At 41.6% G+C, this 288,358-nt stretch overlaps 7 protein-coding genes across 22 annotated transcripts in view; 2 read left to right on the top strand and 5 right to left on the bottom strand.

Annotated features, from left to right (window-relative positions):
- Nucleotides 1-88,297, top strand: part of SPHKAP (SPHK1 interactor, AKAP domain containing) — a 103,907-nt gene extending 15,610 nt beyond the window's left edge. For 2 of the 5 annotated variants that reach the window (XM_050963976.1, XM_050963973.1), the window contains exons 2-12: nucleotides 12,522-12,624; nucleotides 28,387-28,497; nucleotides 57,914-57,973; nucleotides 61,616-61,750; nucleotides 66,032-66,287; nucleotides 66,568-70,375; nucleotides 78,824-79,003; nucleotides 81,113-81,199; nucleotides 83,240-83,292; nucleotides 83,373-83,572; nucleotides 86,136-88,297. In XM_050963976.1, the coding sequence (XP_050819933.1) occupies nucleotides 12,541-12,624; nucleotides 28,387-28,497; nucleotides 57,914-57,973; nucleotides 61,616-61,750; nucleotides 66,032-66,287; nucleotides 66,568-70,375; nucleotides 78,824-79,003; nucleotides 81,113-81,199; nucleotides 83,240-83,292; nucleotides 83,373-83,572; nucleotides 86,136-86,279 (5,118 nt within the window). In that variant the 5' untranslated portion in view covers nucleotides 12,522-12,540 and the 3' untranslated portion in view covers nucleotides 86,280-88,297. The remainder of the gene's footprint in view (nucleotides 1-12,521; nucleotides 12,625-28,386; nucleotides 28,498-57,913; nucleotides 57,974-61,615; nucleotides 61,751-66,031; nucleotides 66,288-66,567; nucleotides 70,376-78,823; nucleotides 79,004-81,112; nucleotides 81,200-83,239; nucleotides 83,293-83,372; nucleotides 83,573-86,135) is intronic. The other 3 variants (XM_050963974.1, XM_050963978.1, XM_050963977.1) reach the window with 3 other exon arrangements.
- Nucleotides 44,143-106,738, bottom strand: LOC127056372 (uncharacterized). Its single transcript, XM_050964150.1, has 2 exons — nucleotides 104,989-106,738; nucleotides 44,143-44,295 (listed from the first exon to the last, which is right to left on the bottom strand). The coding sequence occupies exon 1, from the start codon at nucleotides 106,644-106,646 to the stop codon at nucleotides 105,777-105,779; it is 870 nt and encodes a 289-aa protein (XP_050820107.1). The 5' UTR covers nucleotides 106,647-106,738; the 3' UTR covers nucleotides 44,143-44,295; nucleotides 104,989-105,776.
- On the bottom strand, nucleotides 93,661-128,656 carry DAW1 (dynein assembly factor with WD repeats 1). The gene is made up of 13 exons (XM_050964080.1): nucleotides 128,463-128,656; nucleotides 126,550-126,622; nucleotides 123,159-123,303; nucleotides 117,629-117,687; nucleotides 116,747-116,869; nucleotides 113,938-114,037; nucleotides 111,067-111,174; nucleotides 109,462-109,568; nucleotides 100,708-100,810; nucleotides 98,892-99,006; nucleotides 96,735-96,811; nucleotides 94,678-94,840; nucleotides 93,661-93,997 (listed from the first exon to the last, which is right to left on the bottom strand). The coding sequence occupies exons 1-13, from the start codon at nucleotides 128,617-128,619 to the stop codon at nucleotides 93,963-93,965; spliced, it is 1,365 nt and encodes a 454-aa protein (XP_050820037.1). The 5' UTR covers nucleotides 128,620-128,656; the 3' UTR covers nucleotides 93,661-93,962.
- Nucleotides 128,657-138,442: 9,786 nt separating this feature from the next.
- On the bottom strand, nucleotides 138,443-140,725 carry LOC127056392 (C-C motif chemokine 20-like). Its single transcript, XM_050964185.1, has 4 exons — nucleotides 140,511-140,725; nucleotides 139,862-139,976; nucleotides 139,236-139,313; nucleotides 138,443-138,785 (listed from the first exon to the last, which is right to left on the bottom strand). The coding sequence occupies exons 1-4, from the start codon at nucleotides 140,584-140,586 to the stop codon at nucleotides 138,758-138,760; spliced, it is 297 nt and encodes a 98-aa protein (XP_050820142.1). The 5' UTR covers nucleotides 140,587-140,725; the 3' UTR covers nucleotides 138,443-138,757.
- A 3,615-nt stretch (nucleotides 140,726-144,340) lies between these two features.
- Nucleotides 144,341-146,674, bottom strand: LOC127056390 (C-C motif chemokine 20-like). Its single transcript, XM_050964184.1, has 4 exons — nucleotides 146,529-146,674; nucleotides 146,137-146,251; nucleotides 145,198-145,275; nucleotides 144,341-144,836 (listed from the first exon to the last, which is right to left on the bottom strand). Exons 1-4 carry the CDS (start codon nucleotides 146,608-146,610, stop codon nucleotides 144,809-144,811), a joined length of 303 nt encoding a protein of 100 aa, XP_050820141.1. The 5' UTR covers nucleotides 146,611-146,674; the 3' UTR covers nucleotides 144,341-144,808.
- Nucleotides 146,675-167,409: 20,735 nt separating this feature from the next.
- Nucleotides 167,410-202,780, top strand: SLC19A3 (solute carrier family 19 member 3). Of its 5 annotated transcripts, none has more exons than XM_050964062.1 (6): nucleotides 167,410-167,532; nucleotides 171,161-171,321; nucleotides 171,761-172,577; nucleotides 176,366-176,558; nucleotides 186,029-186,170; nucleotides 202,111-202,780. In XM_050964062.1, the coding sequence occupies exons 2-6, from the start codon at nucleotides 171,172-171,174 to the stop codon at nucleotides 202,321-202,323; spliced, it is 1,515 nt and encodes a 504-aa protein (XP_050820019.1). In that variant the 5' UTR covers nucleotides 167,410-167,532; nucleotides 171,161-171,171; the 3' UTR covers nucleotides 202,324-202,780. The 5 variants fall into 5 exon arrangements, with proteins under 5 accessions (XP_050820019.1, XP_050820020.1, XP_050820021.1 ...); XM_050964063.1 differs by lacking the exon at nucleotides 202,111-202,780 and adding an exon at nucleotides 189,028-192,783; XM_050964064.1 differs by lacking the exon at nucleotides 171,161-171,321.
- A 6,866-nt stretch (nucleotides 202,781-209,646) lies between these two features.
- Nucleotides 209,647-285,075, bottom strand: AGFG1 (ArfGAP with FG repeats 1). Of its 8 annotated transcripts, XR_007775782.1 has the most exons (16): nucleotides 284,683-285,075; nucleotides 261,759-261,852; nucleotides 243,852-243,967; nucleotides 240,340-240,502; nucleotides 237,709-237,865; nucleotides 224,507-224,626; nucleotides 223,753-223,824; nucleotides 222,415-222,624; nucleotides 220,141-220,324; nucleotides 219,263-219,342; nucleotides 218,820-218,912; nucleotides 216,151-216,198; nucleotides 214,508-214,666; nucleotides 212,696-212,781; nucleotides 212,531-212,612; nucleotides 209,647-210,353 (listed from the first exon to the last, which is right to left on the bottom strand). XR_007775782.1 is itself a non-coding variant. In XM_050964048.1 (15 exons), the coding sequence occupies exons 1-15, from the start codon at nucleotides 284,847-284,849 to the stop codon at nucleotides 210,294-210,296; spliced, it is 1,809 nt and encodes a 602-aa protein (XP_050820005.1). In that variant the 5' UTR covers nucleotides 284,850-285,074; the 3' UTR covers nucleotides 209,647-210,293. The 8 variants fall into 8 exon arrangements, 7 of the variants coding, with proteins under 7 accessions (XP_050820005.1, XP_050820008.1, XP_050820006.1 ...); XM_050964048.1 differs by lacking the exon at nucleotides 212,531-212,612 and having other exon boundaries at nucleotides 284,683-285,074; XM_050964051.1 differs by lacking the exon at nucleotides 212,531-212,612 and having other exon boundaries at nucleotides 220,228-220,324; nucleotides 284,683-285,073.
- Nucleotides 285,076-288,358: the final 3,283 nt, after the last annotated feature.

The following is a 288,358-nucleotide window of genomic DNA, read 5'->3' as shown; positions in this document are numbered from 1 at the left end:
ATATTGACTAATACCTGACCTGGGATTGACCCCATGGGACCCCACTAGATAACACCATCCCAGTTTGACAGCAAGCCACTGATGACTCTTTGAGTACAGTCTTTCAACCAGTTGTTTACCCACTTTATAGTAAATTTATCTAGATCACATTTCCTTAGCTTGCTTATGAGAATATGGGACTATATGAAAAGCCTTACTAAAATCAAGATATATTACATCTACTCCTCCCCGCAGTTCCCATCTAGTAGGCCAGTAACGCTATCAAAAAGGAAAGTAGGTTGGTTTGGCATGATTTGTTCTTGACAAATCCATGGGGGCTGTTCCTTATAATTCTTTTACTCTTCAGGTGCATACAAATAGATCGTTTAATAATTTGTTCAATATCTTTTCCGGTATCAAAGTTAGACTGGTTGGTCTAGAATGCCCTAGGACCTTTTTGTTCCTCTTTTTAAAGGCAATTACTATGTTTGCCCTTCTCCATTCCTCTGGAACATCACTTGTCCTCCATGAGGTTCTCAAAGATAATTGCTAATGGTTCTTAGATTGCTTCAGCTACTTCCTTAAGTGCCATAGGGTGAATTTCATTAGGCCCTATTGACTTGTATATATCTCACTTCTCTAATTATTCTTTAACCAGTTTTTCCCCTATTTTGGCTAGTTTTTCTTCCCCCTTGTTGTTCATGTTTATTGTATTGAGTATTTGGTCACCATAAACCCTTTTAGTGAAGACTGAAGCAAAATATGCATTAAACACCTCAGCTTTCAGTAATCACTTATTAGATTTTTATTTTTTTGACCTACACTGTCCTTCTTTCTCTTGGTCCTTATATATTTAAAGAACTTCTTCTTCTTGCCTTTTATATCCCTTCCTAAAGGTATCTCATTTTGTGTCTTAGCCTTTCTGAGTCGATTCCTACATGCTTTTTTTGTACTCCTTCCTAGCAATTTGTCCATGCTTCCACTTTTAGTAGGATTTGGGTCATTGAAGAGCTCTGTATGGAGCCATATTGGCCTCTTACTATTCTTCCAAGCTTTCCGGAATAGTTTGCAGTTGCCTTTAGTGTAATCTTCTTGACTACATTTTCTCTTAGATTTGCTTCCCATGGGACCTTAAACTGAGAGACCTGGTAGGCAAAGTCTGCATAGCTGAAGCCCCTGGTCTTTATTCAGCTGCTCTCACTCTTTCTTTCTCTTAGAATCTTAAAATCTATCATAGCAGCAAAGAGTCCTGTGGCATCTTATAGACTAATAGACATATTGGAGCATGAGCTTTCGTGGGTGAATACCCACTTTGTCGGATGCATGTCATGATCACTTTCACCCAAATTGCTTTCCACCTTCAGGTTCACTAAGCATTCCTTCCTGTTAGCCAGACTCAAGTCTAAAATGGCTGTCCCCACATTACTTCCTCCACTTTCTGGAACAAAAAGTTGACCCAGTAAATTCCAAAAACTTAATGGAGATTTTGTGTTTTGCTGTATTACTTTTCCAACAGACATCTAGGTAGTTAAAAAGTCCCCTATTAGTACCAGCTCTTGTGTGTTGGATATTTCTGTTATTTCTTCTGGAACTACCTTATCTACCTCCTCTTCCTGATTTGATGGTCTATAGTAGGTGTCAGGAAGGAAAAGACAGGCATAAGGAAGCATAAAAGGCTAATCGGAGTCATCAGGGTTGAGGGCAGGGGATTGTGTGTGCTGATCAGGTGGCAGGGCTCAGGGGAAGTTTAGGTTAGGAGGATAGGTGGAATGATGAGTAAAACAGTGGACAAAAGCTTCCAATGTTTTGATGAATTTTGAATTAAGTGTAGAAATCAGAAATATAGGATTGGGAGGGACCTCAATATATCTAGTGCAGTCCCCTGTACCGAGGCAGAGCTAAATATTATCTTGACCCCCTCTGACAGGTGTTTGTCTAACCTATTCTTCAAACCTCCAATGACAGATTCCACAGCCTCCCTAGGTAATTTGTTCCTGTACTTAACTATCCTTACAATGAGGAAGTTTTTCCTAATATGCAACTTAAATCGCTCTTGCTGAAATTTGAGCCAATTACTACTGCTCCTTAGCCACTGAGGACAGGACAACAGTTGATCACCCTCATCTTTATAACAACCTTTTACAGTCTTCAGGTCTGTTATCCTGTCCTCCCTTAATCTTCTCTTCTCCAGACTAAACAAGCCCAATTTAATTTTTTGTTTCTTTTGTGGTCATGTTTCCTAGACCTTTCATCATTTTTGTGCTCTTTTCTGGACTTTCTCCAGTTTGTCCACATTTTTCCTGAAGTGTAGTTCCCAGAGGGTACGTCTGCACTACAGGATTATTCCGATTTTACATAAACAGGTTTTGTAAAACAGATTGTATAAAGTCGAGTGCACGCAGCCACACAAAGCACAATAATTCAGTGGTGTGCATCCATGTACCAAGGCTAGCATCGATTTCTGGAGCGTTGCACTGTGGGTAGCTATCCCATAGCTATCCCATAGTTCCCGCAGTCACTCCCACCCATTGGAATTCTGGGTTGAGATCCCAATGCATGGTGGTGCAAAAACAGTGTTGCGGGTGATTCTGGATAAATGTCGTCACTCATTCCTTCCTCCATGAAAGCAACGGCAGACAATCATTTTGCGCCCTTTTTCCCTGGATTGCACTGGCAGATGCCATAGCATGACAACCGTGGAGCCCGTTTTGCCTTTTGTCACTGTCACCGTATGTGTACTGGATGCTGCTGACAGAGGCGGTACTGCAGCATTCATTTGCCTTTGCAAGGTAGCAGAGATGGTTACCAGTCGTTCTGTACCGTCTGCTGTGCCATTGTAAATTGGCGATGAGATGACAGTTATCAATCGTTCTGCACCATCTGCTGCTGTCATGGGTGCTCCTGGCTGACCTTTGCTTAGGTTGGCCGGGGCACAAAGACAAAAATGCCCCGGGGGATCATTCCCTCCTTTATATTGTATCTAAAAATAGAGTCAGTCCTGCCTAGAATATGGGGCAAGTGTACTAGAGAACCAGTGTATCAGAGAACCAGAGAGCACAGCTGCTCTGTGTCAGATCCCACAGAAATGATGAGCTGCATGCCATTCTAGGGGGTGTCCCTGCAACAACCCCACCTGTTGCTTCTCTCCTCCCCCAACTCTTCTGGGCTACCGTTGCAGGGTCCCCCCATTTGTGTGATGAAGTAATAAAGAATGCAGGAATAAGAAACACTGACTTTTTAGTGAGATAAAGTGAGGGGGAGGCAGCCTCCAGCTGCTATGATAGTCCAGGCAGGACATTAAACGGTGGAGGGGAGAGGAGCACACTATCCTGCTGCTATGATAGTCCAGGCAGTACAGAATCTTTTCTTTAGACATGAAAGGGAGGGAGCTGATGGAGTTCAGCCCCAGTTGCTATGATGAGGACCGTTACCAGCCATTCTGTACCATCTGCCAGGAATAACCAGGATTCATTCCTATTTTTACCCAGGCACCCCTGGCTGACCTCACCTGAGGCTGCTGCTGCTGCTGATGGATAGCAGTCATATTGTACCATCTGCCACCAGGGAGGGGAGGGGAGAGGATGCTGCTGTTCATTGCCCCAGCACCATGTCTACCAGCAGCATGCAGTAGACATACGGTGACATTGAAAAAAGTCAAACGATTTTTTCCCCTTTTCTTTCATGGGGGGGAGGGAGAGTAAATTGACGAGATATACCCTGAACCACCCCGGACAATGTGTTTGACCCTACAGGCATTCGGAGCTCAGCCAAGAATGCAAATGCTTTTCGGAGACTGCGGGGACTGTAGGATAGCTGGAGTCCTCCGTCCCCACTCCCTTTCTCCATGAGCATCCATTTGATTCTTTGGCTTTCCGTTATGCTTGTCATACAGCACTGTGTTGTGGACTCTGTATCATAACCTGGAGATTTTTTTCAAATGCTTTGGCTTTTCGTCTTCTGTAACAGAGCTCTGATAGAACAGATGTGTCTCCCTATACAGCGATCAGATCCAGTATCTCCCGTACGATCCATGCTGGAGCTCTTTTTGGATTTGGGACTGCATCGCCACCTGTGCTGATCAGAGCTCCACGCTGGGCAAACAGGAAATGAAATTCAAAAGTTCACAGGGCTTTTCCTGTCTACCTGGCCAGTGCATTCGAGTTCAGATTGCTTTCCAGAGCGGTCACAGTGGTGCACTGTGGGATACCGCCCAGAGGCCAATACTGTCTATTTGCGGCCACACTAACCCTAATCCGATATGGTGATACGATTTCAGCGCTACTCTCTCGTCAGGGAGGAGTACAGAAACCAGTTTAAAGAGCCCTTTATATCGATAGGGCCTCGTTGTGTGGACGGGTGCAGCATTAAATCAGTTTAATGCTGCTAAAATCGGATAAACACATAGTGTAGACCAGGCCAGAACTGGACACAATACTCCAATTGAGGTCTTATCAGCGTTTAGTAGAGTGGAAGAATTACTTTTTGTGTCTTGCTTACAACACTCCTGTTAATACATCTCAGGATGATGTTCATTTCGTTTGCAACAGTATTACATTGTTAACTCATCTAGTTTGTGATCCACTATAACCTCCAGATCCTTTTCTACAGTACTCCTTCCTATGCAGTTATTTATTTCCTAGTTTGTATTTGTGAAATTGATTATACCTTCCTAAGTAGTATTTTGCATCTGTCCATATTGAATTTAATCCTATTTCAGACCATTTCTCCAGTTTGTCAAGATTATTTTGAATTCTAATCCTGTCCTACAAAGCATTTGCAAAACACTATCTAAACTTTGATAAGCATTTCTCAGAGTTTTGAGGCTGCTGGCCCTCCAGTGTGGTACAGTTACTTGGCTTGGAATTCTAATTCAAGCTTCTTTTACTATCTCTATTTTTGCTAATCTTCAGTTTCATCATCAACAGAACATTAGGAATGTTGTAGGGCATAGCTGGAATTTAATTGCACTAAAAAGATTCACTGCATTTATTCAGTTCACTTACTTTAACAAAGATTACCTTCTTTCATGAATCAGCATTTTTGTATGTTCAAAGTGTTGAGATTAAGGATCATAACGAAAAGATGAAAAGCAGTAGGCTTTTATTGAACTAATCCTATTAAGAACTGTAATGGGCACTTAGTATTTATTGAACATGTTCCTTAAATAGGAACAATTACTGATCATCAGTGAGTTTTTGGAAGATCAAGATGTTAGAAAATTGAAGTTTGTTGATACTGTGTCACAAGATTAATTTTCTATAGCAATAACTCGGGGAATTCTTTAAATTACTCTTCGTGTGTGATGTGTAGCACCATCTGCCCAATCTGCAAGGAAGACAGTTATTTTTAGGAGCAGATGTGTTTTTTGATTAAGCCTTGAGTCTTCAAGGTCACTCTTTTTGACATATTCAATACAGCAAAATAGAAGCAATCATTTCACATTTTGGCCCAGAATTTAAAAAAGAATATACTTTATTACGTTCCTTGCAATTGCTTCCTGTGTTCTCATGGAAGTAGCTATAATTTCTGAGATGTTTATTTGCCTTCTCAATGGAAGCATTATGGTGTTTATAACAGTATTATTCATAGTAAATAGGGCAAGGTTTTTGTGGCAGACAAGCAGCCCCTGACATACTCCTTATGTCTTCCAGAGAGAGAAGTAGCATACGACTTGCCTCTTCTCACCTCTAGTGTCTTTGAGTTAATCCCCTATCTTCATTTTTAAAGGTAGCTTGCAAGAAAGCCAGTTTCACCAGCATCAAAATCAAAGGAAGTTTCTTTCAGTGGGAAAGTGGTTGACACATCCTTCTCCTCCCCCATATTCTTCTACAACAGGACCCAAGATACCTATTGATTTTATTGTTGCACTGCAGCTTCAGTTCAGTAAGCAGTGAGCATACTTCATCTCAGCAGAATTCCTGGAAGAGGAATTCTAACACTGCACAGTCTGGGGTGTGTCATCGTAGACCAAAAGGGCTCTAAATCCAAGTGTGTAGCAGCAGCAGCTTACTCCAGGAGGCATCAAGATACAGGTGCTGCCTCAGTTTTGCTCAGGCTGTTTAGCAGACTTGCAGTTTGCTGGTAACATGGTCACCCAGCCAAAGCAAGAGAGTTTCCTGGGACAAAACACTGGTGCTAACTTGTGATTTTAATCACAAGTTTCATAATCGGCATTTTCCCCTCAAACTCCACACTCTGATTCTTGAAGTACCATGAGAATCTCAGCTTTCATTAAACAAATTCTAGCCCTCATGCTTGTAGAGAAAAAAGCTTGGAAAATGTGACCCTACAGGGTCAAAGCAGAAGGCAAATAAAAGAAATCATAAAATTGTTTTTAGAGTCTCATCACTTAAGCCAAACCTATGATTTTTGAATGCTTGGGATTGACAATACTGCAAGTGTCCAAACAGACCCAACCTTTTAGCCCTTTTGTGGGCTCAGTATTCATTCTTCAGTCCTCCTCCACCACCTCTCTAGATGGCTCCATAGGATGGCCCATGGCCCATGCCCCCCTTCTGTTGAAAATCCCAGGATTGAAACCTTAAGTTATGGGCAGCTTTCTGCACTAACCCCATGACCATTGTACTCAGTATCCTACAATGCCTGCTACTCTTGCTCCTTTCTTGGCTTCTTCCTCACACAACCTTTCCTAGGTTCCTTGTCCAGCTCCCTCTTAACAGGGAACCACTTTTGATATTTCCACTGATCTCAGAAATCTTCCCAGCACAGTACTGCTCCTACTAGCTAACCTTATGTTGAGCCATTGATGCCTCATATTTCCCAGTAGGCCTGCTCTCAGGCACCACCTCTTGGGCATATGATTCCAGTTCAAAAGGAGAGAAACTATACATGCTAGAGCTAGGATTTGAACCTCTTAACAACCCAGCTCATCGTGTGACCAAGTGTAAAAGGCCCTGGTTTAAATCTGCACAGGATGTCATTTAAAGGTGCCATAATTTTCAAGGCCTCAATTAAACTCTCAAGTGCCACATTGATGAGCATAGTATGAGAGTGGGAATGGAACAGAAAGTCCAACTGGGGTAATGTGACTGGGCTGCTGCAGCGGAAGCTTTTAGAACCCTTTTGGAGCCGACTGCTGAAGAACTGAGAAGGGCAGACAAGCTACACAAGCCCCAGAAGATTTTTCCTGGAAAGACATAGGTCTGTCCTGCTGGCTTTGCCACAAAATTAAGGTGGGAGAGCTGAAAAGCCTGAGGAGGGTGTCAGCCATCTGCTTCCTTAAGACATCTGATGTGTGTTGGGATGTAAAGCTCACAAGGGAGCCCATAGGATTAAAAGAAGACCCCCACCCCCAACAAACAACAACAAAAAACCAAGCAGCTCAAAATTTTAAGGGATGAGGAAATCTGACAGAGGAGGTGGGGTAGTGTCAATCTGACCCCATATTGAAAGAAAGATTTGTGAACCTCAGGAAACAGAGGCTGAGTTTCAGCAAAACCTGAACTCTTGCAAGTTTTACTTACTTTGGTTTCATTACTCTTTTAGGCTCTACATTTTTTTTTTTTGACAGGGGATGCCCTAACCTGAAGCAGCTTACTGAAAATGAGCCCTCACATGTGCATGTGCTAATGTGCACCTGCTTCCCATACACACTCCACTGAAGGTGCACACATGACTAAATGGGGCCAAATGCTATAGCCAATGTGGGGATGTGAACTGTGTATCTAGTAGCACACGGACAAAGTTAGTCGTCATTGTCTTCCTTATTCAAAATGCACATTCACAAGTTTACTGAAAACTAGGCATTGGAAACCTGTGAAGTTTTTGCCAAACCTTCTTTGTTATAGCTGCCATGTTTGATCACACTTTAAATAAGTCGATCCCTCTTTCCAGCAACGGGCCAATCCGGATGAGTGATTCAGCAGAGTTACTTATACTTAGGGCCCTACCAAATTCAGGACCATGAAAAATGCATCATGGACTGTGAAATCTGGTCACGTGTGTACATTTACCCTACACATTACAGATTGCACCAGCATTTCTCAAACCAGGAGTCCTGACACAAAAGGGTTGGGGGCAGGGAGGGGAGGTAGCAAAGTTATTGTAAGTGGGTTATGGTATTGCTGCCCTTCTGTGCTGCCTTCAGAGCTGGGTGGCTGGAGAGCAGCGGTTGCTGGCCAGGCACCCAGCTCTGAAAGCAGTGCCGCGCCTGTAGCAGCGCAGAAATAAGAGTGGTAATACCATACCATGCAACCTTCTGCACTGCTGCCTTCAGACCTGGGCAGCCAGAGAGTGGCAGCTGCTGGGTCAGAAAGGGCTCAGCTCTGCAGGTAGCAGAGCAGAAGTAAGGGTTGCAATACTATACTGCGCCACCCTTACTTCTGTGCTGCTGCTGATGGTGGTGCTACCTTCAGAGCTGGGCTCCTGGCCAGCAGCCACTGCTCTCCAGGCACCCAACTCTGAAGGCAGCACTGCTGGCAGTAGTAGCACAGAAGTAAGGGTGGCGATACCAGGACCTCCCCTACAATAGTCTTTCAACCCCTTATACTGCCTTTTGGGTCAGGACCCCTAGTTACAACATCGTGAAGTTTCATATTTTAATAGCTGAAGTTATGAAATTCAGTCATAAGACTTTAAAAATTGTAATTGACCAAAATGGACCATGAATGTAGTAGGGCCCTACTTATGCCTAACACTTACACAACTTTAGAATCAAGCTGCATGCCATATACAACATAGGAGTAAGTGTTCTGTTCTAATACCTCTGGAGACCGAGAACATAGACTCTTCAGCACTTTCAGCTTCATGTTCATTCTCAAGTACTCCCATGTATACTGTCAGAGGTCTCCTAAAATCACTGCTATGCTGTCCCATGTGCACAAAGTAGCCAGTCTTACAAGATTCACAGCTATAAGCTTCTGAGTGTCTGACATTAGAATTTAGCTCTCAGTCTCCAGTGACCTCAATGACAAGTGCTCCAAGTCACTGAACTTCAGTCTGTGGTGTAGCCTGTTCTGTTTGATATAATTCATAACACACAGTGGCATTCTATTTCACTCAACACAGCTCCAGCAAGCCTTTCCATATTTGTACTTGAAGATATTTTCCCTTTCACTGTAACCCTGTTTTCTTCTGGAAAATGTTGGAGATCTTTTGCTTTATGTGGTTGAAGAGACTGTTGTTGTGTACTATACATGACAATGACCTGATCATATATTCAAAGGGAACAGATTTGTTACTATGCCATAAATATAACTCCTGGACTAGTTTTCCACCTATACATTTTACAAATGGAGAAGTAGAACATCAAGACCAATAAACTCTTTGGTTTCTGGTCACGTTGATTTTTAGACTCCACACATGAACCCACCACAACGTTCCTGATTACATGTAGAACATACATAACAGATTATATCAGTGCATCAGCTCCCTCTTGTGTTAAGCTGTACATAAGCCCCACAGTTACCTCAGTTAAAAAGGTGAACATATAGATGCTCTTGCACTCATACCTGAAGTTCAGACTTTGACTTGAACCTGAGTTCTAGACTGTGAAAATGGCACATAGCCTATAATAAGAGGCAATACAGTTGCAAACATATTAGATAGATAAACTGAGGATTAAGATCAGGATTTAAGAGTAGAGACCAGTTTACATGCACAAATATGCCCATATATACATGCAGAGAAAACCTGGTTTAGTAAAGTCTTTTATCCAAACTTCACCCCAAAATTCTTTACAGAACTAAAGAATGAGGTTATACAGTTAAATTAAGAATAGAGAAATTAAAATAGCGTTAAATGCACAGTCTCTATCCATTTGAAGAAGTGGAGGGAGTCATATCCACATGCATTTGGTTTGCCATCAGTATGACATGAGATAAAATGGAAAGTCAAAACGAACATTGTACAAGTACGGTACAAGTGTGGCTTTAATTATCCATTATTTGGGCCTGAGATAGTTATCAGAATCTCACTGATTTAACTAACAAAACTGAGAAACCAGAGTGATTCCACTGACTTTAATGGGGATCCACTGATGTAAAACTGGAGTAAGATCAGAATCCATCCCATAGTTTGTCTTGAGTTACATAGATGTCCCCTATAATAATGTAATTTTTTCCTTGCTAAATTCCAAGGAAGTTGACTACAGATGTTGGAGTGTTTAATATATGCAAAGGACCAATAGCTGTAGACAGGTGAAGAAAAGGCTGAAGATTGAGAACATTAAATGGTGGTGTAAAAAGGGAAAGGGGCATTTCCCTCCAGTACACCCCAGCAGTAGCATTGTGCTCAGCACCTCCTGATATTCTGCTCAATTTTCCAGACTACACTGGTTCAAAACATGCATCTACTTCATGAGCTCTCATTTATTAAGTCTTGCTATAGAGTGAAACTTGCTTCGTTAGTCACCCTAGTTCATATCCACTGAGTCCATATAAGAGTGTCCTGGTCAACTTCCTTGTCCCTGTTCAGGATGCCGCCCAGCCCCCTTCCTGGAGCTGGGATTTACTTTAAACAGTCACTGTGTTCCCTCCGCCAGCTGGGAGTCCCAAGTTCTCCTTGGAGCTGGGTTGTAACTTATGTCAGCTGTAAGGCCTCAGCTAGCTTCTCTTTCAGGTAGTCCCTTCTCCCCAGTTAGTCCTTGGTGGGTTCAGCAGACAGCCTTCTCCTGCAGGTGACTGCCCTGGTATGTGGGAGGAGGCAGCATACCTGTTAGTTCTCTTCTCCCAGCTCATCCACAATTGCTCAGGTGAGAGAGGAATCCTTGTCCTGCCCACTATGCAAGGCTCCTGGTCCGGTCCCTTAAAGAAACAGTAACTGACTTTCTCCCAAAACACTATTTATTCCCAGGACCACATCTTCTGCAAAAGTACCTCTTATATCTTAAGTGTTTGTGTAAATCAGAGCCTCCAAAAATCTTAAAAGGGCCATGCCACATGATGAGGTGGGCTCCCCCCACACACCACTATCCTTAAGTGGACAGTCTTCCCCATCACAGGTGTAGTGATCATGCATGTCAGGTGAACTTCGCTATTTAAGGATATTTGTGCCTTTACTGCATCTCTGTTAATGCACTGTACTTCCATGCAATAAATACATTTATTAAAAGTTACTTTAGCCTTAAATTTTCTTAATTAGCTATTTTAAATACATTTTTTTATTAATTATGGATCAGCTTCTGATACCCTTACACTAACTGAGTAGGTCCAGGACCTCACTCAACAAATAGTTCTACTGACTGCAAGTCCCTATTTGCAGAATAAGTTACTTGTACTTACTCACACCGAGTAGCAGCAGCATCTGGCCCTACACTATATGAAGTAAAACATGTAAATATTATTCTGAGAAAACAAACTCAGGACTCTCTTTAACCTATGAGATGGTGTGCCACAAATTTAGGATTTGCATTATTTGACTGTGCCTTGACTTAGTCCAGAGTTTTGGATGTGTAAGGAATGCAGGATCAAGTTCTCCGTTTTGAAGATTTTCTGTATTCTATATGGGATAAACTTTCAGCTTGCTTCTCAGGAAATTGGATGCACAGCTTTTAAAGGGTACTGAACTGTGCTGAATTCACTAGGCAATAACCTGAAAACATACGACACTTAGATTAAGTTTATCATTAATACTGAAGTAATGATAATTTAGGGCCTAGTTCTGCAAACACACACTTATAACCAGGTGGAATGGGACACTTAATACAAAGTGTAATGCTTACTATGGCGAATAATGTTTGCAGGAATGGGCCTTTGGTGCTGAATGATCTTTAGGGACTCTGAAGTCATGTGTAGAGAGGCAGGCTTATTTAACTGAATTTACCTTGCTGTAATTTGATTATTAATTATTTAGTTAGCAGTCTTTGTTTTATAAGAAATAATTAAGCTAATCCAAAAGCAGTGCTTTAGGATTGGTGTCAGCTGCATGTATAAATACTGTGACTGGAAGTCTGATTTGCATGACTTCACAAGAGGAAGATGCAGATGTGAAGGATAAGTACAATTCAGCAGCACGCACACAACATGCAATATAGGGGATGTGTGCATTGTCTTAGTCTGCGATTATAAAGCTACTCTGCCTGGGCTTTTGAGTTCAGTCTCTCCCACTGTTTTCTTTTTGCTTTAATGACTATTATTCAACTCAGATCCCAGGAAGGTAATAGTGAGGATGAAGTATAGTATGAATTTTCTTTTATACTACTGTCTACCAAGCTCAATTAACATAGTGAGGATGTCATTTACTGCTCAAGACTGCTTGCTTAAGAAAAAAAAGACACCAGCACCACATTTTAGTATATTATTAAAGACAGGTAGACGTAACTGAGTCCAGCTAAGTGCTATATTCTAGTCCTTAAAAGGCAGCAGTCTGCTATTTTGTATTCATTATAGGGTAGTCCTCCAAAAATGGGAAAATTGGGGTAATCAACAGAATGGTAACATCAGCCAGGGAAAGTGCAGAGAGGTTGGTGCAATTTGAGTTAAGATGCATTTCTTTAAATTGAGCTGTATTTTTGGCATCGTTTCATGTATTTATGTAGATGAGTCATTGGAAGGATTTTTGTTGTTGTTGTTCTCTTTCTTCAGCAACTTTGAATCCCCACTGATGTATGAAGTCTCAGAGCACCAAGTCAGCGGCACAGACAGTTCAGAAAGCAGTTTGGGGAGCTCTGTCACAGCATGTAAGAAGGTAACTTCTCTCTAAGCTTATTTTATTTTCCAAGGCAGATCTAACCAACAGTGAAGCTCTGCTTTTAACTCATGCCTTAATAGGGATTATAAAAATCAACTGATGCACAATACAAAGTCAATGATATGGAAACATTAATATTAAAATCTTAATGGTCTGGGTATTTTGCAGTTTTGTCCAAGATCATAAAAGAGTGAGTGTTATTTTGAGGCAAAAGGGACAAGGGAGACAACCCTAGGAACTGCTACAGTCAGGGAAAAGCTTAGACTAAGGTTTATGTTTAATTATGTAAGTTTGGACTAGAAACAGTGTGATAGAGTATACACACACTCTATTAGGAGCAAGGCAGGACATTTATATGTACACTTATTTCACCGTGACTGAGAATATGCCGCTAGAGAACTTCAAAACTTACTTCCTACAGGGCAAGGTTGTGGCTGTCTCTCATGTAGGAGCAGAAGAGGGGGAGAACTAGCAGAATCTTTGAAGAGGTGCAGGAGAGGGAGGGGCACAGCTCTGCTCCCATTTTGCATCAGGCAGGAGTGCTCTGGGGAGCGCTACGAGAAGTTGTGCTAAGCAGAGGCATAATATTAGAGCTAGTCCAAAAAACAAACAAACGAACAAACAAACATACAAACAAAAACACACACAGTTATTTTTCCCCACAGGAAATTTAGCAAAGTTCTCAGATTTTTTTTTTAAATGAATCCCCACCTCAAAAAGGTCACTTTTTTTGAAAAACCAAAAACTTATAATTTTTTACCCCAGACTGAAATTTACTGAAAAAAAAAATCATTTGTCAAATTCTATTTTGGTCAGAAAGCTCAACTAGCCCTACCCACAGCCATTGCTTTCACTGGGGAAGTTCTAGTGCACTTCAGCTGGAGGCAGTAGCTAAAAGCCACACTTAAGAGTGAACTGAAATGTTTTGTTTATTCAGGAGAGTGCTTATTTGCTTTTAAGAAAAGGAAGCAAAAACACCAGTGTAACTGGAACCTGACAGGTACTTCCTGTATTTCTCCTCATTTCAATATTTTCATAGGGAGAAAAATGTTTAGTGACATTGGTACCCCATGATTCTCTATTTACACCTGCCAGAGGCAGCTGCTTCACATCAGGTTGTGGCACGCTGGCAGGTTAGTGAGGGGAGGATCATGTAGCCAACTGTACCTATACAGAAGATGTCACCCTTGGGGTGAGTCAACCTTGAACCTTCACAAACACCAGGTTAACTTTAAAGAGTTTTAAAGGAGGACACCACACCAGTAACTCAGAGCTGTTCCAGCTGCCTGGACCCTTACAGTTAAGGTTTTAATAGTAAAATATGACAATCAAAATCAAGCAATTTACTTCTGCATTTTGCCAACAGCAAAACATTTTGGGCACATTTGAAGAATTGTTACATGATACTTCAACATTCTTTCTGTATGCTTTTAGCCACACAAAAACCATCAGCTCAGTCTATCACCTTCTCTTTTCTACTATGTTTGTTAAAAGTAAGTTTAAATTAAGATCTATAATTGCTGTTGGATTGGAGGCTCCTTGGTCTCCCACTGGCAGGGAATGATTTAAGCATTCCAGCTGATTCATTTGCAAGTTCGAAGAGCTATTTCTATCAAGTACAGCTACAGTTAGGTAGCATCTCATGCTGCCTATTACTTCACAGCCCAATCTAATGAATGCAAGAGATGTGCCCCTTGATGTCTCATCTTATTCTGCATGTGCCTCTTTCATATCTTTTTGATGAGTGGTAATTAACCAAAGCAATTAAGATGATTAGGCATAAACATGAAGATGTCTTGTTTGTAGAGCAGAACCTCAATGTTGTATCTGTTATAGTTAGATTTAATGTATATTAAATGTCTCAGAGAGCAGGAAACTGTTGAACTTGTGTGAAGTTTAGTGTTCTTCCTTTGAGAAGGAGTGACTTTTCCATGCCACATTGTGCTAGAAGGTGATTTAGTTCATGGATTCACCACACACTGAGTAATGCTGACAGTTAAGTCTAGATGCAAGTGGAAAACTTTTTACAGCTGTGAATTACTGCTGATTTCACATTTAATACACGATGCAGATTCATCCTGAATTATTTAAAGTATGATTTCCACTGAGCACCCAATATACAACAGTGTGGTGCATGCAGCTGCTACACATAAGTATGCCGTATGAATCAAATTCTGCTTCAAGCTACAGTTGTAAGTCTAAAGTAACTTCCTGGACCTCAGCAAAATATTATATGGATGTACGTCAGAGGAACTTGAGCAAAATTTGATTCAATATGTAATCATTCTGAGTATGAAGAAGTCTACAAGATTTTAGAGAAGGGAGAATCTATTTTGAAATGGACAGTATAGAATGTACTGAATGTCTGGAAACATTGTACAAGTTCACATTACTCATTACAGGTGTGTAAGTTTGCTATATTGCAACTAAATGTACTTTGCAACAGATATAATGAATTGGTGCTTCTTCACAAACATATATTCAAATACACTGCTAGAGCTACCAGTTTGAGAAGCAGATGTGTCCAAATTAAATTTGAAAAACTAACTAGTGCCATGTAGGACCTGATCCTGCAAATTAATACACAAGTGGCTGATATTCTTTATCCTCACAGCCACATGTTGGCTGGAAGAAGATTATATCCTCAAAAATTAAATAAGATTCTGGTAAATACAAGAGACTTTGACCATATATTGTCAGCATAGTGATAAATTATCATGGGACATTGACATCCTAGGACAAACATGAGATATTCCTTGCAAATGAAGGGAAAGTGGCCTTTCCAACGTCATGTGATGACCTTTAACTTCTAGTTATCAAGAAGTCCAACTGTTCATGCATTTTCTCTCTCTACGTAGTATGTACATAGATATGTACTAATTACTGTCACCATTACCCTTAGATACCACACAATGGTCCAGATTATCCCTTTCCACAGAAAAAACAATAGGAGGGGAGTTCTGAGTGAGGAGATATCCACAAGGATTCTGTTGCCAAGATTGCCCCATGTTGTTCTTATGTGGCATAGCTTGCCCCAATCCTAAGGAAGAGTCTCTAGCAACTTCCATGATCCTCCCCACAGACTGGCATCTTCTCCTACCCTCACATCACTCAGATCTATGGGAGGACCAGGGCATCTGCATAGAGGCCCCTGTGCCTCCACATCAACTCTGACCCCTAGTTCCTTCATCTCCTTGGAAGAGATAACATAGCCCCAGACGCTACTCTCTTTTCTACTAATTTCAACAGGTTGCAGAGGGGACAATGGGCCCACTCCTTCCCCTGGCCTGCCCAGTCTCCACCTCTTTCCTCAACATTGAAAGATTTTCCAGAGTGAGATGCCATAAAAAAAGGCAGAGCCCCCTTCGATGTAGGACAGGGAACATCCAGGCATGGATTTGGAGTGGGAGTGGAGAAACAGGGTGAACTGAGCTTGTGGTACTTCAGACCAGATGGTTATTTCTTATGGAGAAACTATTAACATTCTCACTTTTTAATGGCATAATCCCCACACACACACACACTTGACCTGAACTACCCACTCATTATAATGATAAGGTCAAAACACTGAGGTCATGCATGTGTAATTCTGACAGACCTTGATCATCATCAGCTGGGATCAAACCCCGGACCTCTGGAGCTTAATGCATGAGCCTCTGTTGCCTGAGCTCAAAGACATCTCTTAGCCAAGCTGTATCAGGCTCAACAATCTCTAGCTGGCCTAGCCACCATTAAATAGGAGCAGAGTGCTACAGCAGGCAGGCACGGGTGACACAAAATAGATAGACCTTTGTACTGCTTGAGGGTGACAAAAAATGAGCAGTATGCTGGCCGGATCCAAGCCATAGCAGCTATGTTGGGAGCGTACAGGACTGGCCTTATCGTGAGGCAAACTGAGGCAGCCGCCGCAGGTGCCAGACAGGGTGGGCACCACTAGGACCCAGAGTGTAGAAAATTGTGTCTGCTGCTGGTGCATATGTATTCTCTCTGCTCTAGATGCACAGAGATGGTGGAGTGCTATGCTGGAGGAAGGAGGGCACAAGAGACATTATAGGCAGGCAGAAGAAAAGGGAAGAGGGAATAACAGAAAGCAGCAGGAGCCGCAGGGAGAGGGAGGAGGAGGAGCCTCTTATGTACCTCTCTAGCACCCCCAGGAGCCTGGACTGATTAACACAAGCTTCTCAGGGAGCTTCCTGTTTCCTGCTGCTTCGCTGAACCCACTTGAGGAGAACAGGCAGTCAACTGAAGTAGTAGGAGCCAGTTAGGCCCTTGAGACATGGATATCTTCCCTCAGTCAGGCCCTGCTACCAGCCTGCTTGCTTGTCCTCTTCAATTGAGTGAGGAGAGCCACTATAGCTGGCACAGAACAGTCATGAGTGAAAGAAGAAAATGCCCCTCTGGGGCAGCATTCAGAAAAAAAAGCAAACAAGCAAAGGAAGCTTTTCTATCTAAGCAGGAAGGAGCTCTCCTGAGATACATAGACACAAATGTTCACAGTGAGCCTTCCCAGCCCCAGAGAGGATGAGAGTGGTGAGGAGATGCCTGATCTTCCAGTTAGTCAGAGTGCAGATGACCTGGCAGCTACTGCAGCATACATATCTCCATCTCAAACAGGTGTAACCATGCACGTTCCTAAGAAAAGTGTAGATCAGAGAAGAGTGTGGTGGAGGTGCAAGAAACAGCTGCTGCCGAGTTTAGTTCCTTAAGTCTAGATGATCCAGGACCGTGGACCCACTTGAGCAGTAGCCTGAGGGACTTCCTTGTACTGCATGGGTCACAGTAAGTGAAAAAAACTTCTATTTTCATTTTCTTTTGGGGAACATGAAGTTTCCATCCAACACATTACTGGCATGAAATCCTCAATGGTGACAAAGTGGAGAGGCCATGGCTTATGTACTCAGATACCCAGAATGCTCCATACTGTTTTTGTTGCAAACTCTTCCAGTCTAATGTTCCAGCCACATTGGGTTCTATGGGAACAAAGGACTGGACGAATCTGGCTAGAGATCTGGCATGCCATGAGAAGGCAGCAAGTCACCGGAGAGCATTCCTTAGGTAGAAAGAGCTTGAGATGAGACTGAGTTTAAAGGCCACCATAGATGATCAGCATCAAGAGAAGATTGCATCAGAGTCTCTTTATTGGCAAAATGTTCTGAAAAGGCTCATTGCCATTGTGAGAATGCATGCTACCCAAAACCCAGCACTATGTGGCACTTCAGATCAGCTGTGTGCGCCAAACAATGGAAACTTCCTTAAAATTGTGGAGCTGATGGCTGAGTTTGATGCTGTACTCCAGGAGCATCTAAGAGAATCACCACCCAAGACATGTATACACACCATTACTTTGGAAAAACAATTCAAAATGAGATCATAGAGTTATAGACAACAAAAGTCAAACAGAAGATTGTGGCATATCTGAAGTCAGCAAGATATTACTTGGTTATTCTGGACTGCACACCTGACATCAGCCATACCAAACAAATGACTTTAATGGTGCGTTTTATAATAAAAACGGAACCTAGTGAAAATGTCCCTGCAATGGTGACTGTCAGAGAGCATTTTCTAGAATGTATTGACATTGATGATACTACAGGAGCTGCTATGACAAATGTGCTTCCTAAAAAGCTGGAAGATACAGGAATTGCAATAGCTGACATGAGAGGTCAGGGCTATGATAATGGTGCCAACAGAGAGCAGACTCGGATCCGAGAGTTAAACCCTCAAGCTTTTTTTGTCCCATGCATTTCTCATTCATTAAACTTGCTGGTCAATCATGCAGCATCAGCTTCTAGTGAGGCTGATTTTTTTTTTTAATGTAATTCAAAGCATCTGTGTATTTTTCTCTGCCTCAACTCGATGGCAAATTTTGAAGCAACATCCTCTCTGACATTGAAACCACTGAGTGCCACACGATGGGAAAGTCAAGTGGAGGCGATAAAGCCTACCAGATTGGGACAATAGATGATGCCATAGTTGCCATTATGGAGGACAATGCTATGACAGGAACTGTTCATGGGCAAATAGTGGCAGAGGGAAATGGAATCAGCAGAAACATACAGAACTTCAAATTTCTGTGTGGCTTAGCATTGTGGCATGACATACTGTTTGAAATAAACGTAAGCAAGAGACTCCAAGGTGTTGACCTTGATATATCTGGAACAATGGAACAACTGGACAAAGCAAAATCATACCTAGAGTCTTGAGGGACTTCAAAACATTCTGAAGAGTGCACAGAGGTTGGCAGAGGAACTTCACACTGAAGCTATTTTCCCATCCATTCAAGAATACAAGAGAGTCATTGAAGAAGATGACATTTTGATTACGAGGCATGGGATAATCCCATAAGAGACCCCAAACAACAATTCAAAGTTGAATTCTTTAACCAAGTGCTAGATCAGGGTTTCTCAAACAGGGGTCACCACTTTGTAGGGAAAGCCCCTGGCAGGCCAGGCCGGTGTGTTTACCTGCCCCGTCTGCAGGTCCAGCCGATCACAGCTCCCACTGGCCGCGGATCGCTGTTCCGGGCCAATGGGAGCTGCTGGAAGCAGTGTGGCCTGAGGGACCAAAATGTTGTGGGCCAGCCCTGGGAAGGTAGCCAGAATGCTGCTGCACCTTAGCTGTGCGCAGCTGCCAGAACAGGCCTTTGAGACCACTAGTGTGAAGTATAGCTTAGAACAGCCATTTGGCTGCTGTCAACTACACTGGGGGCTGAACTCATCATCAGATGACTCAAGAATCCAGGAAGCAAAAAGGTAGCTTCAAGCCACCTTGTCCACTTCCCCAGATGCAGTACCAAACAGTTAGAATCAGCTGCATCTGTGAATTGAAGGCATTGCATTAAGCATTATACAAAACAAGAGCAAACCATTGAAACCAAAAAGAACAGCAAATCTTCTAATAGACAGAAAGCAAGGAGGAAAGAATCAGATGAGAAGCATATGTGCTGAAAATGTCACTTGTAAGAGACGCCAGCTAGCATCATGATCTGTAGCAAATGAGAAGCAAGCTCAAACAGTTTATCAGTATTTCACCCAAAACTTTATTCTGGTCAGCCTCTTCCCCTCACCCTCATGCAATCCAAACTGCCTGACTAACAGCTGTGATCTCAGGACTCCTCCTCCAACAGGAGGGAGACTTACTCTTTGAAACTAGTTCTAGAAGTGGACAAAAGCACCTGCATGTTGTACCCTTCTCTGCACTTCCAAAGCCTGGGCTAAATTCTGCACTTAGATACATGCATACAACTCCAGTGGGAGCTATGCGTATCAGAGGGCAGAATCTTGCTAAGTGAGATCATCCCACTGATGCTATTTGCTCATAGCCAGCCTGAGGAGAAGAGTTCTGAGTTTACTTTCAAACCAACCTCTCATGTGATGGTGTCTCCCTTCTACCCGGTCAGAGCTCACTCACTGCTGGGTGTCTCCTTGTGACTGCTTCTGGGGACTCACCATTCAGGTCAGCTGCCTCCCTCCTCACAAGCCATGGAGGTCCCTCCAGCCAGGTCACTAAAGTTTTCTTCTTTGGGGGTATCAAAATCCCACTGGGTCAGCTGTCTTTATGCTGTTCTAGTCTTCTGCTTCCAGGCCAGGTCCTATGCCATTATTCTGGGTTCCAGCTATTTCCCCAGGCTCCTTCCCTTCTCTGAGTTTACAAGCCAAAACACACTTCTAGGGAGTCACTGTAAAACTATTCTTTGATTTTCTTGCCAGGCTCTGTAACCAAGCACAAATCCCTTCTTCCAAAAAGCAATTACAGCCTATTTTCCCTACAACCCTCTTCTGTTCTCAGCTTGCCAGCTGTATACAAACTCTGCCTGCCCCTGCACATATGGGCTTCATTTGGCTCTCCCACATGCAGCCTATCAAGTTAATTGTCCTAATAACCTGCTCTGCCTGGGAGGGGGGGAACATCCATTACACAGCCTCATCCCCAAATTCTGTCATGAAAAGAATTATAAAAACAAACAAGTTGAATGTAGTTGAATAAACTCCTTGACTAGACAATTTCAGTAGACACCTGAACTCATCCTGACCCATCTTGTCTATACCCTTCAGCCTAACGTGACCTTTTCAAGCATTAATTCAGGAGCATTACCTATGATCAGCATGTGCTTTCACTTAAAACAGGGTTCCCTAAAAGGAGATGGAAGAAGCATGTAGTGACCCAGTAGCAGAGGATTGGGTAGGAGTAGAGCTTTGAGTCCCCAGCTCACTTTTTTGGGTTATTAAATTAATAAATGTTGCCACAAGCCACAACTCTTTTGTCAATGAAGGTGGGAAGCCATCCTTGGGGAAGTTTGGGGGGGGGGGTAGGTGAGGGAAGAGGAGGAATATATCTTAAAGCCCTAATTAGAATCTTGTTAGAAGGCAAGACAGGGGAGCACTGGCTATTGTTAAAGAATAGGAATAGCTCTTATTCAATGCTTATGTATATACAGATGGGGATACTGGTGTATGGAAAGTTAAAATAACTGGCCCAAGATCTCTCACCAAGTCTGTGGCAGGGCACCATCAGACTTCTGACTCCCAAGTTCCACACACTGTCCCCTAGGCTCTGAAAGAGGGGCTATGTTATGGGGAAGAAAAACCCAAAGTGATTAATAGCATTAGCCATGATTTTAAAGGAAATTCAAAATGAAAGTATGTCAGTTTATCTCTTGCTGGAATGTTTAAGCTCAAAGAGGCAATTTCTGATGCACAGGAGAGTATCTCTGACAGGAGTTGGAACTTTAGTTCCTGAGGACTAGAAGTTGTGAAAGTGGAAGAATTCTACGACCTATTACATAAGATACATTGTTTTTAATTTTTTTGTATCTTGAAAAAAGACTTAGAAAATAGGAATAGAAAGTCAGGTATGTGTACACTGCAATTAAACAACTACAGCTGGCCCATGTCAGCTGACTTGGGCTTGTAGGGCTCAGGCTGTGGGGCTGTACATTTGCAGTGTAGACAGTTGGGATCATCTGGAGCTCGAGCTGACACAGGCCAGCCACGGGTGTTTAATTGCAGTGTGCACATACCCATTAATTGCTGTAACTTCTGATGTCTCTGCAAAGGAGAATATGATTGACTTTGCCTTAGACTTTACTGAGTAATTTATAGATAAAGATAGTGACCTTTTCCCAGCTACTTCTAGCTTTGAGCAGGATCATAGAGTTCCCTTGGCTTACTCTGTATTGGCAACAGTCTAAGATCTAGAGTGGTGGCAGTTTTAAAATAAAGAGGTTCCAGGGTGCAGAAACGTTCTTTCAACAGCAATAAGATCTCTTTATTTCAAGATTTCAGCACAAATATATCAAAAAATGACTAATACTTTGCAAAGGCAAGAGGAGACATTCTTCTGTGGCATGCATGATATTTTAGTTTATGCATCTAGTCTGAGTTAATTATGGTAGCAGGACTCTATTTTCACTGAGGCAGAAGGTATGGTATTTATCGAGTGCAGAGTCAATGAACTGGTAAACAAGAGTAGGCAGCATTCCCCCAAGGAAAGGACTGTTTTAAAATTCAAGGCTTTGCCATTCTCGGTACAAAGTCTTGGGTCACAATGGCATATTTGTGATCACTAAACACACTTGTAGTTTGAAGGTATTTGTCGTAGATCTGTATTCCTGGGTCTGGATAGTCCTCTAGAGAATAGCATGTGAAGGGCCCCCTCCACAAATTAGTTATTCCCCTTTTCTGCAAGGTAGAGAGAAAGACCAATACTTACCATTCCATTCTATCCGGCCCAATGTGAATGCCCCTCCACAGCTGTCTGTAGAGAAGAGGCCTTGCGGAAGGCACTGTACTTCATGGCTCTATGGTTTCTGTGCGGAGATTTACGTGCGAGCTAATATAGGTAGCTATATTAGCTAGCTGCATAGGTCAGTGTTATGATTGCTGGCTTATGGTAGTAAAGGTTATGGGCCCATAGGGTAATAATAAATAGTTTTCTGGTTTCGCTCTGCAACTTCATCGGGACCTAGCCAGTGGTAGCTTGGTTCTGTGAAGGAATCATTGCACAGTTTTCCCCTGAGCCACTTCTAATGGGTGGTCCCCTAGAAACATGATTTGGACTCTTTTTGTGGTTTGCACAATTAGCTTTTTTCAGTAAATATTTTGATGTAGTGAATTCTCACTTCTGCCATAGAATAGTAGTGCTGGGCTCTAGGCAGATTAACATGTTCCTTTCCTTTGCATCGCTTAGTCCCACCATCCTCACTCTGTTTCTAGTTGCATCTTGTAATTGAACTGTGGTGCTTATTGCCACAGGAATTGTTGAGGCCAAGAATTTAAAATTCAGAAAAAGGATTGGACATTTATATGGATAAAGACTATCCAAAGTTATCATAATTAATTATATCACGTTTTGTGCTTTGTGCCTTGTGCTTGAGGGCTTAAACTAATCTCTATTAGAAATCAGGATGAGACCTAATGTGGGAGAAAATTATTTCACAAATGCTTGCCACTGGGTTTTCATATCTTCCTCTGAATCATCTGGTGTTGGCCACTGTCAGAGACAGGGTAGTGGACTAAATGAACCTTGGATCTGATCCAGAATGGCAGTTCCTGTGTCCCTAGTTAATTACTGGACCATTAGTAATTGCCCCTAAATGTAGTTAAACTTTTTTTTACCATCTTATCCCAATCTCCCCCTTGTATTTTCCTAATCTCACCCATATTCTGCTGCTTGTATTGATTATTCTTTTATCCAATTTATTTTCCTTGGTTTAGCTCAGCGGTTTTAGCATTGGCCTGCTAAACCCTGGGTTGTGAGTTCAATCCTTGCGGGGGTCATTTAGGGATCTGGGCCAAAAATCTGTCAGGGATGGTACTTGGTCCTGCTAGTGAAGGCACAGGGCTCGACTTGATGATCTTTCAAGGTCCCTTCCATTTCTATGAGATAGATATATGTCCATATATATTATTGTGGAAAAGCAGACTGACCACTTTTTGATCTTAGGGAAGGATATCTGCTTTCTGTGACTCTATCCCAGAAAAACTGGCCTTAGAGGGCACAAGGAAAGTTTCTCTATGGATTTAAGGTTCCTTAAACTTTAGGAACAGGTATTTTGAAGGCCAGGTTTTGTTGTGAAGTTTGGACACACTTACTTCTTTGTTCCCCTTTCCTGGACAGACCAAAGACTCCCAACTATTTGGCCTCTTTCAACGTAGAGGTAGCTCTTAGTTTATCTTCTTCTCCCTACTATAAACATTAGGAAGTGTTAGCTGTTGTTTTCATAAACCAATATCAAATGGAAAGAATGAAGTTAATATCCCTGTGTTTTGGTAGCCAGGAACCTTTTATGTAAATATATTTTTTCCTGAAGAACTTGAATGGATTGCTAAATATAGTGTGCAGTCTTCAGATGTAAAATCAGCATTTGCACCTTGGAAGAGCCGTCCATAAAGCCTGTACATACCCCCAGCTCACTGGGTCTGACTCCCCAATGCCTTACACCTAGTGTAATCACTTACAACTGTGTGAAGGAGACAGACTGTTACCAAATTCAGAATGGGAGCATTTTACACCTATTAAGCATGTGCTACATGTATGCAAGTGAGTATCGAGAGTGCAGGAAAAGCAGTGGTGAATCAGGCTCAGAGGATTTTAATTTTATGATCTAATTTAAAATGTAACATCCTTGAGATTGTGACCACATCATAGCCACACTGTACAGCACTGAGCACAAGGAAGACTACTACTCTCTTTGATAAAATGGAGGTAAATAATAACAGTCATGCAGTCTCTCAACAGGGTTGCACCTGCTCACTGAATTTGGCTCTGCTCTCAGAGTCTAGTTATCAAAGGCAGTTTTGTATTCGTTCCTCCCCTCTATCTGCCCCGAGTCAAACAAGTCAATGGAGCCTTCTCGGTGGACAGCAGCTACTATAGGCCTATATCAATTAAAGCATGTGGCCTCTGTGCTGCATCCATGTGGAGCCTCCCCGAAGTCACTGGGGCTCCATGTGGGTGCAACAGGCTGCCTACTTTCTAACAAGTGCATGATATTGGCCACAGGTAGGAGTTCTGGTAGTGTGGTGTCATACTGCCCAAGAATATTTCAGGGAGGCTGTTGCAACGCATGGGAAGCGTTCCAGGGACCATTCACAACATATGGAGGGGAAATTTTACTTAAGCAAAGCATAGTCCTGAAAACCTCCCAACCTACATGGAGACCACCCTCTAGTTGCTACTTAGTGAATGTTGTCAGTTGAGTATCATTTGGAATTGCTTGTTACCAAGTCATTTTTGTAATGGAATTATTGATTTATTTGCAATACAGATAAGCACAGTGCATCACAGAGAAGGGTCTTGCTTTTGGCTCTCTCCAGGATGACTTTTTGTAAACAAACATACATCATACTCACAATATCCAGTAGTACAGTACCTGCCTGCTACCTTCTTTTGGTCTTTAGTGGGACGTCAATATAAAAGGCTGCACAATAGTGACAGAAGCCATTAGAGCTCAGAGATAGCTCTTGTTTCCCACTGAAAGTGTATTATTAGAGCAGAATTTGCAAGGTTCATTCACAATAAGATTGAAAGTCAAGCACTGTTTTATAATTTTATCCCAGCACAGTGATAAAGCAAGCTACTTGCATTTTGATTACTTTAAACATGGTAGTAAATGTATGGTTTTAAAACATAGCACTTTATTATTTAATAAACAAGAGTGAGGAGAAGTTAGTGCATAGTTCATATTATGCAAGAATTGTAAGAAACCAGAATGAAACATAAATCCATTTCACAGATATGCTTTCCGATATCCCTACAGGGTGAAGATGATTAACCATACAAGGTGGTTTATAGCTAGTGTCACTGCTCTTGCTATTCTTATTCCTGCAATTGTCTAATCTTTTTTAAAGTATTAAGGCCAAATGACCCCTTTCCATGGAAAAATCTACAGATGGGGAAGTGTACCAAGTTGCTGGAGCAGGAAATTGCATGCATACTCTAGTATAGGCATTTTCTATGTGAGGGATTCTTCCCACACTGCGCCCCTGTATTCTGCTGCAGCATTATATAAAGGATGAGGAAGGACCTCAGCCAGCTGGGGAGAATTCCTTGGTGCAAGCAGTGTGCAAAACTGCTGTAGACAGCAATACTCAGGCTCCTCAAAAGCACCATTGTAGGAGTGTAGCTAGAGATGAAAGGAGAGTTCCCATGGGTCACGTCACCAGGATGATTGACAGCTCCATCTTGTGGAGCAGCACTAGCTGTGCAGGCACCAGCCCCAAATCCAGAGGGTGCAAAGGTATCTTAGAACCACCTTTGCCCCAACTCTACTTGAGCTGTGTATTGTGTGCTGCACCTCCAGGACTGATAACAGAAATGTGGTGGTGGCCTAGAATAACAGTTCAGCCCCATTTTAAAGGTAATTGAAGTCTCCAGCTTTGCCAGGCTGGCCACATTTAAAGCATGGGTAAAAGAATAATCCATCCTGCTACTCAGAATCCTAGCCTGTTTTAAATAGTAATAACAGTGTTTACACAGATAGAAGCCACCACCATCCTCCTGTGCTGTGGGAGGAATGGAGCCAGGCAGCTTATGATATAGTCTATATATTGATGACAAACATATGAAAAGTTATCATGAGATAATTCTCCAGTGCAGGTGATATCTTTGTATTCTTGCTAATGAATTTTATGTTGTTTTGTGTCTGTTTCCTCCTATATTTCACCTATAAAATCCAGAGTATCCATGTAAAACAAGTGCTCACAACAGTTATCCCAACCCTTCCTGCTAAACAGTTTAATTATGTTGCCAGAAAGTTCCCATAGGCCTGGTCTACACTGAGGGGGAGGGGTTTGTCGATGTAAGATATGCTGACTTCAGCTGCGCACTTCCCATAGCTGAAGTTGCATATCTTATTTCGACTTACCTCCCGTCCTCACGGTGCGGGATCGACGGCCGCGGCTCCCCCTGTTGACTCTACTACCTCTGCTCACCCTGGCGGAGTTCCGGAGTCGACGGGAGTCTAGATGAGACGCAGTATATCAATCCCCGATAAATCGATGGCTACCTGCCGATCCGGCGGGTAGTTTGGACGTACCCATAGGCAGGGCCGGCTCCAAGTACCAGCCCAGCAAGCAGGTGCTTGAGGTGGCCAACAGAGAGGGGCGGCACGTCCCTCACTCCTTGTTGGAGGGAAGGACCAGCGGCCGAATTGCCACCAAAGACTGAAATGGCGACGGTAGAGCTGATCGCGACCTTTTTTTTTATTGCTTAAGGAGGCAAAAACCCTGGAGCCGGCCCTGCCCGTAGGTATTGTATGCATAAGGAATGCATACAATCTCTAGTATGAGATCAATCTTCCCAAGGAAGTTCTGTGGCTGCTATTACTGCAATATCTGAATGCCTCAGTCTTCAATGTATTTATTCTCTCCACACCTCTGGGAGGTAGGAAAGTGCTATTATCCCCATTTTACAGATTGGGAACTGAGACACAGAATGACTAACTGACTTGTCCAAGACAACATAGACTTCCTATGGCAGAGTGAGAAATAGGACTTAGGTCTCCTGCATCCCAGGCTACTACCCATGCTGCAGGACTGTTCTTTCTCCCTAGATGGAGCATGTATCATGTGGTTTGTTCTGTTCCCTTCCCATGGAGATCTCACACATCTTCAGCCACTGCCCCCAGTTTATGTTAGAGGACACTTTCTGCAGTTGGCCAATCAGTTTACTGCAGTATCAGTCCACCTATTTCCAAATATAGCTATTTTGGCCCACATAAATTATGAAGCAAATGAGAACATACTCTTAAACACATACTGGTACAATTCTTTGGCAAAATCAGCATGTGTAATGTGAGTCACAGTTTCAAAAGAATTTCTGTCTTACAAATTTGAGGCATTTCAATAAAATGTGTCATGCCACATTCAGAAAGAAAATACTCTTTTTTGTTATGGTAAGTGTAATAGCTTGCAAATCTGTTTTAGTAATGAAAATACAGAATATAGGAGAGATTTCTTTATCAAAAAGATTATTTGGCTCTGTTGGACATTGTATTCCATATTTGTCAAGGAATAGCAACATAAGGGATTAAATTAATTCTAGAAGCTGCACCACCCACCTTGTAAGATTAGCTTTGACTCTTTCTAGTTACAAACATTGTAAGTGACCTTTAGTGACAGGGCAAAGATAGGCAGAAGAGGCACAATCACTTGGTCTTTGCTTTGCCAAAAGTGCTAATGGAGACCATGGGTCTGAGTAAGGGCTGCAGTGTTGAGCTCATAAGGGGAACTCTTAGTCTTACTAGAGTCAATGGCAAAACCCTCGCTGACTTCAACAGACACAGGAGTGAATTCAGTGAATGATACCTAACTACTTCCAACTTCTCAAGTGAGCACTCAGATATGAAAATGATATGCATGCCTCTGGCAGTCTCCAGCTCTGAGACTGCCAGGAGAATTAAAATGGTATGTTACTTCCCTGTAAAGGCCTTTTTACCAAATTCATTTTCTGCTATGTATGTCCACCAGTTTAAAGCCCCCGCATCTGTATTCCAATAAAAATGTGGGGTTTTGATAGTCAAAAAAATATCTTCAAATATCTTCAAGGCCTTTCACTTTCGAAGTTAACATGATATGACTTTGAGGAAGATCTGTAATCTCATTTTGATTAAGTATACGTTTTTTCCAAAATGACCAAAAGTCTCAATATTGTCCCAAATGAAACTCACTAGCAAGACTCCCATTGACTTAAAGGGGTGCAAGTCCAGGCCATAATTTCAAGTGAATTAGAACTAAGTAAATTCATCTGTTTTAACAGGTTCTCTGCAGCAACAGTCTACTAGAGTCAACTGACTACTGGCTACAGAATCAGAGGACACCATGCCGAATTGGCTTTGTGGAAGACAAATCAGAAAACAAATGTGCTTCAGTAAGTACACAGAAGCTTTATACTTATGTGGGGAAAAGTGAGGGAAGGGAGTTTTCTCAATGAAGACATAAATTAATCAGCCATTTTAAAAAAAATCACTGCGTGGTAGCAGAAAAACTGTGTAATCAGTTACTTAACCTAAAACTGGAAATCCTAAATTTCAATCTAGATTAAGACAGTTAAATAAACTGGCAAAGCAATACAGGTATAGATTTTTGTACAGTAGACACTGAAAAGATCAATTTGGAAGTTTGCCTACAGACTTAGGCCCATCCGTATTGACTTACAGTCCTCAGCAGAAAGATAAGGATAAAAAATAAGCATATAGAGAATTCTTCCACGTTCTAAATGAAATTTCCATCTCAGTATTGCAGGTGCTAATGCAATTAACAAGTCACAAGTGACTTTTGGTTAAAAGTATGTATGAATAAATCAGAATTGTTTGTGGCTTTTCATGCTATCTATATGTACTCAAATGTGGGTACTTTGATGTAATTGCAATAGTTACTTTTGATATCAAATGGTACTCTGAAGGGTTGTTTATCCATACTGAAAATACAATTTGATCATTGTCAGTTAGTTCCAATGAGCCAACAAGCTTTTGCAACAGAACAATGGGGCTGCTGGTCCTCCGATAGAAACTAAAGACTAGTTCAGGGATGGTAATGAGAATGTACTGGAATTCATACTCTGGTGCAAAGATCTCATTCTAGCTTGTTAAATCAGGTGCAGACAAAAGGTGGGGAGGGCTGGGGGGGAGGTGAGCTGAAGCATAGTGCCTCAGAGATGGTGACCGGAGGCTTTTTTGCTGGCATAGAGCAAATGCAGCATACTGAGGAGCTACACTTATTATATTCTAAAATTGCAGGGACACTTCCCCCCAAGCAGCAAGTGCAGAGGGGGAAACAGGGCCTGGCCATCCCCTGCAGTGCACCTGATTTGAGGAGTGTGTAAGCACACCAGCACTCTGGCTGGCCCTCTTATGCTCAGTAGTAGCTGCAGCCTGTTGGGTGCTCTCTATACTTATTTATAGAGTGCATCTTGCAGAGGAGAATCCCTGAAAAAAAAGAGAGAGCCTAAGATGGAGTCCATGGGATATGTGCTTTTAGGCTCGGCAAGAGCTAATTTAAGATAGTGATCAGGTCAGAGAACTCAAGGCCCAGTTCACTGTTTCCCTGCAGCTTAAGCTATCATTCACACCAGTGCAAAATCAGCCTAACACTACCAAATCAGATTGCATTAGGTGGCGAGTACCAGTGAATTGGTCCCTTTGAATCTGCTTTGGAAATGTTAATGACTGATTTTCAGCGAGGTTGGGTTCCAAAATTCCCAGATTCATACAGCCATATTCCCTGTCCTTCACAGCCTTCTGCAAGCAAGAATGTCATAGGACATGGGGTGTAGTTGTAGCTATGTCAGTCCCAGGATATTAGAGAGGCAAGGTGCGGGAGACAAGCTTTCCAGCCACAGAGATTTTGAAGAAGACCTGAGTAACAGCTCTGTGTGGCTTGAAAGCTTGTCTCTCTCACCAACAGAAATTGGTTCAATGAAAGATATAACCTCACCCACCTTGTCTCACAGGCTTTGGAGGCATATTAGATGTTAGAATTGCAGCCTGAGTGCCATTGACTGAATGGAGCACTAAACATGCTTACCTCTTATGTTTTTTTATCGTCTGTAAGTGCAGGAAGATCAAAACCATCCTCTTTTCTGTCAGATATGTTCAGTACATTCACTTTTAATGCAAAGAGTTGTTGATTTATCATGAACACTTGGTATTACAAGAAGTGTTCTAAAAATATGACTTATGGTCCCAAAGCAGTAAATGTTGCTGAACCCTCCTGCTACTTAAGTAAAGCTGTTAAATGCTTGGTTCTTTACATTTCTAGTTTTGACATTTTTCTTCATGTTACTTCTTTTCAACTATTTCTGTGGAAGAAGAGTTGTCCAATATTTATCTTTGCTAGGTCTGAGTGAGAAGAATAGATACTGTATCTTTTCACTGCAAGGTTAAGTGATATGATGTAGGAAAATATACACCACATGGTTGCTTGACACACACATAATGCTGTGCCCTATAAAAGCACTTTTGATCTGCAAATGAAAATCATATTTTATTTAATCCTGATCAATCACCTGTAAGGGAAGTAAGCTTTCCTGTCCCCAGTTTACAAACGAGAAAGCAGAAGCAGAGAGATTAAGGGACATTTGTTTAGAGGTCCTGTGTCAGAACCAGAGTTACAGATCAATAATTCATGGTTCTCAGTCCCAGGCCCAATCCTGTCAGGTGCTGAATGCCCACAACTTGCACTGAAGACCATTCCATACTAAGGGTCTGATCCTGCAAGGTATTGAGTTCCCTCAACTCCCATTTCAGTCAAGGGGAGTTGGGCTTTCAGCACCTCTCAAAACTGGCCCCTAAGAAATACACCATTTTAGGGTAAGTCCACACTGCAAAAAAAGCCCTGCAGCAGCAAGTCTCAAAGTCTGGGGCAGCTGACTGGGGATCACACTAGAGGGCTAAAAATAGCAGTGGCCTGGGTTCTGAGACCCTCTTCTTCACTGTGAAAGCCCGAGTCAGTTGACCCTGGCTCTGAGACTCTCTGCTTCATTTTTGTTTTGTTTTGTTTTGCTTTGCTTTGCTTTTTTTTTTTGCTGTGTAGCTGTCCCTTTAGAGTAATAGAAATTCATTGCAAGTCTACCATTCTGGGGGGGGACACCCCACCAAAGCTCTTGTGTAAATATGCAACTGCACCAGAGTTGCTACTGCAGCCTTGAAGCTGCACTACCCTGCAAGGGCCCAACCCCTCCTTTCTTGGGAAGAGGCTATTAGGATCCTTCAGCCCTGCCCTGCTCCTCTTATGGCATACTCTCGCCCACCCTTCATGACAGGTCCCCTAGAGAACAGAGGCATAACCTTTGTCCCCTTCCCTCCCATCTCTGCACAGAAGAAGCTTTTGCAGCCTGCAAAGTAGAATCTGGGTGCCTAGCTGATATTCATTATACAAGAAAAATGGAGAAGGGGGAAAAAAGCAATTCCACTGAGTTGTGGCTTGATTGTTTAAAACAGCTACCCTTCAAATATTCCTCATTAGTCTTCTAATTATTAGACATGGAAACAATTTTATACTCATGAGGGATAAATTGTATAGACCTAATTTAGAAGCTCTTTCAAATACAATAGTTAATGCTAGAAAACAAAAGCAAAAGCTTACTTCTGTGATGGCCTAGAATCTTTGGTCAGGTTAGAAGGTGGCATTAAATCTTGCTACTGAAATATTTTAATTGTGATGCTGATATAAGCAGAATTGAAGTTTTGTTCATATACCTGATTGACATAATCCTAAAAAAGCATAACCCAGAGTTTCAAACGTGGGTGCCTAAAGTTAGGCAACCAATTTAGGTGCCCGCGTATGGGTATCTAACTTTAGGCAACCATTTTCCAAAGCTTTTGTCTTAGTCTTAAAACTTTGAAGTGGGGCAGAGGATTCATTTTGTTTGTTTAAGGTGCCCTCACCACTGAGTTACCTCAGCAAGATTGTGTTTTGTCCTACAGAGGTGCACCAGGATGATGAGGGAACACAACAAAACTGCACTTGCATGCAAGGACTGAGCATGATTCCAGCGCACATGCCAAAGGAGTGCAAAGAATCTCGCCTTGTGCCACTGGCATGGTAGATATTCCTAGAATAGTGGAGGACTTGGGGAGTGGGACAGAGACATGAGGATGCCCTTCTCCATGTCCTCCATTAACCAGTGGTGCAGATCATACTTAGGAGAGAGTACATACTGCCCTATTTCAAAGGGGGGGGGTGGGGGGAACTGCTCTCTCAGTGCTCTGAGAGGTACTGTGTCTGCTTTAAGCACACTGCCTTTGGACGCTCCCACTGAATGCAGCTTGTGTCTGTAAAACCACTATGGTCTTTTGCATTTAATACACTCTTGTTATTGTTTGCTTTTACCAAAGGCAGCCGGTAATATTTTTACCTATTGAGTATTCAACTTTCTTTTGAATGAATGAGTTTCCATTTTAGGTGTATGTGGTCTATGGTGACTGGTGGTTGTTAATACCCACAGTTCATATCAAAATCATCTTCCATGAATATTTGTTGCTGTCATTACATCCCACTATGGATTAGCACAGTTAGTACAAATAAAAATAGATGTGTGACTGCCCTACATATGCTGGCAAGTACATTAACATTAATCTTTTTAACTAAACTGTGACAGGCTTCCTGCTCATAGAGAGGCAATGAGAATGATTAAACAGAATTGGTCTTTCTGATATATGTGGGACCCTGTTATTTTTTTAAAGTAGGTTTAAAAAAAGGCCATTATGTTGTGGAAATAATTGCTTGTATCCTACCTAAAATTGTGACCCAACCCTGATCATATTCACTTGAACATGTAGCTAGCTCAGAGCTTTCATCAACCAAAGAATATTTAAATGTGGAATAATTTTTATCAGATCCCAACACTTCATGTTCAGCTCTGTTATGGACATATTTGCAAGATTTTTGAATTGTATAAGAATCTAGTCCGCAATCTAAAGATTTGAAATTACAATTTACATTTCTCCTTTACTAGATATGTGCTTCAAATCCAAGCACTCACAAATCTTGACTGAGTGTAAAAGGAGTAGCAGACGCCCAGCGTTTCTCAGGCTCAGATACCCAATATAGTCATTGCTAATGTAGCAATATGAATTTTCAATTCTCATATAGTAATTAAATATGTAATTAGTGTAATTGAAAAGTGACTTTACCAAGAACTGTTCCAGAGGATTGTGTCTAATGCTGCGTGGAAAAGAGATACATATCAAAAGGTTATATAAATAAGAAGCTGGCATTTTGGAGCTTCAGCTACAGAACCCAAGTGAGATCATCTGCTCCAGAAGCCTTTGTGCATTGCATCTATAAAACCTTTACGCAATACACCACATCTCTAGATTATTTAAAGTAGAAATGTACATCTTCCCTATGTAGAAACTGGTCCACTCTCAACCAACTAACTGAATTGTGATATGAGACAATGCTGTTGACACACGTGGACTGTTTGTGTATTTACTTTATTTAGGCCAAGGGCACCAGGGAATGAACTGTTCAAGGATTCATTCACAAATATACAGTGGCCCCCTTCTGTAATGTGATCTCTTTAGCAGACCATACTACATAACATGCTGCTGGAGCTTCCTTTTGGTTCTGGGCATATAGGATTGTTCATAACCTGAATGGCTCTCTAAGATCAAAAGACAGTGTCTAATACTCCTTTCTTTATGGCTTATGGCTGTTCTGAACATAGATTCAAAGGTTCTCTCAGGGTTTCAAAGGCTCTTTCACCTGCTTCATTAATCTGCTTCCACCCATAAACTGACCATCACTATGACGCAGATCCACCTCAAAATGTTCACACAAAAGTTTTTCTTCCTTACTCTATATGAGAGATCCTGAACTCTTGTGTGGACCAATGTTGTAAACATTAGGAGGTCTGCTGATTCCTAGAGTACTCAGTTCCAGGTACCCTTGTTTAAGCTTGTTTCCATCAAGCCATCATTTGCTTTGAAAATTTGTGTAGGAGACTTATGCAATTGCAAAATAAATGGAACCCTGCAGGCTGCCTGTCTAAATCCAGGCTTGACTAACTTGAACCTTGTATGAGTGGTCAAAACATCTGTGAGCAAACAAGGTGTGTAGATAACCACTGGAGAATATGTTCGCTATGATCATCTACAATGGTTGGTGTGTACAAGAATCACAGCTAGAAGTAAATCACTGCTATCCATTCTCTGGTTATATAGCGACTTTTCCTTCAGCTGGCAGCTAGACAACCAATGGACTTAAATTACCTCACATAACTTCATGCTGAAGTCCATTGTTGTGGTCCTGTAGAATAGGATGTAGTGACAGTTCATAGAAAACAGGGGATGGCAAACTACAGTCTGCGGGCTAGATCCATCCCAACAGGGCTTTCAATCCGGCCCACGGGATTGCCAGCCCCGTGGCGCAGTGGGGCTAAGGCAGGCTCCCTGCTGAATAATATTGAATTTTAGCAGTGTAAATTAGAAAGTGTAACTAATTACAGAAAGCCTGTTTTTGGCAAGGAATAAAGATCTAATAAAAAACCCGCATATAATAAAATATATGGATTCATTGGGTGCATCTTTTGAATGAGCAGCTCACAATACTATAAAAATATACTGAACTTTAATGAGTGTGTCTATAATGTTGCTGATTTGAAAAGATTAATGAGCTCTGTTTAACCACACACCTCCTTCCCTCTGTGTGGTGGTGACATCCATCTGATAAAGGGCATTTGTCATAACACCTTTGACCATTCTACCATCTTCATCTGCAGGACTATATCTAATATTACCAACCTTGGAACAGCTTTCAAACAAACCCTCCCTCTGCCACCTCCACCAATTAAATTACACTGACTGCAGACCTGGGATGGATAATTTTCTGTGCTGAACCTGCAATTGGTTTGTTATATCTTTAAGAAGGAAGCAAGCTGCTTCTAGCCCTGGAAGCTCCTGAAACATAGGATCTTAATATCATAACATTATGTAGAGGAAAGACATTTTAGGAAACTTATTGGAGATTTCTAAACCATTAGTTGGAATTTTTCTCCTACCTTCAAAGCCTGTACAGTTAGATTCCTGAATCTAAGGGCTTTACTACTAAATATGTTTTTAAAAACAGAGGGAGGTGGAGGTCTAAAACAAGATATATGATGCTGTTGTGCAAAGGATTAATCAGTGCTCATTTATCATAAGCTGCATAAATCACACATGATTTTCCCACTCGAAGTAATGAGGCTTTCTACAGCTACCATTTATTTATTCATTAAATTGTCTTGCCAGAGAAACATTCCCCTTCTCTTCCCAAGCATAGGCCAGTGTGTTTTTCCAATGGTGGTTGAGAGGATTCCAGTATAGGTAAAATTAAGCCCTGGACCAGGGACTGCTTTCCTATATATAAAACATTGTATATTTAAAGTCAGGTATTTTCTGGCCTTGCAGGACTAGAAACAGAAGCTATATACTATTGGGAAAGAGAGGTTGGAAGCATTTCCCAGTGTCCCTCTAATCCCCCCACACCCTGCAATACTCATTTCTAAACCTGGAAAAAAAAGAGGTAACAGACTTTAAAGTTGTCATAAACAAATGGTTAAGGGTTAATGCCTCTTCTACCTGTAAAGCGTTAAAAAGTTCCCATAGCCTGGCTAACACCTGACCAGAGGAACCAATGGGGGAACAAGATGTTTCAAAAGGAAGGAGGGAAGTTTTCCTTTTTTTTTTTTTTTAAAACGAGTTTTCAGTTTCAGCCGGACTGAAAAGATCAAGGAACCAGCCTCTTATCAGAGTAGTAAGTTTTAGAAAGGAATAAATAGGTTTATGTTTATTTCTTTGTAACCTGTCTTATGCAAATTGAGGTAGAATCAAATTGAGTATTTGAGTATTTTGTTTGTGTAACTAAATTTGTGCCCAGGGGAACATCCTCTGTGTTTTGAATCTGTTGTCTGTGAGAGTAGCTGGTATGCTAATCTCTCCCAGAGGGTTTTCTTTTACCTTTCTTTTCTTTAATTAAAAGCATTTTTTCTTAATACCTGATTGATTTTTCCTCGTTTTTTAGATCCAAAGGGATTGGATCTGGACCCACCAGGGATTGGTGGGGGGGATAGGAGGGGGGATGGTTAATTTCTCCTTGTTTTAAGATCCAAGAGGTTTGGATCTGTGTTCACCAGGAAATTGGTGAAGTCCCTCAAGGCTATCCAGGGAGGGGAAAGTTTTGGGGGGACAGGGAGTGCTCCAGACACTGAAATTCTGGATGGTGGCGGCGATGCCAGATCTAAGCTAGTAATTAAGCTTAGAAGTGTCCATGCAGGTCCCCACATCTGTACCCTAAAGTTCAGAGTGGGGAAGGAACCTTGACAAAAGTCATGACACAATGTATAGATAAGTTCTTTTTAAGGTAATTTTAAGTGTATTTATGGCTCCCTCAGAGACCTATACAGTCAGACAGATCACTCAGATACCTGGCTTTATAGGTGGCTGGTTGTGGGAACAGTTTCAGTACAATGTTTAAAAATGTAACCATTCCTGAAACAGTTTTTCTGCAACATATACTGAATACACAGACTACATGATGGTGTAGGCAGTTTAAACGGTTTAGCAGTACTCTTTTGGGAGTGAATTTTCAATTCATCCAAGTTTTTGCCATTAGGAACAGAAGTAGTACACCTCTCCAATAGTGATGCTGAAGAAATGTTTATATATACTATATCATCATGTGTGTATATAATTCCAGGTGTGTACATAGACACGTGAATGGTAAAAGATAGTATGGATGCTTTCAGGCAGCAACAGCCAGAAAAATCGATGTGTGTAATCTATATTGTTCATAGCTAAAGAAGCCATTTTCTTGTGGTGTTTTTAAATGAAAATTAACAGTTTGGTAAAATGGGAAAAATCTACTTTGAGTATTTGTAGAGTATGCAGCTCTGTTTAGGAAGCCCCAAATGTTATGCCCTTGTACAGCTTTACTCCTACAATTTGGCATCTAGACCAGGAATTAGGAGAGTGTGTTTAGTTTACCTTTCACTCCCATGGTTATTTGAGCATCTTACAGAATAGCATTATATCTTTCACAAAATGAAATCCAGCCTTCGTTTTCCAGACCTAAGCCGTAATTACTAGGCGTATTTTTAGTCCTAAGCCCTATCTTACTATTCAGTTTGACAATACCTTAATTATATCTTGACACGGAATAGGAATCAACAGCTGAGGGCTCAGCTGTGGCATAAAACCACAGGCCTGTCTTGGAGGATGTTGTCACGCTGTCTCAGTAGAAGCTCTGGGAAACAAAGTATCTCCTAGATTGCCCAGGGAGCATGCCACTCTTAAATAGGGTGCAAGGTGAGGGTTCACCCCTCTATGATCGGTGTGGGAAGAAAGGACCACCAATCCCATTCCATCCCATCATTCCTCCTGATTCCTCTGATCTTTTAAAGGTAATTTTAAGTGTATTTATAGCTCCGTCAGGTCCAACAGGTCACTCAGATACCTGGGAACAGTTTCAGTACAATGTTTAAAAATGTAACCATTCCTGAAACAGTTTTTCTGCAACATATACTGAGCACACAGACTACATAATGGTGTAGGCATTTTAAGTGGTTTAGCAATACTCTTTTGGGAGTGAATTTTCAATTCGTCCAAGTTTTTGCCATTAGGAACAGAAGTAATTCTCCCCTCCAATAGTGATGCTGAAAAAATGTTTATATATATAGTACATCATCATGTGTGTATATAATTTCAGGTGTGTAAAGAAACTCCAGATATTCCAGTGAATCACTTGCTGTATGAGGATTAAGTGGTTCACTGAAATCTCTGGAGTTTCTTTACCCATGGTCCAGTTATACTTTGTGTTGAAAGTATATGGAAAAATATCTTCAGCACAAAAGGAAGTGTTAATACCATTATACAAAACACTGGTAAAGACCTCATCTGGAATACTGTGTGCAGTTCTGGTCTCCCAGGTTCAAGAAAGATTAATTCAAACTGGAACAGATGTACAGAAGGGCTACAAGGAATGGAAAACCTACTTTATGGGAGAAGAGCTTGGCTTGTTTAGCCTAGCCAAAAGAAGGCTGAGGGGAGATATGATTGCTCTCTATACATTCCAGAAAGATAAATACCAGGGAGGAAGAGCAGTTAAGTTAAGCACCAATGTGGACACAAGAATAAATGGACGTAAACTGGCCATCAACAAGTTTAGACTTGAAATTAGACAAAGGTTTCTAACCATCAGAGGAGTGAAGTTCTGGAACAGACTTCCAAGGGAAGCAGGGGCGGAAAAAACCTTAATTGGCTTCAGAACTGAGCTTGATAAGTTTATGGAGGGAATGGTATGATGAGACTGCCTACAATGGCATGTAGTGAATCTGTGACTGCTAGCAGCAAATATCTCCAATTGCTGGTGATGGGACACTAGATGAGGCGGGCTCCAAGTTACTACAGAGAATTCCTTCCCAGGTGTCTGGCTGGTGGGTCTTGCCCACATGCTCAGGGTCTAACTGATCACCATAGTTGGAGTCAGGAAGGAATTTTCTTCCTGCTCAGATTGGCAGAGACCCTGGGGGTTTTCCCCTTCTTCTGCAGCATGGGACACAGGTCACTTGCAGGTATAAACTAGTGTAAATGGCAGATTCTCTGTAACTTGAAGTCTTCAAGTCATGATTTGAGGACTTTAGTAACTCAGCCAGAGATTATGGGTCTATTACAGGAGTGGGTGGGTGAGGTTCTGTGGCCTGCAAGGTGCAGGAGGTCAGACTAAATGATCATGATAGTCCCTTCTGACCTTAAGGTCTATGAGTCAAGATCTTCTTCCTTTATGTACTGATCTTGCATGCATTTGCTTTCATAAGAAACTACCATCATATTTCACTGCTGTCTTTAAATTGGCTAAACTTGCTAAACATTTGTTTGTCAGCACTTTCTAACCAGTGCTTCCTCCTGGAGCTGCCATTTTCTCTTATCCCCTGGGATCCACCCACATAACTTACCACACGGTAAAAATAATAGCAGTTCTTGCATACCTATCAGTGGAAGAATTGGGCATGTGGCCTACATATGACAATGCTATAAATACTGCTCCATAGAGCAGGGATGTTTATGTGTAGCAGTGCAGCCAGTGTCCCCCTCAGGATCTTAAGATGTCACTTTTATAAAGCACCAAGATCTAGTTCCTTAAGAAATGGGAACACTGATGTTACTTCCAAAACAAACCTCTTGCTCAGGGCTATGATAATTTGCTGCTGTCATAACCCCAGGGCTCACTATAACATAAATTACAGCGTGAGGTGAATAGAAATGTGTTAAACTAATTATTAACATATTTTATATACAGGACAGCAAAAGGGAGCAGATGGCACACATGGCATAAATATTTATTGGCATATTTTCTTTAAGTATAAATCATAAGTGACAATTAATTACATCAAAACCAAAAGGAATAAGCCTTAATGAGAAGAAAACAGTCACAGCTGTCGCTGAAGCTGTGAAATACGGAGAGAGGACTCTGGCTGATTCACAAATGTAGCCATGCCATTAAAATAAGGGCAGTCTTTAAAAAAATGTATAAACCCACCAAGATATCTGAGTTATGGACCTTCTAAAATATAATTGGGATCAAATTTCAGATGTATTTTTTCATCAGCTCTTGCCAAAGTGCACTAAGCCCTCTTAGTATCATAAACACATGTTTTGAAGGGGTTTAAGTTTGAGGGGAAGAAAGCAGCTATTGAAAGCCATATCCTGGGCCCAGTTCACATGAACTGTAAGGCATCAGAAGACTCTGGAGGTCATGGAAGTTGTCTGTGCTCTGTAGGGTGACTAGACAGCAACTGTGAAAAATCGAGACAAGCGGTGGGGGGTAATGGGAGCCTATATAAGAAAAAGATCCAACAATTGGGACTGTCCCTATAAAATCGGGACATCTAGTCACCCTAGTGCTCTGGGCTGATTGCTCCTGTTGACAGTCAGCTACAGTTTGCAAGGGGAGCTGCTGAAACCTTCATCTGCTCTATTGGCAGCATTTGTGGAGCTACATAGGGTGCGGGGAGGGGATCTCAAGTAAATGAGCTTCCTGAACACTATAGGCAGACCCTCCCCCATCTCCCTTCAGGGAGAGAGGTTATTTCCACATTCCTATTGATTGATTGCAGAGAGCAAATATTCAAACTGACAACCCTCTTGCTTCTGATTGGCTGAGTGTTTACAGTTATCAGGTGAGTGGGTTGTTTGTGGCCCATTCAGTCAACACATACCACGTTAAGAACACAAAAGTGGTAACTGTGTTGCATACTGGCCACATATGTCCAGCTTCCCCGTAGCTGGTGCAGAGGATAGCCATCAGCAGCTGCTCTCAACTAATAAGATACTCCTTGAATTCAAATGGTAGAGGTTTGTGCTTTCAGGTTCAGTCCCTGTTGTTAGAAGTGGTGGTTCATTTTGGATATCTCAACTATTGAGGACCTAAACTACTGAGGTGTGCAAAAGCTGTACATGTTATAGGAAATTGGGGGGAGGGCAAAGAATTTTTAAAAAGCCACTGAACTGCAAACCTTACTCAAACATTTTGCATTAATTTGAAAGGGGTTGTTAACAATATAGAATCATGTTTCAGTGAGTTACTAAACTACAAGGGTAAATGGTCTGTACAGCACTGTGATCAAGCTCCATATAAGTGTCTGAAGGAGGGAGCTATTCTCTTTGCAGTGGGGATGTTTATTTTTCTATAGTTGCTATGTTTTAAGTGAAGTTAAGTGAAAAGATAAATACAAAATGAAGAAAAGAGAGTGCTCAATACTGTTCTTTTGCTCCCCGTATCTATTGTCATTGCAGTTGTCCTCTGTCACAAGAATGTGAGCACAGCACAGGATGCCAGGAAACCATTAATTCTAATCGCAGTGCTTAACCTCTGTTTCCCCATTTGTACAAAGGAGATAATACCTATCCCACAGGCTACTGTGAGGATTAGTTAGTTCATGTTTGTGTTTCACCTTGAAGATACACAGCACTAAGTATTGTTTTTACATCAGCAAAAAAAACAAACAAAAACCCCTTTCCACTCCTGACCCAAACCAAAAGGATATTATTCAAGTAGTAATTGCCCATCTCAAGATGAATCTGACTGTTTATCAGATGAGTGAGGCAGAGAAATAAGATCGGTCCATTAACATTAATGAGTTATACGTGCACACTGACGAGAATGAGACCAGCCTGGTTATTTGAGAACCTGACGGGGCTAACAGATTATTTATATGGCCCCAAAATAACAAAGATTGAAGTAGAGGAGCGGGAAAGTGTCTAATTACCTTCCACTCGCACTCCCAGAAGAGGCAATTGTCACTTTCTCCTCAGCTATCCACAGGACTGGAGAAAAGGAAGGATCAGGCTAGCCTAGAAGTTGCTGTGTCCCCACAGGGCTCTGCATCTTTGCTGATATTGCTTGGACTTTAAGGCCAACACTGAATTCTCCTGTTGATAGTGGAGCCTTCATGCAAACTAGTGTACTCCATTGACTACAGTGCAGATGCTCATGATTTACATTAGTACAAGTGAGAGCTAAGTAAGGCCAAAGAGGCACCCACTACAAGTATGTACTAGACATAGAGATGGCCAAAAAGCAAGAATTGCACTATGTGAAAAATTGAGGTTTCAGAATTATTTTTTTGTTCCACATTGAAATGAAACTATAGCCTTTGCAAAATTGGTGAAAAGCCAGGCAAGAAAGGATAGTCAGTTGCGTGGTGGTTAGGGTGTTCACATGAGCAAGTCCATGATCTGAATCAGGTAGTGTAGGAACATGAACCTGGGTCTCTCACATCCCCAGTGAGCACCCTGACCTCCAAGCTATTGACACACATCTTTCTTCTCTCCCCCACGACTTCTCCCAATGGATAAGGCAAAAGCATTCTTCTTCATAATTGAACTTATCTCATCCTGCATCTACTTCTTTAGCAAATCAAACACCTTCTGCCCAGTGTTCTCATTTCTACATTTTTCAGCTGGTTTCTCTGCCAAAGGCATGCTGGCAAGTATGGAGGTTAAACACAAGCAGCACTACATTTAAATTTGTATGGATAATTAGTTCAAATACCTTCCAAAAGCAAGTCATTTTTATTCTGTGTAAATAACATGCTATTCCAAATACCTCACTTGCTACACTCAGTTTCACATCTCCTTTAATCATTAACTATTAAGGAACAAGTTCTGTCATGTGTGGGGTGAGCAGGGGTGCTTAGTGGAGTTGGGCCCTACAATGCTACTGTCATCAATACATAGTCCTAACTCTTAATAACATTAATGGGAGTGAAGAGAATCAATGTCAGGAAAATCAGCCTAAATTAAGATTAGATGTAGCATCTTTTGTCATAAAGGCAAATAATTTTTCCATTTCTGAGTTGCCTTCTGCCAAGAATCTCCAAGCACTTTAAAAAGATTACTGTGTTAATCCTCATAACAACTGGTGAAGCAGGGAGGCATTATCTCTAGGTACAGATGGGAACACTGAGGCACATTGAAATTATGTGATTTACACACACACACACACACACACACACACACACACACACACGCCACAAGATGTCTCAGCAAATCAGTGGTAGAGCAGGGAACAGAACCCAGAGTTCCTGAATGCAAGCCTCATGCTTTGAATACTATCCAGTGCCACTGCTGAGATGGAACCACATGGACATATGGGAAAAGCAAACATTATTAATCAAGAAGATCAGGTGAAAACTCCCCAAAAGATTTCCTTTTACACTGAATATATTTGAGTTGGCAATTTATGTCAGATACAATCAAGGTCTGTCTCAAAACACCACCAGGAAATGTACTTTTTCTTTGTACCAACCTGCTGAAATGTCACAAGCCTCACCTCCTCAGCATGAATACATTCATAAGAAATTAAGTTAAAAAGATCATCCCTTGAAAAGGAAGAATTGAATGGGGGAGAGCAATGTGTTAACCATTATCAAACTCTGGCAGTGGGGGGAAGCCAGATGTAATGACACAGACATCAATTCTGTTACTCTGTTCTGGTTCTGTACTTCAGTGATCTATTGGCTGCAAAAATAAGCTTCTGTCTGGTGACAGTCTGTAATCAAACGTGTGCACATGCCCAATAAGAGGTTTAGATACAGTATACGTGGGACAATGGGGAAGAAGATGTTACTGTTGAAACCTAGCAGCCTCTCTGCAGAAGAAGCCAGCAGCAGAACTTCTCCCCATGATTGTGCCTCAAATAAACCAATGCAGTATTTCAGGGTGGTAGAAAACTGGGCTTTTCTTCCTCTTCAAACTAAAGGTGCATATAACAATGGTGCTCAGAACAAATATAGCACCCTTCAGTCAAGAATCAGCATATTCTACAAAGCTGGCTATTATCATTCCCATTTTACAGACATGGAAGTGATGCCCAGAGGTCACTCAGCAAGTCACTGGCACAACTCCTGGTTCTCCCAATCTATTCTCTAAATACTAGGGTAGGCTGCCCACTCCCATCGCTGCCCTTTCAATACTGTCAATTATAATCAGTCCTCTATCTACCAGATAGTGTCCAGCTAACCATCATAATTTGTATTGCTTTGGCTGGCTCATTACCCCAATCTAGTTTACAGTTGACAGAGGAATGATACAGAACAGTATATAGTGGCAAGTATCAGAGGGGTAGCCATGTTAGTCTGGATCTGTAAAAGCAGCTAAGAATCCTGTGGCACCTTATAGACTAACAGAGGTTTTGAAGCATGAGCTTTCATGGGTGACTCTAGCTCAGGAACCAATCCATGCAACAAACCTCAATGCCAACTCTTCCCACGTATCTACACCAGCGACACCATCACGGGACCTAACCAGATCAGCCACACCATCACCGGTTCATTCACCTGCACGTCCACCAATGTAATATACGCCATCATATGCCAGCAGCGCCCCTCTGCTATGTACATCGGCCAAACTGGACAGTCTCTACGGAAAAGGATAAATGGATACAAATCAGATATTAGGAATGGCAATATACAAAAACCTGTAGGAGAACACTTCAACCTCCCTGGCCACGCAATAGCAGATCTTAAGGTGGCCATCCTGCAGCAAAAAAACTTCAGGACCAGACTTCAAAGAGAAACTGCTGAGCTTCAGTTCATCTGCAAATTTGACACCATCAGCTCAGGATTAAACAAAGACTGTGAATGGCTTGCCAACTACAAAACCAGTTTCTCCTCCCTTGGTTTTCACACCTCAACGGCTAGAACAGGGCCTCATCCTCCCTGATTGAACTAACCTTGTTATCTCTAGCCTGCTTCTTGCTTGCATATGTATACCTGCCCCTGGAAATTTCCACTACATGCATCCGACAAAGTGGGTATTCACCCACGAAAGCTCATGCTCCAATACGTCTGTTAGTCTATAAGGTGCCACAGGATTCTTTGCTGCTTTTACAGTATATAGTGGCTCTGTCCAGTGGATAGGGCAATGACTTAGGAGTTAGTAGACTCAAGTTCTCTTCTTGGCTTTCATACTGACAACCTGTGGGACATTAGGCAAGTAATTTCACTTCTGCGCTTCAATTCTCTCCTCTGTAAAATGAGCCTGGTACCATTCTTTGTAAAGCATCTTGAAATCTGTGGATGAAAAAATATTTAAGGGCTAGGTGTCATTAAATGTAAAGTTTTCAGGTGGGGGAAATGAATGAACTCAGTTTGCCAGGAATACAGAGATGTAGACTGCTTTCCTGAAACCATAAGTGCTAGAATCATAAAGTACTTCCTGGAGAATTTAATCCCTCTTGCTGTACTAGTGCAGGGAAGTCCTCTGCCCCAACTGCTTAAATGTTTACAGTATGGATCCTGGCCTCAGATGTCAGCAACACAGCCTCTGCTTGAAGCTGGACATGGATAGCTTGATACAAAATCTTGCCCTGTTTGGTCTGGCCAGCTTTTAAACATCTACAGATCTTGCATATGCAAAGTACTGTTTTTGTCATTTTACACATGAGATTCATTACTACTATCCACACATTGTCTGCGTTATGACTGTATTATATGTATACAGTATCTTCTAGTTCAGCTACTTCTCATGCTTATCTTATTAAGAAGCTATCACTGTCTACCAAGAGAGGTGCTTGAAAAGTGCTTTGTTTTGAAAACCTCAATAAGAGATTAATAAGAAGATACGCTTCCTTCCAGCTAAATATGAATTCAATTAATATATTACCTCATGTAAACACCATGGTCTTGGCCTAATAATTTCAGGTTTTTGCTATAGCAGTGAAAAAATAAATCCGAGTCATGGGAACTGCAGATAAAGAAAAAAAAATTAATTTCGAAGTGCAGCCATGCCTCCCCTCCTAATTATGCAGTGGCATTTAGGGTTCTGAGAGCATATATTTAAGATGTCAAATTAACTGAATTGATGAATCTTTCTGATACAGCTGAACAACAAGTTCTACGAGCATTGGAGTGCTGGTGATTCATGATTTCATTTTCAGACAAATGTATGGGATCAGAGAAGTGCCTTTTTCTATTCCTTTGCAAATCCACTGAAATCTGGCCAAGATATAGGCCTCTGGAAATAGTCACTGCTTGTACATGCTCAGCAGAAGTTTGTTACTAAATTCTCCAAAGAATCCATCTGTGCTCAGCAGGGTTCCAAAGCCTAGGGCAGAGTAGGACTTTTCCAGGCAATTGTATAGGGAGACAGTTTCTCCTATACCCCCCTTCTTGTGCCCAGGAGTAAACAGCCTGGCCCCAGCACAGAGGAATGAGGAAGAGCCAGGGACAGGCTGGGGTGAGAGACCTTAATTCTGCTTTCCCAATGTTTGGGTGCTTGATTTTGCACCCTATTCTTGTTTGTATGTAATAGTGAACATTTATCTTACAATGAGCCCAGACAAAGCCCTCAGACCTCCAGGTTTCCCAGAGTTTTTCCTTTTTAGGTTTCTGCCTCCACTCCCTCAGAGAAAGGAGTCCCGTCTGTTTTTATACACTTGTCATTCAAGGCTCACACTCTAGCCAATCTCTTATTTTCTTTAAAAAGAGGACTTGTCCTAAACAAAGCATGCATAGGACCCAGTCCTGCAGCCCCTTTTCCCTGGAGTAGGAAGCTGAATAATTTGCCTCACAGTAGCCCCATAATAGTGTTGATGCTCCTTCCCTGTTTTTTCAGCTCTTCCCTCTTAACTGGAAATCCCAGCATATGACCCTGAAAAGCTGCGCTGATAAATCTATTTATTTGTATTCTTGTAGGAGTGAGTTGAAGAGTTAAATGTTGTTGTTTGGTTTTCCTGGAGGAAAAGTTGTGGTGGCACCTACACATTGTATTCTCTTATTCCAAATCTGTGTCACCTTGAAAATTAAGAAAGTAGAATATAAACCATTACTGTCAGGAAGCCATCAGTGGTCCTCATACTGCCACATTATACTCTGGAATATTGGTTCTCAACCTTAAGGGAATTGTACCAGCATAGTCTACTGCAACTACCATTTCCCATTCATTTCTACATGTAGCCTACAACAAAGACTTCTACATAGGGCTGTTGATTAATCTCAGTTAACTCACACGATTAACTCAAAAAAATTAATCATGATTAAAAAAAATAATTGTGATTAATCGCACAGTTAAGCAATAGAATACCAATTGAAATGTATTAAATATTTTTGGATGTTTTCTACATTTTCAAATATATTGATTTCAATTACAACACAGAATAGAAAGAGTACAGTGCTCACTTAATATTATTCTTATTACAAATAATTGCACTGTAAAAATGATAAACAAAAGAAATAGTATTTTTCAATTCACCTCATACAAGTACAGTACTGCAATCTGTTTATCATGAAAGTGCAACTTACAAATGTAGCATTTTTTGTTACATAACCACACTCAAAAATAAAACAGTGTAAAACTTTAGAGCCTACACATCCACTCAGTCCTACATCTTGTTCAGCTCATCGCTAAAAGAAACAAGTTTATTTACATTTACAGGAGATAATGCTGCCCATTTCTTAATTACATCACCTGAAAGTGAGAACAGGCATTCGCATGGCACTGTTGTAGCTGTCGTCACAAGATATTTACGTGCCAGATACGCTAAAGATTCATATGCCTCTTCATGCTTTGGCCATCATTCCAGAGGACATGCTTCCATGCTGATGCTGCTCGTTAAAAAAATGTGTTAATTAAATTTGGGACTGAACTCCTTTGGGAAGAATTGTATGTCTCTGGCTCTATTTTACCAACATTCTGCCATATATTTCATTTTATAGTACTCTCAGATGATCACTTGGCACATGTTCAATGCTGCAGTTTTGATAAAACGCAAAGAAGGTACCAATATGAGCTTTCTAAAGATAGCTACAGCACTCGACCCAAGATTTAAGAATCTGGAGTGCCTTCCAAAATCTGAGAGTGATGGGGTGTGGAGCATGCTTTCAGAAGTCTTAAAAGAGCAACACTCTGATGCAGAAACTACAGAACCTGAACCACCAAAAAAGAAAATCAACCTTCTGCTGGTGGCATCTGACTCAGATGATGAAAATGAACATGCGTCAGTCCGCACTGCTTTGGATCATTATCGAGCAGAACTTGTCATCAGCATGGATGCATGTCCTCTGGAATGGTAGTTGAAGCATGAAGGGACATATGAATCTTTAGCGCATCTGGCATGTAAATATCTTGCAATGCCAGTTATAACAGTGCCATGGAAATGCCTGTTCTCATTTTCAGGTGACACTGTAAACAAGAAGCGGGCATCATTATCTTCTGCAAATGTAAACAAACTTGTTTGTCTGAGCAATTGGCTGAACAAGAAGTAGGACTGAGTGGACATGTAGGCACTAAAGTTTTACATTGTTTTATTTTTGAATGCAGGGTTTTTTTTGTATATAATTCTACATTTGTAAGTTCAACTTTCATTATAAAGAGATTGCATAATAGTACTTGTATTAGATTAATTGAAAAATACGATTTTTGTTTTTTTTACAGTGCAAATATTTGTAATAAAAATAAATATTAAGTGAGCACTGTACAGTTTGTATTCTGTGTTGTAATTGAAATCAGTATATTTGAAAATGTAGAAAACACCCAAAAATATTTAAATAAATAGTATTCTATCATTTAATCATGCAGTTAATTTTTTTAATTGCTTTTCAGCCCTATTTCTAAGCTCAGTGGCTAAGGCTTCCGGGCATCCCAACTCCGCAGTGAGTGAGAGAATACAAAATTGTATAGGAGATGCACATCAGGGTTATGTTAGGAAGGAGAAACAGCTTAAAGTATCAGTTCTGGAAGTCTAAAGTGTACTTGTAATTGCATGAACAACACTGGGAAGTACTACTATATAGCAGAAGTGCGACAGACTCTTGTTTGCTTTGATTTTAAAAAAGTAACTTTTCTGAGATAGTCACACTTCAACTTTGGATCCAAAGGCACAAGTATAATGCAGCACCTCATATTTCCATCTAGCTGAAGTATGTGCTTATGCTTTGTTACCACTTACTCATGCCCTCTGGAGACCCAAAAGAGTTGGAGCTTGAGGTTATTCAACATCCCTGCCTGCCAGTGTGATGGAATGTTTTCTCTTGACATCTTTGTTTAGTGAAATCATTTGCATAAAATTAGGCTTAACATTTATTCCGTCATTCTTTTGAGTTCTAAAAATACCATTAGTGCACTGTAAAACTATTTAGTATGAACAGATAAGGGGGATGGATTTAAATACTATATTTTAATGATCTTCCTTTGCCTCTCCATGACTGTTGCTAATGTTTTTTTATTTGTAGTAAATTATAGTTTATTTATAATAGTTTAGAGCAGCACTACATAATCATTGACAGGTCAGAATCTATGACATTTTCATAATATAATTGAACTCAAAGAGGGAAGTTTCAAAAATGTCCACAAAATCTTCTCACTGTTTTTTCAGCCATATGGAAGCATTTTCAACTTTGGAGACATATACATGAAGTCCCCTGGATGGTTAAATTATTGTAGATCACATCTGCCAAGAGTCTTAATGTTTGTGTTGTAGGATGAAGGGGGAACCACAGTGCCATAGAGATCAGGGGAGCCAAGAGGACCCTCAACAGATCTCAGATCTAAACGTATTCCTGCTCATTCTGTGGAGAAACCAGCTCCTCTGTGACCCCCACATGCTATGAAACAATCAGAGGAAGACAAAAAAGTTCCCAGCACATGGGTTTTTCCATGGCAACAGTCTGGCCCTTTTTTTAGTGTAAGCCTCTGTATAACTAGGAAGAGGAAGATGTTTGGAGATAAAATTAATGTTAAAGTTAAGTGGTCGCATCTTCTTTTGCGCCAGCATTGGTTTAGTTCAGCCATCATCATATTGAGAGTGGCCCTGGAATGAGATTTATTGGTTTTGTTAAACATCATAGATAAATTATTTAGTGTTCAGAGACTGCACTTGACATTTAAATGGTTACAGAAGAATGTCAGTAGGTAGAAGGGGTCGCAATTGAGTCATTTGAACAGAAATGGGTAATATAGACATAAGCTTTTATAAAGAATTATATTAACGTGATAACCAAGTTTCAGTAATAAGTCAGAAATAATAAAAGGAGAAACAAAATTAAATACTGAAAGCTTATCAGAAGCATCCCATGAAAGAGTGGAGATATGGAGATAGGTCAGTTGGTGCTAATCAAATGAATAGTACATTTGGTTTCAATTGTTGTTTTCTGTAAGAATTTTCTTGTCTTCATTCCTGACTGCATTATTTTAATAAAAAACAGTGTTTGACTGTCCCTGCCTGACATGGATAGCATTTTACTTCTATAACGCTAGCCAGATGTACATAAAATAATAAGTTATTTCTTGCAGTTGCTGTCGGTATGATCCATCCAAAGCTCATTGAATTAGAAAGGCTCCCTTTGAAATCACTCCAATTTAAATCAATGGGCTTTGAGTCAAGCCTCAAGTTGCTAGGACTCCAATCCTGCAACTTCTAGAACAGGAATGGACTGAGACACACAGCCTCATTGACCCACAGTGGAGCCCTGACTGGTGCTGTTGGGCACAGAAATAATGAGTAACCAGTACTGCCAGTTCTGATTTTATTATTATGGCTTATGATTTTTGGAGCATTTTTTACCAGTCTCATGAAAACATGATGAAAGGCTGATAACTCACCAGGTTTCCCTTACTTAAAATTGTCACCATATCCTATTACTGTCAGTGGAGCTGAAGCCAGCAAGGCCACCATTCCCTTACTATCTATCTGCATGTGGAAGTGAGGCTGCCCTTGATAAAGTTGGCTGCCACATCCCACTGTTTTCACTGAGATTGAAGCCATGCCCACAGTCAAAATGGCTGCCCCCTATCATGGGGAGGAGGGCTAGTCAGGACCCAGGGACTGAGAGGAGCAGCAGAGACACTGTGAAAAGCAGATGGGGAGAGTGAGGGTGAACAGGAGGCAGATTTAGAATTTGAAAAGGAATGGGATGCAGAGGCATGTGGAGAGCAGGTGGGAGGCTGAGGGGTGGAAGATGGAGGGGACAGAATGGCATCTCCCCCAGCCTGGGGGTAGTGGTAGATACAAGGAGTCCCCTCTGAGCAGCCAGGGGAAAGCAATGTTGCCAACTCTAATTAATTGATCATGAGTCATGGGATTTTGGCACCTGTAGGAGAAGCTCTAATGATAATGGAAGAAGCTCTTCCGGTCCCTTGCTTTTCAGTACATGGGCAGAGCTCTGTACAAGAGCCTTGGGGCTGAGGAAACAGATAAGCCCTAACTTCAAGTATGGCCCTAGAGCACAAAGAGAGTCCTGGGGCAGTAGTAGGCTGAGACATATTGCTGTTGGGTCAAGACAGTAATAGGTAATGAATGGACAGTTCCCACTTTTCAGGGATAAGGAGAGGGTAAGGGGAGTTGGGGGGGGGAGGGTGCAAGCCAGGAAGATTCATGCATTTTTTGTGCATTAAAGGTCAACTTTTCAACCTGAAATTATCTCTCACACACACATACTACTACTACTACTACTACTACTACTGCTACTACAGTAGAGAGGAGTTGTAAAGCCAAAAGATTCAGATAATTGTTTTTAATGTGATTTTTTTTAAATATTGGGGGGGAGGGGTGGCAAATCTCGTTATTTTTTCTCTCTTGAGTTTGGCAATACTGAGCAACTGTTTCAATCATATTCCTAGATTTATTTATGTGGTAATGTCAACATAAGGCATTAATTTTGAAAGCTTTGCTTTTGTTGGAGGTTGTGGTGAACTGAGCAAAACCACAAATCCCCCAGTAAGATCCATATGGGTAGGCCTTTATGCCTGTTCATATAGGCACAGTCAGTATTGCCAACCCCAAATGTTAAAAAAATAAATAAATCAGGAGATTAGCTTAAAAATCATACTTTTTAGGTTTGGGGTTCTTTGTATTTGTCTTTTTTTTTTAGTTTTAAGCCTGAAGAGTACGCTCATGTTACATTTTTAAAGCTCTTCTCCACAATCATGAAAGCTAAAATTTTGTTATGTATTGAAAGCTGAAATTCTCATGTAATCACGTGTCTCCAGAAACTGGAGCTTTAAGAAAATACATCACTCTAAAAAATCACAAAAATTAGCAGCACTGCCTAGGGATCCATGCAGGAAGGCATGTACTGCCTATTAGGTCACTGAACGTTTGGCATCTAAATTTTACTTTAAATTGGCAGAAATCTTTCAAGTAAAAACAAATGCAAGTTTCTGTTTGGAGGCTTTGTGAATCAGCATTTTGATGGCCATCAAAACAACTGATCCTGCCATAGAGAGAGAAAAAACAGATGGCTGCATTGTTAGAATCAGCTGAAAGAGGCATTTTATTCTAGTCTCACAGAAGTCAGAAATATGTAGATGTAGTTGACCATTTTCAAAGACACAAAGCTTAAACAAAATTTCTGGGAAAAGTTTGCCATATAGCTTTTCCTTTAGTATTTCCTATGGGTTATATTTTGCTCTGTCTCAAAGATATATAAAGTGAATTTTTTTCCCCTTAGGTTTTAGCTGACTTCAGCTTCCATGGGAGATTGACATGCAGCTGTATATTTATATCATCCTCCTGAGTGAAGGCTTTGAGAAGTTATATTTGGTTATTGTGCTATGGGGAAATTATGGTGATTTAAACCATCTTTCCTAAAGACAGATGGAGATTCTGATCAGGAGTTAAGTCCATTGTTATTCCATATTTGCACTAGCAAAACTAAATCAGAACGTGGCTCAATATTCTGAAGATTTCTATCACAGGAGAGTGTTATTCCTGAGGGCAAAAATGAATGAGGAGAGACACTATATGAGATTGTTTTAAAACATTTTTGACTCTATTAAAAATCTTTACAAGTGACTTTGCAAGTAATTAAAGTGATCATGGAATTAAATATTCCCTGCAACTGTAACTTTACAGTTTTGCTTTTACAAGTAGATAAAACTGTTAGTGGTTAGCACTAGAATATTAATAATACATCAAAAATCATAATAAGCTTTCTAGAATCAGCAGTTCTCCTTACAGTACAATATGGAAGAATATGGGGAGAATATACATGGGCAGTCTTCAGTTACTAATAATTTTAGCATGAAGTGCTTCCCTGAACAGTTACAGTAACATTAATGCATACCACAAGGTCCATGCTTCATAGTGCACAATGAGCAAGAAAAGGTACAAACAATGGATTCACTGAAAATTAAAAGGTATCATAATTGCATCATCCTGGCTAGGGCACAGCTGAAAACTCCAACCCATACTTCTCAAATCCTGTCACCCATGTAGACTTCCTTCCCACTCCATATGCTGGACTTCTAGAAGAGTAAAGCACTAGTTGGAAGACCTTTAAAATGAACACAAGAATTACTTACCAGCAGCACAGGAGTTCTCCAGTGACAGCATAGCAGTAGCTGGCCGCCCCACACCATGGAGATGCAGTCACCAGGCTTCATTTCCCCCCTTCTCAATGGCATTTCCAGGCTGGTAGAATGATTTTGCGTTTAATTATTTGGCCAAATGCATTAAGAGACCTCCCCTTTCAGGGTAAGCAGAATTCCAAACACAAAACAACCTTCAGCCTTTCCCTAGGCTCAATAGTCCATCAGCCCCCCGTAAGCCAAACAGTCATAGGGCTACCCAGCTCAGATAGCTTAACTAGCTCTTTCTCCCAGGGTCTATGTTCTATCTGCTCCCAGGCCTTTTCTACAGCTTCTTCTGGGTCTGGGGCTAAGTGCTTCTCTCACCTCTCTGGGTGGAGAGCCTTATATCAGCTCAGGGAGGGCGGAGGGCTTGATCCTTTCTCAGCAATCCCCCACATTTTCACACCTAGGCTGATGAAAGGCTGCCCTTTATATGTCCCAGAGGGCCTGGCTCTTAGTTACCTGCTCTCTCAGTCATGTGATTGGAAGAGAGCAGGAGGGAACCAGGCATAGGCCAGAGCTGGGACTTTAACCCCTTAAAGGCCCAGCTTACTCTGTTAGAGACAACATTTACATATTAGCAGCCAAGCATATTTATAAAAGTCTCCCTTTGTGGGTTGGTACTATGGGTGAAAATCACCTGCATAGAGAGGGCCCACAGGTCATAGGCATCAATTAAGCTTAACTAAGAGCTTAACTGGAACTTAACAGGCTTCATGCTGACCTTCTGCACAGGTGAATTTCAGATTTCATATGTTTTATAAGTTTCTCTACTGGCTCTGCTGCAATAAGTTATACATCATGCACAGTGTCCTTAGAAGCAGTGAATATGTAAATACACAGCACCTGGAGACAGACTTTAGCTCTGCTGGGAAGGTAATATATAGTTAAAGTCTAAGGTATATACAACCTGGTTTTTTTTTAATTATTATTTTTGTTTCATAGGAAGCTCTACATCTTTTTGCCAAAAGTGACAAATACAGTAACTCCTCACTTAATGTTGTACTTAGGTTCCTGAAAAATGCAACTTTAAATGAAACAATGTTAAACGAATCCAATTTTCCCATGACATTTAAGGTAAATGTGAGGGGTCAGGTTCTAAGGAAATTTTAGGGGAGAGAAAAAAGGCATTATATACTGTACAGTACAGTACTGTACTGTGGTTGGGAAGTGCCCCTGGCTTACCCCACACAGGCACAGCCCGCTGCAGGCAAGGACACTAGGAAGCACCTTCGCAGCAGCAGGGGCAGCTTCCCCGGAGAAGAACAGATGCCGACTTTGCCGGGAATGCTCCAGGCCCGCCTCTTCATGTCCCCGCTCCAATCCAGGGCCACCTCTTCCCACTCCCACTCCACCTCCTCTCCGGAGCACACTGCATCCCTGCTCCTTCCCACCCCACCTGAAAGTCCTAACCACCACCAAACAGCTGTTTAGCGGCACTTAGGATTTTCTGGGAGGGAGGAGGAGGATTGGAGATGTAGCACTTCCCCGCTCCTATAAAAGTCTCCCTTTGTGGGTTGGTACTAGCTAACACCAACCTAACCTCAACCTCTTTTCCTAATCTATACAATTAAAACATTTTTTTCAAATTATGAATTATACCTCAGTGTCCTTTTACTATATTATGACTGAGGTCACTCAGTGATAACACTCATATGCTTATCAACCAATATAAGTCACTGCACCTAATATATTTCATTAATATCAGGCAAGCCAAAAACCATGAGTGATTTTAGATTCAGTTTTCTCCTTTCATGTCCATTAAACTGGACAGATATATTCTTAGTGGGTCTCTTAGACTCTGGCAGTACTTTGGGGCCAGTTAAAATAGCAAAAATCAAGCAAATTCTGCAATACATTTCAATAACTACTGGCACAACATTTATCTGTGCAATAGTTGCCTATAGCTTCACATCTGAAAAGTCCACTCAAGTGCAGAATGGCAGGAAATTCCAGTAATAAGGCAATGTAATAAATCAGTGTCTATGAAATGTGCAGCTTTCAGTGTATTCAGATATATAGGATGCAGTACTGCTTTAGGCATAAATATAATAAATGCACTTGGTTATCAAATTTAAAAAATATGAAGGAAACAAGCTGTGACTTTAAGTAATGCGTATACCTGCACATGATTCTCCTTCTTCTACTGAGGCATAAAAGAGCTAAATATATACCATCCACTCCACATGAAATGGAACTGACAGTTTCACCGCATGCTTGGTAGAGGTGTACTTTTAGGTTGGCAGCTGATGTCACTTTTACAAGAGACAATAGATATTTCGGTCAATTGTGTGCAGCACCATATCAGTATTCAGGCATTTGGTAAATTACAAAAACAAGGATTGTTGAAAAATAATGTGTTTGAGTAATACTGTATATATGTATGTATGTGTATACATACATAGAGAGAGTGCAGGAACCAGACCTTTATTTTTTTTTGGTACACAGAACTCCCATTGAATCCAGTGTGGGGATAGAGCCAAAATAGAATAAGAAATAAAGCACCTTTTCCATAAGTCCTAGATTAAAATTTTCAAAAGCACTTAACGTGCAGTCACTTAAAAGCCCAAATCACATCTTATCTCTCAGAAGAGTAGCTGAAGCATGCTTGAGAAGATAATAAAAAATGGAGGCATACATTTCCACCAGGTTTTCAAAATGTCTCCTGACATCTACACTGAATTCATTATGGCCAGTCACCTACATATTTGTATATACAGTACATATAAACATGCACATACACACACATTTATATGGTTAGGAACATATTATCATTGTGGACACTTGCAAAGTTCAAAGTTTTATTTACTAAACAAAATCTGGCACCAATATTTTCTAATGGTTTGTTGTGTACTCCGTCTGCCCCAATAATATACAACTCCTAAGAATTAACTGAAAGAAAGGGAGATTTTCTTCCTCTGTACAATTAACTATGGCAGGCTCAGGACATTATGTACCTATAGCACTGTATTGCTAAAGGTTATTTTTATTACTTTATGGCTTTGACATTTCCATTTCCTAATAATAAGTACATCTTAAAAGTTAGCCATGCATAAAACCCTAGTGACAGTGACACATTCTTCTAGCTGACATCCTCAAGCAGAGAAATATTTTTCTTTAAATTATAATGGTGGAAAATATGTTTTTGTATTGGTGTAAAGAAGTTACATTGTTAAAATAAAATAAGCTTTTTTTAAGAGCAAAAATCATTCTTCTTTGCACTTTTTTTGGTTCACACTGGAAGGGCTGCTTTCCATCTGCTATGCTTGCTGTTACTACAGATGGTCATATTCTGTACATATGGTATGTACATATATAAGCTGAAATCAGTGCTACGTTAGGGTGGAACTGACACATAATATGCAGCAGAATGTCTCACTTCAGTATATTGGTGAAATGTACTATATTCATTTTTTTAAAACTTTATACCTTTCTAAGTGAATTTTACAGCTCATGGAAGTGAGGTAATATTGGCTAAGACTAATGATAATGTGAGCCGGTGCTAAGAAAGCATTTCCCAAAGAGTCCTTCCTGAACTGGGATAATCAATTCCTTTGACTTCTGTTGAAAAAAAGAAAACGTTGTGTTTGTTGTAATACATCCAGCCATATTAGCACTCAAAAGATGTCAGTGTTCAGCCAGCTACTGCATTTTTTTGTCTAAGGAGCCAGAGCTGTATGAGGTTTGAGCAGTCTTCCTGTGAGGTGCTACTCCCGTTGACTGCAACAAAAGTTGAGGCACACAGGACTTAAGTTGAATCAGACAGGAAATTTGTTCCTCCTCTGATTATTACAGAGCAATTGGCTGAGCAAATGAAGTTTTAAGCTAAACCTGACTGAAGGTTAGTGTAGGATTTGGACTCTACCCTGAACCTGAAATGGAGTTTAGATCAAGATGTATCAGCATCTAAATCTCACAGACTGTTCTTCTGAGATTTCTGCCACATCCAAAAATAGGACCAAGTCCAATTTTGGGGCTCTTGCCTTGAATCCAGCTTAGCACCAAAATGGAGGATTCAGAACTGGCTCTCTTCTCCCCCACAAAAAACACCCAAATTAAAAACGGGTTGGATTTGAGGTTCCCATTTTGGCCTATCTATAGTATTCTACAGTGTCAAGTATACTGTTGTTGCTTAAATAGATGACGGTCAGAGCTGGTCAAACAATGGAAAAATACCTCTCTTTTCTGGGTGAAACTGGCACTTTCCACAGAACCAAGTCTAAAATTACCAGATGTTTTCCTAATTCCAGCAGCTGTAGACCTGGTTAAGGCTACAGAGGGCCCTTGAATACCATTGGTTTATGAAGCGTCTTCCCAAGATAAAACTATTCAGTTTCCATAAAGTTATTAGGTTCATGCGGACATGCTAGAATCCTTTTGAGCCAAGTGATCTTAAACCCATACACCACAAACTTAACCTGTTCCCAGCTGGTTGATTACAAATGTTTAATTTCTGTTAGTTTTCCTTTTCCAACCTTCCAACTTTCTAGTAAATGGACTGAAGCTACATGCTGTAATAGGAAGAATCATATCTTACCTAATAATAGTTGCTATGTAGTGCAAGTTGTCCTTTGTTGTGGCAGTGGGAGTCAAGTGGCAGGCAGTGTGGAGGCACATCATCGCGCTAGCTGTCGCCAGAGGCATTCCATATTTCCTCTCTCTTCTCCCACCACCATTACATTCTAGTCTAATGGCTACATTTGGCAATCTGACAAAGAGAAGTTGTGTTGGAACAGATACAGTGATTGCTCTTAATTCTCTTGCCTTTTCTTCTCCCATTTTAATGCCAAACCAGTACATTACTCCCTTTTGACCTTATGATAGTTCTTCTTGTGCGATGAAAAGATGCTATATCCAGCCACAAGTATAGGAAATGTATTTACATTAATTACCTTTACATTGTTTGCTAAATTCCTAAAGAAACCTCAGACTGCCCCTTTTCTCTCTATTTTATTACAGGTTTGCTTTGTGAATCTAGATGCAAACAAAAATGATTGCAGTGAGGAGCACTTAAAACAGGTAACAAATTAAGAAAGGCCTAATAATGTGCACAATACATATGTTCATGTTATTCACAAGATGGTGTGATGAGAACTAGAGAGAGGCCCAAACCATATTCCTGGCCCAATTCCCTCTTGTCCCCTCCCAAACTTTGCCAGGACTTTGAAACCTAAACATGGATCTAAATTTTACAAATGGACACTCTTTTTAATATGGGCTGAATCAAAACTCTGGATTTGAAGCTCCTCAAACAACAATGTTTGAAATCCAGATTTGGCTCCTGTTCTAAACATGTGGCTTTATGCCCAACTCAGATGACAGCTACTAGAATTTTGTGGTCTAAATTCACAATGCCTATTTTGTAAGTGGACTTCCTGCTAAGTCTTGGTTTTAAATACAAGAAGTGTTTGTGCATGTGTTGTAGTTGTAATAGTTTATCTTGACACTGCAGTACATAAAAATAGCCTTATAGCAGCTTTTCCTCCTATCATCAAGCAAATCCTGAGGCCCTTTTACTCACTTATTTAGGTTTTATTCAGCTGCTCAGTCTTACTCAGGCAAACTCCAGATTATTTCATTAGGTGGGTTTCTGGATAGAGACTGCTTAAAAAAAAAATGTTTAAGGGCCTAAGGATTTGACTCACTGGATTTCCGCTTATTTACTGAGCAGAAAACCAGGACACTCTTCAGCAATTCTTAAAACCAGCTGCACAACTGGACATACAACTGAAAATGTGCATCCTCCTAAAATGCTCAGGTCATGTGGTTAGGGGAAGAAGTGACATTTTGAAAGTATAGCACAAAATGAGCTTTTATATAAGGCCACAGAATGGAAGCTTAATCTTCTGAAGTGAGGTTTTTTACCCACGAAAGCTTATGCCCAAATAGATCTGTTAGTCTTTAAAGTGCCACTGGACTCTTTGTTGTTTTTGTGGATACAGACTAACATGGCTACCCTCTGATACTTGACTTCCCTTACCGTCTCTCACCTCCATCATCCCATGCTGGCATCAGAAATACCTGGCAAGTGAACACGTCAAAGAGGGATCTATTGGCCATACTCAAAGTGTTCCTCAGTGAAACACTGGAATTTGTTTGCTGGGGCCATTCTAAGTTAAGTTGAGGACTGCCACATTTTCCTAATTGCCTTCTGCTAGTGATTCTCTAGCAGGAAGTCTTTCTACAAACAACTCTTGATAGCCTCAAGCTGTGAAAACTTAAACATCAAAAATATATACAGCTTCCATGAGCAAATGGATTTTTCTGATGAATCAGGTGGTTAAGTATGGATACCAGATTGAGAAGTTTAACTTCACTGAATCCACAGAAGTACTAGATTATTTATTAATGAGAAGGGAGAGGCTATTTTTTTATTTATTTACAACCTCGGGTTTTTTTTTTTTAAAGAACTGATGCTGTGTCAGGTCATGGGGACTGAGCAAGAGAGTCTTGATAAAGGCCAGATCCTGACTCCTGCACAAAACCCAAGTAAATGAGCTTCACGCAGCACATCTTTGCAAAGAGCTAGAGTTAGAATCCTCTCCCACAAGCACAAATCACCATTGGAGACTCCCCAGAGCTACATGGGATTTGGCCCATAGATCCACATAGGGGTGCCTTCGCTGGTCATGTCCCTAAGCTGTCCAGAGGCCCCTCTAGTACAGTGGTACAGGGAGGGTGGAACCCTACTTTGCAGCATGCCCTCCCTCCTTGCATGGCCCCTCTACATCTAAAATTTCCCAAGTACTGAAAAATGCCAGGTCTGCTACCTCAGAGGCCCTACATATGTGGCCTTTTGGCAGGCCACAGGATTTGGCCTTCTAGAAGTAGTTACCAGTATGTAGTCTGAATGTTTCTTAGGTATAAGTGGAAACTAATGTTTTTTTCTCTAAGGTTAATGAACATTTTAAAATATGAAGGTTTGCATATTATCTATCAGCCTCTAAAAGGAAGATCAGTCTGTATGCATTTGTATGCGTAATTTACAATGACTTTTCAAAATTTACATTAGACAGTATGGATTTAAACAACATGCTAGTACAGTGAAAATATTTAATAGAAGTATAAAAAAGATCTTGGCATAACTGGTGGGCACAAAAATGTTTATATAAGTTGTACAGTGCCATACGTAACATATTGGTGCTGTCCGTTGCGATTTCAAATCATCCTTTTGTCACCTATAAAATAGAGTCTATACTGTGCTATAGAATATGTTACAAGGGTTTCTTGGTTACAAATTTAAGAACATCCTTTCCAGACCTTTCCATTTGATTCCAAGCAGGAAAAAAAAATATTTAAAATTTCATGGTTTTCCAACCTAAGTAATCTGATAAATATGATAATTTAAGTAAGAGAAAATATAGAAAAAACACTATAACAGAAAAATGATCATTGAAGAAAAGACAAGCACTTTTTTTGTACTAGACTAAAAATGTCAAAATGAATTGAAACACTGAATTTAAGTTTTATGTCAAATATTAATACTTAGTCATATCTGCAGATCAGTGTACTGAGAAGTAGATTGTTCCCTGTAACTGAATTAGGCTTGCCAAGCCAGCCATTTGTATTATGTCTAATTTAAAGCAGTGTAAGGAGAAATATCAGTACTGTAAGCTTTCATTTTGAAGATAAAAAGTGGGGAAATGAAGTATCTTTGAATTGTACTGTAGTTAAAGCACAGGTCTAGGTTTCAAGATTCTGGATTCTTTTCATGGCTATGCCACTGCTGTGCTGTACTTTGTCATGTATAAAGTGGAGATAATAATGGTTATGTGTCTCAGAGATACTGTGATATTTAATTACTTATTGTTCATACAGCACATTAAGAACTTTAGGTAAGCTCTTTGGGGCAGGAAGTCTTATTTTGTTCTGCATTTGTACAGTGCCTAGCACAGCAGGGTCCTGATCCATGGCAGGGGCTCCTAGGCGCTATTGCTATACAAATATTATAACAACAGAGCAAAGTATCATCATCATTAGTAGTTTATCTTTGTTAAATGTACTGTGCGTATATGTAAAACACATTCCATATAGAAAGTTACTCTGTTGTCACATATCAAATGATAGGTTATGAAACCAAAGTATCTACAGAGTATATGAAATCTAAGAAATGGATGTTTAATGCAAACAGTGTATTAAATACATCATTGTAAATATAGATTTAAAACTGAATTAATTTCATAGGGCAAAATCCAGCAGATCTATTCCCAATAAAACTCCTTTTGACTTCTTGTTAACCATAAGCCTGAGTAGGAACTACAAGGATTTGTCCCATACCAATAATTTTTTAATCCTTTTGTATTTTACATATTAACACAGTGTTCCCATTCAGTTAGGAGCTATTCATAGTATAAAGGCCAAGACTTGTGATGGGCTTGGGGACTGAACTGACTTCTGATCCCTAATGCTCTCATATCTCTAGGGCCGTGTGAGGACATTTGCACTGCCACTGCTGTAATTGTTTGGTGCATACATAGAGGATGTGCATTTTCAGTGCTGCCAATTTTAGTTCTGGTATGTTCTGAGAACTGAGTTCATTTTAAAATGCATTTAAAAGGAATGCTTACCAAGTGTCCTTTAAATGTTTACGGATGCAACAGTGTAACTCTGACCGGGGTGAAATAGAGTGGTGTTGTCTCAACCATATTTTTCCTATTGCAGAGATTGATCAGTGTCTCTCCAAATCTCCCAAAACTTATCAGCTCTATGAATGTACAACCACCAAAAGAAAATGAAATAGTCCTGCTAAGTGGATTAACTTCAGGCAACCTTCAGGCTGATTTTGAAGTTTCCCAGGTAGGCACTATACATTTATCTTTAGGAACACATCGCAACCATCAAAGATAGTGTGTGGAATCTGAAAGAAAAGAAGCTGCAAGCACAGAGCCAAGTGCTAGCTTGAGAACCACACAGGTATGTACACATTAAAAGAATAAGCGTAGCTGTTTAAACACCATTTATGCAGTGACATAGTTAAAAGCCCAAACTGGGGGTGACTTGAGGGCTGAGCTCAGCTAGGAAGGGGTGGAGCTAGGGATCAGCCTGTTCTCCTCCAGAGACTATGGATATCTAGGTGAGAGTTAATACTGTGGTAAGCCTATTAACTCAAACTCTCATTCAGAACTCCTAATAGCTACTTCTGTGCAGCATCCTGAGAAGGCAGCCAATGATGGCATAGCTCATTCAGGATCCTGCTTCCAGAGACAGTGGGGGCCAGAAGAGCAGCATGGACAGAGCAGGGGAGAGGATTTAATTCTTTAGATCGGGGTGGGGAGTGCATTAGGGAGGAGCTGCTGCAGATTCCCTTTTAAGTAAGGTCGTTCTCCTTCTTCCCACTAGCCAGCCTGCTCCAGCAATCCTCCCTGTCTCCATCCCTGGCCATGCTTGTCTCATTATGCACCTTTGAAAGGAATTCATGATGGTGCTGGAATATCCCGTGAGCTAAATTGTGTCAGGAATTCACTTACCTGTGGGTACATTTAATTGCAGAAGGGAAGAGTCTGGGAGCTATTAACCCAATCAACGCTAGTTCCCACTTTAGCCTCTGTGCAACAGTAAAAGTAATTGGTTAGTTTCTCCAACTAAGATACAAAAGTAAAGATTAGCATCCAGCCCTTCACTCTGAGAGCTCTGGAATGCTCCACTGGCAGCGTGCCAAGCATTCTGAACTTCCAGCACCACATATAGAAAGGAAGCAAATGGTAAATGGTAAATTAAAACAATTTTTAAACATAGATTTTAGAAGTGTAGCTACTTATTAGAGTGACAGATTTTTTTGTGGCTCTATGTTATTCTCATAAGACTTTGTGCCTTTACATTCAGACCTGTGCCAGTGGGAAAGGATGAAAATAGCTCATTATATTGGGCCTGATTCTGATCTCATTTATCCATCTGTAAATCAGAAGCAACACAGCAGGTGTAAAACCTGTGTAAGTAAGATTAAAATCAAAACAGGTTATCTTCATTAGCAATTAGCAGCAGGTCCTGTGCACCCCTGTGAAATTAATGTGTGCTCATAAATCTTTGTGAAACTGGCCCCGTAATCTCTGTTACGAAGATCATTGCATTTTATGTCCTATTAATATGCTGCTTTTAAAGACAAAATTGGTTGGTTATTGAGTTTACTTGCTATTTATACCTAACGGCTGCATATAAAAAACATAAATAATGGCATGGTGCATTTTAAGTACCAAAGAGCTCCATTGTGCCAGTAAAGAACAATGAACAGCCACATCACTTCATGGGAGCTGCAGAAGGCCCAGGAGATCTGATGTCTGTTTGGTGGCCTGCAAGTTTGGTGATCTCAGGGCATTCTTCAGCACCCCAGTAAATAAGTGTTCACATAACAAAAAAGCACAGCTGGCACCCTTGCTGGGAGGTCAGGACTGAAACAGGAATGGAAGCTGACCTAAACTTCTCACCTGAGAGGTGCTTTGTCCATGTCAGGATCAGGGCCAGCTCTAGGTTTTTTGCCACCCCAAGCAAAAAAATTTTTGGCTGCCCCGCACCTCAGCCCTGCACTCTCACCACCCCCCCCACACCCCCTGCCGCCCCATCCCTGGGCTCTCTCTTCCCCCTCCCCCACCTACACCTCCTGCCTCCCCAGCCCTGGGCTCCCCCCCACCACCAGTGCTGACTCCACCCACTCTCCCCTCGCCTCCAGCTGGTCCAATGCTGGCAGGGTCAGCGTAAGCAGGGGGGCTCCTGGGCCATGCCTCAGCCCAGGGTCCCTCCAGCCAGGGCCCAGGAGGGACTGGCTGGGACCCAGGAGGGCAGAGCCAGGGCACTGCCCCAGCAGGGGGCTGAGGAGCTGGGGCAGGGTAGCCCCAGAGGGAGCGGAGCCCCAGAAAGCGGGGCGCGGGCCCCGCCTGGCAGCACCCCGCCCTCTATGGCCCCGCTGCTGCTTCTGGCTGCCCTGCCACAGTCCCTGGGCAGCTCCGGCTGCTTCACCCAGCCCAAGCTCTGGTGCTGGGGGGCGGCCACCAGCCCGAGTGTCCCCTGCTCAGAGCCTGCCCAGCCCAGCCACAAGGTGCGGGCGCTGCTCCCCCGCGGCGGGAACTTCAGCGGCCCCAGGACACCCCCACACACGACGCCCTGCTACTGCCAGGGCCAGCTCTAGGCTTTTGCTACCAGAAGCGGAAAAAAAAAAAGATCGCTGGAATGCCACCCCTGAAAATGTGCCGCCTAAGCACATGTTTGGTTTTACTGGTGCCTAGAGCCGGCCCTGGTCAGGATGAAGTGAAATAGCATTGGCATCAGGAAGCATTATGCTAATTTGGTCCTTGTCATATTTGTCTGTCTAGAAAAAGGATTTCAGGGATGTCAGTCTTTTCAAATGCATTAAAATGTCAGTCTTTTCAAATGCATTAAAGTAATATATACACACACACACCTACCTCATTTTCTCTTTGGTTCTAGTCTGTTTCATTTCCTGACCCTTAAACACTACTGTAACACTGCAAATTGTGTACTGGGACATTTGCAGAGGAATGTTTATATCTAAACATACATCTGGTTTTATTGATTTTTGTTGTGTAAATTTCAGGAAAACATATTATTGAGTTTCATAATTACAAAATAAACAAAACAAAAAATCCCCAAACTTATGTTTTTCAATCTAAGCTGACAGCGTCCTATTGAAGTAAATTCTTTACTTCATATTTTTATATTTTGAAGTAATACAAATTGAATCTCATTCACTGTTTCACATTACTTCATTATTTTGCATTTTTTCATAATATTCTTTGCACTAAATCAGAATTCAACGGTAGCTTCTTAGCGACAAGTAATCTCAAAGCCTGTCAGTCTTTTGGTGCCCTCTCGGGTGCTAACAGATTTATTCATGCAGATTTTCCACTCAAACATATTGTGTAGCTAGAAGGGACCAGTTAAATATGTTGTTACAGTAAACACTAATCCCAAGACTTTTACACCTAGATACTTATCTTACAGTGGCACCCAAAGGTGAGTCAGGGCTGGGCTGTAATGTTCTGTACAAATCCATAGAAAGACACAGATACGGCTCAGAAGAGCTTTCAGTCTAAGGCCCCAATCCTGCAATCAGAACTACACAAGCTGACACCTTCACTAGCATGCATAATTCACTGCAACTGAAGTCAAAAGAGAGGACAGAAGGTTTTGTCCTCAAGGCACTTGGATGAGGACTCGAGAGCTGGCTTCACATTTTAGCTCTGCCACAAACTCTGTGTATGACCTTGGGCAAGTCAGTTAGACCCAGAGCCTCAAAGTTCTTTTGGCACTTAGCTCCCATTAGGCATCTAAATACTTATGAGGATCTGGGCTTTAATTCCCCATTGTAAAATGGGAATAATAGTACTTCCTTTCTGCCACCCCTTGTCTTTTGCTTAGATGGTAAAGCTCTTCACTGTCTCTTACTATGTAGAACTTAACACAATGGAACCCCAGTGTTATTTGGGATCTCTAGGTGGTACTGCAATATAAATAATTAGTAATGGTGCTTTGCACAGGCATAAGGCTAAGGGTGAGGGAAAGGAATACAAAGTATATACGATTTTAAAATATTGTATTTTAATATTATAAGACATAATAAATAGCCCCATTCCTAACTGCCCTGCAAACTAATCATCCACAAGGCTGAATTCTTATAAGCATCACAATAGAAATGGTCTTGAAGAAGAATTTAGAACCTATGCAAACCATTCCTTAAATAGCTTAATAACATTCAGAAACACGTATATCTTAATACTGGTGAGGGTGGCTAATTTCAACATAGCCAAAGGCAAATAGGACAGTATGTCATTAAAAGGACAAGAAACTGAATTAAGAGTAAGCTATTTGGTAACTTAAAAAACAAGTAGTTGTACTACATCAGAGTGCTTTCTTACACCCGATTTACGTAAAACACTTTTGTAACTGAAAATGTCATTCCAAACAGTCTCATATTTGGCTTAAATATAACTGCACAGTATGTTGAAAACATCTAATTCACAAATGTTATTGTTTCTTGACAACAGAGTGTTCCTGATATAATTATAAGGGGGAAAGTAAATATATATTTTCAATTAAATAACTGTTTGATATTATTTTCCCCTCTAGTGTCCTTGGCTGGCAGATGTATGTTTGGTTCAGTATGCAAGGGGAAACAGAAAAAACAGCATAGGCTGCATCATCTTTGAAATAAACAAGTTTCTGATTGGACTGGAGCTTGTGCAGGAGAGACAGCTACAGATAGAAACTAGTATCTTAAAGCCTGAGGATGATACAAACTGTTCAGTGTCCTCAATAGAAGAAGATTTTCTCACAGCATCTGAGCACCTTGAAGATGAGAATGAGGCTGATGAATATAAAAATGGTAAAAGCAATGTAACAAGCATAAGTTTGTTATTGTTCATTCTGCAGTGCTCATATAAATTGCACTTGACATTAATTCATGCATACATTTAATTGCAGTGTAGAAGAGGGATAATTGGAGAGATAAAAATCATTTATTTTTTTAAATCTTTGTTCAAGAGATAGAGTACATGGTATTTGTATGCTAATTGTACAGTACTACACATTACTTTAATACAATCACCTTTTAGAAACTGATAGCTAGTTATCTAAAGGCTAATGTGTCATTTTTATTTTTACAGGTCATGATAACATACATGTCACAGAACCTGCATCAGATATCAAAAAGCATAAAGGAAAGGGACTTGAGAACCTACACTATAGGAAGACCACGTTGCCATTTGCCCTTGATGACAACTGCTTTAATAAAGAAAACTTAGCTTCTGCTAAAAACTCCGCTGATTCAGAAGAGGCACTGAATATCGTGTCTGAAGACAGCATCTTACAAACTGTGGATAAGTCCATCCAGCAAATACAGTGGAAGAATGGTTTAGCTGGAAGAGTTAGGTCATCCCCTAATACTAATAGCCTGGAAAGATCCCTTACAGACAAGGCTGAAAATTCCTATCCAATATGCAGTTCAGAAGGTGTATCTTTGACCAGAATGGCTAAGGAAGAACTAGCTTCTCAGTGTGACACAACAGCAAAACAAAACAATAAGCTAGACACAGAAGAGCGTACAAGTGAAAGGAAACCTCATCCTCCTTTGCAAAATGAACAAGCAACAACAGGTCAATATGCTACAAATTTAGCAGAGTCTGTTCTGCAAGATGCATTTATTAGATTGTCCCAATCTCAACCCACTTTTACCAAGGAGGCTGCTATTAGCATCTCTGTAGGAAACTCCTTCAGTTCAGCAACTTGTACAACAGAAGATATAACTTCCCAATCATGGAATGAACTTCCAAAAATTGTCATAGTTCAAAGCCCAGACAGCTGTGAAAATACATCAGAATGGCCTGGGTCTGGATTCCCAAATCTGTGCCATTGGTCTGAATCAGAAAGTTCTGCTGAAATTTCAGATTACCTGCAGGAAGAGAATTCCAAAGGACACACCCAGAATGTACTGGAAGTAGCTTTGGCTTGTGCAGCCAAAGTTATTGGAACCATTTCAAGTCCCCACGCTGCAGAAAGACTCAAAAGAGAACAACTAGCCACAGACTCTAAAAGCAAAACTGTTGATAATGAAGAGGAACAGATAAAATCTTCACAAGTACTTGATAACGGTGCAGATATAGAATATTCATTTCCATCTGCTTTGTGTGGCATGACTCAAGTAGCAAGTGCTGTAGCAGTCTGTGGTCTTGGTGAAACAAAGGAAGATAAATACCCTGCAACTTCACGTGGACTCTTATCTGCAGCTGAGACTTCTGCAGCTATTACCCTTCATTGTAGTATAGCCATAGGAAGCAGCATGGAGAAGTTGAACAGAAACATTGCAGAGACATTGCTCAAAGAGGCATCCATAATTTTGACAAAGCCCAATACATACAGAAATGTAGGGGACTTTATGGAATCCATAAATGGAAGAATTATTGAAACAGCAACAAGGCCCCGGATTTCTCCCTTAGATGAAGTAATTTGCGATGAACTCGCACAAAATGTATCAAATGTTATTCTGCGGCATTCTGTGGAAGAGGTTAGGAAGAAAAGACAGTTACACCCTGGTTCGGACAATAACTTGGACTTCAGTACACACGACATGTTTATGGAGACTGCCAATGAACTGCTTTTTAATGTGATATATTTCACTTGCAAGAAGATGAGAGATATTGCACAGGTTGGTGAGTGTTCACCTCTCTTCTCCGAGGACAAAGACAGATGGAGGGTAACAGAAACAGAAAGCCAGACAACACAGACAACAGCTACTCAACCATCACAGCAAGCCCCAGATCACACCAATGAACCATTTAGTACTTTTTACAGTGCTAATGCTGGCAAAGATCTTGTAAATATGACAAATACAAAGAAGGACAATGAGGAAGGGGTGCCAAATACCATGGAAAGTGCCACACTGCATTCAGACCTGCTGTGTAGTGCCCGTGGGCATAACTCACTGGTTGCAAAAACATCCCCCAAGAAACGATATCTGAAAAGAGCCACTAGAGATTGCTACAGATCCCCATATCAAAGCAAGAAAGACCTCAGGTCTTTTTCAGACAGGGAAAACACACTTACAGTCAATGAATGCAGACATGGTGTTCAAGAGCAGTTATCTTCTGATGCCATTGTGAACACAGAAAACCAGAGCAAACACAAGTGTGATGCTTTGCTAAATAATGAAGTCCAAGTTAGTGTACCTTTGTTAGGTAATCACATCTTGCTTCCTTCTCAGCCTGTGCTACAGGTAAAAGATCCAAGGGATACATACTGTGTAACAGATTTTGCAGAAGAATTAGCAGAAACCGTGGTCTCTATGGCAACAGAAATAGCTGCCATTTGTCTTGAAAACTCAAATGGTAAGCAACCCTGGTTCTGTGCATGGAAAAGAGGAAATGAATATCTGGTGACCCAGAGTTTATCATGCAGAACTATAAAAAGGAAGAAGGAATCACAGCCCAATGGTTCAGTTGTTAGGAAGCACAGGCCACCGAGGCTTAGTGAGATCAAAAGGAAAACAGATGAGCATCCTGAACTAAAGGAAAGACTGATGAACAGAGTAGTGGATGAATCCATCAACCTTGAAGATACTCCAGAGTCTGTCAGCATCTTTGCAAATGAAGTGGCTGCTAAAATTATGAACCTAACTGAGCTATCCATGGTTGATAATGTCTGGCAGGGTCCAAACCATCCCAGAAACAGATTGCACTGTGAAAGATGGGGCCGGGCCAAGGGATCCAGCTGTGAGAGCATACCAGAAGAGGATTTGGATTCCAAAGGGTCTGTAAATACTTTGGGCCCAATGAACATGTTAGGTCAGCCAGGAAGCCAGACTAGTTCTGTCTCTAAGCAGTCTAGTTGTGAAAGTATTACAGATGAATTTTCAAGATTTATGGTGAACCAGATGGAAAATGAAGGGAGAGGGTTTGATTTATTACTGGACTACTATGCAGGAAAAAACGCAAGCAGCATTCTAACTTCTGCCTTGCAACAGGTTGCTAGGAAAAATTGCCACCTCAGCGTGAGGCCAAGCTGCCCATCCAAACAGTCTAGCACAGAAAGCATCACAGAAGAGTTTTATAAGTATATGCTAAGGGAAATAGAAAAGGAGAATAAAGATGATGCTTCTTCCATCAGAAGTTCCAGGGAGTGGAGTGGCAGCTTGTTATCACCTTCTCCACGATCACCATTTTGTTTTAGACAATCCTCTATGCCTGACAGCAGATCATCAGGTTCCAGGCTAACAGTGAATGCACCAGTCAAAGCAAAATCATTAGATGGCTTTGCTCACAACAGCCACCGGGATTCCTTAAGCATACAGCAGGTCAGCACTGTGTCTTCTTTGAGTCTTTGCAAGTCGGACTCATGCCTATACCAAAGATGTAGGACTGACCAGGTAACAGACATGCTGATTCATGAGACATGGGCAAGCTCCATTGAATCTCTAATGCGTAAGAACAAGATTATAGGGGATGAGGCAGAGGTCACAGATGCTGATCAATTCCCCAGTGATTCCCCACTGCACGTAGAACAATATGCAAACAGACTGGCTGCAAATATTGTTGAAAGTGGGAAAACGTTAATTGTCGTCCATCAAGATTCCTTTGACTATACAAACCGGGAACATGTAGCAGAAGGCAGATCTCTCCCAAGTGTGAGTCAAAGTCAGTCTAAACCCACAAGGGACAGAATAAATTTAGATGGGAAAAAAGAACCACTCACAACCCATGGAGCCCTCCAGGGAAGCCATATAGGCTCCTCTGCTTTCCTAAGGGAAGTGCCTTTAATTCAGATAGAAACTGATCAAAGAGAAGAGCTGAATAAAGACTTAGAGCCCTTAACTTCTAGCATCATCCCCGCTGGGGAAACAAAGGAGCATCTAAACAAAGAAAAACTTCCAGCGGCATATTTTGGGAAGCACATAGTTTCAAGCTCCGTGTTAAATACCAGGTAAGTGGCAGAAAAAGATAAGTCAAGACACTGCTTCGTTTTTAAACTTTAACAGTATACAGTGGTTTCCAGGAGGGGTATGGTGGGAGGAACTTAACCTTTTCAAATATATTGGAGTTAAATTCCTATTACAGCCCCCTAATGAAGGAAACTAATGGAAATTTTAATAATTGCCACAAAAAAAAAAAAGACGTGTGTACAATGACAGTAATTGTATTACTGAGATGCGCTTCTAACACCACGGGACACGTGGAGCTGAATTTTGCCTGTGAGCTGGTTTATGCCTGAAAACCAAAGGTGGGAGGGAGTAAAAGGCTTAAACTATTTCAACCTGGTTTGCACTGCCCTCTGGACCCATTGAGTCGACATTGTCCATGTCCTCCATGCTTTGAGTCACGGGCAAGGCCAGATCTAGGAACTTGTGTTTTAGTGTGCACCTTATTGGTTCACCTGATACCACTCTGCCTTCTCTCCTGCACTGATTAATCCTGCCTTGGCAAAAATCATCTTCACAGGTAACCATGTGGGCATGCACAGCTGGCTAACACCTAGGCTTAAACTAATGCTGCTTTTGTAAAAACAGAGACAACAGAATTTGGCCTTGAACTGTCTATTCTGTTCATTCCCATAACTAGTTACTTGTATGCTTGGAAAGGAGAGTTAGACCTCTTAAAACTTCGTAGTCAGCTCTGTGATTACGTCTGTAGGGATGGGTACCTTGACAAACTTTGGTTAGGAAACAGGCCTCATTGAGCTGCTGCTTTTCTGTCGTGAAATGAAAAGCTTGGCTTCTTGGGCTCAAAGCATGGATTTCCCTCTGTTGAAGAATGCTAAATCTGCTACTGTCTCAGTTTAGGAAAAATACAAGTCCTGCTATCTTGTAGCACAGTCCAAAGGTAGAAAGCCTAATTTTAGTGTGTGTTGATCCTAATTTCCACTGGCAAAAAAGCAGCTGTATACTTGTACCAGTAACTGTCCACACAAACAAGTGATTGTGTAGCAGGAGTGGAGACAGTGTACAAATGTGGATTGCACTCACCCAGTTACCAATGCATGGTTTGCAAAACTGAGGACCTGTTTTTTTGCAGACTTGGCCCTTAATGAAGTCTTACAATGAAAGGCCTAATTATTTTCCTGCCTGTCCAGAAACAAAACAAAGAGCTAGTCACTCATATGAGTCAGTAGAATTTTGCAAGTCTGTCTTGATGTAACTTGAGGTAACAATTGAATGATGAATTGGGTGCTCAAGAATTGCTGAATAGAGGGGATTTTCCTCCACTGAGTTGGCTCTGGATTTCAGGAAACTCAGAATATGCAGAAGCCTGTAGTTCTGGAGATTAATTTCAGATGGAGTAAATTCAGGGTCTGGCTGAATGTAGTTACATTATATTTATTTTTATATAAGTGTGACCACCCAGTTTTCTGCAATGGGTAATCCTGTGTTTTGACCAACTCCATCTGAACTGCTCCTTCTGTATAGTATAGAGGTTTAAAGCACTAGACACTGAACTATTATGAATATTTTGGTTGACAATCCACTCAGCAAATGTGTACCTGCTTCTGATGTGGTTAAAGATACTGTTTGCTCTTTCCTCAGGGCGAAACCTGAGTTTTGTGAGGGTCTCCAGGAAGACAGATGTGGGGATTTTTTGACTTCTGTAGCTCATCTGTGGTTGTAACAGGACTTGTTAATGGAGGAAGGAATAAGAGACCTTGGCTGAAATTCTGGCTCCATTGAAGTTGATGAAAAAACTCCCATCAACTTCAGTGAAACCAGGATTTCACTCCTTGTCACTAGGGGCAAAGGTGGTCAGTAAGCTTTCAAAGCATAAAGATGCAGGGATTGGTCATGCAGGGCTCACCATACAGGCAGGTGGGCCCCATGTTATTCTTTCTTGGTGTGTAGAGGGCGTGGGGAGAAGATACCACTGGAGCTGGGGAAAGGAAGATGACAGAGCAAGGCTGTGTGCATCTGCCCACTTTACACATGCTTGGGGGTGAATTCTGTTTGTGTGCAGAAAGCTTACGTATAGCTAGGTGAATTGAATGATTATTTGACTTATCCACTACTGTCAGACAAATATGCCCTGGTTCATCTGTGCCTTTGGTGAACAATTCATGATGTGGCCATGTGAAATGTACTGTAGTGGTACTGATGAAACAGAGTGGATCAGTAACAGATTGATACACACGTTTCAGCCCAGATACTCCACCAGAACACTGAGCAGCATGTTCTCATTCTCAAGCAATACAAGCTGTACAGACTTTGAATGACCCTCTGCAGAAAGAAAAGATTAAAAAGCTGAGGTTACATTACTGAAGTATTCCTCTTTCGAGTCTGCTTCTATTTTGTTTAAAAGAATGCCATTGTTGTTTTGCTAACATTTAGTACTTGATATAACTCTTTAATAATGTCTTGTTTCACTTTTGGTTAGTTAATACAGCACTGGAGAGAGAAAATAGTTGGAAAAGAAATTTAACGTGTGAGAAGCTGGGAGTGGTGGGGAGCTCCTCTGTAGGGAATACATTGGTCCCAATGCTGATCCACACACAAAACTCCGAGTGATTCTAATGGACTTTCTGTGTGAGAGGATCAGGACCTCATGGAAAGACTGGCCAGACTGGGACATTGCACTTGCAGTATCTAATTGCTTAATGGCTCTAAAACAGTGGTTCCCAAACTTTAACAACCTGTGCACCCCTTTCACTACAATGTCAAGTCTCGCTAACCCCAAGTAAAAATGAATATTTCCAGGGATTGTCTCGTTTACCTGAATATAAATTATAAAAGCAGTGATCCTGGAAATATAACATTTTGTTATGACACGCTTATTACACACTATTTATTATTAATTATTAATCATTACAGTAATTTTATTACATTATGAAAACGGCAACACTCTTCCAAAATCTCACTTTCATAGCTTGTATCACTTTGAATATGCCAGTTATAAAACATTTTATAACTGTTTCATCAAGGAGCATCAGATGTGACACAGCATGAAGGTATTTAAGAAGCCAACTCAAAGAGTTCTTCCTACACAAGCATTCAGGTCTTGAGCAGTCCAGGCAAACAATGCACATTACAACAAACCTGAAACTTGTTCTTCATAATAATTTAAAAAACAATACTAGCTGCCTATTTAATTTTAAAAACAGCAAAAAATATCCATCTCCTTTTCCATTTCTTACAAGGAATCCTGAAGTTTAAATCTCTTCAGTGTGATAGATATGCTTGCTTTGATCTGCTTAGTTCTTGAAAGTCCAGGGGCTCCAGGCTGCTGGCCCCATGCTGCCCGCCGGTCCCTAGGGACAGCTCTGTCTGCCATTAGGGAATCTGTTCCCAAGAACCACCTGTAACATTTCACGAACCTCCAGGGGTTCACAAACCCCAGTTTGGGAATCACTGCACTAAAAGAAAATTAAACACTTGTTAATAATAAAAACATGGGGAATTATATGTTTAGGGCTAAATATCAAGTGCAGCTGATGTTGTAGTAAAGGGTATGCCTTGCTGCAACATTACCTAGCTGCTCAGTATGCTGAATGATAATGGGGATTGGTTTTGTGCCGAAAGGAGGATAGAAGTGTTAAACTTCTTGGTTGGCGTGGGGAACTGCATGAAAATGAGAATCATTTCTCGGTGTACAGCCCCCTGCGCATCCTACCAGTAACAGCACACCCTCTTGTGGCCCTGCAGGTACAATGTCCTCAGCTGTCTTGGTGCTTCCAGTCATTTACTCAGACCTGGGAACTGAGAACAAGATACCCCCTTTTGGGGGTCCCACTTATTAATTTATTTTATAGAGCACAAAAGCCCCCTCTTTACTCCCTCCAGTCCAACACTGATAAGCATCCTGTCCCCAGTTCAGGAGTCCCAAGCCATCCTCCCAGGGCTGGGTTATAGTTCAACAGACTCACCCTCTTCAAAGAAGGAGTCCACAGCTTCTCCTCCTAGGGCTGGGTTACGATTCAGTTCAGCTGTAGTCCTCAGCCAGCTTCTCCTCTTGTTAGGTGATCTGGGAGCTCCACTCCTTAAAGGCCTGCTTTCACTAAGAGCACACCCCTCCAGCTGAGTTCTGGTAGCCTGTTACGGCCAAGCATTCATTAGTCAGCTGCCAACCAGCCACTGAGGCAGATAATTGCTTACAAATAGGCCAAGATGATTAATTCTCCTTAAAGAAGCCTGTCACGAGTAGACTGATCTCTGACTACCTTTAAAGGGGACAACCACCCTATGACATTTCCCCTCTGGGTAACCTCCAAGGCCACAGAGGTTTCTCTGGTACTGATACAGTAACTTCTCAGGAGCTGTCCTGAGTGGCAGAGCAAGGCAGGAGCAAATCCCCAAACTGTTATTTCATCCCACTCCAAAAAAATAGTGAATCCCTTTTGAGGCAGAGGAACTTCTGGGTGATCTTTCACCCTCACTCCTCAGCCAGATCTGTCAGTGATCTGGAAAGATGATAGTACCAACATATATAAAGATAAAAGAATAGGCTCTGTATTTTCTGGTCACCAAGTTATAAAGCCAGAAAGCTACTGTTTGACCTTGGGTGAATTGTAATTCAGTTCTTGTAGCCATTTCATTAGCTCTTTCTTGTCATGCATTTATTTGAGGTCTCTTTTAGGATCCTTATAAAACAGAGTCTCCATGCCGAGCAGATACCACAGTCCCCAGGGCAATTCTCTTGAAGTTCAGTTCTGCTCAGAAAAGTGAGTCCCTAAAAATGGCATTGTGGGGGTCCACATTATTGTTTCTTAGGAACTCCACATCAAGTGTGCAGAGTTTTAAGTAAAAACATTTTTTTCTAATCACCAGTGCTCCAAGCTCAATTTCTGAGAGTCAAGCTGCATTCATTCCTTCTCATGCACAATCACCAAAAAAATAGAAGTCCTGCATGCCTAATTAGTCTTCCAGGGTATGTCTACACTGCTTCTGGGAGCAAACCTCCCAGCCTGGGCCTACAGACTCCCCCTACTGGGGCTCGCACTGGTGCGCTAAAAATAACTACAGTAGAACCTCAGAGTTATGAACTGACCAACCACACACCTCATTTGGAACCGGACGTATACAATCAGCAGCAGCTGCAACAAATGAAAAAGCAAATACTGTACAGTGCTGTGTTAAATGTAAACCATTAAAAAAATAAAGGGAAAGTTTAAAAAAAGATTTGACAAGGGAAGGAAACTTTCTCTGCTTTTTTCCTTTAAATTAAGAAGGTTAAAAGCAACATTTTTCTTGTGCATAGTAAAGTTTCAAAGCTGTATTAAGTCAATGTTCTGTTGTAAACTTTTGAAAGACCAGCCATAATGTTTTGTTCAGAGTTGTGAACAACCTGCATTTCCAAGGTGTTCATAACCCTGAGGTTCTACTGTAACTTTGTAGATGCTGGAGCTCCAGCTCTCATGTCCACCCCAAGCTTAAGAGCCCAAGCTCCAGCTGATCTGCAATGTCTATGCAGCTATTTTTAGTGCACTAGCATGAGCCCTGCTAGTGGCTTGTGCAACCACATAATCTTCAATAGGGTTATGCTTATGCAAGTGAGGGCCAAATCTTTGCCTTATAATTAATCTATTGATGCATGAATCAGTATACTACCCAACTCACCCTCCCTATATTCGCGTTGGCTCTGCAGTGCTATCAGGAATACAGGAGTAAAAGCTTGTTTAAAGTAAGGAGATATGACTGGATATACACATGGAGCAGCTTTGTAAGGTGCAGCATTTCAAAGACATGTTTCAGAATGCAGCTGCACTTTGAGAATAAGGATCTGACACAGCATCCTTGGGAAAATTTTTCCTCTTTCTGTAGAGCAGTGTGATGTCAACCCATCTGTCTAACCAAAAGATAGCTGGATTTCAATGATAGTGTGAATAAATAGTTAGGGAAGCACTTCGTAATCCTTCATGATGAAAGGCACTATTGTTTATTTTATTTCCCCTTTTCATTTCCTTTGAATAGATTTAATGTTGCCTTAAAGGTTGAATGTTAGATTTTCACGTCATTTTGAAATAGCCAAATTTTGGTCAAAAGCTATCGAAAAGTTGCTGGCTGCATTTTGAGTTTTTTAAGCCGGATGTTTGCACTGTAAATAATTCAGACACTTTTTAATTAAACATGAAAGAGAACTTTTGGGAGTAGCACAGTCAGTAGCTAGAATGTGTATGAGATGGCTTTGCACAAAGCATCTGTACTTTCAGTGGCGGAATGGATTAGGGAAAGAATGCATGTATCACATAAGAACATATTCCTTTTCCAATTAGAGGTTCTCCAGAGAAATTTAAGATGAAAAGAGACCGACATTTGAGCATAAATTTGGTATGTTTCACTTCTAAATATATTAATAGTTTTGTTTTTTTTCTCATGCATGTACTACACTTCTTTTCAGGGATTTTTTATTTCACTCAGATATGTGTCTTGTTTTTAATATTTTGTGATGTCTAACACAATTTATTTTTTACAGTTTCACTTTAAGAAATTTAACACCTCTGTTATGCAACTGGAAATACAAAGAGAATAAGCATCCTTAAAATACTTACTGATAACAGGATTAAATTCTTTATATTTTCAAACCACTGTACAAACATTAAGTGCTATCCCATATAATTGCTAAGAATTACTGTTATTCTAAGGGCATACAAAGAGATGTGTCACTTTCCTCAGGTGATGCCTGGGGTGGACTGTATCTGATACCTCTTTCCCTATCCCTACCCAGCCAAAAGTCATATTTTTACATGTGTGGGTTTAAACAGCCAATTACAATTAGGGTCATGATACAGGCCCATAATTTGGTAGTTTTAACATTTATGTGATGTAGCATTCCCAAAATACAGTAACTCTTTGCTTAACGTTGTAGTTATGTTCCTGAAAAATGTGACTTTAAGCAAAACGGTGTTAAGCGAATCCAATTTCCCCATACGAATTAATGTAAATAGGAGGGGTTAGGTTCCAGGGAAATTTTTTTCACCAGACACAAAACTATATATTATATAGATATACACACAGTATACGTTATAAACAAACCATTGAATACTGTTCACAGCTATGATGATTGTGTAGCTTGCATGAGGTGGTGAAGTTAGAGGGTGGAAGAGGGAGGGATATTTCCCAGGGAATGCCTTGCTGCTAAATGATGAACTAGCACTTGACTGAGCCCTCAAAGGTTAACATGTTGTTAATGTAGCCTCTCACACAAGGCAGCACGAACATGAAGGAGGGGAGACAGCATAGCAGACAGAGACAGACACACACCTTGTGCGTGGGAGAGAGAGAGATGCACACTGCCCCTTTAAGTAAGCTGACCCACTCTTAAGTGCATTGTCTTTTTAAGTGGATCAGGAAGTTGAGACAGCAGTTGCTGCCCCAAGCGCTCTCGGTCTCTCTCAATCTGTGTCGCCTCCCTGCTCGATATGGAGAAGGGGTAAGCAGGGTGCAGGGGGAGGGGGACACCCTGACATTAGCCCCCTTCTCCCCCCCCCCCCCCGCACAGCAAGCAGGAGTCTTTGGGAGCAGCTCCAAGGCAGAGGACAGGAACAGCACATGGCAGTGGGGGGAGGGACACAGCTGAACTGCAGATTGATTCCCTGCTGGGTGGCTGCTGCACAGGGAACTTAGGGGAGCGGGGAGCTGATAGGGGGGCTGTTGGTCCACCCTGGTTACAAGCCCCCACCAGCTAGCTGGAATGGGCTGCTCCTCCTGCAAGCAGTGGACAAAGTAGGCGTCTGCCAAACGACATTAGAAGGGAGCATTGCACAACTTTAAACGAGCATGTTTCCTAATTGATCAGCAATATAACAACATTAACCAGGAAGACTTTAAGTGAGGAGTTACTGTAATGGAAAGGCTCATTTGTTTTGTTACTATAATAATAAAGGCCATTTTTAAAGAGAATCTTAGACCAGATTTTTAACTGAGTTTTGTGTAACAAGAAATGGTCTAGAGTCTGATCTTGCACCATTTTATACTGCTGAACATTACAGTGATACATTCATGGAGGAGGATAGGACCATCAGTGGCTGTTAGCCAGGATGGCAGGGATGGAGTCCCTAGCCTCTGTTTGCCAGAAGCTGGGAATGAGTGACAGGGAATGGATCACTTGATGATCACCTGTTCTGTTCATTCCATCTGGGGTACTGGCATTGGCCACTGTCAGAAGACAGGATACTGAGGTAGATGGACCGTTGGTCTGACCCATTATGGCCGTTCTTGTGTTGACTTCAGTGGATTTACCCTAGATTTACACTGAATTGGAAAGGAATCAGTCCCCACCAGTATCCCCACTACAGCACAGCCAGAAATAGTAATATAAAACTTAAAACTGACTAAAATGTCCTGCTGTTATTTGGCTCTTTGGAAATCAAGCTCTCCACTGCCTGAAGGTCAGAGACTCTAGTTTAAATGCCTACATTTTTCACTAACCGTATCAATAATGCCTTTTCTTGCAGTGTTGATACTAGAAGCAAACCAGATGCTGAACTCATGGTGGAAACAAAAACAGCTGAAGACTTTCCAAACCGTCTCAACAGCAGTGATGAAAGCACAGGCAGCTGGTCCCAGCTAGTTAATGATGAGGACAATCCTGATGATACAAGTAGCTACTTGCAACTCAGTGAGAGGTCCATGAGGTATCTGCATTCTATTTGTGTTTGATGTACAATAGGGACTAATTACCAAGCTAAAGGTTTGATGATTGTGTGTCAGGAATGTGAGAGACGCACAAGGTGTAATCAGAATGTACAGAAACAGAACTAGCTACAGAATATGTCTTTTGTTTTGCAGTGTGTGTTCTAGTTCTTAGCCAGGTCTTTGTATACATTAGTAGCTAGAATCCTACACAGGAAGAACTACTCAACCCCAAGCAACTGCATCATGCCCCTACAATGAAAGCACCACCTGACAAACTAATTACTGTAAACTATTAATTGTTTTATCTACTGCTGCTTGCAAACATGCTTATTCAGGCATCTTCTTGAGTAATTTACATTTTAGGCTGTTGTCCAGAGCTCTCTGTTGATTGGGATGAACACAGAGTAAAAAATTAGAGCCATTTTGTGACTGGGCTTGTATGGGAGCACAGGAAGTTTCTCCTTTCCCTAAAATCCCTAGATAGGGACAGCTTTGATGTAGCTACAGGGAGTAGAGGGTCTAGACTAGGCCAGCATCACTAGTAGCATTAGAGTTCCCAGCTGCCTCTATACCCACACAGCTGACCAGCACTGTGGGAGCAAATTCTTAAAGGATGACAGAGTGTCTATTACAGTGTGCCCTTTTCTGAGTTAGCAGGTGCAATTGTGGCTGACGTGACGTATTTTTTCCTTGGGATTGCCACTACAGTGCCCCACAGTCTGCATCCCTCTCCAGGCCAGATTTGTCAAAAAAGTCATCTGGCCCTTAGAGTTTATATACAATTATGTTAGTCTGACTGGCCTCAGCCCTTTAAAGATTTACTATTTTCTCATGAACTCTTAGGTAAAGCTAACATTTTTGTCTGTTAACCAACCACTCTCCTCAGCATTGTGAAGACAAAGGGGAAAGTTCTATATTGGGGCAGGGAGAAGCAGAGTGTCTCTGAATGTCTTATAACACTGCTGGGTTAGTTGAAAGAATGTTGAACTGGGCTATGTATATGAGGTTGGGTGAATGTGCATCTCATTATGTACATGGGCCCAGCCTTTAACAAATTCTTAAATGTGAGAAAACTAATATATTGTGCCTCGTGGCTCTCCCCACTGAGAAATCAATGCAGTGCACCAATCTTAACAGTCTGACTTTGTAAAAGTTGATGGCAAGAGGTACTGTATAGTCACTATTTTGGTGTGAGAAAAATACTATAGGAGTTTTAATTTGAAATAGACTGGTTTGATTTCACCCCTACTCCATAGGATAAAAAATTCTCCATTGTTGGTGTTAACATGCACTGGGGTCAGTAAATACACAGCATCTTGGTTGCTAGTTATGCGGACAGAGTGATCATCTAATTTATGATGGTGTCATACAGTGAAAAGGCATTATCTTATCAAACATCCTGAGATGGAAAGATTCATTCTTGCAATATAACCGAAGAGAATGCTTCCAAATATTATTGATCCCACTGAAAACATTGGCCCTGGCTGAAATCTCAGTCTATTTCATACTGGCCAGCAAGACAAGACAGATTGCCATTATACCTGTAAATTCCATCAGATTCCCTGCAGTGTTCAGATGGTGTGATTTACTGCAGTGAAAGAGCTGCCTGTGTTATGGGTATGGAGTTACCTAGAAGGTAAGTAGTGAGGCAGGCAGGCAGACAGATCCCTTGCCTTACCCCACCATGTTCAGAGGTATTTGAATCTCCGCAGGTGTACCCAGGACATCTCTAACTACTTGATAGTCATGCTGTATAAAAACTCATGCAGCTTGTTTTTCTGTCAAAGGTTAGATGTTGAACTAAAATTCACATGTCACTGCATAAGCCATTAACAAGATTGGGTCCATTATTTTTTTTCAGTTCAGAGTATCACTGGATACATGACTCATCTAGAATTATTTTGAACATGTTAGTATCCTTGTTCATGGGAATCATTTATTGAGCAGGACTGGAGTAATATGCCCTGGTTTTGTGTAATCTGGGTTTAGAGCAGTAACTCTGTATACCAGGGGACATCACATTCACTTTTCTTTGCACATTAATTAGAAAATGTATGGATCTGTGGTAGTGCAGATTGGCACTAATATTTAAACTTTTGCTTTGTCAGCAATGGCAACAGTAGTACCACTAGCAGTCTTGGCATTATGGACCTGGAAATTTATCAGGAAAACATGCCCTCTTCTCCTATGATTAAGTAAGTAGCTACTAAAATGAAGTCTAATATTTAGAAGTACTATTCCAATTTCAGCTGAAAATCATTTATATCATCCAAAACGTGCCAAACACCTGCTTATCAGTGCTTCTAAGATGCTGTTTAAGCTGTCATTAGTCTTAGATAAATGCACATGCAGGTACCCTTATGCAGAGTGACAATACTAGCTTATGGGTAGGCTGTGCCTGGTGGGCACCCTGTAGAATATATATCCACCATGTGCTTTCTTTAAAGATAGAATTAACATCTTTATCCACTTCCCAGTATGTGAACACTCCTCAAAAAATAACTTTCTCAAAGGCTTCTCCAAATAGCAGTTAAGATCAGGATAGCAGAGTCAATTCATTTAAGCCAAGGAAAGAGAAATCCTCACTTTCTTTACAAGAAGATGTATAATTTGGTCCAAGACACCCCTTATCCACTGTCTCTGGGCATGATTCTGCCAAGCTTGCTCAAGAGCAATAAAGTTATAAAGAGATGTGCAAGTACCTGCCTAAAGATTCTGGTACCCTGAAACATGGTATAACCTACTGGTAAGTGGTAGAATGCAGTGGTATAATTGTAGAAATTAGTATACTGTACATCATGCAGAGAAAACAGGCACTTTGCAAAGTCACCGTGAACCCCAGAAACTCCTCACAATCTGCTAATGGATCACAATACATTTTAGATCACTGAGGATCTAGCTTCTCCTGCTATCCAAAGATTCTGACCCTTTTTGATATACACATAGGCCAGTCACCTTTCTGTAGAATCGTAAATATTCTGTTTCAGCTGTGGACTAAGGATGACAGCCATAATAAAACATTTACACCTTTCTGCCAACACCATGGAGTTCTGACTGCTGCCCACACACACTTCAAACTGACGCCTTTCGCTTACATATGAAGTGCCTGTAGAATTAAGTGTTCTCAATCACTAGCCAGCTACTGGTGAATTTACCAAATGCCAGCCAAGAAACTTGAGATTCTGTGAAGACAGAGGTCAGGAAAGGCAAGAAAAGTAAGGTAATCTAACTACAAGAGCAAGGATCGAACAGAGAATAGTTTGATATTGAAATAGAAGATCTAAGAAGATTTTTAATTGTAGATTCATGAATGGTGTACCGATGCCAAGGAACTGCCTCACATCATGATAAACCATGCAGTGAACACTGGCATTTTAACCTTTCCCCCATATATGGTACTGGCTACAAAAAAAAAATGTATATGATCTTGCTTCCATGTAATTTTCCATTTAAGACTGGGATTTTTCAGTCTTTTTGAGGAGGATAATAGTAGTTCTTCCAGCCAAATGCTACCCATACACAATTTCCCTTGAATAAGTAGAGGATGGGATCCTATGTAAATCTGTACAGTGGATGCTATACCTCTGCAAATATCACTGCACTTATCAAGTGGCTGTAACTTTATTACCAGATGTACAGCCTTCTGCAATATGTAGGTACTCCTCCAAAAGGGAAGGTGGGGAGCACGGGGTTCTGTGGCACTGAAGCTGGAGTTTCCCCGTGCTGTCTACCAGGAAAGCATAGTGGTACATACGAAATGTGGACTCCTCGACATTTTTGGAAGATATTGAAATAACCTAATTATCAAAACAGAGCTGATCTGCTTAAAAAAATGACAGTTCCTGAAGACATTAGTTCATTATGGTTACATACAGCTAGGACAGGTATAAAAAGAAGGCAAGATTTAAAAAGATGCAGCATGGAGGGAACATTGTAGTACATGCCATGTCACAAGACTTGTAGTTTCTTATCCTGATTACACAATGGGCAACAGTAACGATACATAGATTTTCATTAAGTGTGATGTACAAGGCACTCTGCAAGCACTATGTCATACTGTGGTAATAACATTGTGTAGCTTGTACCCTGATACACATCTCTCCCCATACTGTTTATCATTTTATAGATTAAAATTTTACATTATAAGACAAATTCATCACCTCAACTCTAATGAAACAATGCTTTACACTGTTCCTAACATTACTAACAGGCTTTGTTGTTGTTTTGTTTCTAAGTGAATTAGCAGAAGAAAAGACTTTTCTTAAAGAGCAGCCAGAAAACATAGAGGGTAAGTTGAATTGTATCAGTTGTGACATAGAAATTTGACTTGATGTAGGGCTTCTGAGGTTAATACACATAATTGCATAGTGACTCCTTTTTCAGAAAGCACTTCTGAACTATCAGTGGAAACAGCTAATTGTCAAAAAGACCTACTGGTGATAAACTTTGACCTGGAGCCAGAGTGCCCAGATGCAGAGCTACGAGCCACTCTTCAGTGGATAGCTGCTTCTGAACTTGGAATACGAACCATATATTTTCAGAGATCTCAGGAAAACAGAATTGAAAAGGTATTATTTACCGTGTAGGACATAACATCAATGTACTTTAACCTCTGAACTGTAAATCAAAAGTTTGTAATGACAACAAAAATTCTTCCCAGCAGTTGTATATAGCTCAAAACAATAATTACTTAAAATGAAAAGAACAGGAGTATTTGTGGCACCTTAGAGACTAACAAATGTATTAGAGCATAAGCTTAAAATGAGACCTCCTCAAATAGAGAACAGTATACACCAGTGAAGCAGATTTCACCTATTCAGGTCAGCCATTCCATTGCATGAAAGTGACAGCTGCATAAATCAGGACAGAGTTAACAAAAAAAAGACCCTTAATGAGGATGTTCTTGGACAGGGCCAAGTGGTTACATGGAGTTTAACACACACCATGCAAGGTCTTAGTCTCCACTTAGGTCCCACTTAAGCCAGTTGGAGAAAATCCTGATCCCACTGGTGTCAGTGGCAATAGGAGCAGAATTTGACATGGGACAGAGTAGTGCATAAGACTCTGCAGGGATCCCATACATTGAGGTGAATTTCACTTCCAAAAACTGAAAGAGGACCTTGTTTACCAGTGCGTCACTTGGCATTGGTCCCGATAGTGGCTCTACGCCAACACTGAACCGCCCCTATTCCAGGGGCAGCCTGCTTCAGCCCCAGCACATTAGAGCTACCTCAGGCATGACTGAGCTCGTGGCTAGTTGCCCAAAGACCCAAGAAGCAATTCCTGCAGATGGGAAGAGTTGGAGCACAGCTGTGTGCTGAGCTTACCTCCTCTTCCACAGCCACATACACTCAGAGAACATCCCCTGTGGGTAGATCCATTGGCTTTATAGACCCTTTCTGCTAGTGAAGCTGCAGCACAGTGAAGACCTGGACCTCCAGATTTCAAATATACAAGAAAGTGTACTCTATTGACTAGAACTTTCATTTCCTCTTTATTCTGCACAATGATTAGGGTTTTTTCAAGACTTTCCAGACTGTTTTATAAAACCCATAACAGCCTCTCCTCTGAATATGAGTGTTTAATTGCAACAATCAGCTTTTCACAAGGGTACCTACCCCAGTGAAAACTGATAGTTCTGCAGGTCTGGGGCTTTAGCTACTGGGGCTTTAGCTAATTAAACATCATTTTTGCCAGCCACATTTGTGAAGGCATAACTATCTTTAGATGGAGGAGGAGACAGATTTTAAACCTTTTCAAGTTTCATTACGGTGTTTTTCCAAAGCATCAAAGCATGTAAGCTCAAAATGGCCTCCAGCGCTGTGAGCCCTCAGCTACATGGAGGATATTTCATATTCCAAGGGCTTGCTTACTCCCCCTTAATGAGAACCACAGGATGCCATTTCAGACAGTTTATGACTGCCAAAACTGTCCCTTTCCCAGGGTCAGCATTAAAGGTTCCATCCAGCCATCAGGTTTACAAAAATATCAGGATATTTAAATAAATCAATGAAAGAAAAAATATTACAGTCAATATTTTGGCATTTTAAAATAATATCTCTGGGAAGATCATTTTATCTAGCAGAGATATTGTTTGATATTTCTTGAGTCTATGCATTTGGGAATCATAAACATAATTTAAAATGCATTCAGCAGCAACTGTCCAAATTGCATCTTATTTAAGAAGCAGCTGTCAGCTTTACTCATGTGCTTTTGCAAACAGTTAATTCAATTGCTAAAATGCACTAGAGAATAACGAAGTACATCCTGCCTACAAAGCTGCTCTTGGAAATCACGTGCTTATTACATATAATTAAAATGCATATTAAAGTTTGGGACTCAGTATGTAAATAGCAAACAGCTACACGAGCTACAGATACACAATATTTTCTTGTGTGGTTTAAAACTGGAAGATGTATAAAAAGGAGCCTAATTAGTTATTGATTGTGAAATTCAAGGAAATGAAAAGCTTTGATTTTCATTTCCAAGCCTGAAAAAAGATAGGCCAGATGCATGACATTATGAAGTCCTTTATTAAAATAGGAAGGCACAAAAGTAGATACAATGTAGGATTTTTTCCAGCTGTTTAAGACTATAAATGAAATGTAACCAAACAAGAATACGGACTATGATAAGGAAAGAGAAAAGTATTTTTCCTTCAAATCTAAGCTCTTCAGGTTGGCTCCCTAGGGTTGTACAAGATACAGTACCCAAGATTTTGATAATGGCCTGTCAATATCATGGAAGGTTATAATTATTTATCAGGGTTAAAGATCTCACATAGCTGTAAACAGGAATAAACTTCACTAATTTCAGCAGAATTGCTATTGATTTAACTGGTGTCATTAAGAACAGAATCTGGCTCTCACAGATTATAGACTTTCAGAAATGAAATGCAAAGTTCCAGATGTCCAAAAGTAGACATCTTTCAGATCCATATTTTATAGACAGACCCCTCAGCATATTGCAGTGCTATTGTGTGCATGCAGTCCCTGAAACAGTGGTGTTCTGATCCCTGGCAGGGCTCAGTAATGTCATCATACTCTGAAGAGTTATTTGCATGTGTTTATTTAACAAAAGCTGGTTAAGAATACACAGTGAATGAAACCCTAAATGTGCCATTTTATCTAGTTTCTAGATGTTATGCGGTTAGTTCACCAGAAGTCCTGGAAAGTGGGTGATATCTTTCATGCGCTGGTACAATACTGCAAGCTACATGAGGAAAGCAGAGAGAGGACACCTAGCCTCTTTGACTGGCTTCTCGAACTGGGATAAGAAACCTCGTAGATGTTTGGCATTTTCATTTTAATCCAGCTTAAGTGGCAGTGGTTTGTGTAATGCTCTAATTTTCAAACATCACTGCATAAAAGAAGCAGAGATATAAAACCTCTGCGGACTGTGCACACAACTGTACACTGAGCAAAGTGAAATCAAGATGCACCATATACTGTTATATCATGTGGGAGAACTTTGACATATTGTACTTTCGGATGTACTGTATTAGGAGAGGATGGTGTTTTGCCTTTGAAGTGAATGGATAATATGAAGGATGAATGAAAATAGGATATATTTCTATAATCAAATATTCTATTAATATCCTTCGATTATTTCAATCAACTGAAATGGAATTATACACTAACAACATTCAGTTTTTAAAACATTAATATGTGTACAGGTTAACTATTAGAACACTAGTAGTTTCCAGATGGACAGCCAAATGAATGCATAGGCGGATGTGCATCTTTAGATAAATAATATAGATATAGATATACAAGTATTTTTTAAAATCCTTACCGTGTCTAACAGGGTAGAAGACTTTGAGCTATTAGACCTTTATAGGTAGATGATACAGTAACAAGCTGCTGAAAATGCATTATAATTTCCTCATGTGAGACCACTTATTTCTTCTCCATAGCCTTTCACCATCCTTGTGTTTTTCTGGAGGAACTCTCAAATATTACTCTTCAAAACCATTTTGATTCCTTTCCATTTTAATCAGAGGCAGTTTGGACCAGTGAATAATCAGAAGATATGGGTTCTATCCCAGCACCTCTGTGCCTCAGTTTCCCTATCTGTGAAAAGGGGGTGATGACAGTTACTGTATTATGAAAGTATCGTATGCTTTAAGAGCTATGGATAAAGAGCACTATATATGAGATTATATATATGAGATTATATAATTTTTAGTCTAATTTAATTGATTATTAAAAAGAAAAATCACCTGAGCATTGTCCTACCTGAAAAAATGATTCTTAGCACCGATAAGCATATGTTTACCTTAGGGTTACCGGCTCATTTTGGATATATATGTTTGGAATAAAAATGACAGTTCATGTTATTATAGTAACATTGATATAAGTACAGTAGACTGCTGTTGAGAAGAAGAGTTAGTATTATATACGTCAGTATAAATTCTCTTGACTCTGCCAAAGAGATTGGTTTAGAATTTAAAGGGGAAAAAACAGCTTATTGCAGTAAAGCTCCTATTGTTTGAATTTCACATATACTGTGATTTGCTTCTTTGAAAACACAAACATTCATTTTTTGTTTTCCCCTAGACTAGATGATGTAAGAGAAATTCTACCTGTATTTCCCTGATCAAATGATATGAAAGAGATCATTTACCTTCCTTATATCACTATACACTTCTGTAATTTTTCCTGAAAATTATCCTTTTGCACTAAATATTTTTGAAAATTTTGAAATAGTTTTAAATAAATTATGAAAAAGAGCCATACTATCACTGTTACCACCATTAAATCCATTTCCACTCTCTCACACTCATTTGTTAGGGAAAAGATTTGTCAGTGAATCAATATCTATATCTATGTGATGAAGGTACGTGGCTAACCCTACATTTTACTCTACAGCATACACAAACAGTAAAGGTCACTTTATTGATAATATAAAGGTTGATCTACTATATACACTAAATTTAACAGTACAGCTATTGGGCCTGTTTCTGAGAAGCGCTGAAGCGCCACAGCTCCAGTTGATGCCAGTGGAAGTTGTGGGTACTCAGCATCTCTGAGATGCTGACTGTTAATAACGTAAGTATTGAGTGTTACCAATTGAAAGTACTTTGTTTGTTCTAATAAATGGGAAAAGGTATTTATTTTTAGACCAAATCCAGTTAGTTGTCAGTATACAAACTTTTGCTGTGCTAGAATAAATGTTTACTTACCTTACAAAGCACAACTATCATGACTGGGTTGTAACAGTGTGATGAAGTTACTTCTGTACAGTAGTTCTTAATGTTGCAATCTAATCAGAAATAAATTTGTGTTACAGTATGTGTCTCCTTTGCCTTTCTAAAAGGTGTTGTATTTTTATTGCATATTGGAAATGGAAACTGTGTAAAACATTTTATTTGACCAACTATTCGTGACACGCATTTAGCCTTCCTAAACCTGCTTTTGCTGAATGCAGTGTCTCACAACAGGTCCTTATACCAAAGGCGGCGATGGAAGTTGAGGTCGCTCATCACCTCAGAGGCTTACACCCCTAGTTTTATTTATTTGTGGTCTAATTTTCAAAAGTGCTGCTCATCTCTAGTGCCCACTGACTTCGGTGCGATTTGTAGCTGCTCAGCACCTCTGAAAATCAGGCCACGACTTATATCTCTACTTGTAGCTCTGTTTTAAAAAGCGATGGAGTGGGTGATTAGATCTTAACAGATATCAGAAGCCAAACAGGGTCAGACTTGGCATTATACTGATGTGTAATTTTGTAAGAGGCTCAGAGGCAATAGGAAGTGAATCAGTAACAAACCAATATCCCTGCAAGTGTGAGAAGGCGCTGTTCTGCTGGAGGTACTGTCCTACTGATAAAACATTAACCTGTCTATACTAAGGTTATATGCAGCTTAGTTGTAGCCATGCTGGTTCCAGGATATTAGTGAGAAAAGGTGGGTGATACCTTTTATTGGACCAACTTCTGTTGGTGAGCTAGACAAGCTTTCAAGCCACACAGAGGAGATCTTCTGTTCTCTTCTGTTGGGCCAGTAAAGATATTACCTCACCCACCTTGTCTAGAGTAAGGTCACACAAGTCTAAAAAAGGAACTGTTAGACCCACAGAGTGTGTCTAAATTCTGCCCTTAAATTTCAGTTTAGTGAGTAATTGGCCTCCCTCCTCCAGCTCCACACAACTCTTGAGCAATGGGCTGGCAACAAACTAGTGAGCAATATTAACGGTTTAAACCTTAAATTAAAATCTTAAGAGTGGGTGAACTTAAGTAACTGTCACTAACTTGTAATTGTTTCTAACATGATTAGAGACCCGTGTCTATGCAATGTTATATTCATGTTATACCGTTAACTTCCCATTTAAGAATGGGTTCATTTTCATTTCCATTCAGAGAGCTCTGGCTTTGCTGAGGTTCTAAGTTTTATTCAGATGACATGGGACCTGATCCTGAAATGCTGAGCACGTGCACCTCCACTGAAATATATGGGCGACAAGTGCTCATTAGGTCTCAGGATTAGGTTCAGAATAACCACAGCTACACTCTCTCCTTTTTGCTCAGTGCAGGAGGGATGCAAGAGCTAAAGCAGGTTCCTTATTGTCATTGGTTAAGCAGTGCAGAAATGCCTGAGTTTATTTAATTGTCACAAATGCTGCACACTCCTAATGGTCAGGTATAAAAAAAGCCTTTTCCACTGCTGAACAGAAAAGGAAACCCAAGGTCAGGCTTAACTGGGTTGGGAAATCAGAATGGGGATGGGGGGAGACCACTATCAAAAAGTGTGCTGCAAAATTACAGTGAATTTTAAATGTAGTTAACAATGATGAAATTCACCAGAAATGAGAACACCCATATTTTATGCAGCTTCAGATAATGCTAGCAGCCTACACTTGGACTGAAATCACTATAGCTCCTCAGCATGTGGCTTTGCCTAATAATTCTGCCTTACCCATACATTGGTTCGAGGGGGAGGATGCAGCGGAAGTCTTCTTATAGTTACCTCTTCCGTTCAGTCTACTACATACCCACGTAAAGAAGTGGCAGAATCTGGCCTGCACTAAAATTCAATGAAGTTTATAGTACTCCCTGTATGAATATAGTAGTAACTCCTCAACGTAAGTTTGTCTGGCAGAATTAAGCACTTCATTCTTAATTAAGCCAGATCTTGCTGCAGCACTGGTAGTCCTAACATTTGCCTGGGAATTTAATTTCCACTAATATGTAGGGTCTGGTTTTTTTATGTTTAGCATCATTAATTTCTGATAAACCATACTCTTCCTAATACATGTGCTAACATCAGAGATTGTCGTCTCACAAATCTTTGCTAAATTAACCAAGGCTGAAAACATTTTACTGTGGTTCAAGGTATGAATGATTATGATCTGCCTACAGTCAGCCTAGTAAAATCCGAATTTATTTGTTTCTGGAGGCAGGTTTTGCTGCAGACACAGCCTGTTATCTTGCATGGCCTTAGTACAGGGTTGTATAACCTGCAGAGAATGACTGTTACCATGAATCATGTATTCTAGTTTTCAGAATGTCAGGGAGACTGGTCAGGGATATGATCAGAAACCATGAGAGCTGTTTAATAAATAAAAATCATCTCTAGCTTAGAAGGAAAGAGATTTAATTCAAGGCAGAGCCACTACTCTGAGGTTATACTAAGCCTTTGGCAACTACCAGTGAACTCATAATGCCACTGGTTTTAATGTTTCATATATCCCATCCTGCAGCCATTGTCATAATTGGGAATAGGCCCTTAGAAAATAACTTGATTGCAGCTGTAAAGATGTTAGCATTTAGCAGGAAAAATAGTTAAATGAGCCATCTGGTCTACCAGGCTAATTAAAAATTATTAATAGGAAGATAGTGTCTGCTATTTGTGAGGCTCCTGCACCCCCACCCTCCCACCAGCTGAGAAGGAAAGTGAGAGAGTGGAGAAAGCCACAGGAAAGCAGCACAGAGAGAAAAGATGATTAAGTGGGTGATCCCCCTATCCCTCCACAAAAGGTCTGAGTGGCCCCAAAGTGAGAAGAACCATGGAGTGGCACAAGGAGTTGACGAGGGGGCTCTCACTAAATAATAAGCCAATCCTCTCTCCCCTCTCTGTTCCCCACAAACTGCTTACCTTACCCAGTGAAAGTGGAGGAGAGTTAGAGCTTTAATTCCTGCTGCATAATCCATCAACCCCCTCTGAGAAGTCAGAGCTCATCTGTAGAGGCTGGCAGCCAATGATAACCCTGCTACTAGTCAGCTGTAGTGCTCTGACTGGTTTGAGGTTCTGGAGGTTGAGAGGAGACAGAGTCCCTGGTATAGCTGGAAGGGACCACAGGGCTGGGATGTTGCTGTCCCATGAACCTCTCTCTCACTCACTCACACACACAGTTCTTATGTGGACAGGGTGGGAACAAATTCACTGGCTCTGCAGCTGCTTTAAAGCTGCAGAGTCCTTGTATTGCTGGATCCTGTTTCCTTGAATTACTACCCAGTTGCATAGGAGGGGAACACATGGACGTGGCTCAGTGAGATGTTACACTGTTTGGAAAATACAGACTGCACACAGACACACATATATACTCTCACTCACAAACACACTAACTCCCCTCCCCCTTTCATGACTGATTCTGCCCTCCTCACTTCTTCACAGGTTCAGTTATTGGTCCTATTGGCATCCAGCGGGGGTGGGTGGGCAAAGCCCACCCACTTCTAAAGGGCCTCCCCCCAGCGTAAGGGGAGGACCCAGAGGTCTGGGACACCAAGTAATTACGGGGGACAACTAATGAAAAAAACAGGATCGGGAGTGAGGTCATAGGGCTAAACGAAGGGAACCTGATGGGGACACCGAGCAGAGAACCCCTGACAACGCCCACTGCTCCTCGAAGGCATCAAGTGAGCCAGTGGACGACGCCCAGAGGAACTCCGCCTGGATGCGTGAACAGACGGAGGAATGGAAATAGGCCCTACAGTCGCAGGAAATCCCGTCGGCCAACCTCCTCTCCCTGGTGTTGTAGATGGCCAGTTTGGCCAGGGCCAAGAGGAGGTTGAGAAGGATATCCCGTGACTTTGTGGGGCCAGCGATGGGGAGCGTGTAGATAAAAAGGTGAGGGGAAAAGTGCAACCAAAAATGCAAGAAAATATTCAAGAGGAGCCGGAACAGGGGCTGCAACCTGGTGCACTCCAAATAAATGTGTGCCAAGGTCTCCTCCTCACCACAGAGCAGGTGCTAGGGACAGTGGTGAACCGCGCCAAGTACAGGCCCGTGCTCACGGCCCCGTAAAGGAGCCGCCAACTGATATCCCCGGCAGACCTCAGGACCAGGGTAGAGTACAAGCTGGCCCACCGGGACTTCTCACCCTCGAGAGGTGGCAGGAGGTCCTGCCATTTGGTATCGGGGTGGGACGCGAGGGTGAGATAGTGAAGGATATGGAGCACAAGCGTGTACAGACGTTTCCGTGGCACGGTCTGGAACAGAACCAGCTGCAGATCATACAGCCGGCTGGCAGTGAAAGGGTGAGGGGGCCGATTGGGTCCACGGGGCAGGGGCCTGATAAAAATGTCCACGGGGCCTGAGGTGGAGGGTGAGCGGGGCATGCCCTCTCGCAGGACCCGGTCGAGGTAAGCCCGAGCAGCAGGCAGTAAAGCGGCCTTCACCTCCTGAAGTACGCGCTGGGGAGTACAAGGTCTGGAGAGCCCCCTGCGCTGAGCGAGCGTCAGGGGATCCAGCCAGTCTCCCCGGTCGTGGTCCAGGAGGTCTCCGACCCTGGTGACTCCCGCCGAGACCAGCCTCTGGCACACTGTGGGGTACTCTGCCACCTGCACACAAAGCTGGGGATTGTGTAGCAGGGGCTCCGCGAGGAGGTCAACCCCCACGGTGGCCGCCACGGACCTGGTCGTTGAAAAGAGCTTACAGGTCCGGAGGAGGTCTTGGTAGAAGACCGGCAGCCCGGAGAGGTCTCGCGGAAGACCTCTCGGATGGAAGTAAAAGAGCTGCCGGTCGTATCGGAGCCCTCGGAAGCGGCGGAGGAAGGCGTGCGCCAATACGCTCCACGCCGGACTACCCGCACCAAACAGGAGCCTCTGCAGGGCCTGGAGGCGGAAGACATGGACCTGAGTGCGTAAGCACTTCAGGCCCTGCCTCTCCTCCTCCAGGGGCAGGTGGAGGACCCCTGCAGAGACCCAGTGCGTCCCTGGCCAAAAGAACTCCAGAATCGCCGTCCGGAGGTTGGCCAGGAAATACGGGGCCGGGACCAGGGTGTTGAGCCGGTACCAGAGCATGGACAGGACCAGTTGACTAAGCACCAGCGCCCTCCCCCGAAGGGAGAGACACTGGAGTAGTAGTTATTGGTGACTGAACTGTCCAGCTACATCCTAGACTCTGCTGTTTCTCCACAGAAAGAGCAGCTTTTCTCGGAGATTGGGGGAAGGAAGAGGCAGCCCCCCCAGAGGTTCTTCACCCACCCCAGGTGAAGAGGTGAATGGGTGAAAAAAGGGTTTTTTTAAATGCAGCATGCTCCATATTTAGTAATAGCAATGTAACTTATAAACAGACTAATACATTTTCTCCCAAAAATATCCAAGTAAGAACACTGCACTTAGCACTTTAGCTAAACATTTTATTACATACAAAAAAGCAAATGTAGTATAGAAACACTCACAGGAGATGTGCAAATAATGCCCTTTACACATGTGATAGGACCATGATGCTATTTTTTATTACAAATGTTACATGTAAAAACAAACAGTGGCCTGTCAAAACATGCAGCTAACCTATTGTATTTGTGCTAATGATACAGATAACTAGCTGAATTCAGCAGTCCGAAGAGTCAAACCTGTCAAAGTCCAGGGAACGACTCTACCTCAGCAAGACTGAAAACTCTCAAAGAGGGCAAAAGGAAAACAGAGTTCTGAACGACTGCTGATTTTTGACTACTCTTATGATGTTGATCGAAGCTTCGAGCAAATTGAGTAAGTTGAGCCATACCTCATCTTCAGTCAGCGCCATATCCTACAGGTGTTATCCTTGCTCCCTAGTAATAAACACACATTATGGGTGATTACTTTTGTCCCTACCGTATATATTTTCCTTCTTAATTAATACTTAAATAACTAGCCTGTAGACAGATCTGTGTAAGTAGACTTCTCTTGCCTGTGTCTGCAAAGAGATACTGGAGCCCTTCAGCGCTCCCACTGGCCGTGGTTCACTGCTCCTGGCCAATGGAGGCGGCAGGAAGCCGCGGACAAGCACATCCCTCAGCCTGCGCCGCTTCTCGCAGGCCCCATTGGCCTGGAGCAGCAAACCACGGCCAGTGGGAGCGCGATCAGCTGAACCTGCCGATGCAGCTGGTAAACAAACCGGTCCAGCCCGCCAGGGTGCTTACCTTGCCTGGCGAGTGCATGCCAGAGGTTCCTGTTCCCTGTCCTATCCCTTCACGGTGCATGCAGTGTGTGAACTGGACTGAGTCAGCTGTTTTGTGGATAGGGCATGCCCACGGAAAAGGTAGCAGGGTTTAGCCTAAAGCTTTGTCCATGCCTATATTCAAATTTGATCACAGCAGTATGAAACTGAACCACAGTTCTTACGTGCATTTCTCATTCTACCTTGGCTATGTGTTGGAAGTCACTGGTGCTCTCAACATGTGTGGGATGGTCCAAGTGCATGTTTTGTTTCAAAATATAAAACGGTATAAAAAAAATCCCAGATAGTTACCTGTAATGATGATATCGCCTTTGTAGTTGAAAGCACATGAGAATATCTCATCAGTGTGTCCCTCTAATATTTGAATGCATTGTCCTGTATGAGGGTCCCAAAGTCGAGCTGTTTTATCAGAGCTGGCTGTTAGGATACGACTACCTTGAGGATTGAAGCAGATCTTTAAAACAATGACAAAAAAAGTGACACCAGTTAGCATTCCAGCCTACATAACTGGAAGAGAAAGCACAATTCAGTGGTTAGCACTTACAACCAAGAATGAGAGTTCAATTCCTAATATAAAATTAAGGCACAATCCAGCAATTGGATCCATACAGGCAGACCCTTGCGTCTGGGGCTGGGTGTGCAGTTGCAAGGTCCATCCACACTGAGACAATTACAAGATCAAGACCTTGGACAGTAACTCCCCAATTGCTCTGACATTATATGCATGTTATTTCTATACTGTGGCTTTCACTGTACGTATATTTGAGAGTGTTTTATGTGAAATGAGATAATTCCCTATAATAGTTTAACTCCCATTAAAGACCACTTGCTTTACATTGCCAGGTTTGCATATGTTTTTAACTCCTCATACATAATTTAAGGAGCATAACCTCACTATATTGGATTTATTACACAATTAAAAATGTCATCACACAACCTATTTGTGAGTTATTGACTGGTAACAGTGCCCAACATATTGTGCGTCTTCCCCCTCACCCTGAAAAAAAATGAACTTGCAAAACAACAGACTCCCCATAATATCACATCCTTCCATGTAATATATGCAAAGACAGAGCAGTATTCAGTGTGCCCAAAAGGCAAATTCTGGCTCCCAGGTAGAGAAGCTAGTTCCAGAATTAGGGCCTTTGATGGAGAATGCCCTGCCACTGGCCCCTTCTCTGTTAAACCGGAGGAAAAAATTGTATTGCATAGAACATAGTAAGTAAAGTAAGGCTATCCCTTCTCAATCTAACTTTCTCTCCCTACAGGATTTTAATAATCAGATGAATGTAGGGAAACAGTGTAACAGAGCAGTCTGCCCCTTTAAGGTTCTACAGAGCAAGGAAGCAGAAACCCCTGGCCTAAGGAGAACCCAACCGCCAGCTGATCCAGCTAATGATCGGCTCTGATTCCCAGATGGAAGATATAAGTGAAGAACTAGGTCTCAGAGACGGAGGGCCAGAAGATACAAACACTTCCCTGAGCAACAGGGCAGGTAAGCCTTGTGGTCACCCTGAGAGTAAGGGAAGGCCGTGAACCTTCAAATAATGGCGGTATTGGTCCAGGTCAGGACTATCACTTTTGTTACTTATTCATATTTTTTGGTTTTGTGTAAGAAAAGAATAAAAGCACCTGTTCTGAAGGCTAAAAACACAGTTGGGTGTGGCTGATCGTTTTGTCCCCAAGCTGGTGGACAGACCCACCAGACTACAAACAGCAAGACTTCATTTTTTTTGCCAAGCACTAGCCTAGCTCCTAAAAAGTTAATATTTCAAACTTGGAAATCAACAAACAATTTAAGCATCATGGGCCTGCACACTAGTTTGAGTGCTCACATAAATCATGAAATAATGATCCACTTGCATGACAAGCAGGAAGAATTGCAATAATTAAATAACAATCTTTGCCTTTAGGGTAAAATTTCAAAAGCACCTAAGTCAATTAGGAGCCTTCATTCTATTTTCAAAATTGACTTGGGCACCTGACTTTCAAAGAGGGATAGCCTCCTACATGAATATGTTCTTATGAAAATGGGACTTAGGCACTTAGAAAATTCTACCCTTAATATTTCACCCTAGCGACATGGGCCTCCACCCCAGCTGCACGGAGGAATAAAACAGAGTAAGGAGGGATTCAAAGGCCCCTAAATTGGCAAAATCAGGGAAGCAGCTTGTCAGAGCCATGTTCCCCATCCCAACAGGAAGCTGAAAAGTCTTGGAAGCAGCATCCGAAGTAAGCACTCACCAACGGGCTATAAAAATCCATGCTTACATTTCATCTTGAAACTTATGCCAATGACATGTAATAATTGCGGATTAGCATGATGTCACTTAGAAATAAAAACTCACCTTAGAAATTTCACCTCCATGACCTTCCAGCTTTGCAATGCATTTTTTTGTTTCAGCATTGTAAACTCTTGCTGATCCTGTATTAGAAGAAAAGCTATTTGTGACTGTTTTGCTTAAGTCTATATATAAAATGTTTACATTCATTGGTAGTACTCCTCAGCTTGGACCCACTGAAGTCAATGGAAGTTTTGCCACTGACTTCAGTGGAAGCAGAAGAAAGTCCTGTATTAGGAATAACTAAGTTAAGGTCTGATTCTTCAAATATAAACATGAGTAACTTTTCTCATGCAAGGAAACCCACAGACTTACACACACATTTTCGGGATTGGGTCCATGCAGTGGTTGCCTGTAAAAAGTCATGATTTGCCAACATTTAAGTACATGGTGATATCTGAAATCACCACAGGTTTCCCTTATACATAAAGTAGGTCAGGAAATATCCGTGCTATGGTAGGAAAATATTGACTTTTTAATGGCTTCCACTGTACGACCTCTAAATATACACCCACAATTTGTATATAATCTTTGTGTAATCAAATACTGCATGTTTGCTAGTGTTTTGTCCAATCTAGTAAGTGTCCCAAGTGATTGGGCTTCTGTAGGCCTACACTGTCACAAAGTTGTTTGTCATAAATTACATTATTTTACTTCCTAACATAGGAACTACCCAAATCAGATCAGACCAGTGGTCTGATATCCTGTCCCTGACAGTGGTTGGTACCAAACACTTCAAAGGAAGGTGTAAAACACCCGCATAATGAATAAACATGCAATAACATATAGCATCATTAATATGCGCTAATATTGAAACAAAAAAACAAGGGGGCTGGAATGTAGAAAACTATTTATTTTGACTCATAAGAAATAAGAATCATGCAGAACACCTGAAATGCTATAATCTGCATATGCAGCCTAAAAGAGAGAGAGAAAATCTATGGCTATTTAAAGCTAATCAAGAGACAATTTTATTATCAAGGTAGCTAATGTGCAATCTGCTGAACACAATCATGAAACTAAATTGTTTATTTCACCCCCTCATTGTTATGTATTCTCATTACATACTAGGAAGCCATAGTAATAGTTTCATTTTTAAGCCTCTAACTAGCTTTCTGTTTAAGCACAAATTTGAGCCACTCAGACCTAACTTCATCTCCCTGCAGTCTCTCATGCACTTTCAACCACTAGAGAATTTATTTCCCCAGAAAGCTTGAGGTTAACTGCACAAGGCATCTTGAAGAAGAGGAAAGTCTGAAAAATGAGAGGTTTCAGAGTGGTAACCGTGTTAGTCTGTATCAGCATGATGTATGCCATCATGTGCCAGCAATGCCCATCTGCCATGTACATTGGCCAAACCGGACAGTCTCTATGCAAAAGAATAAATGGACACAAATCAGTTACGGACCTCAAAGTCACAATACTCCAATTAAAAAAAAACTTCAAAAACAGACTCCAACGAGAAACTGCAGAATTGGAATTAATTTGCAAACTGGACACCATTACGTTAGGCTTGAATGAAGACTGGGAGTGGATGGGTCATTACACAAAGTAAAATCTGTTTCCCCATGCTAATTTTTCCCCTACTGTTACTCACAGCTTCTTTTCAACTATTGGAAATGGGCCATCCTGATTATCACTACAAAAGGTTTTTTTTCTCCTGCTGATAATATCCCACCTTAATTGATTACTCTTGTTATAGTTAGTATGGCAACACCTATTTTTTCCATGTCCTCTGTGTATATATGTCTTCCTACTGTATTTTCCACTGCATGCATCCGATGAAGTGGGTTTTAGCCCACTAAAGCTTATGGTCAAATAAATTTGTTAGTCTCTAAGGTGCCACAAGTACTCCTCATTCTTTTTGAAAAATTAGATAATTTTAACTTTGAGAGAAATATAAAGAGTTTGTTCTCGCTCTCTATATATAGATAGATAGATAGATATCTTAAATACATCTTGATCCAAATATTCTAGCCCAGATTTTCTGGGTTTGGCCAAGCAGCACCCAGCACAGGAGCAGAGAGGAAGGGCAAAGTAATGTTTATGCTACCACTGCGTTCCTCTGCTCTTGGGGTCAGCCAGAGGCCTAAGGGCTGCTCTAACATTCACTCAGGTGCCAGTATATGAAAACACAGGGCTAGCCCCAATCAATTCACCTACCATCAGCTGAGGAAGTTGCAATACGCTGGCCAGTATAATCAAAACACACATCTAATACTTCATCTTCATGACCTGTTAAAGTTGCCACACGTGTCCCGGTCACAGCATTCCACAGCTGCATGTGGATAAAAGGCAATAAATAAACCCCCATCCAAGTAATTACAGGCAATCATGAGCAATCTTACTATTTATTCTGACTTGAATTGCTGGATGTGTATATAGTCAGTCAATCAGTATTGTGACTGATTACATACAAATCATATATGCACTGATTTAGTGCATAACAGAATGTAATACCTTAATAAATGTATTATTGCATGACTACCCTGGATTTAAAACAGTGGAGAGAAAATGTATTTGCTTAGCCAGTGTAATGCACAAGAAATATTACATGTCTGATAAATTTTGTGCTTCATTTCTACTAGTTTAATGTGATATCACTTACACAGATTTCTCTATTGAAATCAATAGGGAGATTCCTGCTTACAAATTGATATGTGTCCCTACCCATAGTCAGATCTTTCCTGAATGATATGTACTAATTAAATAATGTGTCATTTACAAAAAGTGCATTCTTACACCAAGGACCTGTGAGTAAGCATCAGTGAAAGTTCACTGAATTCCAAAAACTGGCAGAAAAGAATGAGAAAGAGAATTCATATGTGGGGAAAGAACCAATTTTCATCTGAAATGCTATAATCTACATATGCAACTTTAAAGAGAGACAGAAAATCTGTGGCTATTTACAGCTAATCAAGAGAATTTTATTATCAAGGTAGCTAATGTGCAATCTGCTGAACACAATGTGCAGGATCTGGTAAGTGACTCTAACCAAATTAGTTCACTTCTGCACCTAGCACACGTGCTCCTCCTCTCAGGCAGGGAGTAAAAAGGCTCTCAACAGTTAGACAGAATGGCAGGCTTTTGATAATACTGCCCAAGCTACTTTTTGTATTCCTGTTTTAATATACTCAGTACTAAAATCCCTGTTCATTTTAGTTCTGTGTTCAATATGGGACAAACCATGAACCTACACAAATAATCCACATGGGACAAGAAAGCTCCATGGGATTTTCTTGTGGAGTTTCCTTCAACTTCTGCCAGGGTGCAAGTTCCCCTATCACAAAAGAACAGGGGGGTTGGCACCCAGATCACATGGATTTTGAGGATCTATCAAGAGGCCATATCTCTCCACACTGCCTCTTGTACCTCCCTCTTAATGATCAGCATCATTTCTGCTTCTCCTGGTAGCAGCTGACCTTTAAGCAGTGATAGCGCCTTATTTCCATTTCACAGATGGAGAACTGTGACACAGAAAGTTTAAGACCAACATGGTGGGGCTACTCATCCCCTCTGAAAGTCAGGCCACTGATTTCTAAAATTTGGCATTGAAAAATCACAGTCACTCATTACTACAGGCCAATTCTGAAAATCTGTCCTTTAGTGATTTGCCCAAGGTCACCAAGGAAGTTGGAGCCAGAAGCAGAGAACAGCTCTCCTGAGTAACAGTCAAGGGCCTCAACCCCAAGACAATTTTTATCAAACAAATTAGAGGAAATTAGCTGTAATGGAGCACCAAGTCCTGCCCTCCAGTTTAGCTATACTGGGAGACTGCTACAAACCAGCAGTCAGTTAAAAGGTTCATTATACAAAATAGATTCTGAATAAGTTACAAAAATTTTCTGCCGTTATAACAAAGAGTATAGGAATTCATTGTGTTCTAAATTAACTCTTACAGTGAATTATTTGTGGTGTAACATGTATAGCAACAGACAGACTTACACAGGAGGTTTTTGTAAAGATCCAAGTATCTTACCATGCATGTTTTGTCCATCGATCCAGTAACAATTAGAGAGCAGTCCCAGTTGAATTGTGCACTACTAATTTCTGCCCGATGACCTATTAAAGTATGCAACTTCCTAGCAAAAGAGAATTAAAATTCATATCTGTGCATTTGCATCAAAACTGAGATAGGTATAAAGGTATATGTTTATAAGTAAGCTATAATGATAGTATATATAGTTAATGGGTCAAATCCTTTCTGCCTCATCCACTAGTCACTGAAATTGCTGGTGTTAGGTGAGGAGGGTTTGGCTGACTTTGTCTAAAACAGAGTGAGGCCGGTTCAGCATTCTAGTGGCACATCAGCACCCATTTCCTTTCTCTTATACCAAAAGTGGCTAGAAGTACTGTGGAAAGAAGCCCCATTTGTACTACTTTCTCCTTTAGAAAAATCTTTGACATGAATTTAGAGCTAGTAAATTGTAGCACACTGGCAACACTAGTGAAGTCTTCTATTCATTCATGTGCAAGTAGAGCCCAGACAGAAATAGAGCAAGTTTCTCCTCACTGCTCTGCCAACATGTCTCATCAATGACCTTGAACAAAGTAGCTCAGTAAGACCCCAATTCAGCAAGGAACTTAAGCACATGCTTAACTTTAAGCACTTAAGCACCATTGAAGTCAACAGAACTTGAGGGAGTACATAAAAGTTAAGAATGTGTTTAAATACTTGATGAATTGGGAGCAAATTAATGGATTTCAAACTCTGAATAAATCTGAGCTGCTCTGTTGAGCCTACCAATAAGGGAGACATTTAGTGAAATTGATATGTCTGTTATACATTCAAGTGTAACCTACTGGCTCATTTCACAATGGACACATCATAGTTACAAGTTTTGATCACTTGTAACCAGGGCTGGATTCCAGCTGGTGACCTATTGGTAAAGAACTCCATGTCCCATCACTAGTCCTCTGAGCCATTAAGTTTCTCTGTTTATGTCATTCTCTAATATGCTCTGGTTCAATAAATGTGCTTCAGAAGAAAGGTCACAGCAAGAGTTATGGGATTCTTTGAGAATCCCTTTGACAAAAAAAATGGGGGTAGGTTTTTGTATTTAAAAATGTTTGATAAAAATAGCTGTAATGTTCAGAATAGACAGCATTGTGAAAGAAACACAATGTAATCATGTACATACATTTAGTCTGGTCGCTGTGACTTTCATATCTCCAAAAATCATTTTTTAAATAATGTTTCAGAGCACCATAGTAAATAGCTGATTTATTAATATATATTTTAATTAACAAAATAAATATAAATCTCTGCAGATGACATTCCCAAAGAAGGAAACAAATATCTATAAAAACCAAAAGCCATTCTAATACCAAAATGTTCACAACTATGAGCCCAACTGTGCACAAAACTCCCATTTAAATCATTGTTAGTTTTGCCAGTGTAATTAGTGCAAGATCAGGTTCTATATGACATAATCCAAATACTAGTGGGGACTCCACTGTATTTAGACCCTGTTTTGACTAAAAGGACAACCATTGTAGTGATCCAGAATATCCATTATTTAATCAAATGCATAAAATTGGCAACACTAGTAATCTGTTAAACTCATCAGACAGCTTTGCTAAACTGAGCTGAGTAATTAGTCACCAATGCCCATTCTAGATTAATGGGAGCTATAAAGCACTGAGTGCTGGAAGAGATTTATTGATAAATATATTAGTGAGTCTGTAAATTAGGGGATATATCACGTTATTGTTAGTAGAAAACATCCACAGGTTTAACAATTAATCAAGTTAATGACCAGACAAGCAACAAAATGAAACTACCAGTAAGTAATTCAGAATACTCATTTTTTTAAAAATGATTAGACAAGAAAGAGAGAAGCCTCTATTATTGTATACACTAAATGAAAGGTTCACAAAAGCAAATCTTCGGAGTAATTGAATCCAATTTTGTTTACTGTAACAAAAGAAACCTATTACATTGGTGTCCCTTTAACAGATTACTCTATTTATTTCCTAATTATGCATTTCCTGTTCTGTTGTGATTATACTGACCTTTTTACAATAACTAAATGGTGGGGAGTACTTTGGTTTTATGAACATATTATTTGGCCATTTGTACTATTGTTATTTTGTTATGCAGCACCCAGAAACCCCAATCAGAGTCAAGGTCTCTCTTTACAGACACAGAGGAAGAATGGTGGTTGCTTCAAACTTTTGTATACATATCCAGATGGGATGGACATGTACATCAATATTACTGGATGCATAAATAGCAGAATGTTTGAACATATTTCACATAAAGTGTAATTTTTCAGCAATTCAATTAGGAAAAATCTATATAATAATCAGTGTTGGGGAAATAGCATGAAAAATTTTTCATTCAAATTTCATTCTTGCCCATTTTGTGCTCACCTTTCATTAACAGTAGAGCCACATGTACTGGCACAAATGCTCCTGGACAGTTAATTTTAAGCTTGGATGCTCAAGTATTCACAACAGAAATGGTATATTTTGTCTGATGGAACACTGACTCTTAACACAGCAGTTGCACAATGATTTCATAGTCCCTCACCAACCTCAAATTATAGGCATTTAAATGGGCCAAACAAGTTTCTGATTGTACCAGTCTCAGCTAGGGCTAGAGCTGATTGATTTTTTTTCATTGAAACTCTTTTGATGAAAAATGGGTTTGTATTTTTCCACAAAAAAATTTTTTTTTTTTTTTTACCAAAAATAGTAATTTTCATTTTGGTTTCATTTTTTCCATCAGAAAACTGAAAAATATTCATAGTAAAATTAAAAAAAATCCTGAAATTTCCCACAAAAAAATTTGGCATTTTTCAACTGGCTCTAACTAGGACAATGCACACAGGTACATTTGTGTGACTGTGATGATGAGAACATTTTAATTAAATTAAAATTTTGATTTTTTTTTCTAGGAATCTGCCCATGGAAAAGGTCTATGGGGACTAACGTTAAAGGTTTAACATTTTCTAAAACTCCCTCATCCTATTTATCTGTTATGTCTCCTTTAGGGATTGAACATACTAGTTCCATCTCCAAATTTTCCCCAGGATAATAAAGTATCAGAGGGGTAGCTGTGTTAGTCTGGATCTGTAAAAGCAGCAAAGAATCCTGTGACACCTTAGAGACTAACAGACGTTTTGGAGCATGAGCTTTCGTGGGTGAATACCCACTTCGTCGGATGCATGTAGTGGAAATTTCCAGGGGCAGGTATATATATGCTAGCAAGCTAGAGATAATGTGGTTAGTTCAATCAGGGAGGATGAGGCCCTGTTCTAGCCGTTGAGGTGTGAAAACCAAGGGAGGAGAAACTGGTTTTGTAATTGGCAAGCCATTCACAGTCTTTGTTTAATCCTGAGTTGATGGTGTCAAATTTGCAGACGAACTGAAGCTCAGCAGTTTCTCTTTGAAGTCTGGTCCTGAAGTTTTTTTTGCTGCAGGATGGCCACCTTAAGATATGCTATAGTGTGGCCAGGGAGGTTGAAGTGTTCTCCTACAGGTTTTTGTATATTGCCATTCCTAATATCTGATTTGTGTCCATTTATCCTTTTCCGTAGAGACTGTCCAGTTTGGCCGATGTACATAGCAGAGGGGCATTGCTGGCATATGATGGCGTATATTACATTGGTGGACGTGCAGGTGAATGAACCAGTGATGGTGTGGCTGATCTGGTTAGGTCCTGTGATAGTGTCGCTGGTGTAGATATGTGGGCAGAGCTGGCATCGAGGTTTGTTGCATGGATTGGTTCCTGAGCTAAAGTTACTATGATGCAGTGTGCAGTTACTGGTGAGAATATGTTTCAGGTTGGCAGGTTGTCTGTGGGCGAAGATTGGCCTGCCACCCAAGGCCTGTGAAAGTGTGGGATCATTGTCCAGGATAGGTTGTAGATCCCTGATGATGCGTTGGAGGGGTTTTAGCTGGGGACTGTATGTGATGGCCAGTGAAGTCCTGTTGGTTTCTTTCTTGGGTTTTTCTTGCAGTAGGAGGCTTCTGGGTACACGTCTGGCTCTGTTGATCTGTTCCCTTATTTCCTTGTGTGGGTATTGTAGTTTGAGAATGCTTGGTGGAGATTTTGTAGGTGTTGGTCTCTGTCTGAGGGGTTAGAGCAGATGTGGTTGTACCTCAGTGCTTGGCTGTAGACAATGGATCGTGTGATGTGCCCGGGATAGAAGCTGGAGGCATGAAGGTAGGCATAGCGGTCCATAGGTTTTCAGTATAGGGTGGTGTTAATGTGACCATCACATATTTGCACCGTGGTGTCTAGGAAGTGGACCTCTCGTGTAGATTGGTCCAGGCTGAGGTTGATGGTGGGGTGGAAGCTGTTGAAATCGTGGTGGAATTTTTCCAGAGTCTCCTTCCCATGGGTCCAGATGATGAAGATGTCATCAATGTAGCGTAGGTAGAGAAGGGGCATGAGTGGACGAGAGCTGAGGAAGCGTTGTTCCAGGTCGGCCATAAAAATATTGGCATATTGTGGGGCCATGCGGGTGCCCATAGCAGTGCCACTGATCTGGAGATACATATTGTCATCAAATTTGAAATAGTTGTGTGTGAGGATAAAGGCACAGAGCTCAGCAGCCAGTTGTGCGGTGGCATCATCAGGGATACTGTTCCTGACAGCTTCTATTCCATCTGTGTGTGGGATGTTTGTGTAGAGAGCCTCTACATCCATGGTGGCTAGGATGGTGTTTTCTGGAAGGTCACCAATGCACTGTAGTTTCCTCAGGAAATCAGTGGTGTCATGGAGATAGCTAGGAGTGCTGGTGGCATACGTTCTGAGTATAGAGTCCACATATCCAGACAGTCCTTCAGTGAGAGTGCCAATGCCCGAGATGATGGGGCGTCCAGGATTTCCGGGTTTGTGGATCTTGGGTAGTAGATAGAATAACCCTGGTTGGGGCTCTAAGGGTATGTTGATTTGTTCCGGTGTTAGTGTAGGGAGTGTCCTGAGTAGATGGTGCAGTTTCTTAGTGTATTCCTCAGTGGGATCTGAGGGAAGTGTCCTGTAGAATTTGGTATTGGAGAGTTGTCTGGCGGCCTCCTTTTGGTAGTCAGACCTGTTCATGATGACAACCCTTTATCAGCCTCTTTGATGATAATGTCAGAGTGGTTTCTGAGGCTGTGGATGGCATTGCATTCTGCATGACTTAGGTTATGAGGCAAGTGATGTTGTTTTTCCACAATTTCTGCCTGTGCACGTCGGCGGAAGCATTCAATGTATAGATTCAGACTGTCATTTCGACCCTCAGGAGGAGTCCATGTGGAGTTCTTTGTCTTGTGCTGTTGGTGGGAGGGTACCCGTGTATCAGTGCGCTGTTCAGTGCTGTCCTGAAAGTATTCTTTGAGTTGGAGACGGCAAAAGTAGGCTTCCAGATCGCCGCAGAACTGTATCATGTTGGTGGAGGTGGCAGGGCAGAAAGAGAGTCCCCGAGATATGACAGACTTTTCTTCTGGGTTGAGTGTGTAGTTGGATAGATTGACGATATTGCTGGGTGGGTCAGGGGTACCACGGTTGTGGCCCCATGTGGCAGGTAGGAGTTTAGAAAGCTTACAGTCCTTTTTCCTTTGTAGAGAGGTGAAGTGAGTAATGTAGATCTCCTGTCTTATTTTAGTGAAGTCCATTTGTATGGAAGTTTGGTTATTAATAAGAGTTTCCACGTTGGAGAGCTCTTTTTTGATGTTTTCCTGTTTGCTGTATAGGATGCTGATCAGGTGGTCCCTCAGTTTCTTTGACAGAATATGGCATAATCTCTCACTGTGGTCTGTGTAGTATGTAGATAGCAGTGGATTTTTTATCTTTAGTCCATTTGGTATGATGTCCATCCGTTTGCATTTGGAAAGGAAGATGATATCTGTCTGTATTTGTGCAAGTTTCTTCATGAGGTTGATGGATTTCCATGCAACAAACCTCGATGCCAACTCTGCCCACATATCTACACCAGCAACCCCATCACAGGACCTAACCAGATCAGCCACACCATCACCGGTTCATTCACCTGCACATCCACCAATGTAATATACGCCATCATGCGCCAGCAATGCCCCTCTGCTATGTACTTCGGCCAAACTGGACAGTCTCTACGGAAAAGGATAAATGGACACAAATCAGATATTAGGAATGGCAATATACAAAAACCTGTAGGAGAACACTTCAACCTCCCTGGCCCACTATAGCAGACCTTAAGGTGGCCATCCTGCAGCAAAAAAACTTCAGGACCAGACTTCAAAGAGAAACTGCTGAGCTTCAGTTCGTCTGCAAATTTTTTTTAAACCTGAGCTGATGGTGTCAAGACTGTGAATGGCTTGCCAACTACAAAACCAGTTTCTCCTCCCTTGGTTTTCACACCTCAACGGCTAGAACAGGGCCTCATCCTCCCTGATTGAACTAACCTTGTTATCTCTAGCTTGCTTGCTAGCATATATATACCTGCCCCTGGAAATTTCCACTACATGCATCCGACAAAGTGGGTATTCACCCACGAAAACTCATGCTCCAAAACGTCTGTTAGTCTATAAGGTGCCACAGGATTTTTTGCTGCTTTTACAGGCTAATAAAATATGTCCATCTAGTCAGATGGCAGAAACAATACCATGCAATATTGGGACCAATCACAACTAGCCATAACAACTGAAATTTAGACTATCAAGTATCAAATACAGCATATTGTCATCATGATCCCTACAATAAAAAACAAACCCCACAAAAAATCCAGAGCATGTTCAAATAAAATAGCCTTGACGAAAATGTGATTTATGAATATTCCTCAAGCACAAAGAAAGGCAAAATTAGCTGAGTTCATTATTCATAGTTAGCTCAGCTCTAACAGTATTCTAAATGTGTGTGTGTGTCTGTCCTCCTTTAATAGCATACATATGCATCACTGCCCTCTAATAAATAAGATACCAGACCTAGACAGGAGGGCATGACTATATTGCCCTCTAGTGACTGCAGCCCACACAAAATAAACTAGATTACCACTGCTGCTACTAATAATACTACATGCTCTAGTGAATGCTGCCAGCTACTGCTGACACCTCTAAAGGCTGTGTGATCATGCCACTCTCTGGTGCTTGCAGCATTCACAGGAGATAAGTCAGAAATCTACTACACACACTGGTGAATGTTTCACTAGTTACCACTAGCCTAATGACAAGTTATATATCAATCACTTCTTAGCAGGTTCAACTCCACTTCTGTAGCTGCTTTCTGCTGATGTTATTCCACTGAGATCAATAATTAATGTTAATAATTACTCTGATACATCCAGCGGGACTGCATGCGTTTCGAGACATGAGAACAGTCAGTAAGCTCACAAGTGACTTACATCCTGGGGAAATTTTTCAAGCATATCAGACTAAAAAAATCCATTTAACTTTCACATTTTTTAATTCTTTCCACACTACTAATTACCAGAACTACTGGTGTTAAAATAAGAGCTTCCTCCTTCACAGTCCATCTCCTGCTATTTGATCCTGAAGTAAAATCACAATGCTGAATCTGTAACATCTCAATCATTTCTGCAGAAAAAGAATGCAACATTAAAAAACTAAGACTCCAACTTCACTACAGGATCAAACACGAAGAAGATGGAAAAAAGAGCTGTTAAAAATATATATATCTGCAATAACAACAAACTGAACACAATAACATTACTGCCAAAGGGCCCAATCTGGTGAGGTGCTAAGTGCATCTGAGCCTGAGGCACTGAGTCTCAACTCTTAGTATTGGGAGCAGAGGCCTTAAATGATCTAGTACATGCATATTATTTTTTCTTCCAGAAGAGATGAAATGGCCTTTGTGGTCTTGATGTTACATCATCATATTTGTTATTTCAATCGTATCCATGTGATGTACGCATTCCCCCTTCATTTTAATAATTCCAAAGCACGCTAATTTTAGAGATATTCCATCTAACTTCATGGAGAGAGAAATCTCCCATGAAAATGGAATGGAATGTTTACCTTAACAACAAGTCACCTCTATCAGTAATCTAGACAACTGGTTCATAATGTTATTTATACTGAGTCCTCAGCTCAAAAAACAAGAGGACCTGTGAGAACAATATTAACCAGCCAGTATTCAGCCATTCACATTTAAATGACACAAATAGTTTAGCCATTACTAAATGAAGACATGATCCTTCTTACTGGCATGATAATTTTAAAATCTTGACCTCTATAGTTAGAGGGCCAAATTCTCCTCTCACTTAACTGACCTTGAAAGTCAATAGATTTACACTGGTGTAAAACCAGAGTGAGAAGAAAATCACTCTCTATATTTATTAAGGAGAAACTGGCAAGATTGACTGCTCATAATTTAACATGTCCTTAAAACACCTTTCCTTTTTTAAAACTGTCTCTTGCTTCTGTAAAATGTATCAATTCCCAAACCAAGTGCTTCAACACAGATTATATTTTCCTAGTCGGATAATTCATTAATAACAAATATAAAGCCCCTTTACTCTGCTTGCACAGCTCAATTCTTGTGAGCTGGCGGCGTTTAAAAAAATATAAGCTTCTTATACACTGCAGAATTTGGAGAGCAAGTTTTTTGCGTATTTCAGTACCCTGGCTACTCAGAAGAGCAAAGGAAACAGGAGAAAAAGTAAAGGCGAGGTCAGGTGTGCCCAAAACCAAAGCCCAATTGGAAAGTCTAGGATTTGCAAGCCCTAGAATTTGACAGTGCCCCTTTTAAGATGTCATTAAAACACACAATACAAAAACAACCTTATGAATGCTTTAGTACCTGCCAGTGCCAACATCCCACACTGCAACTGTGTGGTCAAAGGAACCAGTGATGATCCTATCTCCTGTGGTATTAAATGACAATGCAATAATTTCTGCTGAGTGCCCCTAAGAGAATATTAATAAAAAGATACTTCAGAATATAAATGATACATTTAGGTCCAATACCTAATTTGTACAGTAGGAATACAAAAATCACAGAAATGATTGTTTTCATTAGGCAATATAGTCCACCTCCTTGACAATGTAGTAAATTTTCTTGTTTCTTGTCTAGTCTTGCATAACTTTGACTATTCCACAGTATAATCTCACTGCCCATATTACAATAGCATTTAATATCATATGCCACTTAAGTACTAGCAAATAGAACACTGGGAACAATCCTGCAATGACAGGGAGAATGAATTAGAATTGTGATCTAATAGGTCTTTTTCATATCAAATTTCTATGGAACAGTAGTTATTCACCATTAAATGAGAGAATGCTTTCATTACAATAAACAAAGGGCCAAATTGTCACTTCTCCTTGTGTGTGTGCATGAGAGAAAAGGCATATGGAGCCTCCTGCTGACAGGCCAAGGACAACTGCAGTCTCTACTGCTCCCTCTCTGTGTTCCCCCATCCTGAGGCATGCTTCTGTTCAAAGGAGACAGAGAAGGGTGAGGAGGTGAATGTCCCTTGTCTACTCGATAGGCCAGGAACACCAAAGGAGGCAGCCTGCATGCTGCCCATTACTTAGTCTTTAGGGGTACATCTAGACTACCCGCCATATCGGCGGGTAGTGATCAATTTCTCGAGGATCGATATATCGCATCTCATCTAGACGCAATATATTGATCCCCGAAAGTGTTCCCATCGACTCCGGAACTCCACCAGCGCAAACGGCGATAGCAGAGTCAACAGGGGGAGATGCGGACATCAATCCCGCGCTGTGAGGACGACAGGTAAATCGATCTAAGATACTTCGACTTCAGCTACGCTATTCACATAGCTGAAGTTGCGTATCTTAGATCGATCCACTTCCCCTAGTGTAGACCAGCCCTGGGAAAGGGATGAGGAAGTGATTTAAACATTTAGGCAGAAATATTTAAATAGTGGAATCCTAGCAAGCCAAATACAGAGAATAGAAATCACATTCTAGATGCACTTGGTGACTTGACTGAATTCTCTACATACATCATACAGAAGATGAATGATGCAGCTATTATAGCTATAATCCTAGACATTAACACCTTTTAAATTATTTTATATCAGCTCTCAGAGTTGCACACGAATTATAGTTTAGTACTTATAATGATAAACTATGTTAATGAGAGCAGCAATATTTTCTAGCCTAGGACAGTAGTGACATTGAATTGGGAAAGTATGACATTTGATTAAACTGGTTTTTATGATTTTAATAAAATAGCATAGCTTTCTTACTCCCTTTATGTTTTTGTAATCAATTATTTAACTACAGTCGCTAAGTGACTCAGCTAGTAATAGAAATTCTTTGCCTGCAAATACTGAAATGGATGATTAAGAAGTCTATTTATACCCCCATCTAATTCAATTAGGAACTAAAAAAGCACCAAACACCTTCAGAACAATAAAGAATGCAAACATACAGTTAACATGACCACTTCCTCTCCATTCTGGATATCCCATAGTTTGGCTGTCGTATCCATACTTCCAGTTGCTATCAGAGTGCTTTGAAGATTAAATGATAAACAAACCTGTAACACAAACATTGGGAAACAATAAACTTCCTATGAATTTTTTGTAAACTAACTGGGGTCAGGATCTGTATTTGAAAACACAGCAATAGTATAATTTAACAGTTTGTGACCTACAAATACAGTCATGGCACTTGAATAATGTTACAGCTGCAGTGCCTTCTACAGATTTCATTAGAGAAGCAACAAATCCTTAGCACACAAGCTTTGGAGGACAGCTTATTGGACTGAACTAACTAGTTACTTTAAAAATGATTGTGTGTGTTAAAAAAGGCTTATGGGCACATATGCCAACCCTATATTCAAACAATCTTTTTTACATACAACCTCATTTTTATTACAGGTATATATTTGAGCAAAAATGCAACGAAGTCCCCAACTCAGTCCTCACACTAATGACTGGGGCAGCCAGCTTCCAGTCCTCAGTAACTATATGATATGCTTGTTTTTCTAATGAGGAACACAAATGTCTTTGGGAAAAGGAAAACATTTGCTGGGAACTTAGTTGCATTTTCAATTATGATATTCCATTTTTCATTATTGAACAAGTCTACATAGCATAGACATGTGGCAGCAGTTCATGTGTAATAAACATCTACTCTTTTAGAAATTACTGAAGGTTATGGATGGGCCTGATGTTGAGAAACAGCATCTGATTTTGCAAGTATAATTCTTATCGATTATTTGCAGGTACAATTCATAGCACTTTGGGCCCAATCCAACTACTATTGAAGTCAGCAGAAACTGATCAAGCCCTAAGACATCTAATTACCTGATTTGTAGGCACAAAGACAGAGTTGAGACCCTTTTAAAAATCAGATCATTCATGTTAAGAGAAATCATTTCAAAATGCTCAGAGAACAAACAAATCACTTCAAGACATACCAATGCTACTGTACTCTGATGCAAAGCAGCAACTTCTCAGGCCCAGTTTTCACTTTTGCAACTTACAAATTAAACTGCTGAACCTACAATGCACACATAGTTTCTATACTTTTTTACTCTATTGAATGACAAATCAAAAGGCAATTTTTATAGAAAAATATAATCTGAGTGTTTCTGTGGGGTTTTCTAGTACATATAATTTTACAAGCCAAACATAAGAATCAAAAAGAAAAATCACGCTCCAGAAAAATAAGGGTATTGTTTCAAAAATGTAAACAAATTATGGGAGAAATCATAACTGAAATTTTCTAACATGCAATCAATTAAAAATATCAAATTTTAAATAGTCAAAAATAATTCTTAGCATTTGGCAAAAGAGGGAAACTGTAACCAATAAGAGATAAAAATAAATTATTTGAATTATATTCTGCTAATTGGATACAAAGTGTTGTGTTCTATTCCTTGACAGTATGCCTTTTTGTACATGCTCAAATAGTTCGATCAATATGGGTCAGTGCAGGAAAAAAGTAGCCTCTGTTGTTGCTAGTTCATGGAGGATCTACAGACCTCCCAGAGTACACAGCTATACCTGGAGGTTACACTGAATTCAAAGGCAGAAGAAATGCTCTCCAATGGGAGGCATAACAGACATCAAGCAGTGCATTCATGATATGTGATACTGCAGTTCACTGGAATAACAGGACAAAAGGGACAAACTCTCAGGCGGGAATGATGTTAAAGGGCCATGTAGAAAAAAAGAGAGAATAGGTCCTTAGGCCAGGCAGGAGCTGATCTGTCTCTCCACTAGGAGAGTGATAAAGCTAGAGTCATGGGAGAGAGGGAGTGAAGAGTAACAGGACCAGAACAGACAACAGCAGAATGCAAGAGAAGATGGAAAAAATGTACTGATAATGAATGGCATAGAGAATGTGGATCAGAAACTTCTGTTCTCCCTGTCTCATAAAGAAGAGGACATTCAATGAAACTGAAAATTCAAAACTGATATAAAGAGGTACTGTCACACAATTCATAATCAGACTGTGAAACTCATTGCCGCAGGTTGTTGTTGAAGCCAAGCATTTAGCAAGATTCAAAAAGCAATGGGATGTTTACTTGGATATCGAGAATATCCCCCAAAATTATAGTAGTAAATATATTTTAAACAAAAGTTTTAGATTGGCTTTAGCCAACCTTTACATAATAGGGGTTAAAAGGAGATTCCCCAGGGGGCTAGATTATCCCATAACTACCTGTCGCTGGGTTAACTGCATTTTCCTCTTAAGCATCTGGCACTGGCCACTGCTGGAGATAGGATATTGAACTAGATAAACCATAAACCTGATCCAGCATGGTAATTCCTATGTTCCTAAGAAATGGGTGCTCCTTTTGCTTTAGCTCTCTATGCTGCAAGCTGTCCCCTATGTCCCCAGCATACATAAGTAGATTCTCTTTGGATCCAGTTCTCCCATGCAGCCAGTGCCTTAAGACAACCACAGTTTGCACAGAGAGAAAGGCTACATACACACTGCACTGAATAGGGAGAAAGTTAACATTATTAATTACAAAGATCTAGATGCAAGTTTTTAAAACAGTAGAGTTTTGGCATTATGAGAGTTTGAATACAAGAGCAGAAGTTCTCCCACCCCACCCGTAAAGACGCACCATTATGAGATAATCTTGATTATACCAAAGTCCTAGATGACACTGAGAACTTTTGGATAATCAAGCAGTTTTTTCAGTGTAATTAACAAACATCAGAGGAAATGACTCTCTTATAAAGTAGTTGTAGTTTGACTTAAGTTTTGGAAAATCGAGATTGAACTGCATATGAAAATACAATTGGATGCAAAGGTTTAATATTGTAATGCAGGTACTCACTATTTCTGCTGTGTGTCCCCTGAAGGTATGATAACATTTTCCTGTTTCTGCACTCCATAATTTGCAGGTCTTATCAAAAGATCCAGTGGCAATCTTGTCACTAAGTGGAAAAATAGTCACTTTTATTTAGAAAAAAAGAGAAAAAAATCAAAGACAACAGAAGGAGAAACTGAAGAATTCAGAATAATACATGATCCTTGATATACCAAAGCAGTATATTTTTCAAATCATCTCATGAACAAGCCTAGAGATTAGTGATATATTTTATGACTAAATTTGTGCCTGGCACTGTAGAGATTTACATTCCTTGGGTCAGTTGTACAACACTCTACAAAGTCATTCTGTCCCATTTCCACACCAGGCATCAGATCAAAATCAGTGTGAGAGGGAGGGTAGCTGTGTTAGCATAAATTCCCTCAATGCACACAGATGCATTCTGCCAGATTATTTGATCTTGCAACACACCTTTCAGAAACTGAAGTTTTATTAAGGGAAAAACAAACAATTTGCTGGTGCGCCATTCTTTCTTTGCAGCCTATTTAATTAATATTTTCAAATTGAAAAGACAGGACCAAATTCCCTAGTACATTGGGGCAGGTTTGTGCCTGTCCACCAATGCAAAGCTGTCAAAGCTGGCCACTCTAATTTACACCACAGACTAGACCATCTGATGAACATCCAAACAGACTTATTAAAAGTCACAAAATGTGTGCAGCCTTACAAAGTTGTTTCATATACATTGGCACTGCACCTCAGTAACAACCACTGATCTCTTAGATCATTGTTTCCCAAACTTGGAACGACGCTTGTGTAGGGAAAGCCCCTGGCGGGTCAGGCCGTTTTGTTTCCTGCTGCACGGCCATGGGACATACTGGCCACTGCTTCCTACAGTCCCCATTGGCCTGGAGCAGCACATCACAGCCAGTGGGAGCCGCGGTCAGTCGGACCTGTGGACGGGGCAGGTAAACAAACCGGCCTGGCCCGCCAGGGGCTTTCCCTACACAAGTTTGGGAAACACTGTCTTAGATTACTGGTATAGTAGGTATGTGTGCACACAGCACCTCCCTCTGGCTTTCTTGGGACTCAATTTGTATTAAAACCTAACAGAGTGGAAGACCAATAGCATGGAACTCCCCATATAAGTTTGTTTCTTTGATAAACCACTCAAAGTTACATTAAGTATGTAATTATCCTTCCAATGAAGGCAAAGGGAGTATTGTCATTGACTTCTATGGGTATGTCTACACTGCAGTTAAAAACCTGTAGCTCGCCGTGCTAGCTAGCTCAGGCTAAGGGACTGTTTTATTGCACTGTAGATTTTTGGGCCCAGGTTGCAGTCCGAGCTCTGGGACCCTCCCAACATGCAGGATCCTAGCCCTGGTTCCAGCCCTGGTATCTACACCACTGTTAAATAGCCCTTATCTTGAGCTCCTTAGAACTGGCCACCTGCAGGTTTTTAATTGCAGTGTAGACATACCTTATGAGATCAGGAATCTCTTCTCCTGAGTAAAATATTTTAAATGTCTGTTCAACCTTCTTTTTCCTCTTGCTATTACACAACCATTCATTTTGCCCAAATGAAGTGACTCACCACAAATAATTGTTAAAATAGTCTCATAATGAACCCTATTAGGTGCTCACATACCATAGTGATGGACGTAGTATAGAAAACTAATGATTGGTGTTAAACTAGTTATTTTTCTTTGGAAATAGATTTCTAGCTCAGCTCTACCTCAAGGTCGTCAGCAGGTTCATTTTCTCTTATAATATGAAAAAATATCAGCCATCTACCACTTCTTCATTATCTGGTTTTGTGCTATGTGGAATCCAGATTACTGATTACTCCTTACAAAGATTTGCATCAGACTTTGGTCTATATAGATAATATCAAATAACCCTACACTTTGTGGTTTTAAGTAAGAAATCACAATACACCTCTACCTTGATATAACGCTGTCCTTGGGAGCCAAAAAATCTTACCATGTTATAGGTGAAACCACGTTATATCAAACTTGATTTGATCGGCTGATGTGCACAGCCCCGCCCACCCGGAGCACTGCTTTACCGTGTTATATCCGAATTCGTGTTATATCGGGTGATGTTATAATGGAATAGAGGTGTACTGCAAGGTTCTGAGCTGGCTCAACTCTCATTCAGATCAATGTAAACTGATAAGTAATAGAAATAGTAATAATAGTGCTTAACACATTAAGAATGGGCCCTTAACACACATTATATATACACACACATATACATACACGGATCTTAAATATGTACTTTTAACTGTAAATATATTTGATGATGGAAATAAAAATTCCTTTCTACCTTCTCCTGTAGAGTGTGGACAAAAGTGTAACAGAGAAGAGAATGGTTTACTTTTTGAAGCACAAAACTCTCTCATAAAGAAGGCCGCTCCTGACTAATGTAAATCTCTGAAACCTCTGTACATGACATCATATTCTCTTTACACTACAGCTGCTAGCTCTGATCTAACCCAGATAACTACTGTAGAAAATAAAAGATATGTAGATTCACGTTCGACACTGATGTAGCAGCACCCTCAAGATCTCCTATCAATTACATACCAGTTCTGACCAATTTCTAAGTCAGACCTTTGATAATAATGTTACTAAATGGCTTAACCAACTTAAAAAAAAGACGGTTATGCTGGAAAAGCTGATCATTCTAACTAAAGCAACACAAGCTGTCATTACTCTACTTGACTTTAAAGTTTATAGGATAACTATATTTGCAACATAGCAATGTTGGAAACTAGAAGGTGTCTCAAAGACTCTGAAAACCTATTTACCCATAGGGATTATTGAAAGCTATTGCATAGACCACATTTCTGTGTCCCTCCAATGTACGTAGCTCCTCTCCTGATGCTGTGTCCCATATTTTGCATGTTCTGTCATAGCTTCCAGTGATAAAGCTAAAATGAAGAAAGATAAATGAGTTACAGAAAAGTAGAAACTTTCTCACGGCCTGGGTCCACAACCTAGTGAAGCCAAGGGGAGTCTTTCCATTGATTTCAGTGGACTTTGCATCAGGCTCTCAATGGTTTTCCCGCATTCCATGGTATCCATGAGAATACTGATCATGGCAAAGATTCTAAATCAAGCAATTTCCAAAATTTTACTAAATATTATATTTTTAAAAGATAACATTACCAGTGCTCAATGCATTCTCTGCTACTAAAAAGCTAGGCTTTCCTTTGGAAGAGATTACAGAGAAAAAAATCGTTACAGCCTAATAAACTAACAATTAAGTCAATTACAGCTGAGCGTCACTCACAGTGAAAGTCCCAAAGTGCTTAAATGTATTTCAACGGTATTACAGTATTACTCCACTTATACTGAGCCTCACCGGACTTTCAGTGACATTCACTTTACTATAATGTGTTTCTTTCTGCTAATCCTGCTGGAATACAGCAGCTATCACCAACATATGTGAGAGGAGAGAGTGCCACCAATTGAATCACACCACCATTTTTTGCAGCCCCCTTGGTTTTTCCTTAGAAGTCTGAAATTCAGGTACATGAAATGCTTACATCTGCTTAGATACAATCATAACACAAAGGGATTTTGTTTGCAGGATAGATATGATCACTGAAATTCACGATTTAATTTCCACATTAAAAATAGTTTTCCATTAGTAATTATGCATTTTGAATTTAAAAATGAAAACTTACCAGGAACCAGATTTGTTAAATGCTACATTGGTCAGTGGCAATATATGTGCCCTAAGCACCTGAAATACAGGAAAATTAAGATTTGGTGCAATTTCAAATAAAATCAGATTACTAGGCGTTTTTGAACTAGCCTAATATCTACTCTTCTCAATATTTTCTTCCCATTTTAGTCATGCTAGCTGAGCAGTTATGACGGTAATACATTAATCCCCAGCCAAAAGAAAGCATGTGTGACCAATTACCACTGTAGAATTCATGCAGAAAATTTCTGTCTTCACTAGGAATTGCAGTGGTGCAGCTACGCTTCTGATTCACTGGCCACAAATGGCTGTGATTGAAGCAGATCCTCAGTGTTCATAAAGCCTGAATGAGCTGTCCTCTCTCTGTATTTCATTGTGTGCTGCCTTCTTTGAGAACAGAGAAGGAACCTTAAGAGTTTCAGGAGGGGTGGGAGAAATAAATGGCCCTTATGGACCATGAGTGAGGGCTTCCTTGAAAGGTGCTTCAACAACTGTTCTTTGGTGTTTGCTGTTAAGCCATATACTACAAACTACTGCATCCACTTGCAAGAAATAATTTTAAATGTACATTGTGAGATGCTTTCAACAAGCGTAAGACGTTGTTTTTAAAAATGGGGAGAGAGAGGCAATGCCAGAGTTCCACACCCAAAGGTTCACCATAATAAAAGTCTTATCACTACTGATTTGAAATACACTGCTGGAATCTCTAAAAAGCAGATGTCAGAATGGAGAAACTCACCAGGATGAAATTCAGAGAGGAGATTTCAAATGTAGCCACTGCCTGGATTGTTTAGATTATGGAACCAACTCTTTTCAAACACACTGTGTAAGATCTTTTGGTCAGAGACATTTTCAGTTTATTCTTTCTATAAACTATAAACGGTCAGACATACCTATGGCACTATATGAAAAGATTTATTAAATAAGTAATAACTATGAATAGGGCCCTATCAAATTCACGGTCCATTTTGATCAATTTCATGGTCATAGGATTTCAAAAATCATGAATTTCATGATTTCAGCTCTTTAATTCTGAAATTTCACAGTGTAGTACTTGTAGGGGTCTTGACCCAATAAGGAGTTGTGGGAGGGGTCACAAGGTTATTGTACAGGAGGTTGCAGTACTGCTACCATTACTTCTGCACCGCTGCTGGCGGTAGTGCTGCCTTCAGACCTGAGCAGCTGGAGAGCAGCAGCTGCTGGCTGGGAGCCCAGCTCTGAAGGCAGAGCCACTGCCAGTAGCAGCACAGAAGTAAGGATGGCATGGTAAGGTATTGCCAGCCTTACTTCTGCGTTGCTGCCTGCAGAGCTGGGCCCTTAGTCAGCAGCCACCACTCTCTGGTCGCCCAGCACTGAAGGCAGCATAGAAGTAAGAGTGGCAATACCGCAATCCCCCTAAAATAACTTTGTGACACAGACACACCCAAAACTCCTTTTGGGTCAGGATCCCCAATTTGAGAAAGGCTGGTCTCCCCCATGAAATCTGCATAGTATATGGTAAAAGCACACAAGAAGACCAGATTTCACGTTCCATGATACGTTTTTCATGGCTGTGAATTTGGAAGGCCCTAATTATTAATAATGCCAAATTAAAATCAATCTGCCACTATATTTAAGAATAAATTAGTTATATTGCCAACAACTTTCTGCATTTCTCTGGCTATTCTTATACATGACTTGCCTTTCAATAAAACTTTTATCCTTTACAAACCAGCTTCTGCTTGATCCTATTATATAGTGCCAACATAACTAGGGCCCTACCAAATTCACAGCCATGAAAAACACATCATGGATCATGACATCTGGCCTCCCCCCATGAAATTAGGTCTTTTGGGTGCTTTACCCTATACTATACAGATTTCATAGGGGAGACCAGTGTTTCTCAAATTGGGGGTCCTGACCCAAAAGGGAGTTGCAGGGGAGTCAGAAGGTTATTTTAGGAGGGTCGCAGTATTACCACCCTTACTTCTGTGTGGCCATCACATCTGGGTGGCTGAAGAGTGGTGGCCGTTAGCCGGTGCCCAGCTCTGAAGGTAGTGATCTGCCAGCAGCAGCACAAAAGTAAGGGTGGCAATACTATATCATCCACCCTTACTTCTATGCTGCTGCCTTCAGAGCTGGGTGACCGGAGAGTGGCACCTGTTGACTGAGGGTCCAGCTCTTTAGGCAGCAGAATAGAAGTAAGGGTGGATGGTATGGTACTGTCAGCCTCACTTCTGCCTTCAGAGCTGGGCTCCCAGCCAGCAGCCACCACTCTCCAGCTGCCCAGAAGTAAGGTTAGCAGTACCGCAAACACCACCACCACAATAACTTTGCAACCCCCAACTCCTTTGTGGGCCAGGACCCCTACAATTACAACACCATGAAATTCAGGTTTAAATAGCTGAAATCATGAAATTTATGATTTTTTAAATCTTATGACCATGAAATTGACCAAAATGGACCGTGAATTAGGTAGGGCCCTACACATAACCTTACTTGTGAAAATCACACCATTTGTTGACACTGAAATGAAGGGATGTTACAAATGATCAATTAGAACATCACTGCAGTACCAAGGAGGAGAAATGCGTAATAAGCAATGCTACTTAATCTGTGGCATATAGACAGAGCCTCCAGCTTCCTGCTGTTATTTCTGGTAAAAATGGAAACAGTATAAAATGGAGCAGAATTCTGTCACAGAGCAGAGAAGACAGGAGGGTTGGGGATCTTAGAGGAGGAACTGACAGAAATGGAGGAGAAATAGTTATGGAACAGCTCAAGGAAGGGGAGAGAGGCTACTTATGAGTTAGAGAGATTTTGCCCTTCAGGGAAAGTAGAGAGAGCTGCCACTACAGTTTCTGCAGTGGAAATGGGCCATGAAGATGTGGAAAATTACAATAATTTGTTTTTTTTTCCAAACACCCGCAAGTATATAAATATATGCATATTAGCATAAATACTTATGGAAATGTATGGAGATTTGATCTCAAGCTTTCTTAAGGCCCCATGCAGGCAGCACTGGTAGTGAGAAATAAACTTCTTGTGAGAGCATAAATGTATCTGACAATTAGCAAATGAGAGAGAGGATGTTAGACAGATTTATGTTCAAGTTCAGATCCTAACATTTTTCCCAGTATCAAAGCCCATTTTTGTTAAAAGCCCAGAAACATAACTGCTCCATCTGCAGAACCCATCTGAAGTCAATGAGAGTTGCCTGTGCAAAATGCCAAACCCTAAGGTGATATCAGGGAATGTGTGTATCAGTACTGTAATTTAGGCTAAAGCAGTCCATGAGATAAATTTCCAGAACAGTGCAGCATGCCACGGCCATAGAACAATCTCAAATGCCTGTTCAGTTGCTACAGTTGCATGATACTCTGCTGGTTGTCTAACACAAAGTCATGATCACATAATTATAGAAAACAGCAAAGAAGACAGAGATGGGAAATGAGCCAATGCTGATCAGATTTGCCTGGCTCTTGTATTGCTAAATAAGGGAAATCAACCACTATCTGTCCCCAGAATGAATTTGGTCTTTGCTTTCTGTGGATATTTCTGTCATATACCAGAAAGACAAAGTGTGTAAGGTAATATCCTTTACTGAATCAACTTCTGTTGGTGAAAGAAACAAGCTTTCAAGCTCCACATAGCTCTTTTTCAGACCCAACATTGTCTCTCTAGTACAGACATGGGCAAACTACGGCGCGCAGGACTGTCCTGCCCTCCTCTGAGCTCCTGGCCAGGAAGTCAAGACCCCAGCTCCTCCACTGCCAATGCGCGGGCCGTGCTGTGGCCCGCCGCTCCCACAGGACAGCGTGGGGAGTGCAGCTAGCTCTGTCTGGGTGTCGCAGCTGTGAGTTCCTGCTGCTGGTAAGGGGGCAGGGAGCAGGGGGGTTGGGTAAAGGAGCGAGGTGTTCTGGGGGGCAGTCAGGGAGGAAGGGACGGTTGGATGGGGCAGAGCTTCTGGGGGGCGGTCAGGAGATGCAGAACAAGGAGGAGTGGGAGTCCCAGGGGGCCTGTCGGGGTGGGGATGTGGATAGGGGTCGTGAAGGCAGTCATGGGACAGGGGGTTTGGATAAGAGGGTGGGATCCCAGGGGGCAGCTAGGGGCAGGGAGTCCCAGAAGAGGATGATCAGTGGACGAAGAGCAGAGGGTGGTTAGATTAGGGGTGGGAGTCCCGGGGGGGCTGTCAGGGGTGTGGATAGGGGTCGGGACAGTCAGGGGACACGGGGGTTGGAGGGAGGCAGGGGTCCTGGGAGGAGACATCAGGGGACAAGGAGCAGGGGAGTTGGATGAGTTAGGGGTTCTGAGAGGGGTGGTCAGGGGCCAGGAATTGGGAGGGGTGATAGGAGGCGGGGGGCTAGGCTGTTTGGGGAGGCACAGCCTTCCCTACTCGGCCCTCCATACAGTTGTGCAACCTCGATGTGGCCTCAGGCCAAAAAGTTTGCTCACCCTTGCTCTAGTATATGATTGACCAGTGCCATCTGCTGATCTGATGAAGATACAACAATAGCTTATTGCAGATGAAAAAATGTAACATTTGGAAAGTAAATTCTATTACTGACTCTCGTTTACAACAAAGTACAGCTAAATCAATCCTCTTCTTGTGACTTGTGGAAAACATTGGGTTATTTAAAGCAAATTTACCAAGGTGTTGTATGTAGCAAAAGCACAAAAATATTGTTCTAACCTTTTCTATTTAAAAGGTGACAAGTTATTCAATACAAAAAAAAATCAAAATAATAAACTACTAATTCCAAATACTCAGAAAAAAGACCAAGTGGAGGTGAGGAAAATGAGAGATGTAGAAACTAAATTTCTACAGAAGACCTATGCCTTAGCAACCACAATTCTTGTACCTCACAATAGACCTGGCTGAAAAAGCAGCTTAAGAACTGTTTACTCTCTAGCCTTAGGATTTCTGCAAAGATAACATTTTTGCTAGGGCTGGGAGATACTGGTATTATTTAAAACTAATTATTAACGGGAAAGTTATCAGGATAATCACAATTTTGAGATCATTTCTAAGAACCCACAGCAGGCAAGACAGATCCAGATTCAGTCCTGTTTGCGCCGCCAGAGCAGTGCAAACGTTATGGAGAATTCTGTAGGGCCAAATTCTGTTCTCAATTGTCCAGTTATACCTGGTCTATACTTAAAGCTTAAGATGACATAGCTACAGCACTCAGGGATGTGAAAAGTCCACACCTCTGAGTACCATACCTACACCAGTCAAACCCCTGGCATTAATATGGCCAGACCGACAAAAGAATGTTTCCATCAGGTAGCTGCCACTCATTTGGAGAGGTGGAATCACTACACTGACAGAAAAGCCCCTTCCCTTACTGTAATCTACACCTACACCACAGGCTTACAGCAGCATAGGTACAGGGCCATAGCTATGCTGCTGTAGAGGCTGCAGAGTAGAGATAGCCTCAAGCTAATGTTGACGCAGAGCTATTCTGGATTTACAACAGTGTAACTGCAATCAGAAAAGACCCAGAAATTATTTTCAACATGCCTCGTACCTTAAAAAGGTAGAACTTGTGGTCCTCTTGTTGCCCAAGCTTCTCTTGTAACCTTAGTACTAAATGTATGACCTGCTCTTTGCGTGAAGCTGTGATGAGAGGTTCTGCTTTTCGGATTTCTTCTACTAAGGCGCCTACATCTGTACTAGAGTGCATGGAAAAAACATGTCTCATCCACTGACAAACAGTTATGGTAAACACATTATTTACTTACAGAGAGAGAAAATAAGCAGTCAGATGTGACACTGCTGTTTAGTTTAAGCAACGTCAAAATATAAATACTTTTAAATATGTTTTACTGGTTTTGAATATACTTTTAATCTTTCAGAAAAAAAATTACATTTGACTTTTAAAACTGTAGTTTTTCAGAGACCCTTCACTTTTCAAAGGAAAGATTCCACAGGGGGTGTAATACAGCTAATACCCAAATGACACTTTCAACCTTTAACACTAATTTAGTCTTAAATTGAAGCTAGAACCTCTTGATAGGTAAAAAACCCAACAAACAGCAACAATATTGTTATGAACAGGATTAAACCTTGTTATGGGCTGAGTTAAATCCTCATTTGAAACTGACGGGTATGAATGTGCCCTTCATTTAAGATAGCTGTAAGAGACAGCTAAAGGGCTACACCTAAAACAAAGCATATGGAGCCTGCCCAGAAACTAGCACTATGTGGGTGGAGGGTTCCACTGAGTATTGTTTTAGTGTTCGTGAATGGGTGTGGAAGAGACTAAGGTGCAACAAGAAACAGAGATTCAGAGGAAGAGCGAGCAGTGGCGGATTAGCCATTGAGCCAGTGGAGCCCACGCCCAGGGGGCCCAGTCAACTGCAGCGCCAGGTGGGTGGAGTGGTGGCAAGACCCCACACCCCAACCCTATTTCCTCAGCAGAAGCACTAGAGGGGTGCAACGGGGCAGGGGGCTGCAGGCAGAAGTGGTAGGGAGGGGCCCTGACTTGCTCTGGCCCAGGACTCCACAAAACTGTAATCCACCTCTGAGAGCAAGAAATGCCAAGCAGCTGTCTCTAAGCACATTGAGACCCTGGGAGAAGCCTGGAGAGATTCTGGTTTGGTTATGATGGCTGAAAGAAGCTTGGGCCTATATGCTAAGAAACTATTCCTTTAGGGTTTGTAAATAAACAAGATTGCATCAAAGAAAATACCAGACTCCATCACCAATTTCTTCTCTCATCTAGATTAACCTACAAGGCCCCAAACTTTGACTAGTCACTCAGGTCAAAAAGGGGCAACAAAATGAACAAAAAATTAAAGTTCACAAACAGAAATCATGTTTATAAAATGTAACTATTTTACATGTTTTCACAAATCTAAGGCCTAATTCTGCAGCTCTTACTGCTGTAAGTAATCCATATGTCCATGGGTAGTCTTATTGGATAGGCTTAATGTTCTGTTGGTGTATTTGGTGTATAAACCATCAGGTTCTACAAGAGATTTTGCAGCTGGGTTTTTCTAGACTACTGGCCTTTCAATGTGTATGCTGATGTTGGCCTCGATGAGACAACTATATCTTCCTGTAAGCAATGTGATTTGTTGGATTTTATCCAGAGTATTAAAAAAAGCTCCCAGAGGTTCAGTCGTACACTAAGCCTTATCTTTGAGTTTGGAGTGAAAATTATGAATGTGCAGGCCACTCTACCCATCAATTCATGTGTTTTGATTGAGACACTATTCTACCAATATCAGCACTGGATCTGTCTTATTTCTTTGTGGACTAAATCTAATGAATCTTGTGGATTTTGGTGTCCTCCTTACTGGTGCTGGGGCATATCTGACTTCTGTCTCTGCACCACTTCCAGACAGAGTCAGCTGATTCAATTAGTTCACTGACAGCTACCTTCAGCAGTATAATATGGCCCTTGGCTCTCATAATATATTATTTCTTGTGCCTGGCAGCCACCAGACTTAATGCTCTGAGGCACCTGAAGCAACTGAAACAAATGGGAGAGGACATGGCTGAAATCAGCATGAAGTCTGATTATCTTCTCTATAGGACTCAATGGCACACACAGGTGCTAGCACTCAACCATAGATTGCACAAATCACCTGAAGGTCAGTGGGCAAAGCTACCAACCAGAATGGTGAATATCCATGTACATGGGTTTGTGGAGCACCTTTCTATCTCCTCACAGTAGCATCCAGTAGAACTCTCTCAGTTGGTGTGATGTCTAATCATAGAATATCAGGGTTGGAAGGGACCTCAGAAGGTCATCTAGTCCAACCCTCTGCTCAAAGCAGGACCCCAGACAGATTTTTGCCCCAAATTCCTAAATGGCCCCCTCAAGGATTGAACTCACAATGCTGGGTTTAGCAGGCCAATGCTCAAAGCTATCCCTCCCCCTTCCCCCATGCAAACTGATACCTTGCCAGACTATTATGTTCCTTCAACTGATCACTGTGGTGAATGTGTCACATTCTTCACAGAAGAGACAGATCTTCAGGCTGATGTCTTCCACCCTTTGAGAACCAGAGCTGCAGGCTCCTGATGATATGTCTACCCATAGTTAGGTTCCATTTGGCCTCTGATAAGGATATCCATGTCCCCTGTGTTACCCAAGAGCCCCCTGTCTTCATTCTAAACTTGGCTGTGAAACTGACTTCCTTTGTAGTCATAGCAATGGACCTATTTTCAGAGATGCTGAGCACTGACAGCTCCTACTGACCTCTGTGGTAGTTGCGGGCGCTCAGCACTTCTGAAAATCAGGCCATACACTTTTCTTCCATAGAACACACTGCCACTGGCTAAACTCCTATTAACTTCAACAGGAGCAGACACTCAGTTTACCCATCCAGATAAATGGGGATTATTAATAGTATTTTACTTACCTATCTCATAGTATTGTTGTGAGGATTAATTAATTAGTGAGACTGAATCTGAACTCATTTATACCAGTGTAATTCAAATGTCTTTGGTACAGCTGATTTCAAGCAGTGTAACTGAGAGCAGAATCAGGCCCATTGATGAGAAACATTCTGAAGATAAAAAGTGTTACTGTACAGAAGTGCTAAATGTTATTAATTACAACATTACAATTTGTATCACCAGAAAATTCTGAATTTTTGCTGGCTAGTTAAGAGTTTGTGGACATGCATTGATGTGACAGGTCTGTAAACAAAAGCAGTTCCCACCTCCACCTCCACCTCCTGACACTGCACCAAGAGTTGCAACAGCAGAATTATCAGTCAGAATGTAGGATTTCTTAATGCCCTCAAATAATCAGAAATATTAAGAGAACAAAAGTTAACCCATAAGAGAAAAAGTTTGTAAACGTGATTTGGGACAACAATTGAACAGAGCTGTACATAACCTACTATTAAGTTATTCTGTAAAATAAGGTATACTTCTGCTGTCTAAAATAATACAATACTTACCCAGGACTGAGATCAAGTAAATCTATGGATTTGGTCTTCAATTCACCACCCTGAACATATTCCAAAATAATGCCTTTGAAGAAACAATAAACAATTCTAAATTAGAAGTTAATGATGGCTGCTGGCTTTTTTTCGAGGGTGGGGGTGCATACTATCTGACATTTACATTGATATAACAACATTCACTTCAATAGAGATACTCCTGATTTACACCATTCTTATCAAAATCAGAATCAGGATGACAGCATTTCTTTCTTTGGTACTGGCAGAATGCACCTATGTTAACTTCTCCATTTGCAAAAGTCTACATGCAGAACTGAATATAAAATTGTCTACCCAGGTTTGGACAGACTCTGGCACTTTTAAAAGATGTATTTTGAACTTTGGAATTAAGATGTTTGGCCACATCACTTCCTGTTTAAAGAAGATATTTAGAGCATTCTGCTGCTGTCTGGCATTCAGCAGGAAGGGCTATTCTAGATGAATTTTTATCTACTTATGCATTTTGCCAGGTTTGTGAGCAAATGTTTAATTTGGCAGGTATTCTTTCCTGACATTCTGAGCCTCCTTATCTCCATTTTTCATGTTTAACTATTTATCAGAGAAAGTTGATCCCAGAAAAAGAGAGAAAAGAAGGTTCCTAAACAGATTGACACCAAACTTTATTCTATTATTGAATTCCTGGCAAGATTGTTTCCTACCGTAAATCACATATTACCTCAATGCTTCTGTCAAGATTACATTTGATAAGACACAAAAATCTGTAAGTATTGAATTTCCTACAATAGGTTTACATTTACTTTGCAGCCATTTCCTTGGGGGTTCTTCTTTCACATCAGTTTGAAAAAGGTGTAACTCCACCGGGCTCAGTGGTATAAACCCCAGTTAATACTGGTATATTTACACCAGAATTAACAGGGGTTTATATTTAGTCCACAACATCCCTTTAGTTATGTTATGACTCAAAACCTCCTGCAGCTAAGGTAATAAATCTCTTCAGGATTGTTATGCAGTCATTGGAAATATTTAGGGAAGGGGGAAAACATGTCCCCAACCACACATTATGTAAATTTGCAGTATATTTTTAATATATTTTTCATTGCAAAAGCAAAAAACCAACAGCACTGAGATTTTCCCCTTCATACATTTTGCAACAGATGATCAGACAGCAAAGCTGCTGAGAGTCAGGGTACGCAGGACAGGCTAAGCTCTTAGGAGCAGGGACCATCTTTTGTTCCGTGTGTTCAGTGGGGTCCTTGTCCCTAAGGGTCCCACTGTTAACGCAATATAAATACATAACAGTCCCATGAACAGGCACAGAAATGATTGCTCAGGAGAGTCAGATAAAAGGCAGAGGGAATAGCTAAACCATCTTCATAGCAGGAGAGATGATAAGTACAAATGTTTATGTGAAGGCAGCCTGGAGCTGGGCAGCCCTGCCAGAGTCCTGGGTGCCTCCTCTGCTACCCATTCATTCCTGACTCCTTCTCCCATCTGCTTCCTCCTCCTCCCATCCCAACAACACTGAGCCCTTCCTCTGTTCCCAACTACCCATCCTCCATCAACTCCTCTCCGCCCTCCCCACACCACCGTGAGGCCCTCCCCCCCCATCCCGGGGCTCTCCCCTCCCCCCCATCCCGGGGCTCTCCCCCCACTCTGCGGCTCTTCCCCCCAGTCACCTTCTCCGCCCTCCCCACCCCCACTCTGCGGCTCTTCTCCTCAGTCACCCCCTCTGCCCTCCCTCCCAGCCCAGGGCTCTTCCCCCCAGTCACCCCCTCTGCCCTTCCCCCCAGTCACGCCCTCTGCCCCACCACCATCCTGGGGCTCTTCCCCGCCATCACTCCTCTCTGCCCCACCCCCATCCTGAAGCTCTGCTCCCCACAGCACTCTGTGCCCCCCGCCCCGCTCCGCACCCGGCGGGTAATATCGCAGCAGGAGCCTCTTCAGCTTCATCTTCTTCCCACAGGCCGAAGCCCAAGCGCCGGCTTCGTTACCATAGAAACCAGCCAAACAGACTCGCCCGCAGTGCGCAGGCGCGGCTGCGGCTGGCCCGGCAGGGCAGGGGAGCATGATAGAGCGGCCCCGATCCGCGCCAGGGGAGGTTAAAATGCGCTGGGCTGCGCGCGGCGCTCGCACACGTCCGGGAGGGGAGGGGCGGAGCCCAGGGTTCAGCGAGCTGGGGGTCCGCGGGCCGCGCCTCAGCCCCACAGGCGTGGCGGGGGCGGGACCTAGCCCCAGCCGCCCTTACGGTGCTTACGCCCTCAGGCGGCGCTGGCCCGTCTCCACGTGGGAAATGTTCTGCTCCCCATCGCACCGGGTCAGCTCCCAGACTGAGCCCGGAGTTGTAGCCCCATCGCATCGCGCCACCCCCCCGGCGGAGCCGCCCAGCCCAGCACGGGGCGCGCCCACGGTCCCCAGCGTGCGCCAGCCTGGCCTGTGAGCCCCAGCGCTACATCCACAGACTCCCCGCAGCTTTTTCTTGTGCAGCCCCGCCACCAGCACCCCCCTGCTGTCTCCAAAGCTATGGCTAGTGTCCTGTTTATACACCGGGGGTTAGTTAGACCGTTAAGGGCATTTTCTGTTCAGCTTTTAGTCTCCAGTCTTTCTGCACCAAGACATTTGGGCAATAAAATGGCCTGCTAAATTAAAAGCTCAGACAGGTTGCCTTGTCCAGGTACTAAAGTTAAAGGGAAGTCTGGTTGTAGAGGATCCCTCTCTTTGTAACTAATAAAAAAAAGTGCAGCATATTATGGGTAAGAAAAACAAAAAAGAGCATAATAGAAATTAGTGTGCCAGATTTTGTCATCTTTCACACACACGCCTAACTGACTCTAGTGATGTCACTAGGTAACCAAGGATAAGATTGGGCCCTATATGTTTATACCATTTCTTCAAGGGTGAAAATAGATTTAAAACTAATTTAAGGACAGACGTGGATAACAGTGCAGAAAATATAGATGAACTGGTCATAATTTAAAAGGGATGCGGGACATTGTATTCAGTAGTTTCCCAGTTTTACTTAGTAGTTGGCAATGTAACAAAGTAAACCTGCACAGAAAAGAGAAAATTACAGTTGCTTAAACCAGATACTTTATATAAGAACATAACATAACAACGGCTCTGTACTGGGTCAGACCAAAGGTCCATCTAGCCCAGTATCCTGTCTTCCGACAATGGCCAGTGCCAGCTGCCCCAGAGGGAATGAACAGAGCAGGTAATCATCAAGTGATCAGCCTGTTGCCCATTCCAAGCTTCTGGCAAACAGAGGCTAGGGACACCATCCCTGTCCATCCTGGCTAATAGCCACTGATGGATCTATCCTCCATGAACTTATCCAGTTCTTTTTTGAACCCTGCTGTAGGCTTGGCCTTCACAACATCCTCTGGCAAGGAGTTCCACAGTTTGACACTATGTTATGTGAAAAAATACTTCCTTTTGCTTGTTTTAAATCTGATGCCTATTAATTTCATTTGGTATCCCCTAGTTCTTGTGTTATGAGGAGTAAATAACATTGCCATATTACTTTCTCCACACCACTAATGACTTTATAAACCTCTATCATATCCCCCCTTAGTCATCTCTTTTCCAAGCTGAAAAATCACAGTTTTATTAATCTCTCCTCATATGGCAGCTGTTCCATATCTCTAATCATGATGAGTACAGAGTGAGTGATACTCTACTTCATCACCAGGACGGAGAGACAACAATGAATTAAAAGAAAGAAAAATAGGAACTCACACCAGTACTGGGGCCCAGTCCTCACAGCTTATTCAATCACACAAGCATTAATTAAAGACAATTGGACTGTTCTGATAATGGCTGCTGGATTGGGCCCTGATGATGAAGAATTTGATACTTTTATCACTTTTCAGTTGCTCTGCATTCTGAAGAGGCAGGAGCACCAATCTAATACATATTTAAAAGCTACTAAATGCCTAAAGAAAATGCCAGTAATTTAAGAAACCAAATAAAGCTCAAAAGTCAAAACCCTGGTCAGAGACAGAAGAGGAAGACTTTAAAATATATAGTATGAACAGAGATAATCAGCAAGGAATCATGAAAGGATGATGATTTGTGGTAAATATGGTAAAAGGGTTATGCAGAAATAACTCAGAGCATCAACACGGGGAAGCAGTGGACATTTTTTGCTTTTAAAAAAAAATCTCATAGCACATGAAAGGCCAATCTAATATGTCAACATTAGTATAGGTCAGAGTTCAATAAACCATGAATTTTTCAAAACATCCTTACAGCTCCCTGCAGTTTATCCTTTTAAGACAGTCCTTTGGTGTATGAATGTTAGGAAATATGATACAATAGCAAATTCCAGGTTTACTTGAGTGCCTGGGGTTTCTTTGCTTTTTGTTTAGATTTGTTTGCTTGTTTTTAATTTTTTCCATTGTCTTATTTGTATTTAGAAAGTCATTTATTGTGAGGTGGATAAGAAGATAATTTCAATAAAAACAATAATTTTAGATTTATCGGAAGCAGAGTCTCCCTCCAATTAACTCTTGCCACATAACTGTGTAGAGTGAACTTTCTTTGAACAGCCTCTGTGTCCCCTAGGTTCTCAACAGCCCTTTCTATTTACTTATCAGTTGCATTCTATCCAAGTTTGCATTTTTACATTTAAACGTTTTTGCTATCCTTTCAATAGAAATTTTGGTTCAATATTAAGTATAAACAACAGTTTCTCAGATTAACACCTCCCATTCTGCTCTCCCCAACACACCCACTTATAGATACCTCCCGAATTTGTTAACACTGAGGGCCTAATTCTTCTCTTCCAATGGTGTAAAGTCAGGAGTATTTGGAACTCCATTGAAATCATATAATGCAAACATCTCGGACCTTTTTTGAATCATTCTCATTCTGTTGTCCCCTCATTACTGTGTTATTCTTGAGAGATATGCTTGTTTCAAGATGCTGTGTGTCATATGTCTACGGAAAATTTAACAGGATTCCGTACCATTGGTATTACAATCTAAAGTTTTAGGATTGAGAGAGATTAGCTAGATGGAATAGTTGATTTGTCACATCAGGGGCTAGATTGGCCTGAGAAAAACAAAAACAACAAACAAAACAAACATTACTAACTAGAAGAACCCTAACTAACCAGGAACATCTTCACTGCTACTCCACAGGCTGGAACTACCCAGCACACAGCTCAGCTAACTGAAGTTTGTGGTGGGGACAGTACTGTATACATATAGCATTTCAAAAATGTAGCCACCTGTGGGGTGGATGCAGGGGTGAAAGTAACATTCAGTGCTTACTGGTATGGGGGCTGGCTCTGGGCCTCCAGAAGGGGCAGGGCCTCATGCAGAAGGGGCGGGGCTGGGGGGGTCAGTGTCCCCCAGCCAGCTCATCTGTGTTGCCCGCACTACCCAGGGCTTCAGTGGTGATTTAAAGGGCCAGGGACTCTGGCCACTGCTACTGCAGCGCTTTAAGCAGGGTCCTTTGTCACGGCAGCGCTTTAAAGACCCTGCTTAAAGCACTGCCGCAGCAGCCCTTTAATGTCAGCTGCGTACAGGCCGGTACCGGCACCCTCTTTTTACCGGTAAGGCGTACCAGCCCGTACCGCCTTACTTTCACCCCTGGGTTGAGGGCAATAGCCAACTAATGCACAATATTAGGAGGAGAAATGTCAGCTAGAAACACTTGGCAAACTCAGTGCCATGGGGTTTTTAGTGTCTGCAGAGAGCAGAGGTTCTCAAACTGGGGGTTGGGACCCCTCAGGGGGTTGCAAGGTTATTACATGGGGGGGTCGCGAGCTGTCAGTCTCCACCCCAAACCCCGCTTTGCCTCCAGCATTTATAATGGTGTTAAAGTGTTTTTAATTTATAAAGTGGGGAAGGTCACACTCAGGGGCTTGCTGTGTGAAAGGGGTCACCACTACAAAAGTTTGAGAACCACTGGCAGAGAGCCTCTTGGTATATAAAGCCAGTTTCAAAAGACCCACATACATTGCTCAGAATTTAAAATATCTACACTGGAAGGAACTATGCACTGCTGAGACAACCTTGAACTAGTTTTAATCTATGGATGAAGCGATCAACTGTTATGCAGAGAGATCAAAAGTATCGACATCATCAGCATGCAAGATTAACTTCTTGTGCACAGCTTTTGCATTTTAGCCTGTGTTAGCAGTGCTTCAGGAAAGGCAAAAAGCTTGATAAGCCTTGTTACCTGTCAGTATTTAAAAACCTTTGAAAGGCTGCAATAAACACATCTAGAGCGCTGGGAACCAACTGAATTTGACTGTATGAGGGGGAAATAATGCAACTACAATGATCAATATCCCCCTGAGGCCCCGTATCTCTTTAACTCTCTACCAGTTCAGTTCACATTACAAAAAATCTCTCTGTACTTAAGCCAAAGTGTCACTCTAAGGGAAAAGAAGAAAGTGTTTCTTACTCAAATCTAACTTTGCTTGTAGAGAAGCGTGGTATTTAGGCTTCCTGATTTAAAGTTGTATCATGACCCACTTGCTGTCAAGTAGGTCACTCTGTGGTATTCTGAACTAAATCATGAAATCCCTAGGGTAAATTGAGCAAGGGGAAGATTTAAAAAAGCCACTTCCTATTTCTGCTGTGTTAGTCATGGGTGTAATGAGCTTTTTCAGGGGCGGAGGGGGGGCGTGTTAGTAGCCATAGTGGAAGAACATGATGGGCCATCCCCTTTCTTCTTTATCTGTCGTCCCCTCCCATATGAATTCAGAAAGATTGCATAATGACACTTCCGTATTTCTGCCTGGTTAACTAAAATGGCCAGAGGGAGTTTTGTCCAAGGAAATTTATAGTGCTGTTTGTTTGGGAATGGAATTCCCCACTCCCAGTGCCCTCTAAACACACACACACACACACACACAAAAACACTTCCCTTGTGTCCCGTCAGAGATTCAGGAAGTTTTCTTAGTCTGTTCACATTTCAGCTATTTTAATCATGGCTATAACTTGTGATATATGTAGCTATATAATTAACAGTTGCATTTCTGTATAATGCACCTTACAATTTCTAGGCATCTGCTGTCTGCATAGGTAGTTGCCATTATGTGCATCAGAATTGATAGCATATTACACAGGACAAAAACTGTGCTCCATTCTGGACACACAACTTCTGATTTTTATGTGCTGTTGTTTCTTCTAATCTAAAAAAAGGCTAAATATATATGTTTGCTCTTTGTGTATGAAAAACATAACCAACTTCTTCTATGCATGTAAACGTATGCATGTGTGGTGCAATTAGCATGAGCTAGAGCTAGTCCTCTCAAAAGAACGTCATGCTTTCCCCTTCTGTGCTTCCCACTTCCTCCAGCCCTGGACACTTGTTCATCCTTCTCCACCCAGTCAGACTAGTTCAACAAATTCCTAGTTCCCTCCCTCTTTGCCTGATTTCTCAGGCAGCTTCCCTTTCTAGATGCTTTTATATAGGGAAGGTTCCCTCCTTCTTAATCCCACCTGGCTGCCAAGCAGAGGGGCAAGGAGCAGAGAAGGCTTTGGGCCATCAATAAAATAAATAACTTACCTCCTCCTATGATAATTCATAGCTTCCTCCGTTGTTCCTTCTATGGTCCAAATCAGAAAGGAATGGAGGCTCCTGCTCAATGGGAGCTCAGTGCTACGCACTCAGGATAGCAAGGCTGGCACACTAGGCTCATCTGCAGAGTGTTTGCTCAGCCATTCCATGGTTGAAGCCTGTGCGGGCCCCCAACAGGGAAGATGATGGTCAATGAGCAATCCTGATGCACTTTCTAAATAAGGAAAAGAGATGGTTATTATGCACACTGGGTATTTTGGCTGCATATGCATTGGAATTATGAGAACTTTAGCCCCCTGTGGGAGGCACTACAGCTAACTGATTCATGAAAGGGCCAAAAACTTTCAACAAAATAGTTTTCTGTCAGAAAATGCAGTTTCATTGAAATCAAAATGGAAATGTGTCAATTGCGATTAAATTTTCAATAGTCAAAACTATTTGTTTTTACTTTTTCCTATCATTTTGATAAATTTCATTAATATTTTAATATACTATAAAATTCTATTTTTGTATAATTTTATAATGTTTTTACATTTTGATCTTATCAAAGCAAAATGATTCAAATATTAAAAACAAAATATTGTAATGTCTCAATCAAAATTATTCAGAATTTCTGTCCTGTGAAAAATTATGAAGTTTTGACTTTTTGTTCTGTTTGGGAATTAAATCAATGTCAGAATTTCCCATAGAACAGAAATTGTTTTCTAACCATCTCTAGAGTGTATACATACTTTGACTAAGTCTGTTACAGCCATAGAGTAACATACCAAAGCAGGCATTTTTGGAGCTATGCATGACCATTTTGATTTCTATTTCTGACATCCTGGTTTATCAAAAAGAGTTCTTCTGCAACCAGGAACTGCCATGTTTGAGTGAGTAGTGAAGTTAGGGTGACCAGAGAGCAAATGTGAAAAATTGGAATAGGGAGTGGAGGGTGATAGGAGCCTATATAAGAAAAAGACCCAAAAATCAGGACTGTCCCTATAAAATTGGGACATCTGGTCACCCTAAGTGAAGTTTGCCAAGCTAATGTTGTCTGCTCTCCTGATGCAGGGCTGTCTGTTTCTACATCTTTCAGGCTCCCATTTCCCCACTTTATAGGTGATTTCATTAGACTTGTACCAAGCCTACTGTGGTACAAAGAGATTATTATTTGTATTACACAGTGCCTAAAGGCCCCAGGCAGTGTTGAGGGCATATGTGTTATGATTCTTACAATCGGGTCAGTGCATCCTTCAGCTAAACAGTTTCTAGTGGTGTTCATGCTGTATTAACTAATCTCTTCCTTCTTACAAGGGACAGGGGTCAGCGTTCTGTAATTAAGGATATCTATTTATCCATCAGTTTCCGTTACTGTGATATCTGAACAGGCTATGACAACATCAAGAGGCAAACTCTTCACTAATATTTGTTGGCAATTGGGTTCATGTCCACTAGGCACAGAGAAGAGAAAAATAGGCAAAGCTACTTATGAACTATGACTGCAATGTTTTGGACTAAGTAGAACCTCAGAGGTATGAACACCTCAAGAATGAAGGTTGTTTGTAACTCTGAAATGTATGTAACTGAACAAAATGTTATGGTTGTTCTTTCAAAAGTTTACAACTGAACATTGACTTAATACAGCTTTGAAACTTTACTATGCAGAAGAAAAATTCTGCTTTCCCTTTATTTATTTTTAATAGTTTACATTTAACAGAATTGTACAGTATTAGCTTTCTTTCTCTCTCTCTCTCTGCTTTTAGCTGATTGTTTACTTCCAGGTCCAAATGAGCTGTGTGGTTGACCGGTCAGTTTGTAACTCTGCATTTGTAACCCTGATACGGTTCTACTGTATCTGATAGCTCAAGTCATCCTATCCTATGACTGCAAGTGGTGTCTGTTGCAAATTGCTCCATTTTAGGGACATTACCTTGGAACTGCAGTATTGCCAACCTCAAGTGTTCAAAAATCTTGAGTCAGGCTACCCCCTCCCCACAAATCATGAGATTGGCTTAAAATAATACATTTTGGGTTCTTTTTATTTGCCTTTTGATTTCAAGTCATGTTTTCAGGCTTTTCTCTGCAACCATGAGGGCTAGAAAAAAATCACTTTTTAAAGAAAATGAAAGTTGACATTCTCATGTAATCAAAGGATGCCAGGAGCTGGGGCTTTAAGAAACATACCAAATATTGAGAGACTCAATACAATCATAAGAGTTGACAACACTGACTGATCAGTCAGAGAAGCCATATGAACAGCCCACTGAGGGCTCTGAGGTGACCTGCGCAGTCCACAGGGCAATAACATTTTGTATTGTTCTTCCATGTGGGAAAAGAAAGATTGGGCTCCTTACTGTACTAATGACATAGATTATATAGGTAGCATGAACATGCTTAGTGGGGAACTAGTGGCAGCACCATAGGAAGTCCTCTTGCACTTCTTCATATGACGGTTAGCATTTAGCCTGACTAACAGGCTCAGGAATAGAAGTCATCTATCCACAGAACAGGTACAGCACAAGCTGTACTTCAACACCCACCTTTAGGGATCACCTCTTGTGATGGGCAGGTAAATATTTCCATGGCTAGTCACACCATAGCCTCTCAGCTGATAGTGCATGTGAAGATCTGCTGCTGTGCTTCCCATTCCTGAACTTTTGTGATACAAACCAAATATGGTAACAGATAAACTCCCTCTGTTTGACTGAGGCACAATTGTGCTCAGAACAATTTGTTATGTGGAACAAATAAACAGTAGACATCAGTTCTTCTGTAAGATTCCCCCCACTTCCCATGTCCACTGCCTTCATGAGGCAAACAGAGTGGGTAAGGGGAGGGGGAGCCATTGTTTTTAATTTACACTTATGGATGCACGGCTATGAGAAGTATAATTCCAGGAGCATGGGAACAGTGATCTGGAGATTCATGAACAAAAAATGTTTTATTTCAGGAGTATGTCTTCATATCAACAGCTTTTGGGGAGGGGGTAGCTAATGCAATGTTTTATTATCACATTCACGATCACCATGTTTTCCCTCTCAAACCTTTGCATTTTAAACATACAATACCTACTCCTGAGGGCATTCTGTGCCAAAAAAAAATAAAAATTCTGCACACTATATTTTAAAATTCTACAAATTTTGTTTGTCAAATAAATGTGGAGGCTCCGGTGTGTCCGTAGGGAGCACAGGCCACTGGCTGTGCAGAGGTGGGAGATCACTGTGCAGCTCCCCACCCCTAGAGACACAGACTCAGCAGTGATACTGCACCTAACCCTGACACAGCACAAGTGTCAGAAACACCCCAGTACCCTGCCCTTCCATGCCAAGTTCACCAGGTGTGGGTAGGCAGGCTCAGCAAGGCAGGATCCAAGTACAGAGGAGCTTAGTAGGAGGGATCCAGCTGTGGGTCGAGAGGGTTCTGTGTGTGGCAATCTGGGGGCAGGTGGCTCAGTGGGGGATCTGGATGCACAGAGGCTTACTGGGGGGTTCTGGGTGCAACAGTGATGGGAGGTCCAGGTGAAGGTGGTTGGAGCTCAGCAGGCGGTGGGGCTCTGGGTGTGGAGGATATAGAGCTTGGCAGGAGGATCTGGATGTGGGGGGCTCAGTTGCAGGTCCAGATGCTGGGGCGGGGGCACTGAATGCAGCTGGTTGCGGCTTAGTGGGGTGGGGATCCGGGTACTCATCACAGTGATCCAGGTGCAGGAGGAGTGGGGCTCATCATGGGGGGTTCTGAGCGCTCGGGGTGAGGCTCAGCGAGAGGGTCTGGGTATGAGGGGGTCTGGATGCACAGGGGTTGAGTGGATGGGGGAGCAGCTCCATATACAGTGATCCCTCCCCCGGCAGCTGAGGAGCGATGGATGCAGGAAGTAGGTGGGGGAGAGTTTTCAAAGCTTCCTGCAGCCTGGGAAGAAATTGAGGGGGTGGGTCTGACCCAGCCCTGGATGCCATGCAGGGGAAAAGGAAGTCCTGTCCTCCCCAGTCCAGCCAGATCTAGCAGCCCAGCCAGATCTAGCAGGGTAGGAGCCACCAGCCCGGTCTTCCCCAGTCCTGCCCCAAAGTGATTTACCCCTCTGCTGGTTGCCCTGGACACTCAAAACATACTGGTGGGAAGGGTCACATGACTGCTTTCCTTTGCTTCCCAGTCAGAAAGTCATTCTTCTGTGGGGAAGCAAAGAAATCTGTGGGGGATATAAATTCTGCGCATGCGCTGTGGTGCAAAATTCCCTCAGGAGTAAATATTTATGTTTCATCCATTGTCTTTGTATTAAATATTCACTTTGGCCTATGTTATTTTTCAACAACACTAGAAATTAAGGGAAACTCTTTTAGACAAAAAAAATGAAATGAACAGAATACCCTGTTTTATTTATGCTAATGTGCACGAATACACTGTACATTAAACCCAGTAGGGCACACAGTACCCAATACGTGTGTATCATATTCTATTTTACACAGTAATCAAACATGTAATATATATGGTAGCAAAGAAAAAAAACCTTTTACATACTGCTTAAGTCAAGCAAACAAGTGATGCAATATGAATCAACTTCAGTAGCAGTTCAATGGTTCCAAAGAAGTCAGCAATAAGTAGATAGCAAGCACACAACAGTGTACAATGAGACAATTCTAACCTAGCTTAGGTTCTGCAGCCCACCTCTCTGTCTAGTTCCAGTTCGGAAACTGTCTTACATTGACATCTTCTTGAGCTTTTTGCTGTAAAAATATAGAGAAAAGGCACGGATAAGCTTCAGGTACTATTTTAGTCAGAGGGCCAAATGCATTGCTGGTGTAAACAGGTGTCGCTCCACAGCACTCAGTTGTGTTGCATGAATTTACATCAGCAACTAATTTAGCTAAAGATTTGAAATTTGCATTTATCTTCTCCATTACAGTATTTGCAATCTATGGCATTATCCTGTCTGGGATTAGGGGCAAATGGAACACCTGTCTCCATCCTGACCCTATCAGTCCTAAAACAAATGTGCTCCCAACACCCCCTTCTTCTCTGCACAAGAAAAGCAAAAAGAGAAAGACATGTTTTCAAAATGTGCCCAGCCATGCTTGTACACCCAGTCCCCTGTAAGAGCTTAGATCTGCCACGGCCAGTGGATACTGAGTCACACTCAGGTTTGGCATAGCTAATAGATTTGAAAGTATTCCTACCTCAGCCAAAGAAGACGTTTCTTCACCCAGTTGTCTTCTGGATTTGCACATGCTTTCAATCCACTCTTTGTGTGGAAACTGGAAGAAAAGGTAGAGGGAATAATGACAATAAGGTTCTGCTATTGAGCCATAAAGAACTGCATTCAACAGAACACTAATTCAATAGAACAAAATGCATCATATGGGTACTCGACTCAAAAGTAGAGGCAGAAGAGTTCAGTTTAACTGTGAAAGGACAATTCAGAATAATGATGACTATTTCACAGAAATTCATTTTCAAGTAATATGAAGTATGTCTTATAGTGCCAGCATGGAGCACCTTTGCCATTGTCTGCATCTTTGCTTAGCATTTCAAAACACTTGGGACTTAAATGTACAGCATACAGATACTGTGAGAGAATGTGAGTCAAGCACTTTCCTAATATTTATGTCCTATAGCTAAAAAAGTAATTTCTACTTTAAATGAAGTTTATAGGATTTGATTTCAGAGATCCAAGTAAGGAAATAAAGCTTATTTATGATTAAAGCCATTTCTCCTTCAGTCTAGGTTAAAAGACCAAGTCTTGTGGCGTAAGTACAGATAGTCAATCCATTTGCAACTAAATCTCTTTCAGCTGGTAACTTACATGATAGCACCGATGTCACAGACTTCATTTGATAACTGCTCCGTGTAGCCATTGATGGCCCGACGAGGTAGCTCAGTTCTCATGTAGGAGAGGCAGCAGTCTTGGTTGCTTTGGGCTGGAATGGGGAAAAATGTGTTACAAATGAGTGAAATAGAATTAAATTTTCATCCTGTAGGTGGGACAAAGACCTCAAATTAAGGACGTGTGATAATTCCTTTAGTGGGGCTAAGCCAGATCTGTAGTGATAGGAAAGTTTATCACTTAAAAAAAAAATTATAAGTAAAAATAGCAGCAAATAAACCCTCAGTGTTCAGTACTGACACCTCAGCTGGCACCGTCAACAGTGGTGACTAAGATTAATTATGGACAGAGACTGAGCTACAGTACCTAAGAGGTGATGCTCAGAATCGGTTGAGTTTGTCTGGAAAGCTTACACAGCTACCTTTCATACTATATCTGTTCTCTAGCACTTTTCATTACAAAATAAAATTAAAGAAAGAAGCAGGGAGAGGAGAGCCCTGCAGAATAGTGTAATGCCGTAGAAGACAAGCTGCTACCCTCACAGCTTAAATTACTCAACTTTATTATCATACTCCCTACTGATATTTCTGCCTTTAGACATGTGGCCTGAAAAGCAAATATTACTCACCCTCAAAAGTGCAGAAGAGGCACAACAGCCCCATGAAAGAAGCCAGGATAAAGCTCATGCTGCTAAAGCCTGTCATTTTCAGCTCAGTAGTTGAGTTTACTTAAAGCTTCACTTAAGGTATATCAGAAAATCAGCTGTTCTGAACTGACTGCTTTGGCCATGGACAACCTGCTTATAATGTCTGCTCGTGACCTCAGGAAAGTCCTACAAAGGTGTTCCACTCTCCTTTCGGAGGGTATTTCCTTCAACCGTTCCTTTAGGCTGGTTAACCTTCATGAGGTCATAGGCATCAACTCTCTGGGGACTTTTTTCTCCAATAAGGATGGAAAACAAATTAAGCTGAAAAGGAAATAAAAAACCCTGTGAGCTCATGGTTATGTGGGTAAAGCACCTGTCACCGTGAGTGACAGCAGACGAGAGACAGAGAGCCCACACCGAAATGAGCTAGTGCTCTGTTTGCTAAATTTTCACAAACCTCTAGTCGGGTCCTGTCATCACCGCTTTGAATGCCTTTCCCTGAACACCTCTTCCACAGAAATCTCACACATCTTTCTCTCCCCGCAAGGCCCTGTGCAAACTTCTCCCCCACCCAACATTGCTCCTCTTATTTCTCCTGTTCTCCCTCAGGCTGCCCATCCTTCCTCCCAAGCCTTCTTTCTATTTGCCCCATCTCCATGCTGACTTCCATGCCTTCATCCAGGCCACTCCTTATATTTGGAACCCTGTTCTCGGGCACCAAATATTCTCCCCCTCTTCATTCAAATACTCGCTCAAAACATACTTCTCCCATGAGCCCTCCCCAAACACATCTGTGTCACTTTGTTCTGGGTCCCTTCTTTGCATCTAAGCTGCTTGGGTCGGAAACAGTGTCTTCCTGTACAGCTCCATGTATCACTGTTGGCATATTCTCCTGTTTGTCTTACTCTCACATTAGCAAGGGTTGGAACTCTGCACAGAATGTGGCTAGTTAGGGTACACCCTGAAAAGGAGAGAGGTGGGATTAACTCACCGGGAGCTTTTAAATCCAATGGGGAAAAACAGCCCTAAAACCAGTTTAAGCAACTCCTTGAGGATTACCACTCATATAGTTGCCAATCCCAGGCTACTTGGGCCATAGGCAGCCAGCATAAAGCAACCCAATTTTACTTTATTCCAGAGAGGAGGCCAGGATGACCACCACCACAATGGGCACCCCTTGTGCTCCTTCCTCAACATCAAGCAGCATTTGGCTGCAGCTGAGGTGCCTAAAGTTATACACCTAACTCCATATGTAGGCAACTAAATGGCTTGTTTTCTTAGAGGTGCTGAGCACCCACAGCTTCTGTTGTTTATTATTTGTACAGCTACCACAGCACTCAAGTGCTTGGTCAAGAGTGAGGCCCCATTGTACTAAAAGATGCTGTACAAACACACAGGAAGATACTGTCCCTATCCTGAAAACAGTGAACAATAACTCACTCCTCATGATTCCTGAACCAGAGCTACCAGAATTACAGTTAACTCCTACATTGGGATGGCCTCCAAAGTGATATTTAATGAAGCATTTCTCTACCTCTCAATTCTCTATCGCGGAGGAGATGAGAGAATAAAACTACCCATAACAGATGTTAGTTGCAATGCTTAATGCGCTACTCTAGTAATGAGGGCACTATAAGAACTTCTATAGACTAAAATAGATAATAAAATCATCATGAGGATGTTCACTAAAAGCAGTAACAGCCCTTGTCTCAGTCATTGGTACCTTGCTGTGAAGGGAAAACTAGGGATCTCAGTTCCCTTTCTTGGATCCCATCTTATTTAGAATCACAGACAATTAATTTTGTGGTTAAAAACTTATCCAACCTACACTTGGGAGCCATTTAAAAACAGATTAAAAGAAAACAGTAACAAGTACATACAATTTGGATTTTAGTAAAACTTTGAATATGGAACCCCATGAAATTGAAGCTGAAAACATCATTCAAATAGGCTTGGATAAAGCCACTGTAATGGGAACTGAAATCTGGCTAAAGAGCCTTAAACAAAGGGTAATGACCAATAACAGACTTGGAGGAGAAGTGTCAAACTGCCACCAGATACTCCTGGTGGTTTAAATACTGTAAAGCAATCTCTGAAGTGATATTTAGTCAAAAACCCGCAATTCAGGGAGAGGTGAGTGTGATGCTATTTTGGTGGCCAAGAGGGAACAGATCCGGTTTGAGATAAAAGATTAGCATTCAGGAAAGGAAGCAGAGGACATAAAGGGAGATGGGGAATGAAACAGTGATTAAATTAACCAAAGGAAACTGTTAGAAAGGAAAAGTCTAGACAGAGTTCCGATAAGACTTAATTAAAAATAGGAACTAGAAATATAATGAAGAAAAAAACAAAGGATCTTTAAGTAACCCAAAAAGTCAACAGTGAAGATGGATTTCTTAATAGTAGAAAGTTAGAACCAGATCGTGGTCACAGACTCATTTATAGCCCGAAGGGACCATTGTGATAATCTTTTCTAGTTTCTTAGAAGATTGAAATACAGGAGATCTCTGAATAGAGCAGGCCGTAGATTTCACCCAGCAGTTCCTGCATCTGGCCCCGATAACTTGTGATCCCCCACTGAGTTCAATGGGAATTTGCTACTGATATCAACAGGATTTGCCCCTTAAAACAGAGAGTTTCCACACCTTGGGAAGAATTATCCCACTGAAGTCTCCACAGAGGCTCCTGTCAAGGACTGTTATAGTCACATAGGCCTTGTCTACATAATCATTCTTACTCAGCCTTTTAATAAGTTAGGGGCATGATGGGCTCTAATTAATGGCAACTGTATTATAATTATCGTGAATGTGCTCAGAGCCCAAGAAAGGTACTTATAATTATATCTCAAAATAAATAAATTACTGAACATGGCTTGTGTCAACATATAATTGGATTATTATTCATTTAGTAACTGATGCCCTTGCCCAAGCCCTTGAGTGGTACATGGGTCTCTTCCTGTAAGCAGTTCATAGCACAGTGCCTGGTAGCCCACTGCAGCATGGCTAACCTGTGGGAGTGAGCTAAACGAGAAGAAATCTCTGCAAAGTGCTCTTCAAAGAGACTGCTTCCTGGTCAATCCACTGAGGGATAGGTCTTGCCATCCACCCCCAACCAGCGAACAAGCCATGAGACTGTCCTGTGAAGATATGTGCACTGCTTTTTTTAAGTTATAGCAGAAAGCCAGGCAGGAGGGAGCAGGCAGAGATCAGTGGGACTGCTCCTGTGCATAAAGTTATACATGTGCTTATATATTTGGTGGATTGAAGCCTGGTGCCTCCCAGAGAGCCAGCTCTGAAGAGTTGCTGCTTGGACTAAAAAGGTGACTAGTTACATATGCTTTTTAATATTTGGCTGGTTTGGTTTTCAAAGCCTTGTCGGGGAGTGTGACAGGATCCCCATTACATTATCAAGAAGCAAAGATCGATGGTAGCCTCCATCCCTGAGGCATTTTTTTCCCTCCTAAATATATTTAGGGACTGGCAGGGGAACTCTCTCAATTTGACTCGGGCAAGATCTGACCAAGAACAGCTGGTCACATGGAACTAATATGCAGTAGATAGCTGCTTTCCCCCTCCGCCACAGGAGGTGGGAGAGAGTTCATATATACCATGATGTCTACAACTTTCCTAATGTAAATGTAGAGTGAAACAAAAGAGGCATCCATTGTCATTTACAGATGTCGGATAGGTAAAGAATGGTCTGGTCTTGATGTTCTGGAACACAAGGCTTTTGATATCCAGGGTATACAAAACATTGCCAACAAAACAAGTCTCATTTTGAATTTTTAATGTAATTTTTAAAGTTTCCACGCACTCCACTTTCCCTCAAACACATGTTTTTACAGTAGTCTAAAAATATTTAATCCATTTGTTCTTGATCACATTACTTAGAATTAAAAGGGAACAGCTTTTGGCACAAAAAAATGCCTATGATGTAACAATATATATAATAAATTATCTATTTTACTTATGCTAAATAGCACAAATGACATCCAAATGTTCTCAACCCAATAGGGCACATATTTTGTATAATAGTTTAAAACAGTTTTCTTCTTTATACAGTAACCAAATATTGTATATTAGAAAAGAGAAAAGCAACTTTAACAAAATGCTTAAGTCAAGCAAACAAATGATGCAATATGAATCAACTTCAGTAGTTCAATGGTTCCAAAGAAGCCAGGAATAATGGTCAGTAAGCACACATCGTGTACAAAGAGAAGATTCCAACCTAGTTTAGGTTCTGCAGCCGCCTCTGTTTCTAGTTCCATTTCAAAACCCACATTACAGTGACATTTTCTTGAGTTTATGGCTATAAAAAACAAAGAGAACACATGAATAAGCAGTAGGGGACCACCTTCAGCCAATGATGTGACTTTTGGATTTCTCTCCCCTGAGTACAGCTCTTGCTATCAGTCAATAACAGGGTCTCATGTGGGAGACGCCAGCATATGAAACTTCTATCCCTATGCCTAGCACTATGACGGCTTAAAAATTTTTCAACCAGGTCCAGCAGGAGAAGGGAGGGAAGAGAGACTCACACATTTTTCAAAAATGTATTCTACATGTGCATAGCTGATCCCCTCAATGCCAGCAAAAATATAGCTCTGTTACTGCCAGTGGATACTCAGACACATTCTGTTGTGACCAGTGGGGTTTTAAACTATTCCTACCTCAGCCAAAGAAGATGCTTCTTCACCCAGCGGTCTTCTGGATTTGCACAAGCTTTCATTCCATTCTTTGTGTGAAAACTGGAAGGAAAAGTATGGTAAACAATTATAGTTACTTCCTTCTGTTAAATTCCTTGGGACTACAGTGAGCAGAATAGAAACATATTCTCTGGCTGCTCCATACAAAGCAGCAGCAGGTTTCATAGAGGCAGCGAATTAGGCTCTCCTTTTCATCCTCACTCATACTATAGGCACAAGGAGACATCCAATTAAATTAAAAGGCAACGATTAAAACTAATGAAAATTGATTTCTATATTTTTTAAACATAGTGCACAATTATGTTGAACTCATTGGTACCAGATGTTGAGGCAAAGAACTGAATACAAACAATTAGATATTTCTTGGAATTGTGGGAAGAGCTACAATTAAACTAGATGGTATAAAAATATGAGGGACCTCAACCCTCATGTTTCAGGATATAAGAGATCCACTAACTACTTTGAGTTGGGAAGAAACTTGCCCCACAAGAACAGTATTGCTTAAGAGTCCCTTATGGGATGGGATGGAGGGGAGGGGTGTTAAATGTTCTTTTGAAACCATTGTTGGAGGCTAAATCAATCTAGATTAAATGGACCACTACTCTGATCCCATGTGGCATTTCTTAGATTCCTAAACAGGCAGGTTTGTATTTATTTTATACAGACATCCTGTAAGAATGTGAGTTAATGGTCCCTTCCTAATAGTACATAATATACAAATACTCTTAGGTTTTATAAAGTGAACTTTATAGGACAACTTTCTTTTTGAAAAAGACAAAGACAGTTTATTTATGGTGATCAAAGCATTTCTGTTTCCAATCACACGAAAGTCCAAAGGCTAATTCTTGCCTGGCAGTGAAAGTACTGATCATGTGACTGAACTTCTTCTGACGAGTAACTTACATGATAGCACTGATGTCACAGACTTCGCTGGATAGCTGTTCTGTATAGCCTTTTATGACTCCTCGAGGCAGCCGTACTGTGGAGTAAGAGAGGCAGCAATCTTGGTTGTTTTGTGCTGAAATGGAGGGAAGAAAAGGGAATATCTATTTAGAGATGAGAAAAATAAAATTAGGACAATAATTTAATCCTGCCCAGGATACAACATTGACAAATCCCTGAACATTGAATTCCACTAGAATTGGAAGGAAAGTCCTGCCCATCATATAGTTGAATTCTCTGGAACACCTCTTACCACCCTACAGGCACACCTCGGTTTGCTTGACATGCTTCAGAGCAATATTCTAAGCCCATGAAATCAAATCAGAGGAATTAAACAATCAAAGATCACTCACCTTCAGAAGTGTCAGACAGGTATAACAGCAGCAGCCCCATCAAAGAAGCCAGGATCAAGCTTCTGCTGATAAAGTTGGCCATTTTCAGTTCAGTAAGCTTTTACTATAGTCTACACTTCAAATGTATCAGAAAACTGGCTTCTTTGATCTGCTGACTTTGGCTTGAGACAGCCTTCTTATAATGCCAGCTGGAGACCTCAGGGAATTCACCTATGGGTGTGTTCCATTTTTCATCATGGGGTTTTCCCTCAGCAGTTCCATTGTGCCAGCCACTTCTTAAAGTTAACCTGCCCCAGGCTGTTGCCATAGGCAGCAGAGCTCTTTGGGGATTTTTTCTCTAACTAGGTTAGAGAGAAAATTCAGGCCGAAAAAAAAAAAAAAAGGAAATACAAGTTGTTCTTGCATATAGTTCTGCGGGTGAAGCACATGAGTACTTTGTGGGGGTGAGACTGAGTTGCAAGATGAGGAAAATGAGAAAGTCTGTTACAAATAGGAGCTGCGTCTTTGTTTACTGAGTTCTAATTTAATAAACCTAATTTTTGAAAAGGTCTGGCTCTGTTTAGAGTTCAGTTTTGCCTTACAGCACAGCCTTTATCTTCTGCAAGTTTGTCTAAACTGTTCTACCTGCATCAGATTTAGATTGAAATTAACTTGTGCATTATGTCTTCATTTATGTCTGAAGCTCTATAAATAATAATTGTATCCTACCATCGTTCCATGTCTACTCACACTATATATTTCAGTGGCTCAGGAATATCCACATGGAACAAATAAAACATGAAAAGCATTTGGTGAGTGTCCTGCAGAGCGCCTACGTCACCAGTACAAAATAAATCCAATACAGGTGAGTTATTACTGAAAGCTGTTACGTTGCCAAATGATACTGGAAGGTATATTACATTAATTTGGTGGTCTCTGTCCATTTCCCAGTCACTAGGCATCCACCTCAGTGGTATCACACCACAGCTGATACGTTCAGTAGCAGAGAACACTGCACTGGCATGCAGACTAGACTACAATGTTACCTGAAGAGATGCTCTCTCCAAGTTAAAGGTAAGAGATTTTGGCAGGCACAGAGTAACATTTGAAGAAAGTTGCATGCTTATCCTGTTCATGGGATATAGTCCTTCCATTCTCCAGGGCTATCAATCCATCACCTTCCATGAGCACTATTTTTTTAAATCTGAAAAGCTGCACCCACTCCAGCATATTTTTTAAGTCTTCCATTTTTCTTTTTTAAAATGTCTGCTCGTTGCTAATGTGAATGCTTTCTCTTTCATTGGGCCAATAACATACTATTACCATCCGTAGCAGGGCAGATCCTAGACTGCATTATGGTAGCTTTGCAATGTGTGTGGGGATCTTTGTGTGTAGCAATGCTCTGACCAGCAGTCAGCATAGCAATATGCCAGGAAAAGGGATCACAGCTATGATGATCTCTGAAACATAAGTGCTTTATGGGTCTCAATCAGGTGCAATGAAAATAACACAATATTGCTGCTCCTCTCCTACTGAAAATGCTCCCTCCCTGGGGTGTTATATCAATCAGCACTAACCAATACTATGATGTAATTTTACTAAGACTGCAGCTTGGATACTGCACTTGAGAGGATATAAATCCAGATGGCAACACTTACCAAATCTTTAGGCAGATTGGATTGTTTAACATAAGAACAGCCATACCAGGTCAGACCAATGGTCCAACTAGCCCAGTATCCTGTCTTCCGACAGTGGCTTTGGAGGGAATGACCAGAACAGGTAATTGAGTAATCCATACCCTGTCGTCCATTCCCAGCTTATGGCAATCAGAGGTTAGGGACACCCAGAACATGAGGTTGCATTCCTGACCATCTGGCTAATAACCATGGAGTGACCTAAATATGCCACCTATGTGTGAACCACCAAACAGCCCTGTATTGAAGGGTTGGGATAATGGCAGGTATTGACAAGGAGCAGGTACACGCAACAAAGTTTGCTGCGTTTCATAGGATTCTGCAGATTTTTTTTTTTTAGTGGTAGTTACATAGCTTCCGTGAAATTTGCACACACTTTCCTGTATGAATCTGCTAGAGTTTTTATTTGTTTTTCTGGTAATCACTACTCAGATCTCTCCCAAGCCACCTCTCTAGGGCCAATCAATCAAAGGAAAGGAAATTCTATTAGGAACATTCCATGAAGCCTAAAGACTTAGAACACTAAAACCTATGTGCTTGTTAATGAGTTTTGCACCTTCATTCTACCTTAGCACAAGAAACAAATGCACAAAACTTGTGCAGTCTGGACTGACCACACAAAAAAGCACATAACTACACCAAACAAGTGTTAGCCATATGCAACTGTGTGGAAACAAATCTTGTTTCAACCTTTAATCCAAAATCTGCATCCTAACTGCAACTATTTATGCTGGCGGGGATGGCTTAGTACAGGGGTCGGCAACCTACGGCACGTGCCACCTTTGGCACGCGAGCCGATTTTGCCTGGCATACAGCTGTCAGCCAGGCTCCCGGCCTCTGGCCCTGCTCAGCTCGCTGCCGGCTGAGTGAACGGAACCCCAGGCCAGAAAGAGGCTGAGCAGGGCCAGCGGCTGGGACCCCAGACCAGCGGCAGGCGCACCCCCTGGCTTTCCCCCTCACTGCGCTCAGGTTCTGCGCCTCCTGGGGTCTGAGCCGCCCAGGCGCTGGGCCCTGAGCCTGCTGCTGGAGGGGGAGCAGCGAGACACCACTTCTGGGAGCGCAGAGCCTGAGTGTGGTGAGGGGGGAGCCGAGGGGCGCATGGGGACCGCTGCCCACATGCATTGACTGCAGGAGTCCCCATGGGGGAGGCACCGGGCTGCAGCCCGGGCAGGCGCGCCCCCTGGTGCCCCCTCACTGCGCTCGGGTTCTGCGGCTCCCGGAAGTGTGAGCCGTCGCCACTGCTGCCCCTCCCACTGCCTTAGTGCTCTGCAGGGGAGGGACTGCGTGCGCAGCAGCCTGGCAGCATGTTTTGCCCCCAGGTGGAGCCAGCATCTGACCAGTATGGGCATGGTAAGGGGAGTCCCCGGGGGTTAGTCAGGGAGCAGGGGGAAGGTTGGATGGGACGGGAGTTCTGGGGGTCCTGTCATGGGGCAGGGAGTGGTTGGATGGGCCATGGGAGTCTGGGGGGTCTGTTGGGGGCAGGGGTGTGGATAAGGGTTGGGGCAGTCAGGGGACAAGGAGCAGGGAGGCTTAGGTAGGAGTGGAGTTCTGGGAGGCAGTTAGGGGCAGGGGTCCCAGGAGGCAGCAGTCAGGGGACAAGGAGCGGGGAGGGGGTTGGGGGTTCTGAGGGGGGCAGTCGGGGTGGGAAGTGGAAGGCAGTGGATGGGGGTGGGGCTAGGGCAGGGCTCTCCCCTCTTTTTTGATTGTTGAAATATGGTAACCCTAGGCAAGAGAGGAGCCGGGGGGGTGCATGGGGGTTGGCACCCACATACATCCACTGCAGCCTGCAGGAGCCCCCCTCGGGGGTGGCACCGGGCCACAGCCTGGGCAGGAGGGGTAGGGGGTGCATCTGCTCCCTGGTAGAGGTGCCGCCGCCTTTGCAGGGCTACTGCCCCCCTGCACCGTGCCAGCTCCTCCATGGCTGGGGCTCACTGTTGCCGCAAGCGGGACACTCTGGCTCTCCGGTGCCTCCAGAAGGCAGCTCCTCCCTGCTGAGCTGCTGCAGCGGCCCGAGCCCAGCAAAGCCAGTGAGTGGACTCGGGGTGGGGCCACCGGGATGGGGTGGGAAGGCACAAGGTGGAAGTTTTGCCTCGGGCGCAAAATATCCTTGCACCAGCCCTACTCCAGGGGGTGCAGGCACCCCAGATTAAGAACCACGGCACTAAACCGATAAGATCTGCATTTTAATTTAATTTTAAATGAAGCTTCTTAAACATTTTAAAAAACTTGTTTACTTTACATACAACAATAGTTTATAGACTTAGAGAGAGAGACCTTCTAAAAACGTTAAAATGTATTACAGGCAGGCAAAACCTTAAATTAGAGTGACTAAATGAAGACTCAGCACAGCACATCTGAAAGGTTACTGATCCCTGGCTTAGTAGTTTAAAACTCAGGCTGAAAATACCTAGGTTGCCTGGAATCACAGGTTCATATCCTAGTAAGGCTGATTCAACTCATCCTTTTGAGATAGAAATCTTGAGTTCCATTAAGTTAACTATTAGATATGGAAGGGCCTGCCCAATTTCCATACGAACGTACAGTAGTGTTTGCTCCAGCATCCTTGGCCAAAATTCCCCACTCTCCCTAATGTGGTGCATGGAAGCCCAGAGCTGAATTTCAATAGGGCTGTATATATGACAGCTGATTTTCAGCCATACTGAAAATCATGGTGATCATTTTTAAAGTACTTTGGGATTGATGGCATTATATAAATATATTAAACAGAATAAGCCATTCTATCTTTGCCTTGTTCAAGAAGTTCACTGCTACTACAAAAGACTTTGAACATTATGTATTCAACTAGCAATCCTCATCCCCTAACTCCATTTCCTTCTAATTTTCATTATAGAAAAGTGAATTCTTCGGTTATTTTAGGCATTTCCTAAATACTTGATCTTATCAGAAACCTTATCTTCTTACTCCTCCATTAGTGCTATGCAAATCAACAGTACAGAGTAAATAATTAAAACATTTCCTAACAAAGCCTACTAAGCAACCCATCAGATTTAGCATTGGGGAATATTCTCTTTCCTGATAATGTATTTTTTTTTCCAGTATGGCATTTGTTTAACCTAACACTTTAGATTAACACAATACAGGGACTCACAAATCAGGATAAATGGACCTTTGAACTTGTATACTTGTGTGCAGGGTATTTCTAATGACTTCAGTGACTTATTTGAGAAATGTCAGCGGTGTTGGAAACACAAAAGGGAATTGAAGTTGCAGGCCAAGGTAAATAGCACGTCAAGGTACTGTTGTGGGACAGATCTGGCACTATCTGAGGTTTAAAGTTCAACAATGCAAACAGAAACTTATCAAAAAGAGGAAGTAGTGTTTGAACTGTGTAAGAAATACTTGTATGAAAAGACCCTCTTTTCCCCTTTTCAGCCCCTCACCCTTCCCACACACATTCTCACCTCAAACCCAAAGTTCTCCCTTATCTCCAACACCTTCATCATGGGTCCGTCACAGCCTTAAACTGGATTCTCTCATCTCAACCAACGCTTCCTCCTTTTGTCTGTTTTCTAACAGAAACATGAGAAAATATTAATAGAAGATAATTTTACATCCTTCAAGCTATGGGTGTTCTCATACTCTATATTCCTTTCCCCACACACACACTCTTGCTTTCTTAATTTTCTTCTGTTCTCTCATTTCTGCAAGATTTTTTCACCATTATTCTGTTTTCTCTCTTTATAATTTTTTCTCTTTACCTTTTTGGTCTCCTTTTCTCTTTCCCTCCCCCTCATCTTATTCTCCCCTTTCCTTAATTCCTTCATCTGTCCCTCCCCACTTTCCCTCCCTAATAGTCTCTCCCCTTTCCTCACTCCACATTTTCTCTTTTCCCCACACAGACCGTACCGAACTCTGATTTTCCTTGCTGTTGCCTCAAGGCATACCAGATTAACAGGTTGCAACTCTCCAGTGTCTTCTGAACTTTCCTCTCTCTTTTGTTCCAGTGGCTAATAGGAGGGTTGGTGAATGGGACAGATCCCCAGACTCTCTGCAATAATACCTCTCTACCATGCACAGTCAAAATGAATAGTCAATACATGCAGGCGATAAGTGCTAATGTCCTATACCAAGTCAGTTCGAGCTCTAAGAAGAGGGAAAATGCATTAGAGAAAAAGTAGCCCATTCCAGTTGGGTAAACAACTTTAAAGTAAATAGTGGGGTACAACAGAGGAGGATTGTGGCAGTTGGGAGGTGAGCAAGATTCGGACTCTTGCCCAGAACAATTCACAATCCCATCCTGTCTCCCCAATGCTGGAAATATTCCTTGATCCCCAGCACATTATTGCCATGTGATCCACCTCCTCTCTTTAATCATGGGCAAGAATTCAGTTTTTACTACAGAAAATGACATGGTGAAAGAAAACCCAACATCACAAATTTCTGATTCTAAATTCATACATCTAACTCTCACACATGCATGCTTGCTTTTGTGTAAGACTGGTAAAAATTGATCTATCAGAAATACCACCATTGTTTCCTCCAGTGTCTGTAAGACAAACTATATATTTAAACATCAAACTTCCCAAAGCAACTTCTGAAATTGTGGCTGCAATTTTTTATGTACAATTTTTTGCTCACAGAGTAGTTACAGGTCTACCTAATTTGCTTATTTGCACACGCAATGCAGCTTCTGTAGGCAAATCCAAATTTGGGCCCATGAAAAACTGCACTTGCAAAAACGTAAGTGCACAGGCCTGAACTTGTGATTTTAGAGAGCAGTTTGAGGTCCCTCTGAAAACATGGGCAATATACTTAACTGCTTTGCCTCGTTATAGAATCCCAAAACAAAAATAATCCAGATCTGAGGCTTCTGCATTACCTTAGCTTCTTAGGAGAGAGATGGAGGAGAGTATTAATGATGTCTATCAGTTTGTTTAACAGTGTGTAGCTATGTACCTCTACAAAGCCTCTTTGGAGTTACTATACACTTGTAGCATCTATTAATGACCTCCCTTGATTATACACAGTTGTGATAACTTGATCTATATGCCAAATAAAGATGAAAAACCTGCTGACAAGCTGATTGGGCTGCAGCACCTTGCCTGACCTCCTGGAGAGAGAGAGAATGCTTATTGGATTTATATATGTTTACTTCAGCTCCACAGTATGCTGGTTTCTATTGCACACTTCCATACCCTGAGCTGCTGCAAATAAAACTCTTTAGCAAGGTGGATAGTAGACCAGGAAGAAGGGAAGCAGAAAGGGGAGTTCCCTACTGTAATTTCCAAGTGGGCCTGTTTATGATTGCTTTATTGCACAAAGGCCAAATAAAGTGAGTTAATTGTAAACATAATGATGATGAAATCTGGAGCAGGTTTCAGGTCTGAAATTCCCCTGACCCTTTTCTCAATTACTTTCTCCTGTCAGGTGTTGGATAATTTAGTTCTGGTGCTGTAATAGAATAATTATAGTAAACTAGTATCACAGATACTAGGCTCTAGGTATTTACATAGCCTCATTTCCATACGACCTGAGCACCTAATCGTTAAACTTAACACTTGATTATCATTTAGAAAGGTATCACATCACAGAGGATTAGAATAGGATTTACAATAGAAATACTGTGAGACAACATGGGTTTGATGCAATTTCGGGATAAACTCTGGTTGTTGGGAGGAATTCACAGTCTGTCAAAAGAGAAGGTTCTGAAATCAGGGATGGCCTAGAGCTGAGCAGACATCCCAGAGCTCTCAGGAAGCACTACACAACAATGATCTGCACACGTCAGGCACACAAACTTTCAATGCTGGATGTGAAACTTCTGGCAGCTTGGCCCCAGATTATGCAATATCCTGCTGGGAGATTTCAGAATCTCTGACACTGAGTTTGGTGAAAAACCCACCCAGGCCTGTAAAATATAACAGTATAAATGTTGCACTTTAGTCCAGAAGAGAGTTTAATGAGTTTTGGATGATGCTGAATAATGGCCATTTTTGTATAGATGCAACTACAGAGAAAAAATGATCCTGCAAACTGTTACCCACTGGAGTAATCCTTATTCATTTGCGTAGCTTCACTGAAGTCAGTGAAACCACTCACAAAGTAATGATTATTTGCTTAAGGAAAAGTATACAGGATTGAACCCTTATTGATTAATAATTGATGACAGGAAAAATAATTCTGAATGGGGTTTCACATAACTCCCATATACTGCTTGGAAAATGTGTGCAACTGCCACCAGAAAAAGAACCAAAGATGTGGTTTCTTATTAATAACCTTGTACCTTCAAAAGAAGAGTATAAACAATCTGTTCACATTGCTGGCCCTGCACAACCCACCTCAGTTGATCTCTCAAATTTTTCTCTCTGACTTCACTCCTCTCCTTCCCCGCATCTCAAGACAGAGTCCCAGTCCTAAAAATCCTTCTCCCCAAGAATTACCTCCTGTTTGCTCCATCTCACCTTTAAAGGTCTATCCCTGTGGCCAAACAGTGTTGGGTGTGACTTCTTCTGGAGACAAATCAACTTCAACCTGGCAACTAGAATAATTAAACTGTGAAGCAAAGGGGGGTGTTCCCAATTCCAGTAGCTGAGTTCACACTTCTGCAGCATTCCCAGCACAGGGAATTCTGAAAGAAACATGAAGCCCAGAGATGGTCTTGGAAAGAAAATTCTCTAGAGACAAAGAGTTCAAACTACTCTGCGTGAAACCTAAACGGTCTGTGAAACCACTGGTACTACCTATTTTTAATAAATGAGAATCTGTATACTTTAAAATACTGGAGTCTCCATCCAGCAAGCCCACAAGACAATACTGATAAAAGCCACAAAATGCTAGTCACATGCTGCAGATATTTAGACAGAGAGAAAGGGCAAGGAGTTCACAAGAATTATAGCTATTCTACATTTTGAGGATTTTGTCAGCAAACACCTAGGAGTCATCGTTTCAGGGGCATTTGTGGGCCATAAGTGGCAGATTGCCAAAGATACCAGCCCCAGGGTGTCCCAAGACAATGTGGCAAAATCTGCTTTAACAGAGGCTTTTACCAGGATCACTGTTAATTTCCATGTTCCTCTTTGAGTAGAATGTCGAAATTTAGTGTACTTTCTCTTATGGAATGCTAAGGGAGAAACAAGTTTGGACCTTTGTCTTTTCCATCATGGGTTACGTTACGCGAACTTTAATCTAACAATTTACAGAAAAAAATCTATTACGTTATTCAGCGAAACAATCATTTTGCTCCAATCCCTCTGACAGAGATAAACAACTACAAGATGTCTATCAAGCATTCTTAAAACTACAATACACACCTGAAGAAGTGAAAAAACAGATTGACAGAGCCAGAAGAGTACCCAGAAGCCACCTACTACAGGACAGGCCCAATAAAGAAAAATAACAGAACGCCACTAGCCATCACCTACAGCCCCCAACTAAAACCTCTCCAGCACATCATCAAAGATCTACAACCTGTCCTGAAAGATGACCCCTCACTCTCACAGACCTTGGGAGACAGGCCAGTCCTCGCTTACAGACAGCCTCCCAACCTGAAGCAAATACTCACCAGCAACCGCACACCATACAACATAAACACTAACCCAGGAACCTATCCTTGCAACAAAGCCCGATGCCAGCTCTTTCCACATGTGTATTCAAGTGACACTATCATAGGGCTTAACCACATCAGCCACGCCATCAGGGGCTCGTTCACCTGCACATCTACCAACGTGATATATGCCATCATGTGCCAGCAATGCCCCTCTGCCATGTACATTGGCCAAACCGGACAGTCTCTACGCAAAAGAATAAATGGACACAAATCTGACATCAGGAATCATAACATTCAAAAACCAGTGGGAGAACACTTCAACCTCTCTAACCACTCAGTGACAGACTTGAAGGTGGCAATTTTGCAAAAAAAAAAAACAAAAACTTCAAAAACAGACTCCAAAGAGAGACTGCTGAACTTGACTTAATATGCAAATTAGATACAATTAACTTAGTTTAAACAGAGACTGGGAATGGTTGGGGCATTATACTAATTGATTCTATTTCCCTATGTTAAGTTCTCCTCACACCTTCTATGGGTCATCTCAATTATCACTTCAAAAGTTTTTTTTCTCCTGCTGAGGATAGTTCATCTCAATTGATTGGACTCTTCCAGTTGGTATGCATACTTTCACCTTTTCATGTTCTCTGTATGTATAAATATCTCCTCTCTATGTGTTCCATTCTATGCATCCGAAGAAGTGAGCTGTAGCTCACGAAAGCTCATGCTGAAATAAATTTGTTAGTCTCTAAGGTGCCACAAGTACTCCTTTTTGCGGATACAGACTAACACGGCTACTACTCTGAAACCAATCATTTTGAGGTTGAAGCCTTAAATTCCTCACTCACCAGTGATATTTAATGGAATTTAGCCAGGAAGATTGTTGAAAAGGAGCAAGAACGCCACGGGTGCCAAATCCAATAGCCAGGTCCACCCAAGAGACCGACTGCTGTCCTGTAATGACAAGAAGTTGTCATTGTAACAAGTGGTCAATGTGGTTTTCCAGTAGTTAAGTGTGGCTTATGATCGGGGCTGCTTTCTGTGATACAGGAACATTGAACTGCAATTCTTCAAACAAACCACCTGAGATGATTTCTTCTGAGATTTCAGAAGGAGATTAACCTCAGATATTCTTATTTAAAACTCTGGGGCAGTGGCTCTCCACCTTTCCAAACAACTGTATGCCTTTCAAGAGTTTGATTTGTCTTGTGTACCCCCAAGTTTCACCTCCCTTAAAAGTTCCTTGCTTACAAAATCAGACAGAGAAATAAAAAAGTGGCTCAGCACACTATTACTGAAAATCTGCTTATTTTCTCATTGTTACCATATAATTATAAAATAAATCAATTGGAATATAAATATCAGACTTCCATTTCAGTGTATATAGAGCAGTATAAACAAGTCATTGTCTTTATGAAATTTTAGTTTGTACTGACTTTGCTAGAGTTTTATATAGAGCCTGTTGTAAAACTAGGCAAATATCTAGATGAGTTGATGTACCCCTTGGAACACCTCTGCGGACCTCCAGGTGTACATGTACCACTAGTTGACAACCACTGCTCTGAGGTACCACACTGTATAATTTGAAGGGATATTTGAGGGACGATGGAGGCATTCCAAATAATTTTCTTGGAGCATTTGGGAAAATCCCATCATCCACAAAAGAACTTCACACAGTGCTGTCTGTTTGAAAGTGGTACTGCTTTGGGGTCTGGTCTCGAGGCCCTGGTAGTGAAGGGCATATTAAATCAGATCCTTCCACATAGCCAAATAATATTAGCACCAGAAGAACTGAGAGTGTCTTGAGGGGCACACACTGACTTTTAAACAAACATCCCAGCCAATCTGAAGAGGAATTTAGTATGGTACAATACTACTCATGTCTCGCCCTACATAGCCGTTGTAATATGGGACACTGGGAAAGAAGGTGTGATAGCAATAGATACATGTCCTCATTACAGCTCTTTTGGCTAGCTCACCACAAGCACTGCGTCAGCCAAAAGAACTGTCATCCTGTTGCCTTCTTCACTTCCTGAGTGTGTGCATGGTGAATCAAAGAAGCTATTTCCCTCCATGTGTTTAATATTGAAGATTCACCTTAAGGCCAAAAAGACATACAAGAAGAGGTGCTAACCTCAAATTCCACCTACAAAAGTGTTTTGCAAATCCAGAGTTTCTCTGCCTAATACTAAGTGCCCTGGATAAAGCAACAGCACATTTTGCCAGTGTTGGTGGGTAAGATGAACAGATGAAGAAACACACCCACCCACACAATCTGTCAGCAAGAAGATTTACTTAGAAAACTTTATCAGGTTTTTCCTACCACCTCACCCCTTTAGTACACAGGCTTAACAGTCCATAAGTCAGTATTTGTGACTGTTCACAATGAACTACTTTAGGTACAATTTTCTTTTGACCTAATTATCATTTCCTTTCACTACCCTTGTTTAAAATTAGTTCAAGACAGCACGTAGCCTGAACTAGTCTGCAAACAGATATAGTATTCCTGTAATAGATGCACATAAGGTAGCAGGTGCCACCAGGCTCAGCTATAGAGCAGAGATCTCCAGCAGGAGGCATTTGGTTGCCTTTTCCCAAATCATAATCCACACCCTATTCTAGAGCTAGCAGGTCTGCATAGGAGAAGTAGCTGTTGCTGACCCCCTATCCTTCTCTGAAGATAGCAAGTTCATACTGGGAAACACACTAGCAACTCTCTTCTACCTATCTATAGCTAGGAATATTATACCATGCTCATCCTCATGATATCTTGAGTACCTGACAAATTCTAAAAGCAAACACAAGCAATTACTCATTCCCTCTCTACCCTACCCAAAGAAACATTTTTTATTTTCTCTATTTTTTGTTGTGGGAAGGCTGAGTTGAAGACAGAAATGGTTTGGTATTTCTACCCAAAGTAGGGAGATTCGTGGTGATTCTTCAGAGCTGCTGTTCATAGTATTCTCTAGTGATTCAGAATAAAATATTTTCCAGTATTACAAAAGCCATATTTATCCTTATATAGAATTATACATTATTTACATTAGCAAATTAAGTGACACACTATCACTAAATATGTTAGACAGAGTCCTCAGCCCACTTGCAACTACTGAACACAAGCAAAACAAAGAAGCTAATCTAGCTGTATTCTCAGCTTCCCCCTGAGCAGGCTGTTCTTCAGGAGCCTGGCCCGAGGTCCTCTGCTCTCCTGTCTTTCTGAAGAATTAACCCACTGCAGAGTTAACCCAGACTCTTAGTCAGGTGTTGTTGTAACTCTCCCCCACATCCATACACAAAATCCTCTCAAATACAATGGTGCTTTGAACTCAGGCTAGCTGACGCAACCTGGGGAGGGCCCCGGGGGGAGGAAGGGGTGTTAGAGCCTTCATTCTGCTTTCACTCATGCTTTGAAGTGAGGATTCAGGTTAAATCATTCAAATACTGGGAGGCTCCCAGCCACAATGCCCACATACCCAGGACAGATAAGTTCTCCCACAAATCAGTGGGAAAGGATCAGAGCACCTCCACTTCTTACAGCACAAAATACCATGGATGTGCCCCTGGGAGTCTTAGTGACACACAGATGAGTGCAGCACCAGTAAGGACACAGTAACGTGGGTATGGCTTTACAGGATAGCTGCTCAGACCCAGGTCCCAATCATCTGAGTTAATTCTGCAGAGAAAACATACCCTGACAGAAAACCAGCCAACCAGTTGCTTATATTTCCAAATAGGTTACCGAGATAACAAAGTCCACCTGCTTTGGCCAGCAGAGTCAGTCAGAAGCACAGCAGTTTTCCCACAGTCCAGCATTGTTCTGGAGGTGGGGTAGGGGAGAGGTGATAGTTCTCCCATAAGCCCATAGGACTGGCTAGAGATCAGATTAAAATGGCAACACCAGTCTACACAGATCCCATGGAGGCAGTATGTGGCTTCACTGCTGATGGTGTAGACACCCTCTGCGCTGTTTAATGGGCTCATGAGATTTCTCTCCAGAAATCAAGATAAGGTGCTTTTGGCCTAAGACCATTCCCCAAATGAGCCTGGAAAGGCCAATAGACTCCCTTAGATGACTGACTTGAGTCTTTCCTTTCAGTTATAATGCACCCAAAGGGCATAAAATTTTATTCTCCTTTCTTCTCATACTAAACTTAGAGACAACCATCAGCATCCTCATCAGGGCAGTTTCCAAAACTTCTGAAATAATTGATTGATCCTCTTAAGATATGTCTCCACTGCAATTAAAAACCTGCAGCTGGACTGTGCCTGCTGACTCACAGGGCTCAGGCTAATGGGCAGTTTACTGTGGTATAGACATTAGGGCTTGGGCTGGAGCCCAGGATCTAGGACCCTGCGAGGTGGGAGAGTCACAGAGCTCAGGCTGCAGCCCAGGCCCAAATGTTTATACCGCAACTACACAGCCCCTTAGCCCGAGTCCCGTGAACCTGAGTAACCTGACCCAGGCCAGCCATGGTTGCAGGGCCGCCCAGAGGATTCGGAGGCCTGCGGCAAAGCGGGGAATGAACATAAAAAAAAGGCACCACCCTTAGTCATCCGAGTGGCGCTCCGTCTTCGGCAGCAGCGGGTCCTTCGCTTGCTCCATGTCTTCGGCAGCACTGAAGGACCTGCTGCCAAAGTGCCCCCGAAAGACCCGGAGCAAGTGAAGGGCCCGACGCCGAAGACCCAGACCACTGCCAGGTGAATAAAAATTAAAAAGGCGCCTCTAGCCTTCTAGGGAAGGGATTCTTGGCCAGGGCTCGCGGAGCCCCTGTGGGGCCCAGGGCAAATTGTCCCACTTGCGCCCCCCCGGGCGGCCCTGCATGGTTGTCTACTTGCAGCGTAGACATACTCTTAGAGTTGTGTGAAAGTTCAGCGGGGGGGGAGGGAGGAAGTCATGTGAACATTTTCTCTGGAATCCATGCACAAGGTTCACAGCCAGAGTCTTCCTCATGTTCTGGGTTCAAACATACCAAAACACAAGCAAAAATTCCATCAAAACTATGAGTTCTCTTTAAAATGCTGCAAAACCTACATGGTCTCATTTCAAATCCGCATCAGCCCAAATTTACTCAAAGTTCAGACCTGGGTTGTTTATATTGAACCAACGGTGGCTGAATTTTGATTGCGTGACAGATCCTAGAAACCAGTCAGGTTTGCACAGTTTGGTACTGATTTACAAACATGTCCTACTGTTCTACTTACTATTGTTTAGCAGCTGTAGTTTGTCCTCACAGAAATTTTTGGCCTGACGCTGCAATCCTTATGCAAGCAAACAAGCCAGTCTCCAGCTCCCTTTACCTGGGGACTATGGGAAAGAAAGTGGAGAATGAAACCAAAGAAAACCCATAAAAATAAAAGTAACTAAAAGTGCACTGTCACAACAATACAGGTATCTGAAAGAACACCTTCTGCTGTGCAAGCTGCAATACACCCCTTACTAGTTATAAGGATTACAAAATTGCTTAATTCAGTGTTTCTCTCAGTTAAAGAAGAAGAATGGAAATTGTTTTAAAACAACCATGCATTGAATTCAGAGTAACAACTGAATGATAGGTGCAATATTTGGCCTTAATGGAAAACACTCAGCTACTTATGTATCTTAAAATGCTAAAACCTACATTTGCACATAAATCTGAACATTGATTTTTGAAAGTTGAAATTCAGTCAAAAACAAACATGCCTAGACTGGCTGGCTAGATATTTTGAGGCTCACTTAGCTACTTTGTATAAGGTGACAAAGAGTCCTGTAGCACCTTATAGACTAACAGAAGTATTGTAGCATAAGCTTTCATGGGTGAATACCCACTTCTTCGGATGCATGTCACATGTGTCTGATGAAGTGGGTATTCACCCACGAAAGCTTATGCTCCAATACTCCTATTAGTCTATAAGGTGCCACAGGACTCTCTCACTTTTTACAGATCCAGACTAATAAGACTACCGCTCTGATACTTTGTATAAAGCACTTTAAGAACCTCAGATGAAACTTGTTAAAGTGCAACGTATGTTTATTTCCACATCTCTATATGTATCTTATGCAAAACACCTTGTGAATCTAAGGGTGTCTACACTTGGAATTGGGGTGTGATTCCCAGCTTGCAAAACATAGTCACGCTAGCTCTCATCCAAGGCAGCATGCTACAAATAGCAGCAGCAGCCCAGTTTCCGTCCTGATTATGCTCTGTGCCACCACTCATCACTGCCTCACCACTGCAGCTACACTACTATTTTTAGTGTACTAGCTCAACAAGAACTAGAGATAGCATGTCTGCATGAGCTGGGAATTTCTCTTTCTCACACACACACACACACACACACACACACACACACCTGAGTTCTAGGTGTAGATGTAGTCTAAGGTACTATGCGCAACCGGACTTATCAGGGTACGTCTGCCCAGGGAACAGAAAGCGAAAAAAACAGGTGGTTGAGAGATGGACATTTAGAAAAAGAGAGGAGATGAGCCATTTAAGTATATCACCCAGAGACATAAAAGTAACTTCCCCATGAGTAAAAGCATGTGAATTTGTTTGAGTCTAAAAAAACCTAGGGAAGAGGCAGTTGAATCCCCATGACCTGTAGTTTGAACCCTAGTTGCCTGGGAACTGCCTTTGTGTGGGCTCATACAGTCTTCTAAGGCATTAGAGCTACTGGGCCCTTGGTTTAAGTGTAGGTTTAAAAGTCCAGTCGGTGGCACAGCAGGGCTAAGGCAAGCTCCCTGCCTGCCCTGTCTCCACACAGCTCCCAGAAGCAGCGGCATGTTTCTCTAGCTCCTTGGCACAGGGGCAGGCGGGGAGGCTCCACGTGCTGCCCCTGCAGCTCCCATTGGTCAGGAACCATAATCAATGAGAGTTATGGGGGCAGCGGAGCCCCGTGGCTGCCCCTGTGCCTAGAGGCCACAGGGACATACCGGCCACTTCTGGAAGCCAACTGAAGTGAGTGCCGCCTGGAGCCTGCACACCTAACCCCCTCCTGCATGCCAATCCCCTGAACCCCCTGCCAAACTCCCTCCCAGAGCCCGTACCCCACAGCCCCTCCCATATGCCAATCCCTTGTCCCGGCTCCCTCCTGTACCCCAAATCCCTTATCCCTGGCCCCACACCATAGCCCACACCCCCAGCCAGAGCCCTCACCCCCCCCCAAACCTCAACCCAGAGCCCCTTCCCACACCCTGAACCCCTCATTTCTGGCCCCATGCCAAGACCATACCCCCTCCCACACTCCAACCACCCCCCCCAGCCCAGTGAAAATGAGCGAGAGAGGGAGTGGGGATGGAGTGAGTGGGGTGGCAGGGCCTCAGATAAGGGGCAGGGCCTCAGGGCAGGGGAAGGGGTGGGGCAAAAGTGTTCAGTTTTGTGCAATTAGAAAGTTGGCAACCCTATTTAAGTGAGAGGGATTGGTGGCAGGGCATTCTTTATAGGGGTGGCTTTTGGCTTTGGAATTCTGTCCTTCAACTCTTGGCCACTCAGACCCCACATTTATTAACCCTTGAGGGCACACCAGTACTACTTTCTTTTCCCCAGGGTCTTCAGTAAGAGAAGGGGGCTTGAAGGATGTGGGTGGTTAGGTGGGGGGTTTTTGCTACTTTATTTATTGGGGTGGGGGGAAATGTTGTTTCAGGGTGGATTGTTTTAAGTGGCCAATTCATTTGCATTTTGTGATACTGTAAAGGCCAGGAATCTCCAGTTTGTCAAGTGCACTTTGTGCTGTGCCTTTGGAGAATTCTCCCTGCCTAGGGGAAGTCTCTGCCAGCATAAAGTTCTACTCTGGATCCCTCAACCTTGGAGTAAGGATCTGGAAAGGGGACAAAAGTGAGAGCAAGGAGCATGGCTGAGGGAGGCTCCGCTCTGCCCAATTCTCCACTGACACATCAATAGCATCAGCTGAAGCTAACCCTCTATTTTAATTTACACTGATCCTGTGTGGCTGAGAATCAAGGAGCTGTGACTAGTTTCCTTAACAGTTCACATCCCCCACCCCCATCCTGCACCCAAGCAGAGCTTGGACAATGAAGCCCCAATAAAACCAATGGATAAATTCTTGTATGCTTTACTGAACAGAAAGAGGGGCACACAATTCAAATGGGACAACAAGTGGCACATCACTTGAATGGCAGCCTTCTAGGCCAAAATAAGTAATTGATTTCGCTTTATTTTGATTTGGCCTGGCAGATGTGCAAGAGCTGTCCACTGTATTAACTGATCACTATGTGTTCTGCTGGGAATGCTGTTACTGGTTCTAGAAGCAGTTTTCCCACATGTAAAAGTTCAGTTTGATTAATTACATTCAAGCAACATTTTCCTATTCCACTCAGTAATTAACCCCTGTAATGTATTGATTTTTTTTCTTGCCCTTTGCTTTCTCTGATCCTTTGTTGCACAACAAACATAATTAACACCCCTTCCTAGGTTCAGATTCTGTTTATATATACACCATTGCACCCAAACCAAGTACTCAGTTGCTCTGTTAATGCCATAGTCTACAACCACACCTGCTTCTGTTACCGCCTTACTTCTATTATTCAGTTCACTAGCTGCTACTGGCTCACCAGACTCCTTGGAAAACCTGAAGCAAAATTCAGCAGCAAGACACCTGGAGGTGTACATTTTGCTGTGGGTAAGTAGATTACAAAATGGATGATGTTGGGTAAATCAGTATAACTCAGTGAGTGTTTGAACAGCATTTGGCACAAGGGGGTCCTGGTCCATGACTGGTGCCTTTAGGCATCATGATAATACAAATAAAACAATAATAATAATTCAGTAGGGATCTGAAATAAGTGTAATTTACCCAGAAAGGGGGCTCGCAGGAAAAAGTAGCTAACAGAAAAGTGTAAAACAAATCCTACTTTTCTCTTAGTGTAGAAGTCAGCCCTATGTACATAGACTGACAAACGGTGCATACTATGATTGGCCCAGACCACCTTTCCTCTGAAGATCAGAGGCATTCTTTCAGGGCCTCTTCCTCCTGGGACAACCTGCAAAGCCAGCAGATCTATGTTAAAGATTCTCCTAGAATGGTTAGGATGAAATTATGTGCCTTACCATTTCCCATGCCACCAGCCTATTTCCTCTGAATCAGCCAACAATCTACATAATGTAATTCTTCCTCCAGACTTGTAAAAATATTTGTTTACTATCCACAAAAATCAAGAATTTAATATTTTCTGATCAGCAGGCTATAGTTGAAAAATTAAAAAGAGTACTGAAATTCCTAAGTTATCTAAATAATTCTCAATACAATTATTTTATAACACAAATGTAGTAAAAAGAAATTAAATTTTCAAATGTTCATTTAAAAATGGCTTAATTTTTTTTAAATGACCATTTTAATCAAGTAAGTATTTTCTTACAAAGAGACAGCCCAATACTGACTATAGTCATTTGTTTCCATTGAAGGTTTAAAAATTGGTGGTTAAAGGTCTAGAGTTCTCACTTCTGCAAATAACTTTTTATTTAGAAAAGGGGGAAGAACTTTCACAAACAATACAAATACAAGTACAGATCCAGCATTGCATCCTTCTGAGATGCTTGACACAGCTGGCGGGAGCTGGGGAAGGGGATGTGTGTAAAGGTGGCACTAAGCCACCTTTACACTTCCCCAACCCTAGTTTTCCAGCTTTCTGGCTGCTGGGCCAGATCCCAGTGTAAAGTAGAGCAACCTCAGGACTGCTCTTTGTCTTGCTGCCTACATTCCCAAGGAATCATTGTGGCAACTAGGAATTGCTGAGGTGTGTGGATGCTCCAGTCACCTCTGTACAACAGTGTGTAGGATCAGCAGTTATGCATGAGCTGTTAAGGCAGAGCTAGGTCACCAAAGGATTCCCCTGTGCAGGCAAAGTCCTTAACAGATCAATTATAATTATTTAAAGGCTGGAGTTACTGCATTTATGAGAGCAAAGAGACTACGTGTAGTTAACCGCTGCTGTATGCAGCTTGTATGTTCTACACCTGCGGAAGGGCTACCCATCATCTGAGAACTCAAGGATTAAGTAGCTGTGCCTTTTATGGAAATAATGTATTTGTTTTAAGAAATACTTTATTCCTGATCTACTTTCTGCCCTTAGAAATGTAACATGCAATTTGCTTTGACATTTTCATTCTGTGGCAGCTCCTTATATCATGGCTGTCTCCCAGACAAGCTTCCCTTTTCTCACCCAACTCAACTGGTAGCTGTCTCTCAGTTGCTTTCTCTAGTGCATGTATAATTCTTTTTCAATGCTGTAGCTGCCTCTGCTGGGCAGCCTTGATACAGTCATTTGTAATTTGAAATACATTATAAATACTTCCAGTATCCACCAATCTTCACTCCAAACCTTCCATTACAAAAAATGAGGACAGTCAGAGGGCACAATTGCGAGTTTTCTGGCTCAATCCTGGCGTGCTTTCTTATGGGTTAATTAGAATGTGAAAGATGCCAGTTCTCTCAAGACAGTGAATTACTTCTAACCCTTGAGGAGAATCTTAAATATTTGATTGATGGGATAAAACTTGTGCAGCAATAGCATTGATTTATTTTGGAAATATTAAATACTGCAGAGACCAAAGCAGTGGACGAATTTGACTGGAATTATCTTTGGTTTTCATTTAACTACAAATCCTTTCATTCTCATTTTAACCTCTCTGCAAATTCTAAGAAATGGAAAACCTGAGAACTTCTGGAAAATAAAAAAAGTACAGCTAAGTTCACAAGTCCCACACCTGTCCAACATGAGAACTTCAGGGGGCCAGCCTGTCTGACATTGGGCACCCAACAATTGAAGCACTCAGATACCTAGCCACTTTTAAAAATGTGGTCAGTCTAGACACACTGATAGTGATCAGTGGGGATGGGAAAATCTTGGGGAGTGTAAGGTACAGTGAACTAAAAGGGGTATGGAAGGGAATACAGCTCCCCTTCTATTAAAAACAAAAAGGGTTTCTTGGTTTAGCAGTACGGAGCTATTCTCCACAGCTCTCCCTTCTCCCAGGTTGGAGCACTGAGAACAGAATCTCCTGGATCCATCTACTTTGTAGACACAAAAACAGTAGTGGCTAATGTTTTCAAACTGTAAATTGGTAGTTAGAGAACCTAATGGACCTATGCTAACCTAGCCCAGTAGAGGATCAGGTCACCTGGGAGGTTTCAGAACCTTAAAACTATACAGTGTACTTATATGTACACTTCATACATCTTTTGTAGGCTGACAATTATTCTCCCATTCACTACCCTCCTTCAACTCCCTCCTCCAGACTCAAATCTGTTGTGACCTCCTCAGGAAATTTGTCCAGCCAGTGACCACTGTGGGGCAGTTGGGAACAGATATTTTATTTCATAAACCATTGGAATGATTTGGAACATCAAACTGTTCATGATTGACTGATGTCGCCTCATTACTTGGTATCATTACACTTTTCCTCCATCACTTTGTTAGTTCACACACACTTTTTTAGTCAATTAGATGGCAAGTTCTTAAGAGAGCTTATTTATTACCTGCATGTTTGCATAGGGACTAGCACAGTGTGCCCAGTCTTGACTGACTGGTGCCTTTTGACTCTGCCACAATGCAAATAAATAATATGCCAGAATTAAACTACTGTTCCTTTAAAACTTTTTAATTAATTCCATTGAAGCTAGCTGGGCGGATTTTCGGGAAGACGCCTAGTAAAACAAGTTGAAAGACAAAGTGCAACAGGAAGGCAGCTAAAAACAAACAGGAGTACCACAGCTGGAATAAAAGGGGAACAAGGTTGAACTAGGAGAAACAAAAGAACATGGACTATTAAAAAGGGAACTATACCAAGGCGGGACAAAAGGAAATCAAGAACAAGCCACGACAGACAAGGTTTGATTGCATCCGAGTTTAAGAAACCTAAAATCCAATAAATGCAAAGGAAAAAGGGAGAAAAGAAAGGGAGGGAAATCAGTGCTATTAGAATATGAGGGACTTAATAGAATGAGGGGAAAGCAGCAGCTCTGGAAAAAGTGATGAATTGAGATCAGAAACTGGGTGGGCAAAAAGGGAAAACAAAGAGGTGGTGCTGTTTGACAATCAAGGGAGTTTAGCAACTTTCCAAAAGAAGTGCAGAGAATCATTAGCATAAAAGAAGGGGTGGCAATAAAGAGAAAAGTGCAGGAGACTGGTAGACACCCTCCCCAGTAAAAAGGTAAAAATCTTGTTGTCAAGAATGATTGCGGATCATATAAATTAAGTGCAAAAAAAAATCACTTATACTCTTGGGTAGCAGACTTGAAGAAAGACTCCTGGGAAAAGAAACCAGGACACAATTGTAAGAAACCCATGCCTGGATTGGGAATTAGCCTGCGTGTGCGCTGCAATGGCTCTGGATGTAGTCACTGGGGTTACTAACGTATAAAAAGAAAGGTTAGACTAGGATTTGCTGAAACCTGAAGAGGATGATGTTCATGTAGCTCAAAAAAAAAAATAGAGTACTGTGTTTGATGAGATACTAGCAGTCAAGCAAACATGCCTGAATACTTGACTTTGATATTAACTATGGGTCACATTGTGACCAGCTGCTCCATGGATGCACATGAGAGTGGGGTGTACAAAAGGCACCCATTTAATCCCCTGCGTGGCAGTTTCTGAATTCCCTAGAATACAGGGACTGCTCATTTCTAGCACTCCTAGCAGTGTACGAAAAAATCTCAGAGGGGATGAGGAGAACGCAGGGGTCCCCAAGCCCTTGCATTGGCTCACATAGCTGGCCAGGCACACAGCATGGAGTATATCATAACTCTTGAAGGAGTGTAGTGGCAGATTAATTCTCAGAAGCAAACCTAATGAGAAGAAACTACAGCCTCGGCTATCGCAGGTAACATGAGCTTAGCTAAATACGTTCCTTTTATACCATTACATGCACACTGAAATCCATTCTTTGCTGTTATTGTTCACAGTTTAAGTATCATGTGAAGTATATTTGTTTATTTATAGGCTTATGCATAATGTTGTATTTTAGCTTCTCTTTAAGAGAAACAAAGGTGAGGAATAGGGTGACCATTCATCCCATTCTGACCAGGACAGTCCCCTTTTTAAGCAGTGTCCCAGCCATCCCAACTTTTTTTTCCCCTCAAAAGGAAGCATGTATTCCATTTGCTCTTGCCAACTGATCAAGTCAGCCAGATTAAACAGGGCAAACTCCCACTTTTGGTGGGGGAAAAGGGGTGTGATATGGAGGAGGCAGAGATGCCACCCCCTCCCCCCAGGGGGAAGGTAGGGCTGCAGGGGCAGAGCAGCATGCCTGGTCCCTGCAGTGTTCCACCGACTGGGTAACAGCCTGGGGGGTTTCCCCATTTTCTCTTTGGGAAATATGGTCACCCTAGCGCGGGAATGTTATTGTGACTAAATGGGTAGGGTAGAAGACATGGCAGGGTAAGAACATGCTGCTGTCATGGCTGCAGCCTCAGCAGTGGAAGCATGAATAGTGGCTGCAATGACAGGGATAGAACGAAGCAGGAACAGAAGTTCAATGGTAGCGGTACAGCTCTCTTGTACAGCGGTGCAGACATGTGCCCTTCCGCTCAAGTGTTGAATATGTTGGGATTATCTTGCCCCCTACTGACTAATCTACAAAATTCACACAGGACCAAATGAATCTCAGTGTAAATCCATTGAAGTAAATAGACAATGCCAGCAGTTCTCAAACTGGGGGTTGGCATCCCAAAGTGGGTCACAACTCTGTTCTAATGGGGTTGCCAGGGCTGGCATTAGACTTGCTGGGGCCAGGACTGACGCCCAAGCCCCACTGCTTGGGGCTAAAGCCAAGGCACGAGAGCCTCAACCCTGGGTGGTGGGTTTCAGGTTACAGGCCTTTGCCTGGAGTGGTGGGGCTCAGGCTTTGGGTCCCCCCTCCACCCTCCCTGCCACCCAGGGCAGTAGGGCTAAGGCAGACTCAGACTTCAGTTCCCACTTCTGGGGTCATGTAGTAGTTTTTGTTGTCAGAAGAGGGGTGTGGTGCAATGATGTCTGAGAATCCCTGGACTATGCATTGCCTCTGGTTTTGAAAAGCGATATAAATCAGAATCCCTACTTACTGCCCTGTCAGGGAGCCTAATCGGCTGTGATGTAAGAAGGTGTAAATTAAAGTTGCCTTTAAATCCCTTACTTTAATTTATATGTTTTACATACACACTGTAAATCACTTTGCTTCCTATAGTAACTCTTCTGGTCCATTAGTATGTGAGTTAATCTGGACTGCCTTAGATTTAGTAGATGTAAATAGACTATTTAGAAAATATTACAGCTTCACAGAAAAATGTAGATAAAAGGGATTTTTTTTGTTGTGGAAATTTCAATGGAAAATTTCGATGTTTCATCCCTAAATTGAAAATTTTGACTTTCAGATTTTCCAGTGAAAAAAGCAGACATTCCAAACACAAATCTGACTAGTTGAAAAAAATTTTCCATCAAAAAAATTGATGGAAAATTTTCAATCAGCCCTAGGTATAAGTTATACATTGGCAAGAGGGTGAAAGTTGAAATAAACTTATGGGGATCTAAAATGGTGTAACCTGTGCACTGAGGTGACTGAAAAATGTACCAGCTTAGATTCCCAATAGATTTACCAGCTCAAATTCAGAGGTCATTTTGAAGATTGTGTAAGCTAAATTCCTAAAGGAATTTAAGTTAGGGAATTTACTTCCATTGACACATTGCCTCTAAATTTGGTTCACCCACACTTATTAGACTTATGCCTGAGTTGGGGCCAATGGATTAAACTGGGTATTAATTTGTTCCATAAATCCCAATACATGAGTGTGCAAAAACATCTGTTTTTCAGTTTCAGTATGCCCTACTTAGGGATAACTAATAAATAACAACAAGACCTTTCACTTACATTTTAAATAGTGGGACAGGATCCAAAGCTGACTTCTGTGGAACCCTGCCAATTTACACCCACAGAGGATCTGATCCAGTGTCCTTTCCCATAGTTTACTACTATGATCCATCTCCCCTCCCTTGGTAGCCTGACCTCCCCTGCACTTTGGGAGATCTGCATATGAAAGCAGGAAGAGTTGGGAGGAGACCATTAATAAATAGACAAACTGTGTCCCATTTTGCTCTCAAGTAGGAAATGAAAGAAAAAATTCCTCAACCATCAACTGACTAAGAAAAATTTTCCGTGGTCAACTTGGTTGTCATTCAACACTAAATGAGAATAATGCACCTGAATTCCATAGCTAAAACTCTTACAAGCAGTCCTTTGTAGTCCCTTAAAAAATCCTGTAAAACAACCACAAATTGAATGGGATTTCTATATGTCTGTGCTTTTCAACAAGAGTTGTTCTCTTGCACGCTTTTAAGAGAAGGCACTCTGTTTTCAGTGTTCACAAAAGTTTCTTTAGTGTCTGGATCTTTTAAAAATAATTAACTGAATTTTAAAATAGCCTTCAGTTCCAGTGAAGAGCACCTGTCTTCTATTTAACACACCATTTCCTTCACCATATTTTAGTTGGCCAAGCCATGGCTTGCTGCAAGGAAATACGAAGCAGCAGCTGGATTTATCCTACCCTGGTTCTCTGCATTTATGGATTTTTCTCCATGATGAGGCCATCAGAACCTTTCCTCACCCCTTATCTAACAGGACCAGATAAAAACCTGACTATCGATGAGGTATGGCTATACACTGCTTTCCCATTATATGGAATAACAAAATACTGAGTGTACTTTATTCTTCATAAAGAAACTATAAGAATCTCATTTACTCGCCGCCATTTATTACAGAAAGATACATGAATGATATTTCCCCTGTGAAAGATTAGAAGCTCAATCCTCATTTCTGCCCTAAAGGGCCAACAGAGAACTCCCTGACAGAAGATAATATTCAGGGGGCATGTAGACAGCATATGTTTAAAAATGTTAAGGCGATAGGGTTCATAAAATAAAGTTTTCCCTATTAAACAGTGAACATCATGCATACTTATATTGCTATATTTAACACATTGAATTAACAGCAATGAGCATGATTCTTTCTCCAAGTTTATTAAAAAATAAAAAATTAAAATTAAAAAAAATTAAAAAAAATCACAGAATTCCTTCCTTTCCCTTCCAGGTTACAAACCAGGTTTTCCCAGTTTGGACATACTCCTATCTGGTGCTGCTGTTTCCCGTTTTCTTGATTACGGACTATCTGCGCTATAAGCCCATCATTAGTCTACAAGGCCTTAGCTTCATTATTACATGGCTGATGCTTTTATTTTTCCAAGGAGTGTTAGCCATGCAGTGGATGGAGTTTTTTTATGGGATGGTAACAGCCACTGAAGTTGCCTATTATGCCTACATTTACAGCGTTGTCAGTGCTGATCATTATCAGAAAGTGACTAGTTATTGCAGAAGCATCACACTTGTTTCAACCACAGTTGCAGCAGTGTTGGGGCAACTTTTAGTATCTTTGGCAGAGCTATCCTATTTTTATCTAAATGCCATCAGTTTGGCTTCTCTGTCCTTGGCCTTCCTAGCCTCATTTTTTCTACCAATGCCAAAAAAAAGTATGTTCTTTCACAAAAATCATATCCCTGAAACTCCGCAAGGAACAATGGGACAAGACACAATGTCAAACGCACCCAGCATTAACGAGCAGCCAAGTTGCCAAGAGGACAAAGATGTTGTGAAATCATCTGTCATTTCCAGGACATTGCCTGAATGCCAGTCTGACAAGCACCAGTGTCATATGCTTGTGCAGTTATGCAAGGATTTAAAGGAATGCTATTGCACAAAGAAGCTTCTTTACTGGTCCCTATGGTGGGCTTTAGCCACCGCAGGCTATAACCAGATTGTGAATTACATCCAGGTGTTATGGGACGACAGAGCACCCTCTCAGAATTATGACATTTATAATGGGGCTGTTGAGGCAGCAGCAACATTTTTGAGTAAGTAAACAATATAGTATTAAAGTATTTCCTCCAGCAAATTCTAAAATACAAACTATACCAGGTATATGTTATAAATCATGTGTGCTCCTATTATGTGGTTTAAGTCCATTTCATGCCTATCAAGCATTCCACAGTATGGGTAGGCAGGTTGTACATTCAAAATATAATACTTCATGAGACATATGAGAAGTCTCAAATGTAACACCAGACCACGTATTTCTCTAGGGGGGTGACTCTCAAAGCATAGTCTTTAATGACCAGAGTTTTGTGCAGTACTTGGTGGACTGTGGAGAGCATGCCGATCACATGGACCTTGTGTCCAGCTGCTACATTCATTCAAAGAATTTCACAATGCATTGCCACCATGTTATTCTTCCACATGGGCCTTCCTATGTTGCCCGTTTCTGAATGGGAAGGGGTGTTTCTGTGAGATGCTCCCTAAGAAGACATGGATCACACTATGAAAAGTTAGAGAAATCCTTCAACAGAGTATGGCGCACACTTTGGACGTACTCTTGTGTACGGTACTTCTCTTGATGAGACCCAGGCCAGTGTACTTATTAGAATTAGCTATCAAATGACAGGAAGATCAGTTTAATATCAAACTTAATTTTCAGATGTTTTATGTGTTCACAGTCAAATAAATTTCAGTCTGAAGCATGGGTTTTGGAAGTAAGTAATATATGGTGAGATGGTAGCATCCCCAGAGTTAAAGTGCACCTCTAGGGTTTCATTAGAGGCCCATCTGTAGTTGAGCCTTCTCTCACATATAACCCTGTTGCCTTGCTACTCATATGAATAAAGTCTGCAAGACAGAGCCAGTGGTTACCCCTCCTTTATGAACAGGAACTTAAAAAAATTCCAAGCCTCAAGAAATTTCTAAATCCTAATTGGTATGTGCAATGTGGGGCTAGAGGAGAATTTTTTCACCAAAAATTTTAAGCGAACTGTTATACTCACTATCTTGATGAAGTGGGTTTAGCCCACGAAAGCTTATGCCCAAATGAATGTGTTAGTCTCTAAGGTGCCACAAGGACTCCTTGTTGTTTTCACTATCCTGAGATACCAGAGTTTTAAAAAAGAATTAGGAACCTGGTCCATTGCTACCCTGCAGCTGGAATAGTTATTTACCCCAATGCAAAACAAATGCAGAATGCTACCATCCCAATCCAGCAGCGTTTTACACTCACTTTGCACTGGGATAAATGGCAGCACAAGGTGCAAGGCAACAGTGAATCACTCCCAAGGTGTTTCCTCAGATAAATTCTCATAACCATTCTGTGTCACGTCACATCTCAAAAAGCCCAGCAAGTTCATACATTGAGCACTAGGATAGGTAAGCGATTGTGATGCTCTGCCTGATTAGGAATGAGAGAACACTGTTCTTGGTTGGCATCCTATAGATTTTTCAAGATCAATAAAAGGTCTGGCTGGCCTAGCAAGTTTCACAAAAGATCTGTGGACTTAGCAAATTCATCAGTCAAAGGATTTGCTTCAGGATTCAGGCTGAGCTTCTAAAGCCACAAAGGAGTTTGGTATATTTTAAAAGGACATGAACAAAACTCAGCGGAATTATTAAACTCCCCGGGGAACCCCAAGGGTCTTCTAAGCAGAACTGGGAAGGAGAAAGTACATTCACAGATCAGCACGTGTACATTTCTAAAAATATCACTACAGTTCTAACAAAGAGGGGACTGCAACATGCTAATTAATACAGCTGTCTTCAGAATGCAAGGAGTTACATATCTGCAGCCAAATAAGTACTTCCAGATCACATGGGCAAACACCACTATTTTTACAAAAATACTTGTTCAAAAACCAAGAAAGTTTCCAGACAAAAACGCAGCCAAGTTTGAGTGAAGGGTACATACAACACTCACCGTTCCAGAGCGTACCTTGCAGCAAAACCTGGCCTTGCAGTCTCTGCCTTACTCCCTTCCTCCTGTAGTCATTTATGTTCTCAGCCCTTCTGGGGTAACAAATCCCTTAATCCAAGTACAAAACAAGCACCAAAAGCAAAAAATCTTCGGCCCCAATGGGCTCAGCCTTCAGCCACATCCACTGCTGGAGGACCCAGGCAACAATGGCCTGTCTTACCACCTAACTACTGGCTACTGAGCTCCAAACAACCCAGCAATCTGGACCAGGTCTACCCTCCCACCAAGGGTCTCTGGCTGGCCACTGCCATCAGACAGTTCCTGACCTGAGTCAGACTTCTTGCTCCACGTGGGAGAAGCCTGTCTGCTCTCCCTCCCCAGCCAAACCCCCAACCACTGGGCTTTCTTCTATTTAAGTCCAATAACTCATACATGTTAACAGGGCAGTGCTAATTAAACAGGGCTGGCCCTAGGCCTTCTAGCCCTTAAAGTGGCAGGACACCCTTTTATAGTTATAGTATCAAAAAAAAAAAAAAACCATCCTAAAGTAATGGTGATGTGGCTAGACTACGATCATCAGACAAACAGGAAATTTTAAGTTAAAGTTTGTAGGGTTTGTTGTTTTTTTTTTTTTGGGGGGGGGGGCAGGAAGAAGGGTGGTAACCAAACTGAAGGAATGTAAATGCAGTCTACGCCACCTGAACAGCTTTAACTTGGGTTCCATAATGCTGCCAGCCTTTACTATCCTGTGGTGTTGTTAGTCACTCTAGGAGTGTTTGGGGAAGATGCACTTATTATGGGATCTAGTGCTCCTCCCAAGTATAGACCCATTGAAGTCATTTCATTAGTTGGGTATTTGAACAACTAACCTGAGCAGCTGAATTCTTAGGGACTCGCATTTGACTTTTATGCACACCTACCATTCAGCTCAGGACACCATCAACTTGAAGATTACATTTCTACCTGAAAATTCATACCTATTACTGTAACAAGTAACACGTAAGAGGACTGAGACAAAGTAGTTAGCAGAACAATATATGTTCTATTTTTTCATGTTTGTTTACTTTACTCACTTAACAGCATTTTGTCTAGAGTCACAGTTTTTACTGGGCAGACAGTTAGCAAGAGAAAAAACAGACTGACTGAAAAAAATCTTCTCAATGTCAGTAAGGGAGCAGAAAAGCCCTTATACATTTTTTAAATAATACATTTAAAAGGACGTGTTGCAGGATGGTCTCTCAGATTTTTTTCTTAATTAGTCAATTAGAAAAAAAAATTAAATAGAAAAAGAGTCCCTTAAGCCAGGCAAAAGCTCTTCCTTCCAGCATTCAAAAACTAACAAATGGGTCTGTAACAACCTTTTCTATATGTCAAATCTATACTTATCTGATATTTCAGAAAATATTCAGCAACTTCATTGAAGTGGCAAAATACCTTTCAGAATTGCATCAATATCGACCATTAGACTGGTAAATAAAAATGCCAGCTTGAGGTACTATGTCTATAACTGGAATAGCAGTTTCTCTTGATTTATCTATGGGAGGCATTGAACCATCTAGTATGGCTTCTTTTGTCAATCAATTAGCCCAGATTCTCTCTAGAGTAGTCCAGCTCCAGTACATACTGCTGACATTCAGACTAAGAACATTTTCTGTTTGCACAAAAGCTTGTCCAATACACTGAGTATAATCATGCCTATGATTTATCATTAATAAAAATGACAAGACGATGAATGCAGGTGTCTAAAAATGACTAATCTGTTACATAAAATAAACAACTTACAACTGAAACTAGAACTGTTCTAATAAAATATTTACTGTGGGCTTTAAAATCAAAACATAAGTATGTTACTATTCATTTGATAGCATGGCAGATATAAAACTCAATGTTCTTATATCATCTCTCTAGGTTCAGTAACCTCCATGGCAGTAGGATATGTGAAAATTAACTGGGATCTTTCAGGAGAGCTAGCACTGGGAATCTTCTCTGCACTGGATGCTGGTTCACTATTTCTCATGCATTTTACTACCAACATCTGGGCATGCTATGCTAGCTATCTAGTTTTCAAGTCATGTTATATGCTCCTCATAACAATATCAACGTAAGTACAAACCATCATCATGCTGAATTGTTTATTCACAGTATCAGAGGGGTAGAGTTAGTCTGGATCTGTAAAAGCAGCAAAGAGTCCTGTGGCACCTTATAAGCTAACAGATGTATTGGAGCATGAGCTTTCGTGGGTGAATATCCACTTCGTCGGATGCATGAAGTGGGTATTCATCCACAAAAGTTCATGCTCCAATACATCTGTTAGTCTATAAGGTGCCACAGGACTCTCTGCTGTTTATTCACAGACTTCTCAAACCAATAAAAAAGTCACATTAGACACTCCTTCAATTTAAAAATAATGAAGTCTAGCATTAGATTGATTACAGCTCATTAACACCTTGAATTAAATCAATATATTCCCTATTTTCATTTCAAGGGGTTGTTAGAGTAGTATGGAGGACTAAGACAAGAAAACAAGGACGACAGCCAACCAGTACAAATGTATCCATCTTTCCTCCCACAATTACAAATACAACACTGTCTTCAGCTGGGTGGAATGTGAAACATATATGGTGTTTGAAAGATGTCACCCACAAGTGACCACTGAATGCAGAAAGAATAAGCCATAATATTTCTACATAACTGGAAATGTCTCAAGGAATTCAACAACTAGTTATATTATGCCATCTCTATTTCAGCTAGTTATGGGTATCTGATGGATATTTATTGCTGTAAGCTACATTTTAGATATGATATAGCTTTGTCACAGATGGTGTTAAGAGCTGTTAAATTAACCTACAGCTATACCTAGGTATATTTACAGCCAGGGGCAGCTCTAGGGATTTTGCCACCCCAAGCACAGCAGGAAGGCTGCCTCTGGCGGTTTGCCTGCGGAGGGTCCACTGGTCCTGAAGCTTCAGCGTGCCTGCTGGAGGTCCTCCAAAGCTGCGGGACCAGCGGACCCTCCACAGGCAAACTGCCAGAGGCAGGCTGCCTGTCGCCCGCACGGCGCCGACAGAGCGGCCTCCGCGGCTTGCCACCCCAAGCACGCGCTTGGTGTGCTGGGGCTGGAGCTGCCCCTGTTTACAGCTTGCTGATAGGTTAATTAGTGCTTTTAAAAAGAACAGACTGATAATAAATACATCCAAACTTTGTTTTTAAAGGGGAGGGGGAAGAGAGAGAGAGAGAGAGTGTGTCATTGAATTCAAATAGATTTTGCTTATGTTACATTGCAGCTATATAGTCAGAGGTGACTTCTTCCCAGGGCTTGGAAAATACCAGCTTCTTTAGCCCTCTGTTGCTCTGGGGGGAAAAAACCCATACAGTCACACAGCAGCTGGTGTATTTTGGTGTAAGAAACTATAGGCTGGCTAGAAGTTTGTACATAGCTGTTTTCTGTAGTTGTGAGTGCAGTAAGCCTAGTTGCTGCGATTGCTATCAATCACCACCTCTGCTCAAAGCAGTTAGACAAACTCTGAGCATATTATAAAGAAAAAGAGTTAGAAGAGTAACCTCAATTGTGTCCTCATTTTCTCCTTACTAGGAAAAGCCCATTAATGGATTTCAATCCTTTCCTGATTACTTGAAAGCCATTAGATGAGTTAAACCTAACATGTTTACACATCCCTGGTAGCCCATCTTTCTATAATCAAGAAATATTAACAAAATGAACAGCATTAAATAAAACATCAGGAGGAATTAAATAAGAATGTGCGAAAAGCAGTATTCCTACATTCCCATATCATCGATACGAAGCTTGCATCTGTCTACACAACACACACTAGCGCTAGTGGGGAACTTTCTAATTAAAAGATTTTTCATCAGAAGATCCCAATTCATCAAAACTGAAACTGATTGAAACAGAGCCTTTCCCATCAACAATCTCACAACTAAAAGAAATGTTGTTGAGATGTTCATGTCAGCATTTTCAAAATGAAATGGTTCGTTCTCTGGTTCAAAACAACTCTTATTTTGACATTTTAGTTAATTTATACTAAAAACAAAATATTTAAACAATCAAATGCAACATTTCAAAATAATCAAAACAAAATGTATCAACTGACCCAATCTAAGGGTTTTTTTTTCTTCTTTCCAGATTATCAATTTGCGAAATTTTTCAACATTAACTTTTAATCTCAATTTAGGACAGGAAATTTTTTCAAAATCTCTAAACTTCTCACAGAATAGGAAAACCATTTCACACCCATCTAACACACACACTCCTCTCTCTTTCACACACACACACACACGAAGAAGTATGACACATCTGACACACTATTCAATCCAGCCTTCTGTTTATATTGCTTTTTTGTGAATATGGTGCAATAGAATTTTGTTCATACAAATATTTGGGGAGGATTTTTTTCATGCAAATACAGCTGTTGAAACATGAATGGGTGCATCCATGTGCACACAAGTCAATTTGTATTGAAAGTGCTTTCCGAGCCACCTTTGATTATTAATCCAGCTAGATAAATTAGGTCAAGTCTTAAATTCAGCCAGAGCTGTCTGGAGCGGAGCTCTGGTAAATATTTTCAACCCCCCTGGAGTTTTCATAGCATGGTGTGGGGGTGGGGGAAAGGTTGCATGGGGGGCACCAGGAAAGACTGAGAATTTAAGCCCCAGTTTAGGTAGGGGTGGGTGTGTGAGAGAGAGAGAGAGAGTGTGTTTGTGTGTGTGTGTGGGGGGGGGGAAATGAATGTAAAACCTGCTGAACAGCAAATAAATCCAGCCTATTTCTTTCTCTTCCTCAGTCAAGAATGAATCCAGCTGTTTTTAAATCTGAAGTCTGTGAATATGGCCAAAACTAATGCTCATTCTTTGCACAAAATAGACAGGAAACAGATGTCCTAGGATTTCCTAGACTACACAATGCTCCCCTCAAAGAGATTCAACATCCCAATGATTTCTTCATGCAATGCTCCTGTTTTTATAAATGTTAGCTCACCCATCGCATGACTTACCTGACCAGTCTCAGCCCACATTCTTAGTGCTGCATATTGAGTACTCGCCATAAATGGTTTCCAAAACACCCGAGGGCCCAAATATAACTAAGCACATTTACACTGAGATAGTGCCAAAGCCTGCTCCCCAATTTGCTATATGCTGTACAGCCTTACAGAAGGCAACAGTCTTAAATATTACATGTTTAGGAACAGTAAACAACGAACAAATTCTCCAACACAAGGTGACAGACATGTCATCTACCTTGTGTGTCTCATATCTGGGACCAACACGGCTACAAACACTGCAAACAGAAAATATCCTGATTGGTACACAAACAGGAAAATAGGCCACATCTGGCAGATGGTTTGTCATGAAGTTCAACCAGCTCTACCAAAAAATGGAAAGCCACAAGAACTTCAGGAACCTAATAAATATCCTATGGCCAATAAAATAATCGACATACTGTACAATGTATTGCAAGAATTACAAGCAAACTTTCTGAGTAGGAGACCCAAAAGATACAATTTTACAAAGAAAGGTTTAAAATAAATGCAAAAAAAACCAGAGAGAATGGAGACAAAAAGTTACAGGAATTCAGCACAGATAAGTAGTAATACTGCTCTACAGCCAAAATGCTTCTGAAATAAATATAGTCCAACTTTACTAATTCTGGGTCACTGAGAACGAAAATGATGCTTAAAATTGTTGATTGGCTCTACTTTTCAAGATATGCTATTGGGTCAGTATATACGACCCTTGGCTTGGGAATGGCGGAGGATAAGTGAGTTATAAAGGGAAGGGATCTCAATTTAAACCAGAAATGACTAAAATACATCTTTGACTGGATCTATGAATAAATCTATGACTGAGTTTGGACAGTACTTGCTTTTTAGGCAAAACAATGAATGATGCAATCTGAAGCTGGTATTGCATCTTACGTGATATGAATTGCATCATGTTATTCCTAGAAGTCATGGACGATGCAATCATAATGAAGCTTACATCACTTTGCTGAACAAATTGCCCTATATCAGCTCTAGAAATCATACAGTGTCATGCTCTCTTCTTTGTCAGTGTTTGATTTTTGCAAAGCGACACATTTCTGTTTAGCCAAAGTGAGCAGAGATGCCTCGTACTTGTGTGAACAGTGCAGATAACTTCTGCTATGTTTGTGGTGAAGTGACTTTTGCATCACAAAAGCGCAGTATAACCCCTATGGTTAAGAAAGCCTATCACCTTTATTTTGGCTGCAAAATTGGAGATCAGGACAAGAGGTGGGCCCCATACATATGCTGCAACACTTGTGCAACAGATCTTCGCCAGTGGTTGAACAGGAAAAGGAAATCTATGCTTTTTGCAGTGCCAATGATTTGGAGAGAGCCAACAGATCATACCAGCAATTGTTACTTCTGCATGGTGCCTCCAGTTGGGAAAGGTGTGTCAAAGAAGAAAAAGTGGACTGTGCATTATCCAAACATTCCATCAGCTATACGCCCAGTACCCCACGGAGAAGGACTGCCAGTTCCTGATGCACCAGAATCATTCTCACTTGAGTCGGAAGAGGAAGAGGATGAAACTTCTGGTTGTGAACCATCAATGTCACAGGACCCACATTTTCTCCCATCCTCCTCTGAACCACACCTCATAACACAAGGTGAACTGAATGACCTTGTCAGGGATTTGGAACTACCCAAGAGTAAGGCAGAGCTGTTGGGCTCCAGACTACAGCAGTGGAATCTCCTGGCAGGCTATCAGGGCAAATGGAGCCCATCAATGGTTGCAGACTATTGCTGGACAGTGACAAGAGATGCTCCATTTAATGAATACAAGAGACAAGCCAAGAAGCGCCAAGTAGACACTGAATAGGACTAAACTATGTACATAATAGTTTTTTGCCTTTTGTTTCATAATAAATTTTATTTATATAACCCTTTTGCTGATTTTTAAAGTGTTACATAAACAGGACAGGTGAAATATTATCATGTAAAGCAACCATAAACACATGAAAAGACCTAGGTTTACAATTTATGATTAAAACTCTACTATCTACACAATATACATAGACATAAAATGTAAAAACTTAAATATCTTAGAAACAGTAGCCGGTTGTTTTAATTGTCATATTTGAATTCAGCACATTAAAATACATAATAAATATCGCATTTTATCTCTGAAGCAGACGACTTCTCAAAAATTGTAGACCAATGTAGTAATCAATGCCACTCTCAAACCACAGACCGTACAAACCAACTGACAAGAGAAACACTGTTCTTAAGAGGTTCTATTAGATCCCATAGGGCTCATCTGAACCAAGAATGGAAGGATAATCCAGAAGTTTGGTACTAGCCTGGGACCTGGGAGACCCAGGTTTAATTCCCTGCTCTCTCATAGCCGTCCCGTGCAAGTCTGAACATATTACTTGTTTCCTCTGTGCCTCAGTTCTCCATCTACAAAACGGGGATTATAGGCAATACCCTGATCCTAGAGGACAGAAGGTGAAAGGTCTCCTGAGGCCTGGTCTACACTAGCCTTTTATTTCGGAATTAGCCGAGTTATTTCAGAAAAAAAATGATTCCGTCCATGTGACCAAACCGTTTTTTTCAATTTAAAGGGCTCTTTAATTCAGTTTCTGTTCTCCTCCTTGGCAAGTGGAGTAGCACTTAAATCGAGGTTGCAATCCCAAGTTAAAAGTATTGTGGACACAATTCGACGTTATTGGCCTCCGGGAGTTATCCCAGGATGCTCCCTTGTGACCGCTCTGGACAACACTCTCAACTCCAATGCACTAGCCAGGTGGGCAGGAAAAGCCCCGGAAACTTTTGAATTTAATTTCCTGTTTGGTCACCAGCAGCACAGGTGACCATCAGCACAATCCACCATCACAGGAGACCATGCAGAGTCCACCATCACAAGAGATCACGCAATCCCGGATTCGCAAACGAGCTCCAGCATAGTCTGAATGGACGGTACTGGATCTCATTGCATGCTGGGGAGATGAGTTTCTTGTAACAGAACTACGTTCCAAAAAGGGAATGCAAATACCTACGCTGAAGTCTCCAGGGCCATGGCGGAAAGAGGCTACTCTAGGGACACAGAGCAGTGTTGTACAACAATCAAGGAGCTCAGGCAAGCATACCAAAAAGCCAGGGAGGTAAACGGGCGCTCTGGGTCACAGCCCCATACATTCTGCTCTTACCATGAGCTTCACGTAATTAGGGGGGGTGATGCCATCACTACCCCACCACTGTCCGTGGACACCTGCAAGGGGGGAGATGCATGGAGCAAGGAGGAAGAGACATTGGAGGACGAAGAGGAGGAGGAGGAGGACAGTGCACAGGCAGCAGTTTGAAAACATTGAAATGAATGTAGAAAAAGCAGAACCCCTGGGGCTGCCTGCAAGATGAATTCTGTCGCCCAGCCGTGTGTGATGGCTTACTCATACCAAAGTGCCCCCTTTGGTCTCTGCAAAGTATTTTTTAAAATACTACCCTACCTTTTTCTCCTCCCACAGGTGCAAATGTTTCAACATGGCCCCTATCTACTCCGTCCCAGAGGCTGGTCCAGATTAGAAGGTGGAAAAAATGAACTCAGGACGACATGTTCGCCAAGCTCATGCAGTCCTCCCACAATGATAGGGCCCAGCTGAACAATTACAGAGTCCCGTAAAGCATTACAGGAACATGAAGAGAGGAGGGAGGCGCGGGATGAGAACAGGCAGGACACTATGGTCAAGCTCATGGGGGAGCAAACTGACATGCTCCGCTGTAGGGTGGATATAATGCAGGAAAGGCACCAAGACTACAGACTTCTGCTGCAGTCCCTGTATAATCAAACTCCCTCCTCCCCAAGTTCCATAGCCTCCTCACTCAGATGACCAAGACGACGAGGGGGGAGGCTACGGGGACCCCCACACTCAACCCCAGAGGATCGCCCAAGCACCAGAAAGCTGGCATATGCAAACTTTTGATTTGGTTTCTGGATCTGTCCTTCCCTCCTCCTCCACCCCCTAACTCAACCCTCTCCACCATTCCCCCAGTTTACCTTCTAATTTCTCTCAATGTGTTGTGCATCAAATAATAAAGAACAGTTTTTAAACAATTTTGACTTTATTTCCTTTCATATATATAGGGTGCAGGTAACTTCAAGAGAAACACACACAACTGTCACACCGTACCCTGGCCAGTCATGAAACTGGTTTTCAAAGTTTCTCTGATGCGCAGTGCGCCCTGCTGTGCTCTTCTAATCACCCTGTTGTCCGCCTGTGGGAAACTGGCTGCCAGGCGAGTTGCCTCAATCTCCCAGCCCGCCATAAATATGTCTCCCCCTTACTCTCTCAGATATTGTGGAGCACACAACAAGCAGCAATTACAATTGGAATATTGGTTGTTCTGAGATCTAACCGAGTCAATAAACTGTGCCAGCACCCTTTCAAACGTCCAAAAGCACATTCTACCACCATTCTGCACTTGCTCAGCCTACTGTTGAACTGCTCCTTACTACTGTCCAGGGTGCCTGCGTACAGCTTCATGAGCCATGGCATTAAGGGGTAGGCTGGGCCCCCAAGGATAACTACAGGCATTTCAACATCCCCAACAGTAATTTTCTGGTCTGGGAAGTAAGTCCCTTCCTGCAGCTGTTCAAACTGACCAGAGTTCCTGAAGATGTGAGCGTCATGCACCTTTCCCAGCCATCCCATGTTGATGTCAGTGAAACATCCCTTGTGATTCACCAGTGCTTGCAGCACCATGGGAAAGTACCTCTTGCAGTTTATGTACTGGCCACCCCGGTGTGCCAGGGCCAAAATGGGAATATGCGTTCTGTCTATTGCCCCACCACAGTTAGGGAACCCCAGCACATTAAAGCCATCCATAGTGGTCTGCACGTTTCCCAAAGTCACTACCCTTGATAGCAGCTGCTCAATGATTGCGTTGGCTACTTACAGCACAGCAGCCCCTACAGTAGATTTGCCCACTCCAAGCTGATTCCACAGTGCTGTGGCCACTCGCTTCTCAACTGCGAGGGCTGCTCTCATTTTGGTGTCTTTGCACTTCAGGGCAGGGGACAGCAAGTCACAAAGTTCCAAGAAAGTGGCCCTATGCATAAGAAAGTTTTGCAGCCACTGGGAATCGTCCCAGAAATGCAATGCTACTCATTGCCACCAGTCTGTGCTTGTTTCGTGGACCCAGAATCAGAGTTCCATGACATGAACCTGGCGCAATACCACCATGGTCTCCCAATCGCCACATGCAGGGGCAGCTCTAGGCCCCAGAACCCCAAGAGCATGCTTGGGGCGGCAAGCCGCGGAGGGCACTCTGCCGGCATAGCGAGGGCAGCAGCCAAGCTGCCCTCTGTGGTGTGCCTGTGCAGGGTCCGCTGGTCCCGCGGCTTCAGAGGATCTCCTGCAGGCACACCTGCAGGAGGTCCGCCAAAGCCATGGGACCAGCGGACCCTCCGCAGGCAAACCACCAGAGGCAGCCTGCCTGCCGTGCTTGGGATGGCAAAATGCCTAGAGCCGCCCCTGGCCACATGCCACGCATCTAGGAACGTCTGTGTCCATGTCCTCATCAGTACAGTAATCGCACTGTTGTCACTTCCTCGCCCGGTTTTGCAAGTACTGAACATACTGCTGGATAATGCGTAAGGTATTTACAATGGTCAAAACTGCAACAGAGATCTGAGCGGGCTCCATGTTTGCCGCACAATAGCGCCTGCATAGGTAATCCTTGAAAAAGGGCGCAAAATGAGCTGTTTGGTTCAAGATGGCCGATAAAAGACGGTAAATGGTTGTCTTCTGTAGCTTCCACGGGAGCCCAGGACAGACAACATGGAAAAATCAGTGAGAGCAGAGTGTGCGGCGGAAGCATGAGCAGAGTTTGCGGTGGAAGCTGTGCGGCTCTGTTCACGATGGGTGGGAAATGGTTAGATGAAAGAGTAGATAAAAAGAGGAGAGGAGATTTGAAGTGGATTCAACATACCAGGAGACAGGCGGTGCACTGTGCTGCACTGTCTGCTGGCAGCATGGCATCAGCCAGAGCTTTCATGGAGGGAGGAGTGAGTGATGGCACACACCCAGAAAAACCCGCGAGAATGTTTTTGCCCCATCATGCACTGGGAGCTTAACCCACAATTCCAATGGGTGGCAGAGACTGGGGGAACTGTGGGATAGCTACCACAGTGCAACGCTCCGCCATTCGACGCTAGCCTCGGTACTGTGGGCGCACTCCACCAAATTCACGTGCTTTAGTGGGGACACAACACTGAATATATGAACTCGATTCTGGAAATTCAAATAAAATAACTTTGAATTAATTTTCTACTGTAGACATACCCTCAGAGACTATGGTAATATGGGGGGACGGGGCACCTAAGGACAGAGATAGATAGCTAACATGTTCAAATACACCTTGTCTTGTCTACACTAGCATGTTAAAATGTGTTAGTAACGTGTAAAATGACACCTTTTATCCTAGCCTAGACATACTGTACTATATGTGAATCATCGCTCTTTTCCAAGGAAAAGGATAGGGAATACATTCACATTCTCTGCAGTTTAACTAACCAACCATTTAATTTTAGGTTTCAGATCGCTGTCAATCTAAGCATGGAACGCTACGCTTTGATGTTTGGATTCAACAACTTTGTTGCACTGGTGATTCAGACCATTATAACTGTAGTCGTAGTTGATTCAAGAGGTCTGGGATTGAAGATAGTCACCCAGGTAAATAGTATTATTCACTTCACATTTACTGTTTGGCTAATTCAGTTAGTGTTGCATGCATCGTAAACCTCTAAAAGGAATCCTTTGACATCACAATTTCCAGTTTAAGCAATCATAATCCACTCTTCTTTTGTCCTTTCCCTTGTGTAGACAGCACTGAAGATGTAACTTGGTCACCAGGTTTGAAAGTTTGCCACTGTGTTTTTACATAAAACTCATAGGTTAGTCATGGTCCCTTCCCCTCACCCTTAGTGGCCCAGGTACACACTCTAGGATTCCATTAAACTGATCCTTTGATTTTTAGCAGGGACCCCAGACCAATTCATGACTGAGCAGGTAATACTGTTGGGCTGCTGCCAACTTCCTATCAGTGAATACAGCTAAACTAGCCCCCACCCTGCTGAGAAATCTACATAATCTCTAGCCACAAGGTGCCATGGCAGTTCAACAGCACAGAACCAAGCGCAAGAGGCTCCTGCATTCTAATTCCATCTCTGACACAGACCTGCTATATAACTTAAGTCCGATAACTTTGCCTTCCTGCCTCAAGTTTCTCCATTTGTAAACTGGAATAGTAATACCTACTTATCACATAGCGGTGTTCACTGTGCTCATTAACCAGTCCTGCTTCTACAAATGTCAACTGAAATTTTGCCTTTGAATTCCAGATCAGCAGGATCTAGCCAAAACCTCGGTAAATTATTTTTCCCTCTTTGAAATCACATGCTACTTTCTAATTACTGAAGAGAAGTGGAAAGGAGCCTTTGGTAACTTGGCGGGAGAAGGAGGTGGTGAGAACAGGGAAAGAATCATCAGGGTACCAAAGTAGGAAAGTATAGAAAGGGTAGAACTGGCTAACATGTGGCTGGCAAAGGGGGCAAGACATGGAAAGAGGAGCCCTATTTTGAATCTCTGTTTGATGCGGGAACCTGTCTGATAATTGCTATACCATTGCAGCTCACAGCCACACTGCACAGAGTAGGAATACATCCAACAGCACAGAATACCTAGGTATGTAGCATATAAAGCTATTTGAGTTGGTACCCAGGCTCTTACAAAGAGTGCCATGGGATCTTCAATGACCACAAGTGGCCAGAAACTCGGTTTTACATCTTGTCAATAGACTTAATTCTCAGCTGGTGTAAATTGTCAGAGCTCCACTGAAGTCAATGAAGTTCTGACAATTTACACCAATTGAGCATTTGAGCCTAGAGGCAGCAGGTTTAACAAGGTAAGAAATGTTACCCTGGAACTTGCATGCCTGTCAGACTAATGCTTTCAAGATGCCAACTGTAGATACGATACAAATTGACAAACATAATGGAAAAGACTTAAGTGAACAAGCGCTCCCCATATTGGTACCTAAAGTCATCAGATGCTTCAATAACACAAGGAAGTCCATGGAGAGCTCGCTTTTGAATATGGAAAAGAAAACAAAAACATCTGCTCTGTTAGTTCCGATCTTTACCATGTTCCCGAGTGAATTCAGAGAGTTCCCTCAATGATATCTCAGACACAGCAATTCCACATCACTTTTGCTGGCCCTCTGGACTCCAAGAATACCAAAAAGGTTTCAGATACCATTCAATAGGGGTGTGACTTCTGAGTTTAGACATGTTGTTATATGGCCTTGAGGGCTCTTGGTTGGTTAGCACAAGCAGGAAACGTTCCTGGAATGATGATGACAAGCACGTTGCTGATTCCCCCAGCATCACCCCTTTTGCTTTCCCCCAGCATGGAGCACCCCTCTCCTGATCTTCCTCTCAGGGTTAGTTCTGCACAGTAACTCTGTTATACTATTTACCTGCCAGGTGGTTTCAGCAGTGAAGCTACAGTAATGCCTGACAAAACTGATAGAGGAAGGAATAGAATAAACAGCTGGGGGACTCAAACAGGGCATTATTGAACAAAACATTGTCCAAAATGCTAAAGACCCCGTGAGAGCTTCTTTTCACAGCCATTGAATGAAAAACTCTACAATATAAAGGCATAAGAGCAAGCTTACGATGTATTACTTTAGAGCTTTTAATAAGTTCTCAGAGCTTTACATTTTTCATAGTATTAAAAGCACTCCTCCCTCCCCATTCACTGTGAAAGGCAAAAATAAATTGCTTCCTAATGTGTTAAATTTTGACCTACGCTACGTTCAAGGTAATAACTGCTATAAGACTCTGTACATCTTGAGATCCTGAAATGAAGATACATCTACAGTATATCTTTGATTGTATGCATATCATGGAGGAATGAGGAAGCAACCTCTTTTGGATAATCACAGTTATCAGTGTAATTTATAAGTGTTTAATTTGTTTCAATTAACAATTTCAGCAACTGAGTTTTGTATGAACAAGGTAGAACTGTATCATTTTCAAGATACCATATACAACAATCCTTATACTATAATTGGATAGAATATCACGGATACCATGCCAACAAACAGATCTTGTGTTCTCCCAATCCTGGACCATATCGATACTAGTTGAGTCTCCAGCATAAACTAGTGGCTCCCTGAAGGCTGCTTTCCCTTGGCTGCCTATACCCCCAAGGAGCCATTCCAGTAGCTGGGCATTGCCAGAGCCTAAGGAAATATTTGGCCATGCCTCTTTCCCTGACCACACTCTTATGCTGGCCAGGAGGAGCAGGGGGCTGGTGTAGGAGCCAGTATGACACCTGTGCATCACCCAAGGATCCTCTGGTATCTGCTAAGCCATCCAAGTGAAGTTTGTGCTTGCAGAAATTTAGCTATAACATGGATGAATGAATTGATAGACTCTATATACTTAATAGTTCAGAAAGAGGTGGGTATTTCTCCAATACAGTATGTGTGTTTCACCAATTCTTCTGCATTCATTTTTTTCAGTTCCTAATTTATGGCAGTTACTTTGCAGTCATAGCTGGGATTTTCTTGATCAGAAGCATTTACACAATTGTCTCAATCCAATGCAAAAAGGAAACACAGAACTCCTCCAACGGATCTCAGAACATTAAGGAACAAGAATCAGAAACCAGATTATAACCAGCTATGCAAACATCTGTAGCTTTAATGACTTATCAAAAATGCCCCTGCCTACAAAACTCACTGAAGTCAATGAGAGATTGCAGTAAGGGAAGCAGCACTTAGTCCTTCATGTACGCCCCTGCTAAATCACAACAAACTTATGCCAACCGAAAGAATTGCCTGATATAATTGAACACCAGATCTTCAGCTGGTGTAAATCAATATTGTGCCACTGATCTGAACTGATCTACACTAACTTATACCCTTCTGAGGAACTGGCCCATCATACTGACATTTGGCCCAAAAAGGAAAGAATCTGGTTTGATTGGATTCTGATTTATTTACACAGCAGCATAACAATCTCAATCTATAGTTATGCCAAAAATACCACGGTTCTTTTCCCCTCTCTCACTCAAGCTTTTGAAAAAACTGTAAATCGGCTGCTTTCCATTCAGCAATTCAGCTTTGCTACTCCAAGTGGGATGAGGGTTTTTCCTATGCCTGTAGAAGAATTACTGACTCTACACCCCTATAACATTCCTTCTTAGTTTTGTATCTATAATGCTGTTTCCTCCCCTCCACCTTTAAGATCACTCTTGAAAACTGGGCCTTTCACTCATGATGGTTGGAGAAGCCAGGTTCCCCAGAACAACTGTGATGGTTAAATTGAAAAAAGAAAAAAAAAAAAAAAAGAGTCAAGTTGTCATTATTTATATTTTGAAAGCTATTGCTTGAACTTCATGGTGAATCCATGGCAAACTTGGGCTGGAAGAAGAAGAAGAAAATTTAAGAATCAAGGCAAAAGATAAACAGAGAATCTCATTCATTTGCTTGTGCCTAGATACAGAGTTAATTTAAATTAAGGGCATGTGTTTCTCCGTATCTCTAAATTCAAAGAGATTGTCCAGTATGCAGTACAACCAGGATAGGTGAAGTGTGGGGAAATTTGGTTTGGTACAATACAGGAAAATTCCAAACTAGATGAGTGAGGCAGGAAGATGCATCAAATAAAAAACAAACACTGCAGGTATATTCATTAAGTGCCAAATCACCAGGTCCACTGATCTCAGACGAGGATTTTCATGAGTAAGGACTTCAGAATTTATAAAAGGCTTGAAGCCCTACAGTTCAGCTGAGCAGTGAGAGAAAGTCACATCCTGAATGACAGAAGAGAGATTCAGAAAGCACAGATCCACCCTGTGGATGGCCAGCCTCACATAAGTTATATCAATTTTTTTTTCTGTAACAAAGTTTTGCTGCAGTTTCTAACTACTTCTCAAAGCCAGACTGTAATAATAGAAGAAAATTATAAACTGAATTTACAGAATAGTGCTTCATTCAAAGCAACTGTACAGATATTACTTACCTAGTTCTCCCAATGGCCACGTGAAGCACATGGGTAAGTATCCTCTCTTCCCCAAATGTTGGAATAGACAAATATGCAGGTAAAAAGGTGAACAAACTGGAAAAGGTCCAGAGGAGAGCAACTAAAATAAGTAATAGTCTAGAAAACATGACCTGAAAGGAAAGTATGAAAATATTGAGTTTGTTTAGACTGGAGAAGAGAAGACTGAGGTGGGACATAAGAGCTTTCAAGTATGTAAAAGGTTGTTACAAAGAGAAGGGTGAAAAATTGTTCTTGTTAATATCTGAGGATAGAACAAGTAATATGCTTACATTGCAGCAAGAGAGATTTACATTGGACATCAGGAAAAACTTCCTGTTCGGGTGGTTAAACAGGGGAACAAAATTGCCTAGGGAGGCTGTGGAATCTCTGTCTAATAAAACTGAATACAGATAAACTCTCACCCTCACAGATGTTTCACTAAGTGTCTTCCACAGGCTGAATGCCTTCCTAGTCTGGGCACAATCCTTTCCCTGGTACAGCCCTTGTTTCAGCTCAGGTGGTAGCTAGGGGATCTCTCATGATGGCTGCTCCTTTGTTCTGTCATCCACTTATATATCTTTTGCACAAGGTGGGAATCCTTTGTCCTCCTTTGGGTTCCCACCCCCTCCTTCTCAATGGAAAAGTGCCAGGTTAAAAATGGATTCCAGTTCAGGTGACATGATCACGTCACTGTAAGAATTCATTACCCACTTGCCAGCACACACACGTATAAAGGAAGACTCACAAGTAAAACAGAGCCATCTGCAGTCAAATTGTCCTGGTTGATGGGAGCCATTAAGGTTCCAAACCACCATTAATGGCTCACGCTTCACATAATTACAATAGGCCCTCAGAGTTATATTTCAGATTTCTAGTTTCAGATGCAAGAGTGATACATTTATACAAATAGGATGACCACACTCAGTAGATTATAAGCTTTGTAATACCTTACAAGAGACCTTTTGCACGAAGCATATTCCAGTTACATAATATTCAAACTCATTAGCATATTTTCATAAAATCATATAGAGTGCACTGTCACATAGGTATTCCACCTCTCCAAGAGGTGGTAGCAAGGCTGACGGGAGAATTCTCTCATCGACCTAGTGCTGTCTATGCCAAGGATTAACTGAGTCACTCAGGGAGTGTGGATTTTTCACACCCCTGAATGATGTTGTTTTATTAACCTAATATCCTAGTGTAGACCAGGCCTGAGACTCCTCAAGTCAGAGCTGAGACACTTGCAGGGCAGCGAGTGTCAACATAAACTTCACAGTCTGTGCTGTACCTCTTCTGCAGATGAATGAAGAACAACATTCTCAAGGGCTGTCAGGCCAGGACTGCTCAGAAACACTTACTTCACACACATACTAAAGTCAGGTCCCTTTCAACTCATGAATTAATCATTAACAAATGTAAAAGTCTGAAAGCTTTAAATTGAGTGAAATTCAACTTGTGGACTGTGATAAATGAAGTGGGGGGCAGGGCGGTAGCTCCCTTTGATGGGCACCCAGTTCACTGTAATATCCCTCTTGGCAGCTGTTCTCTGCTCACTTTAAATGCAAAGGGTTAAAAGTCCCTCAGGTAAAGAAAAGGATGTAGGCACCTGACCAAAAGAGCCAATGGGAAGGTAGAACTTTTTAAAATTGGGAAAGAAACTTTCCCTTTGTCTGTTGTTCTCTCTGGGCTGAAGAGATGGGCAGCAGGAATGCTGTGTAAAGTTTGAACCAGATAAGAAGACCATCAGATCATATCTAAAATAGATATAGAAATATGTGGAGATATACCTATCTCATAGAACTAGATGGGACCCTGAAAGGTCATTGAGTCCAGCCCCCTGCCTTCATTAGCAGGACCAAGTTCTGATTTTGCCCCAGGTACTTAAGCAGCCCCCTCAAGGACTGAACTCTCAATGCTGGGTTTAGCAGGCCAATACTCAAATCACTGAACTATCCGCCCTCCCGCTACTTTTAACAATCCAAATATGTAAGTAAATTAGGAATGTTTAGGAAAATGCAATTAGGTTTATTTCTGTTTATTTTTTAAGGCTTGTGGACTCCTCTGCGCTAACCCCAGATGCTTTTGTTTGCTTGTAACCTTTAAGCTGAACCCCTAAGAAAGCTATTTTGCGTGCTTAAATTTTTGAAATGCTTTTAAAATCTAGCAAAAGCCTAAGTTCAGATGTATTTTCTTCCTTTTTGTTTTTAATAAAATTTACCTTTTTAATAACAGGATTGGATTTTTGGTGTCCTAAGATGTTTGTACATGTTGTTTGATTGGCTGGTAGCCACAGCTAATTTCTTTTGTTTTCTTTTTCAGCTCTTCCACAGGGGAGAGGGGAGTGAAAGGGCTTGAGGGTACCCCACAGGGAGGAATTCCCAAGTGCTCCTTCCTGGGTCCAAAGGGAGTTTTTTGAATTTTGGTGGTGGCAGTGTCCATCAACCCAAGGTCAGAGAGAAGTTATAACCTTAGGAGTTTAATACAAGCCCGGAGTGGCCAGTATTAATTTTTAAAATCCTTGCAGGCCCCCATCTTCTGCACTCCAAGTGACAGAGTGGGGATTCAGCCTTGACATGGGCACACTGTTGCGGAAAAAAAAGGCTCTACCTGTTGTCAATTCATCCAAGGTTCACTAAGATTCCATGGACAACTTTAAAACAACTTTTTGTTATTGTTTAATATAACCCTTGGTAAAAATTCAAAAAGGTTAGGAGTCTAAGGGCCTGTCTACATGGGAAAAAAGCCCAGACTAGCCAGAGCACACAAAGGCTTTCAATGCAGAGTGTGTCCACATGGGGAGCTAGTGCAGAGTGGCTAGCACACTTTAAATTCACAACCTGGCTTACTCCACACTAATGCCTCCTCGTAAACAAGCCCTAAATCCCATTTTCAACAGTTAAGCTACACTACAGGTGCTACAGTGGCACAGCTGCAGCTATCCTGCTTTAGTGTAGACACATCCTACAGCAAAGGAAGGGATTTTTTCCATCAATGTACTTAATCCACCTCTGTGAGAGGTGGTAGCTTAGTCAATGAAAGAATTCTTCCATCAACCCAGCTGCGTCCAACACTGGGGGCAGGTCAACCTAACGACATTTCTTGGGGTATGCATTTTTTCACCACTCTGAGCAACAAATGAGGTTGATCTAATTTGTAAGTGTAGACGAGGCCTTAGACCAGGGGTGGGCAAACTTTTTTGGGAATAGAAATTGTATGGCAGGCCATGAATGCTCACAAAATTGGGGTTGGGATGCAGGAGAGGGTGCAGGCTCTGGCTGGGTGTGTGGGCTTTGGGGTGGGGCTGGGGATGTGGAGTTTGGGGTGCAAGAGAGTGCTCTGGGCTGGGATCGAGGAGTTCAGAGGTTGAGAGAGGGATCGGGGACGGGGCAGGGGGTTGGGGGAAGGGGGATGAGAGGTTGGGGTGCAGGAGGGTGCTTGGGGTTTGGAGGGTGGGAAGGGGATCAGGGCTGGACCAGGGGGTTGAGATGCAGGGAGAGGCTCAGGAGTGCAGGCTCCAGGCAGCATTTACCTCAAGCAGCTCCCAGAAGCAGCGGCATATCCTTTCTATGGCTCCTATGCAGAGGCATAACCAGGTGGCTCTGCACGCTGCCCCGTCCGCAGGCACCACCTCTGCTCCCATTGGCTGCAGTTCCAGGGCAATGGGAGCTGTAGGGTCAGCACTTGGGGCAGTGTGCAGAGTGGAGTCCCCTGGCTACCCCTATGCATAGGAGCCAGAGGGGTGCCATGCCGCTACTTCTGGGAGCCGCGTGGAGCAGCCCCCGACCCTGCTCCCCAACTGGATCGTCAGAGCAGGGCAAGCCCCAGACCCCACTCCACAGCAGGAGCTCAAGGGCTGGATTAAAACAGCTGGTGAGCCGGACAGTTGTAATTAAGGAGACAGAAAGCAGTGTTCACAAATAAGATTATTTTCTCTGTCAGTTTTGTCCATTGGGTACGCAGCAAGTTTCAATGAAAAAATAGAATGCAAAATTAAAAACAAACACAAAACTAAAAATAGAGGGTGAAATCCTCAGTACAACATAGACAAAACAGGGTGATACACGATTGGAGAATGAATGTTTCATGGATCAAGTTAATTCTTGGTTTTAGCCTGAATTATTGAGGAAAAACATGCAAAGGAGTATCAGGATTTATCCTCAGGATACAATGGTGTGGATTTTTCACTATGTTGAGACTAACATGATTTACTTACCCTTTACGTAACAGAACCAAATAAATATCTGGTCATTTTCATGAAAAATTTCACTTGTTTCCATTTTGTAAGGTTTGAAACAGACTACGTTTGTTAAAAAGTTTGAGACTTCTTAAAATAAAAAAACCTACCAAAGTATCTGTGGAAAGCGTTATCGAAACCACCACTGAAATAGTTGTCAATATTTTTGATTCTCAAAAATCTGAAAAAATAATAAAAATAAGATCAGATTTTCATTACGTATTTATCATTTTAAAGGTAATTTTTCAATGAAAAAACCTGTTTGAAAAATTTTCACCAGCTCTGCTACTGAGGGAGCATATTTATAATTTCCAAAATGCAGAACAGCAAGTTATATAGTGCTGACTGAAGTAAATGTAAGACTCCTATTCTAAACAATCTGTTCAACCTTGCATTTAGCTATGATGCTCTGAGTACATTTCACAGACCTGAAGAAGCACTCTGTGTAAGCTTGAAAGCTTGCTTGTCTCACCAACAGAAGTTGGTCCAATAAAATATATTGCCTCACCCATCTTGTCTCTCAGGTACACGTGTTGTCATTTTCAGGTATCTTTTACGGGTAGATTCAGGCCTGATAGTTCTCTCTGAAGAACATATAGCTAAAGAATCAGAAATGTTCCTAGATGTAACAAACAAAAGAAGGAAAAAGAACAGGAAGGAGAGAATGTTAATTTCTCATGGCCTTAGGAAGGCCACAGTATACCTGGTACTTTGAACCATGAGAGAGATTCAAAAGCCAGCAATGCAGTTTAACCGAATAGAACTCTTACAGAAAACATAATTTTTGTAACCAACTTGATTGCCACGAATGGGCAAATGACAGTTAAGGGAAGAAGTTAAGGGTGACCTGCAAATAAATTTTTTTCCAATTGAGTTTGAACCAAATTTTGCTTTCTTGTGATGGACAAATGTGGCTTGAACGGATGTTTCCTCATTTTAAGAACTTGTTTAAAAATCATTTTGCCCTCTTAAGACTGTCCAAGTCTGTTCTTCTCTCATTTGCCTGGAGGGCCCAGAGTGGAGGGAGAGAGGGATCCTCAGGCATGATCCCTGTGAGCTTTCACACACTACTGAATGGATGGAGGTGTTGATAATAAATATATATTCTAAAGTGTCTGCTAGGCCATGGAATGAATAGTTGTTAAAGCAAATAAAAACAGAGCTTTAAACTGTTTGACTAAATATCACGCCCCTCCCCATCCTTCAGCTTTCAGTCTCTTGCCTCATCATGTCCATGTTTCACTCTGTCAGCAGTCACTAGTCTCTCCCAGGATCAACAAGACTTAATTTCTAATGCAAAAGCAAAGCACAATTAAAAACTATAAAATAAAAATCTTCCCAGGCCTTCTGTCTACATTATAAGAGGAGTTCTGGGAGCATGGGGGGAATAAAAAAAAGCCCCAATTTTTTCCTTTGCAGATCACTTTCAAAGAAAGGAACCACAAGTCAGGGCTCCTAGGTTTTACTTCAGCAGGGGCAAAGACTGATTTCCTCAGTGTCACTGAGTCAGTCTCTATGGTTCCATTTACCTATCCTTCAAACCATACCAGTACTTTAACACTCTGGCAGTGACTCAAGAGCATGAGTACCAAGCTCAGAGCAGACTGTTAGGAACCACAGCACAAACCCCAAATTGGCTGAAAGTTCTATACTTAGATTTCATCAAGCAATCAAGTATAAACTCCTCCGAAACTATGAACAGACAGCCTGAACATACAAAAGCAGCAAAGAATCCTGTGGCACCTTATAGGCTAACAGAAGTTTTGGAGCATGAGCTTTCGTGGGTGAATACCCACTTCGTCAGATGCATGCCTGAACATAGAATCACAGACACTCCCCCTGGGTTCTCCAATTTATCTCGCCACCCAGGTGAGAATACCTTTGTGCTAGATGGTCCCTTAACCTGAATATTGCTGTGATTCTTAGGGTATTTCCAGTCCCAAAGGACCAGTTCCTTGTACAAGGTCAAATCGCATCTTAGAGCTGACCCCAAAGACAACACTTGTAGCCAACCCTATAATAAACTACATAAAGATTTATTAAAATAGGAAAAGGAAACCAGAGAGTTATATACGAGGCTAAAGCAGGTAAATATAGATACACAAATGAGTTACAATCTTAAGTTTCAAAAGGTAATAAAAGCTTCTATAATAAGCAAGCTCTATGGAAATGTCTACACAACAAAGAGAAACCTGTGACTGGCCCATGCCAGCCAGCTTGGCATTGTTTGGCTCAGGCTGTAGGGCTTTTCATTGCTGTGCAGACTTCCAGGCTTGGCCTGGAGCCGGGGCGGCTCCAGGCACCAGCGCTCCAAGCACATGCCTGGGGCGGCAAGTCGTGGGAGGGCGCCTGCCGGTCCCTGTGAGGGTGCCAGTCAGGCTGCCTTTGGCGGCATGCCTGCGGGAGATCTGCCCATCTCACGGTTTCAGCAGCGGGTACATTGAAGGCGTGGGACTGGCAGACCTCCCACAGGTGTGCTGCCAAAAGCTGCCTGACTGCCGTGCCTGGGGCGGCATAATTCATAGAGCCACCCCTGCCTCGAGCCTGGGCTCTAGGACTCTGCAGAGTGAGAGGGATCTCATAAATGAGACCATCAGAGCATTCTCAATCTTTACTTATCACGACCAGATAAAAACCTGACCATCAATTAGGTATGTGGTTTAACTTCAGTTATCTAGAAAAATAAATCAAGTGCACTTCAAGACTTGTAACAAAAAAATTAGGAGACAGAAAAATAAATAATTTTCAGGTATTTGTTATATAGAGAAACATTCCTAAGATTTCTCCGGAAAAGAACACTTTTTCGGGAGGAAGGGAGTGTGGAGGGGAACAGGCAGTGTGAGAAATGATGCCATGAAATTATACAGCATGTAAAGAAGTGTCAAAGTAGCAAAACAGGGATCCAGTCTTGCTCCTATTTCGCCAATGGAAAGTTTTATCATCATTTCAATAGAAACTACAAGAATGGGGATCCTTATTTGTGACCCCCTCAGAAAGGTGTGCAAGTCACTCTATATGATCTTCACTAACTGTCCTCTCCATTAGTACCAGATCAGCACAGTATAGACTGAAAGGACTGCTCTAAATTTAAAAAATAATTTGGGAGGCAAAACTCAAATTAAAACTTATTTTCACCTAAATGCAAACACAAATTCCCAGCTGCAGTTCTCAAATGCAATGAACTTGATGATCTTGCTAAAGTCTTTGAAACCACTTTGATCTATGTACAGGGAAAACACAATGGCAACAAGTGCTGTGGAATCAGGTCACTAATTCCTATCTCAAGAATGTCAAAAGAAATCCAGACAGGGTAAGACTAGGGAAGATTACACTTACGTTTACCATGAGATGAATTACACTCATACATCTTCATTCTAAAAATGGTCTGAAAAGAGAGCAAAGCTAGACCGGCTCTTCTGCTGGTTAACAGAAGTTATTTGCTGTGTGAGGTGATTTTTCTCCTTACAGATAAGTCAGTAAAGAGCCAAGGCCAAATTCACTGAAAATTCCAGGCAAAGCCAATGTAAGTTTGCCCAGCACAGCCCCTCCATTGGACACTGATTCTGTTTTGGAGTCTGGTGGGGAGAAGGGGGAAAATGTCTCCTTTGCTGCAGATTCAAAGCTTTGTAAATATTCATATTCAATAGAAGGACTAAGTTTAAAAAGTATGAGGCTGATACTGCTTTCACTTACACCAGTTTATATGGGTGCACATCTACCGAACTTAAGTGCAGTTACTCAAGCACGTACGTGAAAGCAGAATCAGCCCCTATAACTCCGCCCTGCATATTCAGAGCAATTTATTTCACACTTCTAGCCAAAGATGCTCAGTGACAAGTGGAGGTATATTGCATATGGAAAAAACAATTTGCATAAGCAACCAAGTGTATGTAAACACCCTAGTTGTCAGGCCTTGAATTTGATCTTCATTTAAAATCAGAAGAAAAAAAATCCAGCTGAAATCCAAGAACTCTGAGTTCATAGTGGAGGATGTTTTCAGGCCTCATCTTCACCTGACTCAGACCACAATCCTACAAACCTTAGTATCACTGAATACTTACAAATCCTACTGAGGTCAGAGCTGAATGTGTTTAACAACTCTGAAAAAAACAGGTTTCGGAGTGGAAGCCGTTAGCCTGTATCTGCAATAAGAACGAGGAGTACTTGTGGCACCTTAGAGATTAACAAATTTATTTGAGTATAAGCTTTCATGGGCTAGAGCCTGATGAAGTGGGTTTTAGCCCACGAAAGGTTATGCTCAAATAAATTTGTTAGTCTCTAATGTGCCACAAGTACTCCTTGCTCTTTTTTAAAAAAAAAAAAAAGAAGAGGCCACATTGAATTTGAGGAGCCTAATTTTACATACCAGCTGTGAAAACTTTGGGATAAAGTCTCTACATTTCATTTGCCCCATTCACCTCTTTTTGGAAATCTCTGAATAAAGTACACCACCTGGTTCCAATGAAATATGAATACTTAAGGCTATTTTCCAGCAGAATCATGGTATAAGGAAGTCAAGTTATTTGCCCAAAGAGAGAGAGAGCGAGAGAGAGTCTGCCAGCAGCTCAACCTATAACTCAAATTAGAGCAGCTATAGAATGGGGAAAACTATTTGAATCAACTATTGAATTATTAGAGTTCATCAAGCATTTACGAGCCAGCAACACCAGCATTGCCACTCTTAGGGTTAGATTTCTGAGGTCAGTGTTGCAGGCACAGAAGGTGCCCGAGGCAAGCAACAGTGGTTCGTGCCTGGAGTGCTTAGCGCCAATGAACACACACCAGGGTGGAGAAGCAAGCAAAGTTTATTTGAGATCTCAAAGCGGTGCTGGGAGACTTGACATGCCTCAGATCCAGAACCCCAACACAAGCGGCTTTTCCCTTTTTAGAAGTTTTTTTTCTCTTTCTTCTTTCTCCCCACCCCTCCTTCTTCCTCCCCCTGTAGCAATTACGTAAGCGCAGGTGCATTAAGTAATCTTGGCCGCGGCAGCTCGTTAGTAAGTTGTCCTTCTGCAAGTTATCTTGTCCTTCTACTAAAGGTGCACAGGCCTCATTATTTCTGCTTTAGACCAGTTAGAACTGTTGCAACTGATAACGGCTGTTACACCTGGCCTTTTAGGTCGATTAAAGTTCAAACATGGAGGGACTCTTGCCTTCCTGGTTTTAGGCCTCAGCAGACTCCATACCCTTGTGGCCTTCCACCCTCCCGAGTTACTTAGGGTTATGCTTAGTGACACCAACATCAGGGTGCATATAACTGCCTGCCTACAATTGCACAGGCCTCACTTGTGTGTGTTAAAACCTCACATTACATGTACATCTAACACATAGCATACAGCTAGTTAGGCATACCTTAGATCACAAGCTCAACAGAACAATTACCTTGGAGAATTTTGTCCTGAGCCTTTAGACAATACAACAATCTCAAACCATAATTTGAGGACCCTAGCTTAAAACTATTGCCCTCAAACCCAGTTTGTAGATCAGATTCAAGGAAGAGACTATTCAGAACACTTAGGCATGGACACTTAGGCCTGATTAGGGGGCTGAAGCACATGACTTATGAGGAGAGGCTGAAGGAACTGGGATTGTTTAATCTGCAGAAACAGGGCTACCCAAAGGGGGGGGGGGCAAGTGGGGCAATTTGCCCCAGGCCCCGCAGGGGTCCCCATGAGAGTTTTTCAGGGCCCCTGGAGTGGGGTCCTTCACTCGCTCCGGGGGCCCCAGAAAACTCTTGCAGGGCCCGGGCCCCCGGAGCTGCTTCTGCTCCGGGTCTTCAGCGGCGGGGAGTCCCCCTGTCGCCAAATTACCACCAAAGACCCGGCACTTCGGCTGTGGGTCCCACTTTGGCGGTAATTCAGCGGCGGGGAGCCCCCGCCACAGGTCTTTGGGGCACTTTGGCAGCGGGTCCCGGAGCGGAAGGACCCTCCCCCCCGAATTACAGCAGAAGCGGTGGGGGGGAGGGCGCCGCCAAAGACCCGAGGCCCTCTGAATCTTCTGGGCAGTCCTGTGCAGAAGAGAAGAATGAGGGGGAGATTTGATAGCTGCTTTCAACTACCTGAAAGGGGGTTCCAAAGAGGATGGATCTAGACTGTTCTCAGTGGTAGCAAATGACAGAACAAGGAGTAATGGTCTCAAGTTGCAGTGGGGGAGGTTTAGGTTGAATATTAGGAAAAGCTTGTTCACTAGGAGGGTGGTGAAGCACTGGAATGGGTTACCTAGGGAAGTGGTGGAATCTCCTTCCTTAGAGATTTTTAAGGCAGGCTTGACAAAGCCCTGGCTGGGATGATTTAGCTGGGGATTGGTCCTGCTTTGAGCAGGGGGTTGGACTATGATCACAAAGTTTTATTTCTGAAGAAATGAATCAGTTTGTATCAACTTAAAATTGCTATTTATACAATTGTTAAGAACTGTTGTAAATTGGTATTTTAAAACATTGTATTAAAATATAAAAATATTATTCTTACTTGATAGGCTGGAGCAGTGGTCCCCAATGCAATGCTCGCAGGTGCCATGGCGTCCGCCAGTGCATTTATGTGCGCCTGCCTAGTGACATGGCCTGAAAAGTAGGGCCCAGCAGGGGACAGAAGCCGCGGCCCCATGCCTGCTGGGGACAGAGAACTCCAGGGCTGCCCAGAACTGCCAAAAAAGGCAGCTTGGACTGCTGCCGTCTGAACTGCCAAAGCGAAAAAACACACCCACTTGGACTCTGCCACCCCTTCGTATGTGTTTGCTCCGCTGGTGCCTGGAGTCAGCCCTGTGAATATTATTCTACTGCACTGATACTGCTGTTTTCTCGTGCTTTGCAATTTTTTTTTTTTAAATTTTGCCCCAAAATGAGTGGTTCAAAAAAGACAACATACATATTTCAATGCAGAGTGGGAAGAACCCTATTTTTATTATTTATTTTCAAGAAAACAATAAGAGATATACCTATCTCCTAGAACTGGAAGGGACCTTGAAAGGTCATCGAGTCCAGCCCCCTGCCTTCAGTAGCAGGACCAAGTACTGATTTTTGCCCCAGATCCTTAAATGGCCCCCTCAAGGATTGAACTCAACGTTGAGATTAGCAGGCCAATGCTCAAAGCACTGAGCTATCTCTCCCCCCGTTAATCTGCTTATTGTGTAGTGGTACTGTTGCAGTGCCAAAAAAACAATGTTGAATGCCATTTCCAAACTAATCACGTCTCTTTTGACATTTAAGTGGATGGCTAAACTGAGAAAGAAGAAAATTAATCAACTCAAATCAAACCTATCTGCCCAGCAATCTGTTTTCACTAGACAAGTGGTAAAATCTAAAAGTGCTACTATTGCTTCCTTTAAGATTGTTCATCTGCTCGCAAAGAAAAAAAAAACCTTTCAAGATGGTGAATTGTTGAAGGAAGCATTTCTGACTGGTGCTGATTGCCTGTTTCAAGGATTTCCTAACAAAGGCGAGATTTTGTCGGCAATACAAGACTTGCAGTTACATTGGTCTACAATTTTTGAGAAGTCGTCTGCTTCAGAGATAAAGTGTGATATTTATTATGTATTTTGATGTGCTGAATTCAAATATGACAATTAAAACAACTGATTGGCTACTGTTTCTAAGATATTTAAGTTTTTACATTTTATGTCTATGTCTATTGTGTAGATAGTAGAGTTTTAATCATAAATTGTAAACCTAGGTCTTTTCATGTGTTTATGGTTGCTTTACATGATAATATTTCACCTGTCCTGTTTATGTAACACTTTAAAAATCAGCAAAAGGGTTATATAAATAAAATTTATTATGAAACAAAAGGCAAAACACTATTATGTACATAGTTTAGTCCTATTCAGTGTCTACTCGGCGCTTCTTGGCTTCTCTCTTGTATTCATTAAATGGAGCATCTCTTGTCACTGTCCAGCAATAGTCTGCAAGCATTGATGGGCTCCATTTGCCCTGACAGCCTGCCAGGAGATTCCACTGCTGTAGTCTGGAGCCCAACAGCTCTGCCTTACTCTTGGGTAGTTCCAAATTCCTGACAAGGTGTTATAAGGCGTGGTTCAGAGGAGGAGGATGGGAGAAAAATGTGGGTCCTGTGACATTGATGGTTCACAACCAGAAGTTTCATCCTCTTCCTCGTCTGACTCAAGAGAGAATGATTCTGGTGCATCAGGAACCGGCAGTCCTTCTCTGTGGGGTACTGGGTGTATAGCTGATGGAATGTTTGGATAATGCACAGTCCACTTTTTCTTCTTTGATACACCTTTCCCAACTGGAGGCACCATGCAGAAGTAACAATTGCTGGTATGATCCGTTGGCTCTCTCCAAATCATTGGCACTGCAAAAGGCATAGATTTCCTTTTCCTGTTCAACCACTGGCGAAGATCTGTTGCACAAGTGTTGCAGCATATGTGTGGGGCCCACCTCTTGTCCTGATCTCCAATTTTGCAGCCAAAATAAAGGTGATGGACTCTCTTAACCATAGAGGTTATACTGCGCTTTTGTGATGCAAAGGTCACTTCATCACAAACATAGCAGAAGTTATCTGCACTGTTCACACAAGTACGAGGCATCCCTGCTCACTTTGGCTAAACAGAAATGTGTCGCTTTGCAAAATCAAACACTGACAAATAAGAGAGCACCGCACTGTATGATTTCTAGAGCTGATATAGGGCAATTTGTTCAGCAGAGTGATGTAAGCTTCATTATGATTGCATCATCCATGACTTCTAGGAATAACATGATGCAATTCATATCATGTAGGACGCAATACCAGCTTCCGATTGCATCATTCATTGTTTTGCCTAAAAAGCAAGTACTGTCCAAACCCAGTCATAGATTTATTCACAGATCCAGTCAAAGATGTATTTTAGTCATTTCTGGTTTAAATTGAGATCCCTTCCCTTTATAACTCACTTATCCTCCGCCATTCCCAAGTCAAGGGTTGTATATACTGACCCAATAGCATATCTTGAAAGCTAGAGCCAATCAACAATTTTAAGCATCATTTTCGTTCTCAGTGACCCAGAATTAGTAAAGTTGGACTACATTTATTTCAGAAGCATTTTGGCTGTAGAGCAGTGTTATCAGACAACAGTTACAAGGAGGATACATGCAATTTCAAGCAACATGCAAACTCAGCTAAAGGATGACTTGGAAATATGTGACTCGTTTTCACTGCAGTTCGATGAGTCGACAGATATAGTGCAGTTGGTAGTTATGGTGAGAATGGTATTTAGTGACTTCACCGTAAAAGAGTTACTAAAAGTATTGCCTATGAAAGGGTGAACAGAGGGTGAGGACTTCTATAATTTATTCAAATCATAAACATCAATTAGTATGCCACTACACAAGCTGTCTGCAATCTGATGGGGCACCAGCAATGATGGACAGCGCCAATGGATTCATAGCACTCCGCAAGAAGAATGAATCCTTTCCAAACTCTCTTATTGCATTATCCACCAAGAAGCTTTATGCGTCAAAGTTCTCTCTTTTCAACACGTCATGAATGTCGTTATTAAAATAATTAACTCTATTCGAGCAAAACCTTTGCAACACCGACTTAAGGCCTTGTTGGAAGATGTTGATGATAATCTGATCTGATCTTGCACACAGAAGTATGATGGTTGAGCAAAGGTAAAGTTCTTGCACGTTTTTTAAGCCTAAGTAAAGAGATCAAAGAATTTCTGAAGTCCACAAATCAGAACTTGGAGCAACTAGAAGACTCCAGCAGGTTAATGGACTTGCCTTTTCTTGCCAAAATCACTGACAAATTGAACATTTTAAATCTTGAGCTCCAGGGAAAGATACATGTGGCTCAAACGTTAGGTTCTGTAAAATAATTCAAAGCATAACTGATCTTGTGGATGTCACATATGAAGACCAAGTCTCTCGTACATTTCCCAAGTATGAAGAAAATGGTATGTGACAGTGATTTTAACCCATCACCATTTGTTATCCACATTCAAACACTTCTGGAACAATTTGAAAGAGATTTCAACAGTTCACCATCATTGAGCCTGTAGTTGCCTTTCTTGTGAATCTTTTTACTTGCCAAATAAAGATAACAGAAATGTCTACATCAATTGCAAGTCTCGTTCAAGTAAGAACAGAAGACGTAGAACTGGAGATTTTGGACCTTCAAAATGATATTGTTCTAAAATCCTGCGCAACAGATGAAAACTTTTGGAATCTGGTTGACCGAAAAGTTTCCTGCCTTAAAAAAATGTAGCATACAAAATAAAATCTTATTTTGGTTTCACTCATCTATGCGAAGTTCTGTTTTCAACAATGAACATCATAAAATCAAAATACAGATCTCATCTTACAGATGCCCATCTTGACGATTGCTTACGAGTGGGAATATCATCCTACTCTCCCAACTATGAAAAATTGGCAGTGCCAAAAGAAGAAATGCAGTGCCAAAAATCACACTGACTTTATTAGAAAAAAACATGTGAATTAATTATATCTATTTTCCATTAAGTGCTGATGAGCACGTATGATTAACTTGTGTTTAACTTTTTAACTCTAAATTAGTAGGCCAGCTGAAATGGATGTTAACTTGAAAACAGGCTCATTTCAGATAAGGCTACATGCCCCCTGTTGTCCTCTCATCAGTTTGTGTGCATTCACTCTCTTTTCTTTCTCTTTTTTTTTTTGGGTGGGGGGGAGAGGAGGAGTGAAATAAAAGTTTCTCTCTCCTTTTGCCGTGTAAAAGACACCACCCTTCTCCCTCCTTGCATCCCAAAAAGGAAACTATTAACTGGCCAATGTTAAAACGGGCTATCCACAGAGTGCTACCAAATGCAGAAAATAAAGGCATGAAGCAAGCTATAAAGAGAACTGAGATTTATCGCTAGCATTAGAAGATAAATCCTGGAGTGTTTCATAAGAGAAATATTTTTTCAAAAATTCAGCATAAAGCGATCTCACATTTGTGAAGCAGTTCTTATCCAAGAGTGGTTTACAAACAAATCAATTGAGATAAGAAAGAATAGTAATGCTTCATCCTTTCAGCAAAATGAAGCAACTATGCAACAAGGTAGAACAAGTAGTACAGAAACCCTCAGGAACCTTAACAAGCAGTCAGCTTAGTTTTAGGTTTCATCAACAAGATAATCTTTACAAAAGAACCACACAGTTGTTTGTATTTTATAAAGGATGTTCATGAGGGCAAAAAATGGCACCTCTCGAACCTACATACCTGGTTAGACCAATGTTTTCAAGATGCCAGCTACAGTTCACACACAGACAAACAATGGAAAAGATCTAAATGAACAAGAACTCTCCATATGAGTGCCTACATTCATGAGGTGTTTCTATAACAGAGGACTCTCCACAGAGAATTTTAATATAGAGTAAAAAACATCGTCTCTCATTTTCAAACCTTTACAATGTTTGCAGAAGAATATAAAGGGTACTCTCAGTTACACCTCAGAGCAATTCACAAAGCCATCCTGAAAGGGGGGGGGGGGGAGACAACAAAAATCTCACTTTTGCTGGCCAAGCGAGCTCTAAGAATCTCAGTTCTGACAAGACGATAAAGTCAGTCACTTACTTTTAACATTTACTTGTGTGTGCTTGCTCCAGAATTTTTGAATGTGTGCACAGGAGATGCTCACAATTTGAGAAGCTGAAAAACAAAAGTTATTTTGGGTTCCTCTGGCTACACAAAAGTATCTTGTCATTAGGGGTCTAGACCAAAGAGCTGTGCGTCCAGGGAATGTGATGACCAAAGGGGTGAGGATGAGATAGGGCAAGAAAGGCTCCTGGATGAAGGGATTCCGTTGGGGAGAAGGATCTGGAAAGACTTGGTATTTACCTACCTCCCATGTTCTCTTATGAGACACCAGGCCAAGCCCTGCTCCCTTTGAGAGTCTTTTTTGAATTTAGAGAGGACTTGTGAACTACCATGCTGGTCCCAGAGATACTGACAGGGCAGCTGAAAGTTGCCAGGTTCAAAGCCACTTCCACCCCTGCTCAAACCTGGCTATGGCAGCTCCACCATGCAAGGCCACATACTGTGCATGCATTGGGTGGGGCAGGGGAGTAGCCTTGACAATTTTCCAGCCCTGCCTAGGAAAACCCTCACTGATTGGCTAGCTCTCTCATCTTCTGTGGAAGTGCAGACAAGCAGGGCTATTACAGGAGGCAGGCAAAGCTCTCCATTCCCCACCCCTCCGGAGCAGAGAGATGTTTGATAGGAGACAAGGGGCTTACAGTCAACACCATTCTCACAGAAAGCAGGAGGGGGTGTGCGGGGAGGGATGGAAAGATCTCGGAAGCTCTGATGCCTCCTTCTATTGTGAAAAATGGAGGAGAATGCTCTTTGCTCCTCCCCAGGGAGAGAAGAATCCCTGGAACTCCATGCTCTCCCTCCCCTCACTCCCCAAAGGCCTAGGAGAAAGGGGTGTACAGTTTTACTATTTTTTCCAGTTTACAGCAGTTATTTTGCATTCAGAGCTGGTATTTTCCTAACAAGAAACATTTATGATTATCTCCACCAAATGCAGAAAGGAAAGACGGAGCCTCTCAAAGTGCTCCTGAGCATTAAGGAACAATGATCACAAGAACAAACAGGTTACAACCAGCAATGCAACATTCCTGTAGCTTAAATACTTTGATACTGCTTTTTAGAGGCACTTCACTGAATTAGGTCAATACTGCAATGTGTGACTAGTTATTCATGCTCTGGGGTTTTACCATGAGATTTTCATAATGCATACAGATATAAGCCTGATTTTCAAATAGGTCTAACCCCTCACTCACCCTCTTCAATTGCAGCTCTGAGAAACAAACATGCAAGGGCATAATCCTGCCCCCAATACTTATCTTAGTTCTCACTGGAGTTCTGCATACAGCCCAGCACAGGACTTAAAATTCACCAGTCTAAGCATGTGTTTTAGTCTCACTGCAGTCAATGGGACTTACTGTACTCATAATTTTATACTGCCATCACTTGAGTGCTTCCAGAAGTCCAGTAAGCAACACTACTAGCATTTGCCCTGTGTGGTTCTCCTCTCTTTTCCTCCCGGGGAAAGGGAGGGAGTGTGGGCTTAAAAAGCATGTGTACTTGTGTCTTGCCAAATTAGGGCCAATAGCAAGAACAGCAGAATCTTAGTTACGAACACCTCAGGAATGGAGGTTGTTTGTAACACTGAAATGTTTGCAACTCAGAACAAAAAGTTATAAACTTTTGAAAGAAAAAACATAAGTGAACAGTGACTTAGGAATCATTCAAAGCTGTATTATGCAGAAGAAAAATGCTGCTTTGAACTATTTTAATTTAAATGAAACAAGCACAGAAACAGTTTCCTTACCTTGTTTCAAATTTTTCTAAAAAACTTTCCCTTTATTTTTTTAAATAGTTTAACAGTACTATTCTTGCACTGCGGGGGCGGGAGGACGGGAGGGGGGAGAAAGGAGATGGCGTTTCTTTGCTGCTGCCTGATTGCATACCTCTGGTTCCAAATAAGGTACGTGGTTGACCAGTCAGTTCGGAACTCACTCAGGATGCGGAAGCCCTGTTTTCAAAATCTCTCCTCCACCTGATTTGGTAGGCCTATCTCCAGGAGAGGGTTCAGGGCTGAGAGCCCCAAGTGGAGACAGGCACCTAAGATGCAGATCAATGTAAGTTAGCCACTTAAGTCCCTTTGTGGATCTGGACCCAAAGCTCTGCTTCTTTCTTCTGCATTTAACTTAGGCAGCTCCCCACTCAGCTTGGGGGCTTCTGAGAATCCCTGTCTTAGGTACCTGACTCTCCCCATGCATTGTATAGGGAACTGGGTACCTAACCCAGGGCTGCCTAGGAGTTCCTACATCCTCTTTGTGAATCTGTGCCTATGTGCCAAAATAATGGTTCTAAACATTTATTTTTAAAAATGTTACTCCGTGTTTCCACTATCCACCTTCACAATTCAGTACATTGGAGCCTTCCACATTTGAAGAAATTTTAGTATTTGTTAGTGATGCATAATTAGAAATACAAAGAGGGTGGCAGTCTAACACCTAGTGAACACCTGTACACAACGGCTTTACATAAGTTGGATCTGAATGGTATTGGAAGGAGATAAATTAGGGGTGGGCAAACTTTTGGGCCTAAGAGCCACATCTGGATGGGGAAATTGTATGCAGGGCCATGAATGTAGGGCTGGGGCAGGGGGCTCGGGGTGCAGGAGGGGGCTCAGGGCAGGGTGCAGGAGGGGTTGAGGGCGCAGGCTCCAGCCTGACACCACTTACCTCAAGCAGCTCCAGGATGGCAGCGGCATGCAGCAGGACTAAGGCAGGTTCCCTGCCTGCCCTGGCTGGATGTGGCCAGCACGTCCAGCAGTGGCTGCTGGAGGTGGGGTGGGGCAGGCGGCTCTGCCACACGCTGCCCTTGTCTGCGGGTACCACCTCTGAAGCTTCCCTTAGCTGTGCTTCTCCGCCAATGGGAGCTGCTGGTGGGGGGCGGTGCCTGCAGGCGAGGGCAGCACATGGAGTCCTCTACCCTCCCTCCTCCTGGGGCCACAGGGACATGGTGCCGGCTGCTTCTGGGAGCAGTGCGGGGCAGGGCAGGGAGGGAGCCTGCCTTAGCCCCACTGTGCCACAGGGTTGGCAATCCCGCAGGCCAGACTAAAAACCCTGATGAGCCGGATTCGGCCCACCGGCCATTGTTTGCCCTCCCCTGAAATAAATGAACTAACATCAGTGTCACAGGTCAGAATTAAGTTGACTTTATGAATCATGTGAAAGTTGTATCCTCAAATTTACCTGTAAAACCTGCAGACTCACTTTGTTTACCTTGTTTTATTTAAGTGTTCATGAATAGACTAATATGCAAGTACATACACTGCTTACATTTCAACCCATTATTTGTTACTGCACAGCAGCAAGAATACACGCAGTCTTTTTTTTTCCCCCCTAATATTTATTTTTTTTCACCTGCAAACTGTAGCAAAACATGATCAGCTTTATTAGGCAGACAGGCATCCCTCTACATTATAGAGAATGTAGGCATGTATAAATAGGAGAGCTCTTCTGGAATGGAAAACATTTTGGAGAATGAACAAAACCTCCAATTTGACTTCATGACTTCCAATAGCAATGGTTAAAATGATGGTAGGTAATTAATTCCAAGAGATACAACAGCACCTCAAAGTGGCTGATCTATTTCCCCAGTAACATTTTTCACATAACAATGTGTTAAAGTTACAAATACCGATATGCACAAATAGCTATTTTCTAAGAAAAAAATATGTACAGTACTGCAGCATAACGAATGTGGTATCTGCAATTACTTATTAGCCAATTTTAATATACATGATACCGCTACTTTTCTCCTGCCAATTCACAGGTTAAGGATGTTACCACAGCCCTCCGTTTTGCACATATTATCTGGTGGTTTTAATACACAACACAGGTTTGTTTGTTTGTTTTTTTATTGAAGACTTCTCTTGTGTTTAAAGCTAAGATCAGTGAAACAAGACAACAGTGCAAGAGGCGCAGAGATGTTATGTGACCAAATAAGAGTTCTTTTGGGTAAAGTGTCTATAAGGCTATAAGAAAGGATTGGTTGATGAGCTTCCTGTTGGAAACTGTCCTGTTGGTGCACCAGCCTGAAAAAACAGAGAAAGGCAATAAATAAATCAAATGTACGAACTGTTTTTGCACATGGCAAACCCTAAAACAAGTACTGTATCTGGACTGGATAAAAAAACAAAAGCCTGTTACCACCTTGGTAAGGAAGATTTCCTTTTTATGTTATAGCTTAATACTAGGGATGTCAAGAGATTAAAAATTTAATTGTGATTAATCACACTGTTAAACAATAGAATACCATTATTTAAATATTTGTGGATGTTCTCTACATTTTCAAATATATTGATTACAGTTTGTATTCTCTGTAGTAATTGAACAGTGCTCACTTTATTACAAATATTTGCACTGTAAAAAAATAGTATTTTTCAATTCACCTAATACAAGTACTGTAGTGCAATCTCTTTATAATGAAAGTTGAACTTACAAATGTAGAATTATGTACAAAGATAACTGCACTCAAAAACAATACAATATAAAACTTTAGAACCTACAAGTCCACTCAGTCCTACTTCAGCCAATTGCTCAGACAAACAAGTTTGGTTACAATTTGCAGGAAGTAATGCTGCCCACGCCTTGTTTACAATGTTACCTGAAAATGAGAACAGGTATTCACATGGCACTGTTGTAGCTGGCATCGCAAGATATTCACGTGTCAGATGTACTAAAGAGTCATATGTCCCTTCATGCTTCAACCACCATTCCAGAATACATGCTTCTATACTGATGAAGAGTTCTGCTCATTAACTATCCAAAGCAGAGCAGACCAACACATGTTCATTTTCATCATCTGAGTCAGATGCCACCAGCAGAAGGTTGATTTTCTTCTTTGCTGGTTTGGGTTCTGTAGTTTCCGCATTGGACTGTTGCTCTTTTAAGGACTTCTGAAAACATTCTCCACACCTCGTCAATCTCAGTTTTTGGAAGGGACTTCAGATTCTTAAACCTCAGGTTGAGTGCTGTAGCTATTTTTAGAAATCTCACATTGGTTTCTTCTTTGTGTTTAGTCAAATCTGCTGTGAAAGCGTTCTTAAAACAAACATGTGCTGGTCATCATCTGAGACTTATATGGCAAAATGTGGGTAAAACAGAATAGGAGACATACAATTCTCCCCCAAGGAGTTCAGTCACAAATTTAATTAATAAGCTTCAGCAGCATGTCCTCTGGAATGGTGGCCAAAGCATGAAGGGGCATATGAATGTTTAGCATATCTGGCACGTAAATACCTTCCAATGCCGGCTAGAAAAGTGCCATGTGAATGCCTGTTCTCACTTTCAGGTAACACTGTAAACAAGATGCAAATCAGTTTTATCTCCTGTAAATGTCAACAAACTTGTTTGTCTTAGCAATTGGCTGAACAAGAAGTAGGACTCAGTAGACTTGCAGGCTCTAAAGTTTTAGATTGTTTTGTTTTGGAGTGCAATTATGTAACCAAAAAAAAAAAAATCTACATTTGTACGTTTCACTTTCATGATAAAGAGATGAGGTGAATTGAAAAATACTGTTTCTTTTATCATTTTTACAGTGCAAGTATTTGTAATAAAAAATAATATGAAGTGAGCACTGTACACTTTGTATTCTGTGTTGTAATAGAAATAAATATATTTGAAAATATAGAAAAACATCCAAAAATATTTAATAAATTTCAACTGGTATTGTATTGTTTAACAGTGCAATTCATTGCGATTTATTTTTTTTAATTGTAGTTAATTTTTTTTTGAGTTACTCACATGAGTTAACTGCAATTAATCGACTGCTCTACTTAATACTTTATGTATTGTTGTGCTTTTTGGTGGTTTATTCTAAAATATAGTAACTCCTCACTTAACGTCCTCCCAGTTAACATTGTCTCATAGTTACGTTGCTGATCAATTAGAGAACAAGCTCATTTAAAGTTGTGCAATGCTCCCTTTGCCATGCTTTGACTCCTCCCTCCATTCCTGCTGCCTTCGCAGAGTAGGAGGCTATATTAACAACGCGTTAACCTTTGAGGGCTCAGCTGAGTGCTAGTTCATCATTTAGCAGTAAGACACTCCCTGAGAAATAGCCCACCCTCTTCCACCCTCTGACTCCACCACCTCAACCAAGCTTCACAATCACTGCTGTTTCATTTAAAGTAGCATTATTCAGGAACATAACTACAACATTAAGCGAGGTGTTACTGTATATCCTAATAAGATCATTGTACATAAATACCTCAGTCTGATTTTGAACAGCCTTATCACTGTCATGTCATCTGAACATTGAATTGCATCTAGGAGATCACATGCTGCCTTCCCTAAGTTAAAACAAAATCAAGCTGCATGCGTCTCTTTTTGGACCTGTAAGATTTACTATTACTGTGTAATAATTCTCACTTACCATAAAAGGATTACTAGATACTCCAACAGCAGCAACTTGTCCAAAGGGGGTTACTACAGGCTTTGCCTGTCCAAATGCAGCAAAACCTGCACCTTGTCAAGATAAAAGATGTTAGAAGTAGCTTCATATTGGTGTCCAAGCCTTTAAAGGCAGAAGACTATTCCCTATAAGCCTACTCCCACCACAATGATGCAGGTTAAACCTTTTAGTGCATTGGTAATTTGTTCATCAAGGCAGCAGGACTGGGTCAAATCTGGTCCATAATTCAGCCTCTCTAAATATACATTTATGCAAAACTTGAAAGAAAATTCATACATTTTAAAAATTTGTTTTGAATTCCTATGGAAACATGTTTTTAGAAGAATTCCCGTGACTGTTTCTAAGCCAAAATGCTCCAACGTTGTTCTAGTCCATGACACTCTAGTAAGTTTCTAATCAATTTAATGTAATCAGAGTGAATATGGAAATGAAACAATTTATCATCATCATCGGTAAGTAAAATGCCATACACACTAACAATACAAGTTCAAATTAAATTTTTCAGCTGTAAACATTACTTAGAGCTATTGAGATTCAAAAAATTAAAGATTTGTAAACCCTGAAAACACAAAACACAACAAAATATGCTTAAAAGAAATCATAGCTGTTTTCACAACTCGTGTTAGTCCACTTGTAACAAACCTAATTCAAAAAAGTCTTAAAATCACCGGATTTTAACTCAAATTCTCAAGCAGCAATTTTCTTATTTTGCCTATCTGTAAATTTCTATTGCTGATTGAAATCTCTGTTCAGTTCGTGTACACACAGGGAAATCAATGTTTATCAACATTTACCAATAAAACCCTAATCCTTCCAAGCCTAGCTATAAGCCAGGCCTATTAATGGTTTTCCAGGAAGAAATCAGGCCAAATCATTGTGATTTTCTACTACATATTTTGTACAAGCTAACAGTACAGTAGCACAGTAAATTACAGCATCTTTTTAAGTGTTCAGAATCCAAATACTCTGCCTCCCTAAAGCTAATACCAACAAATATTATTGAACCAATAGTACCAGAGATACAACTTTATAATATTAGTTACAGTTACAAGTGCATTAATCAGTGTTAATATAAAATTTTAAAGAATAGGAAAAACAAAGTGGCTACTTTTGTGTTACTGAAAAAAGGAAGCAAGAGTTGGGTGGTTTTTTCTAAAGATTCCAAAGTCATTCCTTCCTGACTATATTCCAGTGCATAGTTTTCTTTTTGGACCTTTTCCTGCATGTAAAAATTCATAAAAAAATAATGTAGGCTATTTTCTTTGATTCTCTCTAGCCTGCTCCCCTTTTTAAAGGTTTGAGCAAATTGTTATAATAGGTTCCACACACATACATGAGTGAGAAACAAACAGTCTCCTTCCCTGCACAAAAGTTTCAGTAAAAAATCCAACTAAAAAAAGTCTCACTATCATTTTGTTTCAAAGATAGTGATCATAGTTATAGCAATAAAATTGGAGACATTTGACAAAGATTATACCATGCCATAAAAGACCATGCAGAAACCAAGTTCTTTAATCATGCCATTATATACAGTTGCAAGATCATCCCAAAAGATCCAAAATAAGGAAAATGTACATTAGAAGTTAAGTATCATATTGGATTGCTAAAAGGTAGTTAGGAGTATTTCATAGTGAGTTTTTTGCTAGTAGCAACGTACCACAACTGACACAAAAAATAAGATCTACTCCTGTCATGCCTGCCCCTCACATGCAAGAAATTTCCTTTACATAGTCCCACTTGGTTAACCAAGATTTTTGGTATGTATGAACTTACCATTTGGTTGCTGAGCAAAAGCAGTCTGTTGTGGGAAAGCTCCCTGGGTTGGGAAGGCAGGCTGCTGGAAATTGCCACTGAAGCTAGTAGGAAGACTGTAGGATGCAGGAGTTCCAAATCCTGCAGGCATGCTCATGGATGCTGTGCCAAATGTCGCCGCTGGCAAGGAAGGTAACATCCAATTACTTCTAATTTACAAGTATTTTCTTACACAAAATTTACTACAATGCCACTCTAAGAAGAATCTTACTAGCTTCCTAATACCCACCCAACTACCAGTGGGTGGGTTAGTCTCAGCTTCCACTAACACTAAATTAATTTGCTCACTAGTAATAAAATAAAATACATGCGAGATAAAAAAATTAAAACTAAATTGCAAGAACACCACTGTCAAGTTGGCTAGGTCCAACTTTTCTGATTACATTAATATCTGAAAAGTCCATGGAATTCTTTTCCATGTTTTACTTCTACTCAAGTGCTTCCAAAAGTTATTTCTGGTAGAGTTAATGTGGAGGCCAGTACCTACAGGCAACACCAAAAAAACAGTATGTATGTTTAACGGAAGAAAAGTTTAGGTCTGAAAAAATTTCAGTTTATAATTTCCAAGGTGAAACTATAAACAATGAGAAAGCTGTAAAATCAATCTTCAGTGTTCTTTTAAAATAACTTCCTACCATGCACAAACTCGTATACAAAATTCCTTAGTTTAAGATTGAGGTAATGCTTTAAAAAAAAAACAAAACAACAAAACAATGATCTGCCTCACTGTTACTGAACATTCCAGGTAGAACAAACCTGCGGTATTTATGCACCCCAGGCATGTCTTCAGAGAAATGTTGATTAACAGCCGCACAGTATGACTAGCAACAAAACCATTATTAAATCCTTTGGGGTTTACTGTGATTAATATTAAACAGCACACAAAGCTTTTTGGCATGAACATAAATGTTAGGCATTTCTGCAGCATTTTTGCTCAAATTCACCATTAAGTGTAACCATTCTTTTAAAGTGTTACAAATTTTAATTTGACTTTCTTTGGTATAAAATTTGCATAAATATAATTCCGAATCAACACATCTGATTAACTGAAAGGTAAACTATTGTCAGGAAAGGAATGGTGAGAGAGTGCATATATTTAAATAAACTATTAAAACGGAATGAGAAGTTTGGGATATAAAGTAAACAGATAATCAATACAGTACATACAAAAAATGCATTGACATTATTTTCACAATGTACCATCAACAGAAGAGGCTATTTAATAATGAACAACTTGACAAAACAGCAAACCCAAACACACTGTGACAAATTGTGCAATGCTTTGGGATATCCAAAAGGTGTAAAAAACTTACTACAAGCAAGCATCAAAGAATTTACTCAAATAAGTTGTAAGCGTCCACTAATGTGACCATGGAGGTAAGCAATAATTACTTAATTGTCCGAAGCAAATAATAAATTATACTAAGACAAAAGACCATTTTTTTCCCCAGTGCCACACATCCATGCTCACTCCATTTTAAAATATGGAAAAACAGCCTACTCAAAATTTACATGCAGAGAACCAGGAAGCTGGCAATAAGCTTTCACACAAGCAAGTAAACAATTAGCCACACGGAGCTCAGATATCAAATGTGGCCACCTACCAAAATGAGCCTGAGGAAATATGTGAGAGTGCATTGCTCCCGAGAGGCCTTATGGAAAGCCACAAAAAGACCAACGTCAAATGATTTATATATTTCTGAACAGTCATTTTTATACAGCTATTTTACATGACAAAAAGTGCAGTGATTAAAAGAGCTTTTTCTAAAACCTGTACAAATTTTCTAACAACTAAACTTTGGATTTATCAAGTGTACTGCAGACCAATTGGTAAATTATAGGTGTTACCTGAAATAATTTTGCTAAAGTCAAAGGCTTTTTTCCTAAAATACACTATAAAGTTTATAGCAAACCTATTTATACTGCACGCAAGATGTAAATATAGCATAAAGCTAAATTATAAGCAATCTTATTACATTTATCAAGTTTGCAGAAAGGAACTTATGAGACAAGAAATATTAATTACAATACCCTATCAAATATTTAAACTGAAATACAGTAAAACTTGTTGATGCCCAAACACTTTTTCAAAGGACAGCATGTTTTCAGAAGTAATGGAACACAGAAGTGGTTGAATAGAATTTGTTTTAAAGGGATAATCTAAAAAACCCAACCTTCACACTTGGGGCTTGTCTACACGGCCCTGCAGTTCAGCCTAAAGGGGGAGCAAATAGTGCACAAAGTGCTGAACTGTAACTCAATGTGTGGATGTGAACTGAAAAGTTACTACTTCACATAACAATCCTCTTCAAACAGGATTATATTAAATGTAAACTAGGAGCCTTCCAGTTCACATCTGCAGCATCCATACAGGAGATGCGCAACTCACACCCACATAGTTCAAGCTGCAGGCAGTGTAGCCATATCCTAGTCACTAACTGGCTGAGATCTTCTGAAGGTAATGCCAACAGCCTCTTTAAAGCTATAATTTTTTAAGGATACAAAAGAATGGACAGAAGTTTTTAAAGATAGTCCAAAGTGGTACAGAAGGTAATACTGGGATGGCATTAACTAAAGGAGCGAATTTTGGTTGCATACTGAAGGTTTTAAATCAAACAGCAGAGAGTCTATTAAATGGCAGAATAGCCACCGTTGCTACATGGGGCTAATACTAAAATTCAGCACTGCAGATAAAGAATTAAGCACTGAATAAAATATTATACCAGCAGTAGAGTCTAAACCAGGAGCATTGTATTGTAAGAAAGAACACTAAGCTGATTTTTCAATTTATAAATTAAACTATTTTACATATGGAGTCATGGCCCCATAGATTCTGCAGAATTCACTTCCGGTTTCAGAATTGTGCTCCATTAATTCAAGCTATCATTTAAAAGGATTTCTCACCCTAATGGTAGGGAAGGAAAAACCTGAAAATGTGAATGGATGTCGGCTTTGTCTTTGAGGGTGCAAAGAATGACAAAAGCTAGAATTGCTCCATGTATTTAAATGGGCTATAAATTCTGACAGCGACAGTGCAAATGTCACAGTAAATTCTTTCAAATATTTAAATATCCAACAAGTGTTCGTATCTCAATCCCACTCTGCCTTCCATAGTGGATAGTTTAGTATAAAAACTAACATCATAGGGCCTACTGTACTGATGGCATTGTTAATTTTTAATATTTTTATTCTAAATGAAACTGCTGCAGAATTTCCAAGTGAAACAGATTTTATATTCTGCAGCTAAGCCGGAGCTAAGGGGCCCTACAGATACCGCCTTTCATTGCTGAGTACCCGAAAGTGCTTTTCAAACTCTATAAATTGTTACAGCAAACACTAACACAATCACACCTAGCAAGTAACAGCAACAAGTAGTACACAGCAGATTAAAAACAATACAACAGGTCAATGCTGCAGCCAATTAAAATTGGAGGGAGAATTTAGAGACAGAATATAATTACTAGAGCTGACTGGAAAAATTTCGAATGGAACACTCTTACACCCGAAAATGGCAAATCACTGAAACTGAAATGTTCCATGAGACCATGACAATAGAGATGGAAGCTAGGCATTTTTAAGAAAACCTGCATAGCCTGGGGTCCTGCCAGTCACCTACCAGGCTCCTTTGCAGTCCTGGTTCCTGGCTCTTTAGCAGCCTGTCTGATGGGGAGCCAGGAGCCAAGTTCACAGCTCTTGGAAGCTCTGGTTTCAATGGCTTCCAGAGTCTGTGGCCCTGGGACAGCCCCCCAGGTATCTGCCCCACAGCTGGGACTCCCAGAACTTCCAGGCTCCTCACTAGGCAGGCTGCCTGGAGACTTGGAGAATGTTTTGAAAAGGTAAAAATGAAATGCCATCTCAACTTAAACAACTGTCACAATTTGGCTATATGTCTTATTTAAATATTGTGCTCTTTTACTTAAAAACAGAATGCAGAATTTTACATTAACTTGTGCATGACCTATTTTCAGTCACTTGCTAAAAAATAAAGTTATGAAACTACAAATACACCTCTACCTCAATATAACGCAACCCGATATAACACAAATTCAGATATAACATGGTAAAGCAGCGCTCCGGGGAGGCAGGGCTGTGCACTCCAGCGGATCAAAGCAAGTTCGATATAAATGTGGTTTCACCTGTAACACAGTAAGATTTTTTAGCTCCCAAGGACAGCGTTATATCAGGGTAGAAGTGTATAATGAAGTTTTGAAACTAAAAATGTATGCTCTTGCATAGCACATAGAACTGTACAGTGCAATTTTATTTTTCTAACCTGTTACTCCTCTGCTATTGGTCTGGAACGGGTTTGTTGAAGGTGCCACTGGAGCGACAGGGGCAGCCACAAATGGATTTGTGGAAGGTGTTGCTGAAAGATTGAGAACAATTAATTTAAAAAAATATATATCTTTATGCAGTGCTGATTTACATTTGTTCTACACATCCTTCACAAAGTCAAATACAGTCAAATAACTTTACATAAGAGGTTTTTCCATACATTTTCTGTGTTGGATACGACAGGAGATATATATAAAAAAATACAAACACCACTGATATTTTAGACTACTTACATCATATTGCCTGCACTGGAAACAGTGTAGGTCATCATTTCTAATGACAGAAAAGTCATTAGTACTACTATACAATGGGACACTGAACTAAAATTTAGTAAAATGTTTGCTTACAGTCTGCATAAACATTAGGAATATTTTAATATACCTCCAAATGAAGCAGGCACACTCGAAGACGCAGGCTGTGTCTGTGCAGTAGCAGCCACTGGTACTGTTCCAAAAGCATTGCTGTAAATAATTCACATTCAGTGAAGTCAGTGTTGCTCGTTTAACAATTAGCATCTATGATTAATTTTGGCAGATAAAAGCAAAGTAGAAAAGGGATATTTATGCACAGATCTGAAAATGCTATATAATCCATTAGTGCCAGGAATTGAATTCTTGATACCAAGGTCAAAGGCTAAATGCATTAGCGCTGAGCAATTGCAAATCCTGTCCGCCAGTGGCAAAGTGTAAAAGTATGGACAATGAGGAGAAAAACAAAGAAATAGGCATAGGTTGCCAAGCAAAAGCTTTAGGGAAATTTGCATTTCCAAGCAAAAAATTACTACAGGTGCTTGTTTTTAATTACTTTAAAAAAAATAAAAAAAGACATACATTGCAGATGTCTCACTTTTCAAAACCAATCACGAGGCTATACGCTTAAATATGCATGTAATCCATATGGAGGATTGTTATACTCCAATAGAATTTCGTGTGTGTTGTCTACGAAGATATAAAAGTGTTTCACTGATAAACACTTGCTTCAGTTTCATTTTACAACCTCTAGCGGGCAGTACAACCACAACTACCGTTAAGAAAAGATGCAGTTTTCATACGGACACTGAAGTCACCACCCAACTAACTCCTTTCCAGAATTATTTCCCTACAAATTTTTAAATTGTGACCTAAACAAACAAACAAAGAACAGTTGAATACAAGCAGGTTTTTTAAAAACTTTATCAACTCTACCATAGGGCTATTTTTCTGCCTATAAATACAGTTGCTTTAGGGCTAATTACTTTAACTTCTAACAAGAAAAAGTACCTGCTAACATTACTGGTGGAAGTATATGCATTACTAGAGGTTGCTGTGGAGCTGAACACACTGTCTAATTCTGCTAGAGCTGCATACTTGTCTGAAGATGCACTTGGCTGACTTGGGGCTGACACAGCAGGACCTGATGGTGCTGTAACTACAGTGCCGAAGCCACTTCCTTGCTCACTACCACCTAGAAAAGAAGATACCATATTGAAATTTAAAATGACACTTCTAAAACCATGTCTTCCCTATAATCTTCTCCATACTAACAGAAAATGTTAATTAACTGTTCTCCCATCATTTAAGACTAAAATTAAACAATAAGACTTAATGCTGCCCTAATACAGGGCTAATAAACTATGGCTCCCAATCTCTATCTTCATAAGCACACAGTACCATGCTTCAATGAGTCTATAGCTCCAAAACCAGCTTCCTAGTTTCCACAGATCACATTATTAAGTGAAGTACACTGCTCTCTTGCTCCAGTTAGAAAGATGGATTTGTTTTAAACCTTGTTGTGCGTGACTCATCCTTAGAGTACAGCTTTGAAATTTAGATGGAGACTGAAATTTTTGTACATTTAGAAAGCAAGGAGGCATAAGAAATCTAACAATTAAGTTACAGAATGATGGACTCTTAACTATTACCTCAAAGTATAATCCTGTAGAAACTCACACTTCCAGGTTCTTGTGACTCCTAACCATATTGGGGAGTATTCCCAAACCTCATGTACAGTACTTCCCACTAGAGACTGAATTCATGAGTCATGCAGTGTCAGAAAAGCTATGTCATATCTTCCAAATGGTGGCTAATTTTCATTTATGCCTTAAGAGGGTAACTACACTCCAAATCCTGAAAAGATGCTAAATAAATAATACAGACCCAGTGTATCAAATTCAGGAGAACAAAATGATAGGTAGTAGTATAGAATTGTCTTGTTTCCAAGGATACCTGCTCTCAGCAGATTTCCACTGACAGAAAAACTCCAGAGATTATTTTACAAGCACCAGTGTATGGAATTTTGTAATAAAAAAGTCTAAACGTTCCACAAAAACTGGAAGTGTGCAACAGTGTAGAGGTGCACTGAGTAACACCACCTACTTTTTGGAATATGGAAGAATATGAACAAAAAAAGTTGACAAAGGAGAGTAACTTAATGATTTTTTGTAGGTAAAATGTAAGAACAAGAGTCGTATGCCACCTCATGATACCCGTAAGTTTCACTGAGCTAACGTAGTCTGTCTAGGAAATATGCACCAAAGCATGCAGGAGCAATCAAAAAAATTGGACAACTTGTGATTAAAATTATGGTATTTTTGAACATCTGAGTATCTTATCCCTCCATAAACATTGCCAGATCAATGGAGATACAAACACCACTGACGACTCTTGATTGTGCACCTCATAGTCCTGTTGTATATTTGTGCTGCACACACATATAACAGCAACGTTTGTTAGAATAGGTGCAAGCTTCAGCTTTAAACAAAACTTCACTGTAGACTTAGTTATGGAGTAGCCAGTGTCTATTCCACAATTACAATAATGGCTCATCCTCAGAATCAGTCACCCACTGCCCTCCTCAACACCATACAACTTTAAGGAAAAGAATATTAACAAAGCCATATACTGTATCAGTTTTGCTTAGGAGCTGATATACACGACGTATTTACCATTGTACTATGCTGGACTGAATCCAACATGAATTTCATTGGAGTTTAAGTTACCATCCTTATTCAATATATGGTTAACTTAGTGTGCATACAAACCCAACCCGTTAAACGCTAGCAGTTTTAATCTCCTTTAAGAGAGCAAGACTAACCAAGCTTTACGTTAGATGAATATCTAAAGAAGCTATCATGGTGGCTTTTGATTGTAAAGTTAAAAATTATCTTAGACCACAACTGGTGTGATTGAATGAATAAAGTCGCCCACTCCAGCAATATACAGAAACCTGAATTACGTACTATTAGAATACTCATCACTAACAAACCATTTTGTTGCCAAAATGAAAAAACTTTTGAGTGATCGGCTCATACAAAAAGCATGATTTTTTGGTAAGTGCTATTTTGCAAATGATTGCATAGATTAAAGCATTTGCTTTGTTACAAGCAGCAGCACAGCAACGTAGGAGTTTAAAATGTGCAAGTATGAAGTTAATTAGAATTTTTCGAAGAGACAATTTAAAGCATGCTTAACATGGTTGGTTACCATTTTGACAGGCACAGCCATCCTCAAAGAATAAAAATGAAGGATAAAAGGTCAAAGAAAAAAACTTAATACCTTGCCCCGTGCTGAAGATATTATCTAAATTAGCAAGAGCTGCATATTTGTCTGCTGACTGGAGATTCGGTTTATTCACTGCAATTTTACTGGCAGCAGTTGCTGTTGTGTTGCTCTGAGAAGCATTGAAGGCTCCAAAATCAGCACTGGAGGATTTGGGGAAGTTATCAAAGTGAGCAAAGTTAGCATTCATTGATCCAGCACTTCCACCTGTAACAAAGTAAGTTAAACATGGATACTTTAAAGGTATAGGAAAGTCTCTCCAAATGCTCTTGGTGGCAATATCATCCCACCTATTGGCAGTTACACCATGCAGTGACATCTCTTTTGTTTTTTATCCCACCGGCTAGCTAAAACCCCTCTAACACTTAAAATTAATCTTGAATCATCAGAATGATGACATTTATATCTGTAAACTTCTACATCTAAAGAAAACTCTGAAAGTTCAATAGCTTGCACACATCGTAATTAGCTCTCGCAAAACTGTGTTTCAGTGCAACATCATTAAGTCAACTCAAACACCACATATTTCTAGCTAGAAAAAATTTGAGTTAAATAAGCTTTAATTTTATAAATCCAAAATACAGCTTTTCCTGCTACAAGAATTCAGCGACGTAAGTTGCAGTTGCTTTATTTTCCTCAATGGTACAATATGCTTGACTATTTTAGACATCAGTAACCAGTGCAGGCAAAAACGATTAGCCTGAAAGTCCAGAGGTAGCACAATGGGATACCAGGCCAAGGTTCAGAGAGACTCACTCAGTCCTTTACTCCCAGATGTCATGGCTGCACCCAGACAGACACCACAGACTTTGGGAGGGGAGAATAAGGAAAACAGAAGGGATTTGAGAGCCTTCCTTTCAAGGAAAAAAAAAAAAAAAAAATTCTTCTTAGGATACACATTAAGTATACTAAAGTAAATGAATCAATCTATTAGGATTTATATAAACACTGCTGATCTGAAATATAGGAAACAGTTTGAAAGCTCCAGCTTTTTAATGTGTGTAACAAATTTTATGTTTAAATCTCTAAAAAGGTATTTGAGTTTCCAGGTCGTCACTGTAGACAGAGGATTCTGTTAATACGTGCAAGTCAGATTTACATTTTAGTTGAACAGAAAAAGGTGTGTGTGCGCAAGCACATGTGTACACGCATGTACATGTGGTTGAGTACTCAGCCCATATTAACTATTAATAAACCATTAGCAATTTGATAATTTTAAATGCAAGCACATACATAAGCATAGACTGGTGAAAATATATGTAAGGGTGGAACTAAAACAAAACACAATGGCATATTAAACAAAATAAACTAAGTTTTCTGCTCAATGAAACTTACTGTGTACAGCCTGGAGAGGGAAAGCTGAAGTAAATTCACCAAAACTGCAGCTAGATGAAAGCGTTCTGAACGCTGGATAGCCAGAAATTGTGTGAGGGGGATTAAAGTTAACAAAAGAAGGAAGAAAAACATTTAAAAAAAAGAAAGTTTAAATGACACCACATCCAAAAGAAAAAAAGGAAAAGAAGTCAGCCAAAGATTAAACAAACAGCAACTGCCAGCCCAAGCAAAAGTTTTAAAGTATGATCAAATTAACAAGAAAAGCAAAATAAGAATTTAGCAATAGACCTTACACATGAAATCTTCTGATAACTGAGTGCCTAACATGCATCTGTGTGGTAAATACATTCAATAATTGTACTACTCTGGTCTGCATTTATCCATCTTCACTGAATCGTCTCTTGGAAGATGGAAATCACAGATGTAATCTCCTTTAGATAAATGTGATCTGATATTCAGAAGTACCAATATAGTTACATTCAGTAAGCTTACAAATATTTCATGTGTAGGGCTCATTATAAACAACAATGTCAAATCAGGAGACTTCCCAAAAGTGCCAGAAAACAGTAAAACAAAACAAAAAACCCACACCAAAAAACCAAACAGAAAAAGGCATTCATTTCAGGTTTCCCCAGAGCTTCAGATTATGATTATGTTAAAGCAGGAAGATGCAGGAAGTAAACTGAAGTACTTTCTCACTTGTATGTCTGGACTATTTTGTATCAAAAATTAATCAGAAATGCTAGTAGTCTACCTGTATTTTGGGGCTGAAAAGGAGACTGACTTGCTGTGGGGAAACCTCCAAAATTACTCGAACCACTAGACTGTCCAAATGCATCAAAGTTTGCAAAACCTGCATTTGCAGAGTTCTGTGCTGTAAATTGTAAAGGAACAAAACATGTTAATGGACATGAAAAACAAAAACATATGTATTAACTGAAGAAAGTTATGGTTATGTTGGTCTGAGTGTGTGATGTCCTACCTCAAGCACGATTTTTCTTCTTTATAAATGAAGCATCACATTCTTATATAAAGTATAATACATGTCCTATGAGTTAAATTAACCTTCAAAAATTTTAAGCCTTTCATATTTGCCTTCATAGGTCTGTATTGAATTCCCCACTCGTTTTTCCATAGTTCATTTCTGTTAAAGCATGAGTGATATGCCATTACCCATAGTAACTGCAAGACCTCAATAAAAGGTAAATCTGCACTGTAATCAAAACTGTAATTGCAGCAAACGGTGACATACCCAGGTTAACTTTAATCTAGCTACCATGGCAACAGCACAAGCTTCAGCATGGGCTAGGAATACTTGTAAGGTTTGAGATGAAGCCAATACTATGCTGCTTCACTGCTATTTTTAAATACGCTAGAATAGCTAGATTACAGCTAGCATGGACATGTCTTCTCAAATGGCAATCATGCTTTTGATTGCCGTGTAGACACACACAGTGAGATTCATTTTAAACCTACAGTACTAGCACAGAAAGCTCTGAAGACAGAACACCAAATCTGTAACTGGTAAAAGAGTCAAACAAGATTTTCATCTTTCCAAACACTGTTTTCCAGTGAAATGCCAATCTGTCTGGTAGGCTATTCGACTCCTACAAGTCTGATTTGGAAATGTGAAATATGTTCTACTTCTAAGATGTATTTTTACAGCATTTCAAAATGTCAAGCGTTTATGTATGAAGTACAACATTGTTAGAGGGAATTTCATTTGTCACTACTTAGTTTGTTTTGGATACATACTATGCAGAAGTCATTCAACCTGTCAAAGCATTCAAAGCATTATGTAATTAAAATGCAATTAAAAAAAAATCACATAACAGAACACAAAGCCAAACCAGTAAATACTAACGATGCCTTCTTTTGCAGAACAGCATTTTTATCGATTTGGCCTTTTAAAAAGGTTTTTTTGCCCCTAGATCCAGATATTGAGAATACTGGACCATTAACAAAAATTGCACAACCAAATCAACATTAGGAATGAAAAGAACCTGCAAAGGAAGGAAATTTAGAATTGACACTCACTCTGCCCTCAACCCTTCCCAATATAAACTGAGTGTCCAACTCACTGGCCCCTTTGAAAATTCTAGCCACTATTTACATGCTACACTATGCAAGCAATAATGAATAGAGGGGAATCTTTCTATCTATCTATCTATCTAACTATTTTAAAAATTACCTACTTTTTATTATTATTATTATTATTGTAAGTTGATCTAAAACCCATCAGTATGATGTGATTTTCCATTGGCATAACAGAATTGGGAATGGATTCTTTGGAGGTACAGTAGTATTATCAGGCCAGTTCTTTCAATGTGCCTGGAGCAAGTTTTTACAACCAAGTTATAATCCCCAGGAAACAATAAGCTATAATAGAAATGCTGATGTCTAAAGTACAATTGTTGTGACAATTCTGGCTATGAAAAAAAGAGTTCTTACAAAGCATAAGAATTATATAACAAACATCTACACTGCATATTTAAAAATTGAAGAGAAATTGTATGTAAATACAAAACTGCAGTTATCAAACACTCATGACATTTTTTGCAGCATGGAGTTCTTCTGTAAATAATGTCTGTGACCCCTCCTGACAAGAATCTTGTGATGCATTCCCACATCTTCCTTGAAAGAAAAATACTGTTACTAAACTTGTTTAGTAACTCTTTCTTTGATATGCGTTGTTCATGTCCATTCCACTCCTGGTGTCCATGCACGGCCGTTGGAAACTTTTTCCCTCAGCAGTATCCGTTGAGTGGCTTGAGCACCTGTTGCTGCCACACCCCACTGCATGAAGGTATAAAAGGGAAGAACCATTACTAGCCCCACTCAGTTCCTTCTGGCTGGAACTCCAATATAGTGGGGCAGAAGGGCAGATCATGGAATGGACATGTGCAATGTATCTCTAAGAACAACAGTTACAGAAAAAGGTTAGCAACAGTTTTCTCTTCCTTGAATGACTGCACATGAGCATTCCACTCTTGTTTTTGCGGCCTGAGAGTCACCAAGAGGTGGAATCGGAATCTATTTAAATAAAGATTGGAGAATTCCTCATCCAGCTTTAGCCTTGTCTCTGGAGTTTTGAGCAACAGCATAAATGGGAGGCAAATATGTGGACTGAGGAGGAAGTTGCCACTCTACAAACATCTAGAACCAGAAACTGTGGCAGAAACACCATTGAAGCACACTGATCGTGTCAAATAAGCTGTGACTGATCGGTGGGGTGACCTTAGCCAGGTCACAGCACATGCGTATATAAGAGTCAATCCAATAAAAGATTCTTTGAACAGAGACTGTCATTTTATTCTGTTTCACACCACTACAAATAGTTGGTAGGACTTATGGAAATGCTTGGTCCTATGCAAATAGAATACAAGAGCTTTTCTGATGTCCAAGATATGTAAATGCTCCTCTTTCCTTGTTTGAATGTGGCTTCTAGAAGAATGCAGGAAAAAAAATGGACTGGTTGATATGGAAAAACACACCACTTTTGGAATGAACTTGGACTGGGAATGCAAATAAACCATGTCCTTAAAGATTATTTTACAGGGAGGCCCAGACATTAAGGCACATAGTTCTCCTATCCTTTTGGCCAAAGTGATGGCCACTGAATATAATAATAATAATATTATTGGAGCTATACCTATATCCTAGAACTTGAAGGGACCTCGAAAGGTCATCAAGTCCAGCCCCCAGCCTTCAGTAGCAGGACCAAGTATTGATTTTTGCCCCAGATCCCTAGAATGGCCTCCTCAAGGATTGAACTCAACCCTGGGTTTAGCAGGCCAATACTCAAACCACTGAGCTATTCATCTTCACTGGCAGAGGCAGCAGAGAGCAAGTAGCCAAAGGTTCAAATGCCAGACCCATAAGACTGGACAAACACCAAGTTTAGCTCCCATGGGGAAATACCATCTTGTACCTGAGGGTACAACTTGTTAGGCCCTTCAAAAACCTTGTACACATGTCATTAGAGAAAATAGTGATTATCTTCTTTAGGGTGGAATGCTAAAATAGCTGCCAGATGTACTCTGATTGAACTAACAGCCAAACCTTGGTGTTTCTGGTGCAATAATTAGTCCAGAATACATTGAACAAAAGAACAGGACAGCGATACTCCACACTGGCAAGAACAAATGGAAAAATGCCTTCACTTAAGAGAGAGCTAAGTAGCTCTTGTAGAAAACTTTCTACTAAGGACCTCCTGAACCTCTTTCAAGCAAGATCACTCTCTAATATCTAGCAACTTAGAATCCATGCAGTTGGAGTAGGCACCCATGACCTTGAGAGATTAGGTCTCAGTTTAGTGGACGTGAGACTGGAGGTTTCACTGACACCACTAAGAGAGTGGAGAACCAGTGTTCGTGGGCTCAAGCTAGGTATGACTCTGGCTTGGTCACATCTTATCTTTAGTAATACCCTATGAATGAGTGGGACTGTGGGAAAAAAGTGTAAAGGGGCCTGCATGACCACAGCAGCAAAAATGGTGTCTGTCAGGGAACCTGGGCTGCAATCTAGTAGGGAGCTGACCTGCTGACACTTTGTTGATCCTTGTCACAAATAGGTCTACTTGGAGAAACCCCACCAACGGATCTGGATGAAGAGACCACTCAGTCTCATAAGCAAACTGATCAGGTGGTCTGCTAGATCATTTTGGACTCCCTAAAATAAGCAGCTTTAGATCTATCAAGCTAACAATGCAAAGCTCCCAGAGCAGAGCTGCCTCTTGATGGAGTGGAAAACAGTTGGCTCCTCCCTGCTTGAGAGGGAACATTACTGCTGTGTTGTCTGCAAGTACTAACAGACTCTTTCCCTTGATGTGTGAGAAACATCTGGCACTACAGTCCGATAATTTTATGCATCAGTGGCAGAGCTGAAAGCTAATTCTTTTGAGGACCAGAGATCCTGAGTCTGCAGAGAACCTAGATGGATTCCCCATCCCAGGTAGACATATCCATCACTAGCATTAGCATCAGCTGAAGGCAGGCAAATGGAACACCTACACATACATTGGCTCAACCTGTCCACCAGTCGAGGGAGGCAAGAACATAAGACATTCTCATCACCAAGTCTAGCTGATGGAAGCTCAGTGAGTAGATGGATGCCAACTTACTTTGAGGAACTCTGGAGTGCAGTCTGCATATTGAACTACATACAGGCAGGAGGCCATATGCCCCAGGAGCCTCAAAGAGTTTTGTGCTGTTGTGACTGGGTGATGTTTCTTACTTATTGATTGAATTGTCTGGAACAAAGTCCAGCATGACTCCTATAAACTATCCTCTAGACCATGGGGAGGACAGACTTCTCTGCATTGACTGTATTCTCATAGCATTGAACATTGACAGGATCAGGCACACATTGCGCTGTACCTGAAGTTGAGACACACCCTAGACAAGCCTGTCATCCAGATTTACCCCTACTTGCAACTCCCAATCTTCTAATGAATGCAGCTACTACTGACATAACTGTTGTAAAGATCTTGAGAGCTGCTAATAGGCCAAATGGTAGTACAGTGAACCGATAATTGTGACACTGGTAAATGAGGTGCTAGCTCTTATCAAATCTGCTCAGCTGACTCCTACACTGAAAAATTCATAGCTGGAAAACAGACTGGCTCACGTGTGTTAGTATTGCTCAAGATAGGAGCTAAACTTGTAAGACTGTGTTTAGACTCTAAAATGCTGGTAAGTTGCTTCACACATTATTCTTACTTGTAATGTCTGTATCCCATGCTATCAAGTAATATGAAACTTTTGCTTTATAATTGTAAAAATGCCTGCTCTCAAGTTGTGGACCTAGGCAGGAAAAGGACTATCAAGTCTAACTGGGCCACTGTAGGAACAAAAAACTTAGTAAACTTCCACCCATGAAGAAATTAACTACAGGACTCAGAGTAGCAGCAGTGTTAGTCTGTATCCACAAAAAGAACAGGAGTACTTGTGGCACCTTAGAGACTAACAAATTTACTTCAGCATGAGCTTTCGTGAGCTACAGCTCACTTCTTCGGATGCATAGAATGGAACACACAGACAGGAGATATTTATACATACAGAGAACATGAAAAGGTGGAAGTATGCATACCAACAGGAAGAGTCTAATCAATTGAAATGAGCTATCAGCAGGAGAAAAAAAAACTTTTGAAGTGATAATTAAGATGACTCATAGAAGGTATGAGGAGAACTTAACATAGGGAAATAAATTCAATTAGTGTAATGACCCAACTATTCCCAGTCTCTGTTTAGGCCTGAGTTAATTGTATCTAATTTGCATATTAAGTCAAGTTCAGCAGTCTGTTTTTGAAGTTTTTTTTGTTGCAAAATTACCACCTTCAAGTCTGTCACTGAGTGGTTAGAGAGGCTGAAGTGTTCTCCCACTGGTTTTTGAATGTTATGATTCCTGATGTCAGATTTGTGTCCGTTTATTCTTTTGCATAGAGACTGTCCGGTTTGGCCAATGTACATGGCAGAGGGGCATTGCTGGCACATGATGGCATATATCACGCTGGTAGACGTGCAGGTGAACGAGCCCCTGATGGCGTGGCTAATGTGATTAGGTCCTATGATGGTGTCACTTGAATACATATATGGACAGAGCTGGCATTGGGCTTTGTTGCAAAGATAGGTTCCTGGGTTAGTGTTTATGTTGTATGGTGTGCGGTTGCTGGTGAGTATTTGCTTCAGGTTGGGAGGCTGTCTATTAGCGAGGACTGGCCTGTCTCCCAAGATCTGTGAGAGTGAGGGATCATCTCTCAGGATCTTGTAGTTGTTTCTCTCTGTCTGGGGGTTGGAGCAAATACGATTGTATCTTAGAGCTTGGCTGTAGACAATGGATCGTGTGGCGTATCCTGGATGGAAGCAGGAGGCATGTAGGTAAGTATAGCAGTCAGTGGGTTTCTGGTAGAGGGTGGTGTTTATGTGACCGTCGCTTGTTAACACAGTAGTGTGTAGGAAATGGACCGCTTGTGTGGATTGGTCTATGCCGAGGTTGATGGTGGGATGGAAACTGTTAAAATCACGGTGGAATTCCTCGAGGGCTTCTTTTAAATGAGTCCAGATGATGAAGATCGTAACATTCAAAAAACCAGTGGGAAAACACTTCAACTTCTCTAACCACTCCGTGACTGACTTGAAGGTGGCAATTTTGCAACAAAAAAACTTCAAAAAAACAGAGTCCAAAGAGACTGCTGAACTCGAATTAATATGTAAATTAGATACAATTAACTCAGGCCTAAACAGAGACTGGGAATGGTTGGGTCATTACACTAATTGAATTTATTTCCTTATGTTAAGTTCTCCTCATACCTTCTACGGGTCATCTTAATTATCACTTCAAAAGTTTTTTTTCTTCTGCTGATGATAGCTCATCTCAATTGATTAGACTCTTCCTGTTGGTATGTATACTTCCACCTTTTCACGTTCTCTGTATGTATAAATATCTCCTGTCTGTGTGTTCCATTCTATGCATCCGAAGAAGTGAGCTGTAGCTCACGAAAGCTCATGCTGAAATAAATTTGTTAGTCTCTAAGGTGCCACAAGTACTCCTGTTCTTTTAACTACAGGACTGGCTACCAGAGTGCTTTCTATTGAGATCTCTGGTACTTTTTGACAGTTTGACCTGAGGCTGGCACTCATTGACATGAACCACTCCAGACAGCATGACGATAATATTTTTGGTTTACCAGAAATCAGAGATACTTCCTGGGAGCTTGATTGATGGCCACATGGAAGAAGGCATCTTGTAAGTCAAAGGCAGCATACCAATCCCTAGGATCCAGCGAAAGGTTAACAGAAGCTATTTTTTTTTTTTTTAGAATTTATTGAGTTGACGCAGGTCTACAATTTATCTTAAACCTGCCCCCTTCACCTTTGGGATTGGAAAACTGTGGAACTAAAACTCCTTCTCTTTGAGAGGATGTGGAATCTCTTCTATTGCCCCCAACCGAGAGAGACTGTATCCTCCTGGAGGGGGAGCTCCTCTTGAGAGTGGTCTCTGAAGAGGCATGAGAAGGGAGGGGTAGAAACAAACCGTTGAGTATATCCCACCTCCATAGTGCTAGACACACACTGGTCCAAAGCAATTCAGGACCAAGCACTGAGGAAGAGATACAGAAGATTTACAAAGGGGATGGAATTTGGGTCTGGAGAGATGGAGAAACGACTGGCACTTCCCACACCCTTTGAGATACCTGGAATTGGAGCCAAAGCAGCAGCAGGAGGAAACCTGTACCTATAATCCCATGAATTCTTTTTTAACAGATACTATCAAAGAGCTGGAACAGAAAAATGGTGCATCTGCTGAGGTTGATCGTTCTTTCTGACTGGGACAGGTGAATACAAATCTTAGGAGCTTAAGGTGGCTTGAGTACATAAGTCCATGAAGCTTGCAATCTGTCTTGTCTGAGAACAGAGAAGGACCCTCAAATAGCAGGTCCTGAATAGTATTCACAGAAATACTTCTCTCTTGTTAGGGGTGAGAGAAATCAGTGCTGGAACTCCGATAACACAGGTGGTGCACTTCTCACTGAAGCTGCAGCATTCAGCAGAGTCAGACCAAGACAGCTCTGATAGTGGCCTGAGTGCCGCCTCTCTCAGCAGGAATTTCAGCCTAGCTGCTTTATCCTTCTCGAATTCCAGACAAGTCTTTAATGTGTGCTTTCCCCAGGCACTTCAGACAACTATTGTGCGGGTCACTCACTGGCAGGCCCTGAGCAAAAAGTATACGGCTTGAAGCCCGGAGACCAGAGCATGCCTCAGTGGCAGCATCAGAACCCCGAAACAGGGAAAAAAACAACCATAATAAAAATATATATATTTTTTTTACCACCATTAAAAGACATGACAATCAGCATGTAAATTTTCAGATAAAAAAAAAAAACTAACTATAGTAACTACATTAACTACTAAACTAAGCTCAGGGAAAATAGTTTCCTACTGCCAGGCCCTGGGTACATAGATACCAGGAGTGGAATGGATAAGTGCAATCACTTGAAGAAAAAACTGTAGTACTCTGAACTTTCACATTCAGTTAAATTTGTACTGAAATAGTTTTCCTTCCCCAAATCACTTGTCCAATAGGTTAAACTAGTTTCCTTTTCCCCACTCTTCTTCAGAATCCCTCTGCCCAAGTTCCCATGTACTACTTGGCACATTAGGAACTCCACAAGATGGAGTATATCAGAAGCTGCCTTCTTGTGCAGTTACCAAGCATTACAACAGTACAGCAACAGGCACTCAACCCTCCCACAGAGTGTTCTCACTGTCTCCACATTCTATCCAACCAACGCAGACGTACTTTATTACAACAGTTTTTTCCTGATGGCTAATAAATTCACCCACTCCCTTGTGGCTGCAACAGTTTATAAGAATCAGAGGGGTAGCCGTGTTAGTCTGGATCTGTAAAAGCAGCAAAGAATCCTGTGGCACCTTATAGACTAACAGACGTTTTGGAGCATGAGCTTTCGTGGGTGAATACCCACTTCTTCAGATGCATGTGGTAGAAATTTCCAGGGACAGGTATATATATGCTAGCAAGCAAGCTAGAGATAATGAGGTCAGTTCAATCAGGGAGGATGAGGCCCTGTTCTAGCAGTTGAGGTGTGAAAACCAAGAGAGGAGAAACTGGTTCTGTAGTTGGCAAGCCATTCACAGTCTTTGTTCAATCCTGAGCTGATGGTGTCAAATTTTCAGATGAACTGAAGCTCAGCAGTTTCTCTTTGAAGTCTGGTCCTGAAGTTTTTTGCTGCAGGATGGCCACCTTAAGGTCTGCAATAGTGTGGCCAGGGAGGTTGAAGTACTCTCCTACAGGTTTTTGTATATTGCCATTCCTAATGTCTGATTTGTGTCCATTTATCCTTTTCCGTAGAGACTGTCCAGTTTGGCCGATGTACATAGCAGAGGGGCATTGTTGGCATATGATGGCGTATATTACATTGGTGGATGTGCAGGTGAATGAACCAGTGATGGTGTGGCTGATCTGGTTAGGTCCTGTGATGGTGTCGCTGGTGTAGATATGTGGGCAGAGTTGGCATTGAGGTTTGTTGCATGGATTGGTTCCTGAGCTAGAGTTATTATGGTGCGGTGTGCAATTACTGGTGAGAATATGTTTCAGGTTGGCAGGTTGTCTGTGGGCAAGGACTGGCCTGCCACCCAAGGCCTGTGAAAATGTGGGATCATTGTCCAGGATGGGTTGTAGATCCTTGATGATGCGTTGGAGGGGTTTTAGCTGGGGGCTGTATGTGATGGCCAGTGGAGTCCTGTTGGTTTCTTTCTTGGGTTTGTCTTGCAGTAGGAGGCTTCTGGGTACACGTCTGGCTCTGTTGATCTGTTTCCTTATTTCCTCGTGCGGGTACTGTAGTTTTGAGAATGCTTGGTGGAGATTTTGTAGGCGTTGGTCTCTATCTGAGGGGTGAGAGCAGATGCGGTTGTACCTCAGTGCTTGGCTGTAGACATATATATGCCAATATCTTTATGGCCGACCTGGAACAACGCTTCCTCAGCTCTCGTCCACTCACGCCCCTTCTCTACCTATGCTACATTGATGACATCATCATCTGGACCCATGGGAAGGAGACTCTGGAAAAATTCCACCACGATTTCAACAGCTTCCACCCCATCATCAACCTCAGCCTGGACCAATCTACACGGGAGGTCCACTTTCTTGACACCACGGTGCAAATAATTGATGGTCACATTAACACCACCCTATATCGAAAACCTACTGACCGCTATGCCTACCTTCATGCCTCCAGCTTCCATCCCGGACACATCACACGATCCATTGTCTACAGCCAAGCACTGAGGTACAACCGCATCTGCTCTAACCCCTCAGACAGAGACCAACGCCTACAAAATCTCCACCAAGCATTGTCAAAACTACAGTACCCGCACGAGGAAATAAGGAAACAGATCAACAGAGCCAGACGTGTACCCAGAAGCCTCCTACTGCAAGACAAACCCAAGAAAGAAACCAACAGGACTCCACTGGCCATCACATACAGCCCCCAGCTAAAACCCCTCCAACGCATCATCAAGGATCTACAACCCATCCTGGACAATGATCCCACACTTTGCTGCTTTTACAGTTTATAAGAGAGGCTGTTAATCTTACTGCCCCTCAGAAGTAGTTTCTATAGGGGGCCAGACTATACATTCCAAAGAAAAAAATATTCAGTTTCTTGTAGGAGAAGTTGTAAAGGAGGCAGAATCACTACCAAATCACCAAAATAGGCATCATGGACCAGCACCAGTACACAGCCAAAGCAAGAACTACTGACCCATATACATCAAAGCCCTCTATCTTTTACTGCAACAATCTTTGTAGCCAATCACCTGCCCATGTACCTTTTACTATAAGATGTCCGTGTCCATCTTAAATTTTGTGTGCAATGATTCCCAATTAGATTTTATAAACCTTTTAAGAGTTTGCTGTTGCATGCATACGTGAGTTCAGCTCCTCCTTCCTTTGGACCACAAAGATGAGTCTGTAACTTCAGAACCAGCTTCACAGGGTGTTCCTGCAGCCAAAGTGTAGAACCCTGGTCTATCAGAATACAAGTTCATGAGGGGGGGAAAAAAAGGCACTAGAACATCGATAGGAGTAGAACAGAAGGGCTTCAGCCATGTGACTTATGAGCTGGATCACTGAAAACAGCTTAATGCATATGAAATGTCCTTATTAATGTATGGTGCTTGCACGGTTGGTGTTCACAATTTAATGTGTTTCTAAGAGGTAAAAAGTATCAGCCCTGATAAAGTCCAAAGTTCTAAATTCTGTGGGACTGTTTTCCTCAATTCACTATGTCAGGGGAGTGAGAGTATCTTACTGCAGAAAAGGACACCAGTGATATGTATTCAGGTACTCATCCCATTCACACCTTAAAGCAATCATTTCAATCTAAATATAGCTGGCTTCATTAAAAAATTTTAGTCTTTCTTCTTGAAAGATGTATATTCCTTTGTACCTGTTCAATCCTATATAAAGCAGTAGGACAGTCCTGAAAAGAGATACTGACCATGGTTTATGCTATATTAGATTTATCAAACATACAAGGAAAAAACGAACAGCTTGCCTAAAAAGAGGCTTACAATTCCTGAGGTCCATTTAAAAAAAAAAAAAGAATTCAAGTACAGAGTAATCTGATACAAATGTGGTTTGATTAGGCTGGATCTCTGGATACTTAAGTCTATCATACAGACGCCTTTGGAGTGAAACTTTGTTTTATGTAATGCTGGCCAATAAGCATGTACATTTTTGGATTAAAATTTGCAATTGGTCAATCAACATCATTCCAATTTAAATACATTCCATTCCAAGAAACTGATTTACATGAAAGCCTTTGTTTTATGCATACTTTATAAAATATGCTACAACTATTCATGTTTAATTCTACTGAAATCAATTGTCACTCACATTATCTTTCAAATATAATGCCTGAAAACAGTTAAAAACATTTATAATTTTTTTTAATTTAAACTGGTGATGAATACCTTATTCAACTCACCAGAACTGTGCACCCATGATTTTTCAACTTTGTAATTTAATGCCAATGGTGATGACAACACTTCAGATGAACACAAATTTTTCACAAGCAGCATCTCTCCTCAGTATTAGCAATATTATAGTAGAACCCAGAGATGCCAACCAGATAGGGGCTCCATTGCCTTAGGTACTAAAAATTTTAGTAAACATTACCTAATCTGAAGAGTTCATAATCTAAAGTAGACAAGGTCAAAGGGTAGGTATTTGTCAGAGCCGGCTCCAGGCACCAGACCAGCAAGCAGCTGCCTGGGGCTGCCAACGATGAGGGGCGGCACGTCTGGGTCTTTGGCGGCAATTTGGTGGCAGGTACCTCACTCCCTCTCGGAGTGAAGGACCAGTCACTGAATTGTCACCGAAGGATGAAGCTGCAGCAGCAGAACTGCAGATCATGATTGCGGCTCTCCCCACCCCTCTTTTTCTTTTTGCTGCTTGGGGTGGCAAAACCCTGGAGCCAGCCCTGGTACTTGCTCACCGTCACACAGAAAGTTAGTGGAAACACACTACTCAATATCTATAAGCTGCTGACTTACAACTATTGGTGTACTTCAGAATCAACTTAGTGGCCATTATTCTTTAGGATAAAGTTACATGGATTGAGGTCTTTCTTTTCCCCCTCTGTAATATTCAGGCCTGTTTACCAACAGCCATTCTAAATATTTAAAAGTCTGTCCTACCACACCTAGCCCTGATCTTTGCTCAAAAACAAACAAACATTTTCCTTTTGCTCCTGCTCCCACACTACTCCCAGCCACATGGACTTCCTCCACTACAAGTTTGTTCTCTCTTCCTTCAGTTCTGTCACACTCAGTGAGGCAGCATTGCTTCTTCCCCTTCACTGACGCCCACACAGTTGTCTGTTTACTATTTTTCACTCCTTCTCCATAAAGGATCTTGCCAACTTTTTCAGAAGGAAGAAATGACATCCTGCATAACCTCTGCCCATCCCCACTACTTTACTCTCCTTCTCTCTCTTGCCACCAACACTGCCTTCTAGCCAAATATTTGCTTTATAAACAAGCAACTCAAGGAAAACAAAATTAAAGCACAGTGACAAAAAGAGACCAAATGTAATTTGTGTCAGGTACAGATCAATATTTATGTGATCCATGTCGAATAGTACTATTATGCTATATTTTATAGCTATTCTCTTCTGTTTCCCATACTGTTTTTGCAAAGGAAATGCAGAGTGTAAGTTTTAAAACTTTAAAATACTTGCTTTATTAAACTTGATTTCCAACTTGTCATAAGCTAAATCTTAACAACTGATAGAACAATGTTCAAGGCACAGAAATATAAATTCTCCTTTTATTAATTCAGAAGATAATTCATATTTATAAGCCATAAAGAATAGATACCTGAGGAGTTTTCTGTACATTTAATTAGGAGGCAGTGTCTACACAGAACTCTTACCTGCATGACTGTTGAAATGTGCAAAGTTAGCAAAATTTGCTGTAGCAGTTGATTGAGGAGCAGGAGCAGCAAAGATATCTGAGCCAAGGTCACTGAGGAGGTCAAATTGTTTCTTTTCCTGCTGCTGTTGTCCTTGAGACCTAACGATAACAGGGGACTAAAAACAACATTTTAATTAGCTAAACAAACAGGAAAGCCAATATTTAACCAAGCTTTACAAAAAGCTAAAGGACACAGACCGAAAAAGCTATTTATGGTACTAGTTTTGAACTCTTTTTTTGCCCCTGAGCATTGTTAGCAAGCCATATCAAGTTTCATAACTTTAGAATTCAGACCACAATTATGTAAAACAAACATGCAATGAACTTGTTAAAATTTGATAATTTAATCTAGAGCTTTTAGTTTAAGTTGTGGTACAAAAGAGAATCTTTCCTCAACCTCCTCTTCCTACCCTCCCTAAGGTGTGCAAGAGCATATTCCCCACCAAGCTCCATGGCCTTAGTGTGAGTCTTCAGGTTGCCCTGCTTAAGTGCACTATAGGAGTTAAACAGCAGACTTCCAGAGACTAAGATCGGGGCGGCTCTAGGCATTTTGCCGCCCCACGCATGGCAGACAGGCTGCCTTCGGCGGCTTGCCTGCGGGAGGTCCCTGGTCCCAGGAATTCAGTGGCAGCCTGCGGGAGGTCTGCTGAAGCCACGGGACCAACGGACCCTCTGCAGGCATGCCACCGAAGGCAGCCTGCTCGCCACTCTCGTGGCGACCGGCAGAGCACCCCCTGCGGCTTGCCGCCCCAAGCATGCGCTTGGCGTGCTGGTGCATGGAGCCGTCCCTGACTACGATGCATGTAAAACAGGAAAATTAGAGGTATCTAAACAAATGGCTCCAGATTATGGAACCTGTATGTAGTATTTGCAATTATTTTCAAAGACCAGCAGAGCTTCAGAGCCATGTAGATTGAAGCTCCTCCTTCTCACTGAATCCCCATTTTTATTTTATTTTTTTCTGGAAGAAAAATAAAGTTACATTTCTTGCAGAATTCCTCAACAGAACATTAAGGCTGCATGATTAAAAACTCCAGAGTCAGAAAATTCTAAACATTTAAACTTAGCTTTACCCTCTTGTGTGTTAGCATTATACAGACTAATTATATCATATATTTGAAAAATAATATATATTTTTTCCCTCCAGCCTATCATATACCATTATGGATGAGCTAGACAGAGAGCCAAAAGTCATTTGACAAGAATGCAACAAAACACACTTGTAACATACAGCACAGTATTCATGACCATATAGAGAGAAACATATGTTAATTAAGGTAGCTTCACTGTCCCCTGAACTGCTTCTAAGGAAGGGATGTTGAAGTTATAGTACACTGGACTGACCAAAATACTTGCTCCTACCACAGGGAAGACGATTTATATAAAAATCTAGTTTATAGTTAACTTAATTTTGTCACAATGGCCCAAATTTGGGGGTGGAGTGAAGAGATGCAGCAAATCTCAAGTTGTTGAAAAACCATGGTTTTATTTCTAAAAGTGGTAACACTGACTGGCTAAGAAAGAAGTCCTGTCCATGTCTCCCTTCAATAAAAAGATGGCAGTTGTAACAGAGGGCTTCAAAGGAGGCAGTGATGTGTTTTTTTAAATTCCAACAAGGATGCAAGAAAGGAGGATGACCCAACCCAACTACAGCAAAAGCTGTTTTATCCAGTGTGTTGCAGGAATGGGGAGGGTGCCAGTAAGTAAAAAATGCCTGTTAAGGACAGGAGGGAGTTCCAGATGCAGAGCTTGGGGTGCGAGAGGAGGTGCAGAGCGCAAGCTCTGGGAGGGAGTTTGGGTGCGGGAGGGGGCTCGGGAATCAGGTGCGAGTGCCGGATCCGCAGACCACTCACCTCGGGCAGCTCCCCGCAAGCGATGATGTGTCCTGGCTGCTCCTAGGCAGAAGTAAAGCAGGAAGCTCTGGCTGGGAACAGCGGCCAACAGGAGCCGCGGGGGCGACACCTGTGGGCGGAGGCAGTGCACCGAGCTGCCTGTCGCATCTCCGCCTATGAGCGGCCAGGACAGGTCACCACTTGTGAGGAGCCAACTGAGGTGAGCAGTCTACGGATCAAGCCCTCTCCCAGGCCCCAACCCCTCGGTAGTCCTGCACCAACCTGACTATAAAATGGAATTTCAATTAAGATCAGAAATGCAGTTTATAAAGCATTCTGGTTGGTGAAGTGCCAGATAAAAAAAGCTTTTACTGTATGTTGTGGGTACACAAGATGTTTAACCAAAAGCCTGTTACAAAACAAAACCATCTTAGTTTTATTAAATAGCACCAAAAAATACCAGTCTATTAATTACTACTACACAGGGCAGAGGCTAGCATTTTTCGTCTGAAGCATTCAAAGTCAATCACCACAGAACTCAGTTTCTAGATTTTACCGTTAGTCCTCTATTCGCATTCCATAAAACCAGCAGAGCATGTAAGCTATTAAGTACAGTTTTATTGTAACAGCAGTAACCCACTAATGCCACAATTTTCAGTATTTTGTAAAATCTTGTTCAATTCACAAAATGCCCATTCTCCTTTTAAATACTGCAACATAATCCCATACCACTGAACTCTTAGCCATTACTCACTCACTTGGCTAGGTGTGCCTTTATTTAAGTGCAGTGCTGGTGCAGATTCTCCCAAGAGAGATTTAAGTGGTTTCACCTCAGGTGTGCTGCTTGTACTACTAGCAGAGGACCCTGATATAGATGCATGGACTGATGCCACAACCTTAGCTTGTTCTGGAGGAACATACCTAAGTTGAATAAGAGTAAAAATTATTTAATATTTAACATAAGTTTTGTTCCAACATCCATTATAATGGTAGCACAGGGATCAAAAGTTTTTGCTCTGAGGTCTGAGATTTGCTATTTTAAGCTCTGAACCTATGTCAAATAGTACTACTGGTCTGATGGTCCAGTCACCATTTTAGTGTCCCATCTCTCAATGACTGGGGTTACAAAAGCTTGAGATTCCAGTTTTCCAATGTTTTATAGCAGTCGTTTTCAACCTGTGGCACGCAGAGACTGTGTCTAAGGGGTCCGCAAAAGATGACTATAAAAATAAAGTTTCAGATCCCAGAAAAGGCATACCTTTGATCTATCAAAAGTAGCTGAATGCCCCCGACCTACAGGTCAAAACCCAGAAGTGTTGTTACCACCACAAAAGCTCACAGGTTAGCACCCTCTCTCACGCTTTGTTAAATGCTATGCCGAAGACATGGAACATTTATAGCTGAGTTCTGTTCAGTCAGTTTTCAGTCTAAGATTCCTATGGTAGGGGCCTGAGGACCACAAGTTGAATTTCCAAATGGTCTCCCCCTCCATTTGAAATTTTTTAGGGGTCCACAAATGAAAAAAAGTTTTAAAAAAAGCACGTTAAAAAAAAAATCACATCTACTTCAACTCAAAAGTGATGTTAACAGTCCCTAATCTCAATCAACTGTCAGGGTTTGAACCATTGTTGTATATTCTATTGAAGTCTGACATCCTAGCTTTTAAGTCACGTGAGCTGGAATGGAAGGAGATGAAGCAAGATGTTGAAAACACTTCTTTAAAACTCAGATTGAGTTATAAATCATTATTAAATATTCGCTTTACAGAGCTTCAATATTTTTACAAAACCCAAGTAAATATTTTTACTGTCACTGTAGTTCCATCCCAGGGACTGTTTATAGTGACATCAGTAGCAGTATAGGACTTAAACTATTACAGTTTCCTTGTTCGAGATGAATTATATGATTGCCCTGTTAAGTGGAAAACATACAAAACTTTTAAAGAAAATAGTCTGATAACTTCTCCACTTAAATGAGCTGTAATAGCTCTTACACTCTATTCAGCAACCAACCATCTATGTAATAAAGCCAATATATTCAGACAAGTCTGCCACATATACAAGAGGAAAAACGAACAGCCCTCCTGACAAGCAAACGTAGTAGAGCTGTTAGCGAATGAGCAGAACACAAAAGCTTCTATACTGCCCTATCTTAAAGCCACTCTGCGGGAAACAGCAGAAGCTGCCCTTGTGAGCAGAAAATGACTTCCACACCTGCAGAGTGCAACAGTCTTGTGAAGCCTCAGCAGCTGCTGAGGAAGTTTGGATCCGAGTTCAGACCTCTAGGAAGGCGGCCACGAAAAAATAACTGACACCCTGTATCCCATGTTCACCGCTTTTATATGGTTATATATTTTGTACAAAGTACGCCTTGTGAGGTGTTATTTGTAAACTCAACCTGCTGATTATTGTCCTGTTGAAATGCGTGTTACACTGCATGTGAAATTATGAGATTTTGCTGTATGATTGTTACTGGAATGTGTCGCAATTCTGGATAATACCCATAAGCCAATTCCTCAGACTCAGACATACTAGCATGCCAGAAAAGTGCTAAAGAACCATTACCTGCTGGTGGGTTGTAAACAGGAAATTTACAACTCATCTGAAAAGACAGTTTGAAGCTCATGTACATCATGGAGCTGCCTGCCCACACGACTCAGCAAGGATTTTTCCAACACACAAGGGTTGGGGTATAAGACTAGCGGGGCGCAAAATGGCTCTAGCCACCTCCCTGCTCATAACATCAGTGAATACCTAAAGAACACGTAACTAATGAGAGTGGTCCCAGGCTGAAAGGAAACCTAGCCTGTGAACTAATGATTGCCTGCAGCAGCTGGTGTGGTAAGAATGATGTTTGCTTCAAACCTTATTTAGCTTGGTAAAGTTTAGGAATTACCTTGAAATTTTCTCTTTTTATTTCTTTTGTAACCAATTCTAACGTCTATGCCATACTAATTATAAAAACTTAAAATCTACGTGTCTGCAGTTAATAAAACCTTCTTTTATTATTTTATCTAAGCCAGTGTGTTTGATTCAAGTATCTGGGGAATCTCTACTGTAAAAGAGATTGGTAGCCCCGCTTAACAGCTTACAAGCAGCCAGTAGGGGGAAGCAGAAGCCTCACGTATACAGTAACCTGAACTTTTGAACTCTTTTTTTCCTTCTGCCTCAAAGCAGAGAAAACTTGCTTCAAACCAGTTTTTACTGAACAGATAACAGAACCCTGAGGTTTGACACCTACCAATCAAGTGTTAACATGCAAGGGTCTTTGTCTAAAAGTGTATAAAAGCCTTGAGAAATTTGTATGGAATAGGGTCTTTGTACTAAAGAATAAAGCATCTTTTCCTTATCCCTGTCAGGCTGTTATTGGCTCTCAGCTAGGCAGACCCAATATTTCAGTAACACTACTCAGGTCAACAGGACTGGTGCCTATTTATTAGGCACAGTTGGAATGACAGACTAATTATGAGCTTGTACTGTCCAGTGGGGCTACTGAACAGTACAAGAGAAGGCTGGGCCTGAGGGATATGTGGGTGTTGCCTTATATGTGTTTCATGGAGGCTGGGCATAGATTCATATACTCAGTTGGGAGTGATTCTGTATGCTGGTGGTGTGAATGAGCAGACTCTGGAAGGGTTTGCTGTTCACTAGCAAAGGCTGGAGAGCTAAGGGGACACAGCAGTCCCTGGGGAATGTCACACTAACATATGTGGTGCATCTACTAACAAAAGTCCATGTCTTCATAACATTTTAAATGAATGTCTAGGTTTGGCAATGTTCAGACTATGCAGATGTAATGTTTAGTGCTTTACAATGCCCAGGTCTATCCGACAGACTTATATCAGTACAACTCTGTTGCTGGGCAAAGTAGGTACGACAACCTCACCACCGGTGTAGATAGTGCTATGTCATCGGGAGAGCTTCTCCCACTGACATAGCTCCCGTCTCTTGTGAAGGTGGATTAACTATGCCAACAGGAGAAGCTATCCTGTTGGCATAGCAGCAGCATCACTAAAGTGTGGCAGCTGTGCCGCCACAGTGCTGTACGTGAAGACAAGTCCAAAGTCTTCCATAAGGTATAGTGCCTTCTTTAAAAATTGAGAAGTCTAAGCTCTTTTCAGCCACAAAGTAACACTCATTTTTAAATCACAATGAAAGACTGACTTTAGTCAGAAATTTACAGTAAACCCAAAAGGGATTTCTGGTTACAGAAAAAACACAACAAAATTAGTTTTCTATCAAAACTAACAGAAAGTGTTAGCTTAGCTTACCATCTTTTCTTTTCATATTTTTCCTGTAGAAACTCCTTAACTTTCTGTGGATCTCTGAAGTCTGGAATTGCTGATGATCGATCATCAAATAATCCTAGCCAAATCTGTTTACATACCTTATTTGAAGGGAATAATGGAGGAGGGAGAGGGAAAAAGAGAGAAATCAGTATTAAAATAACTTTCAAGTTCAAATTTATATTTTCATTCTAAATTTACAACCATAGATAGAATGCATAATTTTTTGAATATCCATTCTTACCATGTTTATTTGCAAAGGATTTGTCTGACACTATTTGATATTTCAGCCAAGTGTGAGTGTATAGTGCACTGTTTAGATGTTGCAAGGCTATTGATCTCAGCAAGGCAAACAGAAATCCTAGTCTCTTATTTAACAGGCACAAACAGGAAGTACTTGATTTTGAAAGTACTCCCAATGGTGTAACACATCTAACTGCCATTTTTGTCTTTAGCAAATACTCCTCCCTGAAGTCTACACATTCAAACCACAGACAAGATTCTGTCCTGCTTCTCTGTTCAGCTTACAGTGACTTGTAAAGTTTGGAAGACCCCCAACTCATTAATTATATTTGTGTGCATTTGTTTTTAAAAGTCTTTTGAGTTTTTAAAATTTACCAATATACAGTGCTTTGTATTTAGCTGAACAAAACAAATTCCTGTCTAATATATGAGGAGCTTATGGAACAGCAAGGTTTCCTAGAAAAAATTAACATACGGTGTTTAAAAATATCAAAGATTTAACACAAACAGAAGTGTCTCAAACTGGTCCTGTTCCTTCAATGGTACAAATTAATAAAGTCAAGGAGAGAATGAAGACTCCCTCAGCCTTTATTGCCAGTAGTTTTTATAACTCAGCAAAAAACAGAATTAGCAGCTGAATACTTTGCATTAATTACTTTGTACTCAGCAAAAGAGGAACGAATAGAAAAGTAACCCAGCAAGGGTGAGGGCAGAGAGACAAGTTATCTTGCTTGATTAAAGGTTTTTGGTTTGGGTTTTTTTAAAACCTCACAGTTCCTCAAATAGGGTTACAGCATATCCTTCTGCCAACAATTTAGAGTCCCCCAGTGACAAAGAGCAAGTTCATTCCCCATCTCAAAGTTTCTAAAGTATATTTTTAAAAAGTCAAATCTTTAAAAAATATACACAAATAAGTTAGTGGGAATATGCATTTCTACTGCCACGTATTACATATTTTCAACAAAAGTCTCACATTATCAGATAAACTCTGAGTACAATGATGCAATGACAGATTATTCCTGGGACCACATTCTATTTTAATCATAAGGTTAAAAAAGGATTGTCAAACTTAGTGCTTTACTTCTAAGCACTCGTTCTAAACTACACAAACACACATACATATAGTAATTTGCACCCCAAAAAAACCTCAAAGGTCTTTATTAATTTGAGTTATATAACCTAAAAAAGTTCATAAAGGTCACTTCATCCATTACTGAAATAAAGCCAATGAAGTGAAAGGTGGCAACTCTTTGATAATAGTACAAGAAATGGATAACTTATTTAATTAAAGCTGCCCAGGAAATACAAGTGGGAAGAAAGTGATTACTAAAGCTGGAATTTAGCCAAGACAAAGGAGTAAATATTCCTACAAAAAGTGCAACTCGAATCTTTAATGGCCACAAATCTCTTCTGGAACACACTGACAGCACAGTGCACTGGCATAATAGATTAAGAGGGTCATGTTCCACTTTCTGAATCATAAGCACTGCTTCCTATATCATAGCTGAGTGCCAGTTTAATACATTCTGTCGGACTTTGAATTTGGCTTTAAGTACGTTCATCCATGGTAAAAGGACTGATTCAGGTCAGCGGCGTCCAACCTTTTCAGTCTGAGTTTGGAAGATATTTCAGGAAGGTGGAGGGGGCACTAGAAGTACTTTTGGGAAGATTCTGTACTCTTTGCATCACTCAGGTTGTTTAAAGAAAACAGAAGCCATCCCAGAAATCCCTTGCTAGGGATTCCCTTCATGTGGAGTTCCCAGAAGGCAGAGCAAGCACATGCCAGGGGTCTACACTAGCATTACTACTTTGTCGCTATAGCTATGCCAGTATACCCTACCAGCAAAGTACTACTCATGTGAACTGCGCTTGTATCAGCAAAACTATTGTTTTGCCAGTATTGCTTATTCCATTCACTAACTACATAAATACACGCTGGCTTTAAATGCAAAACATGTTTTGCTAAATTTTCTTCTGCATCTAGCACATTTTATGGTAGTTTTATTGCGCTAATAAACAAGTTTAAAATGCTGGGTTTGTGCATTAATTGATTTCCAATTTTTATTCAAATACGGCTTGAGACAAACATCAGTTGGTATGTCTAACTACAATCTTAAATGAATCTAGATTAGGTCAATTTACAGTCTCTGCAGTAATTACTGCTGATGTGCACACAACCATCCTTCTGTCAGTGGTGGGCATCCTCACCAGGAACACTTCCACCAACTGAAGAGGGGCAGCATAGAGGCTGGGAGCCAGGGCTCTCTGCTCTGCACAGCTCCCCATTGGAAGCGGGGATGGTGGGGAAGCTGTCTGGTGCTTCTCAATTCCCTGCTGCTAGCCTAAGGTGACCAGACAGCAAGTGCAAAAAATCGGAACCAGGGGAGGGGGTAATAGGAACCTATATAAGAAAAAGACCCAAAAATTGGGACTGTCCCTATAAAATCAGGACATCTGGTCACCCTATGCCAGTCACTAAGGGCTTCTCGCCTCCAGCAGGGAGATCCATGACTAGAGTCCAGTCAGCTGCTGTGCTCCCCAGCAGGAAGCTGAGGGGGCAGCCGAATGCCCAGCTGGGAGCCTAGGGGGCAGCCCAGCTTGGAGCAGGGAGTCTGGCTTTCTTGTCAATTTCACAGCTCTAGGAGCCATGAAATTGACAAGACAGCCAACAGAGGATATAAGCAAGGCAGTGTCTACACTGACACATCACCCTACCCACACCAAAGTCACTCCACCTCTGTGAGTGATGTTGGGCTTGTTATGTCAGTATAGTAGGGCACTTACATCAGCAGGAGCAAGGCTGTACACTGTGTACACTGACTAAGTTAGATCAACATAAGCTGCCTTATGTTGACCTAACTGTGTACTGTAGAGCAGGGCAGAGTTTCACAAGTATTTTTTAACCTTCAAGAATTAAACTTGCAGTAGATTTCTTGGAAGTAGACTAATTTATTTTTATTGTTCAAATACACCTAAACACAAAAGCAGTAACTTGACTAAAGTTTCTATGATTCACTCTATCCCTTTTTAAATTAAACGCATGTTATAAGGGCTAGCTTTGACAGAATCCCTGCCTCACTTCCAGGCATCACTCATAGGTTTTACCTCTTCACTTCTTCCAGCAACACACAAACTGTGGCCTTGTCTACACCACAAAGTTGCAGTGCTGGTGAGGGGGTTGCAGCGCTGCAACTTAGGAGGTGTACACATCTGCAGGGCATTACCAGCACTGCAACTCCCTGTTTGCAGCGCTGGCCGTACACCCGGTCGAACCTCGAGTGTAGAGGATCCAGCGCTGGTCATCAGGTGTAGACACTCACCAGCGTTTTTCTTGACCTCCGTGGAATAAGCAGGTATCCCAGCATACCTGAGGAAGCCTCTCTGGTAATCAAGCAGGTCTCCTTCCCCGCGGTGTGCTCTGGCGTTCCCCGAACCCCCCCGCAAGCAGGTCTCCTTCCCCGCGGTGTGCTCTGGCGTTCCCCGAACCCCCCCGCAAGCAGGTCTCCTTCCCCGCGGTGTGCTCTCGCGTTCCCCGAACCCCCCCGCAAGCAGGTCTCCTTCCCCGCGGTTTGCAGGGGGGTTCGGGGAACACCAGAGCAAACCGCGGGGAAGGAGACCTGCTTGCAGGGGGGTTCGGGGAACACCGGAGCAAACCACGGGGAAGGAGACCTGCTTGCAGGGGGGTTCGGGGAACGCGAGAGCACACCGCGGGGAAGGAGACCTGCTTCCCCGCGGTGTGCTCTCGCGTTCCCCGAACCTCCCTGCAAGCAGGTCTCCTTCCCCGCGGTTTGCTCTCGCGTTCCCCGAACCCCCCTGCAAGCCGCCCAACAGCGCTGCAGTGTGGCCACATCTAACACCACTTGCAGCGCTGGTTGCTGTAAGTGTGGCCACTCTGCAGCGCTGGCCCTATACAGCTGTACTAATACAGCTGTAACAACCAGCGCTGCAAAATTGTAGATGTAGACATACCCTGTGAGTATTAAGCACAATTTGGGGAGGGACGGAGGACACACATAGCTCCACTGTTATGCACATAATCAATTTGTTTCCCTTTTGTTAGGGTAAATACAGGCATTGTTTGGGTTAAGCATTGCAGCTTTATTTCACTATTCCCAAACTTCAGGGATGCAAATTAAGTTTATCACTAAGGTTACATTAACAAAAAGAATGGAAACAGCAGAGATGATACTCACATGATGATATTTGTATCAACTATTAATGAAAGGATTACATATTACAGCTAAAAGTCAAACTGGGGCCTCGGCTACACTGGCGCTTTACAGCGCTGCAACTTTCTCACTCAGGGGTGCGAAAAAACACCCCCCTGAACGCAGCAAGTTACAGCGCTGTAAAGCGCCAGTGTAAACAGTGTCCCAGCGCTCGGAGCATGGCTCCCAGTGTTGTAAGCTAATCCCCTCAGGGAGGTGGAGTACCAGCAGCGCTGGGAGAGCTCTCTCCCAGCGCTGGCGCCGCAACCACTCACTTTGGAGTTTCGAGTGTAGCCGAGCCCTATAACAAAAGCCCTTTGAAGAGTTGTGTGTTAAAGCTTATGCAAGGCAAACCTTAAAGGGCATAGACTATGTCTGCATTAAGTATCATCCTACGGTCTCAGATGTTTCTTATTCTAAAAAGTGATGCATGTGCCAAATTTAACTCAATTACACTCAAATTGCATGTATCTGATACGCTGTAGAGCGGTGGTGATCATTTAGTATTTGTGTCATGATAGCACCAAGATGCTCCATTGAAGAACATACTGTTGAGGCTGTTCACTGACATGGACCCAGTCCTGAAAATTTCAGAATCTAAAAAAAGTTTGCTTCAAACCTTCGATTGTAATCTACAGTACAACCATGAAATTCTTCCTTGTCATAAACAAATACTTAAGGGTTAATGTCTCTTTTACCTGTAAAAGGTTACAAGCAGTGAACCTGGACCACCTGACCAGAGGACCAATCAGAAGAAAAGATACTTTCAAATCTCGGTGGAGGGAAGTCTTTGTTTTGTGTTGTTTGTCTGTCTGTTGTTTCTCTGAGTTCTGAGAGGGTAACCAGACGTACCTACAGCCTCTCTAATTTTCTATTCAAATAGTAAGTACCAGTAAAAGGCAGTTTAGTCTTTTTGATTGTTTTCTTTATTTGCACGTGTGTTTTGCTGGAATGATTTTAATGTGTATTTGTGCTGGGGGAAGGCTCCTCTCTAGAGTCTATAAGCTGAAAGACCCTGTAACATTTACCATCTAAATTACAGAGACAACTTTTACTTTTTTTTCTCTCTTTATAAAAGTTTTTTCTTTTTAAGACTCAATTGGTTTTTTTCCCCTTGTTGAGGCTCAAGGGAATTGAGTCTGTACTCACCAGGGAATTGGTGGGAGACAGGGAGAGAGAAGGGAGGGTGGGGGAAGGTGGAATCCCTGTTTTAGATTCATGGACCTTGAATCTGTGTTACCTCTTGGGGAGGGGAAAAGAGGAGGGGGGGAAGGTGCATTCCTCTCTGTTTTAAGATTCAAGGAGTTTGAATCACAGTGATCTTCCAGGGTAACCCAAGGAGGGAAAGCCTGGGATAGGCAACGGTGGGGGAAAGGGTTTACTTTCCTTGTGTAAGATCCAGGGGGTCTGGGTCTTGGGGTCCTCTGAGAAGGTTTTGGGAGGACCAGAGTGTACCGGGCATTGCAAGTCCTGGTTGGTGGCAGCACTACAAGATCTAAGCTGGTAATTCAGCTTAGGGGGATTCATGCTGGTACCCCATCTTTTGGACACTAAGGTTCAGAGTGGGGGTTATACCCTGACATTCCTGTAGTCCTTTTAGAATAGCAATGATAGACACACATCTGGTGCATTTTTAAAAACTGAAAAGTTATGTAATGTAAGAGCAGGCACAGCACATAAAGGATTAATTACATGGAGAAAAAAAAACAGTGCCACAATGAAAATAGAAAAAAAAGTTTTAAAATAGCAGAGACTAGGAAATGCTGGTAAATCAGAAATCACAAAAACATTTAAAAACAGATATAGTACTTGTTTTTAGTGTTCTAGTTTAAGAGTCAAAATATCCAAATAATGAAAACACTGATTTGAAATTTTAACATAATTTACTCAAACTGTAACCTAGCTGGAACATATAAACTTTAGACTTGCTAAACATTTTGGTGACTAAACCTTTTAACTGCTGCCTCGCTGGTAAGTGGGCCATGAGATAATGCACCCAAAGAGACACTTACAGTATCTGAAAGCTATTAGGAAAAATTCTTAAGTGAACAATCAGATACAATAGTGTATGCCGGGGATTCTCAAACCTTCTTTGCTGAGAGAGACTTTCTTTGACAGTACCTAGGGCCACGATGTCCCCACATCGTCCCCACCCACTTCCAATCATCCATACTATGTCACCCTTACTTCTGTACTGCTTTGCTGGCGGCGCAGCCTTCAGAGCCGGGCATGCAGGCTGCAGCCACCACTTTCTGACCACCTCGCTTTGGTGGCAGCATAGAAATAAGCATGACAATACTGTGACGACCCAAAAGGGGGTTGCAAGCCTATTGTAGGGGGAAGACCCCCAGTTTGACAAATGCTTGTGTATGCTAAAGGAAACATGGTCAGCAGAGATCACTTGCATTGGGAATCAACCACACAAATTCCAGGCCTAAAATGGTACTTAAGTCTCATCAAGACCAGCCTTAACTGACTTGCAAACATGAAAGACTACACTGTAGTTCAAGCTTTGACCTCACTGATAATTCCCAATCATTCACCAAGATAAATGAAAAAGTTTCCTTTAATTAGCCATTGTCCCTTCAGCTATGATATTAAGTGTACCAAAAGATAGAATCTCTAGCATTTTTCTATTTTGAATATTAGGTCTGGTCCATAGTTGTGTTACATGATCGTTCCCTACTGCACATATACCAATGCTTTGAGCTGGATTTAGCATCGTATTATGGAGATTATTCCACAATTTAAAAAGAATTGGTAGGCTGACTCAATTAAAGCTCACAATTCTAATATATTTCTCAAACTTCCATGGAAGAGACAATTCTTCATTCCTTCACCTTTATATCCTTCTAACACACAGAAATAACCCATCTCATCATGTAGTCAAACTACACAAACATCTCTTTTAATCTACCCTCATAAAACCTATTCAACCCCCTAATTACTGCTGTAGCTCTCTGGAATCCTTCCAGTTTATCACTGTCTTCTTGACCACAAGAGAAAAATATGTATACAGGTAGAGAGAGAAATGAAGACCATTATCTGTTCCTCAGCTGCCAAACTGTAAAAGGGGGATACTACTACTTTCTCTCTCACACTCCATCTTGTTTAGTTAGATTGCAAGATCTTCAGGGCAGAGACTATCTCATGCTTCAGGAAACACTCCTGCAGCAGGGCACAGCAGACAAATGGACTTAACTACCTGTAGTTTCAGCTTTTATTTTGAAAGGAGTGTGTCCCCTGCTGTTTTGGCTTTGGAGAAAGCCTTGAAAATGCTACTAGAGTGGAACTGATGCAGTAGCATCTTCCCAATTTCGGAGAGCCCAAAATGATAGTTTTTAGGTGTCAAGTGACCCATTAATTTCATCTGAATTAGGCAGCACAGACATCAAGGATGATACTTTAAAAGCAAATGCTTAACTTTTTCACTCAAAAGCATGCATAAAAGGAGAGCATGTATGTTATAAACATCTATTCCAGCATTTTCCAAAATGGGGGCACAAAGCAGTGCGGGAAATATATAAAGTAAGGCTAGGCCTACACACAAACTTTCACAATTATTTCTGCCAGGAGTATGTAGGGGTGTGATCCCAACATAGCTGTGCTGGGCAAGAGCCCCTGTAGAGATGCCATTATTTTGTTTATGTACATAAACAATTTGCAAAGCAAAAAACTAGAGATGACAACACAACAAAACTATGTTTCAAACCGGAATACTCATGGCAGGAAAAATTTGGAAATAGTTTCCTTGCATAAGCAAGTTATAACTGTTTAATAACTAGTTTTGACATCAGAAGTGCTGAATTACTAATCGCAGTAGAGTAAAAAGAATTGTATGCTTCCAGTAATAATGACATCTGAAAGTACGTTTTCTATAAAGTCAGGTTGAGTCAATAGTTAAACCTGTAACTTGCTTTCTACTGCACAGTGTTATGAAAACTCGATCCCTCAAAATCCTTTCCCCCTGAAGTAGTTTCTCGAACATGGAGGGGAGTTAAGGGAGGTGAGAAGACTTCTGTTTAATTGGACAAGTAACTTGAGATTTGCAATTTAAAGATTGTCTACACCCAGTTTTTTCCAACAATTTAAAATCAGCAGAATAAACTAAACTGTTTAATCAGGGCCAACCCTTAGTGTGGACAGTTATACTGGCATCGGAGTGTTTAATCAGCATAACTTGTTTTGACTGTTAGTTAAACCAATGCAAAAACCAAAAGCTACCCCCACACATTTTTTGCACCAATGTAAGCATATTGGTTTAAAATTGGTAACTATTGGTCCCAAAAAACTGTGCAGACAAATTCTGAATGTAGACCAGTCCCTGGGGCAGAGGGGGTTTGATTATTTAAAGATTTGACTTCTAAAACATCAAAGATAGTTCAGTGTAGCAGCCCAGGTTTTATTTATCATTCCTGGACAAATGCTCTTCAAGGGTTCCAGTATTTAGGAACTTCAGGAAAGGCTGAAGAGTTGTGGTGAAGAGACCTAAACTTTCATTTAAAAAAAAATAAATAATAAATAATAATAAATAATAAATAATAAATAATAATAATAATAATAATAATAATAATAAGCAGCAGCCCTTCTCTTTCTGAAAAGGTTTTCAAAATGCAAACCAACGCAGCGGGTTTATGTCATGGAAATTTCTTTAAACAAAGAACAAAAACAATAGAAGAGTCTCTCAACCAGACACAGTTACACTTCTGCCTGTCAAACCTCTTGCATCCTTAGCTGTTAGCCATACATATTAGGACAAGGGTTCTCAAACTGGGGGTTGCGAGGTTATGTGGGGGTTGCAAATGCATACACAAAACAGAGCAACTGCTATCAAATATTTAAAATTTAGCATTTCAGAAAATAACCCGCTTTTCCGTCACAATGTAGTGTATTTACTTCAAATAGTATTGTAAACATAAATGCAGCAATCGTTGTTCCTAAATTTTTTATTTTTTATATATATATATATATATATATATATATATATATATATATATATAGGAAATTGGACTCTGGGGATTATAGTTGTGTGTCATCTTGAGACTAAAAAGATAGGATTGAGACAACATCAGAGGGCTTAATTGTTCAGCAGCTGAAGAGTTGCATTAAACCGCAGACTAATCAGAACACTGAGATGAGCAAAAAGGGATTTATAATTTAACAGATACACAGCAGGGACAAACTGAGGGAGGGCTTGTGGGTGCTATAGCCACCCTAAAATTTACCATAGGTCCTCTCACTCCATAACCACTCCTGCAAAGTTCAAATGTTACACAGAATAAGGATGCCATGGTATGGCACTGCCATCCTTACTTCTGTAATTTGCAGTGCTACTGGCAGCAGCACTGTCTTCAGAGCTGGGCGCCAAGCTAGCAACCACTGCTCTCCAGCTGCCCAGCTCTAAAGGCAGCACCACTGCCAGCAGCAGCACAGAAGAGTGGCAATGGGGCACGAAGTCTGCTGTGGGGAAAAAAAAGTGATATTGACAATTTTTATTCAGCCGTCCCCTCCCAGTATTAAACAGTAATTATTTTTTAAAAATAAAAAACTTTTCTGCTTATAGCAATTTGATAAAAAATGTATTTTAGTCTTAATTTAAATGCAGTGAGAAAAAGGTAAATTCATTTTCAGAGTTATAAATGTAGCAATTAAAACAATGTTCAATATAAAATGTTTTTAATGGGGGGGGGAAAAAAATCACACTCAGAAGCTTGCTGTCTGAAAGGGATCACAATACAAAAAATTTGAGAGCCACTATACTAGGGGAAGGTGGCAAAGAAACATCAGCAGAAAACAACATATATTAGATGGTTAATAAGTAATTGATATCAGTATTTTCCAGAGCAATTTTTCTTCCTCTCTTCCCTCTCCCTCAAAAAAGTTTAAGTACCAAAATAGTTCAACCGGACAAAAGAAAGTTTGATTTGGAAATGCTGCCACAGTGCCTCATGGGAGTTGTAGTTAGGATGTCTTACGTACCCCATTCTCTTCTACAGGCAGGGCCCTGGTCAGACTATATTTCCTAAGGTGCGCCAAGGGCCTCCTCTGTTCAAGACAGGAAACAGTATATCATGGTAGATTTAACTGAGCCAGGGAAACTGACCTATAAAGAATGAGGCACTGTGGCAACATAAACCTCCAAGGTCATCCCCTCCCCTCCTGGCCCTGAAAGCAGACACTTTCCACAAAAAAAAAAACAAAAAAAACTCATTTAGTCAAGAAGCCAGTTTTCCATCAAAAGTAATTTCAACATAAAAATTTTGACCTGCCCAATAACTATAGTATCCCAATGATTTGAATTGGTAGCTACTTATTTACAACCTAAACCCACAAAAGATTTATGACTTTGTTTTAATTTTAGTTAAACGTGGAAGTTGCAAGCTCTTCCACCTATATCAGGTATACCTATACCTTTTAACTTCAGCAATTGCAAAAAGAATAGAATGACATCAAGGTCATTCAGAGGCTACCTTCACAGAAGGCATAACTTCCACTACCTATGCCAGTGACTGAGTGACTCATGACTTTCATAAGGCCTCTAGCAAAACTGGCAGAGTTATCTTAATAATGGCTGTTTCAAACATTGTAGTCAGCTCTTGAAAAGCAGTCTTCATATGTTTCACAGAGATCCTTAAAACCAGATAAGGCTTGAAATTAGTGCTACAGACTCAGAACATACTATAGTAACACAGAGGTCAAATTCATAATATAAGAGCAAAAGGCATCCAATAAATTAGAGAAAAAAGCATTTCCCCCCACAACATGTGCATAATTTATGGATTGTACGGGAAAGAGGAAGAAGTGAAAAATATTATTAGTTCATGTGGAATGTGACTAACACATGATACGTTCCCCAAATTTAGTTGAACCTTAGTAACTTCGGCCCAAACCAGTGATCCACCTAGTCCAGTATTCTATTCTACAGTAGCTAGTGATGAGAACTTTCAGAGGAAGATGCAGAACCCTTTCCATCTCCATAGACTAGATTATTGTATAACAACCTGTCAACTGGGAAATATTCTTCCAAACCATAAGGTACGGGATGCCCAATTCCTTTCTGACATCATGAAGCACCTGTGCTTGCTGTTGTAATTATGAAAAGTCAGGAATCAGAATGAATGACCTTTGAGCTCTAGAAGAATTTCTGTAGTCCTAGTCATTTGATAAAGTTTGAACATCAGAGGATGACTATTCTAGTAATTTATAAACTATATGAAAGAATGCTTGATAGGTCTCAATAGCACTCTGTAGGAATTTTTTTTAGTGTGAAAGGGAGAAAAGCAAGTGTGTACTTTGATAGTCTTTGGACTTCCTGTGTCATGCCACCAAATGTGGGATTAAGTTTTTTAAAGTACATACTAAATTTGTTAATAATAAAGATGGAGAACGAAAGCCACCAGAAGCATAAATGGAGGATGTTACATACATATTTCTATATGCGGATGGTTACATGCTTGTTGCATGCACTCAGAGATTCTCTAGATCACTAGTAAGTTGTGGGTTTTGTTTTGTTTTGTTTTTGGGGGGTGGGAGGGAGGAGAGATGGGGAGGACAAAACCAAAACAAAACCACCACCATACTCCAAGGTGGTAATAGAGAGCACACACTAGACAAAGTGATCTTAACACTTAGGGACTAAAAAGTATGAGCATGTTGACACCGATTCCTTTCATGCCATACTTCCCATCAATTAACAGAACAAAAGAGGGTGCTTGGAATGAGTGAAGAAAAGGTGGTATATAAAAAGAGGTCTTATAAAAATTCTAATACACTGTGCTTCTTAACGTATTTGTTTCAGTCAGTGATAGCGAATCTTGGTTATGCAGCAACAAGTAGTCTATTCAATATAATGCCCTACAAAAGCTGAAACTTTAAATTGTAAGAATATACTCAGTTCTCCCATTGGGTACTTAATCTAGTCCTTTACAGTGCATACATAATTATTTCTTAGGCTGTCTCTACACTGGCAGAGCATTTTCGCCAAGAGTTTGGTTGCTGATAATAAAAGCACAAAGAAAATCTCTGGTGTGTGTTCACATTGTCTTCCACTGGCAGCATAGTATGTTCACACCTGCGGTACTCGCATCAGCAATGAGGGGAGTGTACTGGGAGTAGTTATCCCACATTGCAGCTCTCCCCCTTTTGCCACTAGCTCTTGTGGGAAGGTGGAGGGGCATCATGGGTCAGGGCTCAATGCGCCATGATGCACTGCTTTCTGTCCCAGCATTCCATGTGCTTCCATCTTCAGTTCATGGCATTTTTCCAAAGTCCCTTGTTTCCTGCTTGCCTCACCACACGAATGGATCCCACACACATCACAAATAGCAGTGGAGTTATTCTTGACATTACCAAGGCAATGGCAGTCACAGTTGCTGGACACTGTATCTGACATGGAAAGCAGCAACTTTAGATTGCTTTTGGCATTCACCGAGGAGCTGAACACAGTGGAATATCACTTTTGGGCTTGGGAAACTAACACAGAGTGGTTGGATCATATCATTATGCAGGTCTGGGATGACGAACAGCAGCTGCAGAACTTTCAGATGTGGAACTTTCCTTGAACTGTGTGCTGAACTTGCCCCAGCCCTGTGGTGCAAGGACACCCAAATGAGAGCTGCCCTCTTGGTGAAGAAGTGTGTGGAAATTGCAGTGTGGAAACTGGCAATTCCAGACTGCTACCAGTCAGTTGCGAACCAGTTTGGAATAGGGAAGTTGACTATTGGGGCTATGTTAATGCAAGCACGCAAGGCCATTAAATCGTATCCTACAGCGAAAGATCGTGACTCTTGACAAAATGCATGAAATTGTGGATGGCTTTGCAGCAATGGGATTCCCTAACTGTGGAGGAGCAATGGAATATGCCTGCCAACAACTACCAGGCACATCTTGAGTGACTTTAATTTTTATAATGTGCCAGTGAAAATGCACCCAACTGTTTCACATCTAAGTCACAAGTTAAGATGGATTACTCATGGATTCGGCCTTTTCAAAGAGCTGAACAAGGCTATCATAAATCACTAGACATTGTTACAGGTCAGGCATTTCTTTTAAAAACAATATATTTTTGATTGACAAATTGAGAAGAAACATTGTTTAGCCACAAAGGACAATAAGAGAAAGTGCCAAAAAAGACAGATTTAAGTATCTACTTGCCCTGATTTCCAGTAAACAGGCAGAACTGGCAAAGTTTTTTGGAATGGAGTGTTTAAAATTAGATGTCTAAAACCTTTGACGTCCAATGTCTAATCAGCTTTGTTAAAGAGCCCTGTATAGCAACAGCACTGACAAGAAACTGTTCAATTTCTCCTACAACATGAAATTATTTCTTCTTTCAAGATGTACATAAACTGTGCTACTTTGTGCAGCAAATTAGGCCAATAAGTAAGCTTTTCAATGGGGTACTCCAATTTGCTCAGACAGATTCTGGACTACTTTATATCTCAAGAGGACAACAGAAAACAAAATGCTTATTTAACAAATTAAGTATATTTTAATTGTACAATTTTTTTTGTTTTTTTATAAAACACTAAAGCACTATCCAAGAGATGCTCTGTAATCAACATTTATACTTCAGCTAAGTTTACTTAACTTTGACTAAAAAAAGACATCTACTCTTGTTGATCCTTCACTGGTAAGGACAAGCTACTGTGTCTCTAAGGCAACCTGAAACTAATTTACCCAGTGAGGCCCTCTGGTTTCTGGAGGAGCTTTAAGTCAAAGACGCATTTTGAACAGGGAACAATAAAATCAGTACAGTGATCACTGTATTTGTTTTGATATTAAATTCAAACTGCTTATGTTGTCTCATTCAATTTTCAATGTACTGAAGATTTTTGTATTGATAACAATACAAATGCAATACAAAAGCAATTAAATCAGGGAGTGGGGTTTGATGGTTTTGGCACCTTAAAAGGGAGTTTAGTATTATGGGAGAAACATATTAGCTGTATATTTCCGATATAGTTTTCCTTATGTAGTAAAAGAGCACCTATTTGCACCTCTTAGCCACTGTTGCAAACTTTGGAAAAAACACTCAAAGTGTGAGCAGAATATAGACCAATGAAAAGTTTTCTTGGCAATCTTAGTATTTTAAATGAAACTCAGATTCTAGAACATAATGCTGTGAACAAGAGGGTGGTATCTGTAGCAAATTCCATGATCACGGTTTTACATTGTGATCAGAACATTCAGGGCCCCAGCTACACCCCCTGCACCAACACAAAGCTACAATATTTTATAACATATTCAAGCCGTGACCTGAAGATTTGTGAAACTGCAAGACTATTCTGATTTAATAATTGATTTTAAGCAGTTAAGAGCCAAACAATTTCATAGACTAATAACGTCAGAGTTTGTTCAAGTCTGTCTAGAAATGATTGCCAGTCAAACTCTTCAGCAAGTGCTCTGTATCACTACTAAAAAAGCTTTTTAAAAGCTTTTCCTACTTCCATTCTTAAAGCTGAACCTGATTGTCATTAAAGAACAACCTGTTTCATGCTTATATTTTGTTATAAAGGATGATCATTTTTAGGGCTGTCAATCAATCAGTTAACTCATGCAATTAACTCAAAAAATTAATCATGATCAATCACAGGTTTAATTGCACTGTTAACCAATAACAGAATACCAACTAAATTTATTATAAATATGTTTGGATGTTTTTCTACATCAAATATATTGATTTCAATTACAACTCAGAATACAAAGTGTATAGTGCTCACTTTATATTATTTATTACAAACATTTGCACTGTAAAGTGAAACTGAATAGTATTTTTCAGTTCGTCTCATACCGTAGTACAATCTCTTCATCAAAGTGCAACTTACAAATGTAATTTTTTTTTAAAACATAACTGCACTCAAAACAAAACAATGTAAAACTTTAGAGCCTACAAGCTTCATGCATACCTACATGCTTCCATGCTGATGACTTGTTAAAAAAATGTGTTAATTAAATTTGTGACTGAACTCCTTGAGGGAGAACTGTACGCCCCCTGCTCTGTTCTACCCGCATTCTGCCATATATTTCATATTACAGCAGTCACAGATGATGACCCAGCACATGTTGTTCATTTTAAAGACACCTTCTGCAGATTTAACAAAACGCAAGGGAGGTACCAATGTGAGATTTCTAAATACAGCTACAGCACATCTCAAGGTTTAAGAATCTGAAGTACCTTCCAAAATCTGAGAGGGATAAGAGGTGGAACATGCTGTCAGAAGTCTTAAAAGAGAAAGATTACAGTGCAGAAACTATAGAACCTGAACCACCAAAAATGAAAGTCAACCTTCTGCTGGTGGCATCTGACTCATGATGATGAAAATGAACATGAGTCAGTCCGCACTGCATTGGATCATTATCAAGCAGAACCAGTCATCAGCATGGAAGCATGTCTTCTGCAATGGTGGCCAAAGCATAAAGGGACACACGAATGTTTAGCATATCTGGAACATAAATACCTTGCAACACTGGCTACAAAAGTGTCAGGTGACATTGTAAATAAGAAGCAGACAGCATTATCTCCTGTAAATATAAATAAACTTGTTTATTTTTGAGTGCAGTTATGCAACCAAAAACCCCTACATTTGTAAACTGCACTTTCACATTAGAGATTACAGTACTTATGAGGTGAACTGAAAAATACTATTTTTTATCCTTTTTACAGTGCATGTTTGTAATAAATGTAAAGTGAGCACTGCACACTTTGCATTCTGTGCTGTAATTTAAATCAATATATTCGAAAATGCAGAAAAAAAATCCAAAAATATAACAGAATATCAATTGACGTTTAACAGTGAGATTAATCAGTTTTTTTAATCTTGCGATTAATCAATTAATTTTGTTTGACAGCCCTAATCATTTTAAGTGACTTGCCTTGTCAACATTCTCCTGAAGCATAAGTAAGTAGCCTCTAATCCAGTAGCCTCCAACCTTTTTTTAAAAACAAATGCACGCACGAGATTGCTGTGGGTGTAGCAGGGGGTTGGGGTTTGGGAGGGGGTGCTGGCTCTGGACTTGAGTCAAGGGGTTCAAAGTGAGGAAGGGGGATTGCTCCGGCCTGAGCCTGGGGCAGAAGAGTGGGCTGCAGAAGGGGGCTCTGGGCTGAGCTTGGGGCAGGGGGATGGGGTGCTGTCTCTGGGAGGAGGGGGTCAGGACTGGTGCAAGGGGTCAGGGTGCAGAAGGGGGCTGAGAGGGGCTCAGGGTGCAGGCTTCTGCCAGGTGGCTCCCAGTTGGCGGCGCAGGAAGGCTAAGGCAGGCTTCCTGCCTGCCCCTGCTCCACGCCACTCCTGGAAGGGAGCCAATGCACCCCTGTGCCCCGCCTCCCTGGGGGGGGTGGGTGGCTCCATATGCTGTCCCTATGCATGCACCGCCCCCAGAGTTCCCACTGGCCACAGTATGCCGTTCCTGGCCAATAGAAGCTGCAGCAGCGCCTGCAGGAAGGAGTGGCATACAGCAACCCCTGACTCTCCCCTGGGTCCCCAGGCTGCTTCCAGGAGCGGCGTGGGGCCGGGGCAGGCAGGGAGCCTGCCTTAGCAGCAGTCCTGCTGTACCACCAGCTGGAGACTGCGATCAACTGAGAGAGTCTTCAGGATCGACCAGACAATTGCGTTCAACCAGTTCGTGACCTCTGCTCTAATCCATAATGCTGTAATACACCTCTACCCCAATATAAACACAAATTTGAATACAACACAGGAAAGCAATGGTCCGGGGGGGTGGGGGCTGTGCATTCCGGGGATCAAAGCAAGTTCGATGTAACGCGGTTTCACCTATAACGTGGTAAGATTTTTTGGCTCCTGAGGACAGCGTTATATCGGGATAGAGGTATACTTCCACTGTGGCTTCCGATAAGTTCTCTGCCCCCTTTCCTTCTGCTACCCTTCCTCCCCTCAAAGGCTTCAGGAACTAATTTTACTGACCTGTTTTCACTGATTTTTTGTAATGTGAACTAGAGATATAACAGCATGCAACAGATTTATTCTGTTTAAGATTCTTTGTCTTCAGACACTCGTGATGCCTTCAGTCTCCATGGATGGAACTTACTGGGCATGAAAATAAGAGTGCGTACTGAATCTCAGAAACACACAGCAGAAGGTATCAGGAGTTGCAGTGTAACAGAATGACATACTTCAAGTACCTGACTAGACTTTCTCTAAGCCAAGGGAGGGAAATGGACACCTAAAAAGAAGGGTAAAAGGTGCTAGCTATATGAACTCAGGTCTCTCCTGGTTAGTGAATAGTGCATTAAATTGATCAAAATCACACTGTTTTCCCATGGTAACTGAAAGAAGTTCTCTTTTTAAAAAATGTCCATTCAGAAGATTGAATTCTTCAGTCTGCAGCACTCATATGTTCTCTAGAGAAATTCTTAAAATCAAATATTGGAACACATTAAGTCATCCACCAAACATGAGGTATTCTACAATAAATAAGCACTTACTTCATTTCCATGTTTCTGCAGAAATTCTATTTCCTGTTGCGTGAATGTGGTCATGGAGATAGATTTAACCCTGTGGGGTGGATTTAAACCTCGCCTAAAGAAGTAAAACAAATGTTTGTCAGTATTCTGAAAAATCAAAATGTAATACCACTTCTATATTTCCAATAAGCTACAAAAAAATTTAAATTAAAATATGGTTTTAAGAGCTGGCCTTGGGAAGATATGCAGTGAAACTACAACCAACCAATCTAATGGTACTGTGTATTAAATATTAAACTGATAAGAGCAGATATAACTTAAATATTTTTACCTCAAAAGGTCCCAGAGACACAGACAAGGTTTTCATTTGGAGGCCAAAAGACCAAAAAACATCAAGACACTTGATCATGGCCTTGGATAGGCCAAGCGACTTACACTTGATCTTATTACACACAAACTACACTAAAGGAATGTTGAGCCTGCAAAGTTAATACCCAAAAGTTTGCTTGTACAGCCTTAACTCTGCCTCTTTGTTGATTATGATAGGTTTTTTTTTTTTACACAACTTTTTTCTTACAGTCCAAGTCTCCCTCCTTCAGCGCTTCATCCAATCTCAGTGAGTTGTCCCCATCCTCTTTCCCCTCCATCCTGGTTTCTTCTCGCAGTCCTTGCCCAGTCAGTCTCAGTTCTCCCCCCTCCTTGACAGATCTTGCTCTTTTGTCAGATCTTTGACCTTTCCCCAACCCTACCACTAGTCCTCAGTCCCAGTCATTTTGCCTAGTTAATTTCAGTTTCTATTCCCATTTGACAGTCTCCCCGCCCACTCAGCCTTTGCTGCGATTTAGTCCACCCTCCATCCCTACGTCTGGTCTTATTCCCTCTGCATTCAAATCCAGGCAGCTTCTTCCTTCACACTGCCTATGCACCAGTGGGGGAAATATGAGATCACAAGAGAGGCACCCTACTTTCAAATCCGGTGCTCAGATGAAGATCCAGCACAGCTACAATGGAAAGCCTCATTGACCCCCAAACTAAAACATACTCAGTGCCAACAGAATCTTCTGAGAATTTAGCTGCTAAAATTAATCTACATTGAGCACATGTAAACCACAATTTTTCAAAGGCTTACAATTTGGCCAAATTTGAGCAGATTTTCAATAAAACAGCGAATGGCACATTCCTGACAAAGGCTACACCCCTCTCCCACCAATTTTCAAATCCCTGCAAGAGGCATGGGTGCACTAGAGCTGCTGAAAGATACCATCACCAGAAATTTTTAACATAAAGTTACACTTTCCCCCTAACTTTGTTCTCCAAAATGGCTGAAATTTCAGAAAGAGAACAGCCTTAGACAGTCACCAGACATGGAAAATTTCAGCCCAAACAGTTAAACGCTGCCATAGTTACAAAAAATTGAAAACAGGATCTTACAATGGGAAGCATCAGGCAAGCTTAGTAACAGACATGCTACAAACCCTGCCAGTAATATTACAGAGACCATGTTTTAAAAGTGTTATGGTTTTACAAATAGGGAATAATCATTTCAACTGGAGCCTTCTAATTTAATGCATACACTGGATATGCAAGTGTTAAAATGCCTTTTGCTTTAGCTACGTTGCACTCTTGCATACTATGCAATAATTTACGCTAATACAGACACTGATCTAGAAATGATGCTGCACAACAGTTCAGTGTGAAGTTCTGAATAAGGTTTTGATTTCTACGGTAGCTGATCACCTGAAACAAGGTTGTGTCAGCATTAGTCTAGTGTTTTTTCTGTTGGAGTTCTGGCTGCAAAAGGAAACCAGCCCCACTGAGGAAGTGATTCAGAGGTAAGGAGCGTAATACTAGCTTCTAAGTACACTTAGAGTGGATACTCTTAGGAGCTTCTGGCCCCTTTTGTTCAACTTTATTAACTATGCAACAGTCTTGAAGGACCTGACCCAAGATATGAGATGTCAATCCAGCTTGAGGGATAAATTGTGTTTTGCCTGAAGGAGTCATTAGATTTATTTGGGGAGGGGGTGCAGTTGGAGAGGTTTTGGGTGGAATGGAAGTTACTCAGGGGTTTTGTTTTTTTATATTATATATTTGTGCTTGTAGTCATTCCTATTTTGGGGATAGATGGGAAAAAATAAATAGAACATTTAACACATTAGCCAGGATGTAGATATGTCAGTATTATTAGTTTGGTATAAAAAGGGAGATGCCTGCAAAAATCCTAAGAATTTACCAATGTGGGGCAATTTCTACTAATACAGGTTAGCTAATAAGAGTGTTATTTGTTTTTGGTATTTAAAACTGGTGTTCACAAAGCCTGGCACAGGCTCCTTTTAAACATGTTTAAAAAAAAAAAATCAAGTAACCCCAGTTAAGTATTAGACGGTCAACTCAATAATAGTTCCCCTTATAAAGAAAAATCTTATTTCCTTTTGACCACACTGGAAAAAAGATGATTGATAAAAAGCAAACAATTCAGTGGATGAAAAAAATCAAATATTCCAAAAGAATTCTTTTCCCGTTAGACCTCTCTCCTGTAAGGATGTGATTTCACTTGAGCAATTTGGGGTTGAGATGCCTAATTTATTAAGAAGCCTAACTACAGATTTGGGAGGCATCCACATTTCAAAATGCCTGCTGGTTCTATTTTGCTGTAAAACATCAATGTGAATCTTACCAAGAGAACAAACAATTTACAGTTTAATTCCATAGCCAATTACATCAAACTCAAAATATATCTACAGTGTTAAGGGAGTTTCTCCACTCTGAGAACTAATCCTAATTGTGTTGAAGTGAAATATTCACAGCTCCCTGGAATAATCATTGCATCCCACATTTTGGCTGCACAGGCCCCAAATTAAGTTCAGATGATATTAGGGATTAGAGGATCAATTTTCAACTAGCAATTAAAATGTGTGTTGTCATAAAGTGAATAGCTTCCCCAATATAGTAAACCAGTGGTTCTCAAGCTGTGGGTTGTGGCTCAGGTTACAGCTCCACTGCGTGGGGCTGAAGCTCTTGGGCTTTGGTTTTGACACACACACGCCCCTCTCTCTCCTGGGGCAGTGGGGCTTGGGTGGGCTCAGGCTTGGGTCCTTCCTCTTGGGGTTGCGTAGTAATTTTTTTTGTCAGAAGGGGTCACGGTGCAATGAAGTTTGTTTTAGTACAGGGGTTCTCATTCTCCTCATGTGCTTCATCAAGTTTCAGAAGTATCATACACTCAGTTTTTTCAAGAAAGTGATCTGGCAGTCTTTACAAAACAGTTGAAGTTATCAGAAAACATGTTAAGTTTTTTTTTTAAAGAGGTGAAGGTGGAGGGGGTCAAGTATAATTCCCAATTCTGGACCTTAGCGTCCAAAATATGGGTACTAGCATGAATTCCCCTAAGCTTAATTACCAGCTTAGATCTGATAGGCTGCCACCAATCAGGATTTAGAGTAGAGCGCCTGATAGACTCTGGTCTCCCCCAAAAACCTTCCCTGGGGGTCCCAAGACCCAAATTCCTTGAGTCTCACAATAAAGGGAAATAAACCATTCCCTTCCCCCTCCCTTCTTCCTCTCAGCTCCTTCCCGTCCTGGGAACACTAGGAGATCGCCTGATTCTTGAAGCACCACACCGAGAGGAGTGTTACCTTCCCCCTCACCCAGAGGGCGCACAGATTCAAGCTGCGTGAATTTAACACAAAGAGAAAATTTATCCTTCCCTTCTCCCCACCAATTCCCTTGAACCTTAACTAGGAGAAAAAAATTACACAGGTCTTAAAAGCAAAATTTTTAATAAAAAAAGAAAGAAAAAAGTAAAAGGTTTATCTCTGCACTTTAGATGGTAAAAAGTTACAGGGTCTTTCAACTATAAACAACAGAAAGAAACTTTCTCCAGCAGAAACACAATTTAAGCTACTTCCAGCAAGTACACATATGCAAATGGAAAAAAAACAAATTAAAAGACTATGACCGCCTTTTCTTACTTACAGTTCTGAATAGATAAGAGACTGTAGCAGGGAGATTGGCAGAAACCTGGTTGCACCTCTAGTCCCGTCCAGGACCCAGAGAGAACAAAGCCAAACCCAAAACCCACAAACAAAGGCTTCCCTCCCATGAGATTTGAAAATATCTTGTCTTCTGATTGGTCCTCTGGTCAGGTGTTTGGGGTCCCTGTTTGTTAACCCTTTACAGGTAAGAGACATTAACCCTTAACTATCTGTTTATGACAGAGGGACGCAGGACATTTTATACCCTACAGTAGCCCCCAGTTACAGATCTCTAGTTTCACAAAACACACCTACACATACCCCACTCACTTTACTTTCTAGCTGGAAATAATTCAAGTTGGTATCTGGGAAAGCAGAGGGGATAAATATTGCTCTATCTTTTTACACTATTTGCTGAGACGACCTATCTGAGGGAATGCAATTGTACACTCAAGCCATTCAAAAAATGTTTGAGGTCCAGCTGACATGGGCAAGAACAAATCATGGGCTTGCATGTCTGGGCACACATTACAACAGGAAAAAGCAGAAAATGTGTTCAAGTGTACACATTTAGCTATAGACCTGCAGAGCGCTTGAGTCACTTCAGCTCTATTCATGTGCAAATATCATATTAACACAGCAAACTCATCTACTTCTGTGATTACTCTAGCATTTCTGCCCTTTGTTTTGGTTATCATTGCTACAAGAATCCCCTACAGTCCACAAAAAGCAAGACTGGTCCAAAGATAACTGGTCAATAATTAGTCAAAATATCGTCAAAAACAGAAATATTTTAAGCACTAATTGGAACAGTAAAAAAAAAAAAAAGTAAGAGTTGGTGGTCTCCAATAGGCCAAGCCTTAGACATTTTGCTTAATTACAAAAACAAATTACTGAACTGTGTCATTTTAACTAGAATAATGAAATGAAGTTTAGAAAATTAAAGAATAATTATTTTTACAGGTTAGCATTTAAACGTGAATGGAGTTCAAGACTGAACAGTTACAAAAGAAATTAAACACAGAGCAACTATGCAAGAAAACAATCGTTTTTAAATGCACTTATGCTATGTAGGCGGCCAACTCTACAATCATCTTGCTTTTCACTTTTCTTCTTTACCAGCTTCAATTGCTTCATCTACATCTGTGTTGTCATCAGAATTCCCTTCTTCCTCCTCATCTGGTAATTACTGAGTCATCTTTTCAGATGCCATTTTTTCCTGTAATCTTAAATTGTGATTCACAGTCACCAGCTTCCCAGCGGTAAAGGTCGTCAGTCTCTTTCTGGTTTTTGAATGGACAGTTCCCCAAACTGACCAAATTTCATTCTACACATGCAGCAGCACACGGACGTGTTAAAAAATTTCTGAAATCATAGCCAGAATGCAAGGAGGACATCCCTTTCCATCACAATGAAGGAGCAAGGTGTTTTGATTTAATTGTTGGGACTGTACTCCACACTGCTTTGCAACTGAACGGGCCACTTCTTGCTTTATAAATTTGCTACCTCCATCAGAACTGTTTGTTCATTCATTTGGATATCCTTTAAAACATTTCAAACAGCTATTAAGAGGTCACAAGCTGAATTACATTAGTCTTCAGAAAGGGCTTTCCCTAGAAGCATGGATCAAGAGGGTAGGCAGCATTATGTGCAGGAATGATCACTTGATTTTTCAATGATATTACTTTGTCTATAATCTTTTTCCTCTTAGATTTTGTAAATGGACTGTTCTTTTCACAGTGCACTACACCAATATGTTAATATTCAGGAACCTGTTCTTGGCTTCAGACAATGTAGAACTATCATTTTCCATGTTATGAAAAGACTGAACTACAGTTCAGGCAACGAGATGAAGGGTGATATGACCCCACCACTTCTTCAACAGAGGGCTGATTGAAGAGAGTCTTCTTGCATAACTGAAGTTCTTTAAAACATTTAAGAAGATACCAATCAAGCACAATGAGGCTTACTCAAGATGGGTAAAACTGAATGCATTACTAAACTTAAACAAGTACCATTTTTCAGTGTTTCTGAAAAAGTTCACAATGCTTTTCACTTTTGTCATGTCATAGAGAGCTGTCAGATCTTCAACATCACCAATGAAAAGCCACATTGTAAGGACAATACATCCATAATACAGGTTTGGATACTCATTTATCAACAAAGCCCAAGCAGCTTTCATATTAGCCACGTTGTAGTCAACTGAAATAACCTGGGAACCAATTCATTGATTATAGTTTTCAACTGGTCACCAATTCATTGGGCTATGCGCTAATCCTCAGTTGTGCATCAGGATAACTCCACAACTAGTGTTTTACTTATCATGAAGTTGATGGTACCCTCATTGTGAATACTGCTACATCCATCAGACACGAGAGACAGCTTGTGCAATATGAACATCAATCCTCTCTTTCACATGATCTGCTTTGGCATTCGGAAGAGTTCCTGTAAGCCATTTCCCTACTGGGTACTTTATAAACTGGATGCAATTTATAAAAATTTCTAGCTCAAAAGATTTTTAACTGTATGAAATGCTGGCATAAATACCTCTAGCAAATGTAAGGTCAAGTTGGTTCTTCCGGTCAAAGGATAGTCTTTCTGAAAAAAAACCAAAACTTAATTCCAACTTGATGACGATCAGAAGACTTCCCAGGAGGAAGAGTTTTCAATGCTGAAACTTATTAGAAGATGAAGAAATAGAACTAGCGTCACTTTTGCTGTCACCCATATTACTGTCTTCAGCAAAAGACTCCATGCTTTGTGATGATGCTGCCAAAGATGAAGCAGAAGGAGAATGCAGAGAAGGAAAAATTTTGCTGCAAAACAGTTCTCTTTCTTACTGTTTGACTGCAATAAATCTTTGCCAGTAGTTGGATACATCACAAGAATTCATGTTTCTCCATTCTAGCTACATGTAACATACACAGAACAGAACCTGCACTCAGCTTTAACAGTTTTTCCATGTTCATGTCTAGTAAAAAAGTTTGCAAAAAAGATCATTTATATGGCTTTCCCCAAATCTACATAATTTATTATATCTCTGATTAATGTTTCACTACTTCTGGAATGCTCTCTCAATCTCTGAATTTCAATCAGTCAATAGCAATTCAGTTCTATTTCTAGTTGCTGCTGTTCCAGAAAATTCCATCCATCAAAATATTTTTTGATATGCTGCCTGTCTGCCTGCCCCAGGACCAAAAACAGTCAACAGACTGGCTTGCCAACCCTCCTTGGTCATATTTCCTCACCAATACCCAGTCTTAGCCCTTGTCACACAAAAAGTAAGAACCTACTTACTTGCATGTCAAATAAAAGTAAGCATTGAGGCACATGCCACAGCACCTTATTTTCCAAGCTTTCCCACTTTTTACATCACTCCCTTGTTTTTCACAAGGGTCTTCTCCTACAACCCTGCTGTCCTTTAACTGTGATCACATCTGTTTCTGCACAGAAGCACCAGCATGGTCCTAATTAAAGAAGGAAGATTATTCAATGGGAGTTTAGTTAATGCTAATTTCATTCGCCATAGTTCTATTCACTATAGCAGTGTTGGTCATGTGTAAAAAGTAATCTACACCATCAGAAGCAGCATATATTACAAATTATACATAAGGTCAGAACTCAGAGTAAACAGTTCCATTTTTATATAATGGTAGCTAAAGATTCCATGGTACTTTAAAGAGCACTATTGTACCTAGTACTCCCTTCAGTAAGGCTATGCCTATACTACAGCACTTCTGGGGAAGAATCTTTAAACCAACAGTAGAGAGCTCTCTCATCATCTTAACTCCTGCCTCTGCAAGAGGTGGTAGCTATGTCAGCAAGAGAAGCTCTCCCTGACATAGCGCTATCCACACCGGCACTTAAGTCAGTATAATTCACGTCACTCAGGGGTGTGGATTATTCACACCTCTGAGAAAAACAAGTTATACAAAGTAATATGTAGTGTAGACATAGCCTAAGATAGTTTTTGGAAACTACTGATTGAGTGTATATTTAAGTCATATCCTGAGATTCCTCACCAGTGTATATAACTCCGTTTGGAAAAGACTGATAGACATCTCGTATAAAAAGCGCTAAATAAAAGCATATTCTATATTAAACATGGAATTATACAAAATGTGTTAAATGGATGATTTAAACAAATATAAAACAAGTTTTAAACTGAGAATGCATCTTAGAATTAAAGTTAATAAAAAAAGCATCTTAAGTGCAAAGCAGCATTTAAACACTCAGTACTGGCATTACCCTCATTTATAAATGCAACCAGTTACCAGATTTCAATGCTGTTTCCACCTGATCATAATATTTTTGCATATCTTTAGGACCTCTATCCTCCCTCTGAGCTAGTGATTTTTAAAGGAGCACTCCCAATCACAGCACCGTTGAAAGAAAATTTTATACACAGAACTGCAACTAAACAAAACTGTTGCAAATGCTGATGACAGTAGTCCATAGTTTACTGCTGAGGGAATTCTGCACACAATATTTAAAATTCTGCAAATTTTATTTATCATCAATAAATAAATAAATGTGTAGGCTCTGGTCTGGCAGTGGGGAACACAGGCCACTGGCTGCATGGAGGTGGGAGTTCATCCTGCAGTACCCTGCCCCCCAGGACAGGGACTTGGCAGTGAGGTCACCCAACCTTGACACAGCCCAAGGGCCAGTCCTGCCCCTAGATTCCAGGTGCACTAGGTGTGAGCAGGCAGGCTCAACCCAGGAGAATATAAGTGTCGAGGGGCTTGAGGGGGGTGGGGGGAGGGAAATCCAGGCATGGGGTAAGAGGGTTCCGTGTGTGGTAATCTTGGTATGAGTGGCTCAGTGGGGGATGTGGATACATAGGGTCTCACTGGAGGATTCTGGGTGCAGGAACAATGGGACCCTGCAGAGGGGTCTAGGTAAAGGTGGTTGGGTCTCAATGGGGAGGGGAGGGGATCTGGGCATGAGGAGTTAAGCGGGGGGTGGGGGGGGCAGGTAGTAAAAGGTCCCAGGTGTAGCTGGCTGGGATTCATTGGGGTGGGCGTTTGGATGCAGGAGGCATGGGGGGGTAAGTGGACCTGCTTACTAGGGGAGCCCCAGCTGCAGCAGAGGGGAAACGAAACATGCCAGGCTTCCACCCCCTTCCACCCAGATTTCCTTGTCCCCTTCTCTTCTGCATCCCCTCCCCCTTTCTCTCTCAATTGTTCCCTGTCCCATCTCTCCCCCCACCCACACTCCAACATCCCTCCTCCTTCCTTCCCCAAATGCCTCTTCCCCTCCCCACCATGGGCACTCACTGTTGTACATACAGAGAGGTAACCCAACTGGCACTAGGACCGAGGAAGCAGCATCCTGCTGCAGAGCCCAGCTGCAAGCTCCAACAGCTGGGCAGCTCTGTGCTCTCAGGAAAGGGGGGGCCTCAGTGCCATGTGATCCTCTGTGCCTCCTCCAATCTCTCCTCTGTTTGGGGGGCACTGCTCCCCCCCACTACACTCTGGGTTTCCCCAGTCTTCCCTTCCTCTCCCCCTACCCTGCATGCAGCTTCCCTTTGCTTCCATTTCACTTTCTGCAGGAAGCAAAGAAATCTCCGGGGGGAGGGGGGGAGGGTAGGGGAAATGTTTTCTGGGTGCACTCAAAATTCCCCCAGGAGTAATAATTAGAAACCCTTACCACAAGATAAATGGGTTATAATATGTACGGTTGTATAACAAATGTTTGTACTTTTTTTTTTTTTTTAAAAAAGGTCATCTTATATTTTTCAAGTCAACTCCTATTATTCGGAATATGTATTTCAGAAAATATGTGTTTAACATGCTTGCAAGAGATGCAGAATGGAGGAATAAATTTTCACTGTTCACATCCAATGTAGACTCATAGGATGACATATGTTTGTGTTTTAAACATATCTGTACTTTGAGATTCTGTAGTGCAATCTCTACTCCTTGTTTTTACCTCTACCAAGAAGCAGGGATGGAAGGGACTAGCTAGAACAGCATATTTTAAACTATATGAATAATCTGACCCCAGCATCTCCTGTGTGCAATCTGTATTCTCACATTTGCAGCAGATATTTTCCAGATCCCTATAAGCCATGGCCTGCCATTAACTGTCATTTAAAAGCTATTTTATCCCATGCTGCTTTCAACAAGGAATCACTGATATATGTCTTACATGAAGAACCTCTACATGCACTGCAGACATGATTATTTTTGGCTTTTTGCAATGACTGTAGTGTAGATTGTATATCCCTTTTATACCAAGAAAACGATCATTCGTGTTTTCTTCTAGTGGGAAGTCACTTTCATGACTGCAGCAAGTGGTGTAATTTGACAAAATGCTATACCACCGTTTCCCAAATGGTTGGTTCCAACCCACCAGTGGGACACGAGTAGGGTTGAAGTGGGTCACGCATGCCTCAGAAGTACTCCGCTCCCCCATGTTCTCACTTCCCCAGGACTGCAAGGAATGGCATGTGGAGCAGTATCTGGGCAGCAGTGCGGAGGAAGCACCTCCGGGATACAAGCAGGATGGGGCAAGCTGCTGACTGTTCACTCACTGGCTCCAGAAACGTACTCCACACTGTTGCTGCCACCCGAGATCCTGCTCATTTTACCAGCAGCCTGGTAGTGATCACAGCCACCCAGGGCTGCAGGAGAGGGCAGGGCTGAGAAGAGTCAAGCAGGAGGCCTGTGCTGAGAAGGGGAGGGCAAGGGTAATGGGGTCCCCAAAGACAAAATGGTAGCCTTAGTAAAAAACTTTTGAGAACCACTATACTATAGCCTTGCATTTAATTTAGGAGCACTGAACAGACATATATTACCCGAATTATGAAAACTTCATAATATAAAACTTACAGTCCTGATGTAACTAGCATATTATTGAAGTTCTTTACAGCAGTTACAGTAAGACATTCAGTTAGGCTGTCAGATTAAATATTGAAAATACAGATCTCTAGAGCCAGCTTTTGTGCATCTTTTTGTAGTTGCCTTTGTAAGCACATTTTGTTCCAAGATCAGAATGCTTAATCTAAAAAGAGCCCAATAGCCCAAGCTCAAAGAAAACCATGGTCTTCCTCCTTTGCAAATAGCACATCTGATGTGGCATAAAAGGAATAGGCCCATATCCTTACTCCCAGTGAAGCAAAACAATCAGACATCCTGCCTTAGGGTCATACACCCATCCATAAAGGGAAGGTCACCACATAGCTTCAGGAACCCTCTTGCACTACCAAAGGCTAAGTACACTGTCTCAGCAACCCTCCCAGCACCTTCTCCCCTGTAAGACAAGGAAATTTTGACCATAACGTCTAACCCCCAGCATGACACAGCACTGTGCCACCACAAGCAGGATGCTCTACTGCATCACAGTTACTATTAATAACATTTTTTTTTAAGTCTCATTCTTATGAATATGGATATGAGACATTTGGTTGTCAAACATAATGCGTTATTAGTCTAACAGCCTTATTAGTTGTAGATATTTGTTGTAGTAGTTTGATATTTTTAAAGGGGGTTGCTTGGTAAAGGTGCTGATGGAACATAGGCATCCCTAGGAGATGGATTTAAGGATGTGGTAAAGTGATAGTGGTCTGTGCCTGCAAGTGGAGAAGTAGAAGGAAATGTACCATTAGGAGACCACTTTATTTTGTGGTTGTAAGTCAAAAATGTTTTGAGTTTAACAACCTAAATGCAAAATATGGCTGTGAAAAAAAATTCTAAGGTGTTTGTTTAGTATTTATGCATTAATGTCACACCCTGTAGTGAGGCAGGGGGACTTTCCTCCACCCCAGAGAGGGACAAGCCCATCCGGAGACTGGAGTGGGCGGAGCTAGGGAGCCTGCCCCTCAGATGGTCAGGCGGTGACTGGCAAGCATAAAGGCTTGCCCTCAGAGCTCACTAGGGAGCCAGCCAGCTACTGCACAGGCCAGATGTCTCCAGCCTAGCCCATGACTGGGAAACCCCCGCAGCCCAAGGTGCACACTAGGACGGGCCTGACTTGCCCTGCGCTCACTACCCGGAGGAGGTGCCGGACCTGGCGCTTGCCCACTACCCCGAGGAACCCATGGTGCTGGACCCCTCAGAGGACACCACCCTGACCCAGATACTATTCAAGGGGAAGTCTGAAAGTAGCCCAGGGCAGCTGACTCTAGTCTGGCTGCAGCACTAACAGAGCCCATGTCAGTGTGTTGTGGCCAGGATCCCCACTGACTCAGCAGCAGGTCTTCTGCTGTTGCTAGGGCCCCAGGCTGGGAAGCAGCGGAGTAGGAGGGCCCGCATCCCCTCTGCCACCCATAAGTTGGGTGACAGCCTCCCCCTCTCCCAGGTCTTTGGACCTACTGTTGTTGCTCAGCTCTGCCTGAGGGCCTGAGCCCCTGACTCACTGCTGCCCTGCCCTGCCCTGACCCAGGGCCTGGGCTTATTACTACTGTTTCTACTGTCAGTGCTCAGCTCTGCCTGAGGGCCTGAGCCCCTGACTCACTGCTGCCCTGCCCTGACCTGACCCAGGGCCTGGGCTTATTGCTACTGTTTCTACTGCCAGTGCTCAGCTCCTGCCGGAGGGCCGGAGCACCTGACTCACTGTTGCTCTGCCCTGACCCAGGGCCTGGGTTTATTTCTCTTGTACTGTGGTTGCTTAGCCCTGCCTGAGGGCATGAGCACCTGATGCATTGTTGCTCCGCCCTGACCCAGGGCCTGGGCTTATGGTGCTTACTCCAGTTACCGCAAGGACCACCAGGAAAGACTCCCACGGCCGGACCAATTCCCCAAACCTTGGCAGTGTGCGGTGAGCCGGTGTGGCTCCCTCCCGTCCCAGAGAAGGTTGAGCCCCAGCCAGCACTTCTACACTCCCACATACAGATTCATAGAATCCTCCTCTCTCCCAGATTCTACCAAGAATTCAAACATATCAATAGTAAGAGAGTGATTGTCAGAAACAAATTTTAGCTAGAAATCGATTTCAGACCCTTCCTATTAAAAATGCACAAAAAGAAAAAAATACAAAAGAAATTAAAAGGGCATAAAAGCTATTATGTGAACACTGCCACTGAAAGGCCACTTAGAGAGCGAAGTAAGAATATTTACCTCATTCTGAGCCCACTTCAGACAACTATGGACTTTGAAATTAAAAGCGCCACAACACAGTGCCAAGACAGTCTAAAGCATGTGTGCAAGCATCCTCATGTAGCTATAAAATCTGGGTGTATGGGTAGAGCTATGCCAATACTACACTTTAAGCAACTCAAAGGGTTAAATATGATAATTTTGTCTTTTAAGAAGGCCAAACACTAAGGAGGACAGAATTACTACTGATTTAACTGAGCAAATCATGTTAAAATCTTTCATATCCTTGGTAATCTGTATTTGTCATTTCTTGCACTGTACAGTAACAGCTAAAGCAGATGTGCCCTAACCACTGGACATAGCCCAGGATGTGGATTTGAGTCCCTGATCCGCTAGTCTTCCTGTGTGACCCTGGACAAGTCATTTAGGGTACTGTCTTCACTATCCGCTGGATCGGTGGGCAGTGATCGATCCAGAGGGGATCGATTTATCACATCTAGTGTAGATGCCATAAATCAACCCCCGAGCGCTCTCCCATCGACTCCTGTACTCCAGCTTGGCGAGAGGCACAGGCAGAGTCGACAGGGGAGCAGCAGCAGTCGACTCACCGCGGTGAAGACACCACAGTAAGTCGATCTAAGTACGTCGACTTCAGCTACGTTATTCGCATAGCTGAAGTTGCTTAACTTAGATTGATCTCCCCTCCTTCTCCCCCCACCAGCGTAGACCAGGCCTTAGGGGACTGAGACATAGGGAGGCTAACGGTACTTCCTTGCCTCTCAGGTGAGGTAGGTGAGTCATTCAGGTACTATGGTAAAGGGGGCCATACAGATACCTAAAGTAGACAGAGACAGATGCTACCCTGAGCAATGATGTAATTTTTTAAACTATAACAAGATAGAATATTTAAATCAAAAGTACAATAAAAGCTTTTTTAACTGCCATGTTGGAAGAAGGGGGGTGCTAGTATATTAAAAGCGCCAGTTAACTCAGAGGTAGGAGTTTGGAGTGGGGGGGGGGAGAGGTTGTGGGGCACATTCTGGGAGGGGGCTCTGGGTGTTGGATGCAGTGCCCCCCTACCTCCGGCATCTCCCCGCAAGCAGCAACCTGTCCCTGATGCTCCTAGTGGAGGCACGGTCAGGTGGCTCGGCTCTGCAAGCAGACACGCTGCCTCCGTCTGCAGGTACCGCCCCCGACAGCTCCCACTGCTGCAGTTCTCAAGGACAGCATTCCTGCAGAGCCGCCTGGCCACACCTCTGATTGCACCAGCAGGGACAGGGAGCTGCCTTTGGGGTGCTTCGAATCATAGAATATCAAGGTTGGAAAGGACCTCAGGAGATCATCTAGTCCAACCCCCTGCTCAAAGCAGGACCAATCCCCAGACGGATTTCTACCCCAGTTCCCCAAATGGCCCCCTCAAGGACTGAACTCACAACCCTGGGTTTAGCAGGCCAATGCTCATATCACTGAGCTATCCCTCCCAGATGGTGATTCAGAGCTGGCAAGAAACAACAGAGAGCAGATCTGATACACAGGATTTCTTCCCAAACCTCACAACCACTGGAGGTGTCAGAATCATGCCCATGTAGACTACTACTTACAACCGAGGATGCTGGCCAAATCTAGCTCCATGCTCCATCCATGAGGGTGATATGGCCCTACCAACCAAATGTACTCATGGACATCACTTCTGGAGGTGAGCGCCCCCACCCACATCTGGCACCCCAGGTCCCTCAGACACCCCAACCACCTGCCCCAAGCTTCCTCCCAGAGCATGCCCCGCAGCCCCTCCCATGCCCCAGCCCTCTGCCAGCCCCGCACCAACTGCACTATAAACCGGACTTTCAATGCAGATCAGAAATCCCAGTTTATAGAGCTTGATGGTTGGTGAAATGCCACATAAGAGCTTTTACTGTAAGATGCTACAAATGACCAGTGAGAGTTAGTGAGTAGAAAGGGTTTATTAATGTTTTACTGTCATCCAAAAGTGACACAAGTGAGCCCGTTCAGATGTAACGTATTGCAGTTCCATTGCTGTGTTTCTAACAATAAGAGGACCAAAAACAGAGCTAGGGTTAACTGTACTATTTCAAGTTCTACTAGCCTATGGAATCCACCAGTTTCCACATATTAAGACAAACAAATCTAACAAATGTTTAAGTTTAGGAGGAGTCTATGACAGACCACCAAATCAGACCACAGAACCACACAACTGTTATATCTATAACATACAGAATGTAAAGTCTCATTGTCAATACTAAAACATCTTTCTGAGTTTCTGAAAATTATAGACCACTTTATAATACAAGTAGTATACCAGAGGTAGGAGAATTCTATTTAGATCTCATTTGAGAGAGAAATTCATCTTATAAATGAATGCAAAACTAGGGGTTTCCTTGGTTCAATTGAGCATGAATCCCAATTAGAATTTTAAAAATGTAGGACTAGAAAGGAACTCAATAGGTCATTAGCACTGAGGCTAGTCTAGGTAATACTTAAACGTCTGTCAGCAAAAGACTGTCTAACATGTCTAAACCTGCAGTAGTGGAGATTTCATAATCTCCCTAGATCAGTGGTTCTCAAACTTGTTTTCGCCACGGGCCACTTGAAAATTGCTGAGGGTCTCAGTGGACCACTTAATGATCTTTCCAAAAGTTGTTTGTACCGTTAGCTAACTATTGTATAGCGCTTTTATCCAAAGCACTTTATATTAAAAAAAAAAAAAAAAAAAACCTTCAACACATTTTTTTGTTCTACAAAAAAAGCACACAACTCATTAAAATATCAGTAGTCTTACCCACTCTCCCCCACTGCAGCAGTCCGTGAGCTGGGGCTGGGAAGGAGCGGGGATGGTCTCTCCCTTGCCACAGCAGTGACAGAGAATCCTGTGGCATCTTATAGACTAACAGACGTTTTGGAGCATGAGCTTTCGTGGGTGAATACCCACTTCTTCAGATGCATCTGAAGAAGTGGGTATTCACCCACGAAAGCTCATGCTCCAAAACGTCTGTTAGTCTATAAGGTGCCACAGGATTCTTTGCTGCTTTTACAGATCCAGACTAACACGGCTACCCCTCTGATACTTGACAGCAGTGACAGAGTTGAGGCTGGGAAGGAGGGGCTGTCTCTCTCCGGCGGCAGGAAAAGTCGCCTCTTTCTCTGGCCACCGCAGCCAAATTCTTCCCACCCACCCCCCGTTTCTCACCCAACAGCCCCCTTCTACCTATTCCCTCCCCTCAAGGCCACCATCTCACCTTGCATGTGTGTCTTCTCCAGAGTCCAGGCACCTATTTAGTGGACTCATCCTAGTGCTGCTCCACTAATTAGGTGGGTGGCCCTTCCTTCTCTTGTATGTGACCGCTCAGGCGCACATCTTAGAGGGAACTATCTGCAGACTACAGTCTGAGCATCTCTGGATTAGGCATTACGGAAAAACTGTAATGATATTTAAACACTGAAACAAATTACCTAGGGCAGTGGTTCTCAAACTGTGGTCCACGGACCACCAGAGGTCCACAAGCTCCATTCAGGTGATCCATGGATAGTTTCCTCTAAGGTGTGCGCAGCCATGACTCCACTAAAGATGACTTTCCCCAGCTCCAGGGCTGCAGCTACTGGAGAGAGACCCTTGCTCCTTCCCAGCCCCAGCTCGAGGGCTGCTGCTTCAGGGGAGAGAGCACATCCATCGCATTAGAAAAGTAAGACTACCGATATTAAAACAAGAGTCATTGCTTTTATTTGTACAACAAAAAATGTTAAATTTTTTTTTAATATAGCAATTTTAACCAAAGCACTTTACAATAGTTAGCTAACGGTACAAACAACTTTTGGAAGGATCATTAAGTGGTCCACTGAGATCCTGAGCAATCTTCAAGTGGTCCGCAGAACAAAAAAAAGAATCACTGCCCTGTACCATTCATACATAGTTTTAATTCCTGATTTAAGTACAAAATTCAGCTTTAACTATCAAGTCAAGACTAATGTTTTCAGAACAAAAGCATACTTGGGACCCTGGTGAAGAAACATCTTCTCTGACACTGAGCAAGCTAATAAGACTATTTTGGAGAGAGTTGGAAGTGCACAGCAATTAAGATCAGCTACTTGGATTAAACCTAGTTTACACTGCAAGTTTATTTTCTCCTACACCTTAATTACCAAAGCTGACAGGAGGCTGTTAAATATATAGCACTGCTCTTCTCTATCAGTCTTAGAGAAAATAAAATATGATCTATACAGTTACACTTCAGACTTCGGGATAATCTTCTGAAGGTAACTGAATATCAGCTTTAAAAGTTTAATGCTGACAATAATATCTGAAACAACCCTAAGCATATATTTTCCCACTATTTACATAATACATAATTTCCCATACATAATTTCCCTCTTCCAAAGTAATATCTGAACCAAAATTAATGGCCACTTCACTCTGTAGAATAAGAACCTGATGTTCCATCATTGCACAATGCACTTTAGATTTGAAATAACTGTCTCACTACACTACAAAGGAAGTACCCTTTGAAGCAGTAGTAAAAAACAAAAATTAAAATTGGAACATAGGAAGAACTGAATCTGTTCCTGTAGAGTATGAAACAGATTATGTGAAAAATTGCATGAATAAAGCTCTACAGTAAATAATTCCAAACCACAACCACTGCAGTAGGTGTTAAAACGATTTGAACTTCAGAAGTTTTAGGGTAATTTTGAATGAGGTCATATGCAGAAGCTAACACAGAAGTGGGCAAAGTACAGCCCATGGGCACATCCGGACTGCAAGATCCTCCTGCCCGGCCCTCGAGCTCCTGGCTCGGGAGGCTAGCCCCAGATCCTCCCCCACAGCCTCAATGCACTTGCTGCGCCGCAATGCTCTGGGCGGTGGGCTGTGAGCTCCTGGGGGCCGGTCTCTCAGGTGCATGGTGGTGGCAGCATGGCCACATCTGGGGGGGAACTGCATGCAGGGGGTCGGGGTGCAGTGTGCAGGAAGGGGCTTCAGAGCAAAGGATTGAGGCACAGGAGGGGTGTGGGGTATACGAGGGGGTTCAGAGAAGGGAGTTGGGGTACAGGAGGGGTGTGAGGTGCAGGCAGAGGGCTTAGGGCAGAGAGTTGGGGGGGTAGGGGGGTTTAAGCTCTGGCCCAGCACCACTTACCTAAAGCAGCTCCAGGGTTGCAGCAGCTCTCTGCATGCCTGCCCTGGCCCTGGCCAGGAGGCACTGTGGCCCCGGGGGCGGGGAGGGGGGGGGCGTGGCAGAGGGCTCTGCATGCGAATGGCATTGCCGTGCCTCCAGATACCTCCCCCAAAGCTCTCATTGGCCACAGTTCCCCATTCCCGGGCAATAGGTACTGCGGGGGGCTATGCCTGGAGGCAAAGGCAACACACATGGAGCCCTCTGCCCCCCCACCCAAGGGCCGCTTCTGAGAGCGGCACAAACCCATGGCACCATGGGGGGCAATCCTGCGGGCCGAATCCAAAGCCCTGAGGGGCTGTAGTTTGCCCACCCCTGCCTTAGGGCAACACCAGCAACAGTCCTAGCTATTAGACAAGTGTTACTTGTATCAGCATTAAGTATATTAACTCACTCTGGAAAGAAAGCATAATTGGATATAGACAGGTTCTTGCATGATAACTATTATGGCTTTTTCTTCATCCAGAATACATGATATATGAAGAAATTACAAGCCAAAATGAAATAGTTCAAGGCTAAGTTCTTTGACAGGATAACGAGTCTTGTGGATAAGGGAGAAGCAGTGGATGTGGTATACCTAGACTTTAATAAGAATATCATGCGAGACCGTAACAAATGCCTTATCAATAAACTAGGCAAATACAACTTAGATGGGGCTACTATAAGGTGGGTGCATAACTGGCTGGATAACTGTACTCAAGAGAGTAGTTATTAATGGTTCCCAATCCTGCTGGAAAGGTATAACAAGTGGGGTTCCGCAAGGGTCTGTTTTAGGACCGGCTCTGTTCAATATCTTCATCAACGACTTAGATATTGGCATAGAAAGTATGCTTATTAAGTCTGCAGACGATACCAAACTGGGAGGATTACAACTGCTTTGGAGGATAGGGTCATAATTCAAAATGATCTGGACAATCTGAAAAAATGGTCTGAGGTAAACTGGATGAAGACGAATGCAAAGTGCTCCACTTAGGAAGGAACAATCAATTCACGCACACAGAATGGGAAGAGACTGTCCAGGAAGGAGTACAGCACAAAGGGATCTAGGGGTTATAGTGGACCACAAGCTAAATATGAGTCAACAGTGTGATGCTGTTGCAAAAAAGCAAACATGATTCTGGGATGCATTAAGAGGCGTGTTGTGAGCAAGACACGAGAAGTCATTCTTCCGCTCTACTCTGTGCTGGTTTGGCCTCAACTGGAGTATGGTGTCCAGTTCTGGGCACAGCATTTCAAGAAAGATGTGGAGAAATTGGAGAGGGTCCAGAGAAGAGCAGCAAAGAATGATTAAAGGTCTTGAGAACATGACCTATAAAGGAAGGCTGAAAGAACTGAGTTTGTTTAGTCTGGAAAAGAGAAGACTGAGAGGGGACATGATAGCAGTTTTCAGGCATCTAAAAGGGTGTCATCAGGAGGAGGGAGAAAACTCGTTCACTTTAGCCTCTAACGATAGAATAAGAAGCAATGGGCTTCAACTGCAGCAAGGGAGGTTTAGGCTGGACATTAGGAAAAAGTTCCTAACTCTCAGAGTGGTTAAACACTGGAATAAACTGCCTAGGGAGGTTGTGGAATCTCCATCTCTGCAGATATTTAAGAGTAGGTTAGATACATGTCTATACGGGATGGTCTAGACAGTACCTAGTCCTGCTATGACAGGGGACGGACTTGATGACCTCTCGAAGTCCCTTCCAGCCCTACAATCTATGAATAAGTTTGTTTCAAACAAAACATTACAATTTTTAAAGTCCTTTTAATTGCTATTTACTCTACTTGTAAAAATAGTTGCCACTTCCTCTGGATTTTAAACACACATTGTATATTTAGAAACACTGGGCAATGACTTAATCTTCTAATAAAGTAAAAATTAACATATATCAAGACTAAGAAGCTCTCCTTCAAAGGATGTCTCTCTCTCTTCAGACATTTGTATGTATGCGTAGTGTCTACCAGTGTGGCTAGACAACTAGCAGCCCATATCCTGCAGTTTGACTTGGTGTGAGTGAATCCTTCATCTTATATTAGACTGGTGATCTAGAAGGGATCCCAACTTGCATCCCAACTGAAGTCATTTTTATATATCACATGTGCTCATGTTTATTTAAAATAGCCAGCATGCCAATTAAAAGCAGTATTGTTATGAGTAATTTAAGTGTGCTGTCAGTTTAAGCAGAAGGAACATATGCAGTCATTAAGCTTATGTACAGTATCTTAAAACAGTTTTGAATATAAGCACAGATAATTTATTACTTTGAGTTGGGCTGCTTTAGGGACCAAGTGTATATCCAACTCTAAAGCCTGTTCACAGTTCCACAATCTGAGCTCACTTTTCAATTTTGAATGGCCTTCACACAAGTATACACATGTGAAGAGACATCTGTGCAACACACAATGAAGAGAATAGGAAAAGTAAGATTAATTAGGAGTCTAGTGGCTTAAAAGGAAGCTTATTCAAAAGAAATGCAATATGGAACTGATTTGTTCACTTTGTTTAAAGAAAGTGAAGCTACCAAGACACTTAGTTTACAATAGCTCTCTCTCCACCCATGCATGCATCCCTCCTCCGATACCCATTTCTTCATTACCATTAAATATAAAGGGATAGGCATTGGTTATTTGGATTTCTGAATTCAACATACAAACTCAAGTCATCAAATGAAATATTTACGGTCTAAACATTGTCAAACTGCTTCCTTCCTTTTAGACTCAAACCTGTAAACATCTGCACATGCAAAGCTTTATCTGGGCAGTTTCACTGAAGCCAATATGACTAAAGTTACACAGATGAGTTTACAAAATATCCTTTAAAACCGACTGCTCTTCAATGCTTCTGATTTCATCCACATGCCTTTGGGGTGAGGGCAGAGGGAGTGGGGCAAAGGAAGATATAGAGTGCTGTTGGGTCCATTATTTGTACAACACAGGTGTAAGCAGAGCAATTCATAAATTATGGTGTATTTTGGTGCAGCAACTGGAAGACATTCTTGAAATTTCAACAGAGTTTCATTTCCAGTAACTTTGGACTCACCAGCAACCGCACACCATACAACATAAACCACTAGCCCAGGAACCTATCCTTGCAACAAAGCCCGATGCCAGCTCTGTTCACATATCTATTCAAGTGACACCATCATAGGACCTAATCACATCAGCCACACCATCAGGGGTTCGTTTACACGCACATTTACCAACGTGATATGCCATCATGTGCCAGCAATGCCCCCTGCCATGTACATTGGCCAAACCCGACAGTCTCTAAGCAAAAGAATAAACGGACACAAATCTGACATCAGGCATCATAACATTCAAAAACCAGTGGGAGAACACTTCAACCTCTCTAACCACTCAGTGACAAACTTGAAGGTGGCAATTTTGCAACAAAAAAACTTCAAAAAACAGATTCCAAAGAGAGACTGAACTCGAATTAATATGCAAATTAGATACAATTAACTCAGTCCTAAACAGAGACTGGGAATGGTTGGGTCATTACACTAATTTAATCTATTTCCCTATGTTAAGTTCTCCTCATACCTTCTATGGGTCATCTTAATTATCACTTCAAAGGTTTTTCTTCTCCTGCTGATGATAGCTCATTTCAATTGATTGGACTCTTCCTGTTGGTATTCATACTTCCACCTTTTCATGTTCTCTGTATGTATAAATATCTCCTGTCTGTGTGTTCCATTCTATGCATCCGAAGAAGTGAGCTGTAGCTCATGAAAGCTCATGCTGAAATAAATTTGTTAGTCTCTAAGGTGCCACAAATACTCCTGTTCTCCTTAAAGATAAAGTTACCATCACATGAAAATTCTACCAAATTATCTCCTGTACTTTCTACAGTTTAAACTTTAATCCAGGAGAAGAAAACCAACTCATTTAAATAAGCAAAGGTGTTTGACAACCTGACATTTCGCAAATTCTGTCCTTCCTCATCATGACAATTTTATGAACTAAAATATGTATTAAAGCAAAAACAATAATTGACTTTACTATTAACAGGTACTTTGCCAGTATTTATTCTAGAATTAATCCTTCCATTATTTTGAGAAAAATAGCCATGAAAACGAGTAAGGTTTACTTCCCTTCCTCCCAAAACATCCATCTAATTTTTTTAAATACGATTTCTATAATTTTAGTTTTAAAAAATGTAAGTGATTTAGGACTCAATCTTGCAAGAACTTTCACTAGTTCGGGTCATAAAGCTATTCATATGAACACATGCTTACAAGATCAGGACCTAACTCCCCTAATTCACATTATTAGTCTTGTATAATCATATTCCAAGTGCTAAAATAATGAACCACTAAGCGTGTTACACTACAGCATTAAGCAAAAGCCTAGTTAAAGGAGTTGCGGGAATATACCCAGAAAGGGAATTTAATGAACATACGAAAGCAGGAGGCTAACGGATTTCTCACGTTCTTTGCCACTAAAATGTTTGGAAGGGGGGGGGGGTGAGCAGGGTAGTAAAATCCAGCCCAGAGAAGTGGATCCAGGCCGCTCTCCGGTTCAATCCTCCACAGCAAACTAAGCACCGTTGCTGGATACGTTCCAACAACCCTGCGAGATCACCAACGGTTACCGGCTTCGCACAACAGCCCACCCGCCGCCACCTCCGACAACGGAGGAGGAGAAGGAAGGGAAATTGCACTCGCAAGAGAATCACCCGCCCGAGGCAAACCCCCCACGCGAGAGCCAGCCGGGACCCTCCTGCCCCCCGGCCGCTCTGCCCTGCCCCCCCCCGGCCCGCACTCACAGGATGCCGGAGCAGGAGGTGCACACGAAGCTGCCCACCGTCATGTCGGTGTAGGTGGGGCCGCGCTGGTCGCAGTCGAAGCACTTGCGGTTGGGCGGGAGGCTGCTCATCTCCCGCAGCAGCTTCAGGTGCTTCTCCTCCTGCTTCCGCTTGGCGCTCGCGGCCATGGCCCCGCCGGGGGGCAGAAGCCGGCAGCGGCCGGGCCCCGCACACACCGGGCGGCGGCGGCTCGCAGGGGGCCGGGCTGGGTGAAGGCGGCGGCGGGCCCCGCTCGGCCTAGCGGGGACGGGAGCGGCGGCACGGGGAGGGGTCGGGGCCAGGCCCGCGCGCACCGGGGGAGCGGCGCTGAGGGGGCTGGTGGCGAAACGGGGCCTGGGGCGGCTGAGTAACGAGCTTAGGCGGAACCTGCGCGACACCTTTGCCTTGTGGGAACGGACAAGGAGAGCGGGGCCTGGGGAGGCTGCTCCGAGTGCGCTGGCTGCCTGCAGCGCCCCCTGCCGCCTGGGGGGACTAGCAGCTCCCTGATCTCAACCCCACAAAGACTTGACCACTGGTGGTGTTACCTGGAGTGGCCGAGGCGGAGAGGAAAGGCCAGGGAGGGGAGAGGGCGAAAAGGAGGGGTTCAAATGGATGTCTTAGAGGGAGGGTGTCGCCCACCTACTCGCTGGCACCACTAGAGCTGGCCTAAAAGGAGGTGGGCTTTCCTCCTGTGGATACTGTTGACAAAAATTACATCTTTTACATTTCCAAACACCTTTTTCAGAGTGTCAGCTTGTTGGCAAAGCATCAACAATCAAAACATTTTGGCAAACACCGCCCCCACCCGCTGCGCGCACACAGTTTTCACGTGTTTGGCATTTTGATTGAATACCAACGTTTTCTGCAGAAATCAGATACTTTTCCCAAATGTATCATTTAGCTGAAACTCCAGCTTTCCATCAAAAACCAGTTTTGAAGGAAATTTTCTACCAGTCAGCACTCCCCTGAATGCAACCAGCGCTTGCTGACATAAAATAGAGACAGGGCTCGCTGGAAGTTTTTCGGGAATGTGAATGTCATTGTCATGTTTGCAGTGTAGTTGCCGTCAAATGAACTGCCACAGAAAAATGATAAAAGACAAAAACACCATGTCGCTTGTGGGCAAACACTTTTCACAAAATGTTCACTCCATATCTGAATCACAGTCCTCAGGGGAAACCTACATAACCTGGTTAAAAGGTGAGCCTGGGAGCTTACGTTAACAACATTGCTAGACACTAACAATCACAGTTGTAATAAAAACACTGGATTTATGGTGTATTAAAACAATTTGTAATCCCTCTTTTTTTGTTAGACTGCAGAGATGTTATCAGGTCACTTCACTTGTAAAATCTCTTAGGGCTTGGCTACACTTGCAAGTGTGCAGCGCTGGGAGTTACAGCTGTCTTCGTACACTGACAGCTACCAGTGCTGCAGTGTGGCCACATTTGCAGCATTTGCAGTGGTGTTGGGAGTGGTGCATTATGGGCAGCTATCCCACAGAGCACCTCGTCCCATTTTGGCGCCGTGGGTTGTGGGAAGGGGGGCAGAGGGTGCAGGTCATTCTGCTTCCTGTCCCAACGCCCTGTGATGCATCACTTCACATCCCAGCAATCCCTGTTTTTCCATCCACGTTTGGCACCATCTTGACTCTCTCAACAGTTTCTGTGCAGCGCGATTTCTGTGGGAAATGGAGCCCAAACTGCTGAGGAGTATGCTGACGAGTCTCGCCAGCACATCACGTTTGGCAGTTGAGCTATTCCTTAAGATACAAAGTGATGAGTCCGACAATGATAGCGAGTCGCCTGACGCGTACGACACGAAATTGCTTCTGGCATTCACGGAAATGCACAGCACCGTGAACGCCACTTTTGGGCTTGGGAAACAAGCACTGTGTGGTGGAATCACATCGTCATGGAAGTCTGGGATGATGAGCAGTGGCTGCAGAACTTTCAGATGAGAAAAGCCACTTTCATGGGACTGCGTGCTGAGCTCGCCCCCACCCTGCGGCGCAAGGACACGAGATTGAGAGCTGCCCTGACGGTGGAGAAGCAGGTGGCTATTGCAATCTGGCAGCTGGCAACTCCAGACAGCTACCGATCGGTCGCGAACCACTTTGGAGTGGGAAAGTCGACCATTGGAATCATTTTCATGCAAGTTTGCAGGGCTATTAATCGCATCCTGCTAAGAAGAACCGTGACTCTGGGGAACATACAGGACATTGTGGATGGCTTTGCACAAATGGGTTTCCCTAACTGTGGAGGGGCGATAGATGGGACGCATATTCCTTTCTGGCACCACCCCACCTGGCATCCGAGTACATTAATCGAAGGGGTATTTCTCTATGGTTCTCCAAGTGCTTGTGGATCATCATGGGTGTTTCATTGACATTAACACAGGCTGGCCTGGAAAGGTGCATGATGCACGCATCTTTTGGAACACTGGCCTGTTCAGGAAGCTGCATGCAGGGACTTTTTTCCCAGACCGGAAGATCGCAGTAGGGGACGTTGAAATGCACATTGTGATCCTTAGAGATCCTGCTTACCCATTAATGCCTTGGCTCATGAAACTGTATACAGGGAAGCTTGACAGGAGCAAGGACCGGTTCAACTACAGGCTGAGCTGGTGCTGAATGACTGTGGAGTGTGCTTTTGGCCATTTAAAAGGGCGCTGGCGATCTCTGTATGGGAAGTTAGACTTAAGGGAAAGCAGCATCCCTGCGGTTATATCCGCGTTCTGTACCCTCCATAATATTTGTGTAGGGAAGGGTGAAACATTTAGTCAGGCATGGACCTCCGAGGTTCAACGCCTGGAGGCTGAATTTGCACAGCCAGAGAGCAGGGCTACTAGAGAGGCCCAGCACAGGGCTTCAAGAATTAGGGATGCCTTGAGGGAGGAATTTGAGGCTGAAAACCAACAGTAATGTTTGGTGCTTTGCACGGGAGTGAAGTGCAGTGGTTACAATGTTGGTAGGAATCTGTTTTTCCTAAGCTGATTTGTAGTGCCTGTTTCTTTCCTGGGCTAAGGTATCTTTGACTTTCTGCAATAATAAAGACTGTTTTCAAAGCCAAGAATTCATTTATTGAAAAGAAAATAACTTTATTGACAGACACACAACATTTTGGGAACCTAAAAGGGCAGGAGGGTGTGGTGGGGAACTGTACAGTCACAGGTTTGAATATGTCCTGTCTGGAGTGCTGTGCAATGACTGCTGCACTTCAGGATGCCTATACTGTATGGTGATGGGAGCTGAGTGCAGAGTGTAAGGGTTGTAGTTCTCAGGGCTGGTTGGTGAATGTCCAGGTGTTGGAGGCAGCTGGTGGTGGTAAGAACCTGGATGCTGGAGAAGGGGGGTTTGAGCTGACATTAGGGCACAAAGGAAAGAGCTTTGGGATGGGGCAGGCAGCGCAGTAGTGCTCTGCCTGCATGGCTATGAGCACCTGGATAGAGTCCGCTTGGCGCGCCAGGATGCTTATCAGCTGCTTTGTGCTTTTCTTCCTGGCCGCTGCGTTTCTCTGGCAGGTCCTGCTTTCCCTTTCCCTCCAAGCCTGCACTTTTTGATTCTGTCTGGCAGAGTGATCCATAACTGCTTGCAGCAGGTCGTCTTTGCTTTTTCGCGGCTTCTTTCGGAGGTTTTGGAGTCTTTGAGCTGTTGATA

Source organism: Gopherus flavomarginatus, chromosome 8 (genome assembly GCF_025201925.1).
Source record: "Gopherus flavomarginatus isolate rGopFla2 chromosome 8, rGopFla2.mat.asm, whole genome shotgun sequence".
NCBI classification, from domain to species: domain Eukaryota; kingdom Metazoa; phylum Chordata; order Testudines; family Testudinidae; genus Gopherus; species Gopherus flavomarginatus.
The sequence above is the reverse complement of the archived record's forward strand: the minus strand, read 5'-3'. Positions and strand labels throughout refer to the sequence as shown.

Excerpts from the sequence above, each read along its gene's own strand:
- LOC127056372 (XM_050964150.1), bottom strand. The coding sequence starts at position 106,646 with ATGTGGGCAGAGTTGGCATCGAGGTTTGTTGCATGGAAATCCATCAAC.
- DAW1 (XM_050964080.1), bottom strand. The coding sequence starts at position 128,619 with ATGCTCCCCTGCCCTGCCGGGCCAGCCGCAGCCGCGCCTGCGCACTGC. Across the intron at positions 111,175-113,937 it reads GGGGACACACAGCAGAAATA|GTTTGTTTATCATTTAATCT; the intron begins GTGAGTACCTGC and ends TTTGTGTTACAG. Across the intron at positions 109,569-111,066 it reads AGGAAGTGGTCATGTTAACT|GGGCACTCAGCAGAAATTAT; the intron begins GTATGTTTGCAT and ends ATATTCTCTTAG.
- LOC127056392 (XM_050964185.1), bottom strand. The coding sequence starts at position 140,586 with ATGACAGGCTTTAGCAGCATGAGCTTTATCCTGGCTTCTTTCATGGGG. Across the intron at positions 139,314-139,861 it reads TGTGACATCGGTGCTATCAT|TTTCCACACAAAGAGTGGAT; the intron begins GTAAGTTACCAG and ends CTTTTCTTCCAG. Across the intron at positions 138,786-139,235 it reads AAACGTCTTCTTTGGCTGAG|CAAAAAGCTCAAGAAGATGT; the intron begins GTAGGAATACTT and ends ATATTTTTACAG.
- LOC127056390 (XM_050964184.1), bottom strand. The coding sequence starts at position 146,610 with ATGGCCAACTTTATCAGCAGAAGCTTGATCCTGGCTTCTTTGATGGGG. Across the intron at positions 146,252-146,528 it reads CCTGTCTGACACTTCTGAAG|CACAAAACAACCAAGATTGC; the intron begins GTGAGTGATCTT and ends CCTCCATTTCAG. Across the intron at positions 144,837-145,197 it reads AAGCATCTTCTTTGGCTGAG|CCATAAACTCAAGAAAATGT; the intron begins GTAGGAATAGTT and ends TGTTTTTTATAG.
- SLC19A3 (XM_050964062.1), top strand. The coding sequence starts at position 171,172 with ATGGCTTGCTGCAAGGAAATACGAAGCAGCAGCTGGATTTATCCTACC. Across the intron at positions 172,578-176,365 it reads GGCAGCAGCAACATTTTTGA|GTTCAGTAACCTCCATGGCA; the intron begins GTAAGTAAACAA and ends TCATCTCTCTAG. Across the intron at positions 176,559-186,028 it reads CTCCTCATAACAATATCAAC|GTTTCAGATCGCTGTCAATC; the intron begins GTAAGTACAAAC and ends ATTTAATTTTAG.
- AGFG1 (XM_050964048.1), bottom strand. The coding sequence starts at position 284,849 with ATGGCCGCGAGCGCCAAGCGGAAGCAGGAGGAGAAGCACCTGAAGCTG. Across the intron at positions 222,625-223,752 it reads CCCTCTCCAGGCTGTACACA|GTGGAAGTGCTGGATCAATG; the intron begins GTAAGTTTCATT and ends ACTTTGTTACAG. Across the intron at positions 216,199-218,819 it reads CAATAGCAGAGGAGTAACAG|GCCTCTCGGGAGCAATGCAC; the intron begins GTTAGAAAAATA and ends GCTTTCCATAAG.